The 272,208-nt window shown below is 43.7% G+C and overlaps 7 protein-coding genes and 2 long non-coding RNA genes across 28 annotated transcripts; 5 read left to right on the forward strand and 4 right to left on the reverse strand.

Annotated features, from left to right (window-relative positions):
• Positions 1-1,008: 1,008 nt before the first annotated feature.
• LOC135973029 (uncharacterized) lies at positions 1,009-7,425 on the reverse strand. 2 transcript variants are annotated; one of them, XR_010589730.1, is made up of 4 exons: positions 6,865-7,425; positions 3,788-3,917; positions 2,078-2,372; positions 1,009-1,972 (listed from the first exon to the last, which is right to left on the reverse strand). It is a non-coding gene; the product is annotated as an uncharacterized LOC135973029 (long non-coding RNA). The 2 variants fall into 2 exon arrangements; XR_010589728.1 differs by having other exon boundaries at positions 1,010-2,372.
• A 25,246-nt stretch (positions 7,426-32,671) lies between these two features.
• Positions 32,672-54,825, forward strand: LOC122174603 (uncharacterized). Of its 2 annotated transcripts, XR_006176676.2 has the most exons (3): positions 32,672-32,812; positions 45,399-46,594; positions 51,249-54,825. It is a non-coding gene; the product is annotated as an uncharacterized LOC122174603 (long non-coding RNA). The 2 variants fall into 2 exon arrangements; XR_006176677.2 differs by lacking the exon at positions 51,249-54,825 and having other exon boundaries at positions 45,399-47,964.
• Positions 54,826-54,956: 131 nt separating this feature from the next.
• CDNF (cerebral dopamine neurotrophic factor) lies at positions 54,957-75,898 on the reverse strand. The gene is made up of 4 exons (XM_005304483.5): positions 75,764-75,898; positions 63,853-63,980; positions 61,770-61,911; positions 54,957-58,374 (listed from the first exon to the last, which is right to left on the reverse strand). Exons 1-4 carry the CDS (start codon positions 75,885-75,887, stop codon positions 58,196-58,198), a joined length of 573 nt encoding a protein of 190 aa, XP_005304540.1. The 5' UTR covers positions 75,888-75,898; the 3' UTR covers positions 54,957-58,195.
• Positions 75,899-75,928: 30 nt separating this feature from the next.
• Positions 75,929-93,808, forward strand: HSPA14 (heat shock protein family A (Hsp70) member 14). 2 transcript variants are annotated; one of them, XM_008171905.4, is made up of 14 exons: positions 75,929-76,293; positions 77,953-78,033; positions 78,116-78,198; positions 79,653-79,701; positions 80,760-80,853; positions 80,963-81,053; positions 83,030-83,134; positions 84,027-84,188; positions 85,441-85,596; positions 87,426-87,528; positions 89,548-89,763; positions 90,315-90,488; positions 92,862-92,932; positions 93,278-93,808. In XM_008171905.4, exons 1-14 carry the CDS (start codon positions 76,237-76,239, stop codon positions 93,354-93,356), a joined length of 1,521 nt encoding a protein of 506 aa, XP_008170127.2. In that variant the 5' UTR covers positions 75,929-76,236; the 3' UTR covers positions 93,357-93,808. The 2 variants fall into 2 exon arrangements, with proteins under 2 accessions (XP_008170127.2, XP_042715373.2); XM_042859439.2 differs by lacking the exon at positions 92,862-92,932 and having other exon boundaries at positions 76,044-76,293.
• A 10,121-nt stretch (positions 93,809-103,929) lies between these two features.
• On the forward strand, positions 103,930-117,525 carry SUV39H2 (SUV39H2 histone lysine methyltransferase). Of its 5 annotated transcripts, none has more exons than XR_010589484.1 (6): positions 103,930-104,101; positions 106,074-106,219; positions 107,383-108,054; positions 110,448-110,608; positions 113,019-113,148; positions 114,667-117,525. XR_010589484.1 is itself a non-coding variant. In XM_065553424.1 (6 exons), exons 1-6 carry the CDS (start codon positions 103,951-103,953, stop codon positions 114,771-114,773), a joined length of 1,353 nt encoding a protein of 450 aa, XP_065409496.1. In that variant the 5' UTR covers positions 103,936-103,950; the 3' UTR covers positions 114,774-117,525. The 5 variants fall into 5 exon arrangements, 4 of the variants coding, with proteins under 4 accessions (XP_065409496.1, XP_023964292.1, XP_005304542.1 ...); XM_065553424.1 differs by having other exon boundaries at positions 103,936-104,101; positions 110,462-110,608; XM_024108524.3 differs by lacking the exon at positions 103,930-104,101 and adding an exon at positions 104,396-104,543 and having other exon boundaries at positions 110,462-110,608.
• Positions 117,526-121,114: 3,589 nt separating this feature from the next.
• DCLRE1C (DNA cross-link repair 1C) lies at positions 121,115-147,171 on the reverse strand. 6 transcript variants are annotated; one of them, XM_065553416.1, is made up of 15 exons: positions 146,992-147,142; positions 143,350-143,401; positions 142,699-142,814; positions 140,632-140,716; positions 135,019-135,078; positions 134,285-134,340; positions 131,696-131,797; positions 130,684-130,756; positions 130,114-130,254; positions 129,373-129,474; positions 127,198-127,334; positions 126,757-126,811; positions 125,125-125,213; positions 124,013-124,113; positions 121,115-122,662 (listed from the first exon to the last, which is right to left on the reverse strand). In XM_065553416.1, coding segments are annotated over exons 6-15 (1,803 nt in total). In that variant the 5' UTR covers positions 134,287-134,340; positions 135,019-135,078; positions 140,632-140,716; positions 142,699-142,814; positions 143,350-143,401; positions 146,992-147,142; the 3' UTR covers positions 121,115-121,661. The 6 variants fall into 6 exon arrangements, with proteins under 6 accessions (XP_065409488.1, XP_065409479.1, XP_005304543.3 ...); XM_065553407.1 differs by having other exon boundaries at positions 135,024-135,078; positions 146,992-147,054; XM_005304486.5 differs by lacking the exon at positions 142,699-142,814 and having other exon boundaries at positions 146,992-147,171.
• Positions 147,172-147,239: 68 nt separating this feature from the next.
• On the forward strand, positions 147,240-158,654 carry MEIG1 (meiosis/spermiogenesis associated 1). 3 transcript variants are annotated; one of them, XM_024108526.3, is made up of 4 exons: positions 147,247-147,374; positions 148,593-148,996; positions 153,627-153,798; positions 156,339-158,654. In XM_024108526.3, exons 3-4 carry the CDS (start codon positions 153,661-153,663, stop codon positions 156,465-156,467), a joined length of 267 nt encoding a protein of 88 aa, XP_023964294.1. In that variant the 5' UTR covers positions 147,247-147,374; positions 148,593-148,996; positions 153,627-153,660; the 3' UTR covers positions 156,468-158,654. The 3 variants fall into 3 exon arrangements, with proteins under 3 accessions (XP_005304545.1, XP_023964294.1, XP_005304546.1); XM_005304489.4 differs by lacking the exon at positions 147,247-147,374 and adding an exon at positions 149,611-149,798 and having other exon boundaries at positions 148,895-148,996; XM_005304488.4 differs by lacking the exon at positions 148,593-148,996 and having other exon boundaries at positions 147,240-147,374.
• An 18,164-nt stretch (positions 158,655-176,818) lies between these two features.
• TMEM243 (transmembrane protein 243) lies at positions 176,819-201,371 on the forward strand. Its single transcript, XM_005304492.4, has 5 exons — positions 176,819-176,946; positions 177,996-178,314; positions 197,730-197,780; positions 199,141-199,245; positions 200,910-201,371. Exons 2-5 carry the CDS (start codon positions 178,237-178,239, stop codon positions 201,030-201,032), a joined length of 357 nt encoding a protein of 118 aa, XP_005304549.1. The 5' UTR covers positions 176,819-176,946; positions 177,996-178,236; the 3' UTR covers positions 201,033-201,371.
• Positions 201,270-268,012, reverse strand: DMTF1 (cyclin D binding myb like transcription factor 1). 6 transcript variants are annotated; one of them, XM_005304490.5, is made up of 17 exons: positions 267,855-268,012; positions 252,234-252,350; positions 250,773-250,895; positions 243,130-243,224; positions 240,917-241,031; positions 237,083-237,159; positions 235,361-235,518; positions 233,269-233,301; positions 231,939-232,048; positions 228,215-228,443; positions 226,496-226,647; positions 222,694-222,909; positions 211,941-212,026; positions 210,678-210,836; positions 209,120-209,503; positions 204,129-204,276; positions 201,270-202,792 (listed from the first exon to the last, which is right to left on the reverse strand). In XM_005304490.5, exons 2-17 carry the CDS (start codon positions 252,340-252,342, stop codon positions 202,683-202,685), a joined length of 2,304 nt encoding a protein of 767 aa, XP_005304547.2. In that variant the 5' UTR covers positions 252,343-252,350; positions 267,855-268,012; the 3' UTR covers positions 201,270-202,682. The 6 variants fall into 6 exon arrangements, with proteins under 6 accessions (XP_005304547.2, XP_065409552.1, XP_042715363.2 ...); XM_065553480.1 differs by lacking the exon at positions 252,234-252,350 and having other exon boundaries at positions 267,855-268,003; XM_042859429.2 differs by lacking the exon at positions 222,694-222,909 and having other exon boundaries at positions 267,855-267,986.
• Positions 268,013-272,208: the final 4,196 nt, after the last annotated feature.

A 272,208-nucleotide genomic window follows, 5' to 3' on the forward strand; every position in this document is an offset into this window, starting at 1 on the left:
GAATGGTGGGATAGAAATGAGTCACACAGGGGTGACTGGGAGTAAAAGTTCAAGTTCCCATCATGAAGCTTTCTCCATCCCATAATTTCTACACCTTTCTAAAAAAAATCCTATAAACCTGCATGGCCCTTTTCAGTGTCCACCCTCTCTGAGAGAATCATGGAGCCCACAGAGCTCTGCACTGTTGTCCTGAATGTTGCAGACTCAGGACAAACAATCCTCTGGTATTTGCAGAGCAGCAAGAAGAACCACAACAACAGAGGGCATGGTGAGTTGTAGACAGTGGAGCACCACTTCTGGGCCCAAGAAACAAGCACCGATTGGTGGGATCACCTCGTAATGAGGGTTTGGGACAACAAGCATTGGCTGCTCAACTTTCGGATGCAAACGGCCACGTTTCTGGATCTGTGTGCTGGGCTATCCCCAGCCCTCCAGCGCATGGACACCAGAATGAGAGCTGCACTGAGAGTTGAGAAGCCAGTGGCAATCTTACTCTGGAAGCTTGCTACTGTTCCATGGGCAATCATTTTGAAGTTGGAAAATCCACAATGGGGGGACATTGTCATGCAAGTGCATAGAGTAATTAGTCATCTCCTGCTCTGCAGCACTGCGTGCAGGACACAGTGCATAGATTGCAGAAATAAGGTTTCCAAGCTGTGGTGGGGTGATAGATGGCATTCACATCCCTATTTTGGCACCAGCCCTCCTTGCCACAGAGAACAGCAACAGAAGGGTCTACTTTTCTATGGTTATGCAAGCACAGGTGGATCACCAGGGATACAGCACCAAAATCAGTGCAGGCTGGTTAGGGAAGATGCATGATGCTCACATCTTTAAGAATACAGGACTGCTGCAAACAGGGACATTCTTTCCTGACTGGCAGATTACCACCGGTGACATTGAAATGCCAGTAGTAATTCTGGGGAACTGCTCATGAAGCCATTCACTGGCTCCTTGACAACACCAAGGAAAGATTCAACTACTAGCTCAACAGGTGCAGAATGACAGTTGAATGTGCTTTTGGCAGATTGAAGGGATGCTGGCGGTGTTCACAGGAATGGATCTCAGTGAGAAAAATATCCCAATAGTCATATCCGCCTGTTGCATCCTGCATAACAAGTGTGAGGCACAGGAGGAAAAATTGCTCCTGGGGTGGAGGGCAGAGATGGAATTTGAAGAGTTCAGCATAGAGCTATGAGGCTCAGAGAGGCCTTAAAAGAGCACTTTAATGCCCAGCCCCAGCATGGGTGGATTGTTCTCTACGTGGTCCTATTCGGAATTAGGCAGTGCTTGCTGTACATTTATAATTATTACAGTAATGGTCTAGGAGCAGCTGTAGGCATTCTGGAGTAGATTTTGTAAAATAATAAAAATGAATTTTTTTGCACTGTTTTTTGGAAATAAGGTGCAGTGAAAAACATATACAATACAAACTCCTAAAAGAAATGAATGGACCAGAACTTTACTTGGAAAGGTAGAAAATATCCTGTCCATTTTGCATACACATAGACCAACCATTGCGCTCAGAGGTCAATGCATGTGAATCTGTGGTTATCCTTACTGTCCCCCTGAATGGAGTGGTAGGGGTAGGTATGTGCCCCCAAATGCCACGGGGAACGTCAGGTGGGAGGTGATAAAATTGAGTTCTCCAGTGACTGCAAAGGGAGGTGAGCCTGTGATTATTTGGCCTGTAGGGCCACAAGAGTCTGCAGCATTTGTGTTTGCTTACTGAGAAACCCCATTATGTCCTATTGCATTTCCCACTCCTATTCGCTGGGTCACCTGGGCCTCTCTCCTATCTGCTCTTTCCGTCTCCATGCTGTCTGTCATATTCACCCTCTAGGCACGGTCCAGTGCAGCACTGGCTTGCAGAATCTATCCTCCCTAGTCCTCTTTCTCCTCATCAGGGTCAGGCATTTCCCGGGTGTGGAGGGAAAACCCTGCAAGGCTCCAACAGCAGCAGCAGCTACAGCTATAATAGACAGATGTATCCTTTTATTTACAGTCACAGCAGAAAGTGAAATAAGTTTCAGGACTCACTTCCCTTATTCCCATAAAAGTCTTATATAAGACGTACTTGTTGACACTTCAGCTTTGGCACAGAGAACACAGCTGCTGCTGGACTCCCAAAGGCACCCGGGCCTGCACGCTGCTAGCCTGTGTACCGCAGTGGTGCCTGCCAAAGTTATCTTGGAGTGGTATGGGAAAGTGCCCTCGTGCAGAGGAAAAAATAAGGCTGCCACCCCTAGAAACCTTCAGAGCGGATTGCAGAGTATTTCCAGGACCATTTCATTGTGATCGCTCAGAAGGTTACAAGGCACATCCCTCTGTACACAAACAAACTGCTCGGCATGCCCTTCCACCACCTAACCCTGCAAGGGAATGAAAAGCAGATCACTCTCCCTTTGTTGTACCACTCCCTCTTCTCATACGAGAGAAACAATGAAAAAATGACACCTGTGTCCTGCTAATTTGGGGATGGGCCAGGCACCATCTTTACATTTAAAGAGTGCAAGGAAAAAATGTACACACTGACCTGAGGTTCCTTCCCCTTTATTGGGTTCATCCGTGCGCTGCTGGCAGGACTGGTTAGACTCTGGTGCAGTCTCAAAAAGATCCTGGCTTGTGGCATACCAGGACTCCCCCCCGCACATCCCCACCACATGGCCCCTGCCCCATCTATGGCAGGGGTCTGTGTCTTGGGCTCATTGGAGGTAGCCACAGTGCTCTGTGGGGAGCTGGTGGGGGTCTCCACCTAGTATGGCATACAGCTCAGTTGTAAAAGCAGCAGGCCTGCAGCTCAGCACTTAATTGTCGGCCAGCTTGGCCTTATGGTTTGCCTGCTGCAGTTCCTTTGCTTTCATGCGTCACTGCTGCGGATCCTTGTTGTACCCCTTCACCTGCATCCCCTCTGCAATCTTTTTGTAGATGTCTGCATTTCTATGACTGATCCTTAGCTGGGCCTGCACAGCCTCTTCTCCCCACAGGCCCAGGAGACCCAATACCTCCCATCTGCTCCAGGCAGGAGCGTGTCTAGTGCATGGAGTTGCCATGGTCAGCTGGGCAGTTGCACACAACAAGGAAGAGATGCTAGGTGTGCTCGCCAAGCTGGGCAATCGGGAAGAGGCATTTCAAAAATACATGAGGGTTTTGAGTGGGGGCAGGGGGGTTTCTAGTCTGTGAGCCTGGGCAGTGGCGTTCAGAGTTGTGACCAGAGCAGTGACTATAGGGCATTGCGGGACAGGTGCTGGAGGACTGTTAGGGGTAACACAGGTCACGCACTGTCACTCGCACTGTGTTGGCCTTAGTAGGTTGACCATGGCTGAACGCCATTCAGGGAGGTGGAGTTACTTCAGCACCATCATGGAGCACTTATGTTGGCCAAAGACAAATTTGAGTATAGACACATGCACAACTAGGTCGATCCAGCAACCTAACTTTGTAGAGTAGACCAGGCTTCAGGACTGTGAGAGACCTGCAGCAACACTACTAAGGGCTAGATTCATCTCTGCATAGGCAGAGTCAGAATAGAGCTGGCTTCCACCTCCACTATGCTGGTGTAGCCTGATAGCACAGGCTAGCACCCCCCCCACACACACACACACACACTTGTGTCCCATAGTCACATCCCCTCCTGCCTTCCATTTACCCTTCCCCGTCTAGCCTCTACAGTAGCCCTTCCTAGTGCAGGGGGCAGAGCAGAGGTAGCACAAAGCTGGGGAAGCCTGCTCTGCAGCTGGTCCACAGGCCACGTGCTTCAGGGGTATTCTTTAAGGATGGCTTATACCTGGCCCGTGTCTCCTTTACACATTGATGAATCAGCCCCTCAGTTCCCACTTGGGCTGTAAGCTAGCTGGAGACTGCATCCTTTGAACAGCATTCCCGACAAGAAGGTAAGTTAAAGGGACAGTGAAAGCCTGGAACAAAGAAATACAATTTGTGTTATAACTGTATGGCTGCTGACTGTGCTTGTCATTTAAATGGTACCAGAAAGTATAAAAGACAACTGAATGAGAATGACCTCATCCTGCCAGCCCCCACAGACTGGAATCACATGAGGATCAGCAACACAGACAGCCGCTTCAGAAAGAGAGCAGGGCGAGACATTAAGGCTCATTTAGCAGACAGTGAACCACCATAACCTGAGTGTGCAAAAGGATTTACAGAATGAATACCGCATACTGGGTTTTGTTGGTTTACACAGATCTTTTCAAGTAGAGGTGGTTGAAATATTGGGGGTTGGGGCAGTGACAAAACCAGTCATTTTCATTCTCCAGGTTTTTGAAAAGAAACAATTTTCATAAAAGTTTGTATTGAAAATGTTTGGTTTTGAGATTTTTTCTCTTCCATAAGAATAGAACAGCAGCCATACTGGGTCAGACCAAAGGTTCATCTAGCCCAGTATCCGGTCTTCCAACAGTGGCCAATGCCAGGTGCCCCAGAGGTAATGAACAGAACAGGTCATCATCAAGTGATCCACCCCCTGTCACCCATTCCCAGCTTCTGGTAAACATGCCCTGTTACTGAAAGGCGGAGGAAAAAAGAGGGGAACACCTTTTTTGTTTTCCAGTTTCAGTGGAAACACTAGAAAATTTAACAAAAACAACCCCACCACCTTTGAGAGACAAGGTGGATCAAGTAATATTGTTTATTGGACCAACTTCTGACAAGCTGTTAAGCTTCACAGAGCTGGTCAGAAGGTAACCAGAGTGTCCAAGCTAAATATCAGGTGGGACAGATTGAATATACAGGGTTCACACAAGCTGTAGGAGACCACTTAAAATGAAGTGGGCAATTAAGGGATAGCAGGCAGTGTTAGCATGTTACAAATTGTTGTAATGAGCCATAAAACCAGTGTCTCTGAAGTCCCTGGTTTTTAGTATCCAGCAGAGTTATGAATTTAAATTCCCCAGCTTGTCTTTTGAAGGTGTTGTGCAGGTTTCCTTTGAGTGTGAGGACTGAGAGGTCAGATATGGAGCTCCATTTAAGAGAGTCCTGATGTCTAACTCTAACTTCATAATACAGAAGATGCATTGCTCAACACTCACCAAGAGGACCAGGATTTTTACACTAGAGCATACTCAGGGTCTGCCAGGGCCAGTTTTTTTATTCTTCATCTTTGTCTATTGGGTTGTAAGTGCCTCAAGATTGGGACTGCACCCATTGCAGGAGAGGAAGGATGGACTTTAAGACACAGACCAGCATCTCACAAGTTATGGGTTCAACACCCAGCTCTGCCAAAGATTTCCTGTGGGACTTGTTTAAAGTCTCAGGAAATTGATTGGTGTTGGTCCTGCTTTGAGCAGGGGGTTGGACTAGATGACCTCCTGAGATCTCTTCCAACCCTAATCTTCTATGATTCTGTTAAATCACGATGCCAACATTCCTTGCTGTAGGGGAGTGTCGTCTCATCTGGTATTGGTCCCCACTGCTGCTGCCACTTGGGCTTCCCAAGAACTGCACCAGGCCCCTGTCAGAGAAACACCCCCACTACAGGTCCAGTATATCAACATAAAATGACAGTTTCACTCTAAACTAAAGTCTCCCAGCCCTTCAGTGCCTTATGCACCGCCTGGTCTCCTCATTCTCTCTCTCTCTCACAATTTTGTTCCTGCCCTGCCCCTTAGATAGTAAGGGGAGCTTCTTTCCCCATCCTCTCCAACTCTGGATCACCTTTGTATCCCCTACAGTTGCCTCTCTACTGGTGTCTCTCCTCTTTACCTTTGTATCAGGGCATCTGGCCCCAACTTTGTTAGCTCCCCAGATCTCTGCCAGGCCACTCCAGAGAGCCCTTCCCTAGCCCCAGGTCTCCCTCCTGCAACTTCTGCAGTAGCAGATTCCATCTTATAGACAGCCCACAAGGCCTAGTCACCTGACCCAACCCCATCACCTGAGGGAAGCATGTAACCAGGTACAAGTGGGAGAGAACCAAACTCCCCTTAAAAGGCCCTCGCACCCTGTGACACTTCCATGGCATAATCATGAACTATATGGTAATAAATGCTAATACTTTACTTTTTTACCTGTCTTTACAGCCCCTTTCAGCCTAACCTTACCCCTGTACCACCACTGAAATTGCAGCCACTTCTGGGGTAGATTTTTATCCCCCTCACAGGGCACATGTCAAATCATGTCATACGGACAGCAATCGTAACATACTTGCCAATGCTAGCAACTCAGTTCTCCAACAAGAACAGAGTCATTGATCAAAATATTTTCCTCTTTAGATTCCATTGCCATTGCACAGACTCAGAAGAGTAGACAAATTCAGAGTTAAAAACAGACAGATGGGATTTCCCTTCCAGCAGCGTGACTTACTTGCCACATGAGCCACAAGACCCAGACACAGCAGGATATGTACAGGATGGAACAAATTTAGATATCATGGTGATGGGTGACTTTTAATGAAAACCTAGATTAACAGACAGGTGGAGATACTGCCTAACACACACCCCAATATATGATGAAGACCATTACACTTATCTTGATTAATTATTACTCATAGGAAACTTGGTGGTTTCACTTCTCAGGTATTCGTGTTACCCTTTTATTTCATTTTGATTCTTGTGGTTCTATAGTATCCTTCCCACAAGCTTCACGGCATGTTTTCAAGTTTGATCAAACTCCAGCACTTCAGCTTCTGGAAAGTTTCTAGGGAACTATATCTGCATAACCAAGAGCAGAATTTGTCTTATTAGAACACCTATGACAGGCAATATCATGAATGTATAACAGCATATAACCACCGGTTGTTTCTCTGTTGGACCTAGCAATCTCTTTTGCGATCACATGAACCTTAAGTTCAGGGGCACTGCATTTTTGGAGAGCTAAGAGAAAAAGAACCCTGTAGAGGAGCAGACTCACCCCTGTGGCGCCTCCCACTGGTCATCTCCGGGAATTAGCTCATTTCAGCATTGGAGCACCCCCTGCAGGCCAGTGGTCCGCCTGTCCTCCAGTCCCTCATGTCCCTCCCAGACCCCAGTGCCCTTTTATCTGGGGTGCTGTCCCCTGGCAGTACACCCCTCAGTACTAGGGTCTCCCCTCCCCAGGGAACCCCCACCCACTATCCCTACCTCACCTCAGAATAAGGCCACTGCCAGTCACCAACTAGCCCCCACTCCCTGGAGCAGACTGCAGTATCAGCCACTCATCACAGGCAAGGGTGGGTTTGGATCTGCTGCCTTGGCCTACCCCTGGGCTGCCCTCTGCAACCCCCAGTACTCCTTGGCCTCCTACTAGACCACAGCCTGGGGCTTTCCAGGCTGGAGCACCCCAGCTCCTCAGCCTGTCCCCAGCCTTGCTCCACTCAGGTACTCTGTCTGTCTGTCTGTCTGTCTGTCTGTCTGTCTCACTCACTCACTCACTCACTCACTCACTCACTCACTCACTCACTCACTCACTCACTGCAGCCAGGCCCTTCTCTCTCTGAAGGCAGAAAGAGACTGTTTAGCCTCTGCCTCACAGCCTTTTTATATAGGGCCAGCTGAGGCCTGATTGGGGTGTGGCCCAGCTGCAGCTGCTTCCTTGCCACAACCTTCCCCCAGGGCTGTTTTAAGCCCTTCAGGGCAGGAGCGGGGTAACCACCCCACTACAAACCCATAGTCAAAATCCCCAAAATCACTTCTGTTTCAGAGTCCCACTATTCAAATTCTTGCACTGCTCACAAATCTGCTGAAATATTTGATCGTTGCAAGGGGAAATTCATAAATCTGGCCTGCACAAGTCACTATCAAACTTGCAGGATAAAACAGTATTCTAAGGTCACCAGGTTTTTTTTTTTTTTTTTTGGCTTCACTTCTATAATCATAAGTGTCTTTTAATACTGAAAAATAATGGAATTGAACTACACTTTGGAAAAAAAGTGGTAGTGTCATAGACTAAACTCAGTTAGGCACGGGATCCTTAACACAGCAGACAATGGTCCAATTTCAAAGAGGCAAATATCTCATTAAAGATGCAAGTGCTATGTTATGCACTCCTTCACTGGAGGATCAGGCTTCCTAGAAGAAGTGAATTTTAAGGAAGGATTTGAATGAAGAAAATGTAGTCAACTCAGATACAAGGGTGTGGCAGGATCTCCAAGTACAGAGAATGCCAGGGCTGCCCAGAGGATTCAGGGGGCCTGGGGCAAAGCAGGGGAGCTGCGGCGCTTGTACTCACCCGGCGGCGGTCCAGGTCTTCGGCAGCATTTCGGCGGTGGGAGGTCCTTCAGTTGCTCCGCGTCTTCGGCAGCACTGAAGGGCCCCCCGCCACCGAAATGCTGCCGAAGACCTGGACCACCATCGGGCCAGGGCTCCCAGGGCCCCTGTGGGGCCCGGGGCCTGGGGCAAATTGCCCCCCCCCCCGGGCAGCCCTGGAGAATGCATTGGATCCAGGGATGAAGATAGTAGTGAGAGGAGGATAGAAACTGGGCGGTTAGGAAGGTGCATAGACACAACAGAAGGGGGCAGCAGTGTAAATAAGGGCTGAGATGCGGGCAAGGGCAGTCGGGCAATATGGCATAAAGCCTTGGGTGTGAGAAGGAAGAGCAGCTTGCGGTTGATGCAGATGGCGTGGGGAAAAGTTCCAGTGAAAGAACTCAGGGAACTGACTTGGTCTGAGTGGTGGAAGAGAAAGAGATCTTTGTCAGCAGCTTTTCGGAGATAGGGGGTGAAGTGAGATGCTTCGGGGCCAGAGAGGAAGTTACAGTAATAAGCCTCCCTTAATAGCAAAGGGCTGACAGTGGGCTTTACTGCTTTTGGTATGCACATAAAGCAGATTTCATAAGTGACCTTGCACAACCTAAGCTCACAACAAACACAAGATATAATTACTGTCAAGTCAGTAGGTCAGCTACTTTTCCCTCAGCAACCCATGCCTGACCTGCAACTGATTATTAACTGAAGTCTCAATCAGGCGCCCATCATAACCAGTGGCAAAACTCCAATGGCGCATGAGCAATCCCTAAAATTGCATGAGGTACTAGGCCACAGAAGACTCTCACTGATAACAATACCGATGCAATACTATGTTCAGTAGAGATGGACATGCGTCAGATCCCTGCATCCAAGTTTGCAGCTACAACCTTCTGTGTCTCCGAATCTGAATATCCCACACTGTAGCAAAGTTCAAATTTGGTTCTGAACGTCAAACCCCTATGTTCTGGGATGTTTGAATGTGAGGTTTTGGAGAGATGGTGCCTGATTCTGATTGCACACATATCATTTCATTGACTTCAGTTCATGCCCATCTCTAGTTTGTGGATATCATAAGGCACCCAACCAAGCATGTTCAAGCCAGTAGTGTCTCTTCAGCAGATAAAAGTTCTAACTCCTCTTCAGAATGGGTTATAGGCACATAGTGGAAAAACTACATAGATGGGGCGTTTCCTTTACAGGGATAGTATGAAGTATTTGCAAAATACTTACTTTACAAAAATAAAGAATGAGAGACAATGGTGCTTCATCACCATAGAGATATTCTTGCTTTGCTATGTGGTCCTTATACTCTCTCCCACGTGGGCCAAGTGAGCACATAAACAGCAAAACAGATTCTTCCTAGTTTCTTGTTGCCCTTTAATTTCTGTCTTCAGGCCTTATAGTGTTTCCACTGATGTCACTGGCAAAAGTTCCCTATTTAGTTATATTCTTATTTATATTGCAGTGACTGATTGGGTTAAATACTATCCATACATATAAGAAAGAAAATGCCTTGAAGAGCTTACAATTGTAGCATGATGAGACACAATAGGTAGACACAGCAAACAGAGGAAGACAAAGTAGCAGTGAAATGATCATACACAGCAGCAATGGATAATAAGCAGCAGTCACAGAACACCAATTACCAAGATGACACAGAAGCCAGATCAGGCCCTTTGTGAGTGATCCACCATGAGGTGAGAAGTTCTCATGAAAAATAGACTTTAAGATACTTCATGATGCCCCTTATGAGTGTCACTTGAATAAATTTGTTTCGATACCCTACAGAAGTTAGAGGTGAAAGGCTGACCCCATTGAAGTCCCTGGGGATTTTGCCATTAACTTCAGTGAGGCCAGTATTTCACACTAGGACCCCTGAAATACACCTCAATGGAATCAGAGACATGGGATATGGTGACCCAACTGGGAACATGCAGGCAATTCTCTGTGCAAACACCCTGTGGCATTTTATACATGCAGATCTTTGTTAGAGTCTTGGAAGCTAAGAGTCAGATCTTCCTTAGTCAAAAGCTGTAGCCTGTCCTAGAGGGGAACTTTTCTCATGAGATCAACAAAAATAGAAAAAATGTCTATGTCTGAACACATGCAAGAGTTATGGGCCTGAAGTTGTCAAATTCACCTCTGGACCTGAATTCCCTGGGGATTCAGAGAGATTTGGACACAGGGTATAGATCCAGGTCCAGTGTTACTTTAACAGTGATACCTAAAGCCTCAATAACAATCAGGGCTGCATAGCACTAAACACACATAGTGAGACCTGGTCTACCCAGATTTTGTAATTGTTTAACTATTTCGGTTGGAGGTGAGATTTACTATTAAAACAATTAAATCTAGAGTCATGTGATTCCACAACCACAGGTGCATCCCGGGAGGTATATTTCAGCCAGGGAGCTCAGCGCATAGGTGACAATGGGGTCATCAGGCACCCAAATTGCAACTCCAGTGAAGCAATGCAGCACATTAGGGAAATGCAGCTTAACGTTGGACTGACTCAAAATTAAATGTTTTGGGTCAATTCAACAAACCCAAATGTTTTGATTCTGGAATATCAAACTGTTTCACTTCCATCAAAAATGCCAAGACAAAAACATTTCACCATTTCCAAAATGGAGATTTTTTTGGAACTTTTCATTCCAGAGAAATATTTGATATTTCATTTCCCCCCTTATTTGAAACAAAAGCAAATGCTGAATGCTGGCATTTCCCATGGAACAGAAATGACAGTTTTCATGCAGCTTTAGTTAAAGTAGTACAATGCATACTATGGGTGCAGAAGTATCCATGGAAAGGTGCCTTATAAGGATATTGCTTATTCCCCTTCCCTTATGTCAATAGCCATGTTGTGATAAGCACCTTTATACTAAAAAGCAACAAAGAGTCCTGTGGCACCTTAAAGACTAACAGATGTATTGGAGCATAAGCTTTCGTGGGTCTGACGAAGTGGGCATTCACCCACGAAAGTTTATGCTCCAATACATCTGTTAGTCTTTACGGTGCCACAGGACTTTTTGTTGCTTTTGACAGATCCAGACTAACACGGCTACCCCCTCTGATACTTGACACCTTTATACTAGTATAACTGTGTCCATGCTAGCAGGGTTGTACAGCTGTAACCATACCAGTATAGTTAAAGAAGTACAATTTTGTGTGTAAAAAAGCCCTAGGAGACAGCCCTTCCCCCAAAGGACTCACAGCCAGTGAAAAAAGCAGAGTGTTTGCAAGTCTAAGGGAAAGGAGATTTGCTCTATACTTCGGAATTGCCACGCGTGTGGGGGCGCGAAAGGTGAAGCAGCAATGAGTCGATGTGTTAGAATGATTTGGCTCACAATTATCTTTTCAGAAGGATATGTTTGATAGGATTACAAAGACACTACTAATTCCATTCACAGCCTGATCCAAAGCCCAATCAATGGCAGCCTTCCAGATGTCAATGGACTTTAGATCAGGCCCTTAGTCACTAACACCACTTTCTGCAGCATCGAGATCTCCCATCCAAGTATGGTCCCAGTCACGCTGAGTTTGTGATCGTGAGGTGCAACAGCTTGACAGGTTAAAGTGGTACGCTGCAGCGGAACTGATATTCGGCTCAGTCCTGCTGCTGTTAAAGTCCTATTGGACTTTTGCTATTTAATTCAGAGGAAATAGGATCAGGCCTCCCTAAAGTGCAGTTTTACACTGTAACCTTCATTCTAATCCCTCTCCCGCCATCTCTGCTTTTTCTGAGGCTGCCAACAGTAAGATTACATTGGGGGTATTTTTAAACAAATACAGTTGCCACCTTTAAAATCTTTCCAGTTTCGCCCTTGATAACATTTCCTGACATTCCAGTCCTCCAGTTTGCAGCCTTAACATTCTTTTTAAAGTAGTTATTTGTATGGAATTTCTTAGATTATTTTAGGTGGGAAATGATGAAAGGAATTCTGTCATGTGGAACTATTTGCTAGATAGCAGTAGAAAGTTATGTCCTGCTCAGGATGCACACTCAATGAGGAAAGAGCATGCCCCTTACTCAGTAACACATGGGCCCATATAATCTCTTGCCTCTTTACATACCTACCTTCAGCATTCACCTGGAGAAGGCTCTGGCCATGATAGCTGGTACTGGATTAGGGGCGGGGCCAGAAGTCCAAGGCCACCCTAATGGTTGGGCTATAGCAGCCACTGACCAATGGCAGCCCTCTTTGTTAGGAGTGTTGCTATTGGTCAATCCAGCCATTTTTCCAGAGGACATCAGGCTTAGCAGGCAGGCAAGGTACCAGCCACAAATGGTAGTGCTGGGGAAAGCAGGGCTCCTCCGGCTTCATCCTCCCTTCCTGTCAATTGGCTGCACCAACACAGTAGGGCAAGCTCAAAGGATGCCTCTTCCCCAGAGTGGTTACGTCTACCGCACCTTGGGTCATTGCGGATTTGTTCTCTGTATCTGCTTTCATGGCTTTTTATTTCCTGCACCTTGGCTGCAGCTGCACAAGGCACACTGCACAGGTACCTAAGGAAAGCGTGGGCTGGGTGGGGTCTGTAGATTCTACATTCGTTTCTTGTTTTTACAGTATTGCAGCTATGGGTGGTTTGCCCTGCAGGGATTAGAATGGGCAGAGCATGGGATGAAAGAGACAGCAAAGGCCAATATTCTCAAACTGGGGTGCCCCAAATTAATCTCTAGATGTCATAGCCCACCGGCCTCAAATGTGGGTCCACAGGAGCAGCCACGCTTCAACCCTCCACTTGGCAGCCTGCTGACAGCTGCTGACTCAGGACCCATGACGCACAGCCCCAGTTTGAGGCTCTGGCCCATATGTGCCATTTGCAAAGTCCCAGAGCAGCTGACTGGCCCACTGGTCCTACTTAAGACAGCAACAGGAACCTGTCTGAACTGCAAACTGGCTGGCTGTCTTTCTTCAACTTCCTGGTTTGTCTGCAATATGGCCTGATAGGATGAGTACTGGAAGCAAGTCACTGTGTGATCAGCAAGCAATGCATCTGCAGAAAGATGTTATTCGTTCCCTATGCTCACAGGTAATTGTGCTCTTTTTAAATTCGTCTTTCTCATCACCATCAACACCTTTGGTTAGCCAGCTAACTTTTAGCATTCTTCTGTAACACCAAAACTCAAACACTGAGTTTTCTCTGTGTCCTTTTTAAGCATCCGGCTCTCACGTCCATACGGGAGGGTTGACCATATATTGCACTACAGCAATCTACTGTTGAGGGCAAAAGTTAGGACTGCACAAAACAAGAGTATTTGAAAATTGTCAAATGTAGTTTGTGCAAACTGTGTCCTCTCTTCATTTCTTCATTGCATCTTCCATCTCACGTTATTAGGCTCCCTAAACAAAGGAAATTAAACACTTGTTTCGCCACTTGACCATCAAGGTATAGGTGTTGCCTACCTTGTGCGTTATGTTTACTTACTATCATACTTTGTCTTCCTAACGTTGATCATCATTCCATGGGAATATTATCACAAATACAAAGCAAATTCATTTGTTATCCATCTCTTCTCATTGCTCACAGAGACCTGTGCTCGTGGAACTTTTGTACATACACCCTATGTATTTGCTACTACATTTGTTTAAGCAAGTTTCCTGCCTTATTGATTTTTTTTAATCCAGTAAACAGGTCCCATCCGTAAAGTATAAGCCGCAGAAAGTCTCTTATTTTACAAGAGTATTTAAGGGCATTGATGAACTATGTTTAATTCCCTGCAGTATGTTAAATATTGGCATACTTGACCTTCAGTGACTAGCATTCTTTAATAAGTAGCAGTTACTATGTTACACAACAGAAAATGTGCCACAAAGATATTCAGTTAAAATAATCCTCTGATCCATAGGCTGGAACATAAATAGGTGGCTGCACTAACATGGAATATGGAAGGACTTCATTTTCAAAAATCTAATATAAGACAATGAAATTCAAGATAATATTCTGTGCTTATTTACAGATTCCTCCATCCAAGGATCAGTCTCACATTAAGTCTCACAATACAGCTGTGATTAGATAATATTCCCATTTTACAGGTAGGGAAACTGAGTCACTGAAGTTAAGTCACAGTATGTCAGTGACAAAACAGGAATAGATGCTAAGAATCCTGACTCTCAGTCCCCTGTTCTAATTACCAGATAACACTGCCACCATAGTAATATGCACCCCAGTTGTGCAGTATACACCTTCAAACAGTCCTTTGAAGACCACTCATGAATTGGTCAACAAATATCAGTTTATCCACCTACAAAATGGAGAAAGGACAGCACGGTTTCTACAGTTGTCTGCAGATATGGTGTGACTGAGAGACAAAACTTTTTCTAATGTCAGTGTCGCTAGCAATATGGTTGTTGCTTTGTCTAGCACCCAAAATAATTCTCTTGAAAACAGCCATAAAGGGAGCCAGCCTGCATATGCTTATTTAGGTCTCAGAACATGCAGCCTTCTTGTTCCATGTTTAGGAGCTGAGTAGATTTGCTGCTGACTTCAGGAAGGCCAACATGCTGAGTCTGCCTTTTGCAGTACAGATGAATCTCCGAAAGGAAATAGTGAAACACTTGCAAGATGGAGAAAAATATAACAAAACAAACAGAACAAATCAGTACTTTGTTATTTGACACCCCGTGCTCGCTCTCTCGCTCTCTCTCAACTAAGAAGACAAATGAAGTGTTGACTATTGAGTCCTTACGGGGCAATGGACCTCTACTATCTGAACTGCCCACGAGAGGGCTGGACAGTGCAGAACACATGTTGGGGGTGAGGGGGGAATTGGGACTGGGAGTGTTGGGATCACCTACAGGTAGTAACCAAGGCTGTTGGAAGCCAGAGTGTGGCTGGTGTGTTGCTGACAGGCTGCTGGGATCCGAGTTGCTAGACCAGGGCTGTAGCTATACACAGACACTCAAGGTGTGACCTGCAGGCTGTTTGCTCCCAGGTTGGGAGCTATAATAGCAAAGCATTGTGAGCATAGGCGCCGACTCCATGGGTGTTTGAAGGCTGGAGCACCCCCGGGAAAAAAATGGTGGGTGCTGAGCACCCTTCAGCGGCCCCGCCGATCAGCACCTACCCTTCCCTCCCAGAGCCTCCCACCCACCACGAGCAGCAGGAGGCGCTGCAGGGAGGGGGAGGAGGGAGCTGGGAAGAGGCGCGGGAGGGGGCGGAACAGGGGTGGGAAGAGGCAGGGTGGGGGTTTGGAGGAAGGGATAGAGAGGGAGTGGGGCCTGGGGCAGAGTGGGGGTCGAGCACTCCCCAGGAATCAAAACATTGGCCCCTATGATTGTGAGGCACCCAAAGTTGCAGGGCAGGCAGTGACACAACCCCTCACTGGTCTGGATTTTACCCCAGAATGTGACACACACACACACACACACACACACACACATTCATCTAGTCCTGTGGAACTGTCCAATGAATAAGGGAGGCTTTGGGGTGATGGGGACCAGGGGCGGCTCCAGGCACCAGCACAGCAAGCGCGTGCCTGAGGCGGCACACCATGGAGGGCGGCGTGCCAGTTGCCGTGAGGGCGGCAGTCAGGCAGCCTTTGGCGGCGTGCCTGCAAGTCAGCGGTGGGTCTGCTGAAGCCGCGGGACTGGCAGATCACCTGCAGAAACGCCGCTGAATCCACGTGACCGCGGACCGCCCACAGGCGTGCCGCCGAAGACCGCCTGACTGCTGTGCTTGGGGCAGCAAAAAACATAGAGCCGGCCCTGATGGGGACCTTCTTGGCAGCAGGTCTGCAGCTGTAGAACGCCTTCCCAGAAAAGACAAACACCCAAAAATATCACCAGCGTCAGGAATAAATGCAAGATCCATCTTCACAATATTAGTCACCCTTCCGATAATTCCAGCCTACTGAATATGAGGCAGATAAGGGAGAATAAAAAACACACACACAAACTAACCCATGCCCAGGAGAGAATGGAGAGTAACCAAGGAAGATGCCTGAAACCTAGCCACTTGTACCTATGATTACTTTGGTCAGCACTTAAATACTCTGGTGATGTATGCAGTATAATAAATACATAGATGAACAGCTCAGCAATGAGAGTGGGAGAAGGGGGAAGAAGGGTGCTGCTGTTAGCATGAGCAGAAGAGGCAACTCAGAGCAAATAGAGATGGGAAGAGGTAGGCAGGGGGTAAGATGTCAGGGCCTTAAAGGTGAAGAATTGGTTCTATGGCCTGTATTATACAGGAGATCAGACTAGAATCCTAGAATCTATGAAGATGAGGAGCTTGAGTTTGATCTGGAAGACTAAAAGGAAGCAGGGTGGCATTCGAAGAGAGATTGAATTCCACTCCTCCGTTCAAAGAGTTCATCTACTGGAAGGTACAATACAGTACTCCAACCCCCAGATATTATAGTGTTGCATTTGCAGCTAGCCTAGAGAAAGCACTCAGAAATGTACTGTAGGGAACAATCTTGTCCTGCCTGGGAGAAGAAAGGGATGATCTCATAGGCTGTTTACTCATCTAGTGCCTCTGATTCTGTAATTCTGTGATTCATTTCCAGCACTCAGTCTTTCCATTATTCATACCAATTTGCAGGACTTTGTATCGTGGCCATTTGAAATCTCACTGAGCTGAAATCTGGCACATGGTGTCACCTTGCATGTGTTGTTTGGTTTCCAAAACTGGTGCAAATCAGTTAATCTGCATTTTAGCATAAAGTGTCAGAAAAATTGGTTTTATTCTTTTATATAGAGAGAGAACAAATATGTAGGCCCACACTTACCATAATGGCCTCTAATTTTTGGTGTGTCTATTTTCAGGTGCCGCACTTTAGATACATTGGGCCCAATTTTCATAAGTGCTTAGTACTCACAGCTCCAGCAGAGATCAACGGGTGCTCAGCAACTCTGAAAAGCAGGCCCAACTTTATTTAGCTGCCTACATTTGGATTAAAGTGCCTATCTTTAGGCATCCAAGTTTGAAAACATTGGTCTTAATAACTCGCCTCAGATCACACAAAAGGGAGGGGGGGGGCTGTTTTCCTTTTCAGGCCATTGCTTATATTTTGATCTGAAATTGCAAGCAAGGAATACGTCTTTTATTTCCTCTGGGTCTGAATAATGTTTAGTGGCTTATGGAACAAATAGTTTTATGTTACTGCAACACTCTTTTATGGTGTGTGTGTGTGTGTGTGTGTGTGTGTGTGTGTGTGTGTGTGTGTGTGTGTGTGTGTGTGTGTGTGTGTGTGTGTAAAAAGCAACAGAGAGTCCTGTGGCACCTTTAAGACTAACAGATGTATTGGAGCATAAGCTTTCGTGGGTGAATACCCACTTCGTGTGTGTGTGTGTGTGTGTGTGTGTGTGTGTGTGTGTGTGTGTGTGTGTGTGAATGCAAGAATATATGCAGGTATGGCAATGTATTGTACAGCTACAATAGCCATCCTGTCATGATGGGAGGCCACAATGTTGTTAGACTGAGGCCATCAGTTTGGTTTACTTCAGGGCAGCAAGCTAAGGGACTGTTCCCCTTTAGTCCTTGCATTACATCCATTATGTAATTAAAGAGTTACAAATAAGGACACATCTAAACAGACAGGGTGGAGGCCTTCATCCTCCAAGTCTATAGTGTATACAAAGTGGCTGACACCAGAAGGCAGCTTTTCAAATAAATCATGAGACCCAAGTTAAAGGACCCTGCTGCTAATTGCAGGAAGAGGGACATAGCCTCTGCTGAATTTTACCTCAAATAAACCACCATATGCACAGTCTAATGCTTTTTGTGGGTCTCAAAGCTTCATGAGGTCTGTAAGACTCAGGTAACCGCATTTAGTAGCCTGATGCTATGGCCATTGAAGTCAATGGCAGAGATTCCATTAACTTTCATGGTGCAGGGTCAGACCACAGAGCCTTTCACCTAGCCTACTGGTTCAAAGGCAGCTCACGCTGGTAGTGCCCCAGTGTGGTTATAGTATGAGGACTAATCTGCAAAATGAATTGGTGGTTGAAATTCACATGATACTGGGCAAATATCTATATCACAAAACCTTCAGCACTATTAGCACCCATGTTTGCAGTCTCAGCAGAGGCACCTCAGTTTAAATAGACAGGAAATAAGAACTTCCCTCTTACCCTGGTGACTTAAGACACAGACTATTCAAAAGGTCACAGTTAATGAGGCAGTGGGTGGGCAGTTGTATTGCTGCAGCTATCCTATGCATAACTAGGCCTTTATTACCCAAGGTTGCCAAGTCATTGCCTTCCATGAAGACTAATATATATATGTTACCATGTAGTCTCAGAAGCTTTGGGTAGGCAAATATTATGATCCCCATTTTACAGGTGGATAAACTGAGCCACAAATAAGTAACCAGATTTACCAAAGGTCAAACCCAAAGTAAGGGATATCGCTGGGAATAGAACCCAGGAGTCCCAAAATAGCTAGTTGCATCCAAAAGCCAACAGGAGTCTAGAGTTATTCGAGTATCTTATATTGCCATTTCTAAATACCTTTAAAAATTGCAACAAAGCGTCCAAGCAAACAAAGTAATTTTTTAGGTAGACTTAACACCTTGGGGCATCAATGATCTGTATTTATTTTATTTTGTTAAAATTAGCCAAGCAATGAAAACTCACTGCAGCTTGGCAGGCTGGTGGCGGTGGAAATCACCTTGATTAATTTATACTTTGAACATCAGCAAGAACAGACGAATGGAAATGAATTCCAATTGAAAGCTTAGTGCGTCAGAACCAGGATATATAAAGCACGTAGGCACAGAACTGTTTGTGCAGAACTGAAAAGAACCTGATCCTCTGCTGTCTGAAATATGGTAGCCACCTGTCTATGTTTTCCCAGGATCATCCCTCTTTTGAGGTATCTGTCTTGGGAAATCTGTAATGGTGCTCAGTACACATTGCCAGCTGTCCAGTTTTATAGGCCCAGGATCATCCTGGAGGTCCTGGTTTTTTGTACCTCAGAGGTGGCAACCCGAGTCCAGAATGTGAGAGGAATTCCACAAGGCAAAGAAATGCAACTGAGCAGGTGGCAGCACTGTTCCCTATGCTGTGTGCCATCAGCTACTTCACATGTGCATGCCCAGTTATTCCTGTACACATGCAATAGTAACTTTTGGGAGAAATGATTTCTTTCACACCCACAGTTGGGCACCAAAAGCAGTATGATGGGAGGTTCACCTGACAGGGTTAAAGTGGGCCACAGGGGGCCAAATAAGCTAATATGCAGTACCTGGAGGGGCACCAGGTATTGATAGGACCTAATGGCAGTTGAAGCCCAGCTGGGGGAGGAGCTGGGCTAGAAGTATAAAGCCAGGAAGTGCGAGCAGGAAGGGGCTGCAGGGAAGAGGTCTGCAGTCATTCCCTAGAGGGAAAGGAGTTGACCACAGACAAGGAGGCTAACCAGGGGGAGAGTAAATCCTGGGGTCCTACCCTAAACTAGGGAGTCTTAATAAAAGACCAAGAGGGTGAGGTAGCTATGAGAAGCAGAGAAAGCTCCAGTAGCAAACCCAGAGATAGGTAAGCAGATAGAGAGGCAGGGTAGGAAGGAGCCCAGGGAAACAGCAACAGGGTCGGAGTCTGAGCAGACCTAGGTGGCTAATCATAGGCACCCTTGGCTGAAACCCAGAGTAGCAGGTGGGCCCAGGTTCCCCTACCAGCTATTGGCAAAGTAGCAGAGGACCTGGAGCTGGAACAGAAGACTGCCTGAGATGACATATGGGCAGCTTGTCCAGTTGGGCTTTGTTACTCTGGGAAGGGGAGACTATATAGTGACCTGGATGGAAGACTGAGTCACAAAAAGGGAGTACCCCACGTCACTGAGAGAGAGGGGCCACGGTGCAAGCAACAGTGGAAGAGGGAACCAGATAGGGCAAGAGCTAATTCCAAGACTCCCTGCCCGCCCCCCACAAGGAGGCGCACCAGGAGTGAGTGGAACACCCAACAGATATAAGAAGATCCACCCTTTGCTATACTCAAACCACACATCCTTATTCAACATGGTACAAAACCAGAGTGACAAGTTTTGTAAAGGGACCTGCTCAATGCAACAAAAATCAGTCTACCTACAGGACTGCTGGCAGGGAACTTGCTGCTTTATTTCATGGTATCACAACCAGGGGAGAACAACAACTAACTCAACAGGAGGTAAGGAGAAGCGAGAGCATGGCTTCAACCCATAATATTCTGTGTAGCCCAGTTAACCCCTGGATGACCACTTTACCACAGGAAGTGTGTTGGATCAGTGTGTGCACGCTATGTGGAATGCTGTGGAGAGGATACCACACCCTGCCATTTCTGTCCCTGATGGGCCTACTTGCACACCCATCTGAGCAAAGCCCCCTGCTCACTACCTTCCTCTCCACACAGTACTGTGAGCTATAGATAGTGTGTGCGCTTAGCGGTGCATGGAACTTTAAGAGCTGTGGTGACTTGGGTATGGTTGCCACACTTTTTGTGCTCTGGAACATTCTGTGTGGGAGAGTTAAGAGAGATGTTAATTGAAAACAATTGCAGCTGGAATTGTTTGGCAGCTGTGTGTACTGTTTCTTTAAAACTCTGCAGTCAGTCAGGCATAGTGAAACAGACCTGTGTGTGTGTCTGTCTCTCTCTCTCTCACTCTCTCTCTCACACACACACACACACGCACACACACACTAGCTTTAGGAATAACACTTTGTCCCCCCTATTCTAATAAAGTTTCTTGTTCACTGTTGGAAGAAAGTGACCCTTGCTGTCATTCATTGTCACATGACTGAGGAGTATAAGGATGGAATGCAGGGATTGCAGCTGGTAACAGGGAGCCTGTTCCTGTGCTAACTTCAGTGCGGCCAGCTCTAGTGACCTTCTTGTCAGTGAAGGAATTTCAGTCATTGCTGGAGCCAGTCTCAGGGTGATACCAGAAGCTCCAGCCCTCTTGTGAATTTCAGCCCTGCCTGGAGCAGCCAATCAGGGCTGCTGCAGGAGAAGCATTCCTCCCTCCCTTCCAAGAGAACTTTTTGGGCAGGGGAGAAAGCAGCTGACATTATGCTCAGAGGAGCAGGGCCTCGACCCTCAGTCTTCCACGTCCCCCATGAGTGCTCTAGCCACCTGGCTATATTTAGCATCTCTCACTCTGCTCCAATGAATATTTAATTATTTTACACAAAGTGACCCAGCTCCCACATATTTGGGGAGGGAGCATTGTCTCTCTCTGTGGTTTTGACCGAAAGTACCATCCTGGACCCAAGCAAACTTTTGTCGAAACTGATACGTTCCCATGAAAACTTTTGGTTTAGATAAATCCAGAATTTTTCAACAAAAACCTGTTTTGTCAAAAAAAAAAATTCCTGAACGGCTGTAGTTGGCAATACTGGTACAGTGAGGTGAAATGACTTGCCTGTGGTCAGGTTAATAGCAGACTTAGAAACCGAGCACAGGTCTCCTGACTCATGACTTCAGGCCCAAGTCACTAGACTACAGCTCTTTGTGAATGAAGGAGAAAGACAGCTGGGATACCCAGGTTTGTGCCCTCCATTGAGGTAGGAGTTATACCCCACACATGTTACCTTTTAATACCTGGACCCAAATCCTATTGTTCTCACTCAGGAAAGACTCCAACTGAGGTTGTCATACATTTTAAAGCCAGAAAGGACCATTATGATCATCTCATCTGACTTCCCACCTAACACAGGCCAAAAGACCTCACCAAATTTCTGCATCAAGCCTAATACACTATAGCTCAAACCAAAGCTGTCTTTTAGAAAGGGATTCACTCTTGATTCAAAGACTTTAATGGATAGAGAATCCATCAGAATCATCATCTCCTTTTTTCCCCCCAGTGGCAAGGTTGGGTAGGGCAGAGGTTCTGAGCAGGTTCCTTATGTAACACCGACAGATTCCAGTCGTCAGTGGGCAGGAGCAAATCTGGGACCTTTTTTGCTAAATGCCATATGGCTCTTAGCTAAGGCTGTAGCAGACTCATTAATGTCTAAGGGGTCTCGGTGCCACTAGAGGGGGACAGAGCACCACACCCAGGAAGTGTGTGGATTACATTTACACATCTATTTTGAGCCACTAGTTAAGCCTTTTGGTGTGTTGCCTAGTGACTTTACGTATGGCGTCCACCTGCCAGGTGCTATAGGTCTTGAACCCAGGGGGTTTCTGAGCAAGACTCTTACCTTCTATGCTATTGCACTACAAGCTCAGCTGAGGGAACGTCAGCTAACACCCCACTTCCAGGGGCGACACCCACTGTCTCACCTGGCCATAAAGCTCCCGGTTCCTGTCCCACCCCTTGTCTGAGCAACTAGTTGCTAGGCTACTGCTGATCAGACCCCTGAGACCAACTTCCTGCCTCTTTGTTACCACACCTTGATCCTGCTTCCTCACCCTAATACCAGTGACTGACTCCAGCTTGACCCTTGGTGGGACTTCTGACTCTCATTCTGGCTTAATACTTGGTCTTTGCATGGTTTCTGACTGTGGCTTGATCCTTGGCATGACTTCCAACTGTGACCCACAACTCCACCCCTGGCTCAGACATCTAGGTCAGACTGCCCCGTGATGGGCCCTGACACCACCAGTATGATTAATAGTATTTAATTGCATAACTGACAAGTTATACAAAGGCAGTTGTGCAGCTGCTCAGAAAACTTCCATCCAACTGCTCCCACACTTCAATTCCCCCCTATTTTGCAACCAGCTCCAGTTGTTTGAACTCCAGAGAGCACGATAAGGTACTGTGTTCCTCTCCCCCACCACAAATCACTAGAGACTTCTCTGAAGCAAAAACAACCTCTCTTTCTCAGAGAAGATTCATTTATTAGTTTGAAGACCAACAAAACAAAGGAATTCTGACTCAGAATCCCCACCTCCTGTGCCTCTGGAAATAAACTAAATGGCATACAGCAAAATATCTTGATTCCTTGGAATGCCCTGAGGAGATTCTTTCCTCCCTCACACCCCCCCCCCTCACCCCCCCCCCCCCACTCCTGGGGACATGGAGAGTAATTCCCACGTCTCTTCACTTGTTATACAGTGCAACATAGAATCATAGAATGTCAGGGTTGGAAGGGACCTCAGGAGGTTATCTAGTCCAACCCCCTGCTCAAAGCAGGACCAATCCCCAACTGCAAATTCCTCTGTGAATCTGGCACCCCAGAGACCGAACTCTTCTCTCTCAGCTCCCCCGGTTCCTAACTCCCACTTCAAGACTAAAGCAATGTAATACAGAAGAAAACCCTGGTTGCAGAAAGCAAAAACAGAATCGGGATTTTGATACTGTTTTTCTTGACTGGTATGAGAAAAGCAGGTATTATTAGAGCTACAGCACTAGAGAGAGAGAGCCTGGGAGATGCAGGTCCAGTTCCCTGCTCTGCCACAGAATTCCTGCCAGACCTTGGGCAAGTCAATCGGGCTCATCTCCTCAAAGGCATTCGGTGATTTCAATGAAAGTTAGGCACCCAAATACCTTTGAGGATCTGGGCCTCAGTTTCCCCTCTGTAAATAGCACTCCATTACCTCAGCATGGGTGTGGGGAGGGGAAGTACAATAAAGGTTGTGAGTCACTCAGATACTACAGTAATACGGACCATATAAGATGAATGGGCTTCTCAGCAAGCAGACGTACTATAGTAAGAATGTGGAATATTGATACCATTTCCTTTATCAATGAAAAAAGTTGCAGAGTGCAAAACATCAAAGCCACAATGTGTGAGGTCACAAAGAACTCCTTATGAGGAAAGTGTGCACCTTCCTGGTGGGGACCCACAGCATTTCTCCTTAGGTATGCATTCAGATTAGTTCTATTAGTACCATTTTTTTCTGTATTTACTCCATTGAGTCTAATTTTGTCCCATCTCCCCCTGAGTGCAGCTAACAGCCCTTACTGAGAAACTGGAGAGATTAACACGTTAGCATCAAATCCATACTGCACTCAGGGCAATGATATGTAACATGCAAGAGGGACATTTGGGCCAGTGATGGGTCTGGTGCTCTGAAAAGGTTGAACGGTGCAGCTTTTGCAGATTCTCCCTCCAAGGAACCCACGAGGCTTAGCGTAAGTGATAATGGGATGCAGCGTTTGATTACATAGCAGCATCCCAGTCCCCTTGTACACAGACGGAGAAAGAGAAGGAGGAACATGCTCAGAGTGACGAACATTTTGACGAACTTGTCATTAAAACGGGTCTGAGTTTTGTCTCAGTGCTGAAACCCAAAACCAGGCAAGTTTCCTGTGGTCTCTAGTTTCTGAATGAGGGTTTTAGAGTGTTCTGATTACAATACCTTGCTTTCAGATGCTTTCATGTGCACCTTTCATAAAACTCTTTACAAACTCTCCTCTCTAATCCCCTTAAAGTGAGGATTGTGAGACTTCCAAGAACTCGCTGAAGGTATTAGTCATTATCAGCAGGCAGGAGTTTCATTACTTTAGTATTGTATTAGTGAGTGAGGGTTTGAAGAAAGCTCTTAGGCTTTATTGGAAAGGCTCTTTCATCACTGCCTCAAGGGGAAGCTGTCAGAGAATATTAGCTGCAAGCCATGTGATCCTGTTTGCAAAAATCTCACCGTCCGTGGGAGTTGAGAAATATGCTTGTGTATCAAAAACTTGCTCCTGTTCAAAACAGAGGGAACAGTGCAATTTTGATCCAGGAATCAAGATCATATTTGGGGCATTTACCAAGGAGATTTGGCTTGAAAAATGCAAGAGATGGAAGAATGGTGATTTGGGCAAGGAATCCTCCAGAGAGAAGAGGATGGCTGTCTTCAAGGTACTTAGAGATTCATAAACCTAGAGCAAGATCCTCAGCTGGTGAAAACTGGTGTTGCTCCATTTATGTCACTGGATCTATGCCGACATACGCCAGCTGAGGATCTGACCCCAAGTCTTTCTGATCAGGGCTTGCTACTCTGTTTGTAGAATAAATCTTATTTCATCTATGCAGCTCACAATAACAAGAATGTTGATGGAGGTAAATGAGTTAAGGGTTGGTATGGGTGAAAAGATCCATGAAGTTCCTTTCATACACATGTGGGAGTATGACGGAAAGATGAAGCAGCAATGAGACAATCTGGTTTCATTTAGGTCTTGTTTATATTCAGAGTCAGGAACCTCCAGCCCACACACAACCTTCCCAGGCAGCAGCCAAATGAAGAATAAAGATCAAGAGGGTGAGATGAATGGGAGAAATATTTCAATAGCTTGTTTCGGGAGGAAGGATGATCTTGTGGCTAAAGCACCAGGAATAGGAGTCAAAAATATGTTCTATTCCTGGACTGTCACAGGCTTCCTCTGTGACCTTGGGCAACTCACGAAGGCCAACATTTTCCAACTTGTGTGCCAGAGGGTAGGCATCTAAATCCATATTTAGACACCAAAATAAATAGTCTAATTTTCTAAGGTGCCGAGCATCCACAAATCCCACTGAAAGGAGAGGTCAGCATCTCTAAAAATCAGGCCACTTATTTGGGTGCTTAATTTTAGACATTCAAGTTTGAAAATGTTGTCCTTAACCTCTGGGCCAAATTCTGCTCTCCATTAAACTGGGGTAAATCCATTTCGAAGGAGTTACTCCAGACCTACACTGGTGCAATTGAGAGCAGAATTTGGCCCTGGGTGTCTCAGTTTTCACATCTATGAAATGGGTGTAATATCTATTTCATTGAGGCGATGCAACAGAACTGGCTGATAGTTGAAAAATTATTTGTGAATATATTCATGGAAGACAGCTTTCATTCAATTTGTTGCTACTCATGGGCTCCTACTATTCATTATTTACTAATATTCATCTGACTCTCAGATATTCATCAAAATGTTTATAAATCCTAAATGGTTTGTGAACATGTAGCCACAGTGCATTATTCACCAGTCAACATTCATTCTTTTCCTTTTCAGAAGTGTCAGTCATCCACTCAGAGAGCAGAATCAATAATGTGACACACCATGAATATGGAATAGTTGTAGAGAGAAGTACTTGAACAAATCATGGGCTGAAAAATATGCATCCAAATACTTGACAAATGCCAATGAATTATCAGTGCATTCATAGACATTGGAAAAGGTTCTCAGAGGATTTGTGAAGCAGTTAAAAAAACGTTTAGCGAATTCTCTAGTTGTGAAGCTTGATTCATGAATGTTTATCAAAAACTTTGATAGTCTCAAATGGAAGGTGCGCTATCCATTAAAAAGCTATTACTAGAATGTAATTAATTTACTTCTAATTGAGTTTTTGCCTCCCTGAATAAAATTATATTCCCCTGTAATATCCTCTGTCAGTTTGTCTGCTCCCCTTCACAGCCGGCGAACTCTTGGAGCTGTTCTCAAAATAATAGGAAGTGGGACTTAAGTACTGGCTCTTCTGCACAGGTGTGACTTCCATCCAAACTTCAGGCGTAGGGGCAGATCCTACAAAGCTTTATGCTGCATTTGCTTCAGTTGGACTGTTAGCACAAGAAAGGTCTAGTCACATAGGACCAGATCCTAAGGACCTGCCTTTCAGCATTCAGTGCAGTTCGGACAAAGGTTTTGGAGGTGGGTGAGGGTGCAAAGTGCCTTTAAGCAAATCTGTGGTTTACTGATCCAGGGGCCAGCAGGCAATGGGCTGCTCTAAATTGTGTCAGCTGCCAATGGGCCTTAAGGGCCATTCTATGATCAACACATGGGTTTCTCTGTTGGTATGCAACAGGTACTTGAGGATACCCCATCTCACCCCTTTCCCCAAAACAGATTTAGCAGTGTTGAGAATCTGGTCCCGTAATCTTTGCAGGATTGTGCCCTTAGGCTCTGGTCCTGCAAAGACACATGTACATGGCTTTAAGCATGAGTACGCCCATTGACATCAATGCACTGTTCACATGCTTAAAGTTAAGCATGTGCATAAGTCTGTAGGACTGGGGCTCTAGATTTAAAACTGTAGGGACAGGGCCTCTGGAACCTTTTGCAGTCATTTCCTCCTGTGCATCTCCACTGTTGTAAATGAATGGAGAATTCTGATTGGGTAGCATTTTACATCCTCTTTGCACAGGTGTACATGGCTACCCAAAGTGGCAGGCAATGGAGAAGCAGGCCCTAATGTTGTATCCTTTCTGTAGCATGCCATCTGACCTCACTAATAATCATAACAATTAGAGCTGGTCAAAAAAATGTCAATGGAAGCAAAATATGGATCAAAAATATGGAAACAGTTTCTGGAACATTTTCATGACATTTCTCTTCAATAATTTATTATATTCAATAATAACTTAAAGTTGGGTTTCACCCATCTCTCTTCATCGGCCTACCATTCAAATCAGGCCTGATCCAAAGCTCAGTGACATCAGTGGCTCAGTAAAGTCACTCAGTCTTTCCATTGACTTCAGCGTGCTTTGGATTAGCCTCATTGGGACAAAGCCACTTTGTCAGTGCTCATCCTAATAGCTAGCCTTGGTGTTGAGAAGATGCAGAGGGGAAAGAACCCCCACGGTCACAGATCAGCCATGGAGAGGACGTGTTAATGTCCTTCTAGCCTAATGGCTGGGGAAGCCTTTGTGGCACCTGGCCCAGCACTGGTGAGAGAGAAGGAAGAACACTTGATTTCAATGAGACTGCACAGGTATAACAGAAAGCAGAGCTTGCCCCATCCTATACACCTCTACCTCAATATATACCCGATATAACATGAATTCGGATATAACATGGTAAAGCAGTGCTCCGGGGGGGGGGAGGAGGGCGGGCTGCACACTCTGGTGGATCAAAGCAAGTTCAATATAACGCGGTTTCACCTATAATGCGGTAAGATTTTTTGGCTCCCGAGGATAGCGTTATATCGAGGTAGAGGTGTATATGATTCACAAGCTCTGTTCATGTGGGTTCTTGCCTGCTGGATGCTTTGAATCCCAAACAACTTGAATGGCTCATCACTCTGGGTTACATACAGAAATGATTCAGTGGTGCACTGAAAGAAAGTTAACTTGATGTTCCATGTTTTGTTTTATTTGGTTTTTAAAACAACCACCTGTAATTGAAAGCTTAAAGTTCAAATTAGGTGAACAACATCTCTCCTGTTGGAAAGAATCTCTACATGCCTATTATTAACGTAGCACATTTACTGGACGGATACCAAGATTATTGGCTCAGAACAGTGAAGATTTCTCCTGATTTTTCCATCGCAGCAAAATAGTTCAGTGTTTACTAGTAGATGAAATAGGATTTGGAAATAAAAGATGGGTGCTTAGGTGCTGTAGCTGGGGTTTTGAAGTCTTAGCGTGCTTAGATGTATAGTTCTGACAGTTTTGATTTATAGCCTGATAAAGTGTGATGAAGACCCTTAGGCCTATATACAAAATGCAATAGAATGAATTCACCATATGCCAAAATTGGAACAAAAGGGGACGCTGGATGCGGAGAATCACATTGGTATTTTATCACACTGTATTAGTTGGGCAAGCTTTAAATATTAGAAATGTGGTCAACTATTTAGAAGCAAATTGTTGCCACAAAATTAATTTGACTAAAATAGTCAAAATTAATCTCTTTTACAATTATGTTTTGATCTAATTTTTGGGGAAGATGAAATTTGTCAGATTTAAAGTTGGCTCCATATAGAGCAGATGGAATCCACTGTTTTAGGTACAAGGAATAATTGATCAAATTCTAGATTCAATTACATGCATGCAACTCCATTGTACTTCAAAATCTTTGTGTGTGTCCCAGTGGGGAGGGTCAGCTGGAAGAGCTAGTTAATTAGTTCATTATCTGCTCAAATTTGAATTTTATTCCACCATGAGTTAAAAATGGATTGAGCCTCTGTTTGAAAAGGATTATATGTTGACAGGTAGACAGAGGGTATCTTGGTGTTGGGAGATCCTATAATATTTGTTGCAAGCTCTTTTGTTATGTGGCTATGAAAATGAAGGAGGAAAAGCATCTGTATCGTTCCTGATATTCCCTTAACTCTTCTTATGAAATGTTGATGTGAGCTCATGGATTTTAAGTCACTTTGCTATATATTGATCTTTATCTTATTATAGAATGGCATTCTTGTTTTTATGATCATGTATTTGTCTTTTAATAATATTTAGCACTTATATTGGTCTCTTAATCCATAGATTTCAATGTATTTTACAAAGGAAGGTGGAAAACCATTGTCTCCATTTTATAGATGGAGAAACTGAGGCAAAGAGAGGTTAAGTGACTTGCCCATAGTCGCACACAAAGAAAGGGAAACTGGGTTTCCCGACTTTGTCCATTGGACCTCACTGCCTTTCTTTGTGATGCATGGATTTTGAACACAATTATCAATTGTGCTGAAGACCAAATACATTTATTATTATAAAGCTAAAGCTTCTGAAACTTTTTTGGGGGGGGGGCCTGATTTATTTTGCAAAATTCAGAGCCATAAAAAAAAAACCTACTTAAAATGCCAGGCTCTCAGGCCTCTTCATTCCAATCAGTTAGCTACCAAGAAGATTTTTCTGTTTTCCTGTGAGGAAATGGGGAGAATTAAGGTGTTTTGCAACCGGTGGAAAATAGTTCCTGTCAATACACTGAGGGATTCTGCTCATCTGAGTCCCCCACATACTCGCTGAAGTCAATGGGACCTTTCTGTGAGTGAGTTGACTCGGATTTGGCAACAGATATATGTCCTGGCCACTATATAAAGCCAGGTCAGCAGGGAACTGTTTGGAATTTTAAGAAGCTGGCAGAAGAGATGAGTGAATTAATTCAGTTGAACCTTCAAGCCTACATCGATTAATGCCGGCCAAACTGAACAGCACTTTCTGATGTTCAGGGAACTTTACACACATTCTCCCATTGAAGAGCCAAGTATGGCCTCTCTGCCCTCTGTAACTCCTAACCTTCCACATTATTGCCCTGCTAGGGGAAGCCAGCAGCTTGCTACTTCCTGCTAGTAGTTCCCCTTTACTTTCAGGGCCTTATGTTCTAGAAGATCACACGCTTTGTTGTGTCTGTAGGCCAAGTTCACACCAGGGGGTCTTTGTAACCCTCCCTTCTTCCCACAAGCTCCCTCATGCCATCCTTGCATCTCCCTCTATTTCAGGGGCTCCCTGCAACACCACCCCAATATTTCCCTCCCCCAGCACCAGGGTTTCCCTATTTCTCCTTTCCTCCATACCAGGTGCTCTGTGACCCACCCTTCTCCCCTATGCCAGTAGTTCTGTGTGCTTCCCATTCCTTTCTCTACCACATACTAGGGCCTCTGTGTATCCCCGATGTCCCTTTCCATACCATTGTCCCCATTCCCCACAACGGTAGGAACTCTGTCCTCTTCCCCATAATGTTGTGTCTCATTCTTCCCCCACCCTATGCCAGGGGCTCTGTGTGCCACCCAGGCTCTCCTTCCCTCTGACCAGTCTTATTTCTTTCCTTTCTATCTGGAAGTTAAGTCATCCAGGGGGTCAGCATTTTAAACTGTGTGGGGTCTATGGTCTATGGTGGGTATTGCTCTGTTGGAAGGTGTTAGTCACCACCCTCAACCGGTTCTTTCATCTATAGACAATTATAGAGGTGGCTGAAGCTCTGCTAACTAGATGCAAGGGGCCCCATTCGTCCTCCATTTCCCTCTTCCAGTTTTCCAGATGTCACCAAAATCAATAGGTTCTCTGATCACTGATGCCTAGGATGTTCCCCACAATTTTGGAATGGATTGGATGCAGCAATCCATATGTATCCTGTTACCAACAGAGAAATGCCGTTGAGCTGAGGGTCAGGCCTCGCAAGCTCAGTCAACAAAGCCCTGCTCAACCTCAGGAGTTGGGGCTTCATCTTTGAGAGACGCCAGGGTGACTCACTCCCTAGCTGTGGCACTGAGTACCTTCAGGGGCAGCCCGCCTCACAAGAAGGCAGCACAGCAGGTAGAGGGAGACAGCCCTTGCTGAGGGGTCAGGGAAGTCACATAGGGGGCTTGTAAGGGTTGGAGAATCGGTTGTATAAGTCTTAAAGAGACAGACAGGACCAGGTGGGGGAACTTGGAGATTTGAATAAGCCACATCCTGCTGTGCATTGGGACCACTTTTTGCTGTTGTGATGGTTCAAAGAAGCATAGCAGGCTATGTGAGAATCACCCCAGCCGAGGGTACGGTAGAGTCAGTATAGCGGTTCCTCTTCCTGTAGTCACAGATGGACCTGTAGATCATTGTGACCTGCATTTTCCTCAGTACAGGCCTGCAGTACAGCATCAACAGCCACTCTGGGAGTAAGGAGCACCAAGTGGGCTCTCTCTATTAACGGTAGGGAACCTGCTCTGCCGCAGCTATAGTTTGGCCAATGATGTGTTTATTGGTGGTGTCCCTTTGGCTGCCAAGAAGAGAACAGTGCTGTAAACAAAGGCAGCACCAATTGCTTCAGACAGAGCAGATGTGGCCAGCAGCCACCACTCTCCGGTTGCCCAGCTCTGAAGGCAGCAGCGCAGAAGTAAGGGTGCATGGTATGGTACTGCCACCTTTACATCTGCACTGCTGCTGGCAGGGTGCTGCCTTCAGAGCTGGGCGCCTGGCCAACAGCTCTGAAGACAGTACAGAAGTAAGGGTGGCAATACCGTGAGCACCCCTAAAATAAACTTGTGACCTTCTTGCAACTCCCTTTTGGGTCAGGACCCCCAATTTGAAAAACACTGGTCTCCCCCATGAAATCTGAATAGTTTAGGGTAAAAGCACACACAAGACCAGATTTCACAGTCCATGATGTATTTTTCATGGCCACGAATTTGGTAGGGTCCTAGTCATTGTGAATGGCCGAGGGAAGGTAACATAAGAATGTTCTATTAAAATATAGCCCACGCTATTAAAAAGTTGAGTCAAGAGACCTGGGTTCTATTCCTAACTCAGTCACTTTCTGGCCTGGTGGAAATTTGCATATCACATTTGTTTATTCTTATTTATTGATTGATAGGGCCCATAAATGTGCTACATGCCGTATTGTTTCTCATTAAAGCCAGGAGAGATTGTATTTACAGAAGACATGGAGAAATCCGGCCGTAAGATGTGTACACTCTAAAACTGAAGACAACATGACGAAGGGCCCGATCCAGAGCCTAGTGAAGTAAATGGAAAAACTTCAATGGGCTTTGGATAAGGTCCAAAAATAAGTGTGGGTCACAAAGAATAGGGAGAGATCAGTGAATGAAAAGCACTGCAGAAGTGCACAGTATTATTACTAATATTCCCCAAGCCTTCCTATAATAGCCCAGAAAAGCAATAGCTGCCGTGTTGTGTTATTTAAGTATGAGCGACCATTAGCCCTGTCTTGTTCCAATCAATACAAAATAGATGATGCGTTTGCTTTTTATGCTTTGGTTTATTAAAGAGCCACTTCTATCACTCCGTATATCAGCATTTAGAGCACTCACCTTTGGCACGCCAATGATTGATGGTCTAGGGATGTGAGTCTGGACTGTAATGGGATCATGGTCCGGCTCATTCTCAGGAAGCATAGATGGATCTGTAGGAGTAGGTGCGGGCTGAGCAACAACATGATTACTTGAATTGCTGTTTGCGCTGCTGTGTTTTTCTGAGCAGCTGCTGGCTTGGAACATCTCCTCCCCACTCTTCTCTCCGCTGTGACTCACACTGCCAGCTCCTTTTGCAGAGGGTTGCCTGCATATCATTGAGTCCGTTTCAGCCTTTTGCACCTCAGCGGCTAAGGGGTTCCCGTCAGTTTGGTCGAAAGGAGTGTTTTCTCGCACGCTTCCAAAACAGGTAAGCAGGGCCGAACAAGGGAACGGATGCATTTTGGATAACAGGATGTTGTCTCTGCCTAGCCTGCTTTCCACCAAAGCATAGTCAGGAGCCAGCATTCACATCCTAAAGAGAACCAAAAATAAAGGCAGGTAGCATAATGTCACTCCAGGCTTCCTAGAGAGAGAGTAGCCCCTTCTCTGAAGTAAAGAACATTCCAGTGGCTTCTCTGGCAAATCCCTAGGAGCGGGTTACCGTCCAAACATTCCCCTCAGTCCTCAGCCAGCCATTCTCTAATATCCTCTGGCAGGTAGCGTCTTTGGGCGGGAGAGGTGCAGGTACAGTGAAAATGTTTGAGACAGTTTCATGCTCTTCCCCAAAGCTGTCAGCAGTTAAACAAAGCTCTCACAAAAGCACCATATCCACAGCAGGCTACGGTTACAGCACAGATGCTTCAGCGTTAGACAGGGCTAAGTCAATAGGGCTGCGGCCTCAAGTTACCTGGCCAAAGCAGCAAAAAGATAATGTAGCCTGATCTTCCCAGCTATAATAATATTAACGTGTGTATCAGTGACATCACAACAATAGCATAACCAGCTCCAGTGACACAGCTCAAATATTGATTAACAAAGCAAAAATTGAAATCATCCTCTGTCACTGATGAAAATCAAAAATGTACTTTCAGGCCCCGGCTGGATCATTCATTATTAAAGAGGGAGGCTGGTTTTATGCTTTCTTCAGAAGGGAGAAGATTAGGTCCTATATTAGCCCTGCGTAGTCAATTATATCACGCATCTTTTCAGACCCACTACTGCATGCGCACATAGGAGTCCAGCCCTTAGAAACTTTCCTTCCTTGTGTCATGGAAGCAATGAATAATGCACTGCTCGGTTCTTTTTATTAATTTATCCACATCTCCCCGCTCCTCTCAGGCAGCACATGCTGTTCTTACTGACCTCCAACCCTTGCAGAACTACACAGGGGAAGAGTTTCACTTAAAGTCCGGCCAAGAACCCAAGAGAGTTGTAATAATATGTAAAGGGAGCTGTTTTATTTCTCAACATGAAGTGGCTTGATGCTGGCCACTGAAATGACACTTTGCTCAGTGAGGAAGGAAGATTGTGTGGTTACAGCACCTGAACGGGGCTCACAAAATCTGAGTTCCATTCCCTGCTCTACCACAGACATCTTCCGTGATCTTGAGCAAGTAATTTAGGCCCAGATCCTCAATGGTATTTAGGCACCTAACTGCCATTGAAATAAATTATTTTGATGTGTCCATTTTGGACTGTGAGGCAATTGTTGCTCTATTTAGGTGGCTCCATTCATTCTTCCTTTGGCCTTATGCTTTACAGAGGCAGATGTGGTCTACAGCTGCTCAAACTGTGGGCCATGCACTGTTTGCTGGTTGTCTGTTGACATGGCTGGTCACATGGTACTGGTTCTCCTCCTGGATGGCAGCAGCTACATTGCATTAGATCCTTTCCTAATATTACGTTCATAGAATCATAGAATATTAGGGTTGTAAGAGACCTCAGGAGGTCATCTAGTCCAATCCCCTGCTCAAAGCAGGACCAACACCAACTAAATCATCCCACTCAGGGCTTTGTCAAGCTGGGCCTTAAAATCCTCTAAGGATGGAGATTCCACCACCTCCCTAGGTAACCCATTCCAGTGCTTCACCACCCTCCTAGTGAAATAGTGTTTCCTAATATCCAACCTAGACCTCCCCCACTGCAACTTGAGACCATTGCTTCTTGTTCTGTCATCTGCCACCACTGAGAACAGCCTAGCTCCATCCTCTTTGGAACCCCCTTCAGGTAGTTGAAGGCTGCTATCAAATCCCTCCTCACTCTTCTCTTCTGCAGACTAAATAAGGCCAGTTCCCTCAGCCTATCCTAGTAAGTCATGTGCCCCAGGCCCCTAATTATTTTCAGTGCCCTCCGCTGGACTCTCTCCAATTTGTCCACATAATTTCTGTAGTAGGGGGACCAAAACTGGACGCAATACTCCAGGTGTGGCCTCAACAGTGCTGAATAGATGGGAATAATCACGTCCCTTAATCTGCTGGCAATGCTCCTGCTAATACAGCCCAATATGCCATTGGCCTTCTTGGCAACAAGGGCACACTGCTGATACATATCCAGCTTTTCATCCACTGTAATCCCCAGGTCCTTTTCTGCAGAACTGCCGCTTAGCCAGTCGGTCCCCAGCCCGTAGCCGTGCATGGGATTCTTCCTTCCTAAGTGCAGGACTCTGCACTTGTTCTTGTTGAACCTCATCAGATTTCTTTTGGCCCAATCCTCCAATTTGTCTAGGTCACTCTGGACCCTATCCCTATCCTCCAGCATATCTACCTCTCCCCCCAGTTTAGTGTCATCTGCAAACTTGCTGAGGGTGCAATTAAGCCCATCATCCAGATCATTAATAAAGATGTTGAACAAAACCGGCCCCAGGACTGACCCCTGGGGCACTCCGCTTGATACCGGCTGCCAACTAGCCATCCCATGTAACAGGAGAGTAAGTGGTCTGTGTCATCGAGAATGGGAGCGGAGGTGACATGAGAATGTATATTCTATTAAAATATGGTCCAAACTATAAAAAAGTTGAGTCAGGATACCTAAAACATGGGAATGCAGAGGCGAGGAGGACATCCAGAGGTGGGGTTTTCCCCCTTTTTTACATAAGCTAAGGCAAATGGTGCCCAATCCCCTTAGGTTTCTCTGAAAATTCCACCCTAAGTGTTATGATCCTCTTCTTGTGTGCTCCCTGGAAGATGGCTTTAATAAAGGAAGAGCACATTAGACTCTAGTGGTCTGTGTGAGGAAGAATGGTCTGGTAATTTGGGCGTTAGCATGGGACTCAGGAGACCTGGGTTCAGTTCCCTGTTCTGTTGCAGACTTTCTGAGCTTGGGCCAATCACTTAATTCCTCAGTTCTCCATCTATACAATGGGGATAATAGCACTTCCCTATCTTATGGGAGTGGTGTAAGGATAAACACACTAAATATCATGAGCTGCTCAGATACTGCAGTAAGGGGGGGGGCATATAAGTCCCCTAGAGTGATATCCATCCCGCTTATACCAGTGAACCTCCAAAAGCTCAGAGTTCAAACAAGTACCCAACCATCTGGGTATTTATTTGAATTATACAGACATGTTGGGTATGTGAGACTGGGCTCGGAATGTCATGAGAACAAACTTTCTCACAAGATTTATGATTCCTCTGTTTTAGCCCGGGCCTCAGAAGTACAAAGGGCATGGGGAAAATATTCTGAAGAAGTTTTCCATACATTTCAGAACCGCCAAAGAGGTTCAGTTTGATTCTAAACATGGGCAAAAATTTTGAGGAATTCTTATTTTTCCCCAAACCCATTTACCCTTCCCTAAAAATATTTCCCTTTACTAATCTTAGTGCATCAAGCTATTTCGGGGGGAGTGGGGTTTTTTTCTATTCCCTCAGAAGTTTTCTATGCCACCTTCTACCCTTAATTGTGTAGCTCGTCTATGTCTTTGAGTACTTAGTATATGATTGCATATATGAGCTAGAGGGGATATTGTACACTACAGCACGCTCTTGCTCCAGGGAGCTACAATAGTAACAGAGAATGGGAAGTGAAACAAATGCTGGTTACAGACGTAAAGGCATCATGGTCATAGGGGGGATTGAACCTGAGATCTTCCATATCAAAAGCGAAGTCTTTCCACTGGAGCTAAAGGAGTAACTTCTTTCATCAAGGAATAGTATAGTTTTAAGATTTAAATAATGACTTAAAAAGACACCTATTCAAGGCTCTCGATGCTCTAACACACCACTAGTACAATAAAATCCCAAAAGAATTAAAGTAAATTCAGCAGCAACTCCGACAGCCACCTACAAAACATTCTTTCTATCCCTTCATCAGTGCAGGACGTGTGCCCTCAGTCCTCTCCAAAAACGCAGTGTATAGAGCAGGGTTTGGTCTCTATGGGTATGTGTACACGACACAGCCGCTGGGAGAACGCTAGCTACATACGAGCTAGCCGTACTCGAGCTAGAATGCTAAAAATAGCAATGTGGCCACAGCTCTGGCTAGCCACCCAAGTACATGTCCAGGGGGGTCGAGTGGGACTGTGCTACGGTGGCTTGCCCAAGCCATTGCCCGTACTGCTGTGCCCACGCTGCTAATTTTAATGCGCTAGCTCAAGCAGCACCAGTGCATAGCTGTCTACCTGTGCTGGGAAGCACCTAGGGTGACCAGACATCCCGATAAAATCGGGACCATCCCGATATTTAGGTGTTTGTCCGAAGATCAGTCGGGACGCAATTTGTCCCGATATTTCGCTCCGCCGGCAGCAGTTTTTTTTTTTTTCTCCGCCGGCAGACCCTCCCACCCCACCCCTGTGTCCCAATATTTTCTCTCTCTCATCTGGTCACCCTAGAAGCAGCCTCCCAGCTGCTCTGTACACGTACCCTTAGAGGGCCAGTCACTAGAGAGAGACATGATCGTAGACACTAAGCCAGCCTAGTACTGTGCATGTTGGTTTGAGACAGGGCATGTGTTGTAAACAATGCGTAGTCCTGTCTGACCGCTGATTGGGAACTGCATTAGCTGCATGTGTCCTATATACACAGATCAGCATCTGTAGTTTGTGAATACTTTTTAAAAACACTTTCAATAAACAGAGGGCCAAATCCTCAGTTGGTGTAAGTCAATAGAGCTGTGATTATTTACACTAGCTAAGGATCTGGCCCTGAATTTTAAAAAGACTGAGAAACCGCCTTGACGGGTGGAACTTTCAAGACAATCTTCAGGTGACATATATAACTATTGATGGAGCTGAGCCCCAGTGTTCAGATCTGGATCTCAAACTCCTCCAAGTTTGGGGGTATTCAGCTTTGATTTGGAACCATCTCTATTGCTAACCTTGAAGGTGTAACTCCAGGTTTATTTCATTCGCACAGCTCTCCTCACATAAACCAATCAAGCATGTTAGCTACATTTCTATTTGAGACAGGTTCTATTAGGACAAGTGACAAGACTGGCTTATTGTTCTGTGAATTTGCTCATAAATTAATTACAAGCTCAAATGTACTGGCTTAACGCATCAGTAGGTTGGACATTGAGAGTAAATGGAGAAGGCAAATTTCAGCCAAGCCACCAGGATGACCTGTCCTCTGAATCATTAGTTCAAAATTACAGTTTCCTTGACGTGGTTTTTCTTTTACTCTTCTAAGGCTCAGAAGGACATATTGGGCCAAATTCAGCCCAGGTGCCCACTTACATCTGAATTCGGCTCTTAATTGTTCTGTTAATTTTGAAATGGCCTGTTTAAAAGCTCATCACCCTGGGTGCATAGAATCATAGGACTGGAAGGGACCTCGAGAGGTCATCTAGTCCAGTCCCCTGCACTCATGGCAGGACCAAATACTGTCTAGACCATCCCTGATAGACATTTATCTAACCTACTCTTAAAAATCTCCAATGATGGAGATTCCACAATCTCCCTAGGCAATTTATTCCAGTGCTTAACCACCCTGACAGTTAGAAAGTTTTTCCTAATGTCCAACCTAAACTTCCCTTGCTGCAATTTAAGCCCATTGCTTCTTGTCCTATCCTCAGAGGTTAAGAAGAACAATTTTTCTTCTTCCTCCTTGTAACAACCTCTTATGTACTTGAAAACTGTTATCATGTCCCCTCTCAGTCTTCTCTTCTCCAGACTAAACAAACCCAATTTTTTCAATCTTCTCAATTTAACATACTGCCATTTGTTTTCTTCTGTTGAACACATATGGTACTACTCACTTTACAAAATACTCTTCAAGGGACTGTCTGTTAGCTGAACTACACTTAAATGACAAGCCAATGTATCAGACTCTAGACTCCCTGCTGTACCTCATGACAGACCTTTTTCCTGTCAATCTCTAAGTAGCAAACTAATACATGTTAAGAAAAATGGCCACTGAGATATTAATAAAATATACAACTGTGCCTAATGAAAACATCTTCCACTGCTACTCAAATGCATATGGAAACTCCCCATTGACGTTCAACTTTGTGTGTTTATATAGCAGTGGTATCTTTCCTTACAAAGGAGGTTTGAAATGAAAGGTGATGTGTGAGACAATCTAGAATACTGAGTTCAGTTAGAGACATCTAAGTATCAGAAAGGTGGCGATTGACTGGAGGGAGTTTGGAGAAGAGTAACACATGATGGATGGACTGGTTTATGACAGGAGGTTTAAAGAGCTTTGCCCAGCTAAGCAACAACAAAGCAAGATAACACTATATATATTTGGAAGGCATAAGCACCAAGAATGAAAAGGAATTCTCCTGCTATGCCTTGTCTTTGAATAATCTCATCCACAAGCACAAATTCAGCTACCAGCTCAATGCTGACAACTCACAGGTCTAAGTCTCTATTCCAGACCTGTCTCCTTCTGTCCAAACTAAAAATCACTGCCTGTCAGCTCAAGCGCAACATGATTAACACACAGGTCATGATCTGCCCCCCGGAGCCTCGCTGCCCCCTCTCAATCACTGTAGACAACACCACCATCCTGCCTGTCACTCAGGCACACAACCTGGGCATCATCTTCAACTCGGACCTCCGTGCTTTCTCTCAGGGTCCCCATCATGCTTGGGAGGTGCTGTTCATTAGCATCTGCAAAGCTGACTCATTGTCCTCCTTCAAACTCTCCTTTTCCATGGTGTCTACAGCAAACTTGACAACAGTTGGGCTGTGGGTGCACTGATACTACAGCCTAGCATGCTGCCCAATACAGTCTCATTGTTTCCTTGTACTTCCCTGTCTGTATCTATCCGTTGTGTCTTGTCTTATACTTAAATTGAGACAGAGACTATCTTTTTGTCCTATGTTTGTACAGCGCCTAGCATAATGGCGTCCTGGTCCGTGACTAGGGCTCCTAGGCACTATGATTATGTAAATAATAATAATTAATAATAAAATAGAGTGGTCAGGTTATCCCATATAAACTGCCAGATTTCTTGCACTTGCTTCTGAAGTGTGTGGTACTAGGCACTGTCAGAGATAGAGTACTGAACTAGATAGACTGTTGGTCTGATCCGATTACGGCAATTCCTATATTCCTAATGAGGAACAACGCACTGAAATTAAGAGAGGGAAAACATAGGCTGAATATCAAGAAAAGCTGACAATGAGCTGGTTTTTAAAAAAAGTAAAAAAAAATATCACAAATATTTTTGAATTTTTTCACTGGTACCTGACATTTGAAAAAAAAAAAAAGATGACATTTCAACTTTTTTTTTTTTTGGATCCTTGAAAAATATGTCAACCAGCTCTGGAGCTCAAATCTTCAACAAAAGGTTGTTTTGTTTTTCTCAAATATAATTTTCAGTTAAAAAAATGTCAAAGACTTGAAATTTGGATAAATTGAAGCAGCCTGGTCAAGTAAATTGTAGAGCATCTTCCATGGGTAAACCTGGAAATCTCATAGCTTTGAACACTTAAAACCGGACTGCACTGAGGCCACCCTGGTTTAACCAGGAGATATTTAATGATATGAGACTCAAAAAGGAATCCTACAAAAAGTGGAAACTAGGTCAACTTACAAAATATGAATCTAAATAAATACCACAAGTGTGTAGGGACAAAATTAGAAAGGCCCAGGCACAAAATGAGATTAAACTAGCTAGAGACATAAAGGGTAAAAAGAAAAATTCTACAAATACATTGGAAGCAAGAGAAAGGCCAAGAACAGGTAGGCCCGTTACTGAACGAGGGGGGTGGGAACAATAACAGAAAAATGTGGAAATGACAGAAGTAATAAATGACCTTTTTGTTTTGGTTTCCACCAAAAAGTTTAGTAGCAATTGGATATCTAACGTCATGAATGTGTGTGAAAATGAGGTAGGACCAGAGGCTAAAATAGGGAAGGAACAAATTAAAAATTACTTAAACAAGTTAGACGTCTTCAAGTTACCAGGGCCTGCATGAAATACATCCTAGATCTATATTGAATGCTCAAGGAGCTGACTGAGAAGATATCTGAGCCATTAGCAATTATCTTCGAAAAGTCATGGAAGACGGGTGAGATTCCAGAGGACTAAAAAAGGGCAAATATAGTGCCTATCTATGAAAAGGGAAATAAGGACAACCTGGGGAATTACAGACCTATCAGTTTAAGTTCAGTACCCAGAAAGATAATGGAGCAAATAATTAAGCAATCAATTTGCAGACACCTAGAAGGTGATAAGTAACAGTCATCATGGATTTGTCATGATCAAACCAGGGCCAGCCCCAGGCACCAGCGCAGCAAGCAGGTGCTTGGGGCGACCAATACAAAGGGGTGGCACATCTGGGCCTTCAGCGGCAATTCGGCGGCTGTTGAAAAATGAAGCCGAGGCAGTTGAGCTGCCGCCGAAGTGCCACCGATCACGGCTTCTTCTTTTTTTCCCACCGCTTGGGGCGGCAAAAATGCTGGAGCTGGCCCTGTGTCAAACCAACCTAATAGCTTTCTTTGACAGGGTAATAAGCCTTGTTGATGGGGGAAAAGCGGTAGATGTGATATATCTTGACTTTAGTGAGGCTTTTGATACTGTCTTACATGACCTTCTCATAAACTAACTAAGGAAATACAACCTAGGTAGAGCTACTATAAGGTGGATGCAAAACTGTTTGGAAAAATGTTCTCAGAGTGTAGTCATCAGTGGTTCGCAGTCAAGCTGGAAGGGCATATCAAGTGGGGTCCTGCAGGGATCAGTTTTGGGTCCATTTCTTTTCAATATCTTCATCAATGATTTAGATAATGGCATAGAGAGTACACTTATAAAGTTTGCAGACAATACCAAGTTGGGAGGCGTTACAAGCACTTTGGAGGATAGGATTAAAATTCAAATTGATCAGGACAAACTTGAGAAGAGGTCTGAAGTAAATAGGATGAAATTCAATAAGGACAACGGCAAAGTACTCCACTTACGAAGGAGCAATCAGTTGCACACATACAAAATGGGAAATGACTACCCAGAAAGGAGTACTGGAGAAAGGGATCTGGGGTCATAGTGGACCACAAGCTAAATATGAGTCAGTGTAACACTGTTGGGAAGAAAAAAAAAAAAGCAAACATAATTCTAGGATGTATTAGCAGGAGTGTTATAAGCAAGACACAAGTAGTAATTCTTCTGATCTACTCCATGCTGATTAAGCCTCAACTGGAATATTGTGTCCACTTCTCAGCACCACATTTCAGGAAGGATGTGGACAAATTGGAGAAAGTCTAGAGAAGAGCAACAAAAATGATTGACATTCTAGAAAACATGACCTATGAGGGAAGATTGAAAAAATTGAATTTGTTTAGGCTGGAGATGAGAAGACTGAGAGGGAACGTGATAATAGTTTTCAAGTACATAAAAGGTTGTTACAAGAAGGAGGGAGAAAAACTGTTCTCTTTAACCTCTGAGGATAAGACAAGAAGCAATGGGCTTAAATTGCAGCAAGGGCAGTTTAGGTTGGACGTTAGGAAAAACTTCCTGTCAGGGTAGTTAAGCACTGGAATAAATTGCCTAGGGAAGTTGTGGAATCTCCATCATTAGAGATTTTTAAGAGCAGGTTAGACAAACACCTGTCAGGAATGGTCTACTCTAGATAATATTTTAGTCCTCCCTGAGTGCAGGGGACTGGACTAGAAGACCTCTGCTTAAAAAAATGCATCCCTCCTCTGCTTCAGAGAAGTTGATGGCTGCATGTATCAACTCTTCTCTAGTAGTGAAGCAGAGGTCCTTGTGCATATCCTCTTGTCTACCCATGCACATAATGGTCATAGAAATCAATGAAAGAGGCATGGGATAGGGCACCAAGAACACCTGAGTTCTAATCTTGGTTCTGCCAGTGAACTCTGCAAAATAGGGATAACAATTCTTACTCCCTATCTTCCAGTGGTGCACTTAACATTCATTAGCTAATATTTTGAAAAATAATATATTATTAATTTACAGGCCCTGTGAAACCAAGCATAAGAGGATATAAACTTGGTTTCCCAGGCAGTGTTTCTATTGCTATTGTGGATAAAGCCACAGTTGAAACACTTTTAAGAGATTCTCTTGTCTAACTTGCAAATGACTCTTTGGATAAGCAGTATGCTGTTCTATAGTTTTTCCATGTCCAAGCTCTGGCGACGTTGCAGGAAGGAGTAGCCTGTGAAACATCAGTGAAGTTAACCTTTGACACATTGTCAGTCCAGAAAATGCCATACAAATAAATGTTTAGAGAATATGTGTGCATATGTAAACATCCGGGACATCTGAATAGATACATTAGTCCACATTTTCCAAGGGGTTAAAGGAAATTAACAAGTGAGCAGATTCCATATGGACAAAACTATGGGCCAAACTTTGTTCTTATTTGTTTGTATAGCCCCACTGCCTTCAGTGGCATTGCATGGGCCAGGCAAGGGCAGAATTTCAGTATTGCCAACCCCAAACACTCAAAAATCATGAATCAGGCCCCTCCCCCCACCCCACACCAACAAAAATGGCCTTGGCTTCTTTGTATTTGCCGTCTGGGTTTTAAACCTTTAGGTTTTGCTTTTTCCAGCTTTTCTCTGCAACCATGAGGACCACAAAGTTTTGCTTTGTTTAGTTTAATGGAAGCTGAGATTCTCATGAAATCACATGCCCCCTCCCCGCACTGGGGCTTTAAGAAAGACACTAAATATTCCAATTCCTAGAGCTGCCAATACCTCTGAGCCAATGATTTTAAACTAATACCTAAATAATAATAAAATACCTCGTTCTTGTATAGCACTTTTCATCAGGAGATCTCAAAGCTCTTTACAATAGAGATAAGTATCATGATCCCTATTTTACAAAGATCCTTCTCCATTACTTCCCCCAGTGTCCTGCAGAAGGATTCTGCAGAGCACCCCCTTGTTCACCTAAATTGAAATCTCAGTTCTGTCCACAACACGCCCCATTCTTAATACTGAAATTTGTTTTAGGAGGATACGCTTTGTTCATAGGTTAAGACTTCCACAGCACCAATTAACGAAGTAAAATGTTCCCTGCAAGTCTCTGGTCAGAAGTAGTCAGAAGGAGTAAATGAGATTCTTTATTTAATACAGCTCACCATGTAACCACCTTCTGTTTTCCTCCTTTCTTCCAAGATGTCTTCCTTGAGCTTCCTCCTTGTTCTCAAGTCAATTTTACATTAGATCACTCCTCTTCAATTAGCGTTAGCAACAATAGTACTTGGTACTTTCCCCATGGCACTAAGATAATATGGTGAGGAGTAATATCAAAACAGAGAGATTTGGGAATTTGGTGCTAAATCCAGGTTGCTTAACAACAGTGCAAATAAAATGGCATCTTCTAAGAACTACACTTCCATTTGAGACAAGAACAGAATTCTGGTTGTCCATAATTCAAGAGATTCAAGATAATACCAAATATAAAAGCCGTATATTATTTTTAAAATGTAGACATGTGGTCTATGGGGAAAGATAGCTCAATGGATTGAGCACTGGCCTAGTAAACCTAGGGTTGTGAGTTCAATCCTTGCAGGGGCCACTTAGGGAGCTGGGGCAAAATCAGTACTTGGTCCTGCTAGTGAAGGCAGGGGGCTGGACTTGATGTCCCTTCGAGTTCTAGGAGATAGGTATACCTCCATTTATTATTATTACTGACGCAAACTACTGACACCTTAAGTTGTTGACTTAAAATAACATTTTAATTTTATTGACTTTTCATTGATGGAGTTGGGAGGGTGTTTGTTGTTTTTTTACTTTCTGCACTTCACTCAATGAAACTAAATTTGTCAGCTTCACTTTCTGTTTATAATCAGCTTTGGTTTCCAGTTATCATCCTCTCATGAGAATCTTAGACTGTTTGTAGCACTGCCGGGCATTGAATATGTCCAAAACAACACATTTTCATGGATTCATCATTTTAAAAGTCAAAGAAATACTTTTCTAGTCATACTTGAATTTGTAAAAAAAACAAACTAAACATCCTCTTCCATTATTTAAACAAAATTTAAATGTGGGGCTATTGGGTGAGCTTTGTAAGCACAGTCAAAGGCAGTATACCTTAAAGCAATGAAGGAAAGGGAATAAGTTTGTTTTGTGTGTAAGCTCTTCAGGGAAAGGATCTGTCATCCGATTTGTGTGGTAAAAAGCTAGTGCACTTCTGGGCACTATTGGCCTCATCCAGTGTCCACGGAAGTCAATGAGAGTCTTACCAGGAATATCAATGGGTGTTAGATCAGCACCAATATAAATGCATGATGATAACAGAAAATGGAAATTACAATTCCGGCAAGACTGTCTCAAGGCAGGCAGCCCCTCAGCAGTATAAGTGGGAACAATGCCAATTCAATAGACTGGCATATAAATACAGCAGATGGCTAAGACACCACATGCACGTTTGAAATGTATTTACTAAAGGCCCATCTGGGACTACTCAGCTCTGATTTCTTTGCTTCCATATACCTATTGTCTGAAGGGATGCACTGTCCTTCCTTTATCTAACCTTCAGCTGGGTCAACATTCAGCAACAACAAAAAATAGATTCCGCTTCCATGTACGCAGAAATGTCGATCTAATCGAATCAAGCGGAATCATACTCTGGTCTTCCCCTTTATTCTTCCACAGAATGAACCAAACCAGACTTCCAGTTCCCGACCACAGATGGCTAATTAGGATCCTGGAATGAGGAAATCTGTTCAGTGGCCTTCTGCTCTTGGAATGGGCCCTCTGTGATGCAGCTGATACCGAGACCGACATACCTTTCATTGATTCAGCCTTTCCCTCACTCTCTACTGCGCACATGTAACCAAATTTAAACAAGCTGGACTTGCAGCTTCCCCTCCAGTCCAGATTTTGTATCATTACTTATTCTTCACTATGGGGCAAGAGTGTACATTGTACTGCACAAAGACATGAGTCACAGTCCCATGAGTCCCTAAGGAACTCTCAGTCTGATTCCAGCCCCGATGATACCGTATGCGCTGAGCAATGGTGCAAACAATAACAGGTGGCAGTGTCTAGGAAAGACCATCGCAGAAAGGCATTACACTCGAGGAAGATGCCTTGGCACTATTCCTCCTTCCTGGAACAACATCCCATGGTCGAGGAAACCGAAGCCCTTCATTCAACACCATCTGTGCAGCCATGCTTTCATCTGGGTCAGACCTGGCAGTATCATTAGTGCCCGCACGGATGAGCAGCATGGGGTAGTGGTCAGAGGGACAGATGAGCCTCAGCAACCTTTCAGCGATGTCTCAGATTCAGACTCCAAACAGGCAGCACACACTCCGGCATAGATACTGGAACTAGGGGTGCAGAGGGTGCTGGCTTGAAGTGGTTTCCATCACATATAGGGTTTACAGTTTGGTTCAATGGCTCTCAGCACCCCCACTATACACATTGTTCCAGCACCTCTGCCCCCAGGAACATCAGGTCAGGTTGGCAGATGGATGCCTCCATCCCTCTTAGAAGGGAGTCCCCAACCACCAACACTCTGCATCTCTTGGGTGTGGTTGCCGTGACCCTCCCAGCCTTGGGGACCAGGGGGTCTCTTCTTCCTCAGCCTTGGGAAACTGCTTCTCTGCTCCTGTTGACAGAACAGCAAACTGGTTCTTGATATTTATTGCATTGGGACAAATTCTTTGCAAGTTTAAATTGGCACAGCTCCATTGACTTTTACTTTGCTAATGCTTAGCTCGGTGTTCTTCACTATTTTTGAAGTGGGGGCGACTTTGGCAAAAAACCTTCAATGTGACACAGACAGTGGAACACATACCCAACACAGACGGTTGAACACTCCGAGTTCTTTGTTGGTTGATATGGTAATATCACCGTTATTGGTAATATTGCTTGGGGTGCAGGAGGGTGTATGGGGGGGCTGGCTCTGGGAGGGAGCTCAGGGCTGGGGCTTGGGGTGCAGGAGGGGGCGAGGGGGCTGGCTCTGGGAGGGGGCTCAGGGCTGGGGCTTGGGGTGCAGGAGGGGGTATGGGGGGGCTGGCTCCGAGAGGCTGCAGGTTGGGTGGGGGACGAGTTATTCAGAACCTGCCCATTGAAGGGGGCGGCACTTACTTTGGGCGGCCCCGGCCCCAAGCCACTCCTGGGAGGGGCCAACGTGCCCCCTGCAGCCCCTGGGGCGGGCACATGGCTCTGTGCACTGCCCCTCTCTGCAGGCACCGCCCTCGGAACTCCCATTGGCCACAGTTCCCTGTTCCCAGCCAATGGGAGCTGCGGGGGCAGTGCTTGCAGGCAAGAGCAGCATGCTGAGACCTCTGTCCCTCCACTTACCCCCCGGGGGTGCGCTGGCCGCTTCCAGGAGCAGCGTAGGGCTGGGACAGGAAGGGCACCTGCCTTAACTGTAGCCCCACTGCATCACCGGAGAGTGCAATCAACTGGGAGCCACACTTAGGGTCCATGGGAGCCGCCAGTGGCTCATGGGCCTTGCAGTGAAGAACACTGGCTTAGCTTATCCAGTAAGTTTAGCTGCCTGACAGAAGGATACATAGATTTTAAGGCCAGCAGAGACCATGATGATCATCTAGTCTGACCGGCATAACACCAGCCATAGAAACTCACTCAGTAATTTCTGATATGGGAAGAGATGTTACTCAGATTTCATACCCCCTTGAAAAGACATCATCATCTAAGACTGGAATCACATATTCCATGTATATAGAGATTCCATATGCTTCTATTGAGCAAAGTTTAATCTTCATCTCAATGTGTTCACAATTTGTAAGTAATAAAAATGGACCTTTTTTCTCAAAAAGGTAAGTATATTTCGTGAACATTTAAAAAAATCACTTTTTTCCCCACAATTTTCTGTGAAAACTTTTGGTTTTCCAGCATAAGCAATCAACATGATTTTTTTTTATTTTATTTTATGTTGGGGGTGGGAAACTTTTTTTCCACCAATAGTTAAAAAAGGGGGAGAGGTAAGAGTTTTTTGTTGGAATTTTTTTAGCTAACTTTAAATAACGCCTCCTCCCTCACGTAACAGTGTTAAGAGGAAGATGATTAGTGACAAAAAGTATTTGCAACCATTTTGGTTCTTTCCATTTCATTTCAGCTATGTTCACACCTCATTGTTTGCTTTTTGCAAACATTCATACGCTATGTTTGTGGAAATCAATGGTTGTGCCTGTGGCTAAAATATTCACTTAATAAACAAAATTCAATTTGTGACTAAATAAAATTCATTTCAGGCAGAAGCAAAGTAAGTTACAAAGTTAAGGCCATCCATCCAATCAGCACACAGAAACAATGCCATGTGACATAGCTGACTATGATGGGGTTTAACCCCCATTACCTGCAAGGCAAGGGAAGAACCCCAATTAGACATGCTCTGCACCTGGGCGGGGAAGGGTGATTAACCAATTGCCTCCTGGTCAGAGGAAGCAGAGCTAACCTTATAAGTAGCCTGAGGGAGCTCAGTTGGAAAGAGACCACAGCGGAGACAGGTCTCCTTGGAGGAGCGAAGCCCTGGGACAGGGTTTAACCAGACAGATAACAACAGAGGAGGAATACTACAGGAGTAGGTTAGGCTTCTACCGGGGAAGCTCTGAGATACAGCTTACAAAGGAACTCCACTGACGCCTGAGAGAGGCAGATGAGCTATTACTCTAAAGATTTTCTTGGAAGGGGTTTAGACTTTTGTGACCTGGCTGGAGGGCCAGAACACAGAGGGGGAGTTGAGAGAAGAAGCAGGTCTGAGGGAGAGCCCAAGAGGGGGTGCCAGAGATGAGGACTTCCTGTAATGCTGTACCCAGGCATGAGGGGGTGCCTTAGAGGTGAGGACATGTGCTTAGGGTGGCCAGTCCCATGGTTCTACTAGCAAACTGTCAATACTGAGGGCTGGATTATAAATCAGAGTAATTTGTGGAGTGAGGTGCTATTCAGCATGAATAAGGTAGTAGTGTCCGGCCCTGACTGACTGTTCAATATAGACAGTTGAACAACTTAAGAGCTGAACTTTTTGTGTGCAACACTAGCCAGGTGTGTCTTTGTCCCCCTCTAGTGACTGGACCATATAAAGATCCTTGAGTCTGCCATTGCCCCCAGGCCAATGAATCCACATTTTTGTTTAAACTCATTGGTCCTTGCTTCAGTCCCTGCAAATGACCCATCCCAAGGTGGTGTTATATTAGCAAAAACTAAATGCCTCTGACTTCAGTTTGTACAGCCTGGTTGCCATTAGCCTCAATTTATATGGTAAAAAGGCAAGTAGCTTATACAGAGGTCCTGAAACTTTCCTAAACATTGATAGCTCCTTTGGGAGAGACCCTGAACCATTTATTTTTCTTTGCAAGACAATTAATAAGTGATCGCTTACAATACGGCCTCCATACAGCTACATTGTTAGTTTCACTCTCATTTGATTGAGTTCCGTTATTAAGACTTCCTTCCCTTCTCAAAACCACCCAACCAGGCGCATACACAGCATGCCAGGTGCAGACCTCCACTTATGAGCTTTTCTCAATTGGTTTTGCTGGCTGCAGCTGGCTGCCTGATCACAGGCTGGAATTCCTGTGTCAATGCTTGTAACAGCTGTCTCCTTTTCACAGGCATTCCTGATTTCTTTTAAATGGTTATTTCCCTCATCCCACACCCCTTCAATTGTGGTTTAACGAGGTCAGACTAAACCACAATGTAGGCAATTTTACAGCATTTTCAAGAGCAATTGTTTGCCTCCATCGATGAAATCAGTGGCTGGGAGCTCAGACCACTTAAAACCAGGCCACTTATTTAGGTGCCTCAAAAATGGACTTAAGAGCCTAACTTTAGGCAGCAGTTTTGAAACCCTTGGCCCAGCAAAACGTCTTCTCCCGAAGATAAGGGCTACCAGGTTCCTAGGAGGAGTGTCATCTACTGCGGTGTTTCTCAACCCCAACGGATCACGAGATGGGTTTAGGGGGGTGCAAGTGCAGGGCTGGTATAAGGGGGTGGTAAGCAGGGCAATTGCCTGGGGCTCATGCCATAGGGGGCCCCGCAAAGCTAAGTTACATGCTTCAGCCCTGCCGCCCAGGGCTGGAGCCCAAGACCGAGCTTAAGGTAAGGGGTTGCAATTGGTCCAAGTATTTAGGGGTTCCTTTTCAACAACACAACACCGGCTCAAGCCCCCACCAAGTGACCTGGGACAATTACACACCACCCCCTGGGCATCTCTAAGAGGCGATACTTCCCCTCTTGTGTAGCAAAGCAACTTTTAATAAAAGGAGAAAAGTAACTGAGCATTAATTTGGGAAAACACAGCAAACAGGCTTGCATCTGAAGAAGTGAGGTTCTTACCCACGAAAGCTTATGCTCCCATTACTTCTGTTAGTCTTAAAGTTGCCACAGGACCCTCTGTTGCTTTTTACAGCAAACAGGGTTCATAAACATAAACCATGAGCAAAAGACCCACCCCCAAGTAAGTTGGGCAGTGTCCTTTTCCCCTCAGGTTCTTAAGTCCAGCAACCAAAAGTCCCTTTAATGTGCCTATCTCTTCTCTGCACCCCACTCACAGTTGTTATCCTTGGTCAGTGAAGACCCAGAGTTGAGAGGCACATCTGCAGAGTTCACCTCCCACCCTGGGTGGTAGTGGGGGGGGGTAAGAAGGCACCTTACTCGCTCCACTGCCTGGGCACTTGCTCATTACTCCTCTTCGTCAGCCACCCTGCTGGATAATCAGCACTTCCCACCTCTCTGCCAGCCACCCTACTGAGAAGTCCCCACCAGCCGCCCTCCTGGCCGACTGCCACAGCTCTCTGCAGGACTCTGCTCCAGTCCTCTCCACTAGCAAATTGCTGATCTGCCAAGCTGTCTTCAGGTCCCACCACTTAACACAACTCTCAACAATTTCAGCTGTTAGTGGGAGAGCCTCACTGCTGGTGCACACCGGGCAGTCTCTTGCAACAGAGACACTGTCCCAAAGCAGGTCTAACACTTATACCTAGATATCAGTGATTTCAGCTCTGCACCATGCAACAAGACTCTCAATTAAGTCTAAATTAGCTCATTCATTACACAATGAAGTTAGGCAGTGTCTAACACCCTTAAGCAGGACCAACCCAGACACAGCTATCTGTCCCCACCCTCTTTCTACTCAATGGGCTTTGGAACCCATGTCCCCTGCCTAGAGAGTGCCATTGAGTTGAGGGTGAGTCCCTCAATCAGGGTATGTCAAGTACAGTTCTGCTGCCCTCAGTTCACACAACAAGGATAACAACCCTTTATTACTCCTGCCCCAATAAGAAGGAGACTGGGGATCCAATACCAGCCAAAAGTGATCATTTGGGCAAGTAATCCCATCATGCTGAGCACCTAGGCAAGGTGGGTGTGCCCATGCAAACGAGATCAGCTCCTGAAGTCCTCTTCCGCAGCTCACCACTAGATGTCAGGGGAGAGCTCATTCAGACTCCGCTTACACTAGCAAAGAAAAGTAAAGCTTGAAAACATGCGCAGTGCAACCAATGCACTGATATCTGCCTGCCTCTGCAGACAATTTCCAGCAGGGGAAGGAAGAGCAGCCCCTAGAGCCGAGGAAGGAGATTCCTGCTGCCAGGCTTACTACCACAGCCCTTTTTCTGGGAAGGGGGCCACTGCCACCACTACATGCTCCAAGACAGACTATGACGAGAGAGCCTACTATGAGGGGTGAGTGCCTGGAGCCTTGGGCTACCTTAATCCAATCCTCGGTTGTGTGCCTCCCCATCTGTAAAACGGGGATATTATTAAAACCGGGATATCTATAAGCACCTAGAGGATAATAGGGATATAAAGAGTAGCCAGCCATGGATTTGTCAAGAACCAATCATGCCAAACCAACCTAATTTCCTTCTTTGACATGATTACTGGCCTAGTGGATGGGGGGATGCTGTAGCTGTGATATACTTTGATTTTTAGTAAGGCATTTGATGCAGCCCTTCTTGAACTTCTCATAAGTAAACTAGGGAAATGTGGTCTAGATGAAATTACTATAAGGTGGGCACACAACTGGTTGAAAGACAATACTCAGAGTCCCCTACTCTTTCTGAGTCCAGTACTAGTCAATATTTTCATTAATGACTTGGATAATGGAGTAGAGTATGATTATAACATTTTCAGGTAACACCACACTGGGAGGAGTTTCAAGGACTCTGGAGGGCAGGATTAGAATTCTTGGCAAATTGGAGAATTGGTCTAAATTCAACAAGATGAAATTCAATAAAGAGACCTGCAAAGTAATACACTTAGGAAGGAAAGATCAAAAGCACAACTACAAAATGGAGAATAACTGGTAGTAGCATTGAAAAGGATGTGGCTGTAGTGGATCAGAAATTGAATGAGTCAACAAAGTGATGCAGTTGCAAAAAAAGCTAATGTCATTGTGGGGTGTTGTACGTAAGACATAGGAGGTAATTGTCCTGCTTTGCTTGACACCGGTGAGGCTTCAGCTGGAGGACTGTGTCCAGTTCTGGGTTCCACACATCAGGAAAGATGTGAACAAACTGGAGAGAGTCCATACAACAGCAACAAAAATGACAAAAGATTTAGGAAACCTGATCTATGAGGAAAGGTTTAAAAAACTGGGCAGCTTTAGTCTTGAGAAAAGAAGACTCAGAGGGGACCTGAAAACAGTCTTCAAATATGTTAAGGGCTGTTGTAATGAGGATAGTGAACAGTTGTTCTCCATGTCCACTGAAAGTAGAACAAGAAGTAAGGGGCTTAATCTGCAGAAAGGGAAATTTAGGTTAGATATTAGGGAAAACTTTCTGACTATAAGGACTGTTATGCTGTGTAATAGGCTTCCAAGGGAGTTTGTGGAATCCCCATCATTGGAGGCTTTTAAGAACAAGTTGGACAAACACCTGTTAGAGATGGTCTAGGTTTATTTGGTCCTGCCTCAGTACAGGGGCTGGACTTGATGACCTCTTGAAGTCCCTTCCAGCCCCACAGTTCTATGATTCTATATCTACCTACTTCTTAGGATTGTTGTGAAACAAGCAGTAATTTATAATGTTTGAGATCCTTTGATGGAAGGTACAAGAGGCCAAGTATCATTATTATTTCTGAGAGCAACTTGTATCTCTGAATCAGTATGATAACAAAGCCCTAACTTTACGGGAATTATTGGCTCAGATAAGCACAGTCATACATACAGCAGAGATCTCTCTAGTGATACCAGCCTCTCTATGTTCAGCTTTCAGTAGCTCAATACAGGAGGCTGAACAAGCTTGTGTCCTCTTGGCAGAATCATCCTTTATGGCTCAGTTGCTGGTAACAGTAGCTAGTGTTTCACACTTCCTTTTTCATCACCAGCTCTACTGTAGGTGGACAAAGGGCTTTCTCTTCTTGTCACGGGACCCGGGGAGACAAAGTACCTCTTCTGCCAGAGTATGTGGAGTGGCATTCTCAGCAGCATGGAGGAAAAAATAGTTGGCATCAGCAAATGCAGCCATTTTTAGACCCACACAATTCCAAGCTGGTGTATGCTGATAGCAATTATTCCTGTATTGGCTAACAGGGTGTGGCAGCCATCCTTGGTATCGAACAAATTGCGCTATTCCCATATGTTGTCAGTAATGTTTCCCTCTACCTTGGTTTAAAAACTATTGCTAAAATGTCCATGAGGCTACACAGTATCCACCCATGTATTATTTTGGTTATAAATATCAGGCAAGCTATGAGCCAGATTCTCAGCTGGTGCAAACTGGCATAGCTCCATTGACATCACCTGACAGAGAGAGAGTGAAAATCTGGTTATATGTGTTCACTTGGCTCCATGATAGTTTCATATGAAAATGTAGTCATGACTGAGTTCAAAAACCAAATTATTGACTAGAAAGCGAAACCCGTTTATCCGCTCCTTCCTTAACCGTCTCTCTGCACTGTATTTACACAATAGTAAATATACGTGTATATTGCTACAAAGTAGGGTGACCAGATCACACAGGTGAAATATCGGGACACGGGGGGGGCGGAGCAAAAAAAAAAAAAAAAAGCCGGCAGTGGAGCAAAAAAAAAAAAGAAAAAACGGCTGCCGGAGCGTGCTACTCCCTCCAGCGCTTGCACTGTCATACAGCTGATCAGCACAAGTCTGGGAGGGAGGGGGGAGGAGGAGGAATGCGGCATGCTTGGGGAAGAGGCGGGGCCAGAGTGGGGATTTGGAGAGGGATCCAATGGGGCAGTGAGGGGGCGGGGCTGGAGGCGGGGCCAGGGCGGGTATTTGGGGAGGGATCCAATGGGGGAAGGAGCGGAGGCAAAATATCGGGACAATTTGCGTCCCGACCGAAGATAGGTCGGGACGCAGGACAAATAAGCAAATATCGGGACAGTCCCAATAAAATCGGGATGTCTGGTCACCCTACTACAAAGCAACCTGTGGCATCTGAGACAAAATGTTGCACAATTTAACACCATGCAGCAAAAGTAGACTAGTTTTGGGTAGGAAATGCAGAATATCTTATTCAGATCAAACTGGGAGGGACATGTAGTTTGACAGAATGTTATTAAGCAAGTTGGAGTTTGTCTAAGAACACGGGGTTAACCACTGATGTTCTGATTAATAAATGCTTGAAGATCTTAAACGTCCATAAGAAGTCAGAACCTCAGATGTATGTCTCTTGCAGAAGATAGCACCTCCAGCAGAAGAGTGACATTAACACCATTCCAGGGCATTAGTTCATTACTGATTTAGAAGGAACAATGCCACCTACTGAATCACCAGTATCACTTCCTAGGTTTTCAAGAGCTAGCCACACCTGGACAAGTTTAGCTTGTGAGATATGAAAGGATCATACAACATTAGGTGATACTAACTTTGGGGGAGGGAGGAATATTAATCAGTCTTAAAATATTAAAACACAAGTTAGTTACTAGAAACCAAGGGCCAAATTCTCTGCTGGTGAAGTCAATGGAGTTACATCAGCAAAGAATTTGGCGCCAAGAATCTGGTTTCACTACTGTTTACAATAATGTAACTCTATTGAAGTGTGTGGAATTACACTACTTTAAATGAGATCAGAATGTTGCTTTGAAGTAGACATTACATTCTGTCTTTTTTCATACAAAAACTGGACTGACAATAATTTAGAGCATAGGCAAGCTAAGATTCAGCCAGCTGGTTTCTAATAAAAATAGACAACTGGTTTGTTGTAATAAGAACCAATCTGATTCTTTATCCATAAATCAAACTGCACTTAAACCATTTCTAAAATTCAAAAAAGATTCTACTTAATTCTCTTTAATTCAATTTTCACACACCACTGCAGTTCCTTCTTTCAGCGAGAAGCAGAAGTACACAAATAACTCGTGGAAGGGTAATTCTGCAGCAGGAAATACTATAAACTTTATGAGAAACCACATATTGCAAGTATCAGAGGGGTAGCCGTGTTAATCTGGATCTGTAAAAAGCAACAGAGAGTCCTGTGGCACCTTTAAGATTAACAAATGTATTGGAGCATAAGCTTTCGTGGGTGAATACCCACTTCATCAGACGCATGTAATGGAAATTTCCAGAGGCAGGTATAAATATGCAGGCAAGAATCAGTCTGGAGATAACGAGGTTAGTTCAAAAAAACTTCAGGACCAGACTCCAAAGAGAAACTGCTGAGCTTCAGTTCATTTGCAAATTTGACACCATCAGATCAGGATTAAACAAAGACTGTGAATGGCTAGCCAACTAGAGAAGCAGTTTCTCCTCCCTTGGTGTTCACATATCAACTGCTAGCAGAGGACCTCACCCTCCCTGATTGAACTAACCTCGTTATCTCCAGACTGATTCTTGCCTGCATATTTATACCTGCCTCTGGAAATTTCCATTACATGCGTCTGACGAAGTGGGCATTCACCCACGAAAGCTTAAGCTTCAATACATTTGTTAGTCTTAAAGGTGCCACAGGACTCTCTGTTGCTTTTCACGTATTGCAAGGTTACCATATCACAGATGGCTGGTTATTTCACACCTGTACAATTGGAAGCATATCTGAACTGGACCTCAATTCCTTTTGAGATCTGGTCATTACTAATGTATAAGCCTGGTTCTTTCCTACTACACACACAGCAGACATCTCAAGCTTGATTCTTTTCTCACAGCAGTTTACACTGGAGTAACTCCACTGACTTCAGTGAATTTACTTTTGATTTATACCCATGTAAAGGAGACAGTCATGAAGCCTGTTCTCTAAGAAACAAAGTTGTGTAGATGCCTTTTCAATTCAATGTGAGTTGTCTCTGTATTAAATAATAGAATTTTGGCCCACATAATTTAGGATGTGGGTCCACTAATTCCTGGATCTTCAAAGGCACCTAGTGCCTAAATACCTTTGAGGATCTGGGCTTAAATATTTTTTTGCAAGCATAAAACATTAATCATGCAAATCACCCATTGGATTTCAATTAAATGCAGGGATTTATGCAATCAAGATGAAAATATCTGGCAGTGAATTCATAGTAACCTCTATCTTCCATATTTCAAACACTTCTAAAGATAAGCACTGAAATCGCTTTCTCCAGTGTACACAAAACCTTCTTTTCTGAAATGTAAATGTTTGAGTATTAGGTCACTTTCATATTGCAAAATGAGTTGGAACTCTGTAATCATAATCAGTTAACCCCAATCCAGAAGAACAATTAAGACCTACTTCACTTTCAGCATGTGAATAGTCCCATTGATTTCAACAGGACTTTTCACATGCTTAAAATTGAGCATGTGCTTAAGTGCCTTGCTGGTCTGGGGCTTATGTGCATACATGTAAAGTAATGACTTCAAACAAACTTGGACAAAACTTCTTGATCTAGTGACACTCTCTGTCAACATTAGTGGTACAACTTAGTAACTTCAGGGAATTCAAAGAAGGCCAAACAAAATATGTGAGAGAATGAAGAAACTGAGGAATTCTCAAAGGAGTCTAAGGGAGTTAGGGGCCAAAATTCCATTGAAATCCTTTGAAAACCCCATCCTAAAAGAGCAAAATATGCTTGTTGTGGCCAAGCAGCAAATAAGTTGGATATGCTACCGGTAGCCAGCTGCAAATACTTGAAGGGTGTCAATATCTGAGAAGGAATGAATTAGTTTTAATGGACCAAAAAAGTAGGTTGGTTTGTTTGCAAGTTCCTAAAATGTTCTAGAGCAGCGGTTCTCAAACTTTAGCAACCCAAGAACTTCCATTTTGATTTATAATTCTTCCTGTACCCCCAACTCCCTCCCCCCACTCAGCCCCAGGCCCTGCCCCCACTCCAGACCTTCCTCCAAGGCCCCACCTCTTCCTGCCCCTGCTCCACCTCTGCCCCGCCTCTTCCCTGCCTCTTTCCACACACACCCTGAGCGTGCCTCATCTCCACTCCTTCCCCTCCCTCCCAGCGCCTCCTTCATGCTGAGGAACAGCTGTTCTGTGGCATGCAGGAGGCACAGGGAGGGAGGGGGAGGAGTTAATCAGCAGGGCCTGTGGACCCCCTGAAGTACCTCAACTGGAAGAAGGAATACACTAAATAATCAAATAGGTCTTTTCCGCCTCTAATTTCTCTGTTTCCAAACGCTTAAATAAAAATATTGCTCTTCCCTGAATATATCAAGGTGTCGACCTAGGACTGGAAATTCACAAGATGGACAGTGGATGAGATAACAGCTTCATTCACTACACAATGCTGGTTGTAAGGCCCCTGCCTCATTCACTGCAGGAGTTAAAAGGTGTGTAATGAATGAGGCAGAGGCTGCAAAGAAGATTTTCTACAGAAATTTCACCAATTCAATTCAACTGGTGAAAGCCTCTGCATAGAGACTTACTGCACTGGTTTAAACATGGCTTATTTATGTACAAGTTGTGCCTGCACATTGCAAGCTATACCAATATAAGCCAGGTTTGAACAGACAGAAAGGCTGGTCTCCACACAGTTTGTGTATTGATTTAAACAGATTGGTTTAGAAACCAATGTAGTTGAACAGATGCAACCCTCTACTGTGGATGCAGTTATACTATTATCAAATTGCTTATAATGGTATATATTATGTCATGGAAAATAACAGTATTTTTTAATAATATTTAATGGTTTTTAAACCAATATGGTCAAAGCAGACAACACTGGTTTAGCTAAAGGTCTATTTTGGGTTTGTTTAGGAGGGTGGGGCTTGGTCTCTCCTCTTCTACTTTAGAGTATAAGATCTCTGGGGCAGGGGTCATTTTTTTGTTATGTGTATGTACAGTGCTAGCACAGTGGGGCTGAAGACTCTATTTGCTATTGCAGTACAAATACAATTTGATTCTTATATATTATGTTCCTTGGTGCAGTGACCTTGTCTTGTCTGTCAAGTACAATGCCCTTTCGTGGTGCTAGATAAGCAACTCTGTTTTTTGGCACTTGTGAGTTGTAACCAAATAATAAGTTTTTTAGCCCAGCTATTCCATTGTCAGTCATACTTTGTGCACAGAGAGTGACCTACCATAGCAAGCACGAGGTTGGCACAAGTATCAAAGGTCTGATTTGGGGTTTGTAAGTGTATACTTAGGTGCCAGCTCCTTAATCAAGTTCACAAAGTCTGTTTTCTCTATGCATGCTCTGCACACTTCTCCCCAGCTCTCCAGGATCTTCTTCAGCTCAGCCACTCTCATCTTGGAGAGATCCACCGAGTTTAAGTCCAGTTTCCTTTCTGCAAAAACAAAGAACGCGAGACATGCTTTAGAGACCACAGGAGAGTTCATATTTGTCCTCAACTCCTCTGTGTTGCCAAAGAAAAAAATTCCAGTTCCTACAGATGTTCCAAAAGTATCTCCTATAACTCAGGTGATAGTTGAGTGAGGGACAAAAAGTTAAACATAAGGGACCCGATCCTCACCTATTGTATATCTGCATAGCTCACGTGAAAAACAATAAAATTGCACTGATTTATACCAGCTGAGGATCTGGCCTATCAAATCTGATTCTGATCTCATTAAGACGCATATAAAAGTGGAAACCCCATTGACTTTAATGGCGTTACTCCTGATTTACACCAGTGTGAAAACAGGATCAGACCCAACTTTTCTCCTCAAAGTGACCACTTGTATAAGAAGTACATGGTTGTAACTACTGAAAATTGGAGTTTTCAACAAAGATCCATCAATTGTGTTTTTTTTTCAACCAGTTACAGATTGTTCAATTTTCTTTTTATTGTTTTTTTTTCAAAATTTCAATAACATTTTTCAATGATTTTTGCAAAATTTGGAATTGTTTTTTGACCAAATCTGATTAAAAGGACAGATCTTCCTCTATCTTCTGAATATCCTACCTTCTGTGGCTCAAAACGAGGTCTATATAAAAAGGATGGTGATTAGATCTTTGAAGGAGCTACAACACAGAGCCTTATGGCCCCCATGTAACAAGACATGGACTCATATAAGGAAATTTGGCAACCATTTTTCTGCCTTATTCAACTGACACATGTACCCAGCAGGACCCTTGCTACACATAGTGCTGTAACTCCTATCTTTGTTTTTAAGGCAAGTAAGAACATTGGTCTGTCCCATTATAGACATTCCTATGGTCCATCTAGCCCAGTATCCTGTCTGACAGTGACCAGTACCAGATGCTTCAGGGGGGAATGACCAGAAGAGGGCAATTATCAAGTGCTCCATCCCCTGTTATCCAGTCCCAGCTTCTGGCAATCAGAGGCTTAGGGTCACCCAGAGTTGGAGTTGCGTCCTTGACCATCTTGTCCAATAGCCATTGATGGACCTATCCCCCATGAACTTATCTCATTCTTTTTTTAACCCAGTTATAGTTTTGGCCTAGACAACATCCCCTGGCAATGCGTTCCACAGGTTGACTGTGCATCGGGTGAAGAAGTACTTCCTTTTGTTTGTTTTAAACCTGCTGCCTATTAATTTTATTGGGTGGTTTGTAGGTTTTGTGAAGGGGTAAATAACACTTCCCTATTCACTTTCTCCACACCATTCATGATATCATAGACTTCTATCTACCCCCTCTTACTCCTCTCTTTTCCAAGCTGAACAGCCCCAGTTTTTTTTTCATCTCACCTCATATGGAAGCTATTCCATACGAATAATCACTTTTGTTGCCCTTAGCTGTACCTCTTCCAATTCTTTCTTTTTTTTTTTTTTTAAGATCTGGGAACCTGGAACTGCATGCAGTATTCAAGGTATAGGTATACCATGGATTTATACGGTGGCAATATTATCTATCCCTTTCCTAATGGTTCCTAACATTCTGTTAGCTTTTTTGACTACCACTGCACATTGAGCAGATGTTTTCAGAGAACTATCCACGATGACTCCAAGATCTTTCTTGAATGGCAACGGTTAATTTAGACCCCCCTCATTTTGTATGTATAGTTAGGATTGTTTTCCAAATGTGCATTATGCACTTATCAGCATTGAACTTCATCTGCCATTTTGTTGCCCAATCACCCAGTTTAGGGAGATCCCTTTGTAACTCTTTGCAGTCAGTTTTATCTTGAGTAACTTTCTATTATCTGCAAATTTTGCCATCTCGCTGTTCACCCCCTTTTCCAGATCATTTATGAGTATGTTGAACAGCACAGCATTTCACTTCTATCTGGAGAGAGACCGCTGGTGAGCAGTTTGAAGTTCTCTGAGGAGGAAGATGAGTCATGATACGTCCTTTTAAAAATAAAATCAAAACCCTTTAAAAAAAATTGGTGATCATTTTACGCTTTTAGAATTTTCAACCATTTTCAACTTCATAATAAAAAGACATTGTGCCTTTGGAGACGATGAAACAGCTCCCACAACCGCGCAGGGGAAAGAATTGGGCCTGTTAAATGGCCGGCTTCTCAACAGTAGCCCTTATTCTGCATAGAAACCTTCACAGTTGGAACTGGCAAAGCTAGACAACACTGCTCCCTGATGCCAACAGCAGGACTCATGCTGTTTTCCGTGGGCTTTGCATCACGCCCTAAGGACTCTGAGCTTTAGCAACATATTGGTGCGGCGGACGTTGGGTCAGAGTAACTCTCGCGGGAGGGGAGGGGGAACAGGACATTTCAGTGTCCTAAAGGCAGGATGGAAATACTGGCTGAATCGGGTAGAGAGAATGGAAGAAGGTGCATTTTCATGAGTTAGTAATTTCCTTGGCCATTCCTCACCACCACTCTGTGGCTTGGCATCCAGTAGTAAAGACTTTATTTTAAATGGTTTGTGTGGGCAGGCTGATTCCTTGTGGAACTGGCTTAGCAGAGCTCACTTCCTAAGCTTCTTAAGCCCTGCCTGGCATCCGTTCCAATTCCTGCATAAAAATTGCTTGCAAATATACCCAAGCGTGCCATGTGAGTGGTTCTGCTCAGCTGGACAACAGGATGCCTTTGCCTCTGGTTAGAGACGTTAAAACACAAATGAAGGATAACAGGCATGGGGTCAGCACCCTGCCAGTTCTTCAAATTGAAGGTGACTTGCGAAGGAAAGGACCAAAGGGGTTGTACTTTGTTTCTGCTTCTTCCTGGTGCATACTGGCCTGAAAGGGTTTTTAATACACACATAAATTACAAGGATTTTTTTCCTTGCTTGTTTTTTACATTATACATTTAGTTTTATCACAGAAAACTACATGGACAAGTGGAAAGAAGTAAGTATTCAACATCAGTTACACAAAGGAAATACAGCCTAACTGAAGAGAGAGAAGAGAGGTTTTTTTAATTCACCATGTTTAAAATGATTTGTTTTTTGTTAACAGCTACTTACCTCAAACACATGAACCTCTCTTTAAAGAGTTCAACACAACTGCCCCTTCATGTAAGGGCTGAGAGAGTGCCCACCCACATACCTAAGCCAGCCAAAGAGTCCTCCAGCAAAAATAGTGAAGACAAGACTTAATGCGCCTGATATTTCTAATTGGGGGAGGGCATTTCTGGCCTAATTTTGGAGAAGCAAAAAGAGTACAAACCTATTTATTTTCCTTTCTACATCCCACTTGACAATGAATAGAGATGTGGTATGTAGGTAGGAGCCAATGGGAATACATGGGGATAACTAGGTACAGAATGTAACTAGATCTCTAGGCCCCCCAGTTTGCTCCAGACTCTGGCCCTACCATATTTGAGCTCACAGATCTGAATGTCGTTCTTCTTCAGTTTCTCGCATATCTTCGACACAGGCACATGAGCACTCATTGGGCGGCTGACCGCGCTGATGATCTTCGTGGCTGCATCGCTTGTTGCCCCAATGTAATAGCACTGAAACAAGCAGGATATATCATCAGCATTAAGACAAAACGGGGAGTGGCACCTGCCAACTGCTGAGGGGTTCACGTGAAGTACTGTATACCTCCAATTCCCATTGAAGTTGATGGGATTTGAGGACGCTTAGCACCCTGAAGGATTGTACCCTAAAACTCGACTTCTACCACTTCCTCTTTTGACAGAAGGACCTTCCCCAGGGTGGTGTGTTAAATGAATGCTTTGTTATGCTTGGTGGAATGTTGGGATATTGAGGTCTGGCACATCTCACAGAAAATGAGGTGTGTTTGTGTTAGATACACCTTATATATGAGGCAGCTTGGAAACTGTTATTGTGCAAAAAAACAGATTTGTGCAAATAACAGATTCCTCTTACTCTGATTACTATTTTGTACAAAGTATTGTTATTAAATAAGCCATTGAAAATATGAAATTCTGTCCCCAGGACATGAATTATATCACTCTGTTAACTCAATAAATCATAATTTGTTACCAATGGGACATTTCGATCTTATCATAACACCTTCTAGAATGGGGTGCATCTGATGGAAAATAATGGCCCATTTTTGTTACGTCTTTCAATAGGCAGAGAGCAAACCGATACTTCCAACCAGAAGGATCTTTGTTTTGTATTAGGGGTCAGATTTTGCCTCCCTTACTCATGTTGAATAGTCTCACTGAGGAAAATGGGACTACTTGGCGTATGGGGTACTATTCAGCATGAGAATGGTTAGGCAGTTGGTGTGCTGAGGCCACTGCCCATCACACTGCCCAAGACTGATTTGTTGCTTCCTTGTGCTCCCCCATCTGTCTGTCTGTATCCACTTGTTGTCTCTTGTCTTACATTTAGACCGTAGACTCTTTGGGGCGGGGACAGTCTTTTTGTTCAGGGTTTGTACGGTACCAAGCACAATGGGGTCCTGGTCCATGACATGCTCCTATGCAGTGTTGATACTACAGTAATACAAACAATAGCAAAACTTGGCTCTAGGAGGCTAACAAAACAAGAGAGGACATAGTGACGTCAGTGTGTGTGTGTCATGTAACAGTCTTCAATGAACTGAAAACAAAATGGCTGCCAGTCTTTGCAAATAACAGTCCTTAAAGATTTAAAGTGGCAGAATACAGACCACCCATGCATAACAAAGCTAAAGACACCACAGCTGTCATTGGGACTGTCACTAGCTTAAAGCCAGGCTGGTGAGGTGCTGAATAGCACTGCAGCATTGTGCCCTCCCAGAAGCTCTTCCCCATGGGGCTCAGTGATTCCTCTCCCACTCCTTATCATCACTTGGCGGCTTAGCAGAGCAGAAAGAAGAATGAAGGGCATTTTTTCTCCCCAGTGAACACTGGGAAACAGCTGAAAAGCCTCTGAATTGTGAGGGACTCAGCATTAAGGCATGGCAGGAGAACTTGGCATTAACAACTAACATAACATTACAGCAGTTAGATACTGCAGTAGGCTTCAGCCAGCCCCAGTCTCTTCTGCAGTCCAGAGGCCCCCACTTCCAAAATGGAGGGTGGCCTAATGGCCTTTGGTCTCTGCAGCCTCAGCCCACATCCTGGCACAATGACAGCTCTTCTACTTACTCAAGACTGTGCAGGTCACAGCACAGTAATACAGAGACGCACCTACCACAGGCTTGAAAAATGTGTTGTGCCCATCCAACTGTAGGGTGTAGGCTTTTGATTAGTGTCTTAATAATGTGGACCCTTATACATCTGAAATTAAACAGAAACCTTCAAACTTATTTTATGTAAGTTAGCAGTTGGTAATAATTTTCAGCCACTGTTGATGTAGCTGGATTTGAAACAGTGACCTACTGGTCAATACTAAATAACAGTGCAGATGAACCAATATTATTTTATCAAAGAACCAATTAATCAGTATTTTTTTTTATAAAGCATCATGAACTTAAAGACAAAAGAGACTAGTACCAAGCGGTGTTCTTTTCCTTTTGTATCCAGGCAGCTGTTAACCAGTTCTTTCTCTATGGTGGCTACGGTGAAGTCAGAATGTTTTTCTTTTAATGAGTTGTAAAATCTGTCCAAAAATCCTTTACACACTGTAATAAGAAAATAAAATATATAAGCCACCCAGTAGGATCTAGCAAAGCTTAAGGAATTTTAATAACTTGGCTAAAAACAGGGATCCATTAGCACTTCATAAAAACAGAAAATGACAGATTTTAACAAATGAAGAATTTAAAAAAACAAACAAAGGTTTATTTCAGCCTTTTAGCTCCCAGTATTGCCAACAACAGCTTTATATGTAGGAATGGAATTCGTCCTGTCAGCTCCGGATGTCTACCCTGGCCTTAAGTCTTCTATTATAACAGGAGATCAGAATACATCAGCATTTTGATCTTGGTTCAATTAAGCTAATCTCAACTAGAAAATTTAATTGTGTTTAATCACCATTTAAAAAAAAAATCAGTTTAGGTGAGACGATACTGCCCATGTCTGGCCAGGGAAGACAAGGAAAGGTTGTTGTGTTCTGTCCATTTTAAATACGCATCTGGCCCCCATTACCATAGTATCTGCTTGCCTCAGTCTTTAATGCATTTATTCTCCCAACACCTCTGAGCTCTGTAAGTGTTGTTATCCCCATTTTATGGATGGGGAACTGAGGCACAGAAAAACTAAATGACTTGTGTAAGGTCAGACAGGAAATCTATATGACAGAACAGGAATTTGAACCTGGTCCTCCCGGCTAGCACCCTAACCACAGTAGTGTAGCTAGTGGGGTGCAGAGGAAGCAGCTGCTTCCCCTCAGCACATTTTCCCCAAAGTCGCGCCTTTCCAAAAGTGGCTGGAGGAGTGAGGGGGGGCACAGGCTGGTTTCGCTGCATTCCGCCCGGAGCTCTGGCCAGGGAGCGGGTCCGGGGGTCTGGCCTGGGGCTCCAGCTGGGGGAGCAGGTCCGGGGGGCTCGCTGCGCTCCACCCGGGTCTCCGGCCGGGGGAGTGGCTCCAGGGGTTTCTCTGTGCTCTGCCCGGGGCTCTGGTTGGGGGAGTGGGTCCAGGGGTCTGGCCACACTGCGGCAGGAGCTGCAACCGAGGGAGCGGGGTCCGACGCTTCGGCCGGGAGAGCAGGGCAGGGGGGTTGGCCGCGCTCCGCCCGGCACCCCGGCCAGGGGAGTGGATCCAGGGGTTTCTCTGCGCTCCGCCCGGGGCTCTGGCTGGGGGAGCAGGTCCGGGGGTCTCGCGGTGCTCCGGCCGACGCTGCAACCGGGGCAGAGAGCGGAGTCCGGCGCTGCGGCCGGGAGAGCGGGTCCGGAGGTTTCACTCCGTTCTCCTGGGGCTCCGGATGAGGGAGCGGGGGGGACGCGGCATGCGGCCCGAAGCGCAGCCGGGATACACCGGCTGGAGGAGCGAGGGGGGGGCGCAGGCTGGTGGCCGGCAGCCATGGGGGGGGCTTCCCCCCCTCCCGCTGCAGCCTGTCAGCGTGACCCGCCCACAGCCAGGCTCCGCCAGCAGCCCCGGGCAGGGCAGTGCCCCCAGGCTGAGCGGGCGAGCCGGGCTGCAGCTCGCTCGGACCGCGCCTGGCGGGGCTCGCTGCTTTCTGCCCCCACCCTGCAAGGGGTAGCGCCAGCACTGAGCCTGGGCTGGCACTGCAGGTGGCGAGCCCCTCCGAGGCAGTGACAGTGGAGTTTGTTCTCTGCTGCTGGCTGGGCTGGGCCTAGCAGCCGGGCCCCGGAAAGAAGCAGCGGAAGGGCAGGCAGCAGACTCCCAGGCTCTCCCGGTCCCGGGGGCAGCTCCAGCCCCCTCTGCACAGAGAGTCCCGGGGACCCCAGTCCACGCCCATCCCCGGTAACCCCTCCCCAAGCTCCAGACCCCGTGTACCCCTCCCATGTACCCTGTTCCCCTGCCTTTCCCTCCCCTTCACCTCTCCTCGTACCCCCGTTCTCTGCCACCCTCCCTACATCCTCCCCTCCATCTCCCCTCAAGTCAAACCCCCTGTCCCCCTCCCTCCACATCCTCCCCTTCACCTCCCCTCGTACCCCCGTCCTCTGCCACCCTCCCTCCACATCCTCCCCTTCACCTCCCCTCAAACCCCCTGTCCCCTGCTACCCTCCCTCTACATCCCTCCCCTCCACCTCCCCACAAACCCCCTGTCCTCTGCCAGCCTCCCTCTACAGCCATGGGGGGGCGGCGCGGCCGGAGGAGCAAGGGGGGGGGGGCGCAGCATGGCCACAGTGTGGCCGGAGGAGCCAGCCAAGGGCGGGGTGGGGCGGCAGTGCTCAGATGGGAGCTGCAGCAACAAGGGAGCAAGAAGGAGACGGTCACGGGACAGCAGGATGACCTCAACATCCAAGCCAACAACCACCTCCTGGAACAAATGGAGGAAATTAGAGGACTGAGGTTGATGGTCCAGAAGAGTGCAGAGAGGTGTGATGAGCACACAAGCTTGGTGACTGCTGACCAGAAAGCTTATATTCCCACAGGTGAATGCGGTAAGGATTCAAGAACCTGGGAAGATGGTATAAGTGTGTGGATTCACTACCCAGTGACAGATTTAGTATCAACAGCCACTAATACAGAGATTGTGTCGACTACAGAGGCTGCTGTGAGGGCCGTAGCCTTTACAGCTACTCAACAAACCCAACCCCTACTGGAATGGAGAAAAGTAGAAGACAGGGTCAAAGAGGAAGTCATGGCTCAACTCAATATCCTACAGGCCCAAAGGGTTGAGGACTTGCAAGAACTCGAAGAGAGGTGCTCCTCGAGACAGGATGTGAGCTCAAGCTATACAGTGGGAACAGGACTTGGCCAGAATTGAAAAAAAGAGATTTGGGAACAAGTGTTTGATGCTGCAGAAGGAGCAGAATAAGCTCCAGAACTTGCTTCAGGTCCAACTTGCTTCAGGTCCAGCATGGATAAAGGTAAAGAACTGGAGAGCCTGAAGGAGTCATCCTCATGTAACATTGACAGACCCCAGTTGTCGTTGGGCAGGACTGAACCTGGGACCTTTGGAGCTTAATGCATGAGCTAAAAGTCATGGGGCTCTTAGCTAAGGCTGTAGCAGACTCATTAATCTCTGAGTGGACTCGCTGCCACTAGAGGGGACAGAACACCACACCCAGGAGGTGTGTGGTTACACTTAGAAAAGAGTTGTAGTGGTTGCACCCTGAGACAGTTGAAATTAAGAGCTGCCATGCCCTAGCTCAGATGATACAGGAACACAACAAGGCTGCAAGGCAAGGCCACAGCCAGACCCCAGCTAAAAAGAGCTCTCCCCAGGAGGAAAAAGGAAGATTAAAAATGATCCTAACATACTGAATGACATCCAGTACTTGGTCCTGCTAGTGAAGGCAGGGGGCTGGACTCAATGACCTTTCAAGGTCCCTTCCAGTTCTAGGAGATAGGATATCTCCATTAATTTATTTATTTATTATTTATTATCCATGCAACAGTGTAGTTACAGAAAGAACAACAGCAGGTGCTACTAAGCCAGATACTAAAAGCTGTGGGCAAAACAGTACAGAAGTCCTGCTGAATCTGTATAAAGATATCCTTAACCAGCCACTGGCAAAGTGACCCAGCACCTGAGAAGAAGACAAGGCTCGTTTAGAAGCCCAAGCAAAGGACTGAATTTAAAGGCCCTAGAGCTGCAACTGAAGACCCCGACAAGGGCAGACAGTTTGTTGGGCTTTTTGCTATCCCAGAAGGGGTTCCTTTTTGACTGTGTGACCTGACCAGAGAGCCAAGCCACTGAAGACCCACCAAGAAAGGTCAGCAACATACAGGGGGCTCCAGTCGCAGAAAAAGGCCTGCAGTACTGCATGCAGCAACAGGAGGCACTCGAGGAGTGTCCCCTGTTACAATTTCCCATAACCCATCTTGGAGCTATGTCATTAACACAATACTTTTGCATTCATACAGGTCCTTCCAGCCAAGGGTCTCAAAATGCTTCATACACATTAATTAATTAAGCCTCACAACACTTCTTTGACATGTTATTAGCACCATTTAATAGGTGTGGAAACTGGGGCCCAGAGAGGTGAAAGGCCAACGTTTTCAAACCTTGGCATCTGCTGCTGGGCACCTAAATCCAGATTGTAATACTGCATGCAGATAACGTAAACTGAACATGCATTGAAAGGGGCCGATTTCCCCCCTCATTTCATGAGTTACAAATATTTGAACTTGCAGAGTAAGTCCTGGCATCACGAGTTACTACCCTGGAGGAAATTCCAGTAGAAAATGTTCAGTGGGTTCCTACTAGTTCCAGTTGTTAACTAGGGATCCAGTTCAGCAAAGCACCCCTATTCAGTAAAGCACTTGCTTAAAGTTCAGTGTATGCTTAAATGCTTTGCTGAGCTGGGGTATAGGTTTGGAACAGAGCAATCAGTCTTTTAGGTCCTGGGGCAGTTGATCCTCCAGTAAGAACTACCAGAGGCCAGCAGAATCTGCCAGTGACTACTTGAATGATTTTAATGGAGTCTATTGAAGTTTCCAGTAGGGTAATCTGGGGAACATGCTGCTTATTTGTTCTTTTGTTTTACTAATGTGAAGTGCAGGTGTAATTTTATTTGCAACATCCTGGTATCTGCCCCGGAGGATAATCCAATGTGTGCATGAATATGATGATTTGCTACAAATGTTGTTTTTTTTAATGGTAACTTGTCCAAAGGTCTCAAGTCTAGCTATAAAGTATGGAAATATGGACGATAACCTGGTGGCCTTGTGTAGTTAACCATGTGCGCTCTTTCCAAAGTGAAGAATTAGGCAGGGAGCTGCTGACTGAATGGAGCAAGAGAAGGGATTTAGCAAGTCATTGATTATTTTATTCAGTTCAGTGCTGTTTACAAGCAAACAAAATCAGTTGGATTCACTGGTCAATTATCCCAGGATTGTTCGGTGCAGGAAAGCAGCTTTGTCTAGGGGACAGTCATTTAATGACTCTTGTTGCAGGTCTGGATTTTGGTTGTCTCAGGCTGTCAGACAATAGAATTTTTCCATCTCAGTGACTAAAACTTGTGACTCGGTGTATTATAAAGGAGGTGTGGTTACCACTTACCAGGCTATCCATGTCCTTTCAAGGAAAAAGAAGAAAAGCAACAACTCAACTCTTGGACAACAGCAACGGGAATTTTATAGGTGTTTGTTATGTAAAAAAACTAACAAAAAGCCCAGTGATGTTGGTTAATAAACCCTTTGGCACCAAGCTTTGCCAATGCTTAAAACTTTACTGCAAAATCACCAATCTGCCAAACAGTCTCCAAGCTGCAAAATACTTATCGGGTGGTAATTGTATGATATGTTCATGCCACCTACAGGAAATAACACATCCCTTCAAGAGATTTTGCTTGTAAAGCTTTGCATTAATCCTTTTTTTTTTTTTTTTAATTGCTGTTGTGCAAGATTGATGATCTAGTATCATTGGACACCCCGCTCATAAAAAAAAATCCTATTCAAGTTATCGTTAATTAACCAAAACATTTAATGCATCTAATTCACTAATGGCAGATTTTATAAAGTATTTAATAGTCACTTTCCCCTCTCTGTGTCCCAGTTACCTCAACTGTGAAATAGGGATAATGATAATGACTTCCTTTGTAACGCGCTTTGAGATCTATTGATGAAAAGCTCTATGTAATATTGTTATTATACCTTACAACTATATCACATTTTTCATCCAAAGTGCTCTGAGAATTATCACTCCACTGAAATCCATCCAACTCTGGGGAGCAGCAGTTTAACATACACACTACACAACAGTTTAGGACAGGAAATGAAGAGTACCCCTGTGTCCATCTGAAACTGAAGAAAGTATTCTGACGTAGGCAGAATGTAGCTACACTGTATGGAATTTAGCTGGGGGGTGGGGAGAGGTTAATAGCCCTAATTTTATAAAAACTTCCATGAGAACTTTCATGATCACAAGTGATCAGAACCTCAGTTTTACATCTCTTCAAAAAGCCAGCACCTCCAGTAGCACGATGCTCCTAATAACACAGTGAGGAATTTGGTTCTGTACTAACTCAGAGGGGAAAGGTTTCAGAGTGGTAGCCGTGTTAGTGTGTATCAGCAAAAAGAACAGGAATACTTGTGGCACCTTAGAGACTAACAAATGTATTTGAGCATAAGCTTTCGTGGGCTAAAACCCATTTCATAGGATGCATGCAGTGGAAAAAACAGTAGGGAGATATATATACACAGAGGGCATGAAAAAATGGGTGTTGTCATACTAACTATAATGAGAGTAATTAGTTAAGGTGGGCTATTATCAGCAGGAGGAAAAAAAAAACTTTTGTAGTGATAATCAGGATGGCCCATTTCCAACAGTTGATTTTACTCTTGTTATAGTTAGTATGGCAACACCCATTTTTTCATGTCGTGTGTGTGTGTGTGTGTGTGTATATATATAGATATATCTATCTTCCTATTGTATTTTCCACTGCATGCATCTGATGAAGTGGGCTTTAGCCCACGAAAGCTTATGCCCAAATAAATGTTAGTCTCTAAGGTGCCACAAGGATTCCTCGTTCTTTTTTCAGAGGGGAAAGTGCCACATACTGGTTCACCAACACCATTTCCTGCAGCATCTGGATTTACCCTGGGGCTTTCTTAAGTATTGACTCAGTTTGCTCCTGCTTACCGCCTGGGATCTGACAAGAGCACAGACCGTGATGATACAGCTGTGATCCACAGCCTCCTACAAGCTTAATTTTCCAGGAATTAAGGCAGCACATGCAAAAGATAATTAAAAGGGGTTCTTTTACCCCCCAGGGACGTTTTAGAGCATATATTATTTACTGAGCACCAGCAGCATGCTGGGCAGTAGTACAGTCAAGGGTAAATTCAGGTAAATTGAGTTTACCTGACTTTCATTTGGGGAATATGGAGTTTAGGTTAGATTAGTTTGCCCGCTTCTTTTTTTACCACTACACCACTGATGCTGGGCATTGCATACATGTCTTTGCTTCCTAGCTAAATATCTAACAGACGTTTCTGCTTGTTTTTATCACTGTGATTTTACTACAGGTACAGGCCAGCCTGCTAAAATCCGAGGGGGAGCTCTTTGAATCTCAGCGTTTCAGGCTGAGCCTGGGCTTTCAGTGCAGTAGTAGCTTGGATTCCTACAGTAGAGGAGCTCACGGTGTGCTAACAGTGCATCTCGCTGGCAGGTCTGGCCTTTGAATGTGTGGAGCACCAATGTGCCAGATGGGAAGAATCATGCCAGAGGTTGCCTCCCACTCCTGGGAGGGGGACTGGAGATTATGCAGGCCTGTGATGACTTGTGTGATCTCCCCCACAGGTCTAGCTACTGAGGAAGGAAACAGGTCTGCAAGCTGCAGACTGGGAAATGTTTGCTTTGCTCAGTACCTGCCACCAGTAGTTTATACTGAAGGCTGGTGCTGATAGTTGGCCGTCTGAGGAGTTGAACTAACAGATTTCAGCAGAACTCTTGGCTAAAACTCTACCTCCCTGAAATTCAGTGTGAGATCTCTCTAGACTTAAAGGAAATTGAATGTCTCTGTTCAGAGACACATGTGACTCCTTCATTATAGTATCTGAAACATCTTCTAATAGAGTGACCAAATAGCATGGGTAAAAAATCGGGACACGGGGTGGCGGCGGGGGGGTAATAGGCACCTATATAAGAAAAAGCCCCAAATATCAAGACTGTCCCTATAAAATCGGGACATCTGGTCACCCTATCTTCCAAGTATTTATGAATTTTAGTTCACAAAACCCTATGACAGAGGGAAGTACTACTGTGTCCATTTTACAGAGCGGAAACTGAATCTTAGGGTCTGACTATGCTGCACTGGGGAGGTAAGATTGCAGCAGGGATAGACATACCAGAGCCTGCTTTGATTGAATAACAAGAGCAGTGAAGCCACTGCAGCACAAGCTGTATGAGCCCACCCGGGACCCTGGTGACTCTAGCAGCTAGTCCGCACTGCTGCAGCTTCACTGCTTGGTATCCAAGCCAACTTGAGTAACAACAGCAGTGAAGCCATGGCAGCATGGCCTAGCCCCACCCACCCAGGACCCCTGGTACATTCGTGAGCAGCTGCTGCACGTGCTGCCCCACAGTTCCACTGCTATTGTCACTCGTGCTAGCTTTGATCTAGCTAGCTTGGGTCTGCCTACATGTGCTGCAATCACACCTCCAGTTGCAGTGTAGACATACCCAGCGAGTGACTTGTCATGGGCATGTAGGAATTCTGTAGCGGAGCCAGGAATTTAACCCAGATCTTCTGAGTCCCAATCCAATGCTCTCCTGACCGTCCCTCCTCCCCCAGACAGGAGAGTGGACACCTTTAAGCCTTTAATACACTTACAATACATTGCTATTGCAAGCTGGGCATCTCTTCCACTTTCCTTATTTAAATGTAACTACTTGCTAGCTGCCCCATGTGCTAGGTAAGTCCCAGGATCAGGGCAGCTCCAGAGCTGCCCATGCACCTTCTGAAGTACTAACTTGTCAATGGAATGGCAGCACTGAGAAGTCTGTCACTGTGCTCTACTACAGTAGCCCGGAGATTAAAGTAATGGTGCGCCACTTTCTTGTTGAAAGTAAAATGTTTAAAAGAATGTTTTGCCTATGCTACTGTTACCATCTCAGATGGTTAAAGACAAAAGAATTCTTAAAATTCCATTTACTTTTCACCAGTTATGGTACTTGTAGCTTTTTAGTCCATTTGGATTGTGAAATTAGATTGCTTAATTTCACTTCCTGGTTGGCATGCATTAGCACCATGCTATTATCACACTGCAGTGTAACACTTAAGATCTTGATCCTGAAACCTGCTCCACATGGGCAAACCCCTGGGCTTCTGGGGAACCACACTGGCTTGGGCCTTTGCATGGGAATGGTTTGCAGGATCAGGGCCTCAATTCTCGTGTACTAATACAATGCTCCATTTAGGGCTCATGGTAATTGAGGTTTTCATTTTTAAAGTGTTTAGAGCATAAAACATGTTTATTTTACAATTTGGATTTTGTTTAAAAAAGATTCAAACGGGCCTAAAATTTTTAGTTGACACATTCATTTAAATCAAGCGTGTTCTAAAACATCACACACATACATAGGCTCTGGGGAGCTATGTTTGTTTTCGGTTGCCGAACAGTACTGGCGTGTCACCATGTCCATCTTACTGCAAGAAGAAAAGCTAATAGAAAAAGATTTTGCGTGCATCATATCAACATTCATCTACTGTTTATGTACAGATTGTGTGTACATTTAGCATACAGGACCTAGAGAAAACAAGGGGCTGTACAGTGAGAGATAAGAGCTTTTAAAGAAAATTCACACCACCACAGATGGTAGGCTAGAAAATTTTATGTACACATTTTACTTAGCACATATTATCGTACATCTGTGGCAGAGATGAGCCACAGTTTCATAAGCTACAAGCAAGGAGAGACATGATGGCAAAATGGTGTGACTTGAGTCAAATTTTTGCCATCGTTACACAAAGAATCTCACTTAACTGGGTGGAGGGGTTATTTTTACAATTGTCAACGACAGTCCCAACTGCGCGCCAATTCCAACTTTTGCAACCTTGTGCACATACCAGTCTTGACTCCCTTGTCCTCTTTTCCCACACTACCTCTTATGCTCAAAATGCTCTTTGTCAACCCCTCCTTAAGACTCCCTTCTACAAGCCATTAACTAACATAATGGGGAGGGAGGAGGCATGAAGAAAACTTTCACTGTATGTTTTATCCCTCTGCCCTACCCTTCACCTGTTGCTTGACCGCTAGATTGTGAGTTCTTAGAAGCAGAGACTATGTCTTGTATATTTGCACAGTGGTTAGCATATTTATGGGGTTCATTATAAATAATATTTGTAACATTAAGTATTTTCTACAGCCTTTCACACTGATCCCATGAAATCAAGCAGATACACAACCTGGTGTAACAGACAGAGCCACACGGATCCAGGCAGAGATGCCTAAAAGGTGGCCAATATTTTGTTTTATTTATTCTATTTCTCCATCAATGGCCAAGTATAACAGGCCAGAGCAACCAGTGCTTATAAAAAGCCCTCTAATAAATGGAGGCCTGGCTCCATGAAATTGCAGCCTTAATTTTGACAACTGAATTCCAACCTCAATTTCTACCTGTGACACATGACCAGAAAGGGCTAAGCGTCTTGCAGAATGAATGGTTTCAGAGTAACAGCCGTGTTAGTCTGTATCCGCAAAAAGAAGAACAGGAGTACTTGTGGCACCTTAGAGACTAACAAATTTATTAGAGCATAAGCTTTCGTGGACTGTGGAAGTGGGCTGTAGTCCACGAAAGCTTATGCTCTAATAAATTTGTTAGTCTCTAAGGTGCCACAAGTACTCCTGTTCTTCTTTTTGCAGAATGAATGACTCAAATTCAACCCTTAAAAACATATATATTGGTAGAGGTCAATAATGTAATCAAACAGTCCCTGTCTATGCTGTATTCTGTTAATTCAGAGATCAAAAGAACATTTTAGCATTTAAATGAACTGTAAACATGGGATATCTTGTATTCATCTCTCTTTGAAATGTATAGCCAATCATCTGCGAATGGTGGGAAAACAGGCAATTGCCTTATGTTAATTTGTGTAGCTAAGTACAGGTGATGGACCTACTTCAAAGTTGCCCTGATTGTCTATTGTAAGCCAAGGGACTCCGACCTAGCAAAGAAGGCCTGAAATTGTATAAAAGATCCTTGGTCCTGATCCTGTCATCTCATATCTGCTTAAGCTTCATCAGGGGAAGTTTGAGTTGCAAGACTGAGATCCCAGTTAAACTGGAACACCCTGGATATGATATTGGACTATAATCTATGGACTACAATCTAAAAGAACTCTTTGCAACTACAAAGCTCACCATCTCTGCTATGAATCTGAACCTCAAGAATTGAACTCATGTCTGTATGTACATTGATCTTTTAATCATACTCTCTCTCCTTTCTTTTTTGATAAATTTTAGTTCATAAGAATTGGCTGGGAGGTAATGTGTCCAATCCTTTGGGATTGGTAGAAACTTTTTTATATGATGAAATAAGATTTTCAGAAATCATCATACCTGACTTGAGTGTCTAGGTGGATGCCTGAGGCTGTGTTACTTTAAGGGGACTGTGTTGCTGACTTCTGAGTAATCAGTGAGGTATAATGGAAGCTGCTTTGTGGTGGCTTGGTAAATCTAAGTATTGGAATATCCCTCAGCTTTGGGGATTGCCTGCCCCATTCTTTGCAGTTCACCCTAATTTAGTGACCTCAGCAGACTCCCTTGGGATCGCAGTCACTACCATTTGTCAGTAACATTGAAGTATAATTAACTATGTAAGCAGCATTCAAAATCCCTGCTCTAGAGCAACAGGAGCGAAGACAAGGGACCTTTGTGTAAGACACCAGTCTGTCTGCCACGTCTGACCTGATTTCCAAAGTTGCTGAGCGAGCACAGATAGCTCCCACTGTACTTTCATGGGCTCTTTGGCTAAGCACTTCCAAAAATCAAGTGAGTAGGAGCCAGGCAGCTTAGCCCCGCCCCATAACCTCTTTAACACTAGCCTGACTTCTCAGATTCAAACCAGTGGAGGCAAATCTGCACCGGGGAGCTGGGAGGAATCAATGTTTGCAAAGCACTTTGAAGATGCCGGAGGAGGGGGGCTGGGCCATGCATGGGGTTGCATTTTCCACTGTGGATTAACCAGTTCGGGGGGGCTCACACACGGATAACGATTGTTATATTGTTAATGAAACGCCATTAGGAACAAGGCGCAGCGTCTGCGCAGCCACGCAGAGGAGAGCAGCCATGGGGATGCAGCTATTTATAGCACGGGGGCGATGCACAGGGCAGCAGCACACGGTGCAGCAAGGCAAGCGGCCCTCAGTCTCCCTGCCCCGCTCACCTTCGCACTGAGCTTCATGTCCCCACGGGCCAAGGGCGGCAGCGAGCCAGGGGCCCGTGCACAGGAGAGCTAGGGCCAGACCTGCACAGGGGCTGCGCACAGCGCGTGCGGGCTGCCGCTGCATGGTGCTGGCAGCGCTGCCTGGCACGAGACGAGACCCGGCCGAATGACCCCGCCCCCTTCCCTCCTCCCGGGCGGGGCTGCCAGGAGGAAAAAAGTGCTTGGGTTGCTATGCTCGGTGACGACGAACACCGCTCGATTTTTCATTGGCGGTTAGCCGCCTGGTCTGGCCCCGGAAGCACGAGGGAGAAATCTGACCCTGTCTCTGCGATTGGTCCTAACGGTAGCTTCGCTGGGGAGCAGATGCGGAATGTGATTGGCCGGTCGGGCGAGCGGCCCTGCAGGATTGGCGCGGGCGGCGTCGCGGTGCATTGTGGGAGGGGAACGCTGCGGCGGCGTGGAGAGAGGGGCTCATGGCGGCCATCGGGGTCCATTTGGGTTGCACCTGCGCCTGTGTGGCCGTGTATAAGGTGGGCCGCGTTGGGGGTGCGGTGAGGGGTTAGCGGGGCCCTCTTCCGGGTCAGCCGCTTGGGGGTGGGACGGCGGAGCCATCTCTGGTGCTGCTGTGGGGGGCGCCAGGGCCACTGTTGACAGGATCCCTGTGGCCAGGGTGCGTGTGTGGCACAGTCAGGGCCACGGGCTGTTACGGGCCGGGATGACTCTAACCCCTGGACGTGACGGATTCTCCCTCCCTTGGTGTCCTCAAGACGATGCTTTTCTGGTGTCAGTCAGTTGCTGTTAGCAGCAGAGCTGTTCAGCGGGAGCATTTAACTGTTAACACTCAAGAGAGATCTTGGAGTCATTGTGGATAGGTGTCTGAAAATATCCACTCAATGTGCACGCCAAAAAAAAAAAAAAAAGGCAAACAGAATGTTGGGACTCATTAAGAGAGGGATAGATAATAAGACAGAAAATATCATATTGCCTCTATAAAAATCCATGGTATGCCCACATCTTAAATACTGCGGGCAGAGGTGGTTGCCCCATCTAAAAAATGATATGTTGCAGGGATTGGCAACCTTTGGCACACGGCCCGCCAGGGTAAGCACCTTGGTGGGCCGAGCCGGTTTGTTTACCTGCCGCGTCCACAGGTTCGGCTGATTGAGGGTCCCACTGGCCGCAGTTCGCTGTCCCAGGCCAATGGGGGCTCTGGGAAGCGGCGCGGGCCGAGGGTTGTGTTGGCCACCGCTTCCCGCTGCCCCCATTGGCCTGGAGTGGCGTACGGCGGCCAGTGGGAGCTGCAATCGGCCGAACCTGTGGACGCGGCAGGTAAACAAACCAGCCCGGCCCGCCAGGGTGCTTACCCTGGCCGGCCGCGTGCTAAAGGTTGCCGATCCCTGAAATATTGGAATTAGAAAAGGTTCAGAAAGGGGTAACAAAAATGATTAGGCATATGGAATGGCTGCCATGTGAGGAGAGATTAATAAGACTGGAACTTCTCAGCTTAGAACAGATGACTGGGGAGGGGATATGATTGAGGTCTATGTAATCATGACTGGTGTGGAGAAAGTAAATAAGCAAGTGTTATTTACTCCTCATAACACAAGAACTAGAGGTCACCAAATGAAATTAATAGGCAGCAGGTTTAAAACAAACAAAAGGAAGTATTTTTTTTCACACAACACACAGTCAGTCTGTGGAACTCTTTGCCAGAGGATATTGTGAAGACCAAGACTATAACAGGGTTCAAAAAAGAACTTGATAAGTTCATGGAGGATAGGTCCATCAATGGCTATTAGCCAGGATGGGCAGGGATAGTGTCCCTTAGCCTCTGTTTGCCAGAAGCTGGGAATGGGCGACAGGGGATGGATCACTTGATTACCTGTTCTGTTCATTCCCTCTGGGGCACCTGGCATTGGCCACTGTCGGAAGACAGAATACTGGGCTAGATGGACCTTTGGTCTGACCCACTATGGCTGTTCTTATGTTCCCAGTAGAGGATCTCGCTCTGCAGGATGGAATGATGAAATACTAAACTCACTCATAGAGCACAGGTTTTTAATTGGCATCATTGGCTGTGTTTGGTAATAAATGTTGATGCTACATATTTCATTGCTAAGGTAGGAAGGTATGTTAATATTTCACTGAATGACTTCTCTCTACCTTTGGATGGTATATTTTGTTTTTAGGATGGCCGTGCAGATGTGGTTGCCAATGATGCAGGTGATAGAGTCACGCCAGCTGTTGTTGCATACTCAAAAAACGAAGAGGTAATTTTTCTTTTCGCTGTAGCAGTTTTCGGCAGAGAGAAATGTCCATTTTTCATTTTATAATTTCTTTTCCATTTTGCAGGTTGTTGGTTTGGCAGCAAAACAAAATAGAGTAAGAAATATTGCAAATACAGTAGTGAAAGTAAAGCAGATTCTTGGGAGAAGGTAAGTGAATAGATAGGAAAGAAAATATTTTATTTGAGGAGTGTGTGTGTGTATATTACAAATTGGGGATGTAAATAGCAAATGTTTATTTAACTCATATCTGTACACCAGTCTTCTCACTAAAGCTGGTCTGCTAATAATATAAGATCTAAAGGTTAATCAATTTAATAATCTGGCTTTGATAAGAGAGGTCACTAGATCCCCAAAATTGTCTCTGGTAGTTTTCTTTCTTTAATGAACTGTGGAATAAGAAGTTAGAGACTTTGAATATTCTTTACCTGCATTTGTTTGTAGAATCAAACTGGAATAAGACTTTGCCCATAGGTAATCCTCACACTTCGTAACTTGCCCAAAATAATGGTGTGTTTGGCCTACTTGTCAACTGTAGTGAGGGCTCTTATTACCAAGACTTCTTTATTTGTATGCAGAAAACGTTACAAAGGTTAAAATATGCTGTAGTGCATTTACTGAATTATTACCTTGAATTTAAAGTAAACTACAAGTAAATCCACAAATTAACAAAGAATATCTTGTGAACTACAGTGAACACAAGAATCATCATCATTGCAAATTATCAAGGTTCTACTTTATTTGGTTTTAGTCCTGCCTAATAAAATACTCAACCTTGTAATTAGAGAGGTGACAAGTCAACAAGAAAGATTTGTAACAGATTAAAAACAAATTAAAATTCTTTATGGCAGGTTGAATGAGAGAATATACCTGTGTATAGTCTGATTTTTATTTTAGTTAAACTTTCACTCATCTTTTAGAATAAGTTAATCAGTTTGTAACTGCTATGATTATTTACAATTGATATAACAAAAACGATATTGAAATATGGTCCTGAAATAAAAATCACGTTGAATGCAGAAGATATTGTTAATTGTTTAGATTGTATTTTTTATCCATGAGGCTAGCATTAAGTAAATAAGAAGTGACAAATATTTTTCCAGGGTGCACTTTCTTTTCTTTTTTTAAAATGTAATTTTAAAAATTACTTTGTCTGCGCTCCGCACCTTTTAGCGACACAGCTGTGCCACTATAGCGGTGCCGCTAAAAGGTGTGTAATGTAGCCGAGCAAAGCGCTCCTGACGACAAAGCACTGTTCACACCGGCGCTTTTTGTCGATAAAACTTTTGTTGTTCAGGGGTGTTGTGTGTTGGTTTATTTTTTTAAACACCCCTGAATGACAAAAGTTTTGCCGACAAAGTTCCAGTGTAGATAAAGTTTTAGAAAAGTTGTCCCTTTCCCTTGGGTTTTTCCATGACAAGGGTGGAGCCCCAGACCTGCTGTTTATTAATAGTAATTGCCACAGGAGTTTTGACTAAAATAAATAAAATACAAGTGGATCACATAGACTGAGTGTCATAAGTTGAAAAAATAAACAACTAGATAGGCGGAACTACACATCCAATGCCACCTGCAAAACTATCACTCTTAATTTGTTTTGACAGCTCTGGTGACCCACAAGCTGAGAAATATATTGCAGAAAGCAAATGTTCAGTAAGTATGATCCAGTTTCTTTTTTTCTCCCTAGAGCTGAAAAAATCTGCATTGGTTCCATCATTTATTTTAGTATCGTAGACACCTCATTACAGTGTCTTAGTGATCAGACCCATATGGCACAACCTGAAGCTCTACAGGACACCATGTGTGATAGAAGCTTCTTTTTTAACGAGAGAGGTTTTGCTATATTCTGCTTCAAACCCTCTATTTGTCTCTCTCTTGTGAAGTTAGAGCCATCCATTATATGTGGGTTCTCCCTTTGGTAATATGTCTGAAGGAGAACTTCAGAGAGGGTGATTCTTTAATGCCGTCAAAGAGAATAGTAACTAGCTTTTAACAACATTATAAATAAATACAGAAAACGCTCAGCATAGGAAGCATGAAATTAAAAATGTTTATTACACAAGCAACCACATTACTGAATTTTAAGACCACATTATCCTTGCAACTGGAAAGCTTTGTTGCAAAGAAAGATTAAAAAAAACTTTATTAAATCAAGATACAGGCCTGATCTCTCTCTCAGGAGCTCACGGGCATGGGGGAGCCTGAGTAACAGATCAATGATTGACTGTCCTGTATCCAGCCCTTGCCTCACCTCCTTCCTCCCAAAGGAGTGACAGCCGGGTTGTGTTAATCCTTGACCACCCATCTTGATAAATTCATGTAAATTGGGGCAAAAGCTAGATAATAGGGTCTCGAAGTCCTCCCTGTGTGCCTGGGAGAAATTATCTTAGGCAAACCTTCCCCAACATTTCCATGATGTTTGAGGTCCAAATCCTTAAGGGTTTTTGCCCTTGTGTTTAAATGTTATGTGCCATGGGCCTGGCTCCGTGATTCAGGCCTGGATAATGTAAGACATCTTTATGAGCCCCTCCTTGGTCAAATCTGTTGGGGAGCCTTCATACCATTTGAGCCAAATAAAAACATGAAAATGTTTCCCTGGTCTAGTTTTCTTTTCTGGGAATGGAAACCAAATTAGACATAAACATTAATTTTCATTACAAACAAAATGAGTCTTACCATGTCACATGCACATATGTTGGCTTTATTCCTAGGTCACTGAGAAGAATGGAAAACTCCAGTATGAAATAGATAACAAACTTGTTTGCCCAGAAGAAGTTGCAAAACTCATATTCAGTAAAATGAAAGGTAAATAGGGAGTAAAACTTTAAAAGTTATCAATACCTTAGCTATATTAAGGCACTTTTTAAAAATAGTAATGTTTTAATCAACATGTTCTGCTTCTGTTTGTAAACAGAAACTGCTCAGTCTGCTTTGGGTTCCGATGTCAATGATGTGGTTATTACTGTACCATTTGAGTTTGGAGAGAACCAGAAAAATGCCCTTGGGTAAGAAGAATGACTTCTCTTTTCACTTAGATGCAGGGGGATTGCTGATGGGTAGGGCCCTACCAAATTCATGGTCCATTTTGGTCAATGTTATGGTCCTAGGATTTTAAAAATCGTAAATGTCGTGATTTCAGTTATTTAAATCTGAAATTTCACAGTGTTGTATTTGTAGGGATCCTGACCCAAAAGGGAGTTGGAGGAGCGGGGGGTATCATAAGGTTCACACACACAAGCAGTGGTGAGCTGGAGCCGGTTCGCGCAAACCGGTTGTTAATTTTGAAGCAGTTTTAGAACTGGTTGTTAAAAAGTGTTATGAAAACAAATGTTATAAAATGATCTTAAAACCGAATAATCTTAACCTTATAAAACGGTGTACAAAATAAACTTCAAGTGCAAATAGATGCGAAATTCTAACCGTTAAAGAGCCGTTTCTACGACAGGTCAAGAATTATGTTGCTGTGCACGTCTAATGTCATCGCAGGCTGCAACTCGGTTGCATCCAAGTCCGTCCTGATGCGAGACAAACGTCTAGTTTATTATTTTATTAACAAGGGTCGCACTTGCCTAGTTTGTGCACTTGCTCAACTGTTTTCTGTACAATTCAATACAACCAGTGAGTCATAGTCGGTCTGTTTTTCTAGTGATATTTCAGTGTGTAATACTAACTGGACTGTTATTCAGAGATTAAAGTTTTCTATTCAATATTATTTACTCTTCATAATGAAACGCCAGAAAAGCATTAGTGATTGGTTTTCCAATAAAATGACAAAATCATTAGTCAGTAGTTCTAGTAGTGAAAATAATGATTTAAATACTGAAAATGCCGATGACAGTCATTTTGGTGATGAAAATATCTTCCCCGCCCTCCTCAGGTTTTATCCCCTGGTGACTGTTGTGTTCCACTTGAAATGCAAATGACTTCGGTGCTGTTCCTCCTTTAGGTTTTTACATCACAAATCTGAGCATGACAATTGGCACCAAATAGCACCTTTTATGGGCGATTTTACCAGGGAGGTTAGATGCTGTATGAGCATGGAGACTGAACTCTTATCCCGCCATGCTAGGTTTGAGGCATGCTGGCAGAACAACACAGGGCCACTTGCTGTACCACTGTTTATTTTTGTAGGGATTCTCTCTCCAGGGCTGTCACTCCTTTTTATATTACACAAGCATAAGTCATTTAAAAAAAACAAAGTATTTTACTATTATAAGTCGAAATGCTCCAGCTTTTAGATTTAAAAAAAAAATCAAATGCCAGATGTCTATTAAAAATCCCTTTGGACAGTAAGCATTGTGAGTCTTAAACCAGTGAATGGTATTTAAGAGTCATTGAGCAAAGCGCTTCTGAGGTTTTTGTGTTACTCAGAACATTTCATACTCGCCAGTTAATCTGAGAAAGGTAAAATTAGTTCAATGGCTATTACAAGATGCATATTGGAGTGAGTCAAAATGACTTCTGTTTCAAGCATAAAGGTACTAGACTTTTACCTGGAAGAGATGAATTGTAGGCAGTTTGAGACATTGAATTTTCAAGAGGTGGATTTTTTTTTTTTTTTTTTTTTTTTTTTTTTTAAAGCAATCAAGGTGATTTGGATCAGATATAAAACCAAACTTTCCTGCTATATCAGTGCTGAGAACAATTTAGGGGGATTTTTTCTGGAATGTGATCAGTTAGATTTTGTTCTGAAAGTCAAATAAAACACAGCCAATTTCACTTTGTTATATTTTGTCAGAGACTCTAATGCATTACAAAACATTTTTCCTTGACACTTCATATATACAATTAAGCCAGTAACAATTTGCATTATAGACAGGACTTTTAATAGTGTTCCTTCACTAGGCCAAAACCTTGAAAATATCATATAATATCCAGGTAACATGGCTCTGTGGTCTATGTGCATTGATGAGGCCTCAGTAATATGTACCATTACGGTAAGTGAAATGCAGACCTTTAGCTGTGGTGTGTCTTATCACAGGCAAGCAGCTGGAGCAGCTGGATTTAATGTTCTGAGATTAATTCATGAGCCATCTGCAGCTCTCTTGGCATATGGAATTGGACAAGATTCACCCACTGGGAAAAGGTAAAATGCTTTTATCTTATTTTTGTGTGTGCTTTTTAAAATAGATTTAAGTGTGGTTGCTTGGAAACTGGAGGTTTGATAAACAATAGTGGTGTGTGATTATTAAGGCTTTATTATGGCTATAAAAATGGGGCGACATCATTGTATTGACATAACAATAAATGCAAAAATCATAACTTTGCTAGGAAATGCCCAGGGTACACAATATTATAGTTAACATTAAAGTTTGTCATTGGAAATTTGAAAAGTTCTATAGCCTTCATTTTCAATCCAGATTTGTTTTTAAATAACCATAATTAAAAACCCATACTGTGCTACACTGGATATGGAGAAAAATATGTACAAAAATTAAGTCTTGCTCAGTAGTGAGCTGTGATTGGATTGATAAAAGACCATGATTACATAACTTGAAAATAAAAACCAAAATGTAAGTCCATTTGTTATGGAAGTCATGGCAATAGTAAACATATTACTGTTTTATTCAAGTTTTAAGTGAATATATGTAACTTCTATTACCTGAGTGTTCAGGTGCTGTACAAAATTAAAAAGTTGAGATCTGCCTAGGCGTCCATTTTCTATCCTGCTGTAAGTATAACTTGGGCTCGTAAAAGCAAGTAAATGTTAGTTCCCAGTTATGCTCTGTTTAGTCATAGGCGGCTTGCTATTGTAAGTGTGTTATCAACTATTCTGTTTCTTGGAGGAATACTGTAAAATAATAGCCATAGATATGATAGATGTATGTATTTCAGAACTTCCAATCAAATGTTATTGACAAACAATTTAAAAAACTTAATTTATATTGTGTGTATGTTTAGTTAGAAAAAATGAGTATGAGGAAATGTATATATTTTACTGATCTAGTTTTCAGGTTTTGTTTTTTTTTACCTGGCAGCAATGTGTTGGTTTTTAAGCTTGGAGGAACATCGCTCTCTGTGACAGTTATAGAAGTAAATAGTGGAATATATCGTGTTCTTGCCACAAACACAGATGATAGTATAGGTGGTGTCTGTTTCACAGAAGCCTTAGCACAACATTTAGCTTCTGAATTTCAGAGGTAAGTGGTGAATATTTTACAGCTACAGAAAAACATACATTGCTATTAATGTTAGGACTATCTTTTTTTTCTAAATTGTCTGCAATGCCCCGTTGTTGAAATAAGCTGTGTTGGAAGGGATGTTGCTCATTACTCTGAGACAATACTGAATCAGTGGGCACCATGCTTCTGGATGTGCCATCTTCTACATAAGATGTAAAACCAATGTTCTCACCAATTATGGTCTTCCGGGTTGTAAATTAAGCTCTTCAGGGCAGGGACTGTCATTTGCTGTTTGTGAGGTGCCTTGCATGGTAGGAACCTCTACCTGGTTGAAGGTTCTAGGTCAGTGGTTCTCAAACTTTTGTACTGATGACTCCTTTCACATAGCAAGCCTCTTAAGTGAGACACCCCCTTATAATTTAAAAACACTTTAAAATATATTTAACACTGTTATAAATGCTGGAGGCAAAGCGGGGTTTGGGATGGGGGCTCACAGCTCACGATGCCGCCCCCCCCCCATGTAATAACCTTGCGATCCCCCTGAGGGGTCCCGACGCCCAGTTTGAGAACCCCTGTTCTAGGTGCTACGACCATATAAATATTGACTAATAATCCCATGCACTTCAGCAAAAGTAAAAGAGGGTGAATTCTAAGTTTCAGATGGATAACCTTCATTTTCGGAGTCAAACGGTTGTGCAGTGTTGCTGTAAGCTTTTTTTTTTTTTTTTTTTTTTTTAAGCTGTCTCATTCCAGCTCTGGGCTGTTGGAGTGTTTCGTTTTGGTTTTAAATAATGGCAGCTTTTATTAAGAAGTTGGTGAAGCAATTGCTATATATATTGTTCCTAATCACTTAGTCAAGTTTATAGAATGCTTTGAGATCTTTGGGATGAGGTTATCACAACTTCTGTTTCTTGAAACAACCCTGATGATTGAACTTTAAATTGATTAGCTTCAGGCATCTTCTTCCCATATTGCATTCATTTAGGTTAGGAGATTGTTCTGAGGAGAGACTGATGAAATCTCTACTTGTTAAAACACTAATTCCTGGCTTTCCCCAAATAGCAGTGTAGAATGTGTTCTTTGCTTGAATTTGAAGCAGACATTTTGCTTTGTACATTTTGAATGTCATTAAGTGTGGCATTACAAGAATAATTTACTGAAGAATGGGAAAAGGAGCCACTTTAATACTAACTTCTTGAAAGCATTAATGTCTAACGTATTATGTCTAAAACAGTTTCTCAGTCATCGTAAACACTTCTTTTTAATACAGATCTTATAAACATGATATAAGAGGAAATTCCAGAGCTATGATGAAGCTAATGAACAGCGCTGATGTTGCAAAGCACTCTTTGTCAACCTTGGGAAGTTCAAACTGTTTTGTAGATTCCTTATATGATGGTCTGGATTTTGATTGTAATGTATCCAGGTAAGGGTGATCCTTTTGAAATTACTTTTGATATTTTTATTAGGATTGATTTCTAGGATTATATTTCAATTTTGATTTTGTTTTTTGGGTGTGTGTGGGAAAATTGAATTTCGGCGGCGGGGGAGTACTGAAAATGAAAACGGGATTTTTGATCGCTCATTCCTGCAATATCTAGAAGTCTCTGCTTATGTGAATAGTTCCGTTGGCTTTAGTGTCAGATGAGTAAAGGCTGCAAGAATTGGGCTCTGAGTACTAAGGAAGGCTTCTAGCATTGCACTGCAGGTTCTGACTGTTGACTTTTGAAAAGATCCCCCCAGAATTTAGGCATACGTTTGGGAGCAGAATTTCACCTTTATTCCTTATGCACTATTTTCCAGACTTTTACTTGAAGGATGACTAGCCCTAATCTAGCATAATGACATAACATCTAACTTTATTGAAGACGGGGCTTGAAAACCTTACCAGAGACCTACTGGCCAGAGCTAGATATCAAAGAAAAGTGTATAGGAGCCCTGATTAGTGAGAGGTGTAGGGAGCTGGGATTTGTACCAGATGTTCTGTTCCAAGACCATGCACAGAATAAATTCTATTCTTTTTGCTGAGATGGGCAGAAACTTTCTCTCCCTTCACCCCTCCTCAGTTTTCTGATGTGAGAATGGATTGTTTATACTACTCTACTCCTCCCCTGGAGGCTTGTGGCTTTTTTTTGTTTGTTTGTTTGGTTTTTTGTTTGGTTTTTTTTTTGGAGACGGATTGTCCTCCCCTGTGAATTCTGCTACTGCTCATTGCTTTCCCAGTTGGCAGTAGAAACAGAATAAAATAGGATGCTTGACAGTTTCTTAACTGAATAGCAGCAGTTCCATTTTGCTGCTGCAGCCTGGTGTGTGTATGTGTGTGTGTGTGTGTTGTTTTTTGGTTTTTTTTATTTGTTTTTACACACCCACCCACCACCGCAGAGACAAAGGAGCAGTCTATCTGCAGATCTAAGAAACCACAGTTTGGATTGCTCTATGTCAGCATTATGGACTAATATTTTGTTTTAATGAAAGTGATTCATTGTATACCTTTCAACCACATAAAACTTCCCCAGTCACCTTTGATGAGCAGTATTCTCAAGCCCTGATTAAAGGTAGTAAAACATATTGGGGTCCACAGTCTACTTGCTTGTGAACATAAAGCGAGAAGTTGACAGTTCATTCTTAAGAACTCTTCTTTCTTTTATCTGCAGAGGTGAAACAATGCGTTTTACTGTTTCAGTGCGTCATCAGATTAAAAATCAAAATTAGATTAAATTTTTCCACTTTGTCTCACCACCTTGTTGCACCCCACAACTTGCATATGGAAACTGTTTTCTGTGGACCATCTGTGGTACGTCTATATAGGAGGAAAAACTGGCTCTGTAATTCTCTACTGGTGTACTGCCACTGATGGAGTTTATAGCATGCAGGCACTTTCTCCATCACATTATCTCATTAGGATTAATGTGTATTGGTGAAACTTTGAGTGGGACATCATCATGTGTGTTTTTTTGTTTGTTTTTGTTTTGTATGTCTAAACTGCTGCATTTTTTCGGCTGTTCTTCACAAAAAAACAAAATCAAAATTGAATCCACCGCTTTCTTGGTATATTTGTGAAGCCATAATATGTCTGAGACTCTTTCACACCAGTACATTGCTCCTGCTGTAACTTAATCCTACCAGTTCATGGCTATGGAAACAGAGTATGCCGTGGAAAATATCTTTCTCTTCCATTTTAATTGCTGATTCTTCCAACAGGTGGGAGATTGTATTTGTTGTTTACTTAGCATTTTCTCTCTGTTTGTTAAACAGGGCCAGATTTGAACTGATTTGTTCTCCACTTTTTAATAAATGTGTAGAAGCAATTAAAAAACTCTTGCAACAAGTTGGATTTACAGCAGATGACATTAACAAGGTAACAATTAATCTTTATTCTCGGGATGCTTATGAACTCATTTGGAAGAACACCTGGAGAATATATTAACAAGGAATTAGCCAATAGCTGTTAATTTCTGGAGCTCAAAGTATATCATTGTATGTGAAGCATTTTCTGGCTGCTAAATGTCATGATAGTTAAAGGTACAATTTACCCTCTGCGTGTGTGTAGCTCTTATTACTGCTGAGGGGTGTTGTGTTCCCACATTAAGGGAAGAACATATCACACACAAGACTTTGGGTTTATAAAAATTAAAGGATGACTAAAGCCTTATGGTTTAACTGCTCTTTTCATCTATGTAGCACATTGATAACAAATCCTTGATCAATTCAAGGAAACTAAAATCAGTTATGATTATTTTTAATGTTGTGTTTTATATGCCTACGCTGGGATAGGTACTGTACTAACCTTATCTAAAATGTTGTCTGTCAAAAATCTTGGAGATTTATTATAACTAATGATTTCATAGGTTTAGTTTAGGTTTTTAAACATTCTTAAAACTTAAACCATGTACATCATGTAACTGAGGGCTAAGGGACTGTTCCAACACCCACTGGAGTCTGTGGAATTTTACATTTGTCTTCATCAGGAATTGGATTGTGCTCTAAATGTGTGAGAGGGGCTTTTTCGCATGTCTTTAAAGGAACTCCTGAGTTCTAGTTCATCCCTGAAATGTACTTTTTTGATTGAGTAAATCACTTAACCTCTGCCTCACTAGCCCATTAAATTAGGTTGATACACCTCTACCCCGATATAACGCTGTTCTCGGGAGCCAAAAAATCTTACTGTGTTATAGGTGAAACCACGTTCTATCGAACATGCTTTGATCCACCGGAGTGTGCAGCCCTGCCCCCCGGAGTGCTGCTTTACCGCGTTATATCCAAATTCATGTTCTATCGGGGTAGAAGTGTATTTACCCAAATCACAAAGGTATGAGCTGTTTAGCTAGAGTTTAAGGTACTTTTAAGATGGAGAGGTATGTAAAGTACAAAGTAACTATGTAGTAGTAGTCAATTTTTTTTATTTTAGATTTGCACATTTATATTGTAACTCTGCTTGTAGAACCCAAGATAAATTACAGTAATATTGCAGAATAGTCGAGGCCAATAAGTCTTTCTTTCAGTTATTCAGCACAAAGGATACTACTACATGCCACTGGGATTTCCATAGTCAGTGTTGCACATGTGACATCTGTTTAGTTTCAGTGATAGGATAGAGAAGGGATGGCATCTAAGATATTAAGTTCTGCAATAACTAACAGATCCTCTTAGCACAGTGAGAACTGATCCTTTAATGGGAACTGCAGGCAAAAGAACACATCAAGGTATCCCACAGGGGTTTGAAAGCTGTGACAAGCTCACTTAAAATGGTGCCTACAAGTCTGAACTGAGCATAGGGTGTTTAAAAGAAATTTCTAACAAAAGGAAATGGTGAGAAGAGGAGTCAACACAAAACACAGTGAAAATTGTAACATTAAATTTTTAAAAAGGAAACTAAATTCAGTGAATACAAGTGGAATGTTAAGTGAAGTGTCTTTTAAAAGTGAACATTTTTGATAAATGTTCTGCTTTTGGCTTGCAATAAACTCCTGAGCTCTGTTTATGTAAATAGTTGGCTGTCATGATTTTTTGCTTCATTTCCAGGTCAGGTTGGCCTCAGCTAAGACACTATTGTTATATTGGGGGGCAGGGGATTTAAAGGGTTCTTTAACAAAGTTTTTTTTTTCTTTATGGAATGGTGTTTTTTAGCTAGCTGACTGATATAAGGATGCCTTCTCCAGAAATGATTTCATGCTAGCATTTGTCTTAGACAGCTTGCAAAGGGTCCAGAGTTCAGGCAAAAATAATGTGTTTTTAATTGTAGCATTTCTGTGTGTTTTTATACAATGGGCCATAGAGCATTAAACATTATAGAGCAATTTAACCTTCCACAGTGTAGCTGTATGTTCACTTACATTCTGTAAAAGTTCTGAAGTCACTAAGGAATAATATTTTCTAGGTAGTTCTATGTGGTGGGTCTGCTCGAATCCCAAAGCTACAACAGCTGATTAAAGACCTTTTTCCAGCTGTGGAGTTGCTGAATTCTATCACACCAGATGAGGTCATTCCCATTGGGGCAGCCACAGAAGCAGGGATCTTAGTAGGGAAAGAGAACCTCTCATTAGAGGAGGAGGCACTATCTATTGAGTGTTCTGCCAAAGATATTCTAGTTAAGGTAAGTCTCAGTTTAATATTGAAACTTTTTTACTCCACTAATGCAAAAATGGATCAATGTTGGTAGTGACTCACTTGGAAATGTCATATTCATTGATTTACAGGGGTGGTAGTCTCCAATAACCATTCTAGCACTAGCAATTACATTGCAACTTCCTACTAAATAAATCAACATGTAGGGCCTGATCCATAGCCTATCAAAATCCATAGATATACTCCTATTGATTTCATTGGACTTTGGATCAAATCCTTCCTATGCTATAATAGCTGAATTTACCATTCCGTGTGCAGTATTTTTTATAGCTGCAATAGGAAATGCTGCAGACACTACCATGCTGCAGGATTGGCCTTTATTGTGAGTATTAATGCTCATTTATACTTTTAAGCAGTGACCACTGTATGTAGCCATCTGATAATTAAAAATCAGTTTTCACTGGCTTAACTACCGTTGAGTAGAGCTGAATAAAACTATAGACTAATGGCTTTAAATGTGAACCCCTTCTGTAAAGTTCAGAGATTAGATATGTCATGCAAACTTTTCTTGTTTGTTAGGGTGTAGATGAATCGGGGACTGACAAATTCACGGTGCTGTTTCCATCGGGAACTCCCTTGCCAGCACGAAGGCAGCACACGCTGCTTGCACCGGGAAATAATTCCTCTGTATGTCTTGAACTGTATGAGTCTCTAGGGAAAAGTCCTGCAAAAGAGGAAGGCAAATTTGCACAGGTGAGTACATACAAGAAGTTAATATAAACTTGTTGCTGTGAATTATTTGGAAATGCAGTGGGTGTACAAGAACAGACTTTTTGTTGGGAGGAGTGGTAGTCCCTACACCAGTCTCACTAGAAATTGCCTTTAAATCATTCCCATAAACAGATCATACTGAGTTTCCAAGCAAAATATTTTTTTTAAAAGGAATTCTACCTTTACCTAGCATCTTTATCATGCTGAAGAATCCTGCAAGTGCTTTGTAAGCTGTGTATATATGAGCACTGCTGAAATGCAGCAAGCAACTAGCCCAGCAACTTACTTCACAATGGTAAATTAGGAGAGAGAACTTTTTTGGCCAGGAATGGTGGGATCTATTCAAGTCCACCTAGATTGTATAGGATCTTAGTTTCAAATACTGCTTTGAAAAACAAACACAGTACGCTACATGGTACTCAATACTTCTGATTTAGAGAAGTTAAAAATCAGTCAGGTGCATCTAATACTCCCTGGATGAGTAGTGGCAAGGATTCAATGTTAGCTTAGTGGATAGAGCACTTGGCTGTAAATCAACAGAATCCCTGAAGAAATGCCTCCTCCTAAAAGCACACTTTAGTTGGTCTGCAGTCTGCACAGTGCTGGTCACCCCTAGCTGGAGGTACTTTCATACCACTTAGTAGACAAAGGTTTGCTATAACTCGAGGTTTTGAGGATGGGAATGGGAGTATTCTGAAGTTCGCATAGTGAGTATTTTAGGACCTGATCAAAAGAGGTGGTGAGCATGCTCAACTGATACTGAAGTTAATGGGAGTTGAAGGTGCGCTGCCCCTTTCAGGATCAGACCTTGCATAGTCTTTCCCATTTCAAGGAGCTACCTCAACAAAGGGTAGAGCCCTTCCTGTATGGATCTCTCTTGCACATACACATGGATTTACTGTTTTGCAACCTACCTTGTATCTTAAATTACCAGTAATAAATTCTGAACAGAATAAATAATATTCAGCTTAATTACAGCATGTACAATTTTGATTATTTTTGGAAAATGCAGTACTTGTGATTCTGTCACCTCCATTTAGGAGAGTTAGAATCACAGAAATGTAGGATTGGAAGGGACCTCAGTAGGTCATCTAGTCCAGTCCCTTGTTTATCTAACCCAGGGGTCGGCAACCTTTCAGAAGTGGTGTGCCGAGTCTTCATTTATTAACTCTAATTTAAGGTTTCGCGTGCCAGTAATACATTTTAACGTTTTTAGAAGGTCTCTTTCTAGAAGTCTATAATATATAACTAAACTATTGTTGTATGTAAAGTAACTAAGGTTTTAAAAACATTTAAGAAGCTTCATTTAAAATTTAAATTAAAATGCAGAGGCCCCCCCAGACCAGTGGCCAAGACCTGGGCAATGTGAGTGCCACTGAAAATCAGCTCGCGTGCCGCCTTTGGCACGCGTGCCATAGGTTGCCTATACCTGATCTAACCTGTTCATAAAACCTCCGGTGACAGAGATTCTACAACCTCCCTAGGTAATATGTTCCAGTGCTTAAATGTCCTTAGTCAGGAAGTTTTTCTTAATGTGTAAGATAAATCTCTCTTGCTGCAAATTAAGTCCATTACTACTACTACTCCTTATCCAGAGAACAGAACAACAATTTATCACCATTTTCTTACCTACTTGAAGACTTATGCCCCCCTCTCCCCACCCTTAGTCTTCTCTTCTCCAGACTAAACAAATCCATTATTTTTTTTTCAAACTTTCCTTATAGGTCATGGGGTTTCCTTTGTTTTGTTTTTTTGAAAACTTCAAACAAACAAAACAGTCATTTTTATTGCTTTCCTCTGGACTTTGTCCACATCTTTCCTGAAGTGTGGTGCCCAGAACTGGACACAGTTCTCCAGGTGAGGCCTTATCAGTGCTGAGTAGAGTGGAAGAATTACTTCTCGTGTCTTGCATACAACACTCCTTCTTCTAATACAACACAGAATGATGTTCTCTTTTTTAGCAAAGGTATACATTGTTGATTCATCTTTGTGATCCACTGTAACCCCCAGATCCTTTTCTGCAGTACTCCTTCCTAGGCAGTCATTTCCCATTTTGTATTTGGGTAATTGATTATTCCTTCCTGAATATAGTATTTTGTATTTGTCTTTACTGAATTTTATCAGACTATTTTCCAATTTGTCAGCTGAGTTTAGGTTCTTGTTTTAAAATTCTAGACTTTCGAGAGACGGCAGCAGAATGGGCAGTGGCCTAGAAAGTTAGAGCAAGGGATTTCATTCCTAACGACTAATGTATTTCTGGAATTTGCACACTAGGTCTGTTCATGTGCTTAGCTTACTTTGTATCAATGCATATAATCAACTTTAGCCTTTGTGTTTTTTTAATTTTTTTAACAGATTGTACTCCAGGATTTAGATAAAAAGGAAGGCGGTCTTCATGACATATTAACTGTTCTCACTATGAAAAGGTACCAGAAATCCAAAATATTTCCTTGTCTGTGCGTTAACTCACTGAGTGCCTATGAAAACTACATTTGAGAGAAACAGACTTTTTTTCTGTTGCTGAACTTCATCTGAGAATTGATTATATTTTCTCTCTAAGAAAGAGCAGCAGTTAATTATTCATGGGGCTCTTGCAACAAGGGAATGAATTTGTGGGGAATCTTTGGTTTATCTTTTTCTGCCTTCCCCAAAAGCAATGTTAAAGTTGATTCTTGATATCCCTAAATAAAATTTTCATACATGCTATGTTGAGATATATTTTCAAGACTTCTGGTGTATAATATGTAAATATTTATTTCTCTCTTGCTTAGGGATGGATCCTTACATGTTACCTGCACAGATCAAGACACAGGAAAATGTGAAGTCATCACTGTTGAAGTGGCATCATAATTTCATTTGAAAGGAGACTTTTTTTGTTGGCTTGTTTCCCTCATGGTTGGGTGTGTGTTTGTTTTAAATATATTTAATGAGCCATTGCAGACTGGAATAAATTAGATAAAAGATTTGGTGCTGAAATGCTGTTATTTATTTTGAGACATAGACCCTTTTGGAACTGTTGATACATCAGTCATAAACAGCCAACCAGTGAACAAGCAAAAATCAGTCACCTGTTTGTAGATGGGTCTTTAAAGTTTTGTACCAAAACGTGAGTAATGAAACTGCTTCTAAAGACTGGCAAGGTGTGATCCCTTTTGGAGTGGGGAGTCCTGAGTGAAGGTTTCACTGTTCAAGCTAATGTCAAATGGCTTTGTGATCGCTACGTGGAAAACCTGTATGAGGGAAGACATTTGTGTGTATTTGTTTACTTACGGAATAGCAATAAAATATGGTTTTATATACAAGTTGATGCCCACTGTATTTAAAGGCATGGATGCAGACAGATTTCTCAAACCTAATACAGTAAATTCAGAGTACTGCTTGGTTTATGGTGGATAGAAACTTTGATGTGTTTTGCTGCTTAAAGAGTACAGAAGGTATAATAATTGAGTTACCCAGACAAGTGCAATTTTTACAGTACTTGGGATCCAAGTTTAGAGAGGCTGAGCACCAGCAATTTTCAATGATACCAGTTCACATTGATTTCAGATCAGTACCAATTCAATTCAAGAAGAAGAAATGTTAAATGTTTAAAGCAGGGGTCGGCAACCTTTCAGAAGTGGTGTGCCGAGTCTTCATTTATTCACTCTAATTTAAGGTTCCGCGTGCCAGTAATACATTTTAACGTTTTTAGAAGGTCTCTTTCTATAAGTCTATAATATATAACTAAACTATTGTTGTATGTAAAGTAAATAAGGTTTTTAAAATATTTAAGAAGCTTCATTTAAAATTAAATTAAAATGCAGAGCCCCCCCAGACCAGTGGCCAGGATCTGGACAGTGTGAGTGCCACTGAAAATCAGCTCGCGTGTCGCCTTCGGCACGCGTGCCATATATTGTCTGCCCCTGGTTTAAAGTTATAACCCTGATTGATGCAGTAGTACTTCACCTTGACAATAAAGGGCCACAAATAATAAGGATTGTAGAGGAAGGATGATCTAGTGCTTAAGGTGCTAGTATAAGACTTGAGACCCACACTCAATTCCCTGCTTTGTCACAGACTTCCCATCTGTCCATAGGTAAGTCACTGAAACTTACTGATGCGTTCCCATCTGTAAAACAGGGATAACTGTCACGGATACACAGGATCGGTGCTATGTCCACAGCTATGGAAGAGTCTCTAGGAGGAACCCCTTCAGTGTGCCAGATCCCCAAGGGATCTTACTCTTCCTCCAGGGTAGATCATGCTACATTACTGCCTCCTTGACTGACCCTCTGGGTATTTTGCATACCTCAAAACTTTTTCCTATAAACCTCAGGTGTCAATTCAAATGTAAGCAGTAGAGCCTTTTTTGAACTGTTCAGAGTCCCCAGTATCAACTCCTCTATCTGGCTGTATGCCTCTAAAGCTTTGGGATTGAGGGGGTGAGACAGTGGAGCTAGTCCACAGGGTCAACCAGATATAAATTTCAAGTCTTTTTAAAGCCTGTGAGGTAGGCATCTATATCCACCCCATTTCTTAAACTGGGGCAACAATTTGGTATCTAGGCTCCCTGCGGGAATTAGCATTGCAGGGTCTCTCTCCTCTTACCCCTCTATAGGTCCTGTTGCCCCTCTGCTACTCCATATTCAGTTCTTGCTTTCTCTGCTTCCCTTGGTGCTTTTGCTGATTCCCATGGTCAGGTTGTTCCTTCTCGGTCTGCTAGCTCCTTTGCTCTCAGCTTCAACTCCCACCACTTCAAATCTGTCAGTGGGAAACCTGGCTGTGAGGACACCCTGCTGGAAGGGGAAGCGGGTCTTGAGGATGCTATGCTGCTGCGTCTGTCACTCGGATCCTCTTGGAACCAAGGCTGACAGTGTACTTGTGGCATGAGGGTGGTGGTGCTGGGTTTGGTGGCTTACAAGCCAGGCTATTCCATTTGGGGAGTGTGAAGGTCAGGCCTCTGGTCTTAATTCTCATGCCCCAGTGAATCCAATTCACAGGGTGTACACAGAGCAGACGTAATCACTTTATCATCCCCAAAAGAGGTGGCTGGGAAAAGGGTCTGGGGTACCGGGACACAGATGCTGAGGTGATACTGGCAAGGCTCAAAGTGGTGGACCCAGATCAGTTTGTGCCCAATGAATAATTGTGAGGGGGAGGTTGGACCCTCAGTTAAGGTGCCTATAGTGAGGATGTACCTGTAATGGGGTGCACACAGACTGCGATAGAGGACTTGCAAAGGTGCTCATGGGAAATGATCTGGATGACTGGCCAGATGGTGCCAGAATGGCTTGGTCCTTAGGAGCCAGAAGCACAGAGTACCACCCTGCCCAGACCCAGAGTTGTAGACTACCAAGCTTGGGGCTAGCAAGCGTCTGACTGAAGGAAGTGTGCTCCTTGGGACAGGGCTGCATTGGGCGAAGCCAGAGCGGGGAAAACCAAGGCACAGCCAAAGGGTTTGTGACTTCAGTCCCTGCCAGCAAGGAGGGACAGTCATACTCCCTGCCCTAGCAGCTGAATTTCAGGCAGGCCTGCAGGAGGATATCCCCCCATCCTCCCTTAGAGAAGCTGAGGGCCATGGCAGGCTGCAGTGCTGCATATTCTCTTAAGGCTGACTGCAGGGCAAGATTCCTGTGGGAGAAGCAATTCCTGTATAGGGAATGGGTTCCTCCCCAGCACTGAGTCTTGGGTCATCAGGAGGTAGTTGGTGGTTCCTCAGAGGTACCGTCCGAGGCTATCATAGCTGGCCCATGATGTCCCTCTCTCAGGATATCAGGGGATCCAGTGCACCAGGCAAAAGTTGCTGCAGAACTTACTGGCCCAGACTCTTGCCGCAGTCAAGCAGTACTGTAAGTTCTATGATCCCTGTCGGAGGGTAGGAGTAAGTGTAAAGCAGCCCTGAGACCACTGCCAATCATAGAGGGAACCCTTCCAGAACCTGGCGATGGACATTGTGGGGCCCCGTAGCAAGGCAACCTGGTCAGGGAAGAAATACATTCTGGTGGTGGTAGACTTTCCACTCGCTAACTTAAGGCAGCAGCTCTGTCCGCTGGCAATGCAGATGCACGGCTGACCATTGTCAGCAGAGTAGGACTCCCCAGCGAGGTCCTTACAGACCTGGGGCTAATTTCATGTCAGACCTTCTGCAGTGCTTGTAGGAGAAATGTGGGGTCCGGCACACCTGTGTCTCTGCACGTCACCCTCAGACAAATGGGCTGCTGGAAAGGTTTAATGGGGCCCAAAAGATGATGTTGAGGACTTTTGTGGACCAGCATCCACAGGACAGGGACAAATGCTTAACCTACCTGCTGCTTGCTTATGGGAAAATGCCCCATTAATCTTCTTCCCTTTTCAATTGCTGTATGGGAGACGAGTGAGGGGATGCCCTGGACTCGCAGAGGGTGAAGTGGGAGGGGAAAATCTCCCTCTATGGAAAAATCAGTGGTGGAGTATGTGCTGTCCTTTTGAGAGAGGCTCCCTGAACTCCTGGGTTTTGCTAGAGAGAGTGTAGCCAGGGCCCAAGGGAAACAGAGGATCTGGTATGACCACTCTGTGCATACCTGCCAGGGCCAGCTCCAGGGTTTTGGCCGCCCCAAGCAGACAAAAAAAAAAAAAAGCCGCGATCATGATCTGCGGTGGGAATTCAGCAGGAGGTCCTTCGCTTTGAGCAGGAGTGAGGGACCAGCCGCCGAATTGCCGCCGAAAGCTGGACGTGCCGCCCCTCTCTGGAGTGGCGGCCCCAAGCACCTGCTTGCCGGGCTGGTGCCTGGAGCCGGCCCTGATACCTGCTCATCTGGCACAAAGACCAGATGATGGTTCTCATCCATTTGTGATGGGCCTTCTAAGTCATCAAACCATTTAATGAAGTGAATTATGTGGTGGAACTGTCTGCCCTGGCTTACAGCCATCAAGTGGATCATGTCAATATGATGAAACCATACATTGACAGGGAGAAATTGGTGCTGGCAGTGGGAGAACAAGGAATATCCCCTGGTGGCTTTTATGCCTGAGATGGGATCCAGCCCTTCTCTAGAATCGATTCCAGCAAACCTGGCCTCACTAACCTAGCTGTCTAGCAGGTGGAGACAGGAGCCCAATCTCCATCAGATGTTCCCCTTTCAGAGTCACTGGTTAAAGTGACCCTGGTCAGAACAGTCTCAAAGAGTGAAGAGATGAGACAGTGGGAATTTTCATTAATTTTTATGATGACTATATGTGCATCAGTTTCCCCTATATTTTGAATGGCTTCTCAGTGGAGGAAAAAAGACTGTTTGCTCTCAGAGCAGGCTGGGAGACACACAGGTACGAATGTTGCCTAGCTATCTGAATGGGTCATTAAAAAGGACTGTCGGAAGCCAACCCCATATCAATGGAAAATCCAAGAAGACAATTGAAAAGCCAATCTCCGGGACTTTGACACCTAGCAACTAATGACCCAGAGGGAGATGGATTTCCCTGCTTCTCAGAAGGGAAGCTGAGCAAAGATCCCAGCTCAAGAACAAAGGACTGGGAAAGTGTGTGTGGGGGGGGGGGGCAGGTAGGGGAGACAAGAGGTCGCTGCTGGAGTGAAGTAGGAGGCTCTCACCTGAGAACTGACCAAGGAGGTCAGACTGAGAGACGGAGCCTGAACCTGGGAGTTCACTACAGCTTGGTTGAGCTCTGGGCTAACCAGAATGGTCTATGCCGGGGGGGGGCAAACTTTTTGCCCCAAGGGCCACATCGGGGTATGGAAATTGTATGGTGGGCCATGAATGCTCATGAAATTGGGGGTTGGGGTACAGGAGGGGGTGAGGGCTCCGGCTGGGGGTGCAGGCTCTGGGGGTGGGGCCAGAAATGAGGAGCTTAGGGTGCAGGGGGGCTCCAGGCTGAGGTGCGGGGGGGTGAGGGCTCTGGCGGGGGCTGGGAATGAGGAGTTTGGAGGGCAGGAGGGGGATCAGGGCTGGGGCAGGGAGTTGGGGCATGGGACAAAGTCAGGGGTGCAGGGTCTGAGCGGCGCTTACCTCAAGCAGCTCCCAGAAGCAGCGGCATGTCCCCACTCCGGCTCCTACGTAGAAGCATGGGCAGGCAGCTCTCCATGCTGCCCTGTCCCCGCAGCTCCTGGAAGCAGTAGCATATCCCATTGGTTCCCAGACAATGGGAGCTGCGAGGGCAGCGCTTGGGGTGGTACTAGCATGTGGCGCCCCCTGGCTGCCCCTCTGCATAAGAGCCGGAGGGGGGACATGCTATTGCTTGCAGGAGCCGCAGAGCCACGGCACACGTGGAGCAGGGCAAGCCCCCAACCCCGCTCCCTGGCCGGAACTCAAGGACTGGATTAAAACATCTGATGGGCCGGACATGACCCATGGGCTGTAGTTTTCCCATGCCTGGTCTATGCTTTAACTTTCAGTTTTCTATGCTAACCTAAGGGCTTCCTATGCTGTGTTCTAGCTCAGTGCTTCTCAAAGTCGGGCCGCGCTTGTTCAGGGAAAGTCCCTGGCAGTCCAGGCCGGTTTGTTTACCTGCTGCGTCCGCAGGTTCGGCTGATCACGGCTCCCACTGGCCGCAGTTCACCACTCCAGGCCAATGGGGGCTGCGGGAAGGGCGGCCAGCACATCCCTCGGCCCGCGCCGCTTCCCGCAGTCCCCATTGGCCTGGGACGGTGAACCCTGGCCAGTTGGAGCCGCGATCGGCCGAACCTGTGGATGCGGCAGGTAAACAAACCATCCCGGACCGCCAGGGGCTTTCCCTGAACAAGCGGCGGACCGGCTTTGAGAAGCACTGTTCTCGCTGACTAATAAACGCTACTGTTTTAACAACACTGTGAGTGTCACTGCAAATACTTAGTACAAGTCTCTGCCAGCAGTCTCTCTCAGTTGGACTCACTGAACAAAGCTCACAGTGTGAAGCAGGAGAGCTGAAACTCCAGAGGTCTCAAGGAGACTGTGAGGTAGCATGGCCTACCCTGGAGGAAGAGTGAGAACCGTTGGGGGTCTGGCACACTGAAATGGATCCTCCAAGAGCCTGTTACAAAGCTGCGGGCATAGCACCAATCCTGTGGATCTGTGACAACTAGTACGCTATCTCATAAGGGTGTCGTGAAGATAAAATCACTAAAGATTGTGAGGTACTCAGATAGTACAATCTAAAACTTTTATTCAGTGGCAAAATAAATGCACTCAGTCAGTGTTCCCAATAATTCTTCCTAACAAGAAACAAACAGTCTATAATGGTTTAGCAATCTAAACAATGGGTTTGAAATGCCTAGACTCAGTGGAATGAATTGCAGGTGAAATCCTGGCAAGTTTGTCTTGGTCCTTTGATGGCTCCATTTGTGGTGTACAGAATTTTAAGATGAGACCTTAAAACCTACGGTCCTGCTCGCTCTGCATACACACATGAGATAGGGTTGCCAACCCTCCTAGTTTGGCCAGGAGTCTCCCGGAATAGGGCTCGATCTCCTGGAGGCTACTTAAGCCAATCTGGAGATTTTAGGCTGCTAAAAGTCTGGTCTGCAGTGCAGCGGGGCTAAGGCAGGCTCCCTACCTGCCCTGGCTCCACGCTGCTCCCAGACTTCATTGCCCGGGAACCTCAGCCAACTCCCTCCCACACCCAAACTCCCCCCCAGAGCCCACACCCCTCATCCCCTCCAGCACCCCAATCCCCTGCCCTAGCCCTGAGCCCCCTCCCATATCCAAACTCCCTCCCGGAGCCCGCACCCTCTCCCACACTCCAACCCCCTGCACCAAGCTCAGCCCAGAGCCCCTCCCACATTCTGAACTCCTTGGCCCCACCCCGCAGCCCACACCCCCTCCTGCACCCCAACCCCCTGCCCCAGCCCTGTGAAAGTGAGTGAGTGAGGGGGAGAGCAAGCGACGGAGGGAGGGGGGCTGGAGTGAATGCAGGCAGGGCCTTGGGGAAGGGGCAGGACATGGCCATGGCCTTGGGGAAGGGGCAGTGAAGGGGGCAGAGCAAGGGTGTTTGGGTTTGTGCGATTAGACAGTTGGCTACTGGATCCCAGGGAAAGATAAGGAATTGCCCTGGGCACCTCTCCACCACTGCAGTGTGCTGGTTGTGCATCTAGCTGTGCACCTACTCTAGAGGTGGTGGTGTGATTCCTGAATGTATTTAGCTTTGCAACAAAGAAAAGAGAACTGATTATTTTGTTTAGATTTCTAATAGCAATGAGACCTACTGTATTATAGCCACACAACTATTAATATGCTCCTATTGTTTGTCAGGGTATCTAGACATAGCTCATAATATACAGTAGCTAAATGGAAATGGATCCTCCTCTGAAGGGTATTCAAATATAATGGAATTGTTACTGGTCTGGTCTGGCAACTGTTAAGTTCCCTTGGGGAAATTCATGCCATTGACCAGCAAGGCTTTAACAATGTGGGTAACATGTGTACGTCCTGCAAAATCAAACAAAATTTTGGCTCTTTTTCCTGTAACGGCTTCAGCATTCCAGCTTCGGCCAAGCACAGTGAATAAATTAATGTAAATACCCTCTTCCCCAAACAATCTTTCTGAATCCTCTGTTGTGATGAAGTGGGCTGTAGCCCACGAAAGCTTATGCTCAAATAAATTTGTTAGTCTCTAAGATGTCACAAGTACTCCTGTTCTTTTTGCGGATACAGACTAACACGGCTGCTACTCTGAAACCTGTTTGTGACTGTCTCCTTTAGCAAACACAGAAGGTTTTCTGTATCCTGCAGGTAGAAGCAATAGATTGCCTGCTTTTTATCCCTTTCCTTTCCAATAGCAGCTGAACTTATTGATAAAGATCTTTATAGATATGTAGAGCAGTGTACAAAGACTCCTGCCCTGGTTTAGCCTCTGTCATCCCCTGACTCCTCCAAAAAATGAACAAGCAAGCTGGAGGTCAGTGCTCTGTTACTAGAATCAGCATTCTGAAATTAACCTGAGTCCCCAGAATGACACCAGGACCTTCCTGCTGGCCAAATCAAGAATTGGAAGCTCCTTTTTAATTTTTTTTCCCCTGGTGAACAATTGGTACCTATCCACTGACTGCCCCGGTCTAAGGCTTTATAATAGGGCAAAGATGCTTTTCAGGGTGTGGAAAGAGCCCAGTGGCAAATGAAGTGCAGGATGACAGAGCCAGGAAGGAGTGGGAGAACCCAGGAAGGAGACAAAACAAGTAAGGAGGGAAGGAAGAAAAAAGCACTGGACAGGAGACAAATTTGTGGTAATGAGAGACCATGGGAAGAGAAGAGGGAAACAACCAGTTGTGGAGGAGAGTGCCTTCCATAAACTAATAATTGCAAATAATGTTAACTTTCCAGTGCCTTTTCAATGCAGTTTATTATATGTTTCATCTCTCAGGGAAGCTAAAACCTTCATTCCTGGCACCTGCCCCCAGCCCAAGCAGCAACAGTGTCCCACAAGGATACTCTGAAAATGTATAAGGTTGGATAAGAGATAATTAACTGTCAGACCTAGTCCATCCTGCTGCCAGTGCAAGTTAGTAAAGGTACAATACAAAACAAATACATTCAGCTAGTTTACATGTTCCAAGTGCTGAGGCTCCTACCATTTTCCTTAGAAATTTATTTTACAGGCTAGTACAGTGGCTCTCAAACTTTTGTACTGGTGACCCCTTTCACATAGCAAGTCTCTAAGTGTGACCCCCCCCCTTATAAATTAAAACCACCTTTAAATCTATTTAACACTGTTATAAATGCTGGAGGCAAAGCGGGGTTTGGGGTGGAGGCTCACAACTCACAACCCCCCATGTAATAACCTCGCAACCCCCTGAGGGGTCCTGACCCCCAGTTTGAGAACCCCTGGGCTAGTAGATCCTAAAAGTGACTCTCTTTTTCTTTAGTTTTTTTGATTCTAGAACAACTCATAAGAACATAAGAAAGGCCGTACCGGGTCAGACCAAAGGTCCATCTAGCCCAGTATCCTGTCTACCGACAGTGGCCAATGCCAGGTGCCCCAGAGGGCGTGAACCTAGGCAATGATCAAGTGATCTCTCTCCTGCCATCCATCTCCATCCTCTGACAGACAGAGGCTAGGGACACCATTCCTTACCCGTCCTGGCTAATAGCCATTAATGGACTTAACTCTTCCCTGTCCCCAGACAGGCAACTTCTTACTTAACAAAAAAACATTTTTTTTGCTGGAAAGAATGAGAGTTGTGGTATATAAATGTGTCCGTTGAACTGTGCATGAGATTGAAAGCAAACTTTTCAGCCACCATTTATTGCTAAAGTATGTGTGCGTGGAATGCAGAAGGCTCTGGTATTTATTTTAAATGGTACCCATGGGATATACATCTAATTTCTGAGAGACCCTAATGTTACAGAACTACCAGCTCTCACTATTTGGGATTAATTTGAAGGTTGGTTCAAAAGCAAGCCATTCTTGCAAGGAAGGGTACTGAAATGCATGTCACAATAAGATATTTAAAATTTCACTCAGAACTGATTGTTAAATGAGTCCTGTGACAAATCCAGAAGGCACTGATCACAATCTCTCTATTTTTAACCCCCTCCTAAGCTTGGTAACTGGGCAAAAGCATCGGTGCAAACAAATAACAGGAGCCTTGGAGCAAACGTATCATATAGAGTTGCCGATTTTGGTGGTATATATTCCTGGGGGTTTCATCACATGACAATCTTTAATTAAAGATTAATCTTTAATTCCTGGGGACAAGGAAAAGAGCCAGGTTTTTAAAGGTATACAAGTCCCTATCTGTATCTTTAGGTGCATAAATACCTTTACAAATCTGGCCCAACCCCCATGCCTATCATTGTTCCAACAAGAAAATGAAGGTGTTATATAGTCTCCAAAAATGAGGGGACCTGGAACTATTTTTATTAACTGAAACAGCCAAGCCACCAGTCAATCATTCAAACCAGAGAATGAAGCAAACTCTGTGAAATAATTACAGGTTTCAGGGTAGCAGCCGTGTTAGTCTGTATCCTCAAAAAGAACAGGAGTACTTGTGGCACCTTAGAGACTAACAAATTTATTAGAGCATAAGCTTTCGTGGGCTACAACCCACTTCTTCGAGTACTCCTGTTCTTTCTGTGAAATAAAACAATTGTAGGAGTATTCCCACTCTCCACTCTCTCAGGTGGTTAAAGTTATCCCTGCTGGTCCTCCCCGTTGCTAGGGGGAGGAGCACAAGAGTGAATAGCACCAAGGCACATGGTGTCACCACTCACCAGGCTGCCAGGGGAAGGAAGTGCTGTATTTGAATTACAGCAGCACTTCTTCCACAGGCTGATGTGGGTGGTGGTCAGGATGGACTAGAGCAGTGAATCATAGATTAGGGTTGGAAGGAACCTCAGGAGGTCATCTAATCCAACCCCCTGCTGAAAGCAGGACCAGCCCCACCTCTTCACAGGGGAGGCGTTGGGGCTCCAGTGGGTCAATCCAGAAGAGAAGCAGCCAGGGCCCCCTTCTCCCCAAGCCTCCTGAGAGTGGATCTGGAGCACAGACACAGAAACACGCCATGTGTAGGAAAGGCGACAGGTCTCCAGACCGAGCTGCTGCCGGGTTGGACTGCAGAGTAACGAGGGCAGCAGCGGGCCGTTGCTATTCCGGGCACGTCCGTGTACAGGACGGCTCAGCGGCTGCCGAGGGGCTACGGCGAAGATGCTGGGGTGGGTGGCAGCGTTTCGATGCAGTCAGGGCAGGGGGGCCTGGGTGTGAGCGGGGCCGAGCGCCCGCAGTTCCCACTAAAGCCCCGAGACTGAGCAGCCCCGCCCAGGAACACGCCCCCCCGGCGGGCAGTCCCAGTCCCAGAGACGCGGGGGGCTGGTTGGCGAAGCGGGGTCACACCGGCTTGCAGCGCGCGCGCGGGCGGACGTGTGGGGGTCTCCCGCCGCGACGGGCAGCCTGGGCGAGCGAGGGTCGCGAGCCCCCCGGGGTTCTCTGCCCACGCGCGGGGGGGGCGGGGCCGGGCCGCCGGTGCAGCATTGGGGACCCGCTGAGGGGCGGGGCCATCCCGGCGTGGGCGGAGCCTGCCGCTGGCGCCCTCCCCGGCGGCCCAAGTTCCGCAGGGTTTGAATGCAGCCCCCTGCAAGATGGCGGGCAGGCGAGGAGGTGAGGGGCCGGGCCCCCTTCCTGGGTCAGCGGGGATGGGGGTGAGGAGCTGCCCCTCAGGGTCCGTGCGGCCTCCGCCCCCGCACGCCCCGAGACCTAAGGCAGGGCCCTGCTGGCTGCGGAGCCTGCGAGGGGGGACACTGTGGAGTGCCCGGCGGCGGCGTGCAGTGCCGGGGAGGGGAGACAGTGGGGGTGCCTGGAGGAGGAACGGGGGGTCAGTGTGCGGTGCCCGGGGGGCGGGGCGGGAGATGCTGGGAGTAGGGTGGGGGATAGTGTGCGGTGCCCGGGGGGCGGCGGTGTGCAGTGATGGGGGGGGAGGACAGTGTGTGGGGCCTGGGGGGCGGCGGTGTGTAGTGATTGGGGTGGGGGATAGTGTGCGGTGCCCGGGGGGCGGCGGTGTGCAGTGTTTGGGCGGGGGGGCGGTCAGTGTGTGGGGCCTGGGGGAGGGGTGGCATGCAGTGCCGGGGAGTCAGTGTGCGGGGCCTGGGGGAGGGGCGGGGGGACAGTGTACGGTGCCGGGGGGAGGGGCACTGTCCGGTGCTAGGGAAAGCTGGGGGTGGTATCACTGCCCTATGCCTGCGGGAGGCTTTTGGCGGGAGAGGTCGCTGCATGAAGTTAGAAATAGTCAAGGCCTCCCCCAGACTGGGTAACCTCCAATGCCTCTCCCACTCCTCTTCTTTCCAGTAGTGATGTGCTAATTGCAGTTTTGGTTGTGACACAAGTGAAAAATCCCCTGCTAACGCAGAGGAAGGAATTCAACTGTTGTCAAATACTCTTACTAAAACAGGAAAAAAAGCTGTTGCTTTGGGCTCCAGACTTGTGACTTGCTATAAACGTTGGACGATCACCTCCTAACAGAGTTCTGAACTGTTGCCATTATTGTTCCATAGTCGGCACCCTTACATCTTTATAACAGTTACATTGTCTGTAAATTGTAACCCTCCTAAATCTGGACCAATTGACAAGAAATCAGAGATGTTTCTGGAAGAGGGATTGGCCTCTGTCTCATCCCAATCTCCATGGTTGCCTAGCCAGTACAAGGGTGTTGATTCCACTTGACTAACTGCAGATACTTAGCAGTCTTGTAAAAAAAAACCGTGAAGGGTTTCTACATAACTGCAGTCAAAAGCATGAATTTCTACTGCTAGGGAACCTTAAGGTCAGGGTAACTATTTTTTTGTGTTTTGTTTCAAAACTGGTAACTATACTGAGAATTTTTTCCTATGAAGAATTAGTATATCCTAGGTAGCTTTTTTTTTTTTTTTTAAATCATTACATGAATGCACATAGTATCATACGCGAAGCTTGAGGTTCAGGCAGAGAACTATTACAGGCTTACTTTATACTTAACTGGAGTAGCATTGGTTCTGTCTGCCTGTGTGCTACATTTATAGTTCTATAAATATATTGTGGACAATTCTTACAAATTACAATCTGGGGGCTCGGGAGCAGACTAAAAATCAAGTGCTTAATTTTTTTCAACTCAGCTGAGAAATTAAATTAGTAAAGAATCCTATTTTCTTATTGTAGCTTGGTATGTGCCTTGTCTAGCTTCACTTGAGACCATCCAGGAATTATGTAGGAAGGAAAATCTCACATGTAAATCCCTTGGAATCACCAACAGGAATCTAAAGAGTTATGAGGTGGAATATTTATGTGACTACAAGGTAGAAGAGGTAAGATAACTGTCTAGTCTTATAGAACAATTTGATCAATATTTCAGTTTGAAATTTGGAAGTGAGAGGCAGTAGTTTTCCTTAAGGTTTAAAGTGCTAGGCTAGCAGAGGGCTCTTGTTAAGCTACTGCTGATCTTGAACAAAATATTTCAGAATGTTGAAGCCTAAAAAATATGTTCTTTAGCTCTGACTCTCTAAGGAAGGAAGGTTCTGCTGAAATAATGGAAATGTTAATAATAGAGCACAAAATGTCTGATCCTTGTACATCAGTGCTAAAGCAAATTTTACTGTGCTTAAATAACAGCGCAGTATGTATTATGATGCTTCTCTTCTCCCTTGTTTGCAGTTAAAAGAACACTTCTTCCTCTATAGTACTGCAGTCTGTTCCTTGAACAGTTAAGGCCACATGCTACAACTCGATCCATTGCCAGACCCCAGTTAGGTGCCATGTGTGTGCAGAAGCTGACTAGTGTGTGTCTGGTTTAAGGATTTGGCCTTATTGCTCTATTTCCTTTGAAAACAAACCTCCCTTCGAAATAATTACATTTTACAATACATATTCTTCTTAGTAGTAAATATAGTATTAAGAAGTGTTTTGACTGTATTATTCCTCTAGGATGACTCTTGTAACTATTACCAGTAGTACTGTTAGAGGTTTTTTGGTAAGTTTAGGTTTTCTTTTTGTTCTGTGTAGGGTGTTACTTTATTCTCTTTCCTTATAGAAGTTAGTATATATGATCTGAACTGTGGCTGTGCTAACAAACTAACCCATGCTGGTATAATTTAATTGTTTTGGATCATTCTATCCAGCTGTACAGTTATCCGTGTCCTTACAAGTGGTGCACAAAGTACATACCCAGTTACCTTGCATTTGAAATGCTTGATTCTCTACTGTTAGGACCAGATGGCTGTGAATTTAACTATGTGGTGTTATGCCTCAATCATAAGGAGGGTGTTAAGGATGTTAGTTTGACTGCCCCTCAGTTTATGCATTTTTGCCACCTCCTTAATGACAATCACTCCTCTGTTTAATTTTATTTACTATGGATGTGATACCAAAGCAGTTGTATCGTTGAACAACCACACTTTATTTTCAAGGTATTTTTGATTAACTGTTGTTGGAAATGTTCTGGCTAAATCTGTATCTATTTCTCTATTTCAAGGGCACAGAGTACTTCCTTGTGAAATGGAAAGGATGGCCAGAATCCTCAAATACCTGGGTAGCTTTGAAAAATCTTAAATGCCCATTGCTCCTTCAGTACTTCCATAGCGACAAGAATGAATATTTATCTCAGCTAAAGCGAGGCAAAGCAGTAATATTGAAAAACCACATTAAAGCTTTGAACCCTGTAGTAGCACAGTATGTAGTAAAGAAGGCTAAACAAAGAATAGCTCTACAGAGATGGAAGGAAGAACTCAACCGGAAAAAGAACCATAAAGGAATGATTCTTGTAGAAAACACTGTGGATCTTGAGGGCCCTCCTTTAGACTTTTACTACATTAATGAATATAAACCTGCTCCAGGAATAAATGTAATGAATGGAATCACAACCGGCTGTGAATGCTCTGATTGCCCTGCTGAGAAGTGTTGTCCAGAAGAGGCTGGATTTTTCTTGGCTTACAATAAACAAAAGCAGTTAAAAATCCAACCAGGCTTGCCTATCTATGAATGCAACTCGTACTGTAGATGTGGTCCTGAATGCCCTAACAGGATAGTACAGAAAGGCACACCATATTCTCTTTGCATCTTCAGAACTAACAATGGACGTGGCTGGGGAGTAAAAACCCTCCAGAAAATTAAAACCAAGAGATTTGTGATGGAGTATGTTGGAGAGGTATGTATTTATCTCAGGGATGAATTATTTGGAATAAAAGATTTAAGTGTTAGTAGAATACTTTTTAAAAATAAAAATGCTTTCCTTTTTCAACACTTTTTGATTCTGTTACATAACAGATAAATATGCACTTGGTGTTAATGAAATACATTGAAGACATCTCATTTGAAAGTCAAATTACCTTTATATTGTATGATCCAGGGTGTTTTCTGCACCAAAGCAATGCCAAGGGGCTGAAGTGCAAAAGAGATTCTTGGCATTATGTTTTTTTATATTGTAACTTTTAGAACCAGTCTTGTCTCTTCTTTCACAATTTTTTTTTTAATTAGGTTATTTACTATCTTGTCACTGACAAGGAATTTGATTATCCTGATCATCTCCCATCTTGACTACTATGGCCTTCTCTTCTAAGGTTCTCTTAATACTGATCTCATCCCAGGCCAAATTATTGCAACAATTATTTTTATCACTTGTCATGCTGATCATGTCAGCCCTTGTATTTCACCATATCTAAACTTGGAAAATAGGTTGTGCTTTAAAACGTATTGGTCAATACCAGTTAACAGGTTGTTAAAATTACTTTGCACCTAGTGTAGACAGGGCAAGTCATCTAACATGTCTTAAAACAGTGTGTTTTTCTAGTTTAGACATGGCCCTTGAGTCGCACACTGCGACTGTGAACCAGTGAAGTATCAAGTTAAACTTGTCCTTGCTTTCAGGGCTCCTACATGATCCAGTTTCTGCTTACATCTCTCCCCCATAATCTGTGGTCCACCACTGATGCCAGCATCAGTATTGTATTTGTCCCCTTGCACAACTATTTCTTTATCTTCTTCCGTGTGCTGCTTCTATGCTTATCTTCCCCAAACTATCCAATTCCCATTCCGATCCTTCCTAAAAACTCCCTTAGAATGTAGAGGAGATCAGTTTCTCAAAATAGAATTAATCCTGTGTGGTGATAATGAGGAAACTTTTTGGGGGCGGTGGGGGAGGGAGAGGCATGTGGAGAGAGGCAGGACTTTAAGTGAAGGTGGTGATTAGTTGTTTGTGTGTCCTTCCCTTGCCTCCTTCCTCCTACCCCCTCCTCTGGCTGTATGTGATTATACTTTGTTATTCAGAGGGTAAAACTGACTGATAAGCTTCCAAATCCAGGTTTCCTATCTCAGGGCTATCTTCAAGCGATTGTTGTAATGTTCACTATTTTTCTTTGTTTGTTATTACCAGAAAAAGATTTCGTTGTGCTAACTCTACCAGTAAAGTTTATATTTAAAGTAGAAGACTGGGGATAAACTTGCATAGTCTGCAGCCTCAAGCAGGAGCCCTCTTTCAGGCGGTTTCTGCATATCTCCATTGTGCTGATGGGTGCCGGCCATCCCTGACTAATAAGCTATACCAGTAGAAGTGCAGTTTTGCTTGTATAATTTTGTCTACACTAGGAGCTTCTGCTAGCACCGCTGTCAGTCAGGGATCACAACTCTTCACACCTTTGATCAACATAGTTGTGCTGGCAAAAGTCTGTAGTGTAGATATAGCTATAAGCCAGTCCTGCAAAGTGATCCGTTTGCAAAAAAGTCACATTGAAATCAGTGGGACTTTGTGTGGGCATTACCGTCTGCATAGGTAAATTATATTACAGAATTAGCACCATACATAGTAACTCAGCAGGGAGTGGGGAGAAAAGGGAAGTTTTAAGAGTAGCTGAAGTTACAAGTGTAACCTGATATATTGATTCTCTCATACGCTGAGGGAAATGCGGGGGGGGGACATGGCTGGTTCCACCTTCCCTGAACCTTTTGTGGTTCTGCTTGAAGTGAACAATTCTGTACAGATCTGGTGGAAAAATAATATGGAGGTTTAAGTAATAAATATAAACTCTTTAGGAGAAATGATAAGGCACTGTAGATAGGGTCGGCTGTAATTGTCTAATGACCACATCCTCCTTTAGGGAGCCTGTGATTTAAAGCAATCTAAAATGTAGTTAGGAGGATTACTTCTAGAGGAGTTCAGAGAAGTTGGGGGCGAAGATAAATCACTAGTAGCCCAATTATTATATAGCAGGTCTTTTCAAGTTTTTATTCTACATTGTATAGAACACAATGGGACCATAACTTTTTATCTGTAAATACATATCCAGGGAAACTGTCCAATATTATATTGCTTGAGGAGAAAATACCATCACTATCTATTAATAGGGCATTAGTGACTTTAGAAACCATCAGTAGTCAATTTAAATAGTTATGTTTAAGTGTTCCTTATTCCTTACAGATACACAGCAACCTTCTTACTTCCTTTAAAGACAAGTCTCCCTACTTCTGTTCAAGAAAATGTAAAAGTTTTTTCTAACTTCTTTGTGGTTTTGTTTCAGTTCAGTAACAGTTAATAATATGATGCAGGTTTCTTTTTTTAGGTGATCACAAGTGAGGAAGCAGAGAGACGAGGTCAACTGTATGACAACCAAGGAAACACATACTTGTTTGACTTGGACTATGACTCGGATGAATATACGGTGGATGCAGCTCGATATGGAAATGTGTCCCATTTTGTGAATCACAGCGTAAGGGCTTTTTTTGTGTGTTAGAGAACTGTCCTGTTTGCACCAAGAATGCCTTCTCCTTTTGTAAATATCTTGATATCAAACACAACTTTAATGGAATTACTTGTTTCATACCAATCTCTTTCTCACCCTCCAAAGAAAATGCCTTGAGAGTGGATTAATGCTGTTACGGCAGCACAGTCACATAAACTTGAAATCTTTGAGGAAAAACTGAAGTCACTTTGTCTCATGATGTTTTAAAAGTCTAAATTAAAATAATACATTTTATGAAACAATGAATGTGAGGGATCCTAAAATGGACAGAGTGCATGAAAGTGAAAGGGGCCTCAAATATTCCCGCATGCCCCACAATCCTAATTTTTATTAATGCTTTCTTCTTGTATGTCTAGAAAGATGCCTTTCTTGCAGCATCCACCATAACATAATGATCAGTTAAATAAGATGGAAGAAATACTGATACATACCTTATTGGGAGCAAAATTAAATATGAAAGAATATAAAGTAGCTTAGATTTAAGACATAATGTTTGAAAAGACACAATTATGCTTTAGTTTTTACAAACATTGGGAGTGCAAGGTTGTTTTTTATTAAAAGGATCACTCCACAAGACATCACTTTAAATAGCAATTTTATTTTACCTGTTGAAGTAAAACTAAGTGTTTTCACTGTTCCTTACTCTTTCATGTTCAGAATTACCTAAGAGGAAGGTGTCAGCAGTTTCTGAATTAGGGATTTTCATTAAAATGTATAATAACATGATCTGTGATCCTGATCCTGCAATCTGATCTATGCGGATGGACCTCTGAGCTCAAGCAGAGATCCACTGGCCTCATTGGAACTCAGCCTAAGGATAAGGGTTTGCCCAAGTAGATCAGATAGCAGAGTTGGGATCATAATCTATTTCCAGCGTATTCAATACTTGTTTCCAGACACTCAAAACAAATTTTTCTCTTCAGATAATTGAATGCCAACAGTATAGGAAATAACTGCATAATTTAACCGTTGGCTTTTGATTAATATTATATGAACTATCAACCTCTCTGAAATACAGGAAGAGAAGGAGAGCTTCTGAATGTACTTTTGTTTCAGTTGTAAGTAATGGAGAGAAGGAATTTTCCTGCCTTTTCCATAGCATCTCTCCCCCCTTCCTCCTTTCCTCAGCACCATTTGTAAACTCACTGGGGAACTTGAAATTGTTTTTTAAAATACTTTTACTTAAACTGAAAAGACCTAACACAGAAGACTTACTTGAACCCAGGCTCTCCTATGCATAGAGTTGCACAATTTTTAGTTTAAGAAATTACTATTACTTTTTGATTTGAAGTTAGTAATTACAGCAGTTCATCTGTTTCCTTTTTATTGTGTGCATGAATTGTTGATCCTACACCTACTTTTGTGAAGGTGAGTTTGGGAGAAGGAAGCGATGTGTTTCTAGATGTTGCTAGATGCTCTGCACTTTTGAAAATCGGGCTGCTGTATTTAGATGTCTAAATATGAATTTTGGAGGCTGACTTCAGGCACACATTTTTTGAAAATACGTGACTAAGAATTCTGTCCAAAGGCAAGACATGGGTAGAATTTTCAGAAACGCCTAGCTAACGTAGGAGCAGAGTCCCATTTACTTTTGAAAATTGTATATATAGTTAGCAGCACACTTCCCTAATTAATGCTCTGGCTTTTTTCATGGGCTGTTAGATAACTACAGAGGCCAAACAGGTATGAACTAGAGACCAGAACTCCCACCCACCGCACCAGGATAATATTTTTGCCCTTGGGAGTAAAGTTGAGGTCTGATTTAAGTACAGTTAGTATGTGTGGCTTGAAAAGGTCACTCTCCCACCTTTTCATCCTTTAGTAACTCTTGTTTAAGTCTGAAATAACTTTAGATTGCCTTTTTTGAAATTGTTTTGATTCACCCACTCCACCCTACTAAGTTGCAATCACTTTCAAGCTATAACTCTTTTTCACTGTTTTTTTTTTTTTTTTTTAACTAGGTTGTTATAGTTTTAGTGCGCTATACCTGAAGAAGAGCTCTGTATAGAGGTGGAGTTGGAGACAAAAGCTTGTCTCTTTTCACAAACTGAAGTTGGTTCAATAAAATATTCTCACTCACCTTGTCTGTGTACTATACCCACTCAGCCACGGTGTCAATACTGTTACTTAATAGGGCCCTGCTTTCATTTAATAGTGATGTTTCAACGGATGTAATTCTGTTGACTTACAATGGCAAAAATCACAAGTAACTCCACTGAAACTGAGAGGAGACTCAGCCCCTAAATTGTTATAGTGTCACTTTCTTCTCACTAGTAGCACACAATACGTTTTAATTGCCATTCTCTACACTGTGTCTACAGTCTAATTTGATAGCAAATGTACACCTGAATTACAAAACTATCACTTTGCTTTGCAGTGTGATCCAAATCTTCAGGTCTTCAATGTTTTCATTGATAACCTTGATCTACGTCTTCCTCGGATAGCACTGTTTTCTACGAGAACCATCAAGGCTGGAGAAGAGCTCACCTTTGATTATCAGATGAAAGGTATGTAGAGTGTAAATCTTTGTGTGCAGGATAGATGGTACTAGCTGGTGTTGTTGCAGCTTGATCAATTTTCAGCACGGGTTTGCTGAAATCAAAGTGTTTTACTTCCTCTTTTTGGAGAGACCACTTTCTTCTCTGTTTTTTCCACTGTTATGCCAACACCTCCTTCCAGCTAAGAGGGCTGGATGCAGCTCCCACTTAATCCAGTCAATAATCTCTGCAGGACAGGTTTAAAGAATGATGCACAGCATCCCTATGCATATAACAGTATATTAAGTGAAGTGGATTAGAGCCTGCATGAGACTATTTTTTTTTTTTTAATCCAAACAAAAAAAAAGGTTGGTTTTTATATATAGGGAGAGCTGGGTGGCTGGAGAGTGGTGGCTGCTGGCCGGGAGCCCAGTTCCGAAGGCAGAGCTGCTACCACCAGCAGCAGCACAGAAGTAAGGATTGCATGGTGTGGTATTGCCACCCTTACTTCTGTGCTGCTGCCTTCAGAGCTGGGCACCTGGCCAGCAACTGCTGCTCTCTGGCCACCCAGCTTTGAAGGCAGCGCAGGGGTAAGGATGGCAATACTGCGACTCCTCCCCTACAATAAACTTGCAACTCCCCCTCCCCCACTACATCCTTTTGGGTCAGGACCCCGTTTGAAAAACGCTGGTCTTCCCTGTGAAATCTGTATAGTATAGGGTAAAAGTACACAAAAAACCAGATTTCACGGGGGGAGACCAGGTTTCACAGTCCGTGATGTGTTTTTCACGGCCATGAATTAGGTAGGGCCCTAGTTATGCATTTGGTATACCGAGACCATTGCCTATTGTCCTGACCAATATACTCTCATTACTTCCTCTTGCTTCCTTATCTGTCTGTCTAGATCCACCTGTTGTCTTTTTGTACTTTAGATTTCAAGCTTTTTGAGCAGGGACCGCCACCTTTGTCTGTGTTTATACAGCACCTAGCATAATGGGGTCCTCATCCTTGATGAGCTCAGAGCCAATCCACAATAATCTGTACAATAAGATTCCAGGATTGTCACTTTGAAACCTAAAATGTCTGTGGAGTCAGTGTGAAGCAATGAAAACAGATACAAGCATGGTTGAGAACTCTTTATTTAGAATGTCACCAGGTTCAATCATCACTGGGATTCATGGTCTGTTACTGTTCAACTTTTAAATTCTCAGCCATTTAGACTTCATGAATTTCACCCATGCAACAGCGTGAGCTTTGAGCTACTAGTAAATAATTTAAATAACAATTCTTCAGACTTATACTAATGCTTAACTTCGCACACACACAAGTAGTCCCATTCAATTCAGTGGGACTTACTCACATGTGTGAAGCTAAATATGTGCATAGGTCTTTGTTGAATTGTAAAAGCTTAAACTGTAAGCTTTTTTTGGAGGGCAGACACTACCTTTTTCTTTCTTGCACAATTCCAAGCACAATAGCAATGCCTAACAAATAATATCCATTTCCAACAACCATCAATTCTGTTTCTGTATATTCTTATGTGTTTAGGTTCTCTTGATGTGACTTCAGACTCTGATGCTGTCAGCCCAACGAGAAAGAGGATCAGAACTGTGTGCAAGTGTGGAGCTATGTGTTGCAGAGGGTATCTCAACTGAATTCTCAATAGCCAAAGTTGCAAATAAATTATTTCATTTTGTGTCTTTTTAAATGTATTTTAGGAAGACTGCTGTTCTAGTTCACTTATACTTACGAATTGGAGTATTTTTACATATGAGTGAATCAATATAATGAAAACAAAGCATTAAATTTGTATTTGAAAATGTCATTAGCCAAAGAAAGAGATCTGATATTACAACTGCTCTTAAGTATGAAAACTGGCTAAGTGGATTAAAAACTAATCTCCTTGGAATTATTTGCACACTGTGGATTAGGAGCTGATGGAGGTGCATGTTAATGTGACATCAAAGTTGAATATTCAAGTGTGTTTGATTCCAATCCTGTGAAGAGCTGATTTCAATATGAGGGAGTTCCACATCTTGTGCTCTATGAAATGGAAATCCAATACCATTGATGTACTAGAAATCACAGTTGACTTACCATTTTTCTTAAAAGGTTTCAAGAAATAGCAGTAAAATGTGGGGCCCCGATCCTCCATTGGGATCTACCGCCATTAAATTCTGCATAGGTACACTTCATAGAGTAGACTTAAGAAATAGTTTTCGTTTTTGTTTTTTTGACGTATCCATGGAACTTCACACAAGGAGACTGATCAGTGTTAGCAGATGCTGGATACAAGATTGGGTAGTAATCACTGAAACAAATCATTGGTGAAGGTTTGGAAAGCGATAGACAGGCATTGAGTAAAAATAATAGCCAATATTTCTTTCATGAACCTAGTGCATTGATACCCAGTTATATGGCATAGACATAAAAGTATCCCGGCAATGTAATTGTATCAACAGCTGTGATACTATGTTATGTTACAAACTTTTACATATTGTGAATTTTTTCTACCTAGTGGTAGACTTTAAACACATTATGCCATTTTTTTTTCCTGTTGTAATAACATAACTTCAGTGAAGTTACAGAAAGGGTGAATTTGCCCATTTACTGTAGACAGTAGTAAGACGTTTTTTGAATCTTGAATGTAAAAGGCTGAAAAACTTACTGTTCTTCAGCTTCTTGAATATTTGTTTTTTCTGTTAAACTTCTGATATTTTTGAAGATTATTGAAAATGTGATGATGTATGCTAAATTGTTCTTGACTTCAGAGAAGCACCCAACAGCAATTAAGTTAGTTGTAGACTATGGGTGGAACCACATAGTAACTGTACTCCAGGGACAAAAGTTCAACGCTTATTTTCTCATTGATTGTAAACATTGCATATTTCTTGGAAGTGATGTACAGAATCTTTAAGGGGATCAGGCATAACTGCTGCTCATCAAATAGACATTTGCTGTATATCATGAAGTCAGCTACTTACTTTTATAAGGTACAGTGCTGTTGGCTCAGGTGGTTGAGGTCAAGTGTTCAGCCTGTGACTATCTACTTGGTTTGTTAAAAATATGCCTTAAATTTCATGTTTGTTGAAGGACAATATGATCATTTGTTAATTTAAAAGCACAAATGTACATGAACTGCAGAACTGGCTCTGTGTAGGGATAGTGAAATTTTGTACACCCAGGCTTATCCAATTTGTGATTGGGCATACATGTTGGGGGCTATTAGCAATGCACAAAGCTATGTATCTGCTTGTAAACTGAAGAATGTATAATTTTAAAGTAGATGATTTATATTGTTTAATGAATGGCACACTAATTGCTTAGGTTTAAACACCTCTAACATTGCTATGCTACCTGGAGTTCAGGCTTGGATGAAACTGCTGCATCTAGTCATTTTTTAAGGTATTATTGTTATTGGATAGAATTAGTCATGTGTCTCCCCCATAAGTATTTTATAAATCTTAAGGGAATCTTAAATGCCCTTTTTAAAAAAAAATTTGTTTGAGCCAAATTCATTCCTCTTCCGTTTACATATAGCCCCTGTAAACGGGGTTGTGTGCGGCCATGTAATCCTTCATTTCATTTCCTTGCCCCTGTCCAAGCTGCTCCCCAGGCTCTCTGTCTACAAGACCTGAAAGGCCTCAGATACTTTGGTTGGCTGCTCTGCTCCTTCCTCTTTAGCCCTGCTCATGGGTATCCTTAACAAAACACATGGATAGGCAATTACAGATATCTACATTTTAAGTAGATAAAGGTCTGCCAGCTGCCAAAACCTGAATTTAGGTCCTGTCTCTTTAAAAGTCAGTGTGTATAACACCAGCTGCTATTCTCTAGGGGCTGTGTGTTACCTCTCCTGCAGGCCACAGACAGGACCCTGGATTCAAAGCTTGGCAGGTCACAGGAAATTATTAGATATAAAGTCTACTGCTGTATCCGGTTATTTATTTAGGACCTCAAACCATGGTTTGTGTTTACCTATTTACAGCACAATTTGCCTTGTGTTAATGGGACATGAAGTTGTTTTTAAATGTGACGTTGAAAAAGCTGTTTTCAGTTTCTTAGCAAGCTCAGGCCAGCCTTGCTTTGGCCTTTTCTGCTTTTTTGTAGGCATTACCACTACAGCTGTGCGAATAGCTCTTGGGTACTGGTAACCTGTTAACTGTCTGCTGGCTGGTTTTGAGGTAGCAAAACTAAAAATGCTGCAGCATCCTCACCAAGCAAAAGCTATTGTGTATTTATTTAAGTTCTCAGTTATACCAACTCTTTGTGTATTGGGGCTGTGTACTTGTTTATAACCTCAGGAACATTACTTTTTCATAAGATATGTGACATCTTTCTCTGTAATAGCAGTTAGTTTCCTATAGTTTCTTTTGGTAAAATAAATTAAATTTAGTTTTTTCTTTTGTTGTTGGCTGTCCCTGCTGTAGGTCTTACATTTTGTTCATATAATCTCTCATACAGCATTAGCCAGCAGCTCAGAAAAAGTCCTGCTGAATTACTTTTGCAAGTCTGAGTGGCATCATTTTACCAGCATTGTCTGTACTAGAAATGTGCAGCAGTTTCTGTGAATATATCCCTAGCCCTATACAGAGTCTGATAGTGAATTTGCTGTTCTATCTTCCCTCTCCAGAAATTTGTCAGTTGCCTCTGATTAAATAAGTAATTGATAACACTTTGGCAAGTTTAGAGAATGTAGTGGTCTTAGTGAGCTGATCATCTATAATAGGCTAAGGACTTTAATGCTGTACACTAGTAACCCACAACTGCACACAAAGTCTGGGTGGGGGGAGAGGTTGTCTGCTTGTCAGATTTATTTGAGCTCCCTCTTGAAAGGGACACCAGGGCTCCTGTGAGGGGATCTAAATGCTGAATCTATAAGCAGCCAGAGTCTGAATGGAGTCCAGGCCCTGTCCCTGGCTTGAGGTCTCCATGTATGTTCTCAGCATGCCAATCATCAGTCTAGCACAAGGGTGGGTAAACTTTTTGGCCTGAGGGCAGCATCAGGTTTTGGAAATTGTATGGAGGGCTGGTTAGGGGAGGCTGTGCCTCCCCAAACAGCCAGGTGTGGCCTGGCCCCTGCCCTCCCCTCCCCTCCCCCTGCTTCTTGCCCCCAGGACCCCTGCCCCAGCCAACCCCTCCTCTCATTCCTGGCTGCCCCATCCAACCATCCCTTCTCCCTGACTGCCCCCAGAACCCCTGCACCCATTCAACCCCCCTATTCCCTGCCCTCTATCCAACCCCACGTGCTACAGCTATGTCACCAGGTCAGGCCAGGCTCTGCAGCTGCACTGCCCAGTCACTCAGAGCATTGTGCCAGTAGCACAGAATGCAGAGGCTATGGGGGAGGGGTCAGGGGGCTAGCTTCCTGGGGAAGGAGCTCAGGGTCTGGGCAGGAGGGTCCTGCAGGCTGGATGTGGCCTCTAGGCCATAGTTAGCCCACTTCCAGTCTAGCACTACCCACGAGAGCTGAGACCCCCTCCCAGAATACCACCTGGGTGAGGGCTCTGGGTTTACAATTTCTCTTCAGGGGCACAATAAATGTAACAGCACAGCACTCTGCACAGGATTCTAAAACACCCTTGCTCTTTACTTAAAAGCATGAGAAACAGGTACTTAAAATAAAGGGTTTATTTCCCTTCCTTAACATGCTTTAGGGTTCAGTAACCAGAATTTCTTTTGCAGCAAGATGGGTCAGTCTCTTTCTCCAGGGCTGCATACTTTAAGCTCAGTTGATCCCATAGCTAAACCAGGCCCCCCCTAAAAATATGCTTCTGCCCAAAACTTCATATCCCAAGAGTGCTTTTTACGCTCCAGCGGTCCCTTACAGCATCACTTGCTCTAACTGCTTTCTTAACACCTGTCCACTGAGGCATTCAAAAATACAGCATTTTGTAACAGCTTTAGAATGAACACCCCCACACACACACCCCTATAGCCAACAGGTATAAGATTTAAAATGAAAGGAGACCCAAACTACCTCTGATTGAACTCTCACAGTGAAACCATGTTTACAAGCCTACCTTCCCTGAAACTTAGTTCTAGTTGTTCTAGCTGAGAGCAGCACCAAGTAGGGAGCTAGAATTTTAGCAAACCTTTCCAACAGCTTACTGTGTACAGCAGAACAGATAGGACACTCTAGAATAGGTAAGTTTGCAGATGTGCCTAAATTAGGCGTAGTCAACTTTTTTCCAAAAGTTAGTTCTTAAAATCCGTGTTCTTGTGCATAAGTGATCTGTTTCCCCATCTGTGGATTAGTCAGTCCTACTTCATATTCAAAGTTAGCTGTTACTCCAGGAAGGTGCAGGGTCTTAGTATTACACCCCTCTATGCTATGGCTGAGGCTTGTGGCACACAGTCTTAGGGATTCTATTTCTCTCCCCCCTCAAAACATTAACACCTCATAGATTCCAAAGCCTGAATGACTCCTGTCCATTTAAGAAGAACAGCTCAGTTGCTTGAGCTAAAACAAATTCAAGTGGGGAAGCTTTGGCTTTTTGTTTGTTTGTTTTGTTTAAGTCTAAAACTAGTATTTAGTAGAATCAAAAAAGTGCTACAGCAGCTCCCAAGCTTAGAGCAGAGAGTACATGGCTAGAAGCCAGCGTAATCTGCTTTAAGAGTAAAAAGTAACAAACGTAGGGGACATTTCAAGTGTTACTTACATACCCACTTAAGGTCCACAGTGAAGGTCTCTCAGATCTTTGTTATTTAGAACATTCACTGAAGAGAGCTCCATATTACAAAAGAAAAACAAAACCACTACCAACCCAACACCTTGGAAGAGTGCTCGCGTGCCAGTATTCAAAGACAAGTATGATAACACCAGTATACAGGCTTGACATGAATCCAGAGCAAATTACCAAATGAATTCTGAATCAACTTTTCTAAAGAATTAAAAGGACAGGAATACAGTTGCCACCGTTTTATGGAAAATAGATTTTGCCAAACAAACCTAGAAACAAGATGGTGTGGAAACGAGCCACGTTATTTGAGGGCTGGAGAAAATGTGTTACAGTGAGAAAATTAGCATCCAATCTCTTTAGCTTATCAAAAAAATGAGGAGGCTATTAAATTTTAAGTAACTGCACAGGGAGAAAAATAGCAGGTACTAAAGAGCTCTTAAATCTACCAGAAAAAGGCATAACAAGAACCAATGGCTGTAAGTCAAAGTCAGATTTAAATTAGACAATTTTTTAAACAGTGTAAGGGTCATTAACCACTGGAAGACGACCAAAGGGAGGATTCTTTGTCTCTTGGAATCTTCGGCTCAGGACTGGATGCCTTTCTGGAAGATGTGCTTTAGCCATACACAAATTATTAGGCTCCCTACAGGGGTAACTCTGAAGTTTACTGACTTGTGACATACAGGAGGTTAAAATAGATGATCTATTAATTGTCCCTTCTAGTCTAACTCTAAACAGGGTGTCAATTCACAGGAATTGGTTATGTCAAGACTTCATCCCAGCACTATGGTGATTATACATTGCAATTCACTTAGGGACAGCTTCAAGTTTACCTTTTCTAAACAACATACACGCAAGCAGACATGTACCAGGAACCAAATGGAAGAATAAGAAAAGCTGAGCTTGTGTGAAAACAGAAGTTTAAACAGACAACATTAGGAAATATTTTTCAGCGAGTAATGTTTAAATCACTAGACATAGCTTGGAACCGTTCTTTTCTTGAAAGCTGAGCTGTGTAGGACTAATGACGGGGGGGGGGGGGACGGGGGCAGGAGGTGATGTTTACGGTTGGTTTGCAACATCTCACTTAAATTATTCTTTACAGCCAAAAATCTACCTTTTGACCTGAACAACAGTTCCTGGGTAGGCCTAAGCCATTTGCTATACATCTAATTTTAAAGGTCTTTTGAAAATTAAGCAAATCCAGTACATTTCTAAGACTACAGTCTTCTTTCTTAGTCTGTTGACTGGAGAGTAGCAAGTGTACTTTGCTCTCTGAAAGAATTACTCGCCTATGTTAAATATATGCAGAGTTAAGAGTTTTATAAAAAGTTTATTAAAACATAGCTTTATAAAGATTGCCTTGGATATAGACATATTTACAAATTCAAAGATCTGGTTAGCTACCTGCCGACTCTTTAAGACAGCTTGATATCACTCAACTAAATTTCACTTAGTGCTCCTGTCTTTACTTTCTTTGGTTTATTTCTCCTTCCCTTCTCTACTGCACACCTGCATGTCCCACCAGCCTAAGATGCACTGTCCACTTTTTTGTTAAACAACTTTTTCAGTTTGTCAGCTTAGTTTTTTCCTCCTACCAAGTATAGCGTTTTCATTTCTCTTACAGGAATATCTTCCTTTTCAGGAGTTCATTGAGGAGGAAAAATTTACTGCACATTCTAGTGTCTCTACAATCAGTAGTGAGAGATTTCCAAGGAAATGTAGTAAGTCTGCTCTGAACAGAGAAGTGGGGATAAGTACAATTTTTATATACCTCGGAATACAGCTTAGGTTGACTCGTGTGTGTTTCTGTCTATATTTTAAAGAGAAGCTCCTAAATTCAGAAGAGATTCCCTTCAGTCAGTATATCGTTTCACCTGCTGCTAGCTTCTTGTACAGACAGTGCAGCTTATCTGGTCTAGGTAACTCAGCATCGGGGGTTGAAGGGATTTCAAAGTCAGAGGAGCTCTGAGAGTCTCTTTCTAATTCTGGATTAGGAGTCTTCGATTTCTCATTATTTACTTCAATTAGCGTGTTTTGCGTTTGAGCAGCACCAGCTTCTGCATTCATCTCTTGGTTTTTCCCTTTCAAATCAGAGTCATTACCTGGGCAAGGTGTATTTTGGTCCAAAGGCTTCCACCTAGGAGATTCAGTTTGATTATCCATGGCCATGAAATGTGACACAGAAACTGTTACTCTGTTCCCTCCTTTGTTCAAAAAGCTGAAATCCACACCATGTGTCTGTTGGGAGGTGATGAGTACTGTGTCTGCTTGGCTGTCCAAGCCCTGGCTCCCCTGCTCCGATATGTGCGTTGACTGAGAAGAATTTTGAGAGGAGATGTGGGTAGAATCACTTAAACTATCTGAATCACTGAACAAGTTTGGTGACTGGGACCTACCAGCATCTATGGAAGATGGGAGATGGTCCTCGTTTTCAGAACTATCATCTGTAGTTTTAATATCTCGCTTAAAGAAAACATCCCACTGTGGCATATCTGCATTAGACTCCTGCTGGCCACTAGTCAATGCACAGGTCAAATCCGAATGGGCTTTTTCATTTGGATTTCCCAGTATCGAAGTGGAGTCTGGATTGTGGGCTACAACTTGAGCCCAAACTGTATTTTTTTCAGATTCTTCTTCATCATCATCTTCACCATTTGATTCCTCACAGTCTATGAAGTCTACCTGCGAAGACATAGGCATAGTGGTTGCTTTGTAATTTCCCATGTTCTCACTATGGCTTCCTTCAGAGTTTTCAGATGAAGCTTTTGTCTCAGGCAGCATTGTCTCCACTTGATGTTTTGGAATCTTATGCCTTACAGGAGTCAATTCTGTATCGAAGAGATCATCACTGCCCTCATCTGTCAAGACAAGAACAACAATGAGCAGTCTCAGAGAATTTAGCAAAGGGATTTATAGGGACTACACAAATTCGGTCAAATATTTATACACAAATTCCATTACTTAAAACAGAGTTCTATCTATAGACAGACACCAAATCAATCAATTTATCATGCCTGGGGAGGATTGTGCAGATCTGTATTAATATTAACATGTAGTAAATAAACACTTATCACAATCATCATCGTTGGCCAATGGGTACAATTGGTTCCTTGTGTTGAGTTGTAGCATTTTAATGGACAAGACTACCCTCACTTTAGTGGGGTTGCCCCAGGTATTGGTAGTTGTCATAAGTATTTGTAGGATCAGCCCTGTTGTGGGCACAGAACAAGCAATCACTGTCTCAGAAAGCAGTTTCAAGAGAACAGGTGTTGCATTCACTAGCTAAAAGCTTATTTTGCTTGAGTGAGCACAGGAGGGAAAAAAAAGTTGCTTCCCCCCCACCGCTCCTTAATGTATCTAAAAGGACTGCATGTCTTGTTATGAGGGACACAAATTTGGTCAAATTTGTGCGCAGCGTCCTTTAGTCACAGATAGAATTGAAATCTATTTGGAAAGGTCATACAATTGGGGAGTTTGATAAATAAAAAGCTTTTACTTAAGAAAACTTATGTATTTCAACTGTGAACTAGCTTTTAACAAGCTGCAGTACAGAGTACAAGCTATGAAAGCAGGGGCAGCCCTTAAATATAGCCTTTGAAACACTATGGTGTGGAGCAGATACAGTATTCGTCTTTAAAAGCTGCTGCTGCTCCTGATTGTAACTCCCATTGCACAAGTACCAGGATAATTACGGGTCGAAGAGCTGCATTCATGCTAAACTGAGAGAGTGGTTTTGTAACTGGGAGCACAGTAAGTCACTGTAGTTCAAATAATGTTGGAATTATTTTTAATACATCAAGATAAAAGTTACCTCATCTGGCCAGACACTTTAGAACCTGCAGCAGTAGTTGAGTGCACTGTCAGGGTTAACCTCAATCACTGGTTTTCTGTTTTATAAAGATTCAATCCTCTGTTGACCTGGCATTACCTGAAGCCCAACTTCATTTGAATCTATATTTTCCCCTTTCCAAGGGCATTTATACAGCACCTATCAGGAGTAGCGACATGCTAAAGAGTCAACAAAACAGTGTTTCAGATCTGTTTGTCAGTGCTTGTTTGCTACCCTGTGCTTGATCAGATGGAGGTGGCCAGAAATATCACTTTCAGCTGACACTGGGATTACAGTAGCAGGTCCATGCATGCTTCACTGACCCAAACCTGTCTCCTTTGTTATAATCATCCATCCCTGGAGGATCCTCTTTCCGTACCTGCGTCTGTTAAGTCCATTGTTCTGGATCTCTTCAGTGTTCCAAGCGGTTTATATTTGGGCTCGCTATTTATACTGTATGACTTGCATAGTGGCTTTAAGCTGATAAGAACAAGGAAAACAGATCTTTAGAACTCTTCAGACATGGAAAAATATTATGCGAGAAGATCAGGAGCAAAATTAAATTGTTTAATTCTTTCAACACCACTGCTTCATGCCTTTCATGATAGCTACTAAAAAAAGGTGCTAAAGTTACTGATGACATTAGGAGCGGAGGTAAAAATGTATAGCTTTCTTGATAGGCTGCATGCAGTTCAACAGGATCACCGGGCAGCACTCCTGATGCTATCAAGTTAAATGCATTTAAGTGTGCACCAGCCACAAAGGTAGGGCAGGCAGAAAGGAAGATGGGAATTCAAGACAGACTTTGGAGAAACTCAATGCTGCTGAGTAAAAACATTTTTCTTTGTAAAAGGGTCTCTGTAACAGAGATCAAGCTCCTCACTTGGCCCCTTCCCCTCTAACACTAACTTCCTGTGCTAGTATTGCAAAGCTCTTCTGACCCCTGCATTTGCTCACCTGGAGGGGCAGGATTAGAGACACTGGTGATAGTAGGGAACACTGCAACTTTGTACAGAGAAGGTAGGAGTTCAAGTCCCTGTGGAAATTTGATTTTATTTTTTAAGAGGAAGTGTCCTACTGAGCATTACTAAAAGGGGTGAGACAAGGTATAATGAGTTACGTTCAGAGGACAGGGATGTCCCTAATTCAGCTAGCAAAAGAGCATCAATGGAGATGCCTTAAAATGAATGTACCCAATTCAAATATGTAAGAAGTGGGTGTGAGTTACACACACCACGTTTAAGAATAGTAACAGAGCAGAATGTAGACATGACAGCTCCTTGAAAACCAAACAGGATGAGGGTGTTGAGTACAGGAGACTAAAGCAGAGTATGAACAGATGGGAGGAAAAGGAAAACCATGCTGGCTATGGAATATTTGGAAGATTTCCTGCTTGAAGCACAGTGTGGGTTACCATCATCTGCTTTACAGCAGTCAAACTGAAGCACCACCAATATAGTAGCCTACACCAACCAGCCAAACCACACTTACATTTTTACAACTTCATCTGCTGTTGAACCCACCGGAACTACATTGGGATACACATTCACAGGGCAGATATAACCCAAGAAATCCTTAATCTAAATAAGGGGAAAAATAGCTTATTACTTACATTGAAATATATATATATATATATTCGTAAGACTACCCCAGGGCAATACAGATCACAGCACATACACCAAAGGATGTGTTTTGCCAACAGCTTCAAAGCTGACCAATCAGCACAGCTCACATTCTGGAACCGTGTCAAAGTGGACAACTAGACTATAATTTAAATAAGAAAATATTTTTCTTATGTTTCTTTTTTTTTTTATTATTATTTTTTAAATTAAAAGTTTCCCTGCCCTTTCCCTTGCACTATTAAAATCATCTCACTGGTATTTTAAAACTGAAATCTACTTCCCTAGGGAAGTGAATTGTCCTCCATTGCATATGTATTGGTTCATGATTGGATGGTTATTTGTCAGCATTAACCTGGGTTTTTTTTAAATGGTGGAAGAAACATTTGTATTGTCCTTTTAAATGAAGCCTCATGATCCTGTACAAAGTGTTGTGATAACACAGAGGTAGGAATTCCCTATGGCACAATTTGTATCAACAGTGACAGCCGGGATATGGAAAAGTTGTATGCTCTGTTCTCTCTCCAGAGCAACAGAAACGAATAAACAAGCCAAATGCAATACCTAGATGTTTCCCATTAGAAATGCAAGTTTTGTCTTGTATTCTGTAACATTTAAAAAAAAAAAACCAGCCATACTTAATTATAGTAGTAGCCCAATCAAAAAAGATTGGAACTATAAAAGGTTCGGAAAAGGTCAACAAAAATGATTAGGGGTATGGAACAGCTTCCATATGAGGAGCAATTAATAAGACTGGGACTTTTCAGCTTGGAAAAGAGACGACTAAGAGGGGATATGATAGAGGTCTATGACTGGTGTGGAGAAAGTAAATAAGGAAGTGTTATTTACTCCTTTTCCTAACAGAAGAACTAGGGGTCACCAAATGAAATTAATAGGCAGCAGGTTTAAAAACAAACAAAAGGAAGTATTTTTTCCACACAGCACACAGTCAACCTGTGTAACTCCTTGCCAGAGGATGCTGTGAAGACCAAGACTAACAGGGTTCAAAAAAGCACTAGATAAGTTCATGTAGGATAGGTCCATCAATGGCTATTAGCCAGGATAGGCAGGGATAGTGTCCCTAGCCTCTGTTTGCCAGAAGCTGGGAATGGGCGACTGGGCATGGATCACCTGATGATTACCTGTTCTGTTCATTCCCTCTGGTGCACCTGGCATTGGCCACTGTCAGAAGACAGAATACTGGGCTGAATGAACCTTTGGTCTGACCCAGTAGGGCCTTATGGTTCTTAATCATATACAACTGCTAGAGAAAATGATGTTAGCCCTGGTATTGGGCAGGATTACAACATGGGCTTGCCACAACTATGTTGCAGCATGGTTGTTTTTACAGTGCCTTGATCCCTACCTTTTCAACACACTGTCCCCCTCATCACCAGACAACTTGTACCAAAGCTTGACAAGTCAGAACGCAACAACCCCTACTCTAAAGTGAACAAAAATGACTTCTAACATCCATTCCTGAAGCAAACATCATTGTACATACCTCACTGTAAGAGGAATGAAAAGAGAAGCAAGCTCTGTATGAACTCTCCCCAGTCCTATAGAGAAACATGGCAAAATAAATATTACTTTTCCAGTTAGTAGTTGCAAGTTTATCAGTAAGTGAACACTATCAAATTATAAGGGAAACAAGGGTGCTCTGAGTAAATCCATTTTAAGGCACAGCAAAGTGGATACTGAACATGCATCCTCAACTGCACTTCTTTGAGCACTAACCAGTTAACTGCTATGTAAGCACATTCTACTACAATAAGCAAACTCAAAATTGCCAAACTTATTTCAGCTGCAGTTTAAGTAGACTTTTGGAAGTGTTTCAAATTCCAGAGAGGACTACATAGCTGTGCACAACTCAGGCAAAGCATTAGTGAGCACCCAAATAATGGTTTTATTCATAGCCCAAATGCCTTGATAATACTCTGCTCACCTTACTATTATATTGGTTTTTCTTGTCCTCTCTCCAAACCACATTGTGGAAGGTTTGACACTAATTATACGTAAAGGGGTTCCATTTCGGGAAGTCATTCCACAAGGCAACCTATTCCCTCGAAGATAGTCATCATCCTATCAGACAAGAGTGTCAAATGAAAAACAGAGGCAATGCAATCATGCCCTTTCGATCCCTATGTCATTTAACTATGTCTTAACGTACAATTTGTATGGGAACATGAGCAATACCATATCTGATCAGACCAACCTTCCAACTAACCTCCTCCACCTCTACTGGAAAGAAAGTCTTGAAAGACTATGTCCTCTCCAACCTATCTTGGTTCCTTCCCATTATCAGACTGGCTTCCTCAGATGTAGTACTGGGCCCTGCCTGCAATGACCCTGTAGGCTGTCTAATCCCATCTATCCTCCTCCAGTTCAGAACTTCACCTTCAAGATGCTGTACTCGGCTCTGAGGGTCATGAGCTTTTTGAAAAAGTGCACTCATACACCACTTGGCCACAGAGCAGGTAATCATATATTCTGCTTTATGTGCGTTGGCTTACAATAGTTTAGTCTCCTGTGGTATACTTTGGTCCAATTTCCATTGTTGGGTTTAGCATGTGGGTACTAGGTGGTGTTGGTGGCCTAATATACAGGGTGTCAGACTAGATGATCTGGTGATCTCTTCTGGCCTTAAACTAGAAATAGTTTAGCCTCCCCACCACCACCACCACACACACCCCGTTTAATCTGAATTTGGTCTTCCTCCTCCAGAAGAAAACTGGGATTTTTATTCCAGATACTAGTGACACCTGGGACTTGTTGGTGCCAACTGGCAGAGGGTATAGGGGGTGCAAAAGGTTTTACAGGGATCCCCTGGGTCAGATATATATATATATATGCATATTAGTTCACAAAAGGGTGGCATGTAAGGTCTCAATTGAGAGCCAGTATCCTACTGGTCATAATCATTGCAAAATTTATATACAGATAATATTTAAGAAGTTATGCATCTATACAGAAAATTATGTTAAGGGCTTGGGATTAAGGCAGGTGACATACCTCAGCAACATGCCTTTCAGGCAGGTGGTAACAGACGCTTATCTCCCTGTCAGGTCATATGTGTACTGTACCGCCTCACCACATATGTCTATTTGTATACTGAGCCTAGAGCTAATCAAGAGATTGCAAAATCAACAAGAAAGGAAAGCCACAGGAAGAAACGATCAGCAAGGGGTGTCCTGTTTAGGAATAAGGACAAAGGATTGTTCTGATAAGTCTACGAGTATCAAGAGACACCCTGAATCCTTCACCAAGGAGACAAGCTAACTGCCTGCTTGTCTTATGAAAGGAGAGTCAAAGCCAGCCTGGCTGTATAATACTGAAAGGACTTTGGGCGAGCATTACGCTACAAGACATGACAGCATCTAGTTAATTCAGTTTGTGTTCTAAAACGCATGTTATGATTTTATTTTATGTGTAACCATTTGTTTTCAATTACTTCTACCTGCTATTGCTTGAATCTCCATGGTTTGTTAAATAATCTTCTACTTGATTTCACTATAAACACATCTAACTGTTGTGTGGTAAGCAGCGTGATGATCTGAGTGGAACTGGTTAGCTGGGGTGGACTGTTTTTTGGAAGCCACGGATCCAGGAATACTATGAAAGTTCAGGGGCTGGATGTTCCAGGAAGATGCTTGGAGGGTTTGATGGTTGGAGTGTATCTATTGCTAATGGGGGAGGGGGGGGGAAGAGAGAGAGAGAGAGAGAGAGCGCACAGCCTATGTAAACTAAGAGGGAAGTGCTTGTGTTGCCCATGACCGGTGGAGCTGGGGAGCTGACCACCAGCAGGCACAAACAAGGCTTCCTCATGCTAAAGGCAGGTGGCTTCTGAGGTGCCTCACAGCCCTGGGTATCCCCTGGAAGTATCACAACTAGGTTTTAAATATGAAACTAAATTTTTTGTTGTTGTTTGACTAACTTTTCCTTTACTTTAGTCCATTAACTACTGGCTCAACTTCTTACTCCACTCAGTACTGTACTGACACTTTGTGTGAACTTCCTCGGGGAACTCTCTGCTTGAGAAGGTTAATATCGTACACAATAGTGTCTGCAATCACTCGTTTTAAAAAGAAAGTTTACAGTTGATTTACAAAATGATACGCACCCGTGGATGTCGACATGCATGAATCTGAGTGTGCCGATCCGTGGTAATATGGTAGAGGATTTCCGGCATGTTTTTGAACATGTCCAGTTTGTTCACATGGACCTAAAGAAAATATATTTAGTCTTGTAAGTAGCTTCATGCATTTAACAATGTGGAGTTGGACTATATCAATAACCGCTCAGCAGGAGTAAATCTGCTACCAGAAATACTAGCAGAGACCAAGAAAAAGAGAATGGTCAATTACTCAGACATTATCAGCAAGGGAAGCAGAGCTAAAGATTTGGCACATCGTTGGCTAACGTCTACAACAAGTAGATACTGTATATTCTAGGAAGGATAGGAACTCCCTGAACATACTCAGTGACATCCACTGCCCACCAATATCAGGATCTTACTTCTCATATGTAGCCCAGCAACTCCCCACCATAGAATTCCTTACAGGGCATTCCATGGCTGCCATAGGGTAAAGGGTAGAATGTGTGTCTTGGAGAATCAGGATTAACTTCTGACTGGAGAACCCAGAAGTCTGAGTAGATAGCAGCCACTGAAGTGGTTTAGTTGGCATGGTTACTATGCACCCCAAAAGCTCATTTACCAGATTACCATTAGTATAGTGAACAAAAGTGTGCAAACCTTTCAGACACTGCAGAAGTCCTCTGAATGGTCATTTTCCAGGTCAGTATACTGCTCACAATCAGCACTGAGGTTCTGTTTATAAAGCAGTTATTATGAAAGTGTTACCTTGACTCCAAGTTCTTCACTGAGGTTTGTGAATAAATATTCATATCCATAGGCAGCTTTGCAATTTAGCCATACAACATGATAGCGACTCAGAGTGATCCAGCTTCGCACTAACTCTAATATCCCATTTAAACATTCCTCCTAAAAAGGTTAGAAAAGTTTGTGTGTTTAACTTTGTAGATGTAGCCAAGTCACCGGACTTCAGAAATGTTTTAGATCAATGTTTCTCAACCTTGGGGGTCATGACCCCAAAGGGGTCCCGGGGCATGTTCAGGGGTCACAAACAGAGCAGTAGCCTTGGGCCCCATGCCACAGGAGGCTCCACAAAGCTAATTTACATGTTTCAGCCCAGAGCCCTGAGTTTAAGGTATGGCATCACTATTTTGGGGGGGGTGTGTGCGGCAGGGGGGAGGAGTCCAAAGGGGGTCGCCAGCACAAAAAGGTTGAGAAACACTATTTTAGATCATGTGTTTAAAAAATTGTTGCCTTTCAGGATTATACAAAGACAAAACACTGATTCATTACATCAATGGCTTCATGTGCCTCCAGCTAAAGCTTGATTGGACTTACTCTGCTTGGGATCTGATAAAATCTGGGATCACAGAAAGTGGTGTCTAAATACACACTCTGAATGTCTTTCACTCTGAAAGAGAAAATTGAGATTCTGTCATATCAAATACTGCATCGCGATACCCAGGCGTGCCCCATTGACTGATCTAGTCAGAAATTTCTGTCTATTTGAAAATGGAAAAAAAAAAAAAATCCATTATGGAAAATGGTGAGTCAAGAGGCCAGATTCTAAACTCTGATTATAGTAACACAAGTTAATTGCCCACAGATTGGGCAAGAGTACAAGCAATTCTTCAATAATGTAGTCCAAACGCCATATAAAATAGATATTAGAATAGCAATGCAACACATAGATCTTGTATTGTACTATTACTTATGGTGGTATTTATGTCATTGGGGAAACTGCTAATCTCAGCCTATAAGTGCAATATGAACATACAGACTGTAAATACAGAAACAAGTCTATTGGTGATTTTAAAGATACAGTGATTTGGGAAATACAGGGATTTCCTGTGTTTTCTTTAACACATGTCATTAACATTGCTGTTATCAAAATCACAGATTCAGAGGTTTGATACATTAAGGTAATTGAAGAAATTTTAAATAAGCCATAACTCAAATTGCAATACTTGTAACTGATTTAATACATTTTACAACACAGTAAAGTTAGATTTGTGTCTTATTTCAGATTCTTCTGTAGACTCTTACAGTACTAACATACGGATCTTTTAAACTAGCTTCTGTGGCAGCAGTTTTCAGGTCCGTGAAAGCCACCTCCTTAGCAAGAGGAATATGGAGTCATTAGAAATGATTTCTGAGAGTCAATTATCATAGAAACACCTTGCTAAGAACTACATTTTTAAAACCACAAATTTATGTGGGAGCTGAAGGAAAAAGATGTCATAAGTCTTGAATGTCTATGACTAGAGAGTCTCCAAGTCTTTCTAAATTTCACACCCAGATGAATTCTCACCAGAAAAAAATAATTTAAGATTTTTATGAATTTTTGTACCTGGTCCCCGAATGCAAGAGCTCCATTCTGGCTGCTTCTCCTTTTGCTAGTCTGAAATCTCCAGTATAAAGTACAGTGCCATTTTGGCCTTGAAACAAAAACCTAGAAATAAAAACACTAGTTAATTACAGTAACACAAAGTACTGCAATTGTTGGGCTCGATGATCATTTCATTTGGAGAAATCTGTGCAAATGCAGAGTTTCAGAGAAAGCCCATGATGCAGTAAAGGTAATGGGCCAGATTTATCCTTGCAGTAATTTCACTGAAACTGAACTACGGAAATACTAAATTTGGCCCAGTGAATCGAAGTCTGCTTTCACCCATGTCCAACCTAATTGCAAACTATGGGGTTTATAGCAAGGGTAGAATTTGGGCCCAGGTGCATATTGTAGCCACCAGTCCCAGAAATTTACTATTGAAGCTATGCTTACAATGAACTCGTTGTTTAATTTTAATATCACACTGCATCAGAGGATACTTAGTAAAATAAAGTTCTTGCATTGCTTTTTTAAATACCGCTGCAGTCCTGAAAGGTATTTCTTTGTTGGAGTGGGAAAAAGTGTGTTCCACCTCACTGGGACAAATGAAAAATCTTGTAACAAGGAAAAACTAGAGAACATACACACGCACAAACCAAACAACAGTTTAAAAGTATCATTTTTTTTTTCAGTAGTAGCCAGAATTTCCCATCCTTTTCCAAGCAAACACCACTGATGTCAACTGTGCTTTGCAGTAAGATTTAAGAAGCTTAATATAGGATCAGAATCTAGAAGAACCTAACTAGGGACAATAGGTCTGATGCTAGAGGGCTATTTCATCTCGCAGACCCAGCCACTGAACCTAGTTATGTAAACTGAAGCTATAGAAATTCAAATTGAAAATAAGACAGATTTTTAACCATGAAGGTAATTAACTAGTGGAACAATTCACCAAGTAACATGGTCTGCATCACTTGACCTCTTGAAAAATCAAGATTGGATGCCTTTCTGAAAGACATGGTCTAGTCCAGCTAGTTACTGGGCCTGATGCAGAATTACTGGGTGGAATTCTGTGGCCTGTGTTATGCAGGAGTCAGACTAGATGATCCTAATTGTTCCTTCTGGCCTTAAAATCTAGAAAGATCTTGGCCTCGATTGAAGATGTGCTGAATTCCCCAACTCTCATTGAAATCACAAGGAGCTCAAATGCTCGGCATCTCTCACGGCTGGGCATTCTTTGGACCCAATTCTGCTCCCATCGAAGCCCATGAAAACCTATTGCCCCCAACAGAAGCAGGAGTTGGCTGTTTGCAGGGAACCCTCCTACAACTCAAGCCATGTCAAACTGATGTCTGATGATTCCTAATTTTGCATTGTTTTCCCACCCCTCAGAACAAATTACTTTTCCTCCACTTGCCTCCAGACCAACCTGATAGAGAGGCTATAACTTCATGCTTATGTTCAAAGTCAGATTTAATAGTTAGGGCCCTACCAAATTCATGGTCCATTTTGGTAAATTTCACAGCCATAGGATTTTAAAAATCGTTAATGTCATGATTTCAGCTATTTAAACCTGAAATTTCACAGTATTGTAATTGTAAGGGTCCTGTCCAAAAAAGGAGTTGTGAGGGGGTTGCAAGGTTATTGTAGGGAGGGTTGCGGTACTGCTATCCTTACTTCTGCGCTACTGCTGCTGCCTTCAGAACTGGGCATCTGGAGAGGGGCTGCTGCTGGCCGGGATCCCAGCTCTGAAGGTGGGGTATGATATTGCCACCCTTACTTCTGCATTGCTGCTCGCAGGGCGATGCCTTCAGAGCTGGATGCGCGGCCAGCAGCCACTGCTCTCCAGCCACCCAGTTCTGAAGGCAGTGCAGAAGTAAGGGTGCCAATACTGCGACCCCCGTAAAATAACCTTGTGACTCCCCTGCAACTCCCTTTTGGATCAGGACCCCCAATTTGAGAAATTCTGGTCTGGCCCCGTGAAATCTGTATAGTAAAGGGTAAAAGCACACAAAAGACCAGATTTCATGGTATGTGACGCGTTTTTCATGGCCATGAATTCGGTAGGGCCCTATTAATAATGTTTACAGAAGCAGTTAACAAAGGGGTTTTCTGAGGGAAGGGAAGGAAAGAGACAGCATGCAGAAACTGCTTCCACCGTTTTATCTAGCATAATATGAAATTTTAAATAAAAACTAGGTAATTGAAACCAACTGATCCAAGTTTCCAACTGATTTCCTAAGGGCCATATTTTCCAAACCAAAGCCCTAAAGGGCATCTGCTAAAAGACAAAAACGCACACAGAAAAAAAATCTGTTACTAAAAAAATGGTTCCAGAACATAGCAACTGCAAAGTAACGTGCTCCTAGGAATATACATATCATATAACCAGTAGAAAAAGCAAGGTTCTTTATGTTTGTAGATCTGACACAGCATAATGCTGCTCCAATCCTGAAGGGGGTGTTTGGGTGCAACCATATACTATTAATAATAAATGTAAGTATTAGCAATTAATCTTCACTAATTTCTTCTAGCTAGAAAAATAGAATATTTCTACAAAGAACTGCTTTGGACATTTAAAAATATGCAGAATCTATCGAAAGCACGTACATGACTGATCCTGGGCAGTGACCAGCTGGTAGAAGTGTCACCACTATATCTTCTTTCTAGAAATCAAGAGACATTTTAACAGGTTAGGGTTAGTTTCAGTCTGTGGGACAATACTGGTGACACTGGAAGTGACAATGATCAAAGTGTACTGATTTATGTAGCCACTTCAACTGCTCTTGGAAAAGTGAGGGTGTCTTCCCCCGTACACTGGTCTCAGACCCTGTATAGCAGTGATTTTCTGGGCAACTCCAAGCAGCCAATTAAAGCTCCCACAGATGCTCTAGGACAAATCATACTCCCCTTCTCCCTTGTGCCCTCAGAACTTGTTTACTGAGGGACCAATCTCAAAACACATTCTTTTGCCCTGGACGGGATGTGCAGGACAAAGTGTTGTGTGCATGTGCATATGTTTCAACCGGACTTGAAATGAGCTAAGAAGCAATGAAGACGCATGAATGCAAAAATCATGAGAGAGGAAAAAATAGGTTGGAGACCTCAGATACAGCAGAGAGAAAGACAGAACAACACTAAGCAGAGGGGGAATAAGTGATCCAGACATGGGGCACAGTGGGGAAAAGGTCTCTAAGTGGCTAAACATGGGTTGGAGCATTTTGGACTCTCATTTCTATCCAGTTAAAGGGAGCAAAAAAGCGACATTTATGATTTAAATATCAACTTAAAATTCTTTAAAACTTTAAATTGGTTGTTAAAAATACTTGTTTTTAAATGGTTACCTCACCAGATGCTTCATCAAGTAAAGAAATCTGAGTTGGAGTTTCAACTTCAAGGGCAACCTACAACAAACAAAAAATGCATCATAAAATGTAGTACACATTGTGTTTGATGTATGATTATATCTAGGTGTTGCCTGATATGCCACAGACATCTTAAACTTCAACGTGCCCAGGGCAAGCAGTCCAAGTCTGCAGAAAAAGGAAAACAAATAAAACGTCCCCAAAAACTCACATATTTTCAATTTCAATTAAAAAAAATACATTCTGACAACTGTAAATATGTAATGGATAGAAGCTAACTAAGCCGAGCACACCTGGATCAAAAGACAATGTTACATCTGAGATCCCAACATTTTTAAGAAGTTGTGTTGATTTTCTCACTATTATATGGCTTATTTTTGGTTGAGAAAGCAATGACGCCAGCCTCAAGTGTTTAAAAAAACCCCTGCACAAACAAGCAAACATGAATCAGACTCCTCTTTATCCCCTGCCCCCAAAAAATCATGAGATAAAACAAAAACCCAAGCTTGTTTTTTTAAATGACACAGTTCTTCATTTCTTGTGGGCTTTGAACTTGTACGGCACATTGGGGACATGTGTTCAAGCTTCAATCCTGTGGATTAGAAGCACACTTGACAATAAAAGTTAAGCATCTCACAAAGTAATATGACTCCAGGTGGTGGGGCTTCAATATAAGCTACCATGATTTGATCACAAGTCTCACAAGAGCTGGAAACAGAGAGTGGCTTATTGTTTTTCTGCATTATGGACCATATCATTCCCTAAAGGGAAAATCCAGGAGGCACCAACAAGTTACTCTGAGAACTCTGTGGGGGTTTTGAGGTTGTGGGGTTTGCAAAGCATCATCATGTCATTGGCTGTGGCAGGTATGTCTTCCTGTGGAGAAGACAGGGAGTGCAGCCCTCACAGCCCAGTGATATCGAAATTCCCCAGATCCTGAGCCTTTCCCGTGGAGATGTCGCTCTGTATCGTGACCATCACCACATCAGCACAGCTTCCTTTAGCTTCCCATTGATTCCTAGACTCTATCCCCTCACCCCTGAAGGAAGAAGCCACAAAGCAGCTTTTCAGAAATCAGCAAGCTGTTGGAATTTCTCATATTAACACGGAGATGAGTTATCCCCCCTATTCTGCCCCATCCTCCTTCCAAATACCCTTAGAGCTTCAAACTAACATACAGTAACTCTCGCTTAATGTTGTAGTTATGTTCCTGACAAATGCTACTTTAAGTGAAACAATGTTAAACGAATCCAATTTCCCCATAAAAATTATTGTAAATAGTGGGGGTTAAGTTCCAGAGAAATTTTTTTCACCAGACAAAAGACTCTCTCTCTATATATAATAATATAAGGAGATATACCCATCTCATAGAGCTGGAAGGGACCTTGAAAGGTCATCAAGTCCAGTCCCCTGCCTTCACTAGCAGGACCAATTTTTTTGCCCCAGATGCCTAAATGGTCCCCTTAAGGATTGAACTCACAACCCTGGGTTTAACAGGCCAATGCTCAAACCACTGAGCTATCCCTCCCCCCATCCATATCCATATCCATATCCATATCCATATCCATATCCATATCCATATCTATACACACACACACACACACACACACACACACACACAAAGTTTTAAACAAACAATTTAACACTGTACACAGCAATGATGATTGTGATGCTTGGGTGAGGTGGTAAAGTCAGAGGGTGGGCTATTTCCCAGGGAACGCCTTACTGGTAAATGATGAACTAGCACTGGGCTGAGCCCTCAAGGGCTAACATGTTGTTGTTAACGTAACTTCACACTCTACAAGGCAGCATGAATGGAGGGAGGGGAGACATCATGACGCAGAGAGAGAGACAGAGAGAGGCGCATTGCCCCTTTAAGTAGGCTGACCACATTCTAAGTACATTGCCTTTTTAAGTAGATCAGCAAATTAAGACAGCAGCTGCTGCCAGCAAGCTCCAAGGCAGAGGGCAGGAGAGGCACATGGCAGTGGGGGGAGGGACAGCTGAACTGCCCGGCAACTGATAGTCTGCTGGACGGCTGCCGCACAGGGAACTTAGGGGAACGGGAAGCTGATGTGGAGCTGCTGGTGCACCCTGGTTCCAAGCCCCCACCAGCTAACTCCAACGGGCTGTGGAGTGGACAAAGCAGGCAGCTGCCAAACAACGTTATAAAGGAGCATTGTGCAATTTTAAATGAGTATGTTCTCTAATTGATCAGCGATGTAACAATGAAACAACGTTAACCGGGACGACTTTAAGTGAGGAGTTACTGTACCATATAGAAGCCCCTCTGAACTACTGATGGGGAGAAAGATACTGCTAATTAGGCTCCTTTCCTACCCTCAAATTTTCTGTTCAGTTCTGGTCAATATTTCCAAGCATTTCACCTTCTCCTGCCAAAAAGCAGAGAGGATCATTTGGTCTCTACAGGATAAAAACCCAACACTGGGGGAAAACTGGAAGAATGGGGGGTCATCATCCCTCTAAGCAAGAGCTGCAACACTTGATATCCCAGTTTCTTAGCTAAGCAACCAGCCTACACAGCACTCTAGGTTTGTTATGATAACAAATAGATTCAAAGATTCCAGGACCAGAAGGGACCAGTCTGACTTCCTGTATTACAGTTATACATCTTCCCCCAAATAATTCCTGGAGTATAACTTTTAGAAAAACATCCAATCTTGATTTAAAAATTGTCAGTGAAGAAGAATCTACCATGACCCTTGTTAAACAGTTCCAGTAGTTAATTATTCTCACCGTTAAAAATGTACACCTTATTTCCAGTCTGAATTTGTCTAGCTTTAATTGCCAGCCATTGGAGTGTGTTATACCTTTCTCTGCTAAATTGAAGAGCCCATTATTAAATATTTGTTCTCCCATGTAGGTACTTACGGACTGTAATCAAGTCACCCCTCTGCCTTTTCTTTGTTAAGCTAAAGAGATAGCGAGTGAGCTCTTTGAGTCTATAAGGCATGGATATCTTACAGTTTAATATTTAATGGTTTGTGTACAACAATAATGTGGACTGTGATGAGACAATCTCAGAGCTGTGGTGTTGGATTTCCCAGCTAGCTAGCCAAGATTTAAACAAAATACATAGAAGTGTATCAAACTTGTACATTACCTAGCCACAAAATATATCTACATTTGCCAAAAATGCAAGAAGCTGATATGTAAGGAACAATAGCTGTGTGTCACTTTTGTAGTATTAACAATACAAGAAGTGAAATTCATAATACCTTGGACTATCAAAAGATTTAAAAACTATAATTAATACTGATACACTTTTTGCACTTCACTCAGCTTAGACAATTAAAACAGGCTGAACAGTTTTCACTTTGCTACTCTCATGACTTAGTACAATGCTGCAGCATTGGGGTTTCAAACATTGGTTAGGAATATTTCATTCCACAGATAAACCTATTTCCCACTGGAATTATCAGATATCTAAGTTTTGCATCTAAATTTCCTGAAAAACTGTTTTATGACCAGCAAAAGGAAGTTTGCTTTCATAAGCACAAGTAAGTGATAGATTTCTGGCCATATTCTTGACAATTTTAATTTTCAGCTGTCAATAGATCAAAAGATGCTCTCTAGATATCTTATTCACACTCACAGACTTCTCATCAAGCTCAGATTGCAAATCATAAATTATTTAGACAGAAGCTGGCATTTTGAACACCTCTCCTAGTCTAATGAATACCAACCCAGTTTTAATCAACTTTACATTGTAAAGCCCAGTGATGCCAACAGAAAGCTTACCATTTGTTATGAGACAAAGTTCATGAACAAGACACCCACTCAACTTTCTGATTTAGTGGCTGTACAGAGAGCCTTGCAAATCTGCAGATATCTGCTTCATATCAGATATATGTGGATCATTTTTGCAGATCATGGATCAGATGCAGATACAAATTGTGTATCCGCGCAGGGCTCTAGCTGTACAGTTCACTATATCACTGCAAGCCATTACAGGCAGCAACATCTACAACTCCTCTGCTTTTTAAATTTGTGTACTCAGGCACGCAAATCTAGAAGGTGCAACTATAAAACTCTTATTACATGTATGCTTTAAAATCAGATGATCAGGATAATATGTAGCACTACAGGAAACCTCCATGTATAATCTCAGATATTACATAGAAACACTGCAATCTGTAAAAAAACTAAAACTTTCAAATGACCTACTGTAACCTTACCTCCCTCAAAAATGAGAACCTAGTACAGTATACTTTGAAAACCCACAACGCTAGGTAGATTGTAGAATTAAAAAACCCTACACCTCACCCATCATATTAGTATGCCACCAAGTTCCTTTGTTTGTAGATTACTGAAGATACACAAAGTCAAAGTAATAGAAACAAAACTTTCTATACAAGTGTTACAGAAAGCTAAATGGAACTTGATGTTCATGCAATGCTGTTAAATATGTAAAATACCATATTAAGTACTTATAAATGCTTTAGGTATAAAGAACAATACAGTAGGTTTTACAGCACTTTACAAAAGGTAGCGTTTGCCAAATAAGAACAGGATCCCTGTCTGAGGAGCTTACAAAATACAGGTTGATATGAGTACAAAGTAAGACTAGTACCATCTAGACAGTGTGATGAGCGTTCATTGTAGATAAATGCCATGTTGAAAAGACGAACTGCAAGTAGGTCACATTTATATAATCCAACACTTGCTCAATGACTAGTATTTATATTCACTCTGTTTATAGCTAAATTCATGGAGACGATTAGGCTCTGGGGTGATTTTGCATCATTATATGAAGCTTTTGAGGCTGGAAGGAAGACATTATAAAAGCAGGAGGGAAATAGCACTCCCTCAAAGATTCCTCCCCCGACCCCCTCCCCACACACAAAAAAGGAGACCTTAAACCAAGAGAAAGAGAGAAGTAAAAGAAGGGATACAAATAAATGAGGGCAGGGATAGAGAGTTGCAGAAATACGGCAAGGTAGGACAGCATCACATTTAGAGGAGAGGAAGAGAAACTAAAAGAGAAATCAAGAGAATTGCTAAGTTTGTGGCGAGAAAGATAGGACTACTGGCTGAATAGAAATAAATGTGCTGTTCCAAAGAGCACACAACAGACACTGAGGCTATGTCGACACTACAACATTTACAGTGGTGCAGCGGCACTACTGTAGCACTTCTGGTGAAGACATTCTAAGCTGACAGGAGAGCTCTGCCGTTGGCTTAATAACTCCTGCATCCGCAAGAGGAGGTAGGTATGTCAGCAGGGGAAGCTCTCCCGCTGACACAGTGTTGTCTACACTGGTGCTTAGTGTCGGTGTAATTTACATCGCTCAGGGGGAGGGAAAAGGCTTATTCACACCCCTGAGCGATATAAGTCATACCAAAGTAATTTGTAGTGCAGACATAACCTGAGAGGGGATGGGATGGGGTGGGTGGAAATTAAACCCACAGGACATTGTAGAATTGGATACCAGCATCACCACTTAAAGACTGTTGCTTTGGACACTTTGGAGTAGATTGTTCCTCCCAAATCCATCATATTGAAAAGTACAGACTCTGATCTGATTAACAATTAATGACACTTGCTTTAATGTGAAAAAGTTAACTTACAATGCGATTCTCCCAAAACTTGTATTTCGGGCTAGTCAGCAGCAACTCCTTGGTTACCGGTGAACAGTACAAGTGAACTTTCAAGCTGCACAGAGAGAAGAAAGTAGATCAATAAGGCTTTCAAAATAAAGAACAGGGGGAACAATCAAGTGGCATGTGCCACTCCGCATAGCCTCTGGACTTTTCCTCTAGTTAGAGGGGGAGTAACAGAGCTGTAGAAGCAGTAGAGTTCTTGCTACCTCCGGACTTCCCACCGGGAGCAAGGCAGCCAACCAGACAGACTCCAGGCGTGGAGCTCCCTGCTGGGGGCAGTCAGGCTCCCGGCGGAAAGCCAAGAAGCCCGGTGCATCTGCCCCATTCCTGGTGGGGAGTGGGAGCTGAGAGCCCAGGTAGCAGCCTGCATTGGAGCAGGGAGACAGGGCAGCAGCCCAGATCAGAGTGGAGAGCCAGGAGGGCAGCAGGGCTCCCCATGGGGAGCCCAGGCAGCAGCCCAGCTTGGAGTGGAGCCCAGGCAGCAGCCTGGCTGGGGAGCCAGGAGCCAGCTTTTTTGTCAATTTCACAGGGTCCAGAAGAAATGTGAAAGTGACAAGAATGACAGCCAACAGATGCAAGTAAGGCAATGTCTACAAGGACACTGCATTCCCTGAACTACACCAACATAAGCCCTATAACACTCATGGCGGTGGAGTTATGTCAGTGTAGTAGGGCACTTACATCGGTGGAAGCAAGGCTGTAGTGTGTACACAGACAATTAGGTTGACGTAAGCTGCCTTATGTCCACCTAACGCTGTAGTCTAGACGAGGTCTTATATGGAGGGAGAAAGTGATAGAGTGAGAAGGGCCAAAATTTGCTTTGTTGCCTTGGTAACAGAGAACATGACAGGAGACAATAGTAAGCATGAATCTGAACCCAAATGGTCCGGAGTTAGATCGGAGATCACAGCTCACTCCTCTCTCCTTAATGGGCCAAATCCAAACGCACCAACCCAACCTTCAGATTCAGATCTGGATTTTGAACTGCTGAGTTTGAGAGAATTTAAGATCCAAAGTTTAGCTCTGTCATTTTAGAAATACAAAGGTCATATCTGGAGCATGGATCCTGGCCCACATCTAGTTGACAGTAAAGAAAGTTATGAGCAGGTAACTGCAGTGGTCAGTATCAGGCGAAATTTTTAGATGATTGTCTTGAAGATATAATTTAATAGGTGGTTACATTTGCTGTGGCTCCCCACAGGAGCAGGGAAAAACTACACCCAACCCAAGCAGGCTCCAGATTTCTAACACCAAAGAGCAGCAATAGTGGGGTAGGTACAGCCCAGGCCGCCACTCTTGAACACAGGGGTATCTGTTCAGACATCCCACTGGTACAAAGCTGCATGTACTTCTTCCCCCGGGCTGGCAAAATAGCGATGTCCCATGGGAGTAGGTCCAGATCCCCAGAAACTCCCAGCAGGAAGAAGCAATGGATATTCACAGCCTTTGGACCCTGGTAACATCACCACATCATCTATACCTACTAACTTCATATATTGTTGTCTAGTCTAACCTCCTCCCAACCCTCCCTAACTACTACACTTCCTCTGCAGCAGCACCACCACCAGCCGGAGCCAAAAGGTGCATCTGAATCCCAGTCCCCTTCCCATACCGGACCACCTTCACAGACTGTAATGTCATCTAGACTCCCATCAGAACTTTGCATTGACATACTCTGAACTAGTAGGATGAGGAACCAGATTTGCCATGTACAGAGTCCAGGTGGAAAAGGTGGGGTCATGGCTAAAATTAGTTTAGCTAGATTCCATCCTGGCCCAGCGAGAGCTTTTCTATTCACAACCCTGCAGGGCTAGAAACTTTATATCGCTGGAATAGGGATATAACCCTAGAAGTGATTACATGTTTAGGTATAAAAAAAAATATTGAGGTCATTTTAAGAATTATTTCCCTCTCTGAATATGATACTGTGAGACTTACAGTAGCAAATACACCTACCTTTATATGGAAAGAGATACAAAATACAAACCAATAGATTGTGTTAGAGCTCAAATAAAAGTATTCTAGAAATTGTACCATGTGCCATATGCAGAACGTATGATGTGATAAGATTTTAATCAGCACTCATATGGGATGATTTGTGTGGAAGCCAATCTGAACTCAGGTTGGTATATTGCATACAATTCACAGATCTTAAAAAAAAAAAAAAAAAAATCTGCAAAAACAGCAAGTTGAGCACGTAAGTAGTCTATGTAACCACCTATATTCCTGTTACCATCATCATACTCCTTCAGATTGTTATACTTACTTGTGTTTTGTTTTAAATTAGATTGTCTACTCTGTGTGTTTGCACAGCACATGACACAATGGGACCTCCAATTCTGACTAGAGCTTCTGGACACTACTGTAATATGTAATACACTTTTCTACCCAATTATAACATAGTATGTGTAGTATTTGAAATTTTGCACACTTTGATCAGAGAAGTAGGAACACAGCTGTTTTATGTACCGCAGGGTGCGGGTAGGCTTTGGCAGAGAAACAAAGGGAAAGTGTCATATTGCAAGAGCAAGTGCTGGGGGAAAAAAATCACAGCAGTGGATTTGTCTCCAGGTCCCAGTGATCTTTCAAGAAAAGTTTACTGAGAAAAACGAAGTGTGTAGACTTGAATTTCCCCATCACTTCAGGGGCAAGTTCCAATGATATTACTTGAGTGAAAACCATTACCTGCACTCCAGTCTTCTTTTCAAGGAAGGCGCTCTCAGCCCTTTCATGTGATCTAACAGTAAGATATAAAGTTCATAACAACTTTATTTTTTTTTTTAAAAGTTACCATACATCACAGCTTTTATATTTAAGAGTAATAGAAAAAAATCACAGGTAGGTTTATTATTTATAGCATAGTGCTATATAGTAAAATAAGAGACTATGATTCCTGTCCTGTGAAAAGCTAACCATCTCAGGCCCTGATCCTACAATGAGTTCCATGAAGGCAAACCCCTGTGCCAGTTGCAAGTGCTTTGCATGATTCTACAAAAGAATATTCTCCCCAACAGTCCCACCTAAGTTTGAAGCCCCAAAATAAACATGATAGACAGAAACAATGATAAGGGGGATGGATTTATAAAAAGTAGTCTGGTTTTGTAGTTACTCCTGGGGGGATTCTGCATCACTGCACATGCGCAGAATTCATGCCCCCACAGATGTGTTTGCTTACCCACAGAAAAATGACTTTCTGACAGGGAAGCTGTAAGAGCAGTCATGCAAGTACATCGTTTCAGACACCCAGAGCAGCCAGCGGACAGGTAAGTCACCGTGGGGCTGGAGACACCCTAGCCAGTGGCTCCTACCATGAGCCAGGATCAGCTGCTAGTCCCAGCTGGGCTGGAGGCAGGAGAGGACAGGACTTCCTTTTCCCTTGCAAGAAGTGGCTGAGGCTGTGTCAGACACCCTCCCAGAAACCTCCCCCATCACTCCTCAGCTGTGGGGGAAGGGGTCACTGTGTGGGGAGCTGCTCCCCCATCCACCCAACCCACATGCATCTGGACCTCCCATACCCAGACACCCCTGCCAAGCCTCACCCAGTACATCCAGAACTCCCCTAGTCCTCCATACCCAAACCCCACCCCACTGAACCTCAACCCTTGGATCTGGAAACCCCCTTCACCCAAACCCCCTGCCTCCAGACCCCTACCCCTGCACCCAGACCAACACCCACTGCGCTCCCTGCACTCAAATCCCCACCCTGATGCCCCACCCCCTACACCACCCTGTGCCCTCACATCCAGACCCCCATGCTACTCATCCCCAACTAGCTGCACCCAGGCCTGCACCCCATCAAGCTCCACTGCCCCAGCCCCCCCGCTTAGACCCACACACCCAGACCCCTCTGCTGAGCCCCAACCACCTTCACCTAGAAGCCCCTGCAGAATCCCATTGCCTCTGCACCTGGAACCCCCGCAACGAGCCTCTGTACATCCAGGTCCCCACCTATACCCCCCACTGAGCTGCCTGCACCCAGACTATCCCACACAGAATCCTCTCACCCCACACCTGGATCACCCCACATTGAGCCCCTCCACACTTGGATCCTGCCTGGTTGAGTCTGCCTGCCCCACACCTGGTGCACCTGGCGCAGAGAGGCAGCACCCCAGGGTGTTTCTGGGGCAGGCCCAGGCCTTGTGCTGTGTCACGGTTGGGTGCAGCCTCACCGCTGAATCCGTGTCCTGGGGACGGGGAGGCTGCAGAGTGATCTCCCACCTTTGTGCAGCCAGTGGCCTGTGCTCCCCATTGCTACGCTAAAGCCTCTTCATTTATTTGACAAATTAAATGTGAAGAATTTTGGAGAATTTAAAATATTGTGTGCAGAATTTTTGTTTGTTTTTTGGCACAGAATGCCCTCAGAAGTATGTAGTGTACATCATTACAGAAGTTTGTGCTACACAAAGAAAGGAGAGAAATTTCCACCCCTTGAAATTAAAAATCAAAAAAAGAGTGACTCCCCAATCAGGTGCAGAAAATCTATGGTTACGATACAGCATTCAGCCTGAATGTCCTCTCAGATACAATGACATGTTGCTCTCGTGCATGGCATGAAAAAAAGGATGATTGTTTCTTTAAAAAAAATAAAACCGTAGCACTATATCCTGCTGCATTCTAAAGGGAAATTGATTTTCAATTTTCCATTCCTGATACACATGGTTACATTTTACCTCTACCTTTGTATTAGCTGTATCACTTGGTTATCAATAACACACCCTTCAAATTAGTCTAGCTGGGGTGGTGCGCAGCGTAACATGTCCAGAAAGGACATGATGGGAAACGGGGGCTGCAGCACAGCTCTGAGGTAGGGAGAATTTGGGGCAAACTTTGGATCAAAGTGGTACAGCTCCACACACAGAGGCCATGGGGAAGTGGAGGAACGGGGCGGGGACCAGAGCCGTCATTAGGCATACGCAGCTGCGTAGGGCACCCAAAAATTTGGGGCACCTAGTTGGCCGCAGCTGGACTCCTCTCATCTCCAGCCCCTTCCCCATGCTGGGCCTGTGGGCTCCCCCAACCCCTCCCTCACTTGCTTAGATGGCTGAGGGCCCAGCCCCCAGGAGCCCAGAGCGGTGCAGTGGCCTGGCCCACTGCTGCCCGGGACCCTGCCTGCCTGCGCACTCGGTCTCTGGCGGGGGCCAGGGCAGGACAGGAAGACCAAAACTTCCACAGGGGAGGAGAGGGGGGAGAGAAGAGAGAAGCCAGGGCAAGGGGGGGGGGGGGGAGAGGGGAGACTTAAAGTGACAGTGCGCTCACGGTCTCTCTCACTTCCCTAACACATACACACTGTCTCTCTCACACAGACTGGCTCTCACACCCACATACACTTTGCCTCTCACAAGTCACAGTCCCCCAGTACAGATTGTCTCTCTCACACAGTCTCACACTCCCCAACACACATTCTGTCATGTGCACACACACACAGTTGTATTATTGTTGTTATTACTGCTTGGTACTTCCTGTCAAAATGCTAGTGGTGAGCCAGGAATGACTAGGGGCTGCAGGAGGGCTGTGGGTTCTGGCAAGATGCAGCTCTCACGTGACAGCAGGAAGCCGGCCTTGACCCACTGCCTGCGTAGGAAGCTCAATGTGTGTTAGCAATGGGGCAGAGGGTTCTGGGGGGGGGGGGGTCCATGGGCGGGGGCTGTGCCCCTGCAACACACTGGGGTCAGTGGGGCTGGCTGGGGACCATCTTCAGTGGAGCATTAGGGCACCAATTTAATAATACTGTGTAGGGCCCTATAAACCCTACGGACGGCCCTGGCGGTGCCCAACAGCCCCACACAGGGAGGCCAAGGGGAAGTGAAGGGGGGGTGGCAAGCAGCCCCACACAGGGAAGGGATTTTTGGGGTGTGAGGATCAACAGCTCCGAACTGAAGAGGGGGAAGTGGAGGGGGGCGAGGAATGATTCCGGGATGGGAGGGGGAACAGAAGGGAAAAGCTGAAGCTCAGAGCCGGGGGAGGAGAGGATGACAGGGTCTCCGGGAGGTAGAGTGACCAGCTGTCCCGATTTTATAGGGACAGTCCCGAAATTTGGGGCTTTTTCTTATATAGGTGCCCATTACCCCCCGTCCCGATTTTTCACACTTACTATCTGGTCACCCTACAGGGAGGACAGCAACCGCGCTGAGCGGGGGAGGGCAGCGGCGAGCGCCAGGCAGGCGGGAGGGTCTCCCCAGGAGGGGGCGGCGGACGCCAGGCCGGCGGGCGGGAGGGTCTCCCCGGGAGGGCGGCGGCGGCGGGCGCGCACGCGGGAAGGAGGGGGGAGATGCGCAGCACCAGCGAAGCGGCTGGCGCGCGGGGCTGGCGGGACCTCTCGCGCCTCACCCTTGTGGCAGTGGGACAGGAAGTAGGCCCGGGCCCGCAGGTTCTCCCGGTCGAAGCGGTCTATGGACAGCCACGGATACTCCCGCATCCGACCTCCGAAGCTGCTCATGGCGCAGCCCTACTTCTCGGCCTCCATCCGTCCACCATCCCCGCCTGCCCCATTGGCTGCGGCCCAAACCAATCACAGAGCCGCCTTTGCAACCCGTCCGCCCACGAGGAAAGGGCCGGGGCGGGGCCTTTTCTTAAAGGGCCAGTAACAGAAACGACTTTTCTACTCCGGCTCTTGCCGTGAGGTTTGGAGCTACTGCTCTGTCCGTATGAACCCGAGGACTAAAGGGCCCTGCAGCATGGGGAGAAGGGCGTGCAGCATGGGGGAAATTTAGGTAATTAGTAACTGACACCATTAGCATCTACATCATTAATAAAAACAAGAAGGAGTCCGGTGGCATTTTAAAGACTAACAGATTTATTTAGGCATAAACTTTCATGGATTAAAAAATCAATGGGTTTTTTTACCCACGAATGCTTATGCCCAAATAAATCTGTTAGTCATTAAGGTGCCACCGGACTCCTTGTTGTTTTTGCGGATACAGACTAACACGGCTACCCCCTGATACTTTACATCATTAATAATGACTCTTGGTAACTGAATAATATTGAGTATGGATAATTACTGTATTAGGAATTCATTCCCTGCCTTAGTGCAGTGTTTGTTGCTTTGTAAATGCCTATCATGAATAATTATAATTAGTCCATTAGTAATTGGTTGTGAGTAGTTATAATTAATTCAGTAATTGTGAAATATAAGTAAGTTATATTAGTAATTGTTTTGCTCCAACAATGTCCATTAGTATTTGTTATTATGACATTCGTTTATTTTGTGGGTGAGGAGCAAACTATTGAATTCTCAAAAGTGCTGTGCATTGTTTTTAGTACTTTGGCCCAGACCAACTCCTATGAGTTAGGCTCCTAAATACCTTTGAGGATCTGGACTTTTGTCTCTGTTCACAGCAGGTTCAGTGCCCTGTTCAGAGTGAGGGGGGGAAATGTAATTATTGCCAAGCACTAATCTGTTAGCTATTTATACTGATGTTATCACCAGGGTGGTATATCTAATTTTATATGGGGGGGGGGGAGATTAATGCAGGGGACCGGAAGTCAGACAACATGGATTCTTTTCCCAACTCTACCTTTGGCTCATTGTGTAACTTTGGTCAAGTCACTTACTCCCATTTTCAAAAGTGACCTGCCCAATTGAAGACCTAAATATCTGCAACCCAACACTTCAAAATGGAGCTGCCCCTTTTGAAAATCGAAGGGGTAGCTGTGTTAGTCTGGCTCTGTAAAAGCAGCAAAGAGTCCTGTGGCACCTTATAGACTAACAGACATAGTAGAGCATGAGTTTTCGTGGGTGAATACCCACTTCTTTGGACACATGCATCCGAAGAAGTGGGTATTACCCGCGAAAGCTCATGCTCCAATACCTCTGTTAGTCTATAAGGTGCCACAGGACTCTTTGCTCCTTTTGAAAATGTTGGTTATAATCTTTCTTCCTCCGGCTCCGCCGCTGAAAAGGCCAGTAACACTTGCTTCCTTTACAGGGGTACATTTACTACAGTGCTTTGGGATGCACACGTGCAAGCTCTATGCAGAAGCCTGATCTTCCCATTTCAGCTCCGGCTGCTTGCAGTGGGAGCACGGGGAGGATGGTCCCCAGCCGCCTGAGCTGTGTAATAACACACGGGTCTGACAGCACATACCCAGCTGCACCCGTTACAGTCCTTATTCCTCTTCCAAAGTGCTGCGCTGCCCGGCCGCGAGCGCGCAGTTCGTAGTACTGGCCCCGCTCCCGGGGTTCGCTGCCAGTTGGCCCAGGGTCCCCGGGAAGGCTTCTCTCGGCTTGGCTCGAGCGCCGGCGGTTGCTAGGCACCCGCACAACCGCCGCCGGACGACCCGAAGAGGCGGCGCCCGTCCCGAGGGCGGGAGCGACCCGGCGGGACCGTTGGTGAGTGGCCGCGTGGCGCCCCCGTCCCGACCCTCGCCACAGGCGGAGCCCGCCCAGCCCCGGAAGCCCTGAGGGGAGCAGGGTGCTGCTGAACGCCCCCTCCCGGCTCAGGGGAGCAGCGTGGCCTTGGGGTGCCTTTAAAAAGCCCCGGCTCCTGGAGTCCTGTGACGGGGGGCGGGTTCCTTAAAGCCACAGCTCCTGGAGGCCTGGGATTAAGGGGAGATTTTTCCTTAAAGCTTCAGCTCCTGTGCTTATGGGTTTAGGGGAGAGTCTCGTCTTTCATTTAAAAAATATAATTTTGGGGGCTGGTGGTTTCCAAGAAAAGCTTAAAAACATGACCCATGTGTCCCTCCTCGCAGCTCAGGCTGCAGAAGGCAAATGATAAGAAAACCATTAGAATTCTTTAAAATCTTCGGATTTTCAAGCAACTCTCATGATTTTGGTGGGGCCTGACTCATGGATTTTGCATGTTTGGGGTTGGCAAGGCTGGGAGGGTTGGCAGGAACAGGGGTTGTTATGGGGGGGGGGGGACGAGAAGGAATTGCACTGTATTTTTGTTGCCTTGTATTTTTGTTGTTGTTTGTTTATATCTCTTTGTCCATCTTGTCTTTTAGACTGTAAGCTCTTCAGGGCAGGGTTCATAAGAACCGCCTTAGTGGGTCAGACCAATAAGGCCCATCTAGCCCATTGTCCTGTCTCCGACAGTGGCCAGTACCAGAGCTTCAGGGGAAGTGTACCGAACAGAGCAATTTTGGGGAGATCCACCCTTACCTTCCCCTCCTGACTTCTGGCAGTCATAAGTGTAAGGTCACCCTGAGCATGGGGTTGTATGTCTGACCATCTTGGCTAATAGCCATCATCTTCTCTGTGTGTACAGTGACCAGTACAATAGAGCTTCAACCCTATTTGGGACCTTTAGGCACTACCAGAATTCATATAATTAATAACTGAGTCAAACACAATGTGGGGTCCTATCCTGGGTAGATGATATCTTGTCTCTCTCTCACCCCTTGGCAACTTTTTTGCCAGTAGAGCCCCACTGAATTGAAATGGTCTGACCTGTCTGCTGGTACTTCTACTCATTACTGCCTGACTCCTGCTTTGGGTATTGCTGCCATAAATATGTTCAAACATAAGACAAACTTAGAAGGTTCAGAGGATAGGTAGGCTGGTTTCCAAACTGTGCTGACCTTTAGGCACAGATTTGTGCCACGGTAGACTTGCCCTTTTCTTTTCCTTTCTGAATTTTAAGGAAATATGTGGGAGAGCAGGGGGGAAAATTAGGGGGAGAGGTGTGGTTACATAACAGACTTGGTGAAAGTGGGAACCGGCAGAACATTTTTAAAACACAGGAAATCAGGAGTAGTAATCTGCTTCAAGTTGTGCACGCATCTATTCGAGGATGTTTGTGTTCGACTACTATACATAACCCAAGAAGATACAGGATTCCACCACTTACAGAATTTATTCATTGATGTCTCTGTAATGGCAATCACTGTAGAGTATTTCCCAGTACCACATAGTGGGATGTGAAATTGCACAATTTCCCCCTAAATTAGAAGAGTGATACGAATGGTAACCCTGTGGTTTCTGTTGGCAAATTGAGCTTTTTGACTGATCACTCTGGGCTGTCTGAACTGCACATCAGTATAAGTGATTTACCTATTAAACTTAGATAAAAGGTTTGACAAACCAGCTTGAAAATTGTAATATTTGTTTTTTACTTGCATGCACTGACTTGGCACTTTGGCCCAGAGCCTCAAAGGTATTTAGGCTCTAAACTTCTATTGTCTGGGCCTTTATGTGTATGTTTTGCCTGTGTTTTCACAGGAGCTTTTATGGAAAGTCTTCTTGAATTAATAGATAGTTAGAATGTGCCATTTATGTGCATTGGACAAGTGCATTTGCTAAAAGAGCCTGGTATATCATTCCGCCGAGAAATGGTTAATCCTAGTGACATGTAAGTGGTCATAATAGATCTTTAGTGTTAATACCTCATTAAGATCCAATCCTATACTTCATTTGCTAGCATTGCTTCAGTAGGTCTGTCTGCAGGCTCAGTTGGTCAGCAGTATAACAGTTCTATATTATAGCTTACAATTTATACATCTTTCTTCCATAAGGATTCCAAAGTGCTTATTAATTCACACTGGGTCATGTTTCCCTTTGTAGTAAAAAAGTGCAATAAGGAGAAATGGCTCCAAGACTCAGCTGAGCAGGTTAATTTGTATTGTTGCATCCCATAGTGCGAGAAGAAAAAACTCTTTGTAATTATGACAATTGGCATTTAAAGAGAGCTAATAATTGTGGAGTGCTGAACTACCACATATATGGCAGCATCTTTAGAAAAGGGCCAGGGTATCTGTATACTTATGTACAGATCTTCACTAAACCCCATGCAAACTGAAATAATGCCCCTTTTCCTTGTTTGCTGATGTTTCCTTGTTTGTCTTTCTCTGCAAATACTGTAAGTATTTATGCCAGATGCAAATGCAGATTTCAGCCACTCCCAAATAACTGCTGCCATGCAAGCAATAACTCCTATTGTCTCTTCTGTAGTTGTTTGAGGGGACTGACTTCTGAATTGAACCACATACTGAATAAGGGGTTTCAGTTGTGTGTAGGATTTTGAGGAAGGTTTTGTAGTCAATTGCTATTCTTTTCAGCCTATAAGCCATGGGAGCACATGACCCAACAGGATTTTTATCCTCATCAGCATCAAGTTTAGAAACTTTCTTAAATGAAGACTTAGATTCTTGGAAATATAGCAAAGTCTTCCTAATTATGCAGCTGCAGCTTGGTGACACTAAGTTACTGTGAGAAGAATTTGGCCCATTGACCAATGAAATCCATCAGATGTTGTAGCGTCTGACGTATTTTTCTTCCTGTGTAAATGAAAAGTGCTCTCTATTAGCAGAATAAGATTGTGACCGTTGTTGCATGGTGGGGCCACACTGAGATTACTCAATCAGGGCAAACTACAAAGAATGGGGCAGATGATAACCAAAACTGGTTGTTATTCTAATAATTAGATTCACCAAGCCAGCAACAAAACATCTTCTACAATACCTTACTGGTTACCCAGAAGCCAAAAATACAGTTCCCTTAAAGCAATCCAGACTTGGACTCCCACCCAGACAGCCAAGTCAAATATGAGGAGGATTACTGAAAATCTTGTTCAATATATATATATATATAAGTTCTACTAATCCCAAGGTATCGGACACATTACCCATCAGGTCAATGAATATTTCAGATCTTACCCAAATACACGCTTACAGCCAATTCTTATCAACTAAAAGACTTTTTTAAAAAAGAAAAGAGAGAGAGTATTGTGGTTACAAGATCATTATACATACAGATATGAATAAAGTTCTTAGGTCAGTTTCATAGTAGAGATGATGAGCTGCTGAGTTGCAAAAAGTTCTTTTCAGAATCAATTCATCAGGTTATAGTCCAAATAGCAGTTCATATATAGAGTTTGTTCAAATTTTTCCATGAGAATTAGCAGGGTAATCCAGACTAGAGCTGGAGATCTCAGTCTTGCGACTCAAGCTTCCCCGAACCAAGCTTAAGCAGATCTGAAATAACAGGATCAGGGCCTTAGAGTTCTTTTATAGATCTCTGGCAGGTTATTGATAGCCTCTTAACAGCAGGTATTCCTTGGGTGAAGCATTGTGGTTCTGAAGTAAAAACTCCTGTTTCCTATGTATACACAGGTAATTAGTTACATTCATCAGCATAAGGTAATTATCCATTAAGACATACAGTTTACTACAAACCTCAAAGAGAAATATTGACAATGTTATTATTACACTCAAGTTTCATCTAAATGTTAATATTCCCTCTGAATCATTGATCTTTGAATCAATAAAATATAGTAACAGACAGGAACCTTCTGGTTACATTGTTAACATCTAACAAGCTATAGGTAAACAGACAAATATGAGCAGTATCTTCTTCTAATTCTCTAACGATGCAAGTCTACATTTCAAAGCTCTATCATGCCTTTGTTAGCTATTTATAAGGAATGGCCTTAATTACCATTTATATACTTTTCTAATATGTCTTTAAAGGTTGAATTTGGGTCATTTAGCCTGCTAGTCGCTTAACTCTTTCTGGCTCAGTGTCACAAAACTATACTCAAAAAATTAATACAGTGAAATAAGAGGTGAACTAGAAGAGAAAACTGGTTCCTGTTACATATTGAAATTGGTCTAGATTTGGAAACTTAGGTCAAATTCATCACTTGAGCAGCTCTGTTGACTTCAGTGGAGTTAGCTCTGGGATCAGTTCAGCCATGTGAATTCCAAAGAGCACTGTCATCAGTAATTTGAGCATACCCTGGAAAATGGCATTATAATAGTTTACACATCTGGAAACTGAAATACAGGTGATATGGATTTACTCCAGAGAACATCATGTATTCAGTGTGATTCTGGACATTTTTAACATGTTAGTTTTTACTTTGGGGTTTTGAGGTGTTTTTGTTTTGTTTTGTTTGTTTTTTGTATTTTTGACTAACTATAACTTGTTTACTATGTTTACCAATTTTGTTCTACCCATTTTATGTAGAACGTCAACAATATGGCTTGCTCCAGTTTTTATATGTATCATTTTTAAAACCTAGTTTCAGCAAAATATCTGGTGGAGTTCCTGGAGCCATGGCTAGCGCTGACATCAAACCAAAATCTATAAGTCGTGCCAAAAAATGGTCAGATGAGATAGAGAATCTATACAGATTTCAGCAAGCTGGATACAGGGATGAAATTGAATATAAACAAGTGAAGCAAGTTGATATGGTAAGATTTATAACTGTGCAGAGGCTATGCATTTTAATTCTCTATTCCCTATTAAATAGTGAAGTAAAAATGGAGGCACACCGTATATTTCCTTTCATTTTGTTTTGTTTTTAATCAAATTCAATTTTAGTTCTTTAAGCAGTTTTAGAAGTGCAGAATAACTGATTTTCAAATACATTTATTTTACTTGACACTGAAACTCTAGCAAGCCTGCAGTGTGCTGCCTCTTCATCAGTTACATATGTAAACATTTCAGAGCTTTTATTACATAATGAAGATTTTTTTTCATTAAAAAAAGAATTTAATGCTGGTGAAAGATATGGCATGGGCAGCTCACGGGCAGCTTCCACCCACTACTCTGCCAATGGGTACACCCCCTAATGTGGTATGCCCCCTTTTTAAGGATGAGAAGGTTGTTCAATATCCATGGGCTCAATCCAGCATTCTTGAAATTAGTGGCAGGTTTACAATTAAATTGTGTAGGAGTTGGATCAAACTCCTTGTACATGCAGTACTTGGTTTCTCTGCTGAAAATGTCAACAGTCGAGAAAGTTGATGCCAGGTATGGTGGAGGTGGTTGTAATGCAGACAGTTCTCTACTGAGACCATCAAGAACTCTATCTTGTACCCATTGAAAATGTCGTTGCATATGTCCTAAGCTACCGGTTAGTCACCTGATGTCAGACAGCTACGAAGCTACTCTGGATTCAAACTAGCAAACCTATAGGTGATAGGCTCTATATTTCATTATTAATCTCCTAAATCATTCAGTTCCTCAAAATCCCCTTTAAAAATCTATTCAGATATACTATGTAATTATTTTGAAATATACAGTTTGCATTAAAGAAAACTTTTGGTGCTACTGATGTCTTGTTACCACCTTCCATTATTTAAAAATCAACTGTTCGAAGTATTTTCAAAATACCAGAAACAGATTCAACTATATTATCCAGTCTCTCACCACATTTCATGTTTTAAATCAGTATATGCACATTCAAGCCTTTGAAATTGGTGAGCTACTGCTTCTTTTACCTACATAAATTATTGTAACTATGCAAAGTGATCTTTGAAAAGTTACTGCTGAACTGAATTTTTAAAAAATTCATGGCTGAATTATAACCTACTGAAAATAGAGGTGTAAAGGAACATGCAGTTCGTTCTTTTGTATTGGGCTCAGATACTGTGGTGAAGAGTGTAGTATAAGTGCTTACACAGCAGTCTAGGTAGATCTTTTAATGAGAATGGTAGGATCCCTCTAGTTAATCAATTGTATAAGATAAAAGTCAAGACTGCTACAGAGTACAAGGCACAAAAGAAACTATGATTCCATTGGCAGAGGGACACTCCCAACAAAATAATTTCCAACTTAAAAACTATGTGGCATTTTGTTTATATCAAATTTCCGTGGAATTAGCATGAGCTATATTGTAACTGATCACATTTTGAAATATGGCTCATTTTTGCTATATTATGGAGGCAACAAGATCTAAGAGCGGAGATACAAGGAATATTATATGGTACTTCCCTTTAGAGAAATAGCCCAAGCAGCCAGCAGATTTGTACATTGAAGTACTAGGCTGAGTAATAAAACTACCATTTATGAGATATAATTCAAATACAATCTGGTTTGATATCCATACCTGCTGATCAGAAGTGAGAAATTAATATTTGGGATTCAAGACAATAGGAAACACTCCTGCTGTTCATGCTGCAGGTGCTTACCTAACACCATGGGAGCTTCCAAAAGCTTATTAATGAAAAGGATTGAATGTCTGCACTTTTTACGATGTAATAAATATCTTGTGTAGTACTGAATTGAAAGCTATGGATGATGGTGCTCGGCACCTTGCAGGATTGGGTCGATTGACACTAATTTTCCTGATTTTACATATGGCTCATTTGTTTCTTTGAAAATAATGATGAAACTAATGATGTGTCTATTTTTCATGGTTAGAAAGGTGCCGAAGAAACTTTTACTTGTACATAATTCTTCCATAACAAGTGGAATCTTTTAGCCATTCGGATTTTTGAATGACTGACTCTTGTTTATACTGTAAAAGGAAGGCATCCATTGGCTAATCAAGGGCAGTCATAGACATTAGAGAGGAAAAGACCTGTTAAGTTTAATACCCTCCATTGCACCAGACAATGATTGTTCCTGGTCTCTACACCATATTTTCTAACAGCTTTGTCCAGTCCAGTTTTAGATTACTCAAGTGCTATGTCTTCCATCACATGCCCTTTGGATCATTCTTAGTCTCTTCTGACATAGTGAAGTGTTGCTGGGTTTTTGTTTGTGTGTTTTTATACCATACAGAACTTTGCCTAGAAACTAGTTTCTGATGTTTTATGTTTTTTAATCTTTATTAGAGTTAAGCAATTTAATCATAAAGCACCAATCAGCTACAAACCAATTTATTCACCAAAATACAATCCATATAAAGATATCTCATCTCCTGTGATGTGTTCTACATGGATATTTCCTCTGAGTGGCAGCCTGTTCAGAAGATGAGCGTATATTCTTTTCATTCTGTTTGCAGGTGGATCGTTGGCCAGAAACAGGATTTGTGAAGAAACTTCAGAGAAGGGACAATACTTTCTATTATTACAACAAGCAAAGAGAATGTGAAGACAAAGAAGTCCATAAAGTGAAAGTTTATGCATATTAATTTTGTTAATCCCAACTACACTATTTTGTTTTTGTTTGTTGTAAGTATGTTGCTTTAATCTATTTGAGTTTATAAAATGTAAGGAATTAAACAAGGTTTCTGAACTAATTTGTCCTGTTTTTAAATATAGCTGAACATTTTTGGGGGGAGGAGTAATAATGTATGTTCAGCACCAGATTTTCACAGAGCTTTTGATGAGGTCCATATAATTAGAAGTGCTAATTATTATTTAGTGCATTACATCTTTAATGTACTTTACTGACAGTAGCTAACTAATTCTAACCACAACCTTGGGAGACAGGTAAATGTTATTATCATCAGTTTACAGATGGGAAAACGGAGGCAGAAAAGTTAAGTGACAACCACAATATCATGAGTGAGTCGATGTCAGACCCAGGATTAATATTTGTTAAAGGAAATCGAATGACCTGGGAGTAGGGGCCAAAACCAGGCTATGGATTAAAAACTAGTTAAGTGATGGGAAACTGTCGTAACAAATAACTTTCTCTCTTAGCAAAGAGGAGTAAATAGTGAAGTATCCCATGGGTCTGTGGGTTTTTTTAATATAAGTATTAATGATTTAAAGGAGAAAGTATTTAGTGAATTGGTAAAATTAGCCAATGATACAGGACGTTGGACAGCAAAAACTAAAGAGGATTATGAGGAGTTAAACACATGGTGGGGTGAAGGGAATATTGGGCAGCAAGGTGTCAAGTGAAATCTAATATCTTTCTGGAAGTATGTCAATTATAATTCTGGTTTTAGTGACAGAAAGAGATGGGATTATATTGGTAGCAGCTAAAGAGTAAATGGATTAATATTTTTCCAGACCTAAACACCACAGTTTTGAATAGAAGAGAGAGATTTGTGCTCTGTGGTGTGGTATTAGAAATAGAGGAGCAGAGGTGTCTGTCCTTTACCCTGAAAACTTAAGGGCAATGTACTAGGGGATTAAAAATATCACATTTTTGACAATGCTGTATCCTTTTGAAGATCACATAAATGAATGAAACTACAGATTCCAGGGTTGCTCAACTTGCTGGTGAGGTGCTCAGACCTCAGAATTCTAACTGCAGTGGTCTATAGTAGTCCATTTTATTCTTTTGCAGCTGTTTTGCTTGGTTTGATGTCTGTGCAATGAAAGCTATTAAACTCTGGCACATGTGCGTTACATTAATTGATGTAAATTAAATAACACTCCAATCTTTAGTACTATTTACTGTAGCTCCTTATCTTCTGTTAATCCTTTTGATATAATCCTCTGGATTCTATCTGAAAAAATAACTGTCAAAATGGCATTGTGAGGTCCATCTCGAATTTAGTCCATATCAAATGTACTCAGTTTATAAGGCAAAAGCTGGACTCCCAAACCCACATGGACTGCAAGCTCAACCTGGGATCTGGCAATCAGGCTGGGTTCTTTCTCGTTCCCACATTATCACCTAACTCAAGTGAGTTATGTTACAGGTAAAGTTGTGATCCATTAGATTGAGCATAGAGCTGAGACTCAAGAACCTTGGAGTGAAATCCTGGCCCCACTGAAGTTAAAATGTATTGTGCTATTGTCTTAATTGATCTAGGATTTCATCCTTGGCTTCTGTTCCCTGCTCTGCTATAGACTCAGTGTGGTCGAGCGACTTAACTTCCCTGTGCCTCAGTTTCCTTATCTGCATGACAGATAAGCATTATTATTTAGTACCACTCTAGTCACCAAAAAGTAAAGATTCTATAAGTATTGCCCAATTAAGAACTCTGGTGATGTGAACAGAACAGAATCCCATGCCTAGAACTGTATTGCTCTGCAGTACTACCAACAGTAAAAAGGAGTAAAAACTTATTTTGTGACCATATAATGCCATCAGTTTTTAAACAGAGCTCCCCATTGAAAACACAGCATGTCTTGTTGTCAGAGAAGTAAGAATATTGGATTTGGAGTACATATAGAGAACACATCTGTTGAATAAGAAAATGCTGCTTTTATGTAGACCCTTTTTTGACTATACCTAAACATCAAGCCTATATTATATGAATTGTGAACTCTAATGGATTTCAATGTGTTTTTCCCCCCTCCTTTTTTAACGCATTATATGTATGCTTCTATTCTCTATTTTGTCTTTTATATATAATGAACAGTATTAGTTTTGTTTGTGAAACTAAAGACTTTTAATAAACAAAGGTGGGGATTTATGACTTCTACGTATAAAAATTTGTTCCTATTTAGTGTAATCTTCATTTTCTGTAATGATGTGTTCATAAATCATAGGGCCACATTCTGGTCTCGTTTGCATCAGTGTATCTAGTGATTTCACTGGAGTCCTGCTGGATTATACTGGTGTAAATTAGATTAGAATTGGGCCCATGGAGTCTTAAATTTACTGTTAACCCTTTTGGAAAAAAGAAATGGTATTGGATAGAAATCCCTAATCATAGCTGACGAGTAGTATGGGAAAATAACATACTGTTGGCTTCCATTGATTTTGTTCTGTTGAATTTTGAGAGGCTAGCATCACTGCTGAGCTATGCTTTAAGCCAGTGGTTCTCAACCTATTTATCATTGTGGGCCGCAGGTTGAGAACCATAGCGTGCCCCCCCAAAACTCCCCACAGTCCCCTCTGCCTAGCGGCCCCTGCCCAGAGACCCCTCCACAGAGTCATGGGGCCAGGAGTGGAGCCCTGGGTACGGGGCCAGACACCGGACCCCGCTGCATGGGGCCATGCAGGGCTGGGCAGCCTAAAACCTGGGATGTGCTACAACACCCCCACAAACCCCTAGTTCCCAGTGCCCCCCACCCCCTCACTGCTCAGAGCACCCCTCTCCCCCACAAACCTGCCCAGAGACCCATTCTACCACACCTGGCAAGGGCACTCCAGCAGGCTGCCAGACACTCTCAGACCAGAGCGGCAAATTTTGAATTTTTTTAAAGCACAGCCGGGCCACAGCTGTGTGCTAATTGGGCCGCCTGCGGACCCCGGGTTGAGAATCGCTGCTTTAAGCAGTTGAATGAGACCGTGACATTAGAGGGAAATAATTGAAGCTGGGAGAGAGAAGTAAATTATGCCATTGACCATTTCTGATTACAATTAATGCTGCAGTTAAGAATACTAAAATGGTCATACTGAGTCAGACCAATGATCCATCTTGCCCAGTATGCTCTCTTCTGACAGTGACTGGTGCCAGATGCTTCAGAATGAGTGAACAAACAGAACAGGGCAACTGGTCACATGATCCATCCCCTTCATCCAGTACCAGGTGATTAGGGGGACACAGAGCATGAGGTTGCATCCCTGATTATCTTGGCTAATAGCCACTAATGGAGCTATCCTCCATGAACTTACCTAGTTCTTTTGTGAACCATTTATACTTTTGGCCTTTACAGCATCCCCTGACAACGAATTCTACAGGTTGACTGTGCATTGTGTGAAGAAGTATTTCCTTATGTTAGTTAAACAGCTGCCTATTAATTTCATTGTGTGCCCCCTGGTTCATCTGTTTTGTCAAGGGGTAAATAATGCTTCCCAATTCACTTTCTCCACGCCATTCATGATTTTATAGACCTCGTCATATCCTCTCTAGTTGTCTCTTTTCCCAGCTGAACAGGCCCATTCTTTTCAATCTCTCTTCGTGGAGGTTGTTCTATACCCCTAATCATTTTTGTTGCCCTTCTCTGTACTTTTTCCAGTTTTAATATATCTCTTTTGAGATGGAGTGACCAGAACTGCACACGCTATTCAAGGTGTGAGCGTACCATAGATTTATATAGTGACATGATATTTTCTGTGTTATCATCTATCCCTTTCTTAATGGTTCCTAACATTCTGTTAGCTTTTTTGACTGGCACTGCACATTGAGCAAATGTTTTCAGAGAACGATCCACAGTGACTCCAAGATCTTTCTTGAGTGATGACAGCTAACTTAGAACCCATCATTTTGTCTGGATAGTGGGATTATATTTTTTCAATGTGCATTACATTGCATTTATCAGCATTTAATTTCATCTGCCATTTTGTTGCCCAGTCACACAGTTTTGTGAGATGCCTTTGTAACTCTTCACAGTCAGCTTTGGACTTAACTACCCTGAGTAATTTTGCAAGCTTTGCCACCTCACTGTTTACCCCTTTTTCTAGTTCATTTATGAATATGTTGAACAGAACTAGTCCCAGTACAGATCCTTGAGGGGGCTGCTATTTACCTCTCTTCACTGTGAAAACTGTTTATTGCTACCCTTTGTTTCCTAAATTTTAACCAATTATTGATCCATGAGAGGACCTTTTGTCTCATCCTGTTGCTCCTTACTTTGCTTAAGAGCCTTTGGTGAGGAACCTTGTCAAAGGCTTTCTAAAAGTCCAAGTACACTATATCTCCTGGATCACACTTGTCCACATGTTTCTTGACTCCCTCAAAGAATTCGAATAGATTGGTGAGGCATGATTTCCCAAAGCCATGTTAACTCTTCCACAACACGTGCTCATCGATGTGTCTGGTAATTCTGTTTACTTTAGTTTCAACCAATTTGCCTGGTATTGAAGTTAGGTTCACCAGCCTGTAATTGCCAAGATTGCCTCTGGAGCCTTTTTAAGAAATCAGCCTACTATCCCCCAGTCATTTAGTACAGAGGCTATTTTAAGCAATAGATTACACACCACAGTTAGTAGTTCTGCAATTTCATATTTGAGTTCCTTCAGAACTCTTGGGTGAATCCCATCTGATACTGGTGACTTATTACTGTTAAATTTATCAATTTGTTCTAAAACCTCTACTGACAACTGAATCTGGGACAGTTCTTCAGATTTGTCATCTAAAAGAATGGCTCAGGTGTGGGAATCTGCCTCACTTCTGCAGTGAAGACTGGTGCAAAGAATTCTCTGCAACAGCCTTGTCTTCCTTGAGTGCTCCTTTGGCACCTCGATCATCCAGTGGCCCCAGTGATTGTTTGGCATGCTCCCTGCTTCTGATGGACTTACAAAATTTCATAGAATCATAGAATATCAGGGTTGGAAGGGACCTCAGGAGGTCATCTAGTCCAACCCCCTGCTGAAAGCAGGACCAATTCCCAACTAAATCATCCCAGCCAGGGCTTTGTCAAGCCTGACCTTAAAAACTTCTAAGGAAGGGGATTCCACCACCTCCCTAGGTAACCCATTCCAGTGCTTCACCACCCTCCTAGTGAAAAAGTTTTTCCTAATATATAACCTAAACCTCCCCCACTGCAACTTGAGACCATTACTCCTTGTTCTGTCATCTGCTACCACTGAGAACAGTCTAGATCCATCCTCTTTGGAACCCGCTTTCAGGTAGTGGAAAGCAGCTATTAAATCCCCCCTCATTCTTCTCTTCTGCAAACTAAATAATCCCAGTTCCCTCAGCCTCTCCTCATAAGTCATGTGCTCCAACCCCCTAATCATTTTTGTTGTCCTCCGCTGGACTCTTTCCAATTTTTCCACATCCTTCTTGTAGTGTGGGGCTCAAAACTGGACACAGTACTCCAGATGAGGCCTCACCAATGTCGAATAGAGGGGAATGATCACGTCCCTCGATCTGCTGGCAATGCCCCTACTTATACAGCCCAAAATGCCATTAGCCTTCTTGGCAACAAGGGCACACTGACTCCTATCCAGCTTCTCATCCACTGTAACCCCTAGGTCCTTTTCTGCAGAAATTAAATTAAATTTACAGCACATTTTTCTGTGTTTTGGCAGTTGCTTTTTTAATTCTTTTTTGGCCTGCCTAATTATAGTTTTACACTTGACTTGCCAGAGTTTATGCTCCTTTCTATTTTCCTCTGTAGAATTTAACTCCCAATTTTTAAAGGATAACTTTTTGTCTCTATCCACCTCTTTTACTCTGTTGTTTAGCCCCGGTGGAATTTTTTCTGGTCCTCTTACTCTTTTTTATTTATTTTTTTAATTTGGGGTATTCATATTGTTTGTGCCTCTGTTTTGGTGTTTTTAATAAAGCTTCAATGCGCCTTGCAGGCATTTCACTTTTCTGACTGTTCCTTTTAATTTCCATTTAACTAGCTTCATCATTTTTGGGTAGTTCTCCTTTTTGCAGTTAAATGCTACTGTGGTGGGTTTCTTTGGTATTTTCCCCCTTACAAGGATGTTAAATTTAATTACACCATAGTTGCTATTACTAGTTTAGGACTTAATCAGACTGTTTATTATTATCATTATTATTTAGCATTTATAATACAGTAGTGCTCAAAAGACCTCAGTCAGGAATGGGGCTCTGTTGTTAGTTTTTGTACAAACACATATAAAAACACAGTTCCTGCTCTGAGGAGTTTACAATTCAGCTCTGCTGCCTGTCCACCCTCCATGACATGGACCTATTTCTCTAATATATGACTGCATACCCAGCAGCTCCCATTGAAATCAGCACTTCTGAAAATCAGGTCACTTATTTAGGTGCCTAAATATAGATTATGGGGCCTACCTTTAGACGACCATTTTTGAAAAGCTTAGCTTTCGTGTTATCCTCTGTCTGATACTGTAGTGGAAACAAGGAGAGAAGCAATTTTTCATGTGGTAAATTTGTATGTAATCCCTACAGGGTAATAGCTTTCCCAGTGTAAATAAGATTTTAATGACCAGAGAAAACCTGCTTTTCACTTACTGATATTTGTCATAACAGCAATATATTTGAAACTTAGTGGATAATAGCATCTAACCACCAGAGGGAAGGGTGAGTGCTTGTAGGCTGTCTGAGCCAGGGAAGGGGAAGAGACAGTAGCGAGGAATCCAGATTTCAGGCACTTAAGAGCCATTAACTTTCAATGAGAGGTAGGTGCCTAAGGATGGGATTCCCAAAGGTATTTAGGCTCCCAACTTCCATTGAAGCCATTAGGCTCCAAAGTCACTGAGGTGCTTTTGAAATATTTTCCCTTTTTTCCTCAATGTGTGCATATTATTGGGGCCAGACAGATCTTAAGTGAGTGATCCTCTCACCAAACTAGGGAACAATTGCTGGGGCAACATGGGCCTGAAGAGCCATAATCCAAGAAACTTCTGTTCTGCCAGCCAATTGACACGCACATTAGTGCCAATAAGGGACAAAGAAGTTTTCATGGTTCACTTTTGGTTGTTGTCTAGGGCATAATTGGTGAAATTGCTTTTTCTGATATGGAAAGATCATGCTTCATAATTGGGGGTTTAACTTTGCAGCTGACCTCCTGGGAAACCCCTTGTTAAAAGTTTTCCTCCAAAATGAAGGAGCAGGTTGAGGTGATTTCTCTGCTTCTGATGGAGTTCAATTCCTCTCTGGATTCTGCTAAATTAGCCACAAATTTATGACAGGCTAAGGAGGGAAAATTTCCTGAGAGCCTGTAAAAAGATTGACAACCCTCTATGAAGATATATAATACTGAAAACAAAAATGCAATTTGCTTAGACCTTTTTACATCAATGCCTATAGCTTTTCCAAATAAGGTTTCTGTGGGATGAGGAGGGAGAAGGAGGAAGATTTCTGAAATACAGTGAAAAAGATCATATAAAATTGAGAGACTCTATCAGAAAGACAGTCCCCACCAAACCCATGCTATCTGAAAACCTGAAGGAGAGACACAATTATACAAACAAAATTGTCCACTGTTCTGAACACTTCACCTTTTTTAATTTAACTCTTCCAGTTGATCTCAGTACATTCAGAAACATGCAAGTTGGGAAAAATAAAATAAGTAATAGGAAGTTGCTTATTTAAACACCGCTACAAAACAGTCTACATGATCAAAACCACCAGAAGGAAAAAGTAGGTTAATATACTGTAATACCTTAACTTAGTACAGTGTTTCTCAAACTGGGGTCGCTGCTTGTGTAGGGTAAGCCACTGGCGGGCCGGGCCGGTTCGTTTACCTGCCCCGTCCACAGGTCCGGCCGATCGCGGCTCCCACTGGCCACGGTTCACCACTGCAGGCCAATGGGAGCTGCTGGAAGCGGCGGCCAAACGTCCCTCGGCCCGCGTCGCTTCCAGCAGCTCCCATTGGCCCAGAGCAGCAGACCGCGGCCAAGGGAGCCGTGATTGGCCGGATTGTGGATAGGGCAGGTAAACAAACCGGCCCAGCCCGCCAGGGGCTTTCCCTACACAAGCGGCGACCCCAGTTTGAGAAACACTGACTTAGTAGGTATGCTCTTGTCTCCCTCTTGTGGCTGGCTCTAGCAACTATAACAACTAAAGGAATTTTCCTTTAGTTCTGATGATGAAAGGTTGGGACTTTTGTGCTGAAGTTCTCAGGTTAAATCCCCACTGGTGGCCTTGGGGCCTATATGTAGGAGGCCGCTATCTGTTACAGTATCATCATAAAGACAATTAAAGATTACAGGTCAGGATACCAGCTGGTGTATGTTGGCTGAGCGATGCCAGTTTCCACCATGTGATGATCTAGTCCTATACGTTTGATCTCTAGTTGGTGTTATCAACTATTGACAGCAAAATGTTTAAAAGAAGCATTCCTATTTCATGAACTTATTGACGTGATAAGTGAATGTCTTGGAGCTGTAGGCCATTTTGTGCCTATTTTAACATTTAAGTCCATTTAACTCAAAAGTTTTGTGTGCAAATTCTTTATATTTTTCAAACATTTTTTAACACGTAGAAGGCACTCAAGGTAAGTTACAGGGGATAAGAGAAGTAAGTGAGAGAAGGGGCCTTTCATTAGATTAGAAAGGGGGTTAAAATAGAATCTGTTTGAAATATTTTTGCTGCTTTTTCTTTCAATTTCACTTCATTTTCACTCTGACAATATCAGTGGCTCCCTCAGGTGGCAATACAAGCCACTCTTAGTTCCTAAAAGAACGAGGAGTGCTTGTGGCACCTTAGAGACTAACAAATTTATTTTAGCATAAGCTTTCGTGGGCTACATTTGTTAGTCTCTAAGGTGCCACAAGCACTCCTCGTTCTTTTTGCTGGTACAGACTAACACGGCTATCGCTCTGAAACCTGTCATCTTAGTTCCTAATTGCAGACACTGACAAGGATTGAGCTGTGAATTTCAAAAGATAATACTATTGTGGAGATATAGGAAGAAGGGGACACACATAGGGTCCAAATGAGGCTCTGGGTGATCACTACTTCCCACCACCCAACACAGATGTAATGAGGTTAAGTGGTGTCCGTATAAAGAAATTAAAACTACTGATTATTCCTCAAGACAGGCTTTGGGAACCCCTGGGGGTTTGCAAAATGTTACAGGGGGTTCTCAGGAAAAAAATCCCTAATGGCAGACAGAGTTGTCTCAGCAGCCCGGAGCCCCTGGACTTCCAAGAGCTAAGCAGATCAAAGCAAGCATATCTATCACACTGAGGAGATTTAAACTTCAAGACTCCTTATAAGAAATGGAAAGGGAAGTGGATAGTTTTTTGCTGTTTTTAAAATTAAATAGGCAGCTAGCATTGTTTTTAAAATTATTATGAAGAACAAGTTTAAGCTTTGTTGTAACGTGCGTTGTTTGCCTGGACTGCTCAAGACCTGAATGCTTGTGTAGGAGGAACTCTTTAAGTTGGCTTCTTAAATACCTTTATGCTTGTTTCACATCTGATACTCCTTGATGAAACATAGGAGCCTTGTCTTATAACAGGCTTAATCAAAGTGATACAAGCTACGAAAGTGAGATCTTGGAAGAGTGTTGCCATTTTCATAATGTAATAAAAATACTGTAATGATAAATAATAAATAGTGTGTAATAAGCATGTCATAAAAACAAATTTTATATTTCCAAGATCACTGCTCTTATAATTTATACTCAGGTAAAGGAGAAAATCCCTGGAAATATTCATTTTTAGGAGGGGGTTCACGAGACTTGACATTTTAGTGAAAGGGGTTCACAGGTTGTTAAAGTTTGGGAACCACTGTCTTAGACCAAGATACACACACACGCCCACCTGAGGCTCTACACATTTAATCTCATCTTTCCCCCGTGTTTTGAAGCAGGTCAACCAATCAGGTTAGGCCAAATCTGTAATGTGGTTAGCGTTGTTGCTTTGGGTGTATAATTTAGGCTTACTTATTTTTTTGTAGCCAATTGTTGTTTTAGTTTTATAAGTTATGCACAAGGAGATAACTTATTTCCATATAGCCCATTGTCTCGACTGTGGTTTTTCTAATAGCCAATTGGTGCTTTAATTTTTTAGGTTACAAGGACATAACTTACCTCTAAATGGGCTATTGTCTTGATTGTGGGTAAGGTTATTTTGATAACCTATGCCTGAAGGCCTAGCCCATCAAAAACCACATAGGAATCAGTTCTTTGGCTGCAGCATCTCTTAACCACAAGTTTCAAAGGTGGCCTTAATAAGCCGTACCCGTGGGCATGACCTATTTTACCATATAGGAGTCAGCATAAAACGTTGTCTGGTTGCAGGAGTCTTTTGACCACAAGTTGCAGCTTAATTTTGCAAAGCTTGCTCTATAAAACTTCCGGAAGTTTTAGGCCTAACACTGGCAATACTGTTGTTCATTTTAAGCTTGACAACACTCTTGTTCAAATTAATCACAACTATTTTTTTTAATAACATTTAGAAACAGCCCACTGTTCCCCCTGAATCCACACAGGGAAGTGCACATGGATCATCCCCATTCTGCATGGAAAGGGGGCTTACCCATCTTTGCAACACTGCCCCTACAGTGCACCATGATCCCTGCAGAGCCCCCTCTGCTCAGCCTCCATGCCGATGGAGGGGGTGAAGACTGGGTTGGCCAGGGAAAGAGTGGTCATGACTGGAGCAGGTATTAGGAGAAATGCACAATGTCCTACTTCTAGTCCTACATGGTTTATTCAGAAGATAATACAGCTTGCCCTCCCAGGATCCCAGGGGCAGCTGCAGCCTGGAGAGTCCTTGAGCAATGCTGCAGGAGCTGGGGAGGGCCAGTCTAGAATCTCTGGGATTCTGCCAGGTTTGGAGACCAGCCCAGTGGCCTTTTCCACAGGGAGAGGCAAACCTTGCCCTTTTGGGGACAACAGAGTCAGATCTCAGTGAGGAGACCCTTGTGTAGATTTCCTCCTCCAGAACATTTCCTCAAGAGAGGGATGATCTGGACCTTTGTTACGAAAAGTTAATATTCGGAGTCATTGTAACCACATTCTCCTTGGACTCAAAAGTGCAGGAGAAAATAGCTCCTGTATCCTCCAGGAGTTTGTGCCCCCTGTTCTTTTGTTAGAAAGATCCATAGATTCATAGATTCTAGGACTGGAAGGGACCTCGAGAGGTCATCGAGTCCAGTCCCCTGCCCGCATGGCAGGACCAAATACTGTCTAGACCATCCCTGATAGACATTTATCTAACCTACTCTTAAATATCTCCAGAGATGGAGATTCCACAACCTCCCTAGGCAATCCAGTGAAAGCTTCATGCTAGTAAAAAGAATCATGCCAAACAGAATAGCGGAAGGGCCATAAAAGCTGTGGACAGGAGGCAGAATTAATGTTGCAAAACTGATTTCTCAATTCTCATCACTCAAGACTGTGTCACAAAGGTGAACATGCTTTGGAAGTGGGCAATGAAAGAATGGTGGTTGCTTTATCAGAGCTGAAAACATGAGAGAAATTGCCACAGGAAAACAATATTAATGGTGTGCCTTAATTCCAGGGACTTTTGGAGTAGGAGAGAGCGATGTTGGAGAGCATAAATAAAGATGAGATTGGCTAAACTGACCTCCACCTCCCTGTAATCTGACAATTAGTTTTACTATCCAGGCAGCTGCATCAGTGACAGTGTTACATAATTAACCCTGGTATAGCCCTGTCCTTCCAAAACACTAATATACAAGATGAATTAAATCTTTAGGCAAATGAAACACCATGGACTGAGTACAGAAGAAACCATACAGATGGCCTTCAGAATAAATAAAATAGAGGCAAGACAAACTAAGTACTGTCTTATATGCATATAGTGCAGTTCATCTGGGGATACCAAAGCTCTAAACAACCTATGGGCCCAAGCCTCTTTTGGAAACAATGCCAAAGCTCCTTTTGATTTCAGTGGACAATGGATCAGGCTCAGCATACAAAACAAGGAGGCCCTTCAGCACTGAAATGTGGCCACTTCTGGGGTGGAGGGTAGCAGCTAGTTAGACAATCAGGGCAGAGGTGTGCTAAATAATAGTGGAGGAGGGGATTTTTTGACTAAGGACACCAGAGCAAACTTTAGGAAAGTCAAGCACTATGAGATTTTTTGTCTGTGAAAAGCAGACAGAACTTTAGTTTTGACCAAACAATCCTACCCAGCTCTCAAAGGAGATCAGTTTTTTTTTTGTCCCAGAAAAAGAAAGAGCTGAGTCAACATTATGGAGAGTTATATCTATGGATCCAGTGAACACAAACATGAAACTTGGGCCACCACGCCATCCCCTCTGATATACATGTAACATGGCTTGACCAACATTTCAGAGGAAAAGGTTGAACCAGATAGAACAGATTTCTAAATGAGGAGGAAAATAATTTCATTATTTTTATTTATTAAATTCTTGTACTTATGAAGTACATCAGTATTTCCCAAAATATGGGGTGCCACCTCCTGGTGGAGCATGAAGGAAGCCAATGTAGGGGCATGGAATGGCAGAGGTATGTTATTCTCTAGTCTGAGGTTTTTGTTTTTTAAGTAAACCTCTAAGCTGTTATATTTGCAAATAAAACCCATCGAAACTGCCGCTGGCATTGAGATGGCTGCCTGAGTTAGCAGAGAGCCTGAAACAACAGATGTATGGTATGAACTGCCATCAGTGTTAACTCAGAAGCCAGTGATGGCTCTTTAACTGTCAGCATCCATATTGTTAAATATTTCATTCCTCATCTAAGCAAATAAGCAAATAAAAATAGATTATGAAGATCATTATCAGTGATTCCTGGTTTGGGGAAGCAGGAAATGTATCTATTGAGATGGGTAACACTTTAACAACACAAGGCAAGGCTGCAGGGGATTCCAAATTGGTTTCACTTTCCTGAAGAGGGAGGCATATATTTCAGAAGTCTGGGAAACACAGAAGTACATACTGGTTGGACTGGGCAAAAATTAAGGCAATTAAACAGAGAGGTCCTGAGTCTGTATTCAGATCCATGGGGTAGACTCTTGTGCCAGCATTGAGCCTTTCTGATGTCAATTGGAACTGCTCATACAGATCTGATTGCAGGATTGGGTCCGAGGTGTGTGTGTGTGTGTAAAAACTTTAGAACTCTTTTTTCCCCCCTTAAAACTCTTTTCTTTCCTTCCCTAGGGAATGCTACTACAAAGAACCATTCATTTCAAAATTCTAAAGGAATGTGGCTGCATTGCACTGAAACAAATACAACACAAATAGCTAGTGAAACAGAACCCTGGCATATGCACACAACTCTCACTTACGTAGTGAGGTGATGTTGATGCAGTATAATCACTCAGCAGAAGAGATCATTTAGAGAAGCAGATGTCTCACCTAATGATCCAAATATTGAGAAAGAGGGATCAGCTACTGAATCAGTTACATCATTCGCCGACCAAGAGATGTCACCTGTTGAAGCTGACACATAATTTGTTAAGCCAGATATATTATTAAATCAGGCACATCACTTACTGAGTCAACTGTTATCTACTGAGTCCAATATAATACCTGTTCAAAAGATGCATCATGCATCAGCTGCTACCTACAAACTATATGTGTCACCTGCTAAAACATTCTGGTATACAATCAAGTGGTCCAGGAGTGAAATGCAAGACCTTAAAGTGGAGAGAGGGTATGTTGTTTAAGAACTAACATATTAGATGGAACATTAAACCATGAAATTGACATACACTTCTCAGCTCCTTCTCAAGTGTCTGTCTGGCTTCCAGTCTCCTTCTTTATCACATTCAGATTCCCCCCATTCAAAGCATGGTTCCATCCTAGCCTACATCTCATCTCTAACATTTTGCAGCTGCCTTGCTCAAGCCCTGACACACTTCAGCTCCCTCTGATACTCCCTTTGTCTCCTACTCCCACAAATGATTCCAGGCCTTTTACACCATGTAGAAAAAGTCAGAGAAGTGTAAAGAGGCTCTAAAAACCCTATACGCAGCCCAGGGATTGCCCCTGTGCAGGAACTGAGGCAGACAGCCATACAGCTCCTCCCAAGCTAGGAGTGGGAAGGGTGGATCTGCAGCATGCAGCGCTGCAGCGAGTGATTCTGGCAGCCAAAAGAGCAGACCAGAGAAATTGTTGTAATGTAGACAGGCCCCCAGGGATGTCTAAGTTATAATAGGGGTGACAGAGCACCCCACAATAAGCCACCTCCAGAGCTATCGCTCTGCCTAGACTGTGAGGGCCATGCTGCACTTTTAATCAGTCCAGAACAGCCTCTCGCCTCACGCACTAAATGCTTGATTTTGCTTGTAGTCAGTAAAGTAAAATCCATTGCACAACTCCCATTGACTTCAAGGAGTGTCCCGCTTCCTAAACATTCACATGCCTTGAGGAGTGAAGGAAATTGCTTAATTTTCATACCAACCATGTGAAACCGAACAGCTTCAGAACCCTTCTCATTTGTTTCCCTCCAGGATCCTAAAGTTTCACATTGAAAGGGCTCCAGAGACCCTGCTTTCTTTTAAAGTGGCAACTGCTAAGACACTTTCTCAGAGAACCTTATCTGATATCTGGGTCCTATGCTAGTTAGAGCTCCGAATACCTGAGATTAGATAGAATACTGATCAACAGGGATGTTCTAAGAGTACGGTAGCGTCTTGTAAATTCTAATCAGCCTGAAGCGGGCTAACATAGTTCTTTTTATTTAAATACTTTCAGTACAAAGCCAAAGCCCTGAAATAAGATTAGGAGTGGGTGGCACAGAAAGAGCTTTTGTCAGTTTATGTTACAGATAAATAGACATGGGCACAAAATCACATCTGTTGAAGTTGATGTAAAGAGCTGCACAAAGGAAGCCATTTGCAATACCCATGGTAACAAGTTGTATTAGTCCGACAAAACCAAAGAGCTATGCTATATATTCTTGAGCACCATCTATGGCACTTCATCTGTTAGCTAGTTACATATCTACCACAGTCTTATAACATCACTCTTCCCATAACGGAAACTGAGTGATTTCAATGAACTATACAAGCTTTGAAATGACTAGACAGCTTTACAGTTCTTCCACTGTGTGTGGTTTTATCAAGAGTTTCTTCCTTCTCGTGCCATTTATCACCAGGAGGAGATCTCTGTGCCAATACATTTTCTGGCATCACCTTTGCCAGTTCCCAAGCTGTAAAATGAGTTTGGATCTGGGCCGGCTTCTGAACTATGCTGCTAAGGTTTAACTGTATAATAGACCAAGTAAAACCTGGGATCTGGCCAACTTTGTGGAAGTACAGAAGCTGCATCTATGCATGGATCCAGACTTTAGAGTTTGGACCCCTCTCTAGAAATAAAGCACAAATTAATAAGGAGCTCTACTACCCAAAGGGTTCCAACACCTAACAGTCTACTTGTGCAGTTGCTCCATGTGCACAACTCTCATTGACTTCAGTGGGAATTTTATACATAGGGTAGCTACCGGGTCAGACTCTAAAGAAGGGGACCCCTGAAGTCCAGAATTTTGTTCATCGATAAACATGTTTAAGGTATTTGGCGATACTCAGTGAATGGCCCGATAGAAGGGCAAAGTATCATAATTATTTCATGTCCAGGCTTTTAAACACTTAATCCCCAACTATAAAATTGCAGTATATTTTGTTCTGGAGGAAGAGAGATACATCACTTGTTGTTGGTCTGTTAGATGGTGTCACAGTGACCACTCTTGGCCAGGTTCTTTGGTGCATGAGGGCAAGGTGGCTTTGAACCACTTTTTTTTTTTTTTAAATAATGGAGATATACCTATCTCCTAGAACTGGAAGGGACCTTGAAAGGTCATCAAGTCCAGTCCCCTGCCTTCACTAGCAGGACCAAGTACTGATTTTGCCCCAGATCCCTAAGTGGCCCCCTCAAGGACTGAACTCACAATCCTAAGTTTAGCAGGCCAATGCTCAAACCACTGAGCTATCCCTTCCCTCTTGTATGCCCCCTCTTCTTAATCCAGGGGACCAAGGGGCTCTGCAGCATCATTTAGTGCAGTTTCAGGGCTGCTCTAATATATGCCTGGCTGCCCACAGTATCACAGGGCCACTCCAGCAGCTAGAGATTGCTGGGGCATAGGAACAACAAAAAAATATTTTGGGAACACTCAAGAGTTGTGGATTCCTTGTGCTGCAGGAGAGGCACAAAACAGCGGTAGAGCGAGGCCAAGAATCTGCCCCTGTGTCTCCTTAATCAAACGAAATACTTGCATGTTATGTTTAATTTAAACTAGACAGTGCAAAAGACCCCACCAGAGATGTTATCCAGGGCTGAATAACCATAAAAAAGCTAACAATGCACTGTCTGTGCAACTTATTTAATGAGAGCCCCACGGAGCCCTTCTTTGTGGTGTATTGAAAACTCGGTTAAAATTGTGATCTATAACTTTGAATTCTCAGAGGTCTTCCCGATCCTGCTTGCAGCAGATGGCTCTGTAGGGAAGCATGTAATCAGAGTCAGTCTGAGCCAGCAAACTTTGAGTAAGGTGGAGTGAATTGTACATCTCTGCCTTTGGGAGCAGCCTGTTTTGTCTCTCTCTGTTTTGGGTCCTTGTGTGCCAAGGTTCTGAAGTCTAAGAAATAAAGTAGTGTTACATTGCAATTTTCAAGCAAGAGTATTTTAGGTTTTTATCTAACTTCTCTGTGTGTATGCTGTGAAACCTAACACTCTCTACCTTTCATTTTTCATCTGTCAGCCAGGGCCTCCCTTTCTTTGGCCAGCAATTTTACAAATGAATCAAAATGGCATGTTTCCATCTGGTCTCAGAAATCCATTTTACTGTGTAACAGTGTGTGAGTGCTAAAGGGGTTAAGGAAGAGAATACCAGATTAATGACTTTTCTCACTTGGATCAGAACAAAGGCAGGGTAAAAGATAGTTTGATTTTTTCTTTATAGCATCACTAGAATTTAATCCCAACTTTATCTGTCTTTCAAATTACCGTGCTTTGATGTTCTAACACAATGACTATAAGTGGCTAATACAAGATACTGATCAAATATACTACAGGGCTGGGCGGCTCCTGTGTACAGAACACTTGTACTGAGTCAAAGAAGCTTATTAGGAACAATGAACTGAATTGTACCTGCTCGACGGCCTTCCCCTTACAAAACTGCAAGGGCAGAAATATCAAGCAAAAAAAGTGACTTGCTTCACTACGAGAGAGGAACCTACATAGATGGGCTGTCCAAGAACTTGTTAAATGTATAAGTTCTTTAATGCAGGGACGGGGTGGACTAAGGAAGGGTCGTTGGGCTCTGGAGTCCACAGTGAGAGGGAACCTGAACACATCACATGAACAGGCAGTGATACATAACAGCTGATTGCTACTTGTTGCCTTTTTCTGGCCTGGCTCATCTACAGTCCTGGCCTTTAAATTTCCTTCTTCTCCTGCAAGAATGAAGTATCTTTTTTATTTTTACAGTGGTGTTCAGTGGAATTCACCTAACGGGCAAGAAATCCCCTGATGTCTTTTAAAGGGCCAGGACTGGACAGGAAGAGCAATGATTTTGGAGTGGGTCATAAACAGCCAGGAGTCTATTAGGATGAAGAAGAAAATTCTGTCAAGGGAGCATCTGAGCACCAAACTTAATATGTCACTAATCTCAGCCCCGGCAATATTCGCTCCCTCTCTCAACCAAGGTTATTAAAGTAAAACAAGTTACCCTTGCCAATGACCATGTTATACACACACTGGTAACATTTTACACTCACTATTCACTTTGGCACAGGCCCCTTCCTGTGATGTTGCACTCTATACGATTTTATGAAAATATGCTAATGTAACTGGAATATGCTTCATGCAAAAGGTCTCTTGTAAGGTATCATTACAAAGCTTATAATCTACTGAGTGTGATCATCCTATTTGTATAAATGTATCACTCTTGTATCTGAAACTAGAAATATGAAATATAACTCTGAGGGCCTATTGTAATTATGCAAAATGTGGGCTGTTAATGGTGGTTTGAAATCTTGATGACTCCCATTAACCAGGACAATTGACTGCAGATGGCTCTGTTTTACCTGTAAGTCTTCCTGTATACGTGTGTGCTGGCAAGTGGGTAATGAAGGCTTACAGTGACATATGATCATGTCACCTGAACTGGAATCCATCTTTAATCTGGTGCTTTTCCATTGAGCTGTGGGGGGGATGGGACCCAGAGGGACAAAGGATTCCCGCCTTATGCAAAAGATATATAAGTGGGTGGAACAAAGAAAAGAGGAAAGCCATCATGAGGAATCTTCTGGCTACCACCTGAGCTGGAACAAGGGCTGTACCAGGGGAAAGGATTGTGCCCAGACTAGGAAGGCGTCCAGTCTGTGAAAGAAACATATTGAAACATCTCTGAGGGTGAGATTTTATCTCTATTCAGTTTCTTACTGTATTAGACATAGACTTGCGTGTTTTATTTTATTTTGCTTGGTAATTCGTGTTGTTCTGGCTGTTACTACTTGAAACCACTTAAATCCTACTTTCTGTATTTAATAAAATCACTTTTTACTTATTAATTAACTCAGAGTATGTGTTAATACCGGGGGGGGGGGGGGGGAAACAAACAGCTGTGCATCTCTCCCTATCAATGTTATAGAGGGTGAACAATTTATAAGCTTTATACTGGGTAAAACGGATTTATTTGGGGTTAGACCCCATCGGGAGTTGGGCATCTGAGTGTTAAAGACAAGAACACTTCTGTAAGCTGCTTTCAGTTAAGTCTGCAGCTTTGGGGCAAGTAATTCAGACCCTGGGTCTGTGTTGGAGCAGACTGGCGTGTCTGGCTCAACAAGACGGTGCTGGAGTCCCGAGCTGCCAGGGTAGGAAAGCGGGGCAGAAGTAGTCTTGGCACATCAGTTGGCAGTTCCCAAGGGGGTTTCTGTGATTCAACCCTTCACCCCCCCCCAAAAATCATGAGATTGGCTTAAAAGCATGTTTAAAAAATAATAAATTTGGGGTTCTTTCATTTGCCTTCTGGTGTTGGGTCTGTTTCACATTTTCAAGTTTTTCTTCACAACCATGATGGAAAAAAAAAACAATTAAAAACAAAAAATAAAACTGTACAATAAGAGTCTCACATAATCACATGACTCCAAGAGCTGAGGCTTTAACAGCAACACCAAATACTGCAAGACTCTTGATAAAGCCACAATGGTTGGCAACACTACATTTTGCCCATAAGGAGGACTACACAAGTTTCAGATCTGTGGAGAATCAGGCCCTAAAGCCCAGATTATGAAAGGTATTTAGGCACCCAGGGCCGGCTCCAGCTTTTTTGCTGCCTCAAGCAGCGAAGAAAAAAAAAGAAAAGATAAAGCCGCGATTGGTGGCAGCTCTACCGCACCACTTCATTCTTCGGCGGCAATTCGGCCGCTGGTCTTTCCCTCCGAGAGGGACTGAGGGACCCGCCGCCGAATTGCGTCCGAAGACCCAGACGTGCCACCCCTTTCCTTTGGCCACCCCAAGCACCTGCTTCCTGCGCTGGTGCCTGGAGCTGGCCCTGTAGGCACCTAACTCCCATAGACTTTAACAGGAGACAGGCACCAAAATACCTTTGAGGATCTGGACCTAAGTGACTTCCTGAGTGCTCCAGAGGGACAGTCAGGATCAAAGAAGCCAAGATTAGACCTTAGAATTATTTTATCATCTTTCTCTTTTGATTGCCAAGCACCACAGTATCAAGGGTCAAAGTTCTTGGCTCCCAGATGTGTGCTCAGACTACTACATCTCTCTCCAATAAATAATATAACAACAATAACAATGGAGAGAGACCACGGACCAGGTTCTCTACTGGTTACACTGAGTTTAAAGGAGTGACAGTGGTATAAACTTTAGTGTAACCCAGTGGAGAACCTCCAGGCACCCTTGGTCAAATTCACCCTGCAGTCAGAGGGGTCATCCCATTGTAACAGATAGACTGAATACGGCCATCATCTCTGCATGTATTTTGAAAAGCCCAATGCTCTATCAAAAGAAAGTCAGTGTATTGTTACTATTAGCAATGATCAATTTAATTATTATTAATAATTAAAGCTGCACTTAAGTGTAACAATTTTTTTTTAAATAATAGAAGAACAGGAGTACTTGTGGCACCTTAGAGACTAACAAATTTATTAGAGCATAAGCTTTCGTGGACTACAGCCCACTTCTTCGGATGCTCTTACTTTGCCCGGTTACTGATTGGCCACTCACGTACCAATGCCCCGAACAGTTATTTCCCTTTCAAAATAAACAAATCTGCAAGCTCGGGAAATAAAGAATTGCAGCAAGTGCAGGTCCTCTCCTGCCTGTGATTGGATCGGGCTGGCGGTGAGATCACGGGGGGGCTGGACTGTAGGTAGGGGAGGGCTGGTTTGCGACAGCGCTTGGAAGGATATTAACCAGTGCAGGGACAGGGGTGGTTGTATCTGTTGTAGCTTCCCTGAGGTACACTACGGGGGTAAGTAGCACCGATGGAATCTTAACAACGCCAACGCTCTGTTTCCGAACGTTTGCTACTGTGGCCTCTTGGGCACATGTTCCCCAGAGGGGTGTGTGTAGAAGGGGGTGGGCTTCACGCTTGGGGTATGTACGGAGGGGGGAGGGGGTGCACTGTCGGGGCAGGAGAAGGAGGGAAGGAGAAAGTGATCAGGTCGGGCATTTCAGTTTCTCTGATCGGGATTGCTTTGTTTTTGGTCGTCAGCGTTTGTGTGTTTTCCCTTAAGAGACGAATCAATCTTTCAAGGGATGGATGAATGGGGTGGGGAAAGGGGTTGGTGCCTGGCTCTTTCCCCTCCCCCTTTGCTCAGGCCGCTGCAGATCTCCGGGAAAAGAAGGGTTATTCTTGGGGGAGGGGGAGCAGCTGACTATAATAGAAAAGCAAGCGGGACACGAATCGAAGTTTATTGTGGGCTGCGGCGGCTTGATTTAAAATGGAAGGGGACCAGAAATCCCTGGATCAACCACTTAATTCCCTCTTACTATAAAATTCTGTTGGTTTTTTTTTTTTTTTTGAATAATCACTCCTTGCCCCCTCTCCCTCCCCAGCAAACAAGTTCTAGCAGAAGGGCAGGAAAGCGCTATTTTCTATTGTAACCTTTGGCATAGGCTCGGCACCCCCTTCCCTGATAAATACCCTGCACCGAGTCTAATCTGATTGCTTGGGTGAGCACCAGTAGCGAATCCGGTGGGAGGGGGGAAAAGCTGGGGCAAGAGTTCCTTTCCCACGAGACTTTTCCCCCCTCTGCCCACCCCCGCTCGTGAGCTTTGAACTAGGAGCCGTGATGCTGGGGTAGGAGCAGCAGCTGCAGAAAGGCAGTTTTGTTTAATTGATCTCCAAAAGAACAGAGCTTTTGTTGGGGGTGGGGGAGGAAAGAATCCTGGCCTGGGCTCCCTATTAACAGCCTTGATTAGTTCCATTAGGGGAAATAAACGATAATAAATCAACCACGCTGCCTTAGAGCTAACAAAAAAGGTCCAATATTTCTCGTTTGTGTTTGTCTCTGGCAGGCAGCAGCTTCTGATCATGAAGAAGAAAGCGAAGGCTTGGAGGGGAGGCTTGGATCCTTGGCTCTGAGCCACGTGTTGTGTGAAGCACCCAAAGCCAGGAGAGATGTATTTTCCATAAATAACTCTTGCTCACACATACTGTGCCATGGGCTTAAGGCCTCTTGAGACAGGGATGGTTTTGTTTTGAGATAATCTCTCTCTGTGTGTGAGTGACACGACCAATTTCTTTTGGGGAGGGGAAATGGAAGATTATACAACTAGAACCTATGGCACTGGTGGACTGGACAACAGACCTCTCTTTGGAGAAACTTCAGCAAGGGTAAGACCTGATTGTGCTTTGGAGAGATCTCTCTGCTGCCCCCTTTCCCCTCCAAGAGCTGGCTACTGAAGGGCTCCTTTCTGAAGCTGAGAGAGCTACTCAGTTTGTTGGAAAGCAGTATTGGCAGGGCTGGCTCCAGGCACCAGCGTTCCAAGCAGATGCTTGGGGCGGCAGTCGGCAAGGGGCGGCAGTCTGTGTTTTTGCCGCTCCAAGCAGCGCGCCGAACTGCCGCTGTGGACGTCGGGGGCAGTCTGTGTCCAGTTAGGGCGGCACGCGCGTTTCCACGGCGGTGGCAATTCGGCGGCAGCTTCTATGTTCAGCTACCCACGCGGGCGATTCGGCGGCTTCTGTCTTCCGGCTGAAGACAGAAGCTGCCGTCAAATTGCCGCCGCGGCGGAAACGCGTGTGCTGCCGTAACGGCACGCAGACTGCCCCTGCCATCTGCGGTGGCAATTCTGTGCGCTGCTTGGGGCGGCAAAAACAGTAGAGCCGGCCCTAGGGTGACCAGAACACAGGGATGAAATATTGGGATGCGGGGGGGGCGGAGCAAAAAAAAATGGCGGCAGAGCAAAAAAAAAAAAAAAGCAGTTTCGCAGGGGTGGGGGGCATTAGCAGGTCCTAGCCGCGCCGGCCGCACGTGCTGCCCACCCCAGGGCAAAAGCTGGCCCCGATGCAGAGGGGGCTGGGGATAAAGAGGGCATGGGGGGGGGAGGGGGACACACCGATAAGCGGCGGTGCATGTGAGCCGGGGACCCGGGGGCAGCGCGGCGCGGGCGTGCAGGGGACCGGGGCTGGCACAGCCGAGCCACAGCAGCGGCCGGTCTCCTGAGGGGCTCCCCGCGGCTCCAGGCTGGGCAACGGGCAGGAGCCAGGGCTTTTCCCAGCCCGCCGTGGGCACATGCGGCGCGTCCCGCCGCCGGCAGGGAGCCCCGCGCCTCTCCCGCTCGGCTGCGCTCCAGCGGCTCCTTCCCGGTGGGGCGAGCTGCTGGAGCGCAGCCGAGCAGGAGAGGCGCGGGGCTCCCTGGCAGCGGCAGGGAAGTTTATGGGGACCCCGGCTGGCCCCTCGCCCCTGTCCGCCGGCCTCCCCGCCTGGGACAAGTCTCGCCCCCGCAGCCCCTCTTCGCCGCGTGTCTCCGGCGGCCCACGCCCCCGGTCTGCGCTGCCCACCCGGGCCAGAGCCAGCCCCGGCTGCTGCCCGCACGCAGCCCGGGCCATGCCCAGCTAGCCCCGGCAGCCGCGGCAACTTTCCCTTCCCCTCCCACGCTCCTGGTAGTTGTCCGACCCTCCTCACTCCATCCCCCCTCCACACATCCCTCCTCCTAACCTCCTCCCTCCATGGAGGGATCCAATGGGGGAAGGAGGGGGCGGAGTCGGGGGGGGCAGAGTGGAGGGCAAAATTGCTTTTTTGTCCAGTGTCCCGACCGAACATCGGTCGGGATGCGGGACAAAGAAGGAAATATCGGGACAGTCCTGATAAAATTGGGACGTCTGGTCACCCTAGCCGGCCCTGAGTATTGGGCATTTTCATGTGCAATAAGGAGCTTACTCAGTCTCTTAGTAGTCATTAATTGCATCATCCCCGCCCCCCCCCTTTTTAAAAATAAAATAAAAATTGAACTGCTCTAGCAAGAAGTACCTCCACACCCACAGTGGCACTTCACAGCTGTACTAGGGCCTCTGGAAGGCAGGGGGTTGAATAGAGATTTTGTTGTTTGATCTAAAGGCACAGAGCCACAGGGATTATTTGCAGAGTTTGAAGGCTACTTCAGAGCCTCTGTAGTGTCCCATGTCAGCAGTTGCGATAGGGTGCCTTGCACAGGGCTGTCTTGAAAACGAATGCTGAGATTGTGCAATGGTGGTGTTGTGTAATGTGGATGTGACTTGCCCAGTTGCAAGGTTGACCAGATAGCAAGGGTGAAAAATCAGGACCTTGGGTTTTTTGCAGGGAAGAATTGGGGGATATGGTTGTGTAAATAAGACAAAGCTCCTAATATCAGGCGATCTGGTCACCCTACCAACTATATATGCCGAGCACATGGTGTGTGTTGCTCAGTCTTGTGGGATCTTCTAATAATAGGGTCTTTGTGCAACTTGGCAAAATACTTCGCCATGGCAAACTTACTTTACAATTTTCTGGTTTTGTGGGATTATTTCAAAAGGTCGGGGGTATGGGGGGAATTTGTCCCCTGACTCCTCTTAATTAGAGAATGTCACATGTTTTGAACATGACCCATTTTGGGGTGGGGGGGGTGCTAGATGGCGGGAACTACTTTTTGCAACGCTATTTATATTGCCAGTAACTAAGGCCCAGATCAGCAAAGATACTTAGGTGCCTAAATCCCAGTTTGGGTTCCCCTGTAATCCATAATTCTCCCTGAACCCTGTAGGTGGCTACATTTAGTGCCTAAGTTTTCAGGGTAAAAGTTTCCTCTGTGTCTAAGTTTTTTGCCTCTGGGCTTGCACACTGCTGCCTTGCTATTGTTGTCCAGAGCCGCAGAGTGATTCAGTGATTCATGCACTGGGGGAGGATAAGTGTTTAGGCACCTAAATTGCTTGTTGGGCCCAATCTGGTAGATGGGCTTAGAGGCTGCCTACAGGATTGGGTCCCCTTCAAAAGGTGGGGTGCGAGGTGCCCATTTCATAACTTCTAGCCCAGTGAGTAGAGCATTAACCTGGCCCTCCCACATCTCAAGTGCAATTCTCTCTTTCTGCTGGAGGCGGGGAAAGGTGGGAGACCACAGTTAAAATCCTCCGAGGAGAGTTCTCTAACCACTGGGCTTCGGGCTATTCTGATATGGGGCTCCCTCAGTCCCCCCTGTTGAAGTTGTTCCACTCTGGATTAAAAAAATGAAAGTAAATGGAGTAGGGGGACTGGATGCCAGGTCTCCCTCTCCCTGGTGGGCGTCCTAACCACTGGACTACAGAGCCATTCTCTCTTTGGCCCAATGACTGTTCCACAGGGGATAAATACTTACACAGTCATAAAGCCACAGAGAGCGCGTGAGACTGACTCTATAGTACAGTGACTTAGTCGAATTCCTAGTCTTTCATGATTTATCCTTGTAGTTTAAATGGTAGGGCCTGGCCTTCTGGAGTAGGAGGATGTGAGTTTGATCCCTGTTGATGCCATGAAGTTCTGAGTGGGCATGATATGCCGCTGAGTGACAGCTGAGAACTCCTAGATAGCTGTGGATTCATTACCGTGCACCTTCAAAATTATACACAGCTCCTGGCTTTGTGAGAGCCCTGGAAAAACAACCCTTTGGGCTCTTGAACTTAGCTCCAGAAAGAGCATTAGTTGTGTTCTGCCATCATCGTTGCCTGGAGAAACCAAAAAGTGCCAGTCAAGCTAACTTCAGAGGTGCCCAAAATATAAGGGATAAATATGCAGTGAATATCTAAAAGGCGATATCTGTCCCTTTCAGCTCTTTTTCCTCATCTAGGAGGGTAATAGACAACGGGAAGGGTTTTTATTACAATTTTCTGTTTAACGGCTCCCCAGCTTTGGCCATGATCCTGCAGGCCACAGCAATGTACCCCTGTGCGGAGCCCTATTGACCGTGGAAGAGCTCAACAGGAGTGCAGGGCTCTGCGCACATGGAGCTGATTGCAGAATCGGGGCCTCCATTTTTTTTTTTAAACTCTTCACACCACATTAACTTCCTACCCCTTTGTTGAAGTGTGTGTGAGAGACTATAGCACCCAAGCACTTTTTTTATTAGCACTGAAGTCCACCACTTACCCTTAGGCTGGATATAGCATGGACAGCAAATGGTACAATTCCAGGATGACTCAAATCTGATCTGGAGGCACCATGTCTAGACTTGAATACCTCAGGGCACTAGCTCTGCCTTACTCTTTACATGATACTAAGATTATAAGGGAACCACAGGGACACAGTCATATTCCAAATAACTGTGTTTACTAACTGTACCCAAACTTACAAACCTAGCTACATTCGTACGCTGCTGCTTTATAAAGTGTTCTGGTGGCATCTGCAGGAGAAAACTGGGAGGCCCACTAGCGGGCTTCCAAACTACTGACCGAGATACTCCTCAATTCCTGTGCACTGCAGCCTCTCTCAAGTCTGACAGCGATGTGAGTGATGTATTGTGAAATTAATAAAACGGACACCCTTTCACCAGGAGCTGCTGAGGGGCCACTAAGCAGACATCAGGTAGACTGGGCTTAGATACCACTCTAAACTAAAAAGACTTGCCGTATATCCATTAGGGTGCTGATTGTCTTCTACTTCCCATTCCCTCGCTTCCCAGCCCCACCGGCTGTGTTGTGATGGGTTGTGTGATAACTGTGGGATCTGCCTACATGATCCCTGCGCTGCTGGTACCAAAGTCCTTATTAAAATGCTGAGGGATCCTCGAGGCATGACAGATGTCTCTTTAAAACCTTGCCATTTGCTGGAACACGGTTTGGTAGGACTTGACCATTGTTCAGGACAAAATGGCTAAGCTTGAATTATGGCACCATAACTTCAGACTTGTTATTGAAAGTACAGCATCTGGCACTCTTGGGTGAAAGCCTGTAGTTAGCAGCCTTTTCTTTAGTTGGTGGAGAATGCTAAAACCATGACCCTTTCCAATCCCTCCCCTTCTGGCACGGATTCAGCCTGACCTGGATTTCTGGATCTCTCCTGCTTTGATTTATTTTGCTCCTCTGGCACTGAATCGTAGGAAGATTGTGCTGAGCTGAAATGAGCCATATAAATAAAAAGGAAAGAAGAAGGGGGACCACTAAGCATGCGGTGGAGATTAAAGATAATCTTGTAATGACTCAACACCTAAACAAATACTCTGCCTCAGTTTTTCATAAGGTTAATGAAGAACTTAAGGGCAGTGACCGTGTGGCTAATGGGAATGAGGATATGAAAGTAGAAATTACCATATTGGAGGTGGAAGTCAAACTCAAACAGCTTAATGGGACTAAATCGGGGGCCCCAGATAATATCCATTCAAGAATATTAAAGGAACTGGCACATGTAATTGCAAGCCCAATAGCAAGGATTTTTAATGAATCTGTAAACTCGGGGGGTTGTACCCTATGACTGGAGAATTGCTAATGTAGTTCCTATTTTTAAGAAATGGGGAAAAAAGCGATTTGGGAAACTACAAGCCTGTAAGTTTGACCTCAAGTGTGTGTAAGGCCTTGGAACAGACTTTGAAAGAGAAAGTAGTTAAGGACATAGAGATGAACAGTAATTGGGATAAAATGCAATATGGTTTTACAAAAGGTAGATTGTGCCAGACCAACCTGATCTCCTCCTTTGAGACGATAACTTATAGTTATAGAGAAAGGAAATATGCAGTAGATTTAATCTACCTGGAGTTCAGTAAGGCATTTGAGACAGTTCCACATGAGAAATTATTAGTTAAATTGGAGAAGATGGGGATTAATATGAGAATTGAAAGATGGATAAGGAACTGCTTAGACTGGAGACTGCAACAGGTCATACTGAAAGGTGAACTGTCAGGCTGGAGAGAGGTTATTAGTGGAGTTCTTCAGGGATGATTTTGGGACCAATCTTATTTACCTTTTTTTTTAAATGACGGCACAAAAAGTGGAAGTGTGTGAATAAAAGTTGTGGATGACACAATGTTGGGAGGTATTGCCAATACAGAGGAGGACCAAAATATCATAAAAGAAGATCTGGACGACCTTGAAAACTGGAGTAATAAAAATGGGATGAAATTTAATAGTGTGAATTAAATAGTGCACTTAAGAACTAACAACAAGAATTCTTGCTATAAGCTGGGAACGGATTAGCTGGAAGTGACAGAGGAGGAGAAAGACCTGGGCATATTGGTTGATCACAGGATGACTATGAGCTGACAATAGGATGTGGCTGTAAAAAAAGGCTAATGCAGACCTAGTATGCATCAGGCAAGGTATTTCCAGTAGAGACAGGGAAGTGTTAGTGCCATTATACAAGGCACTGGTGAGACCTCATCTGGGAAATACTATGTGCAATTCTGATCTCCCATGTTTAAGAGAGAGGAATTCAAATTGGAATAGGTGCAGAGAAGGGCTACTAGGATGATCCAAGGAATGGAAAATCTACCTTATGAGAGGAGACTCAGAGCTTGGCTTGTTTAGCCTAACCAAAAGAAGTCTGAGGGGAGAGATGATTGCTCTCTATAAATTCATCAGAGGGATAAATACCAGGAAGGGTGAGGAATTATTTAAGTTAAGCACTAATGTGGACACAAGAACAAATGGATATAAACTGGCCATCAACAAATTTAGGCTTGAAATTAGATGAGTTTCTAACCATCAGAGGAGTGAAGTTCTGGAACAGCCTTCCAAGGGGAGCAGTGGGTGCAAAAAAACCTAACTGGCTTCAAGACTGAGTTTGATAAGTTTATGGAAGGCATGAGGCTGCCTACAATGGCATATAGCCGATCTGTGACTGCTAGCAGCAAATATCTCCAACAGTCGGTGATGAGACACTAGATGGGGAGGGCTCTGAGTTACTACAGAGAATTCTTTCCCAGGCGTTTGCCTGGTGGGTCTTGCCCACATGCTCAGGGTCTAACTGATCACCATAGTTGAGCTTGGGAAGGAATTTCCCCCCAGGTCAGATTGGCAGAGACCCTGGGGTTTTTTCGCCTTCCTCTGCAGCACCGGGTACAGGTCACTTGCAGGTTTAAACTAGTGTAAATGGTGGATTTGCTGTGACTTGAAGTCTTTAAATCATGATTGTAGGACTTCAGTAACTCAGCCAGAGGCTAGAGGTCTATTACAGGAGTGGGTGGGTGAGGTTCTGTGGCCTGCAACGTGCAGGAGGTCAGATTAGATGATCACAATGGTCCCTTCTGGCCTTAAAGTCCGAGTCTATGCAATATGGGGAGGCTTCTCTTTGGGAGCTGTTCTAGTTGCAATGGCAACTGTACTTGGAAGGCTACTAGTTCACAGAGGTGGGGTGATAACTGAATGTGGCATGGTGGTAGAAATCTCTTGACTCCACAGATTCCCTGAGCTCTGCAGTGTGCTTGGAGGGGTGGGATTCCTGGACTGAGTAAAGAGAATCTTGCTTAAGAGGCATCTAGTGCTTAGCACAGTGGGGGCATGGTCCATGACTGGGGCTTCTGAGCACTATGATGATATAACAAAGTTGTGTAGTGCTCCACAATGGCTGAGCTCCTGGAGAAGGAGGAGTTGCAGGGGATGGGGTTCCTTGTTGAAGAACAGTATTTTGCATGTTGCTGGGGACTGAAGAAGTTGGCGAGGGTTCATTATAGAAGGGGGGGCATCTGTAATAGGTCTTACTTCATATTGAGTTGAAGCTGGTGTATAAGAGTGAGGGACTGACTGAGTTTGGGATGAAATGTTAAATCATTAGAGATCCCCTTGGCTCTTAAATAATTTGAGCTAAATGCTCCTCTCACTCACCTGGCCAATTCCAGCATAAGTCATTGTACTTGCCTGAATCCCTTTGCAATTTTAACTCTTCCTCACCCCCCCCCGCTGCCATACTGTTAAATAGAACTCTGTTATTCTTTGGAGGTGGTGGGTGAATTGATCCCTAGAGACCAAGTCATGGAGAAGCCTTTCATGCGCCTATGTGCCCTATTCTGAGGGGTCAGGGCACAGGCGCCGACTTTCTTTTTTCCGGGTGGATGCTCCACCTCTGTGCCACCCTAGGCTCCGCCCCCACTCTGTCCCTTCACCCAAAGCCCCACCCTCACTCCGCCTCTTCCTGCCCCCGCTCCGCCCCTCCCCTCCCCCGAGCACACCTCATCTCTTCCTGCCCCTGTTCTGCCCCTTCTCCCTGAGCACCTCCTGCCAACCACCAAACAGCTGACCCATGGCTGGTGGCTGGTGGCTGCTGAGCACCCACTATTTTTTTTTTCCATGGGTGCTCCAGCCCCAGAGCAACAGTTGAGTACAAGAGTGAAGCTTGTGCAGTACGAGCCTGGCTAATGGAAGCCGAGTTCTATCTCCTAGGGACGTTCTGTGCTGGCGTTCAAACTTCACAGTGCTCCAGGTCCCCTGAGGCTGCCGCCTCCAGAACATAACTGCCCTGGGATGAGGGAGCTAGAATGCAGACTTCAAAGCCAGCTCAGGCAGCTCCTAGGAGGAAAGGAAGAGGGGGAAGGACAAAAAAGTCTTGGGTGGTGGTCCCTGGAATCTGCTGATAACTGGGATTATAGCTTGTGTGTGTCTGTTATAGGTGGAGCAGTGTGGGTTGATTTTTTTTTTTTTTTAAATAAGACGATTTATATCCTGATTTACATCACCACGTGAAAAACCTGGATTTAAATCTTCAATTTTAATCAACTTTTCCATTTGTACTTCAATCATTTTCTTAAAAAGGGTGCGTTCTCCTTGGTTGATACAGCCATGAAAACATGTCAGTTGACAACTAAATAGAGGCTTTACACTAGATTTGGTACATCTTTTTGCTACCTAGGAGGTATGCTATGACTCAGTAAGCAGTTATATAACTTAATAGTTTCAGATTCGTATTGTACATTTTAATGTTAGAAAATGGTGAATGATGTATTGCGTATTTATGAGAGAATTTTTTTGCTCATGATTTGTGTCAGGATGGTAACTGGAATTTAATTAAACACACAAGAGCACGTTATTTTTTTTATTTAAATGTTCTAAGAGCTCATATTAAGTTTAGGCCTTAACATATTTTATATTAAATTTTGATTTATTTTTAAAAAAAGAGAAAATTTACTATTTAAATAAAAAAACAACAACATTTTTTTTGTTGGGTTTTTTAATTTAATCACCCCGTCCACTCCACCTCCCTGGATGGATCAGATTGCACTGCCTAGAATTAAGGTTGCCTGATACTTCCCTTTATGAGACCCTGTTTTCAGTTGCTTAGTTATCAAACTTCAACCATTTGGGCTGAAATCTTCCAGTCTGGATGTCTACCTCAAGCTGCACTTCTGTGTGTGCATATGTCTGTTTGCTTTTTTTAAAAATTACGGCGAACTACATTAAAGGAACATGAAGATTGCAAACTCAAGCACTCCAAGGTTGAGTAATGTCTGGCCCTCTTGTGCATATGCATTATGATACGTGATCACATACTACTTTTTTACATAGGACCCCTGCTTCATTCAGTGCATAGGATGGGCATTGGCTGTTGTCTGTAGGATCCCTGCCTCATTTTTTGCACGAGTTAGAAGGTGTGTGGGGTATGACTCAGGGGATTCAAGAAGAGAAAGGATGGCTTTCACAGTGAAGGCACCTGAATGCTGCGCTTGAGAACTGGATTCTGTCCCTGCATCTGCCACAGAGTTTCTGTGCAATGGTGGGCAAGTTACTTAAACTAAACTTTTCACTAGTCGTGTTCATTTTCTGCGTGCCTGACTTAAGGCACCTGGGGCCGGACCTGCAGCAGTGTAGAGTACTCAGAACTGCAATTTAAGGGCTTGTCTACACAGTGTGTTAGTCCGCTCTAATGGGGTGTACATTTTAGTCCTCACCAGCGTGTCCCACACTACCTGACCCATGCGGACCCTGCTGGCATGCATTAAGAAATTCCCTACTGCATGTTGATGTAATACTGTTTGAAACAACAGGACTACATTCATGTGCACTAGGGAACTTTTTAGTGCATGCCAGCAGGGGCCAGTTAGTGTGTGACATGCTGGTGTGGACTAATGGACTGTGTAGACGAGCCCCAACGAAGCTTTGCTTTGAACATACAAAGTACTATAAAATAAATGCTAAGTGCTCTAAAAATCAGGCTCTGGCTATCTCAAATTGGGCACCCAAAACTAGTGGACAGTTGGTGATGATTTTAGCCTTAATCTCTCTCTGCCGCCATTCCTTATTTGTAAAATGGGATTATTAATGCCCCTGACCTCCGAGTGGTGGGGTGAAGATAAATTGTGCTGGTTGGGAACCAGAATATCCAATCTGCAGGAAATTCCAACATTTCTAATTTTTTTTGATCCTGAATTGGAACAAGAAGCCAAAATTTTCTGCAAATGAAAATTTAAAAAAAAACACAACAAACAAACAGTTTGGGATCATCAAAATGTTCCCTTAAAGTAATTTCATTTCTCTCTCTCTCTCTCTCTCTCTCTATATATATATATATACCCTGTTTCCCCGAAAATAAGACATCCTCCGAAAATAAGGCCTACTTACAGTTTTGCCTCTCGTTGTAATATAAGGCATCCCCCCGATAATAAGACCTCCCCGATAATAAGGCATCCACCGATAATAAGGCATTTTTCATTTCTGAAAAATAAGACATCCCCTGAAAATAAGACCTAGCGCATCTTTGGGAGCAAAAATTAATATAAGACACTGTCTTATTTTCGGGGAAACAGGGTATATATATATATATATATATATATTATAGGACACACATACCTTTTTTCCTACCTATTTTGTCAAACTTGACACATTCCTACAAAATATTTTGATAAAACTGCATGTTTTGATGTAAAACTGTTCAGTCAAAAATAATTAGAGGTGGCCCATCAAAAAAAAAAGTTTGAGACACTTAGCTACAATGGTGAATGTAACACAGAAAAGCCAATGAGAAAACTAATAATTCTGTATTCAGTGCATGGGTTGAATTGTGTGAGTTAAAGAAGGCCGTTTGTTGAATGATGAGGCTAAAATGCAGTACTGAATAGCTACCCACTTGGTGACCACTGTCCATCCTGTGCACTGAATGAGGCAGACGTAGTGTTCTGAACATGTTTGTATGCAACGCCGTATGTTAGTAACTATGATTTCTTGCATGATAACTCTGGAAAGTGAAGCCCTTTCTGCAGGCAGAAATCAGGAAGTAGCAGGTGTATGGATCTCGCTACATTTCCTTGCCTACATGCCTCTCTCCTGATGGGGTGGGGGGGAGGAGGGCATTGCCTCTAGAGGTGAAACATAGTTCTGATCATCTGGCTCTCTCCATTTTTGGGCTCTTTGAGGATGACAGCTGTAGTGTGTGTGTTGTAGATGCCTGCTTGCTAGCAACTCTGCTAACCTCATGCTCTCTTTGGGTATTGGTCCCGAACAGACATCTGTTTCAGCTTCTGGTCACTGCTGACCTGTGTTGGTAGTCGGAGGGACCAGATGTCGTGGAAGACTCCATCCCGTTAACAATCCCCGTAGCCATCTTTGTTTCCTGCTTATATATGTGTAACCTTTTTGCCGTGCTAAGCTGCCAGGAGCTGAAGTGCCACTGGGTGCTGGGAAATACAATCTCAGATCACTTCTGCAATCCTGGGATTTCAGGATCAGTTACTCTAATCCCAGTATCCTGAAATACCTTGTTCTGCTGATGGTATATTTGGAACTTTTTAGCCACTCTTTGTGGGTTTAACCTCGAGTCCCTGAAAGGTGGTTTCATTGCAACCGTCCCTGAAATGGGGAGCTAGGCCTTGAAATGGAATTGGTTAATCAGCTAGATTTAGTTGTTAAACCGGCCACAAGCTAGAGAACTGTTCCCAGCAGACTGTGTGTGTTGCTTTGTTGCTGCTTTAACTTTCACTGTGACTTCATGTTTACTATAGTTACTGATGTGGGATTGGAGTCTTCGATCAGCTGTCTGATGGATCTCACTCACTCACTCCTGCAATTTCGTCATTTTAGGATTGAATCGAACTTAATACACAAACAGAAGGAAAAGCCTTGTCTGACTCCATGGCTGTAGGCAGAATGGGCAAGTTTTTATTTTTTTATTTTTATTATTTTCAAAAGCAGCTGCTGATTTTGGGTGCCTAACCTGAGATCTTTTAAAGGGGCCTGACTTTCAGAAAATGGTGAGTACGATCAGGCCCCTTAAAGCCTTCAGTTAGGCACCTAAACTTACTAGCTGCTGTTGAAAGAGCTTGGCCAATGACCATTCTTTCATCCCAGCCCACGTGAAAGGACCACAACGTGATTTTGCATTTTAATATTGTGGGGTATTTAAAATGATGTTAAAATTGTAGGCTGTCACTTTAGATTTCAGGGTTTTTTCCTAATCCTGCTTGCACACTAGGGAGCTCTGTATGGAAGTGTGGGATCTCTGGACCTAGTCAGTTGTGCAGACAGCCTAGAGCAGGGATTGGCAACCTTCAGCGCGTGGCCCATCAGGGTAATCCGCTGGCGGGCCGCGAGACATTTTGTTGACTTTGTCTGTCCTCAGACACCCCTCTCCCCCCCTACAGTTCCCAGTGGCCACGGTTTGCCGTTCCCGGCCAATGGGAGCTGGGAGGGGGGGAGCTGCGGTCTGCCGCTGCTTCCTGAAGCTCCCATTGGCCGGGAACAGCGAACTGCGGCCCCTGGGAGCTGCAGGGGGCGGTGCCTGCGGACAGTCAACGTCAGCAAAATGTCTTGCAGCCTGCCAGCGGATTACCCTGATGGGCCACGTGCTGAAGGTTGCCGACCTCTGGCCTAGATCAGTGGTTCTCAACCTATTTATCATTGTGGGCTATTTATCATGTGGCCCACAATGTGTTACGTGGGCCGCAGGTTGAGAACCACAGTGCCCCCTCAAAAACCTCCCACAGTCCCCTATGCCCAGTGCCCCCCGCCCAGAGACCCCTCCAGAGAGCGGGGCCACGAGTGGAGCCCTGGGTGCTGGGCCTGGCAGCTGGACATTGCGGCGTGGGGCTGGCAGCTGGGACCCGGACCTGGATCCCGCCGCCTGTGGCCGGGCAGTTGGGACCCTGGGACCTGCTGCCTGGGTAGCTGGGACTTAAACCCCAAGGCGGGTAGCTGGGACCCCCCAGCGCTGGACCAGGAGCGGAACCCCACCTAAAACCTGGAGGTGCAGCAGCATCCTAGGAAACCCCTAGTTCCCAGAGCCTCACGCCGCACAAACTTGCCCAGATATCGACTCTCCTGCATCCTGCCCCACTGTGGCACTCATCCAGCCCCTTGCTAGCTGGAGTGCTCCAGCAGGCTGCCAGATGCTGTCTTCCCCCTGAGCCAGCCCCTCCCCCTGCCTGACAAGAGCAGCAAATTTTCAAATTTTTTTAGCCTACAGCTGTGTGCTAATTGGGCCGTGGGTTGAGAACTGCTGCCCTACAGGCAGGTTGAGTTGTGCCTTTCTATTTTAGTGAGCAGCCTGCTTTCTCTCTCTTCTCTCATTCTGAATCCTAAGGAATACAGTTGGGTTGCATTGCAACTTTTCTGCAAGACTGTTAGAGAGAAACAAACTTCTCGGGTGTATGCCGTGAACAGAACACATGGGTTCTGCTTTTTCTTTTTTTAAAGCTTCATAGCCGTTCCCACTGTGTGAATCTGAGATGCTTGACATTGCTCTTTTACTGGTGTTGAGAGAGGCTTTCCCTCTTCATGCTTTAAACAGTACCCTCAGCGCGGCTCAAAAGAAGAGACGTGAAATAGTTTGTCTGTTTGTGGCCCCCAGTGATCCCTTGGCATGCTTCTGCAAGAGTGCGGGGAGCCAGGTTCAAATTTGGGGCACTCCTCTATTCTACCTATTGAAAATCTCCCTGTAGCTTCAATTGGTTCGGGTATCTTTCTACAGGTCTGTGCACTGTTGGAACAGAGCAGCTGCTTTACCTTAGAGGTGGCTGCACATTTAGCCCTGAGCTCCGTAGGTGTGCATAGCACTGTACCCACTGAGTGAAAGACTCTCTCTGCCCTGCACCGCTTACAGTGCAGTCCGATCTCCAAGTACTATAGATGTGGACACTATGGCACAGAGGTTAAGTGACCTGTCCAGGGTCACACTACATGTCTGTGGTAGAGACAGGATTAGAACCTAGATCTTCATCACCCAGTGCTGTGCGTTAACTGCTGGAGTACCTCCCTTCCCATTTGCAATCACAGAACTTCCCCGTGGCAACTTCAGTAACTACTTACATGTGGAAAGTAAAGTTGAGTGTCTCTAAATATAGCAGCTGGAGACAAGGAGACTCGTCGTCATGTCAGCCAGCAAGCTCTCTGCCGATCAGCAAGTGCCCCAAGGACCTCTACAGGCCCATAGACCATGATCTGACAACTGTTGCATTAGGCTGGGGATTCTTAGCTGGGAGGTTGCATGCAAGCGTCAGCGGCTCACAGTCACTCTCACCTTGCTGAAGGGGAGGAATTGTGTCCCAATATGGGGAGGATGGAGGACCCCTGTACTAGACCAGCGGTTCTCAACTGGGGGCCCCTGGGGGTCATGAGCAGGTTTGGGGGGAAAGAGGGGGTCAGCCAAAATAAATCCGAGAACAGGGCTGGCATTAGACTCAGTGGGCTCCAGGGCAGAAAGCTGAAGCCGAAGCTCGAGCAACGTAACTTTGCGGGGTCCCCTGTGCAAGCAGATGTGCACCAGTGATGATCGGAGCAGCAAAGCTGACACTGAAGAGCTGGCAGGCAGGCACATAGGAGAGGGGAGGACTGATGGCATTTTCTAAAGACCCTTGCACATCAGCATGGAGGGGGAATGTAAAATTTAAAAAAGGAAAAACCTACAAAAACATCCTGTTCATACCGTTTAAAGGGGGCTGTATCAGAAACTTGAGTTTTAGATTAGCCTGTTTATTTAAAAAAAACAACAAATCCCCTAAACTTGACAGTGTCCCTATTAAAGCATTTCTGGATTCAACTGGATGAAAGGGGCAAGATTTGAGTCTTTATTTCCAGGAAAGGACATTACTGACGTGTATCCCAACAGCCCCCCCACCCCAGCTTTGTCTCCTTTGTTCTTTTGCCAAGTCATTCTGTAGGCACTTGCTTTTTAATGAATGTAGGTTTGAGAAAAGTTCAACCTTGTTACGAAATGCTGCTGCTTTACTATAGAATAGCAACTGAATGCGTCTTACCTGGCTTAATATAAATTGGCCCTGCTGGTCTAATGGGCTTCAATGTGGCCTCCAAACCATCAATTGCTGCAGGATTTGAGTCCATTTATAAACAAAAAACCCATCCCAATGTGCCTGGAGTGTAAAGTAATGCAGCATTGCCTTGGTGTCTGCAGACTGCTCCATTCTCATTGCTTCTGTTCCTGGCTTTGCACAGCAGTAGCAGAATGAAACTAACAAGATTGGTCAGTTTCACCACTGCTGTTCCCTTATCTGTGGGCAACAGTGATCCATTCTGGAGGAAGGGAGGGGGGATGACAGAAAGCTCCTTCTCCCTTTCAGCAGCTAGCAGGAGAGGGAGATTGACACTTCAGACCTCTGCTAGCCAAAGGCCTATATGAAAGTTATTGCGAATCCCAGTGCTCTGCTCTTTGGGACAGCCAGTGATGTGGGTGATGGTGGAGCTAGCCTTCTCACTTGGGCACTTGCCTCTGGACCTCGCTTGACTTTCAAATCAGTCTCTGGTGAGCAGGTAGATGTCTGCCAAATTTTTGAAGTCTTGATCTCTCTCGTGCACTATTCAACCTGAAAATTAAGGTTCTGCCTGCTGTCATAAGAGGGAAGTTGCAGTGGCTTAGGGCTTCCATTGTCATCTAAGTTCAAATTCAGCGATGGTCCCTGAAATTAAACTGAATTCTGCCTCGGATCAGAAACGCTTGTTAGTGGGAAAATTGCCATTTTTCTTGTTTCTTTTCTCTAGTCCCCAACTTTCCATTTTGAAGTGTTATTATAATCTGATGTGTCTCTCATAGAATCATAGGACTGGAAGGAACCTCAAGAGGACATCAAAAGTCCCCTGCACACCTGGCAGGACTAAGTATTATCTAGACCATCCCTGACAGGTGTTTGTCTAACCTGCTCTTAAACATCTCCAATGATGGAGATTCCACAATCTCCCTAGGCAATTTATTCCAGCGCTTAACCACCCTGACAGGAAGTTTTTTGTAACGTCCAACCTAAACCTCCCTTGCTGCAATTTAAGCCCATTGCTTCTTGTCCTATCCTCAGAGTTAAGAACCATTCTTCTGCCTCAACCTTTTATGTACTTGAAAATTGTTATCATGTCCCCTCTGTCTTCTCTTTTTCAGACTAAACAAACCCAATTTTTTTCAATCTTCCCTCATAGGGAATGTTTTCTAGACTTTTAATCATTTTTGTCGCTCTTCTCTGGACTTTCTCCAATTTGTCCACATCTTTCCTGAAATGTGGCACCCAGAACTGGACACAATACACCAGTTGAGGCCTAATTAGAGCGGAAGAATTACTTCTCATGTCTTGCTTACAACACTCCTACAAATACATCCCAGAATGATGTTCACTTTTTTTGTAACAGTGTTACACTGTTGACTCACGTTTAGCTTGTGATCCACTATGATCCCCAGATCCCTTTCCGCAGTACTCCTTCCTAGGCAGTCATTTCCCATTTTGTATGTGTGCAACTGATTGTTCCTTCCTAAGTGGAGTACTTTGCATTCGTCCTTATTGAATTTCATCCTATTTACTTCAGACCATTTCTCCAGTTTGTCCAGATCATTTTGAATTTTAATCCTATCCTCCACAGCACTTGAAATCCCTCCCAGCTTGGTATCACCCACACACTTTATAAGTGTACTCTGTATATCATTATCTAAATCATTGATGAAGATATTGAACAGAACTGGACCCAGAAATGATCCCTGCGGGACCCCACTCATTATGCCCTTCCAGCATGACTGAACCACTGATAACTTCTCTCTGGGAATGGTTTTCCAACTAGTTTTGCACCCACCTTACAGTAGCTCCATCTAGGTTGCATTTCCCTAGTTTGTTTATGAGCCAGTCATGCGACACAGTATCAAAAGCTTTACTAAAGTCAAGATGTACCACGTTTACCATTTCCTCCCTATCCACAAGGCTTGTTACCCTGTCAAAGAAAGCTATCAGGTTGGTTTGACATAATTTGTTCTTTACAAATCCATGCTGACTGTTACTTATCACCTTATTATCTTCTAGATGTTTTCAAATTGATTGCCTAATTATTTTCTCCATTATCTTTCCTGGTAGAGAAGTTAAGAGGACTGGTCTGTAATTCCCTGGGTTGTCCTTATTTCCCTTTTTATAGATTGGCACTATGTTTGCCCTTTCCCAGTCTTCTGGAATCTCTCCTGTCTTCCATGACTTTTCCAATGGCTAATGGCTCAGATATCTCCTCAGTCAGCTCCTTGAGTATTCTAGGATGCATTTCATCAGGCCCTGGTGACCTGAAGATATCTAACTTGTCTCAGTAATTTTTAACTTGTTCTTTTTCCCTATTTTAGCCTCTGATCCTACCTCATTTTCACTGGCATTCACTATGTTAGGCATCCAATCACCATCAATCTTCTTGGTTAAAAACCAAAACAAAGAAGTCCATTAAGCACCTTTGCCAATTCCACATTTTCTGTTATTGTCTCCCCCCCCCATTGAGGCCTACCCTGTCCTTGGTTTTCCTCTTGCTTTTAATGTTTTTGTAGAATGTTTTCTTGTTACCCTTTGTCTTTAGCTAGTTTGATCTCTTTTGGTGCCTTGGCCTTTCTAATTTTGTCCCTACATACTTGTTTTGTTTGTATTCATCCTTTGTAATTTGACCCAGTTTCCACTTTTTGTAGGACTCTTTTTGATTTTTAGATCATTGAAGATCTTCTTGTTAAGCCAGGGTGATCTCTTGCCAGACTTCCTATCTTTCCTATGCAGTGGGATCGTTTGCTCTTGTGCCCTTAATGTCTCTCTGAAAAACTGCCAACTGTTTTCAATTGTTTTTCCCCTTAGACTCGCTTCCCATGGATCTTATCTACCAACTCCCTGAGTTTGCTAAAGTCTGCCTTCTTAAAATCCATTGTCTTTCTTTTGCTGCTCTCCCTCCTACCGTTCCTGAGAACAGTGGTTCTCAAACTCTTTTTTTTTTTTTTTTTTTTTTTTTTTTTCATGGACCACTTGAAAATTGCTGAGGGTGTCAGTGGACCACTTAATGATCTTTTCAAATGTTGTTTGTACCATTAGCTAACTACTGTAAAGTGCTTTGGATAAAAGCACTATTTAAAAAAAACAATTTTTTGTTCTACAAATAAAAGCACACAACTCATATTTTAATAACAGCAGTCTTACCTTTCTAATGCAATGGATATGCCCTCTCTCTCCTATCGCAGCAGCACCCATGCTGGGGCTGGGAAGGAGGGGGGTCTCTCCCCTGCCACAGAGCTGAGGCCGGGCAGGAGGGCCGTCTGTCCCCGGTAACCATAGCCCTGGAGCTGGGAAAAGTCACCTCTTTCTCTGGCGGCTGCAGCCCTGCATGTCCCAAATTCCCCCTCCCCCGCTTCTCACCCCACTGCCCTCTCCCACCTACCCCCTATACCTGCCCCCCCAGAAGGTCACCACCTCACCTTACATGTGCGTATTCTTCAGGGTCCAGGCACCTAATTAGTGGAGCCATGTCAGCTTGGCTCCACTAATTAGGTGGGTGGCCCTTCATTCTCATGTGCCCAGGTGCACACCTTAGAGAGAACTATCCGCGGACCACATGAATGGAACTTGCAGACCACTAGGTGGTCCACGGATCACAGTTTAAGAACCTTTGCCTTAGAATCGTGAACTCTACCATTTCACAATCACTTTCACCCAAGCTCCCTTCCACTTTCAAATTCTCAACCAGTTCCTCACTATTTGTTAAAACGAAATCTAGAACAGCTTTCCCCCTAATAGCTTTCTCCACCCTCTGAAATAAAAAAATTGTCTCCAATACATTCCAAGAACTTGTTGGATAATCTGTGCCCTGCTGTGTTATTTTCCCAACAGATGTCTGAGTAGTTGAAGTCCCCCATCACCACCAAGTCATGTAGGTGTCTAACTTGGGGAACAGATCTCACTTGGTTTCAAAGTACAAAGATGGTAGGTGGTCCTCCCTGAGCCCTACAAACTTGACCTAAGACCTGTCTCAATCTGGGTTCTCTCCTTCATCATTGCTAGTAATAAAGATTCTGCAGGTTAAAATGTGTGTGTGTGAGAGAGAGCGAGCCCTGTGCAATCCTGCTATTTTAGTGGGTTTACACAGGTGTGAGGGTACAGTAACACAGGAAAGTGGTGTTTTTAAAAAAAAAATCCACTGTTAATGCACAGGAAACAGACTCCAGCTCTCTCATTCAGAATGGTGTCAGCTCTGCAGGGCTTGTAGGAGTTGAAAGGAGTAGCAGCTTACTTTTTGTCATGGAAGTCAGCAAATCTTCCCTCAATCCACAGTGGAAAATCTCCAGTGAGACGTAGTTACATTTGAAAGTAGAACTGCATATAGATAAAGGATGGAATTTAAAAAAAATTGGTTTGTCTTGTTTACATAAATTGTAAGCTCCTTGGGGGCTGAGCCCCTCACTGTGTAGTACAATGGCTTATGCTCTAATAAATTTGTTAGTCTCTAAGGTGCCACAAGTACTCCTGTTCTTCTTTTTGCGGATACAGACTAACACGGCTGCTACTCTGAAACTTTTCAATGGCACCCTGATCTCTTTGAGGGCATCTACATATTTTTGTAATTCACACATTAATCAAACGTTAGGATAAATGAAATGACCAAGTGTGATACTTTTCTCCTTTTCTTCCTTTTTCCAGGATCGAATCATCAACTTAGCTGTTGGTATCTTAACATCCTTGCTGCTTATAGTAAGTATTCCACTTCCCAAACTACATTTTTCTTTCTATGGTTCAAATCCTGATTCTGTTGAAGTTTTAATGGCAAAACTTCTACTGACTTGAGTGGGCCTAGGTTTTAGCCCCAAGTGCTTCCATACCTTGCACACTGGCTTGCTAGTCATGTGAGACCCTTTGCCTTTAGGGAAGGGAGAATGCCATTTTCTTTTGGTAGTTTTATTTTCTGCTGCCGCTTTGTGGGAACTGAGTCCTTTTTAAAACAAGTAATAAAGTTCCCCAAATCCACCCAAGAAAGGAACTCTTCAGCGGCACTCCCTAGTGCTGGATGAAATTTTTACATGTGTTTGAGGCGCCCATTGCTGTTCTATCTCACTGTGCTTTCCTCCAGCTCTTGAAAGAACCAAATGCTATCACAAAAATGGGGAGTCTACTCCATGATCTGTGATGGTAGCCGCTGACTCTCCTGCCTTTTGAGAGCCAACATGATGGGTAGCATTTGAAGCCTGAATATTCAGGGAATCCAGCCTGTTATTGGAAAGTCCAGAGAAAGAAAACCCTTGAACAAAACCAGGATAGAATGCCATGCCCATCACAGAGAACCTCCAGCCTCAACTCCCTTGAGCTTCACCTTAGAGACATGTAGCAGAAACATCCCTTCCAAGCAATAATTCTGGCATGAAGCATAGGTGGGGAAGTAGTTTGGAAGACAGCTGGGGACCATTTGCATGTTTGTAAATTAGCTGCCTCAAAGAGTAAGACACTCTGCTGCAGTATTTTTTTGGTTTAGTTGGCTTAACATTTAGCTAGCCACATGCTATATAGCCAGTTGGAACTTTTTGACTGGCCTTCAAAATTAAACCCAATTATGTATGAGCTGGTCCTTGAGGTGACAAGGTACAAGATAATGTGGCAAGGCCTGCATCCATGAGGGATGGTTACAGTCCTCGGGGAGCAGGATATCTTTCAAGACTGCCAGAAGGAGCACTATTCTGGTTAATACATGAGGAGTTCTACATGGCTTTTTCTTCCTTAAATTTCTGTGTGTGACCCTCCAATTTTCCGTTTCCATCTGTCCTTCTACATGGACATGAGGATTGTATTGGGCCACTATTGTACAATCACTAAGGATTGTGCCCATGTGGTTAGGGGTACTTAGTTATTTAAAAATCCTGTCCCTAGTCCTTTCCAACCTCCTATGCCTCCACCTTGCCTCTCGCCATGGTGGGTGGGTATTGGGTGTAGTGAGACACACCCAAAGTGGAATCCTAAACTGTTTCCTTGGTCACTTCATAACTCTGCTTCCCTGAGTGGGTGTGGATGGGTTTTTTTGCCATTATGAAAACATTTAGTCTCTCTGTATTCCTCTGTACAGGTCACTCTGATCAGTGCTTTTATCTTTCCTCAACTACCTCCAAAACCAGTGAATATATTTTTTGCTTTCTGCATCTCCTTGTGTAGTGTTTCTGCTGGCATACTTGTAAGTATTGCTACATTTATTGTGAAATATACACAATTGTATTTTATGTACCATAATAGATCCTTTGTTTTTCATAATACAGTAATGAACTACCTACACCTACCCTCTAAGTATGGCATCTGTAGATTATAGTACATGGTGCACTTGAAATCTGGTAAAACACTGGATATTGGTCAAAGGTAGATATCTTATGTTTATTCTGCGAGTGCAAAGGGATAGACTTTCTATCAAATATCTTCTGTTCTCCTATTGTCCCCTCCTGAGCATCCAGGCCACAACATCCCAATATTTAACATATATTCACAGTAGGCTTGTCTATGCGCCTGCGACAGTCTGTACAGGTCACATCCTACAACAAGACTATGCTATGGTTAGGGGTTTACTTAAATCACAGAGAAATCACACATTTTTTGCAGGTTGGTCACGGTATAAATAGATTTCATAGCTTTGTTACACATCTCGAAATTTTGTTATTTATGCCATGACTAACACAGTGTGTGATTTCACCACAGCGTTTGTCAAACTGGGGGCCCTGACCCAAAAGGGGGTCACGGGATTGCCACTTTTACTGTGCTGCTGCTGGTAGCAGTGCAACCTTCAGAGCTGGACGCCTGGCCAGCAGCCCCTGCTCTCTGCTCTGTCTTCAGAGCTGGGCGGCTGGAAATCAGCTTTCATGGTCCATGGCACGATTTTCACAGCCGTGAATTTTGTAGACCTCCTAGTTATGGTGTGTCTTCATACACAACAGGCAAGACTTAACTTCTGTACTGGTGGGAGCCGCCACAGGAAAGGGAGGATAGGGACACAAGCAGAGTTAAAGTTGGCATCTCAAGTATGTAAAGATTTTCTGGCAATCATTAGGGGGATTTTTATTTTTTTACTCCAATTTGTTTAACTGTGAATTTCCTAGCTTTCAAACCACCGTTGAAATAACAAATCGACTTGACATGTTAATGGCTTATTGACACATCTGAAGATAAGGGCTTGTCTACACTTAAAATGCTACAACTGCACTGCGGTAGTGCTTCAGTATAGACATTACCTATGCTGACAAAAGGGATTCTCCTGTCAGCATAGGTACTTCCACCTCCTTGAGAGGTGGTGGGTTAGGTAGGCAGACAGAAGAATTCTTCTGTCAACCTAGTGCTGCCTTCACAAGGACTTAGGTTTGTTTAACTACACTGCTCAGGGGTGTGGATTTCTCACAGCCCAACCACCATAGTTAAACCGACCTGATTTTCTAGTGTGGACCAGGCCTTACTGTTTGCAAAGCAAGCTCACCAGTCTCGTTGCTTGCATAGTTAACATTTCTCAAAATGAAACTCTTATGTCTATAGGAACGGTAAGTAAGCTGACTGTGATACTGACAGCCAATACATGAGGGGTTAGTATCTCCCTAAACTGTGGAAGTGCATTCCACAAGAATGCTGAAAGAGAGAGATGGGTGGTTGTTCCTAGTGCTTAGTTTTCAGTCAGGTTTCCTTCTATTAACTGCTCTCTTCATTAGTCCGATTTAAGGGGGGGGACGGGGGAGGGACATTAAAGAAAACGCTAGTAGTTCTTTGTTTCACAGTTACTTACTCCTGCACTGAACTGTAGCCTGTTTATCTTGCATATAAATACCTGACTTTATTTCTAATGCAAAATCACTCTTTCCTTTCTAGATCTACTGGTATCGACAAGGAGACTTGGAACCTAAGTTTAGGAATCTAATTTACTATATCTTATTTTCTATTGTCATGTTATGTATATGTGCCAACCTGTACTTCCATGAAGTGGGTAAATGATTGCGAGACTGTTCTTAGCTCCACCCTAGAAACAAAGGGGATAATCAACTGGACAAGGATGAAGAAATGGGTTGTTCAGGGATAATCAGTACATGATTTTCATGTAAATGTATATCTAAAGTCCCTCGTGTTGGGAAGAATTATTGCCATATGACATGACACTTTGCTTTTATTTAAGAGCTAACTTTGCACTTAATGCACATTCCAACTATACTGATGTTTCAGAAGGGCACAAGCTTTTTCATTTTGGAAAAAAACTGCATTTTTTTTATTATTGTACAAATAACTGCAGCATTGCAAAGATCTGTAACAGAATAAATAAATGGCATCTTACAGTTACATAAGACAAATACTTTATTTTTGTTTAAACTGACTATACAATTATTTCTGTTCCCTAGGCAACCTTTTGTTAAAACTACAACTTAATTCCACATTAACAAAACCACAGACTGAAAGACCAACTCTGATTATGAAGAGCTAATTACAGAAATAAATAAAATAATTTATACATCAGTCTTTAATTTCTGTAGTTATTTCCCCCCCACTCACTTACTCACACTCACTCTCTCTCTCTCACACACACAAACTCACTCTTAGAAGGCTGCTCAGCCTTGTGTCTGCTAGGAGCCCGAACTGTCGAATGAATTGCTTTCCACTGCTTTAGGGACATAGGCCTAAACTATCACTGAACTGCTTCTGCAAGACCTTGCAAAGGGTGCTACCACCTCCTTGCCATTCCCCAAATATTAATGTGCTGCATACAACTCACCTTCAGAGAGAGGCTGGAAGTGTAATGAGAATAGGTAGGTAGGCAGTCTTTCCACCCGACTTGGAATGGCCTCTGAAGGTTAGAGGCTTTTTTGTTCTCTAGGCTTTAGAGGGATGCTGGTGGATCTCCATAGCCTTCCCTTTCTTATAAGTTTCCCTTTTATTGAACTTGCTGTAGTGATTAATTTTTTACTTAAAAAAAAAAACCAAAACCAGGTCTGATCTTTCTGCAACTCCATCCATTGCCAGCAACGGACTCTTCAGGAACAGGCACAGCGAAAGACAACCCTGTAAGCATCTGTAACTAGGGTCCTATGTGCTGGAAATACTGGTACGTCAAATGAGATTGGGAAAACGGACCCCTTCTGCAGTACTGCTCCTGCCCTTACCCTCTAAAGTCACTGAGATATCCTCAGCTAAATTTCAAGAGGAAAAGTAACAACTCTGTATCTTAGAAGAGCCAGTAAGTGCAGAAATCCTCATCCACTTTCCATGAAATGTGTGCAAACTAATTCTTGTTGCTGCACTAATAAGCTAAGGCCTACAGTCCTTGGCTTCCATCCAGTTTTCAAGGTGCATAAAGTCCAACACATGGGCAACAGCCAGCTCAAAATGATTGAGTGGATCCTAGCAGTGTGCAACTGAGACTCTCAATAACCCCTTGCTGAAAAGCAGTGGACTGGGGCTTCAGTTAGCTGCTGTACCCCTTTACAAATGAGGTACATAGTCTTATGAGCAGTAAAAGTGCACTGTAGCCATTTCAACTTGAGAATGTTCTAAACATGTGGACTGACTACTTTCTTTGGAAGGTGGTACAGGGTTGCAACTGTAATTTCATGATGCAAACAGGTTAATTTAGAAAGCAGACATGATTACTGCTTCTTAGTGACAACTCACTAAGTCTTCAACATCCTTTGAATCTTCAGAATCAGGACTGTCCAAACACGAGCCAATAATGTGTGATCCCTCTTCATGGTGTTGCAATATAGGATCTGCAATGAGCCATAACATAAGGACTCAAACTTATTGTACTGCTATAAAAACTTACCTCAAAAGCACATAGGTAGTGCTTTGCATCAATTTAAATAAAACTTAAAATGTAGCTACTTTGAGACCCTCTAGTTTTTCCAAAACAATTTCCTCTAAAAAGCAGGTATACAGAATTACACACAATTTACTGATCAATCTCCAATCTCTAACTCAAGCCTCACACTGAGTGGTTTCCACAAGGGCTGGAACTGCTACCACCCATCAACATTTTTCCAGCTACAGTATAAGTAGTCTAAAACTAATTAGTTGGCATTTAACATTGGTGCAGTGGAGGAAAACAGATGAATGCATGACTTCCTTGTTTTTTAAAAAAGCTTCCAAATCCTTTCAGCTAAAGAGTCTTATTTCTAAAGTTTCAAACTAACAATGATTCGGAAGGTAAGTTATACGAAGATTCCATAGATAAGGGCTATAATGCACAGAATGATTAGAGGAGCTCAATTACCATATTGAACTAAAGCAGCCATTCTCAAACTGTGGGCTGGGACCCTGTTTTAATGGGAAGAACAGGAGTACTTGTGGCACCTTAGAGACTAACAAATTTATTAGAGCATAAGCTTTCGTGGACTACAGCCCACTTCTTCGGATGCATATAGAATGGAACATATATTGAGGAGATATATATACACACATACAGAGAGCATAAACAGGTGGGAGTTGTCTTACCACCTCTGAGAGGCCAATTAATTAAGAGGAAAAAAAACTTTTGAAGTGATAATCAAGCTAGCCCAGTACTTCAAAAGTTTTTTTTCTCTTAATTAATTGGCCTCTCAGAGTTGGTAAGACAACTCCCACCTGTTTATGCTCTCTGTATGTGTGTATATATATCTCCTCAATATATGTTCCATTCTATATGCATCCGAAGAAGTGGGCTGTAGTCCACGAAAGCTTATGCTCTAATAAATTTGTTAGTCTCTAAGGTGCCACAAGTACTCCTGTTCTTCTTTTTGCGGATACAGACTAACACGGCTGTAACTCTGAAACCTGTTTTAATGGGGTCATCAAGGCTGGCTTAGACTTGCTGGGGCCCAGAGCCGAAGCCCAAGCTGGACTGCCTAGGGACGAAACCAAAGCCCGAGGGCTTTAGCCCTGGGTGGCGGGGCTCAGGTTACGGGCCCCTCTGCCCGGAGTCCCAGGCTCATGCTTCGGTCCCACCTCCTGGGGTCGTGTAGTAATGTTTGTTGTCAGAAGGGGGTCACAGTGCAATGACGTTTGAAAACCCCTGAACTAAAGAATCTTGTTTCAGGCCAATTGCACTAAGCAACTGTCTGATATTACCTGTTAATGTTGTCAGAGGTAAGACTGATTCATTGTCTATATCATCTGATGTCTGGATAAAACCATGGGGTGAAGGAACAATAAGGACAGTTTCGTCGTCTATTGCAGACTGATCAACTTGTTCTTCTATGGCTGGAGAACCTAGGTCCTGCATGAGAGTTTGAAGGATAAGATGTGAGAGGTTTATCCATAATGAGATACAGAAACATTTGCTTCTAGGAAACTGAGTTACGTGCTGGCTGCGGCTGAGATCTCTTTCACAGCGAATAGTAGTTAGAGGGAACGGAAAATGACTGACATAGTCAAAAGCACTGTTTTAAGTGAACCACAATGGCTATAAACTGAATTTCTCATCATGTTGGCTACTCATCTCTAGATGTGGTAAGACGTATGTTACATACTTACAACACTTATCTACATGGGGACCAAAACTTGATAAGAGGGCTTTTTAATATAACAGAAAAAACACAATCCAATGGCTGGAACTTGAAGCTAGACAAATTCATACTAGAAATCAAGTGCAAACTTAACAATGAGGGTAACTTAACCACTGGAAAAACTTACCAAGGGTTGGGATGGAGCCCTGGAAACTTTTCAATCAAGACTTTTTGGGGGGTAAATGATTCTCTAGTCCAAATTTATTCAAGCAAGTCTTATGGCCTGTGTTTACACAAGAGGTCAGACTAAATCACAATGGTCCTTTCTGGCCTTGTAATCACGCATTATTTGAACAACAAATATAATTGTTGTCTGTGAATTGAATAAGGAAGTTAGGGAAAAAAATTAACACCTTACTGACACTTCTCCTTGAGTCATAACTACAACTGCTGCTTTCACTGTCAAGTTCTAACTACTCTAAGCACCGCTAAGAAGAGTGATCTTGACTGCTGTCAGCTAAAGGCTGATTGCAGAACAGCAGGGGTGGCTGGAATTGGCAGAATGAAAATAGCTGGATTGTTCAGATTCACAGCTGGAGTGTGGACTGCTTGGGCTAGCTAGAGGCCCTTGTTTAGAGGGATAGCTAGGATGGTGCAGCCAGTTTTACTAAAACCTGTTCCTCTCGGCAGTTTTATTAGTACCATCTTTGTGACTGGCCACCCAGCTGGTTACCACTTATCAGCTGATGTCAAGCAGTGTACGAATGAACACATGTATGCGATGCATGTATCATAGCTAGGACCTCCCTCATTAAGATCCTAAGACCAGATCTTAGCTTGCACTACTTACTGCAAAGTATGACGTACCTAATTCAATGAGGAAGCAGCCTGCAGAAAGCACAGCATAGCTGGACCTTCCAACACTGAGGAGCGGTTCCTAGGCCCACACTGAAAAGCCGGCTCTCAAGGTACAGGGGATAGTGGGAAAGGCAACTGGGCACTTTTCCAGCTATAGTTAGAAAAACCCTGCAACCTGAGTCCATACCTCCCACGCACTGTGACAACTGTAATGGCAGCAGTCGGGGAGAAATGTCTTATACAGAAAGTGAAGTTTACAGAGGCCTTTTTAGAGTCACTCCTACTCCTGAGTACTCCTCTTGACTAAAATAATCCCCGCTATCTCCACTAGTGAAACTGCACAGACCCCAAACTTCCATTTAGCTAGGATAAACAAATGAGAATTACCAAGTCAATTTGCTTTTTCTTCCTAGAATAATTAAACAATCTAACGTCTTTTCATACCTTTACCCATAACTAATGTCATGAACATTTTGATTTTGAATTGTTAACATTTTTGTCTTCATAATCTGAACACGGTAACTTAACTTATTTTGATTCCTATGTGACAATCCAAGCTGGATATGAGTAAACAGTGTGCCCTTGTTGCCAAGAAGGCTAACGGCATTTTGGGCTGTATAAGTAGGGGCATTGCCAGCAGATCGAGGGACGTGATCATTCCCCTCTATTCGGCATTGGTGAGTCCTCATCTGGAGTACTGTGTCCGGTTTTGGGCCCCACACTACAAGGAGGATGTGGAAAATTGGAAAGAGTCTAGCGGAGGGCAACAAAAATGATTAGGGGGCTGGAGCACATGACTTATGAGGAGAGGCTGAGGGAACTGGCATTGTTTAGTCTGCAGCAGAGAAGAATGAGGGGGGATTTGATAGCTGCTTTCAACTACCTGAAAGGGGGTTCCAAAGAGGATGGATCCTAGACCAGTGTTTCTCAAACTGGGGTCACCGCTTGTGTAGGGAAAGCTCCTGGCGGGCCGGGCCAGTTTGTTTACTGGAAGAGGCAGCCAGTAAGTCCCTCGGCCCGCGCCACTTCCAGCAGCTCCGATTGGCCTGGAGCAGCAAACTGCGGCCAGTGGGAGACACGATCGGCCAGACTTGCGGACGGGGCAGGTAAACAAACCGACCCGGCCCACCAGGGGCTTTCCCTACACAAGCGGCGGCCCCAGTTTGAGAAACACTGATCTAGACTGTTCTCAATGGTACCAGATGACAGAACAAGGAGTAACGGTCTCAAGTTGCACTGGGGGAGGTTTAGGTTGGATATTAGGAAAAACTTGTTCACTAGGAGGGTGGTGAAGCACTGGAATGGGTTACCTAGGGAGGTGGTGGAATCTCCTTCCTTAGAGGTTTTTAAGGTCAGGCTTGACGAAGCCCTGGCTGGGATGATTTAGTGGGGACTGGTCCTGCTTTGAGCAGGGGATTGGACTAGATGACCTCCTGAGCTCCCTTCCAACCCAAATATTCTGTGATTCTATGATTCAACTGCTAAAATAGACAGAGCTCTCAAACTGGCTTAAATGTAAATGTATTATTGCATCCATTTCAACTAAAGTGAAAAGAAAAGGATGCAAATTGAGGAAGGTCAGTAGCTTTGGACTGTATGTAGAATGTACTGATCCTGCTCATAAGAACAGCAGAGAGATGGTTCAATGTACATACCTGTTCTCTTGCAGAAACAAAACCTAACAGTCTGAATTATAGTGGGATTCCTGGCTGATTGAGAAAAAAAATTGTACCATCTGTTAGATCTGTTATTTTGGAGAGCAGTTTGTTAAAGGGGAAGTGCAATTTAACCCAACAAACTCTAACAAGCTCAATAAAATGCAAGTTGGTCTTATTTCTTGATACTTAGCTCTATCAATTGTTCCAATTCATGGCCCATCTGGGTATGGAAACTGTATGGTTGGCCACGAATGCTCAAAAAATTAGGGTTGAGGTGCAGGAGGGGGTGAGGGCTCTGGCTGGGAGTGCAGGCTCTGGGGTGGGGCCAGAAATGAGGAGTTCAGGGTGCTGGAGGGCGTTCTGGGCTGGGGCAGGGGGGGTTAGGGTGCAGGGATGGAAGGCTCCGGCTGGAGGTGCGGGTTCTGGGGTGGAGCGGAGGGATTTGGGGTGTAGGAGGGTGCTCCAGGCTGGGACCAAGGGGTTTGGAGGGTGGGAGGGAGATCAGGGCTGGGACGGAGATTGGGGTGTGGAGAGGGCTCTGGCTCAGGGTGCGGGCTCTGGGGTGGGGGCAGAAATGAGGAATTCAGGGTGCAGGAGGGAGCTCCGGGCTGGGGCAGGGGCACTGGAGGGGTCAGGGGTGCAGGCTCTGGGCAACGCTTACCTCAAGCAGCTCCAGGAAGCAGCGGCATGTCCCCACTCCAGCTTCTATGCAGAGGTGCAGCCAGGCGGCTCTGTGTGCTGCTCCATCCCAGATGCCACCCCTGCAGCTCCCATTAGCCGCAGTTCCCAGCCAATGGGAGCTGTGGGGGTGGCGCTTGGGGTGGGGGTGGCGCTTGGGTTAGGGGCAGGGTGCAGAGCCCCCTGGCTGCCCCTAAACACAGGAGCCAGAGGGGGGACATGCTGCTGCTTCCAGTAGCCTTGGCACATCTGCGCGGAGCGGCCTCCGAACCCACTCCCCGGCTGGAGTGCGGGAGCAGGGCAAGCCCCAGATATAGCTCCCCAGCACGAGCTTGAGGGCCAGAAGTGGCCCCCAGGTCATAGTTTGCCCACTCCTGTATCTAGCCTATATAATGGCTCCAGTTTTATACTTACTTAGATAAACTCATGGCAGCATCGGAGATGTGGAGCTGTGTGAGATTGTAATTTGTTTCACAACTGAATCTTTACTGAAGTGTTTTGAGCATTTAATAACTGGACTATTCTGCTTAACCAATCAAATCCTGCAAAAAAAGTCATGAAAGGTCTGCTGCAGCTAAGAGGACACTAGCAAGATTAGTAGAGTAAAAAGTTGACTGTGAGAAATACTGTACTTCACCTCTCCCTTGCTCACACAATATATTTGTAAAGAAAAGACAGTGACTTGGTAGACAAATAGCTGGCTTGTTTATCTCCTAAAACCATAAACCATGAGTACACTACTTTGATCGCTACTAGCCGGGTCACACTATGTTATGCCACCTATCTGCATTAAAGCAAAATCCTCAAGATGAGGACTTGGGGAGTACAGATTCCTAGCCCACTTGTGAGATTTCTGTGCCACTGAATCTGAACCCTAACCCTAGCCTTGATCTAATTACCACCACCTCCCAACATGTTTACGAAGTTCTGAGACAGAAAAAGCCTCTCCACAAAATGCTCGTGCAGCTAAAACACTAGAAGACAATTAAAAAGCAGCACTATTGACACATTCATAAGGACACTTTAATTTTCTCATCAGGTCTTTATTTTGAACCATCACTTTCTCTTTCCCTGAGGGCTTGTCTTCACTACTAGGGAGATCCACGCTGCTGCAATTGATGCAATGGTTGTTGATTTAGCGGGTCTGGTGAAGACCCGCTAAATCGATGGCAGAGCACTCTCTCGTCGACTTCGGTACTCCAGTTCTGAGAAGAGTAAAGTAAGTCGACCAGAGAGCATCTCCTGTTGACACAGCACAATGAAGACATGGGGTAAGTCGACCTAAGGTACCTCAAGCCCAGTTAAGTTATTCACATAGCTGGAGTAGTGTAACTTAGGTCAACTTACCCCGGTAGTGTAGACAAGGCCTTAGAGGCAGTAGTTTCAGATATTCTGGTAGTTTCATCATGCACTTCCTTACCTCAGTGACGTAAGAGTCAGTTAAATTGGAGTGGGAATCCTCTTCACGTTTGAGGTCTGTATCTGAAATCTCCTCTTCAGTTCTTACCATCACCCCATCTAACAGTTCGGTGCTATTTCTGCCACTGAATTTGGAGGAGTCATCGTCAATGTAGGCAGACTGCTCTTCATCACTCAGCTTGGACTGATGGATGTCATGTGGAAAAGTATCTGCTTCCAGAGTACTTGGAGGATCTGTCAGGTCAGCTGACTGAATATGTGAATCGACAGTAAGTTCTGCCTGGGTTACGGAGGAGATGTCTTCAGTAGCAACAGTGCGAATTATGACACTCGGTGTGTGGCACTGCACTGTGACATTATCACTTGCGTTCAGCAAATGTTCTGGCTGTAAGAAGCATTAACAAAAGATACAAAATAAATAGTATTTAGCACTTTGTTGGTTTTTCACCTGTCTTTAGTCAAACACAAGTTATTGGGGTCAATACATGGGTAACTGGGTGAAATGTAATGGTCTGTGACATATAGATCAGACTAGATGTTCTGATGATCCCTTCTGGCCTTCAACTCTATGAATCTGCAACCTGGTTGAAACTGTTCTATCTAGTTTACAGAGGAGTAAATAGAGAGAGGCATAGCAAGGTAAAGAGAATCAGTGGCAGAACTGTGGCTAGAACCAGGAGAGTCCTGATTCTCCACCCTGTGATCTCACCTCTAGACAACATTTCTTCCTTCCTGTTTGTAACAAAGAAGGATAGTGATAAGCTTAAGTATTATTTAACTTAAGACAGAAAAGTCATCAGCAGTGATCCAACCAGATACCTTCAGCACCAAAGCACGAGCTCATACCACTTGAGCTAAGTGGTTACAGTTAAAATAATAGTCCTAGATTCAGGAGATCAGAGTACTATTTCTATAGCTGCAACAAATTTCCTACGTGACTTTCAATATCTGTTAGCTTCCCCCTCTGCTAACCAGGCACAATACTTCCCTACCTTACAAAGGTTGTGGGGGGATAAATTAATTCATAGATGTGAAGATTTCAGTGATAAGATCTTAGAAAATCCTATAAATAAAAAGTTGTAGGTACCAGATTTTAATTTTGTTGAGGCCAACCACTAGATGGAGACATCACATGATTAAACCAGTTTAATCTTCAACCAAAGAACTAATCTCCAATAAGGTCGATACCCATGCCAAATGTTAAACTTCAGCAAGTTTTCTGCAGCCTGTGGTTTGAAGAGTTTTTTTTTTTTAAATGGGAAATTCTCACTCTTCAATATTTTAAAACGGCCAAAATAATTGTACTCTACCTGTGACTGGAGAGTGAGCATGGAAAATTTCAGCTCCAGAGGGAATATTTTGGAAAGTTATGAGCATGTCAGAAAGGTGTATACATTGGGAACTACTTCGTAACCTTAGCATACTGTCAGTTCTTTCTCTGCTTCCACAATACGGAGGTAACTAGGGACCTGCTGTAACCACAGCGGCTGACAGGCAATAATTATTAGCCCACCCTTTTCCCAAGATGTTTCAGCATTCTAACTCTTCAAGATACGTACGGATAAGGCATGGACTATGATCTGCTCTGGGGAGGCAGGAGCGGCAGCAGCTGTCAGGGTCACTGTGGGACTGGTAGTCAGTGTTAAAGGAAGGCCTTGGTTTGAGCTTGTCTGTAGTAAGTACGTGCCGGGAGTTCCAGTAGGCTGGAGATGGAAGGACTAAGAAAGGGAAAAAACGGTCAATACAAAGATTCCCCACTTCCTGAACCATGTTAGCGCACTCACTTATAGGGAATCCAGCTAGCTAGAAATCATATTGAAATAACTCCTTCCCTGTGTTACTTACCACAATTTAATTGGAGTAACTGTAAAACCTCATTTTTCTTCAACAAACTAAATTAGCGAAGAACTAATTATCTGTAATCCTGGCAACTGCCTCTCTGCACTAAGGACTTTCTCCTATGGAGTAGTGCAGGGTTCGGTTTAGTCCCCTCTCCTGATCAGCAATGGATAGAAGACAAAGGGACATGGTTAAACTGGAGTGAAAATCCTGAACTGCATTGGTGAAGAATCTTTTCACACATCTTACAGTGAAATTACACTCTGGTAAAAGCAGGTTCTGCTATCCTAAATCCACTTGGAATACAGCAATTTGCACCCACTGGTAGGTTACTTCTTGTCTGCTCCTCTGCTGGGACATGATCCAACTCCCATTGAAGTCAATGGAAAGACCCAATGGGAGCTGGATTGGGTCCTGGCTGACCAAATGGAAACAGGGAGGACAAAAAAGATGCCAGTATCCCATGGGGGGAAAGATAAGGAGAGATTCTTGACTTCCTGGTCTTGCTCCCAGAGAGGAGTGAAGAGGAGACAGGCCACTCTTGCTACAGCTGTTCAGTGAGGATATGGCCTCACAGAGCCCTCAACCACATTTGCCACTGCCTGCAGTAATAGTACAGAGACTATGCCCTATCAATAGTGGGATGAATGGTACAGGCACAGAGGAATCTTTTGCCAGCAAGGGTCTTTCATGTTATAAACTCCTCTTACAAGAAAGATTTTTATTAAAAAATATATTACACACACACTGCTACAAGATGGTTTCACAAGAGTTAATATTTCACATTGAACCTTCACAGCTCTAACTAATTACAACTAGGTCCACATTTTGCTCTGGATTTTGTAACAGAAGTTTACTTCAGAATCACCATTAAACTTTCCCTCCTCCCTCCCCCATTCTGGAAATCAGCTACAAAAATTTAACAATTTAACCACATTTAAAGGATAAATGTGATATTGCAAGGCAAGTTCTCTGTTACTTACTGGGAGAATCTCAAAGGTCTGTAGTGTTCCACTATTCAGTGTTATTGTCTCAGAGTCGACAGCAGCAGCAGGAGAATCAGCTGAGGCTATGGGAGTAGGAAAAAAACAAAAAAAAACACATGTAAACCAAAACGTGTCAGCACAGAAGGGTGTCAAACAGGGAACTGCTACTCCCAGTGCTGAGAGAAAGGAAGCTGACTGCAGTACTAATGCCAAGGTTCTCTAGTTTGTATCTAGAATACAACACTCTTTAAAGAAGACATCTTACATGAGATGGAAATAGAGGGAAGGAAGTCGGATTAAAAAACAAAATGATATTCGAGGGATCTAATGATTTATGTTTGTAATGACATTTTAAAGAAAGAATATTCTGGAAGAAGTATCCATAAGACCACCCTATAGGTCAGAGCCTCAGCTGGTGTAAATCAGCGGTAAGTCAATGCAGTTATGTTCTGTGTTGATCCACACCAGCTGAAAACTGGCCCTATATTTGCGTTCCTTTCTGTCCTCCAATAACACTGCTCTACAGCCAAAATGCTTCTGAAATGAATGTAGTCAAACTTTACTAATTCTGGGTCACCGAGAACGAAAATGATGTTAAAATTGTTGATTGGCTCTAGTTTTCAAGATATGCTATTGGGTCAGTATATACAACCCTTGCCTTGGGAATGGCGGAGGATAAGTGAGTTATAAAGGGAAGGGATCTCAATTTAAACCAGAAATGACTAAAATACAGCTTTGACTGGATCTAGGAATAAATCTATGACTGGGTTTGGACAGTACTTGATTTTTAGGCAAAACAAAGAGTTATGCAATCTGAAGCTGGTATTGCGTCATAGATTATATGAATTGCATCATGTTATTCCTAGAAGTCATGGATGATGCCCCACACATATGCTGAAACACTTGTGCAACAAATCTTCGCCAGTGATTGAAAAGGAAAAGGAAATCTATGCCTTTTACAGTGCCAATGATTTGGAGAGAGCCAACAGATCATACCAGCAATTGTTACTTCTGCATGGTGCCTCCAGTTGGGAAAGGTGTGTCAAAGAAGAAAAAGTGGACTGTGCATTATCCAAACATTCCATCAGCTATACGCCCAGTACCCCACGGAGAAGGACTGCCGGTTCCTGATGCACCGGAATCATTCTCACTTGAGTCAGACGAGGAAGAGGAAGAGGATGAAACTTCTGGTCCTGAACCATCAATGTCACAGGACAACATTTTCTCCCATCCTCCTCCTCTGAACCACACCTCATAACACAAGGTGAACTGAATGACCTTGTCAGGGATTTGGAACTACCCAAGAGTAAGGCAGAGCTGTTGCGCTCCAGACTACAGCAGTGGAATCTCCTGGCAGGTGATGTTAGGGTTTCCATGTTCCGTGACCGTCAAAAGGATCTTGTCCCATTCTTCTTCATGGAAGGTGATCTTGTAGCCTGCAACAACATCGATGGTGTGATGGCAGCCCTCAACATCGTTCACGATCCAGATGAGTGGAGACTGTTCATTGATTCATCGAAGACGAGTCTTAAAGCTGTTTTACTGCATAATGGCAATGTTTTGCCATCAATTCCAGTTGGTCATGCAGTCCATATGAAGGAAACCTATGACAACATGAAACAACTTTTGAGGTGCATGAACTATGACCAACATCAGTGGCAGCTTTGTGGCGATTTGAAGGTTGTTGCTCTCTTGCTTGGTCTGCAGACTGGATACACAAAGTACTGCTGTTTTCTCTGCGAATGGGATAGTTGTGCAAGAGATTCCCACTACATCAAGAAAGATTGGCCACTCCGACAGTCATTGGAGCCTGGGAGGAAAAGTGTTCAGCATCCACAACTTGTTGAATCAAGGAAGATTTTGTTACCACCCTTACACATCAAGCTGGGTCTGATGAAGAACTTTGTCAAGGCCATTGACAAAACACAAGCAGCTTTCAAGTACCTCCGTGGAAAATTTCCAAGGTTAAGTGAAGCTAAGATAAAGGAAGGTGTCTTTGTTGGTCCTCAGATTCGTGAACTTCTTCGAGATGATGCATTTGACCATGCACTGCATGGCAAGGAAAAGACTGGCATGGAAAGCCTTCCAGTTAGTGGTAATAAATTTTCTCGGAAACAACAAGGCAGACAACTACAGGTTGTTGGTGGAAAACCTCCTCAAGGCAGACAAAAGCCTTGGTTGCAACATGTCACACTAAAGATACATTTTTTACACTCTCATCTAGATTTTTTTCCACCGAACTGCAGAGCAGTGAGCGACGAGCACGGCGAGCGATTTCACCAGGACATTGCAACAATGGAGAAACGCTATCAGGGCAAATGGAGCCCATCAATGCTTGCAGACTATTGCTGGACAGTGACAAGAGATGCTCCATTTAATGAATACAAGAGACAAGCCAAGAAGTGCCGAGTAGACACTGAATAGGACTAAACTATGTACATAATAGTTTTTTGCCCTTTGTTTCATAATAAATTTATATAACCCTTTTGCTGATTTTTAAAGTGTTACATAAACAGGACAAGTGAAATATTATCGTGAAAAGACCTAGGTTTACAATTTATGATTAAAACTCTACTATCTACACAATATACATAGACATAAAATGTAAAAACTTAAATATCTTAGAAACAGTAGCCAATCAGTTGTTTTAATTGTCATATTTGAATTCAGCACATCAAAATACATAATAAATAGCACATTTTATCTCTGAAGCAGACAACTTCTCAAAAATTGTAGACCAGTGTAATGTGTATGTGCACCAATGGATAAAGTGCAAGATGCACTCAAGTATATTTAATCACATTGTATGTAATGGCTGCAACCTACTGAAGGTACAAATGCTAATACTATAGGAGCCTGACTGGTTCACTGAGTTACTGAAAGCAATTTGAACAGGAAGGAGGCTATTAAATAGCAGCTACTAAAGTCAGACATTTTTAAATCAGCAGGTCCAGATAATTTGCTTCCCACAAGTTTTAAAAGAGCTGGCTGAGGAGCTATCTAGACTGTTAATGTTGATTTTCCATATATTGTAGAAAACTGGGGAAGTTTCTGAGGGCTGGATAAAAGCTAATGTCCTGCCAACATTTAAAAAGGGTAATCAGGATGATTCAAGTCATTATAGTTAGGGCTCCACGTCTGTCACGGAGGTTGCAGAAGTCACAGATTCTGTGACTTTCCGTGACCGCCGTGATTTCTGCAGAGGCCAGCGTGGCTGACCCCAGGGCCGCCCAAGCAACTGGCCCCAGGGACCGCCTGAGCAGCAGCTGGTGCGGCTGGCTCCACATGCAGCCGGAGCTGCTACTGTTGGCGGCCCCCAGCAGCTGACCTCTGGGCAGCCAAAGCAGCCGCTGCTTGGCAGCCCCCGGCAACTGGTGCTACTGGCCCCACATCCCTAGCAGCAACCCCTCGCAGCAGTGCCCCCCTCCCAAGATTTAGTTATGGGTATTTATAGTATAAGTCATGGACAGGTCCCAGGCAGTGAATTTTTGTTTATTGCCTGTGACCTGTCCATGACCTTTACTAAAAATACCCATGACTAAATCATAGCCTTAATTATAGGCACTGGGCAAAATGATGGATTTGCTGGTACAACACTCGATTAAGAAAGAATCAACACAGAATCATATAAATTAATGCCAAGCACCACTGGTTTATGGAAAATAGATCTTGTCACAAACTTCAGATTTTTGATGAGATTACAAGTTTGGTTGATAAAGATGAATAGTGTTGATGTAATATACTGAGGCCACGTCCACAATGCTGCTGGGAGTGAGCATCCAGGCCCAAACAGATAGACTTGTGCTGGTGAGGCTCGAACGAGTGTGCTAAAAATAAGTGTGGGCACTGGGGCACTGGTGGAGGCACAGGGTAGCGACTTGAACTCAGACCCAGTGGGGCAGGTGGGTCCGAGCTCAGATGGCTAGCCTGAGCCTCTGCCAGTGCCCCTACATGCACACTGCTATTTTTTAGTGCACTGACTCTAACCCCACTAGCGCAAGTCTGTCTACCTGAGCGGAAAGGCTCATTCTCAGCTGCAGTGTAAGTGTACCCTTAGTCTTCTATAAGACATGGAATTGGTACCGCATGACACTTTGAACTGATAGGTCTTCAAATGTAATTGTAAATTAAATCCCTGAATAGGTGTGTTTCTAGAGGGATCTTGCAGAGATCAGTTTTTGTCTCCATTCTATCATTTTTACCAGTGACCTGGAAGATAACATAAAATCATTACTGATAAAAGTGTGCGGATGACACAAAGATTGGGGAAGTGGTAAATAATGAAGAGGGCAAGTCACTGACAGAGCGATCTGGATTGTTTGGTAAGTTGGGGAACAAGGAAACAATGTGTGTTTCAGTTTGGCCAAACGTAAGGTCAAACATCTAGGAATAAAAGATATAGGCCATACTTACAGGATGGGACACTCTACCCACAATGAGTCTGACAAAGACTTGGGGGTTCATGATGAATAATCAGCTGAACACGAGCTCCCATTGTGATGCTGTGGCCAAATGGGCTAATGGAGTTTATGTTCTCTCTGCATTTGGCACTCGTGCAAACATTACTTGAATGCTGTGTCCAGTTCTAATGTCCACACCCCTCAAGAAAGGTGTTGAAAAATTGGAGCGGGTTCAGAGGACAGCTCTGAGATGATTAAAAGGTTTGGAAAACATGCCTAGTAGCAAGAGGCTCAAGGAGCTAAATCTATGTAGATTAAAGTAAAATTTCCGGGGTGATTTGATCACAGTCTAGAAGTACCTCCGTGGGCAACAGAAATTTGTTGTTTTCAATCTAGTAGAAAAAGGTATAACAAGATCCAATGGCTGGAAGTTGAAACTGGACAAAAATTTGCCTTATTTCTAATCTGAATTTAACAGTGAGGATAATTAAGCAATGGAAAGATTTACCAAGGGTTACAGTAGATTCTCTGTCACTGGAAATTTTTAAATCAAGATTTTCTAAACTATATGCTGTAGTTTAACCACAGCTATTGGACTTGAAGTAGTAATTAATTCAGGGAATCCCTATGGCCTTAAAAATCTACGAATGTCTGATCTTGGGAGAGAGAAGCAAGAGGCATGGTTTATGCCAAGTTGTGTTTCCATAATTACAGACGCTTTCTGCTATCCACTGGTTTGGAATTAGTACTTCCCAGAGTATTAGTGCATAGAATGTGGACTCATGTCTGCACTATATGGAGCCGGTAAAAAAAAAAAGTGAAGTTATAAACCTTCCGCTTCTATGCACTTTATCAGCAGGGAAGCACAGCAGCACACATTTCCCAGCATTTTTGTTTGAGTAGTGTGAGTTATGCCAAAAGAAATATGCCCACTTTAAAGGAGACCTGCGAAAAGAAACAAAGGGGTGTGTGCTCTTTTTTGGCTTCTTTGTGATGCACAAACAACGTCCCCTTGCCCTGCCAGTGTTTGTTTTTTACACTGGAAATGCAGGTCTTATCTGCTTTGGAAAACTCTGATTGGAGAACTGGCAGGAAAAATAACATCAGAAGTACCCAGGAAGTAAATGTGATTATACTTGTATAGCTTATTTATTCCCCTTCCTGTATGGGAATAAGCTATGCTGTATAAACACTTTTGTAACAGTATCACTGTATTCATACAGGGGGCTTGTGCCACTTTAACAAAGTAGAGTTAAGCAAGCGGTAGAAAATATTAATTTACAGTTTATGAGTTTAAGTGAAAACAAAAGATGAACATAGTAAATTTCCAGAAATTAGAAAGAATGATTAAAAACTTGCATTGCAGTAGAGTCCAGAAGCTCCAAACCCTATGTGCTAGGTACCATACAAACACATATGAAGTAGGAATGAAGTAGTATTTAATAAAAGTAACCCTTAAACTACTAAAATTGTATCGGTTAAACGTTTAACCGTTAACAAGTTCACAATATAGGCATGGGAACTAGGGGTGCGAGGGGCGCTATAGCCCGGCCCCTTACCCCTGTCTGGAACGCCCCCTCCCCCCGAGACACGGCCTTGCTCCCGGCCACAGCTCTGGGGGTGGAGGAGGGGGGGATGGATGGGGTAAGGGGTCTGGCTTTCAGCTCCTCCACTATTAAAAATGTTCCAGCGCTACTGGTTCACACTGAATCTACCACATATATATATATTATCTTTGTCAAGTGCCTTTATTAACAACATAAATAGCCAATCTTATGTGTAAAACCCACTTTTTTACATAATATCCCTGAGCCGTCCAAAACCACAAAAAAGTCCGATTAGAATGTCAACTCTATTACTGATTTTTGTTAAAAAAAATCAACATGTTTATATGCTTTGTTGTCAGTCTTGCGTGCAGCCGATTAACGGTAAGGCCAGTGTTGGAAAACACACGTTCTGCAGGCACAAACGTTTCTGGAATGCACAGGTAATTCTTTGCCAGTTTTCCAAGCCTTGGAAAACGCTGTGCATTGACCCCCTCCAATGGACTGCATTCCAATGAAGGACAAAGCTCCCTGAAGTAATTTTCCAGTTCATTTTCTACTGCATTCTCCTCATTCTCCTTTTTGGTATAATCTTCACCTAAATGCATCACTATAGCACTCTTCTCAGTTTCATGCATTTTCTTTAACGCTGGCTCTATCGGCTCATCCGGTTCAGCACTTCTTGTTTCAGCCCTAGCACTTAGAGGTTCTTCTATTTTTCTAACATCGATGCAAGTTGCAGAAGCTTTGATTTTTGGACAACAGGAGAAAGAAACCACATGTGTTTATGGCATGGATCTAACAAGGAGGCAATAAGTGCAGGTTTGGCAGTTATGGCAGGATCGCTGGGTTTCATAAGATGCTCCAGAGAGTGACGAACAGCAGCCTTGAAATCAACGACTTTTCCATTTTCGACAGGAGCTTCGCTTCTGAGGTGAGTTTGGAGAAGACTGTTGCAAATTGAATAAATATTTGAAATCGGCACTGACTGTTCAGCAGACATGGCAGTTGTAGCACATTTTAAAGTGGAAAGTACTGGTATGATATCCTCTATTAATTGCCAATGCTCATCTTGCAGCTGAAGCATTTGGGCATCAGATTGTTTTGTTACAGAGCTATCTGAAAGCGCAGCTGTTATTAGCCCACTGAGTCTTTCGAACACGTCATATACCGAATTCCAGAGAGTTTTACACGACTGGATCAGATGGTGTCGCTTACCCTGAAGCTGTGTTTGTTTTCTTTCAAGTGCTTTTGCAGCCACAGTGTTGCGGTGGAAGTGTGCAACTAATTTATGCGTCTGATAAAGTGGGCATTCACTCACGAAAGCTTATGCTCCAATACTTCTGTTAGTCTTAAAGGTGCCACAGGACCTTCTGTTGCTTTTAACTAATTTACTTTCAGCTGCAACAGCATGATCCACACTACTTGAAGAAAACCCATCATTTATAGCTAGCTGCAAAGTATAGGCAAAACAATTGACAGATTCCCATGTAACATACCTCAATATGTTGGTGAGCACAATGTTGCTTGCATTATTGTGTACGCACGCCAAGACACGGCCTGCCAAACCCCATCTTTCCACTGTAGTGTTTAATTTTTCAGCAAGGTTTTCCTCTATATGTCGTTCTGCCATACTTTCGGTTTGTAGAACTGCGGATTGAAGCTCCCAATTTTCAATAATGGCAAGTGACAGTCATGTAGCTTTCTGTAGTTAATGCTGTCCAGCAGACAATGGTGAAAGCTACTTTAACGGCATTTTCCAATTTTTCCCAGACAGACTTCAGAGTCTTCATAGCACTTCTCTAGTTGCGAGGTTATAGTCTGTCTCACAGGCACATGGTATTCAGGTTCTACAAAAAACTCATCAATGCATGAAAACCTGTACCCTCCACGACACTTACAGGCAGCATATCTGTAGTGATCATGGTGCACAACAACTCTGTTATTTTTCGTCACTTTGTGTGTTGCATTTTCTTGAACTATCAGAAACAAACACAGTCAGTGTTGCTTGATTTTTGCCTTTTTCACATGAAACAGAGGGATGTATCAGCTTCAAATGGTTCAGCGTTGCTCTGGTGCTGTTTGCATACCTCAGCTCCATATTACAGAGTTTATATTTAACGGTGTCTTCTGTTATTTTTGTGAAATGATTCCAGGCATTACTCCTTTTTGATTGCTCCATCTTCACTATGGAAAAGTAGTTATCAAAAATCGCTATAACCTACATGATGTTGTTTGAAGGTTTAATGCTACCAAAGTGTGACATCAGTCAGTGGCACTGGAACCTTTTTAATAGTGGAGGTGCTGAAAGCCAGCCCCCTTACCTCCCCCTCCTCCCCCCACTCCCGAGCTGGGGCCAGGAGCATGGCCCTGTCTCCAGGAGAGAGGGACCCAGACAGGGGTAAGGAGGCTAAGGCTGGGGCCACAGCTGGGGACGGACGCGGGGCCAGCAGCCGGGCCCTGGGCCAGCAGCAGAGCCCCACGTACAACGTAGGGGCGCTGCAGCACTCCTAGTTCCCAGGCCTATGATGTCAGTTCCATAGCAATGGTCCCGACTCCTAACAATGTGGAACCTAGTTCCACAGACACTATGAAATGGTATTGCTGCAGCGTTTTCAATGTGCCCATTAGGCATTTAAACGTTAACTGAATACATTACTGGTAAGACTGATGCTGATCGGTTAACATTTTACATCCCCAATAAGAAGACAGTTCCTACTCTGAATTATTTACAATCTCAGAACCTAAGTGATATTTCAGTGATGGAGGGGCAAAGGAATGCAAGCATATTGATACAAGTTGTATATATATTTCCATTAAAAAAATTATAGATAAAATATTGACACCTTCTAATTCAGTGCTCCCCAACCTTTTTCGTCTGGACGAGCCACGGAGGACTGTGGCGGCGGACGAGCCTCTGCCGAAATGCCGCTGACAAGTGGCAATGTCAATAGGCGTCACTGCCGAAATGCTGCCGACAAGCAGTGTCATCCAGAGGCATCGCCGCCGAAATGCTGCCGAAAATCGGCGGCATTTCGGCGGCAACACCTCTGGATGACGCTGATTGTCAGCGGCATTTTGGTGGATGCTCATCCGGCGGCCAGTACACGGGCGCACTTAGATTCCCCGGCGGGCGCCATGGCGCCCGCGGGCACCAGCTTGGGGACCCCTGTTCTAATTGGTGTTGAATCTGCACTGTAGTAACCATTTGGCTCTACTACATACCATGGCACAGTTGTCATACTAGTGCAACTCCCACATGCAGATGTACCCAATGTGGGTTTTACTCCAGCAGTCAGTGTAACCCTTGCTTTGTGTTAGCATAGCACATCTACAGTAAGGGTAAACATACTGAAGTATGTGAATTTCCTTAATACAGACAGGGTCAGAGTCTTTCATTACCCTACAGTGAATGCTACTGAAAACAGAAGCAAAATCCTGTTTGCGCAATGTACAAACTCCTCCTCTCTGAATTGGTTGCGCATATCCTTTAACATATCCAGTGCTAGTTGTTTTGTAGCATTTCAGACACTGTCTCAGATGTGTGCGAGGGAGGTCATGTACAGTAACAATATACTCATTGATTTCTGAACAAGAGCAGAATGGGCCAAGGGCATGATAATTATTGGGTATTGTTGTCATAATAAATAACACATATAGCATTTTCCATCATAGGAACCTGTATAAACCTGTGAGAAAGGTAGTATTAGATTGTAAGCTTGGATGTGTGTGCGCATGTACAGCGTGTAACACAATGGGGCCCCGACTGGGACCTCCGGGTGCTACTGCAGTACAGATGCACACATTAATATAATAATAATCTACAAATGATTTGCCCAGGGTCACATATCAAATTTGAGGTAGAGCTGGAAATGGAATGCAGGTTTCCCAACTCTCAGTCCTGTCCTATAGCCACAAGATCCGAGTGGCACTCAGAACTAAATTCTGTAAGATACTTTCATTTATTCATCATCTCTAGGGCACTACTAAATTCATGGTCCATTTTGGTCAATTTCATGGTCATAGGATTTTTAAAATAGTAAATTTCATGATTTCAGCTATTTAAATCTGAAATTTCATGGTGTTGTAACTGTAGGGATCCTGACCCAGAAAGTTGTGCAGGTATCACAAGGTTACTGTAGGGGGGGTTGCGATACTGCTACCTTGACTTCTGCACTGCTGCTGGCAGGGGTACTGCCTTCAGAGCTGGGCAGCTGGAGAGCAGTGGCTGCTGGCCAGGAGCCCAGTTCTGAAGGCAGAGCCACCGCCAGCAGCAGCGCAGAAGTTAAGGATGGCATTATATGGTATTGCCACCCTTACTTCTGCACTGCTGCCTTCACAGCTGGGCCCTCAGTCAGTAACTGCCACTCTATGGCCACCCATCTCTGAAGGCAGCAGCGCAGAAGTAAGGGTGGCATGGTATGGTATAACCACCGTTACTTCTGCACTGCTGCTGGCGGGGCGCTGTCTTCAGAACTGGGTGCCCGGCCACCAGCCACCACCCTCTGGCTGCCCAGCTCTGAAGATAGCGGAGATATAAGGGTGGCAATACTTTGACCCCCTAAAATAACGATGTGACCTCTGCCCCTGCAACTCCCTTTTGGGTCAGGACCCCCAATTTGAGAAACGCTGGTCTCCCCTGTGAAGTCTGTATAATAATAGGGTAAAAGCACACAAAAGACCAGATTTCACGGTCCATGATGCGTTTTTCATGGCCGTGAATTTGGTAGGGCCCTAATCATCTTAAAACAAGAAACTTTTCGGTTTTATTATAGGACATAACAAGTATGAGTTTCAACTACTTACAGACATGAGTAATCTGGACGGGAATCTGCAAAGCTGCCATAGGACTCGGAGAGTTGCCTGCATTCTCTTCCAAGTGAGCCACTCGAATCTGCACATGCTGAACCCCTGAATTGGAATGAGTGTTTGATAACCCACTTCCAGATTTGTTTTCCGAAAGCTGGTGCCCTGGGTTGTTTTTTTGGTTCTCATGCAGCTGTTTAAGACCTTTTATTAGCACTGAGGGAGAAAAAGAAAATTCATTCTCAGACATGCTGAAGAGGGGCATTTGGAAACAACACTGTGCATCAGATCTCTGAGAAAGATCTAAACTGAGGGTCTCACCCGTTGGACTCTTCGTAACTTCAAGAGCCCCTGGGGTTTGAGAGAGCATGTGCGGCTGGTGGGGAAAGTAATCAAAGCCATCCAAGTAGAGCATCACTGATTTTTCACCCCAAAGGGAGCACTCGCTGGAATAGGGACAAGAGTAAGTGCTCCCCTGTTGGGGTATACATTAAGCGCCCAGAGAACAGAACAGGACCACAAACGCTTAACCAGAGGGCTTCTCTTACTGCTGCCCTTGAAAACTAGTTACCAGCCCCATCCCATTATGTTTTCAGTGGCTGTGGGTGAGGCATGTGTCCATACGAAATGGGGATCTTCCTGAACATTTACAGCATAAACATATTTCGACAACAGTTCAGGCTCATGCTTCTTTGATCTGCCTAGCTAAAACCAGAGCCATTGTTCACTGACTTGCAACAAACACCATGTGCCAACTCTCTCAAAGGATTAAAGGCCAAGAGGAATTGGGAGGGAGACCCTGAGCAGGGAGATCGAGCATATAAGAAAGGCTGGAAATGCTGCAAGGCCAGGACACCATGAATCTTGTGAGAGACCATGCAGCCTTCCATATGAAGCCCAGGTTTGCTTTTTTCAGTTGAGCCCCTGACAAGATGATGCTTTTTCAAGAAGACATCACAGCCAGCATGGAGCCTGGGAGAATGAGATGTCTGTCTGCTTTGCAGACTTGTCATCTGAAGATGAGAACCTTATCAGAATTGTTTGCACAAACAATTTGAGTGCAATCGCTGGTACTTCTTATGGGAGAACATTACTGCAGATACGGAGCTGAGCCTAACACAGGCATTGGAGTGATCCCAGGCTCAGGCAGAGTTTACCTTTTAAAATACAAAGTCCTGTACTCATGTTTCTCTCTACCTCTTTCATTCTCTCCTTTCTGTTTTCCTGTCCACCCCTAAAAGCTGTTTTCTTTAGCATGATGGGGAGGACGTATTTTTGGATGAACATAATTGTTTAAATGCAGAAATAATTTTGAACGCAAGGGTGCTGGCACATGCTAGAGGGTAGCAGGGTTGCAAGAAAAAGGCAACATGGGTTTGTTAAGAAAAAATCATGCCAAACCAACCTAATTTCCTTATTTGGCAGGGTTACTGGCCTAGTGCATAGGGAAGAAGCTGTGGACGTGATCTATCTTGATTTTGACATAGTCCCACGTGACATTCTCATAACCAAATGAAATGTGCTCTAGATGAAACTACTGTAAGGAGGATGCACAACTGGTTGACAGACCATACTCAAAGAGCAGTTAAGCAATGGTTCGCTGTCAGACTCGGAGGGTGTATCTAGTGGAGTTGCGCAGGGGTCAGTCCTGGGTTCAGTACTATTCAATATCTTCATTAATGACTTGGATAACAGAGCAGAGAGTATGCTTATAAAATTTGTGAATGATACCAAGCTGGGAGGAGTTGCAAGCACCTTGGAGGACAGAATTAGAATTCAAAACAGCCGTGACCAACTGGAGAATTGGTCTGAAATCAACAAGATGAAATTCAGTAAAGACAAGAGCAAAGTACTACACTTAGAAAGAAAAAAAAAATCAAACATACAACTACAAAATGGGGAATAAGTAGATGGTAGTACTGCTGAAAAGGATCTAGGGGATCTCATATTGAATATGAGTCAACAATATGATGCAGTTGCCAAAAAGGCTAATATCATTGTGGGGTTTATAAACAGGAATGTCATATGTAAGATATGAGAGGTAACTGTCCCACTCAACTCAACATTGCTAAGGCCTCAGCTGGAGTACTGCGTGTAGTTCTGAGTGCCATACTTTAAGAAAAGATACGGACAAACTGGAGTCCAGAAGAGAGCAAGAAAAATGATAAAAGGTTTAGAAAACCTGACCTATGAAGAAAGGTTAAAAGAAGGTGTGTATGTTTAGTCTTTTTAAAAAAAAAAAAAAGACGAGGGGGGAACCTGATAATCTTCAACTATGTTAAGGGCTGTTATAGAGAGGTCTGTGATCAATTGTTCTCCATGTCCACTAAAGGTAGGATAAGAAGTAATCAGCTTAATCTGCAGCAAGAGAGTTTAGGTTACATGTTCAGGAAAACTTTCTAACTATAAGGACAATTAAGTACTGGAACAGGCTTCCAAGGGAGGTTGTGGAATCCCCGTCATTGGAGGTTTTTAAGAACAGGTTGGACAAATACCTGTCAGGGATGATCTAGGTCTAGGTCTACTTGGTCCTACCTACGAGTTGAGGGCTGGACTAGACGACTTCGAGGTCCCTCCCAACCCTACATTTCTATGATTCTATGAATTTGTGAAACAACAATATGTATCTCTATTTAGAGAGAGGTCAACACATTAGTCAGCTTTTAGTTCATACCCAGAAAAAAAAGTTATAAATATTAAACCTCTGTGCAAACTCAATTTCTCAGGAATCTATAATATTTTAGCATGTTTGAAAAATAAGTACATAATAAACAAGCCACAGAAACCACAAATTTGGAGTATTTGTTTAAAAAAATACTGCATTTTTCAAACTTACAAGCAAACAATTCCTAGTGTCATAATTTGCATATAACATTGCAAAGAGAAATAAAATGTTCTCCCACTCTTGCAGAAGATGGGGGCAGACTAGTTCAAGAGGTTGCAGGACAGAAAGGATCAGTGCAATTGGGAAAAGCTCCAAAACACCAGATTCACCCTCCAATCCCACAGTGTAAACTTTCTACTGCATCTGTAGGTAAAGTGGCACATGGCTCCTAGAAAGCCACCCATCTTCCCTTCTTGTTCCCGCTGTGATCCCTAGTGCAACTAGCTGTGGGAGCAGCTAACATGTACAGGGTTGCAGGCCCAGGCCTTTGCTTTTCTGACACTCAATTCAGTCTTCAGTGATACCAGTGGATATTCCCCACCCTGGGCAGCAAATAGCCTTCTGTTTGGTGAGTGGGGAATTGAAAGGGGGACGGTAGCCTGTTGATTCATTTTGTCTATTTAGATTGTAAACTATCTAAGGCAGGGACGCTCTTACTATATGTTTGTACAGCACCAAGCACAGTGGGGCCCACTTGTGGTTGTGGCCTCTAAGCATACAAATAATAAATACTAATAATTGTCATAGGCAGGTATCCATTTACCAACACAACTCCTACCACAACTGGCATCCTGCTGGAAGCTTTTACAGCGAGAGCAAGGTCTGAACAAATGAGCATGGAGACTGAATTAGCCTCTCACTCAAGCAATCGCCCCTCCTGGCCAGCACAGGGATAAAGGACATTAGCAGGCAGACAGCAGTGGGGAAGCTTACACTGTCATTCTCTGTCCCTGCTCTGTTGACAATCAGGAGTCAAGCCCAGGGCTACCAATGTGGCATCTTTCATAATTACTAAGTTCACAATTTTTTAAAGTCATAACTCTATTTAGGGGTAACAATACCTATTCCTGAGGGACCTGTGAAGCAGACTTTCTGAAGACTTTACAGAAGAGAAAAAATGTGTAACTAATACATTACCAGGGAATGAAACATCTTTGTGGTTTGCAATCTGTCTTTTAATTGTCCACCATTTACTCCGAAGCCACTGTGGTGAGCGGACACTGCTCCATCCTTCAGCCAGTAGATCCCAATTGATTTCATTTTCATCGGACACCTCAAGCTCTGCTATCCTGGCAGGGTTATAGAAAAAAAGGAATCTGTCAGAAGCTGCCTTCAGGCCTTTAAGGGACGTTAGACATCTTTGCTTAAGAATGGATTTAGGCTTCCAAGGCTCCATGCTGCCAGATGTCAAGCAAATCACAGATGTCAGAGATGGATTAGACCTATTAACTCATCCAGTCCATCTCCCTGCCAATGCAGGTTGTTCTTCCTCCTAGTGCTCTGTCCAGACTAATTTTAAATCTCCCAAGCAATGGTGCTTGCAACACTTCTCTTGGGAAACTATTCCCCTAATACATCTCCTGGGCAGGAAATACTTCCTGATATTCAACCTAAGCTTTCACTCTCTTAATTTCATCCCATCACTCTTAGTTATACTCTTCTTTTACCCTAAATAACATCTATCTCTCCTTAGTATGGACTTATGTCTCCCCTTAGATTTCTCTTAGGTAAGCTATACATAGTTAACTATTTAAAACTTTCCTCAAAATCAATCCCTCCAGGTTCTTCAGAGCAGGGATTGTCTTCATATATGTTAGCAAATATCTAGCACCCTGTGGGCTCTACTACAATCTGTAGGAATAATCATCATCCCTGAATTCCCTTCAATTTGTACAGTATGCTGGGGAAGGGTTTTTGCCTGTAAGCTGCAAAAGCCCTCTTCATAGACCAAGTAGTTCTACTGACTGTACCTGCTAGCTAAAGGAACAATCCTAAAGGGATGAATTATGAATGACTGGACAGACTGCGAGAGACTAAATGCATCAATACTATTTGCACACCAGTACTAAGAAACATAACCAGGATGTATTGTAATTTACAATTAGTCAGGTTAATCATTTTGAATGTATGTCATAAAGCAGTGACTAGTGCTCTGTAAATCATGTTTGAATTCTCTGCCTGTCTCTCCCTTTTATCGCCATCCAAGAAAATTATCAAACCATAATGAAAAATTGACTGGCTGAAAAATCTGAGTTAAAAGTATTCAAAACAGAAGAGGAACTGAATGGCTCAGAAGGTTTCTAGTGGACTATTGAGCCTTTTACCACTTGGTTATCAGTTCAACTCTAACTCAGGTAGGGACCAAAGGTGGCGCCATCTGGTGGCCTACATGAAATGAAATTGTGGTCTCAGTTTAGTTCCTTGTGGACATGCGTCCACATCACAGAAACCACCACCACACTTGACCCTCGTTGGCAATCTCAGCAGAGAGGCCAAGGACTGAATGGGCATGGAGACTGAACTACCCTCCAGTTCAGGGTAGAAGCGCATTGGTGGGGCAGTGTGTGGGAAGCTTGCACGGTCGCTGCCTGTGCTGTACCTGTTCTGTGGAATAATAGAAGACTTCAGTCTCCAGGGCTTTCAATCTGACACCTTTCACGAGCACTAAAATTCACTAAAAAAACAAAAACAAAAATAATGTTCAATATGAAATCTCTGGGAAGTTTGAACACAGCAGCCATTTTTGGCGTGTTCTTGAGATCTCTTAATGACTGGGAAATCAGCAAAAGGGACCCCAAAGGAATTCTGCTAGTGTTACTTTTTTACTATGAAACTTTTAAAACTGAGAACACAAACCTCAAGATTAGATTTATTTCATCCTCCTTAGTCCACTCAGTCCCGCCACTCTGTTTCCAGTTCAGATAGTTAAGCCATTTGGAGCGGCATTGTTTTTCAGAGCGTGTTCCAACCCGTTCTGCCACAGCAGCCCACGATACCCCTTGTGTGACAATGTCACCTGGCTCCGTGCTGGTTAGTTCATGTACCACTTCTGCTAGTCTCTTTTCTTCTTCTTCTGTCCATTTTCCTAACAAAATAAAGGACAAAAACGTGCAAATTAGCCAACAGTACAAGCCATCTTAATTTTGAATAGCAGATATGGAACCATACAACATTTTGTGATTGGAAGCAGCACTACAATTTTCAGGAGTTTAACCACTTGCATAACTGTGATGCTCTGTACCTCGGGGGAACACCCAGCACACCCATGTTCATCCTTGTAAAATAATTGTGTGGTATCCAATGCAACGTTTGTCATGTCAGGTGTCTTCAGAAGGCTCATGATGCACTGAGCATTGTTGTTACAGTAATGTTATAGGTTATAATTTCATGTATATAGTTATAAGGCTGAAAATGTATCCTCATGGCTTAAAGCAAGCCCAGCCAAAAAACTCTCCAAGAACAGAGAGGCAATTCACACCTCATCAGGGCATGTATAGGACAAACCCAGCCCAGCCTCACATGAACAAAGGACGCTGGCCTAGGCAACAACAAAAGGATCTGTTAGGGCATGTCTTCACTACGGGGGGGGGGGGGGGGGGGGGGGTCGATTTAAGATACGCAAATTCAGCTACACGAATAGCGTAGCTGAATTCGACGTATCGGAGCCGACTTACCCCGCTGTGAGGACGGCGGCAAAATCGACCTCCGCGGCTCCCCGTCGACGGCGCTTACTCCTTCCTCCGCTGGTGGAGTAAGCGCGTCGATTCGGGGATTGATTGTCGCATCCCGACGAGACGCGATAATTTGATCCCCGAGAGATCGATTTCTACCTGCCGATTCAGGTGGGTAGTGTAGACCTAGCCTCAGACTCTCAAGTGAGTTACCACCTTTCCTTTGGTCAGTTTGGGACTGCAATGAGATAATGCTCACCTGACTCTGAATGGGGGAGAGCAGAGGCAAAGCCAAGAGGGAATAAAGAACATAATAAAAGGGACAGACATATGCCATGCTCTTCCTCTCTCTTCCACCTACATCTACAGACACCACACTAAGTGACTGAAGTGCTGATCAAAGGGGAGAGCCTGGCTCAAGAGCAACCAGCCAGCCTGTGGGGAGACAAATCTAAGTTTGTAAAGGCACCGAAAGTGTTAAGATCAGCTTAAAAGGTGTTTTGCTTTTATTTCATTTGACCAAATCTGACTTGTTATGTCACTGCAAGATGGAGGTTCCTAGGGTTGTGTCTGGGACTGGAGATATTGGCCAGTGTCATTCGGTTGCACAATCCAAGGAGCAGCTTATATGCCAGAGGCTGTGCGTGAACAGCCCAAGAGAGAGGGTTCTCACAGCAGAGCAGGGTAAGGCTGGCTCTCAGAGTCAAGGATTGGAGTGACCTAGCAGATCACCGGTCCAGATAACACCAGAGGGGAACGTCACAATAACCTTAAACAGTCATAGTGTCCTGGACGAATATAGGAGTTGCCCTATGTACTAGGTACATCCCTTTGACGGTCAGATGTTCCAACATTACATCATTAACTCATTCAAATGCTTGTTGGTCCACTGCAGCAGGGAAAGAGTTAATTGTTTAAAGGCAACATCTTTGCCCCTGTGAGCAATAAGAATGGGAATATTCAGATCTATACTGAGAAAACCAAGCATACTCTGTTCTAGTTATCATCCTCCCCCTCATTCAGGCTCCTTCCTCCACTACTTATTTATTTGTATGCTCATCAGCACAGTATGTTAGTGCTCTCCTTAATCAAACAAGACACTGCTTCCTCAGAAATACTAGGAGACACATACCATAACCCAACTAACAGATGGGAAGCCTCACACTCTCCCACTACAAATCTTTACACCCCTACATCAAGCCACTTCTAGCTCAATGCTAGTTTTTCTACACACACAGCCTCATCTTCCAGTGTGACTGGTCTGCCCAAAGATGCTCCTGGCCTGACACAAGAATCAGGAACTGGCAGAGGGTGTGATGATAAGTCTTATCAAGAGTGCGAGAATGAGCAGATAAGCAGGTACCAGCAGACAGGTCAGGAGAGACTCCCTTCCAAGACTCTTTCCCAGCCTCACGTCCTAGTGGCCAAGAACTCTCTTTTGGTACATCCCAGGAGCCCCGCTGAGCTCCCCTCCCCCAGGGGACTTCACACCTGGAAATTAGGTCACCAGTTAGCTACCTCAGTTAGGAGTTACACACCTGGCAATTAGCCAAGTTGTAAAGATTTGAATTCTGATTCACAAATGTTTTTACAACTTTAATTCCACAAGTCTCTCTGGCAAAAATATAATTTCCATGAAACAGTGACAGCGGTGAAGCAAAGAAACCCAGCCATGAGATGATTACTGGGCTCTCATCTCAGTTTAGCCACCGACTCACTTTGTGATCTTGGGCAAGTCAACCTATCTGTAAAACTGGGTAAAAAACGGAGACAACACTGAAAATAAGGGGACAGATCCCTGGGGAGTCGTCCTACGGAAAAAAAAATCGCAACACGTTGAGGAGCACCTCAATCTATATTTAGGGATTGTTATGGAACAGTGTATTCAGTTTTGGGTCACTGATTCCTAACATTAAGTGGTAGTGAAGTTATTAACCTATTTTACGACTTTCTATAGCACACATCATGATAGCATCCAAGCATGTACATTTCATCTGCAGTAAAATATCCTTATGATACCGAGTCAACATTATGGATTAATCTCTTGCTGTCAAAACACCTCATGGTACAAGATCATAAAATCTCACAAACTGAGCAGTCCAGCTGTCAGTGTTTGGATGCGAAACATGTAAGGAAAAGCCTAAGTGCGGCAGGAAGTAATGCTGGTGATTCAATATGTATGCCACATTCACTCTGGGTCAGTACTGAAACGATGCTCCAGCATGATGCAAAGTACTTCTGCTAAAAGTGCTGACTTTCAGATGAGACATAAAACCAGAGTTCCAGGCCCCTTGAATATCATTAACAATCCCATGGGAAATTACATGGGTATTAAATCCAGAGTCCTGGCCAAATTTCAATTGGGTAATTATATACTGGCTACCTAATTTTCCCCTTCATTTTTAATAAAGTATATTTCATTTCCTGTCCTACAATATTGTGCAGTGTTGATATGTGCTGTTTAATAGTTTCTTCACTGTAATTCAGCGATAGCTACAATTTAGCACTGAGTGATATGACACCTATATATATATATAGAGAGAGAGAGAGAGAGAGAGAGAGAGAGAGTGTGTGTGTTTGTAAATATCCAATGATTAAAATGCATCAAATACTTTGTAATTCATCGTGATGAAAAGTACCATAGGAACATCAGAGCTCAAGATTGTTATTAAAGGCCTACAAAAAAAGTTATATATACACATTGTAATTTTTTTGCCCTTTGTGACCTGAAATTAGAAATAAAAAGACTTAAAATAAAAAAAGTTACCCAATTTTATGCTAAGCCTCAGCCTGAAGTGAATTTCCTACAGAACAGGAAATCTCTAAAAACAACAGAAAGAGATAACAATGGGGAAACTGACACAGCCTTAACTAGAATATCCTTTACTGACACCACTATACTACCATACCTGTGTTGCAGGTGTCCTTCATCAGCCTACATCGATCTTTTACAGATGAAGCACTTCTTCCCAGTGCAGCGCCTATTGTTGCCCAATCATTACCATGCTTTATTCTTAACCTAAATGGATACAGTTTATTAGCGTTTTGTTCAAATGATTCACACAGCTATACTGCATGGTAGGCAATAATAAATATTATATTATTGGAGTGTGAGCACAGTCTCACAATAGATGGGACTAGTCAAAATGTCAAGGTTTTATTCCCAATTCTTGCTGCTAATTTGTCACATGATGCTGGAAGCCATTTAGCCTGGCCATGCCTCAGTTTATCCATTTGTAAAATAGGTATAATGATATTTACCTGCCTCATAGGAATGTTGTGATGCTTAACTAATTATTGTTTGAAACATGTTTTGAGATTTTCAGATGAAAGGTGAGACTCCCATTCCAAATTCTTAGCTATTCCCAAGGGGAGACTTTGCATGTGGTACAGGGAATACTCATGAAGCCTAGTATAATAGGTGCTGAAAAACTGGGAATTCTATAACACCTGCCCAGGAAGCCAGTTTACACTGCATCTTGCCTTACTATTTTCCTATTTCTAAAGCTTATGCATTCCCCTTCCTTCACCACTTCTCAGAGTGTCTTAAAATATTAACCATGGTTACTTATTAATTTCAATTTATTATGAACCCATCTTGAACTCTAGGTGCCTTACAAAACACATCGAAACTTCAACTGGATTAATATCCAAACAAAGTAACTCCCACTTTAAATCCTCCACTCTTCCCATCAATGCAGGCTGTATCCTAATCAACCCAATCAATCCTTCAGGAAAAACCTGGGAAAACAGATAAGCCTGTAGAATATCCTTGGTTCTGTCACACCAAGGGTGTGTATTCCAGATTCAAGGACCCTCATTGATGTCTTGGTGAAGTCTCCCAACATCTGTTTTCATAAGGGGAATCTTATGCTTGACCATTCAACCATCCTTACAGTTAACCTGCTCAAGTTCTCTAAAGAAAGAGGACCAAACTACTCTCAGTTATACTTATGAAAATCTGAAGTATCATTGGTTTCAATAGAATACATCAATCTTAGTTTGGCTAAGTGCTGTATTTACATCTGTAAATACATCCAAGTAGAAATTGACCAGAAAGTGGCTTTCATTGCCCTTCAAACTACTCCGCTACACCACTACTTTGGAGAAAAGAGTTATAGCAGTCAATTTACCTATGATCACTGAACTGAAATGTTCATAGTGAAATCTTTATAAAATTCTTTTTTAAAACTGTTATAAATAAATTAGATAATAAGATCTTGTGAATGCAAAACTTACTCCTTGAGCTTTTCAATTTCTTCAGGAGTATACCTATGCAATAAATAAAAAGAACATTACTTAGAACAGAAACATACACTTTTTGTTAACCATACACAGTGTACTACTAACAGCACAAAAGAAAATTTCTAACTGAGGGAAACAATCTGAATATTTAAAAGCACATTAAAGGTAAATTATTTATCTTTGTTCATTTCTAAACATGTTTGGATCTCTTCACATTTAGATTTACACTCGTGTAACTCCTTCAACTTCAATGAGAAATCAGAATTAGGCCCACTTATGCCTTAAAGAAGGGCTAGTTCTTCACAGCACATCTATTATTTAATTTTGTAACTGTCATAGTGATGTTTATTGCCACAAATGCATCATTAACACTTAGCACTCAAATCGCACTTTTCCTCTTCAAAGAGCTTTATAAACATTAACTAAAATCCTAACCATCACCCCAGGGATATACGTATCTCCATTACTTTACAGTTAGGGAATCCAAGCCCGGGGGATTAAATGAATTGCCCTCTAGATCACGTCAGAGACAAGATTAGTACTCAGCAGTTCATGGCCCGGCTCTTAGTTCTGTGCTCACTTCACAATGATCTCCACATCCTGGTAATCCTTTTATAGTGAATACTATCACAGGTGCATTAGACTCCAATCCTACAGTAGGTTACATCAATGCAGACCCATGCACCGATGCAAAATTCCCTTGGAGTCAATGGAACAGTGTGCTAGCATATCCTGATGCAGGATCAGTCCTTTGGAAGTTCTTATACAAAATTATGGAAAGGAAGGAACTAAGAATTAAGAAGGAAAGAGAAAGTCTTATATAAATCCGAGGTGTCTGCAAAGGGTGCAGAAAAGATAAATGGCCAAAAATCCCTGCCTCTAATGGGATGTTGTTTTTATCTTGAACATACTGCTCCCTACAGTAGTGGACCAGTGTGGGAACACTTTTCAGAGAGAGTTCTGGAAAGCGAAGGGAAGGAAGAAAAAACAAGATGAGTCTCTTGTTAGCACTTAGCTAACTAATCCCACTGATTTAAACAAAGTACCAGAAAAAGAAATCTAAAAAGATTGCAAAGCTTAGGTCAAAGAGAATCATCCCACCTGATGGAAAAGGACACCAGGAAATGTACTGAACTGCTGGCAGGAGACATTAGCATCCACTGCCTGGAGTGACCTGCAGGATGCAGGAGAAATGGCTTTTCATATGAATGTTTTCTGTTTCCAAGTTTTCTCCAGTATGAAAGTTCTTCAATTACTTAAATGGGCAATGCCAAAAAGCATTAACAAAAAACATGCTATGCATTCTAAAAAAAAAGTTTGTAGATTGCTTCGTTTAGAGTCCACTTCTTGAGCTATAATACCAAAATGAAATCAGCCATGATTTCTTTTGTTTGCTTTTAATTCCCTCCCCCCACCCACCTTATTTAGAGAAACAGCCTTCTCTAATAGACTGAGCTCTGTACCAGGAGCCAGGACCTACTGAGTTCTAAAGCTGACTCAGCATTGACTTGTGTGAGGTCTTGGGCAAGTCATCTACGCTTTCTGTTTATCTACATGTTAAAAGGCAGGCGTGTTTAGAGAATAGTTAACCTTTGTTAAAGCAATGTTTAGAAAACTAAAATGGTATTTGCTATCAAATGTGCTATCAGTGTTATCAAACACAACAAGCATGGTTGCTTGTGTATTCAATATACAGTAAATTCCATAAATTACACAAATCTCTGAAGCAATAATGTGGAGCGACAGCAATGGGCTGCATAGCCAGTAATTCATCTCTGTGCATGTACAAAGGCTATACTGGAGATCATTGGAAGCACTTATATAAGTTCTGACAAGATTTTATATCAACAGAACCAAAAAGGGAGGGAGCTTGACCTTTTTTCCCCTAGGCCTAATAAATCTCATGGCAACAGCCTCTAGTCTTGCTTCTCAACTACGTCTGAGTTGAAAGGAATTTACCTTTTCCCCCCAAAAAATGTCATTTTCATTACTTGAAGTGAATGTAAAATAAAAAACCCAAAACAAAACCAAACCACATGATCCCAATGATACCAATCAAGCCATGCATTATTATAGGTTTTCATACTTTCCAACATGGTTTCTGTCATCATACATGCGAAGAACTCTTCTATAAACTGCAAAGAGAGGCCGGTTCAGACCCCATGCTATGGTCCTGTAGAAATCTTTTCGTTCATCTTTTGACATCTCAAAGATAATTTCAGTGGCATCTTTTATTCCACGGGCCTAGATAGATAACATTTTAAAAAGAGATTTTAGACAAAACTGTGTATCATTGACGAACAGAACTTTTAAAAATGAGAAGGCTGGTACATTATTCTGAAATTCATGATATTTCATAAAACTATAAGTCAAAATTGTAAACTTGGATTCCTAAATTAGACAACTGAATCTATATCTGCCCAAATAAGTGCAGAACATCACTGAAAAACAGGTCATTTATTCAGAGGCTCAAATATGCATTGAAGTGCCTAACTTCTATACAAGTTTGAAAATTCTAGTAAATGTATATTTTGTGGTAAAAAAAAAAAATCAATGTCAAATCTGAGAATATCATACAAAATAAATTTAAACTGACACTGTTTAGTTCATGCACTGGGGTTTTTGTAAGGAGAAAGAAGTTTCACAAACAAACAATCTGAAGAAATGCTTTAATAAAAAAATCAATCAATGTAAAGCTAATTTTAAGGCAGTGGTGCCCAACCTTATTACACAGGAGGGCCACATAAACTTAAGCACAACCTTGTGTACAGATTCTACATATTTTAATCAGATTTAAAGTCACCTGTATTGATTTATATTTTAAGTTCAGCTTGTTATGTATGTATTTAGATAGTGTGTAAATAGAAAATACTGTAAATAGAAACAACCTGTGATAACTAAAATGATGTAAACATGATGACAAAATGCTGATCAATCATTATTGTGTTGAAGCAGGCCTTCTGAAACGCTCTGGTGGGCCATGTACGGTCTGTGGGCCGTAGTTTGGGCACCTCTTTTTAAGGTAAGATATTTCTTTATATTGATGGAAACCCAAACAAAGCTTAATTGTGATAGCACATGAGAACTAGAAAGTGAACATGATTATAAAAGAAAAACAAAGCTGACCAATTTAGTTTAATTGTCCAAGCTGAGTGAAGTGAAAAAGGCAAGCAAACATCAGAAATGGGGATAAGGTATGGTAAATTGTATTTTACAAACCATTTCAATGTTAATCCAGAGGGTTATTATTAACCCAAGAAAGAATTGAGACTTTAATTTGATCAAGCTAAATAAAAAAAGGCATGTACATGTGCACGATTTTGTGAGTATAAATTCTAATACCTGTGCAGGTAGGTGTTAGTACTGGAAAAGGTGCACAGAGGTGTTTGCACATGCCCTAGTGAAGACTGGATCTAGCCCCTTCTGTAGGTGTAGATTCTTCTCTTCATGTGGCCATGATTTCCATGGGAGTTACATATGCTCAAGGGAAGATCACACCACTTGAGCACACTGATGTAAAATTTTACAATTAATTATTCTGAGCATGCAAACTGGAAGTGTTGTGAGACGATCTGGCAGAGCCTTAAACCCTAAGTATGATTACAATAAAAATTATATTTACTGATTTTATGCATTAGAAACATTTTTGTGTATTTCAGACAGGCAATAATCAGTTCTACTACAAAATAATCAAAATAAGCCCATTTGCATGCTCTTTGGAAGTTCTACGGAAAGTTAGTTTCAAATAGGATATAGTAGAAACAGCATTACCAGCTAAATTAGCAGACTAATGTACTGTAATTCCTACCTTTAAATAACGTTCAATGTTACTCATCAAAATGTCGATTTCTTCCTTCGACCACATTCCCTGCTTCCATTTATGGCCTTAAAATGGACAAGACAAACTAATCACAATGCTGGAGGCCAGCAAGGTGGGGGAAATCAGAACACATAATTTCCTTACTGAAGTAATTAACAAAGAAAAACATGTAGTTGTTACAAACTAATTAGAACCATTACATAAGCAGTAATTACTCTATTTGCTAAGCAACCAGTTTTCATGTTTGATCGCTTCAGTATCACCAACCCCAAGAGTTCAAAAAAAAAAAAAAATTCACAAGATTCTGATGATTTTAAGTCACTTTAAAAAAAAAATTGGGGGTTGTTTTTATTTGGCTTCTGGTTTTTGAATCTTTAGGGTGCATTCAAGTCACGTGTTTAGGCTTTTCGCTGCAACCATGAGGACTGGAAGCTTTTTTTTTTTTAAATAATGAAAGCTGAGATTCTCATGTATTCCCATGACTACAGGAGCCAGGGCTTAAAGAAAAACAAATATCACGAGGCACAATAAAATTGCAAAACCTGGCAACACTGCAGCTTTATGTTATGGACCTTATCACTTCCAACCATAACTGCTCTTAGTGCTCCCCATGCAGTCAATGGAAATAAGCTCTATGCCTGGCAGAGTTTGCAGAATTGGGCCCTATGTCATTATTATCTGTATTGGGAGTAGTAGCTAGTGGTCACAATCAGAATTGAGGCCCCATTGCATGTGTTGTATTTCCCAAATAAAAACGGCAAATCAATACACACAAACATTAGTTAGGTTTCAGAGTAGCAGCCGTGTTAGTCTGTATCCACAAAAAGAACAGGAGTACTTGTGGCACCTTAGAGACTAACAAATTTATTAGAGCATAAGCTTTCGTGGGCTACTGACCGCTTCTGCATCCGAAAGCTTATGCTCTAATAAATTTGTTAGTCTCTAAGGTGCCACAAGTAAACATTAGTTAGTAATTTCAATACCATCTAAGCTTTTGGCTTTTTTTAAAAAGCAAAACCAATTCGATTTTATTCAGATATAAGGATGCAAACCTTAAATACCATGATCTAATAGCCAAGTGGCATTAAAAATAACTGCCTCTTTACTCTTGCCTACAGATATTTTCTCCCTTTTGTGCTCATAACATCTTTACTAGTGACAGATCACATGTAATTAAGGATACGCTCCTGACCCACTTCAGGTACTGAATGCTGGCTACATGCCCATCTCTGCTCAGAAAAACCAAGTGTTTCCTTCTTAGCCTGATAATTACCAGCAAAACAATTTGGAGAGAATTGACAAAGAGTGTTTGCTTATTGAAATCCAATTATAAATTAAAAGTACAGTCATTATAGCTAATTCTGTTCCTGCAGTTAGGAGAATGTTCTTACACCATGTCTCCAATCTTTCTCTTCCTCCCAAGCTACATACAGAGACCTAGATGAGGTTCCAGAGGTAAATTACACCTATAGTGTATAGTTACAATTCTTTGTCATTTACATGACCATCTGAGCATAGAAATCACACGAAGAGGCGATAGGGCTGCACTTTACATGGAATAGCATCTAATTTGAGGAAAGGAAACCTTATATTATGCCTTTGCTATGTCTGCCTACTTCTAGCCAACTTAAGCCAAGTTTAATATAATACGACACAGGACTTGAAAAACCTATTTAGACACCTATTAGCCAGGGGCATAAAAGTTGGTGGTGCACACTGCCCATGTGAGAAGCTTCAAACTGCTGTGATGGGGGAACATACTGGGATTCCTATAAGCATATTTTCTCTGAGAAAGGTGGCCAGCAGGATTCTGCCACTTTCTCAGGGGTTCCCAAACTTTTTCATAATATGGGCTTATATTTTAATGGAAAGATTGTTCCAGTATCACTTCTCCCATTCACAATCGCACAGACAATCCTCCACTCCATTTACAATTGCATAGGCCACCTGGAATTCATGACCATACAGCATGCCTGTGGGAACCACGACAATTACTTACAGGGGAAAGGAACATGAGGGAAGTGTTTAGTGTATTTTCACTTTGAACAGCTGGAAATGAGAAGATCCAGCAGCATGTGATCAGTCAGCTCTCCACCCAATCATCAGCAAGAACTCCTTTGGCCACAGTTTGGAGAACACTGCTCTAGGCTAGTTGACTTTGATAAATGTGAAGGCCCCACTGGCTGCTGGAAAAGAGGTGCATAATCTCTCTGCTTCCTCACCCTAGAGTCTACCAGCTACTGTCATGGGGCGTCTCAACTACTTTACCCCCAGCCTCCTGAAATGGAAAGCAGTCTCTTTGCTACTCTGCCCCCCACCCACCTCAGTTCTTGAATTGAGCACCGTGGAGATTAGAACCTGTGCAGAGCTGAGGAAAAATGGGGATGGAAAAGATGGGGGAAACTAGTGGCTCTTAAAAGCAACCATGCATCCAATCAGGACAGTGAATGAAAGTGATAGACAGGAACAGATAATATGATGGGTGCTCGTTTCTTCCTTCTCCCAGCTCTGAAGTTCCCATTCCCAATGCCTCCCAGTCATTGCTCCCTCCCTACAAGCTGCCATCCTCTTTCTGCAGAGAACCTCAGACCTATGGAGTTTTTGTGGAAAATTAAAAGGAAACAAAATAATATTTATTTTGTTCAAAATTTTTCCACAAAAGTTTGTTTCAATTTGATTTGAAAATATATATATAAATAAACAAACACCCACTAATTTTCATTCACCTCTTTCCTCCCCATTGGAAGACGGAGGAAAAAAATTGGCGGGGGGGGAAATAATAAAAAAAAAAAACTGTTTCAAATTGCATCACGAGCATATTCATATTTCCTAAAAGTCCACATTTTGTTGAAAAAAACACAATGAAAAATTTCATCCAGCTCTAATGTGGAACAATTAAGTTCTGAAGTGCTCTACAGCAGTAAGTTTAAATCATGTGATGCTTTTAAACGACTTGAGGCACTACCGAGTCCCTAAGCAGGATCTCCTTAAATAATTACTACTGCTACTAAAACATTGCCACTCCTGGGAGCATTATAGCACCTGCTCCCTCCCTTACTATAGCTACATCGGGGTGGAGTGGGGGTGGGGGGGCACCACTCTATCCTTCTCCATCAAGATGGGAACAAGATGAGTAGAAACTGATCACATGTTTTTGTTGTACATCAACGGCAAGTGGCGGATTCATTTAGCATTGTGTTTCAAGGAACATTCTGGAAAATAAAAGGAGAGTGAGAATAAGAAGGCCACACACACACACAAGCTCCAGTAGATTCTATAGGGCATTATTTTTTATTTTGTTAAATAAATAGCCTCCTTATTTTTACTCTCCTTTGTAACTTATTTGAAATTACTGGTAACATATAGTGGAACACTTTTAATCCTAGTCATAGAATATCAGGGTTAGAAGGGACCTCAGGAGGTCATCTAGTCTAACCCCCTGCTCAAAGCAGGACCAATCCCTAGACAGATTTTTGCCCCCAATCCCTAAATGGCTCCCTCAAGTATTGAACTCACAACCCTGGGTTTAGTAGACCAATGCTCAAACCACTGAGCTATCCTCATCATTCTCTCTATCCCTCTAGATCCCCTTTCACTTTTTATCTTGCCTTTTGTATGGGACAAAGTAAGACCTACTACTGCCCAGTATGGAAAGAGTCTGTATTTCTAGATTTAGATTTCACCCTGCTAACAAGGATGCAGGCATCCTGCACCAGAATACAGGGTATTTTATGCAGCCTAAAAAGTACCATCATACACACATTATACAGATCAGCTCACCTTTTTGCAACCAATGGGAGAATTTGGGCCTAAATATCCTACCTTTGTTTGTTAGAGAATCCTTATCCTCTTTGGTTGTAAACCAGGCTTGACTAACAGCTGACACGTCTTCACTCCCTAGAGGAGAGATTTCATCCAGTTGTTCATTCTGAAGAATCTTGAAAAGAAGCATTGAAGAGTACCTTGTTAACTGATTTAACATTCATTCCCCCACCTTGAATTTAACATGCAATGCTTGGCAAGTGTAAGTGGAAAAAAGATGGCTGTGTCATACGAGTTGACCTTGCTGGCTGCTAATAAAGTGTATTTGTTTTAGGCAGGGCACTACCAGGATATTTTCCGTTTTTAAACAACACTTTTACCCATCATACTCATGGCCAGCTTAAACTAATATCTCTTCCCAATCATCTTTTACAAAATACACACCAATTTTCTCACAGTAATGGCACTGATATAAATTCTATTTTTTTTTAAATTGTAGGATATATTGAATCATTTGCTTATCTACTGTAATGTACACTCCTCCTCCGCTATTCTATATTCTGCATAAGGTGAAGGTTTACAAACTAAGATCTGTGTTTTCCCTTGTCCTTCTCTCCTTGCAGTGGGCCTACTTTACACACCATCAAGAGAAATGACTGATATTTACAAGAAGCTTCACAAATGAACAAAGTACATACAATCTCTAACAACACAACTTTTGTGCCCTGTAAGGAAAAGATCTTCTTTTAAAAAGTGTATTCTTTATTCAGATATTGGCTTAAATCCGTCGTTATTTGTGTCCAGCTGATGTATTAATTTTATGACAATTACACTTGTCATTTAGCATTAAACTATTAATTTTTAGTATATTTTATTATTCAATTTGTTAAATATTTGTAAAAGAAAAACCTAGTTAACACAACTTATAAAGTATACAATTAAAAGTGGACTCAAATAGTTTAGAACCCAACTGTAACCTCCACCTTAAAATTGTAGTTTGTTAGGAAATGCATGGGGTATGAAGAGGACAGACAGAAGAGGGGGAAGTAGTACTAGCAAGGACCAGAAGATTGAAGACAGGTAAGATGTGTGGGGGAAAATATAACTGGTAGTTTTGCAGACACTGGATATGGCAGAACTGTATTTGTAGTGAGTGGAGTCAGGTGATATGCACCTTAAATAGGGGCAGCAACAGCAGGAAGAGAAAAGTAAAGAAAAACATTCAGAGATTTAGGGTATGTATACATTACAGTAGCTACAGAAGCACAGCTACTGCCCTGCAACTGTGTAACTGTAGCGTAGAAGGTGTTTTTCTGTCAATGCAGATATGTCACCTCTCTGAGAGGCAATAGCTAGGTAAAAGGAAGAATTCTTCCGTCAACCTAGCTGCATCTACAGTGAGGCTTCAGTCAACCTAACTACATCACAAAGTGCATGAATTTTTTCACAGCCCTGAGCGATGTAGCTAGGTCGACCTAAGTTTTAGGTATAGATCAGGCCTCAGAAAGCATTGCTGTAGCCTCCAGGGAAGCTAGGGATTTTAAAACTATGACCCAAAAGGGCTGGTAGTGGCCAGATGGGAGCAGAGTGATCGCAAATAGGTCCAGTTGGCCCCCACTATCCTTGCTGGAACATCTCTGGAGAGATGGGAGCTGTAAACGCCACACCTAATAGGGATAATAATACTTACTATCTTAACTCTCAAAGGTGTTGTGAGGATTAATTAGATAATGGGCTCAGTCCTACTCCAACTGAAGTTAAAACTCTGACTTCAGTGGAGAAAGGATTGGGCCTAACGTCTAAGTCGCTTTTTAATGTGAAGTGTGCTGTATGAAAGCTGAGTATTTTTAGGCTTAAACCTTTCTTTCTCTTGACAATGGTACTACCTGAAAGGTTTTACCATAAGGATTGTAAAACTTATTTTCCCCTGAACACCACCACCTGCAGTAGTGGTAAATTTAAAAGCCCAGCCATCTCATCTTTCTATATGGCTCTCTCTAAAACAAATCAAAGCAGTTGTGCTACACCTGTCATAACTTAGTGCACCAATCCGTGTACAGAAAATTTCACCAAATCATGTTTTCCTTTGAAAAATTAAAATGTATTTTTATTGGACAGAATCTTCCAAACAAGACCAGTGTCACTGTAGGTCAGTTTCACTAACAGGACACGCAGTGCCCATTTAATCAAAACTTTTGCTTCTTAATTGAATATGAATACGCAGAGGCAAGTTAATTAAAAGCCCTTGGACCAAGCCTGAAGCTTTACCATACCTGGATCTGAGTAACAGTTCCTTCATTAATCTCATCATCTGCTACCTCAGTGGTAGCAGTCATGGTCACCTCAAAGCTCTGATCATTTTCTGAAACTTCAAAACATGTAAATTAGTAGCGTAGTTTTTTTTCCTGGAATATTTGATATGTAGAGTACAGGATTTACACAACACAGTACCTGGTCTGCAAATCTGAATAAAGCTGTGCTCTGACACTGATTTTTTGGCTTGGTAAAAACACTAAGATGCTTGCTAATACTTTGCTTTACGAAGTTCAAATAAGGATTTTAAAACCAGGACATATACAACTAGGACATCTACCACCTTTTGGTAGATTCATGTTGTAAACTGAATGTGAAACAAAAAATAAAATTAGTTTTAAATAACTGGGTGCAAACAGCACAATGTGAAGGTTTCTTTTTCTGTTCTATATTTTGTTTTCATTACTCTCCAATGACTATTAGTGTACAACTTTCGAACCAGTTGGCAGCAACTTTTAAAGCTTATTTTTCCTGTAACTCCAACATTATTAATTGATATTTTTACAAATGCAACACTCTAAAGTCCCAACAAAGTTCTAAATGCTTTACTTCATACAAACCGGACAGAAAGTAGAGCAAATGAGTAGAGACTTTAGTGTTTCGGAATACCCAGACTCACTAGAACCACAGGTTCAAACCCTGGCAAGCTTGATTCAATTCTCTATCATACTGTGGTAAATAACTCAAGCACCACACAGTTCTCTGCATATGTGTGGATCTTTCAGATATGACCTCAAACATGGAAAGCCCAACTGTTCTGTTTGGACATAAAGATCCTGTACTCTTTTAATAAGAGCAGAGTGTTTGCGTTGGTGTCCTCCCAACTCTGCCTACTCGAGTGGTACAGTATGCTAGTTGGTTGCTACTCTCTATCCAACAGCTGGGTTTACTTCATTGATACTGTATATATACAGCTTGTTGTAAAGCGTTCTATGACTTATGGGGGTTAAGGGTGATACAAAAAAGACGGTTACTCACCGTTGTAACTGTTGTTCTTCGAGATGTGTTGCTCATATCCATTCCATTAGGTGTGTGCGCGCGCCGCGTGCACGATCGTCGGAGAATTTTCTACCCTAGCAACACCGGCGGGTCGGCTGTGGAGCCCCTAGAGTGGCGCCTTCATGGCGCTGAATATATACCCCAGCCGACCCGGCGCCCCCTCAGTTCCTTCTTGCCGGCTACTCCGACAGTGAAGGGGGGCGGGTTTGGAATGGATATGAGCAACACATCTCGAAGAAAAACAGTTACAACGGTGAGTAACCGTCTTTTCTTCTTCGAGTGCTTGCTCATATCCATTCCATTAGGTGACTCCCAAGCCCAACTTAGGTGGTGGGGTCGGAGTGAGACATTGCTGTGTGCAAAACCGCTGATCCGAAGGCAGCATCGTCCCTGGACTGCTGCACTAGGGCATAGTGAGCTGTAAATGTGTGGACTGATGACCAAACCGCAGCTCTACAAATGTCCTGGATCGGAACTTGCGCCAGGAAAGCCGTCGAGGAAGCTTGGGCCCTCGTGGAGTGAGCGGTGAGGTGCGGTGCTGAGACACCTGCCAGGCCATAGCAAGTCCGGATGCAAGACGTAATCCAGGAGGATAGGCGTTGTGAGGAGACCAGTGAGCCTTTCATTCGGTCGGCCACTGCAACGAAGAGTTGCGTCGTCTTTCTAAAGTGCCTTGTGCGGTCAATATAGAAAGCCAGGGCCCTGCGTACGTCCAGAGAATGCAAACGTTGATCCTGGCGAGTAGCATGTGGTTTAGGATGAAAGACCGGGAGAAATATATCCTGGTTGATATGAAATGGAGAAACCACCTTAGGGAGAAAGGCAGGATGTGGACGAAGCTGCACTTTATCCTTATGGAAAACTGTGTAAGGGGGCTCGGATGTAAGCGCCCTGAGTTCAGAAACGCGCCTTGCTGAGGTGATGGCTACGAGGAAGGCTGTCTTCCAGGATAGGTACAAAAGTGAACAGGTGGCCAGTGGCTCGAATGGAGGACCTGTGAGCTTGGAGAGAACCAGGTTGAGGTCCCACGTCGGAACGGGCTGACGTTGTTGTGGGTACATTCGGTCTAAGCCCTTGAGGAATCTAACGACCATCGGGTTAGAGAATACCGAGGACGCGAGTTCTCCTGGGTGGAAGGCTGATATAGCGGCCAGGTGAACTCTAATTGAAGATATCGCCAACCCTTGCTGTTTTAGGGAGAGGAGATATTCCAATATGAGAGGAATAGGTGCCTGTAACGGGGACGTGGCTCGTTGTTCGCACCAACAGGAGAACCGCTTCCACTTGGCTGAGTACGTGGCTCGTGTTGAGGGCTTCCTACTGCTCAACAGAATCTGTTGGACCGAGAGTGAGCATTGTTGCTCTGCCTGGGTGAACCATGAAGCAGCCACGCCGTGAGGTGAAGAGATTGCAGGTCGGGGTGACGCAGCCGGCCGTGGTCCTGAGAGATGAGATCTGGACATAATGGAAGCGGGATCGGTGTTTGAACCGAGAGTTCCAACAGTGCGGTGTACCAATGTTGTCTCGGCCATGCTGGAGCGACCAGAATTACCTGTGCCTGGTCTCTGCGCAATTTGAGCAGTACCTTGTGGACCAGAGGAAACGGAGGGAAGGCATAAAACAGGTGGTCTTTCCAGGGAAGGAGAAACGCATCCGAGAGGGAGCCCGGAGCTCGACCTTGCAGGGAGCAGAACACGTGGCACTTCCTGTTGTCTCGAGATGCAAACAGGTCTATCTGGGGAAACCCCCACTTCTGGAAAACGGAATGTATGATGTCCGGACGGATAGACCACTCGTGCGTCTGAAAGGACCTGCTGAGTCGGTCCGCTAAAGTGTTCTGGACTCCAGGGAGGAACGATGCCGTGAGATGGATTGAGTGGGCGATGCAGAAGTCCCACAGGCGAATGGCCTCTTGGCATAGAATTGACTAACGTGCTCCTCCTTGCTTGTTGATGTAAAACATGGCCGTGGTGTTGTCGATGAGAACTAACACACAGCGGCCACGTAGGAGATTGAGAAATGCCTGGCACGCCAGGCGCACCGCCATCAGTTCCCGAACATTGATGTGCAGGGCTAGCTGGGATGCAGTCCACAGGCCCTGGGTATGGTGTTCGTTGAGATGGGCGCCCCAACCCAGAGATGAAGCGTCTGTGACCAGGTGCAGAGAGGGTTGTGGGGCGTGAAATGGCATCCCCTCGCAAACCACATTGTGATCTAGCCACCAGGTGAGGGAGGTCAGGACCGAGTTCGGGACCGTGACCACCATGTTCAGGCTGTCCCGATGTGGGCGGTATATCGATGACACCCAGGTCTGGAGTGGGCGAAGCCGAAGTCTGGCATGCCTGGTTACGTACGTGCAGGAAGCCATGTGACCCAGCAGGGTGAGGCACGACCTCACCGTGGTAGTTGGGAAGGCCTTGAGCCCTTGAATGAGGCTCGTGATGGTACAAAAGCGGTTGTCTGGCAGGATGGCTTGTGCACGTCTGGAGTCTAGGACTGCGCCGATGAATTCTATTCTCTGGGTAGGTTCTAGAGTGGATTTGTCCTTGTTGAGTAGGATGCCCAACTCGTTGAATGTGTGCACTATTATGTGGACGTGAGCTCGAACTTGCTCTTTGGTGCGACCGCGTACCAGCCAGTCGTCTAGGTACGGGAACACCTGTATCCCTTGCCGACGAAGGTACGCTGCCACGACAGCCATACATTTCGTGAACACTCTTGGGGCCGAGGATAGGCCGAAGGGAAGGACTGCAAATTGATAGTGCACTTTGCTTACCACGAATCGCAGGAAGCGTCTGTGAGGCGGGTAAATTGCGATATGAAAGTATGCGTCTTTCATGTCGAGGGCGGCGAACCAGTCTCCAGGATCGAGGGAAGGGATAATGGCCCCCAGAGAGACCATGCGGAACTTCAACTTTACTACGAATTTGTTGAGTCCGCGCAAGTCCAAGATGGGTCGCAGACCTCCTTTGGACTTGGGGATCAGGAAGTAACGGGAATAAAATCCCCTGCCCCTTAACTCTAATGGAACCTCCTCTATGGCCCCCATAGCAAAGAGCGTGGAAACCTCCTGTATAAGAAGTTGCTCGTGAGAAGGGTCCCTGAAGAGGGACGGGGAAGGGGGGTGGGAGGGGGGGATTGAAGAAAACTGGATAGCGTATCCCCTCTCCACCGTGCGAAGGACCCAACGGTCCGAAGTTATAAGGGACCAAACACGGTGGAAGTGGGAGAGGCGATCCCGAAAGGAGGGGGCTGGATCCTGGGGGATGACTGGGGCGCCGTCCTCGACCGCACCTTCAAAAGTTCTGCCTGGGGCCTGCGGGTGGCCTTGGTGGCCCTTGGTTCTGACTGGGTTGAGGGCCGGTCCACCTTCGTCTACCACCTCGCCCTCGCCTCCGGGCAGAGTCCTGTCTCTGACGAGGTGGGGGGGGGGAGGGTAGAAGCGCTGAGGCTGAGGCCTAAATGGCCTGCGCTGAGGACCCGCAACATGCATCCCCAGGGAGCGCATGATTGTCCTGGAGTCCTTGAGGCTCTGCAGGCGAGAGTCCGTCTTCTCCGAGAACAACCCCTGTCCTTCAAAGGGCAAATCCTGCAGGGTTTGTTGCAATTCAGGGGGCAAACCCGAAACTTGGAGCCAGGAGGTCCTTCGCATAGCGATGCCCGAAGCCAGGGTTCTCGCAGCCGAGTCCGCTATGTCCAAGGAGGCCTGTAAGGAGGTCCGAGCCACCTTCTTACCCTCCTCTACCAAGGCCCCAAACTCCTCCCTGGACTCTTGGGGAACCAATTCCTTGAACTTCCCCATAGAGTTCCAGGAATTAAAGTTGTAGCGGCTCAGGAGCGCCTGCTGGTTAGCCGCTCTAAGTTGCAGCCCTCCGGCTGAATAAACTTTACGGCCAAACAAATCGAGGCGCTTAGCCTCCTTCGATTTGGGCGCTGCGGCCTGTTGACCGTGGCGCTCCCTTGCATTCACTGATGACACCACCAGTGAACACGGCTGGGAATGGGTATACAAGTACTCGTAGTCTTTGGAGGGGACAAAGTACTTTCTTTCCACCCCTCTCGCTGTGGGTGGGATGGAGGCAGGAGTTTGCCATATCGTATTTGCATTAGCCTGGATCGTGCGGATCAGGGGTAACGCCACTCTTGATGGGGCATCCGCCGCGAGGATATTTACAATGGGGTCCTGCACCTCCACTATCTCCTCCGCCTGTAGGTCCATATTACGGGCCACCCTACGTAAGAGGTCCTGATGAGCCCGAAGATCTATTGGGGGTGGACCTGTGCACGACGTGCCCGCCACTGCCTCATCCGGAGAGGAAGAGGAAGATGCCTCCGGTGGCAAGGGATCCAAGGGAGGGTCCTGGTCTCCCTGCTCCTGGGCCGGAGCATCACCTGCCCTTGGGTCCAGGACGTCAGGTGGTGCGGACACGGAAGCCTCCATGCCCCCTGGCGGAGGGCGAGAGATGGTGGACTCTGGGGCCCTTCTATCGGAGTGACCCGAGCGAGAGGTTGAAGTTATTGGAGCCCCTTGCGCCTGATGGTACGCCCACGGGGTCCAGAACGACCAGTGAGATGGGCCATGAGCAGGGTCCTCTGCTACCTCCTGCCAATGGCCTATGTCTTGCTCCTCGGCTTGCCCCTGAGGGGGGTATGCCGATCTCGATAAGTCCTCAGAGGAGCGAGACACCGATCTCGATGGCCATGGCGGTGCCGAGTGCGCCGAGACGAATCCCGTGGGATGCGGTGCCACACGGTGCCGGTCCGGAGATGTTCTATCTCTACGCGGTGCCGGCGATCGGTGCCGATGACCTCGCCGGTGCCGGGAGTCGGATCTGGACCTGGACGATGACCTGGAGTAGGCCCGGTGCCGGGAGCGGCCTCTCGACGTCGAGCGTCGATCGTATCGGTGCCGAGAACTACGTCTCGATGTTGATCGGTGCCGACGATCATAGCGGTGCCGAGACGTAGAGCGGTGCCGCGACGATGATCTTGGCCGCGAGTACGACCGGTGCCGAGGTGATATCCGGCGCCGGGACTGCGAGCGGCGTGGGGACCTGCTTCGGGACCTCGACCGGTGCCGTGGTTCTAGCCCCTGCGATGGAGGGCGCATCAAGGCAGGTTTCCCCCTAGATTGGACCGGACGAGTCAACGGTGCTGGCGGTGCCGGTGGTTGGGGCGGTGCCGGCTCCGTGAGAGCGATCAAGTCTCTCGCCGTCGCGAAGGTCTCTGGGGTCGACGGGAGGCACTGTATCACCGCCGGTCGCGGTGGTGACCCTGTCTGCACCGGACTCAACGGCCTCGGAGCCGGAGTCGACGGTGCTGGAGGCACCTGTTTCCGGTGCTCCACAGGCGGACGCGGCTCTACCCCCGGCACTGGGGGAGCCGGCGTCTTCGGCACGGAGGTCCCCGTCTTATGGGATTTTTTATGTCCCGGGGATAATGAACGGCGCCGAGGCACTTGCTGTGATTGTGGTGCCGACGAGGTCCGGTGCCGTGGAGGCTTGTCCGACGCCACTCGCGTGGTCGGAATGGTCGGTGCCGCCGGGGCACTGCGCACCGAGGTGCTAGGTGCCGGGGCCTGACGCGCTGATGGAGCGTCCGGGCTAAGTGCCGCCTCCATAAGGAGTTGCCGGAGCCGAAAGTCCCGCTCCTTCTTGGTCCTCGGTCTGAAGGCCTTACAGATCTTGCACTTATCTGTTTGATGGGACTCTCCCAGGCACTTCAGACACGAGTCGTGCGGGTCACTCGTTGGCATAGGCTTAGCGCAGGAGGCGCACTGCTTGAAGCCGGGAGCCTTGGGCATGAGCCCGGCCACGCGGCCGGGGGAAAAAGGGGGAGACAACCCCCTTAATCCCCTTTAACTATATAACAACTATTAACAAGTGAATAACCAACTATTTAACTATAAACAACTAGAACTATAACTATAACTGTGAATGACTGAATAAGCTAGGGAGAGTGGAGAACAGCTACGCCGCGCTCCACAGTTCCAACGACCGTCAGGGGCGGTAAGAAGGAACTGAGGGGGCGCCGGGTCGGCTGGGGTATATATTCAGCGCCATGAAGGCGCCACTCTAGGGGGCTCCACAGCCGACCCGCCGGTGTTGCTAGGGTAGAAAATTCTCCGACGATCGTGCACGCGGCGCGCGCACACACCTAATGGAATGGATATGAGCAAGCACTCGAAGAAGAAGTGTAAAATATTGATAGAAACACTGACAAAATAAAGTGTTCTAAAATATTGCTAATTTTTTTTTGCTCCAAGAGTCATCATCATGTTTCTATTACGCCTCTGGCGTTTAGGGCAGTGACGAAGCTCCTTCACTCCTGTCTGTTTCTGGCAAGTCTTTCAATGCTTCAAGAGTGCCAGAACATAAATGCACTGCTACCTCGATATAATGCGACCCGATATAACACAAATTCAGATAGAACGTGGTAAAGCAGTGCTCTGGGGGGGCGGGGTTGCGCACTCCGGTGGATCAAAGCAAGTTCAATATAACGCAGTTTCACCTATAATGCGGTAAGATTTTTTGGCTCCCGAGGACAGCGTTATATCGAGGTAGAGGTGTATAATATGCACTTTGATTAGTGTTCAGTGACTTACTTGGAACTGCAACAACAGAAATGCATGGAGTGGAATCATCAATACTCTGATCATCCTCTGATGATAAGCAAAGTCTCTTGTGTGGAGGTTCAGTGCTGTCTTCTGAGTCTACTTCATCAGCTTCTAGTAACAAAAACACATCCAGAGCCCTTTCTATTAACATAATGAACCTTTTGTTGACCAAACATTGTTGAAGCTAAAAACAAATATGTGAAAGCTTGCTCAGTGCTCTCATTCAAGTGTTCTCTTTCCTATCTAAATTGAACCTCACTCTTGCTAAACCATGTTAATAGTGTGGGTGATTAGCCATTGTAACAGCTTACCAGAGGATTGTTTGTCACTGGAAATTTTAAAATCAAGATTGGATGTTTTTTAAAAAGATATATTCTAGTTCAAACAGCAATTAATCCAGGGAAGTCCTAAAGCAGGGGTAGGGAACCTACAGCACGCGTGCCAAAGGCGGCACATGAGCTGATTTTCAGTGGCACTCACACTGCCTGGGTCCTGGCCACTGGTCCAGGGGGCTCTGCATTTTAATCTAATTTTAAATGAAGCTTCTTAAACATTTTAAAAACCTTCTTTACTTTACATACAACAATAGTTTAGTTATATATTACAGACTTATAGAAAGAGACCTTCTAAAAACGTTAAAATGTATTACTGGCACGCGAAACCTTAAATTAGAGTGAATAAATGAAGACTCGGCACACCAATTCTGAAAGATTGCCGACCCCTGTCCTAAAGCCTGTGTTGTTCAAGAGGCCAGATTAGAAGATCACAATGGTCCCTTGTGGTCTCAACATTTGAATCCTCTCAGAAGCAAAGCAAGCCCCTGAGGCTGCGAATAACCATGCTGGTGCTCAACTCCAGGAATGTGAGTAGTCCCACTGAAGTCAATCAGCTACTCATGTGCTTAAAGTTAAACAAGTATGTAAATTCTCTGTAGGATTAAAGTGTATACCGGTAGATTTGTAAAATTATAAAATAGATGTTAATAATCCAGTGTGACCAAAAGAAGTCAAGATCTGTATTTTTAAAATGTTGTTTTTATAATGCACCAGTTAAAGGTGTATGAGATGCTGTACTAGTTTCAGGAAATAACTAACAACAGAGTCAATGGCCCAGGAACCAGCCACTTAAAAAAAATCAAGTCAACTGAAGGGAAAACTTGATGACAACAAGCAGGACAACATACCCAAGAAAAATGTTATCTGAAAGGAAAGGTCTTACACAGAGCTTTAAAGACAGCTAAAGGGAATCCTGAGAAAGGGAGGTCCTAGAACACAAAATGTCCTGCACTAGACCAAAGCAGACAGAACCTCAGCATGGACAGCAAAGACAATCCAGCTGATAACATCTCACTTGGAGGGACACAGGTGGAGAGGGAGATTGAAAAGGGTTTCAAAATAAATAGAACCAATAAGAGAGAGAGAATACAAACACTGGGATAATTCTCTATACCATTCTGGGGGCAATGAAGTATAAGGTTCCCTTCGGTGTCCTGGGTCAAAGTCACAGAGTTCACGGTTTCTACTGTCACTGTGTCAGACTCTTCTTCAACTGTGCTCATACTCAAACCTGAACAGAAGAAAAAAAATTAAGTCTTCTTTGAGCAGACTCCTACTTTCAATGTACGACATATTATTTCTCTTGCATTTAATGAGTAGTACAAAACTCCTCTAGGGACCTGGGAGTCAGGAGACCTGGGTTCTATCCTTGCTCTGACACGAACTCATTGTATGGCCTGAGCAAGTTGAGGCTTGAAAAATATTCCTGACTTGACTTTTCATCCGTGCTTAAACACTATTCCACAACACAACTGCTTTCCTGTACATTTGTCATATACATTTTTATAAATTATAAGAACATTTCAAAGCTATCTAGGTGCCTAAAATATGCACACAGGAGCCCAACTTCACAATTTAGGTGCATCTGCCATTTTCAGAAGGGAAGTTAGGTTCTGCATAAGCTTCCTAAGTGACTTTTTTATTAATTTAAATAGAGAGTATTTAGTTTGAAACATCGGAAGAATCACAAGTATTAGAAATAAAAGGACCTAGCAGATCATTTAGTCCATCTTCCTACCAGTGCATGACTGTTCCCTACAGTGCATTTGCTACTACTTCATCCCACTGAATTTAAGAAGTCTCAACTGGGCTTCCAGTACTTCCTTTAGGGGACTATTCCACAATACATCTGACTGTCAGTAAGTACTGATACACAGGTACAGATTTTCACTTTCTTAATTTCATTCTATTACTCCTATTCATATCCCAATCTGCCATATAATAATATCAGAGGGGTAGCCGCGTTAGTCTGAATCTGTAAAAAGCAACAGAGGGTCCTGTGGCACCTTTGAGACTAACAGAAGTACTTCTGTTAGTCTCAAAGGTGCCACAGGACCCTCTGTTGCTTTTTACATATAATAATAATAATAATAATAATAATTCCTCTTCTTCCTTAAAGTTTACACCCTTCAATCATGCATAGACTGTCACATTATTCTCCTTAGGCATTGCTTAGCCAAGCTATATGCAATTGGCTTTTTTCAAGGCCTCAGTACTACAAAGATGTATTCACGTGCTTAAAGTTAGTTGTGTGTGTAAATCTTTGAAGGATTGGAGCCTTAATCCTTCCTCATAAGCAAACCCTTTTAGGCCTGTGATCATTTCTTTCTGTTGCTCTTCTCTGAAGTCCTTCCAGTTTGTCCATATCTTTCTGGTAACGTAGTGCCCAGAAATAAATGCAATATTTCAGCTGTGGTCATACCAGACCAGTACTAGGAAGGACAATTACCTCTCTTATCTACAATATAGATCTGCATATGCAGCCAAAGATGCACTGGCCTCTTTGGTTACTATGGAGTACTGAAGGATGAATTTGCTGTCCATTAACAGCCCCTGGTCTCTTGCAGCTGCTTCTCAGGTTTCTCTATCCCACTACATACCATACCATGGTTTTGGATTCTTCTTCACTAGATGTATTACCTTTCATTTTTTTCAAATCTCTTACTCTCTCTGCCCATGTTTCTAAGGTCTTCAAAGTCTTTTTTATATTACTTCTTTGCCCTCTCTACTACTGGTGAAATTTTTCATCTGAGAATTTTATTAATGGTTTGTTTACGTTAGCTTCCAGATCTTTAGTTAGGATGTTAAATAAGACCACACCTGCCTCTGGAAGGAGGATGCCACCATTTCCCATCCAGCGCCCGCCCCTCCTTTTTGTGAGTGGCTCTTCCACACAGCAACAGTAGACAGAAAAATATTTTTTTTTTTAAACCTAGAAAATGTTATTTTAAAACCAAAACACTGAAAAAGGGTCACGGGGCAGTATAGTACCGGCAACAACTTTTAACTCATGTTTTATAAGTGGTTATTATTGACAGTAACTCCTACAGATGATCCCAACCAGGCCAGGGTCCCATTGTGCTAGGGTCTATACAGTGTGACAAAGTTCCTCCTCTATCTTGGTGGGTCCTGCACTTATTGGCGGATTTTCTTGCCTCAGAGATTCACCATGTGGGTTGGGGAACAGCCCAGAGACCTTCCCCTCTGGAAGAACCCACAGTCCAGGTCAATTGGGAGGTTTAGGGGGAACCCGGGCCCACCCTCTACTCCATGTTCCAGCCCAGGACCCTATGGACTGCAGCTGTCTATAGTGCCTCCTGTAACAGCTGCATGACAGCTACAACTCCCTAGGCTACTTCCCCATGGCCTCCTCCAAACACCTTCCTTATTCTCACCACAAGACCTTCCTCCTGGTGTCTGATAACGCTTGTGCTCTTCAGTCCTCCAGCAGCACACCTTCTCACTCTCAGCTCCTTGCGCCTCTTGCTCCCAGCTCCTCACACTCACACCACAAACTGAAGTGAGCTCCTTTTTAAAACCCAGGTGCCCTGATTAGCCTGCCTTAATTGATTCTAGCAGCTTCTTCTTAATTGGCTCCAGGTGTCCTAATTAGCCTGCCTGCCTTAATTGGTTCTAGCAGGTTCCTGATTACTCTAGTGCAGCCCCTGCTCTGGTCACTCAGGGAACAGAAAACTACTCATCCAGTGACCAGTTTATTTCCCCTCTACCAGACTCCTGTACCCCACTGGTCTGGGTCTGTCACAACAGATAGCCCCTACCATACGGAATTTACAATCTACATTTTAAATTGATAATGTTCCTTGAGTGGTATTGCTTTGGCAAAAAACTCCTATTATTTTAGATAGAATCATTTTGTCTAATTAGTTACTGAAGACTGTCAGCAACTGCTGTAATTACTAGAGAGAATAAGACCACTGTTGGCATTTAGAATGAATTCATCATCTTAGAAAGCATCACAAATCATGCAAGTCAATTCTGGTGCTTGTTGGAGGGATTCCAATTTAAAGCAACCAGCCATTTAAAATATGGGTAATGATGATTGCTTCCTAGGATGAAATTTTGTTATCTCTTCATTATGGTGAGAATTCTGAATGTTGTTGATAACCTAGAGCAGGGATAGGCAACCTATGGCATGTGTGCCGAAGGCAGCACGTGAGCTGATTTTCAGTGGCACGCTGCTTGGGTCCTGGCCACCAGTCCGGGGGGCTCTGCATTTTAATTTAATTTTAAATGAAGCTTCTTAAACATTTTAAAAACCTTATTTACTTTACATACAACAATTGTTTAGTTCTATATTATAGACTTATAGAAAGAGACCTTCTAAAAACGTTAAAATGTATTTCTGGCACGCGAAACCTTAAATTAGAGTGAATAAATGAAGACTTGGCACACCACTTCTGAAAGGTTGCCGACCCCTGACCTAGAGCAAACTAAACTGCAAGCAGTATTTGTTGAAAAAGTTATGTTCTCGATTTTAAGGGACTGGAACATGCATCCTTAGCCCACGTGGAGATTGAGAAATATTCAACATGTTTTACTAATAGGTGGACTATATCTTCTTTAGACTTGAACCTTGATTCTTTAGTTTAATGTTTGAGAAGTGGGCAAGCAAAGGAAAATTCCTCACTTGTTCTTTTGATGGAAGGGAGAATAGGACCCTTTATTGCCACAGCACATTTGTACTTTCTAAAAAGCAACAGAGGGTCCTGTGGCACCTTTAAGACTAACAGAAGTATTGGGAGCATAAGCTTTCGTGGGTAAGAACCTCACTTCTTCAGATGCAAGGCTTTCTAGACAGTTTTCAACGGGCAAAGAATCACATGGGAGTGTTGCAGTTACAATTCTCACGGAAAAGTGTCTTGAAATGAAGCATCCTTATTTAGCAGCCATTAGCGTATGATTATTTCCCCCCCAATCTCTCTCTCTCACACACACACACACACACACTCTCTCTCTCTCTCTGACGTCTGCTGTTTTTCCTTCCAGGACTTCACTGGATCCCACTACAGTGTGGAAGACAGATGAGACAAACTTGTTTATAAAAGCAAATTTCAACCATGTATTTCACTAAAGGCTCATTTTTATTGATCTTGGAGGGGGAGGAAGTTCTAGCACTATAAATGCTGGGAAATATAGGACAGGGTTTTTATTGTAGGCATCCACAATGAAAACCGAATAAAGAGATCTGACAGCAGAGCTTTCCTCTGCCCTGCTGCCCTTCCTTTCCCACGGGCATTTAGGACTGGTTAGAGTGCAGTGGAAAGATCTCTCTGAGACATTTTGGCATGGGGGTAGGCTCCTAAGTTGGCAATATAACTTTGGTAGTACAGAGTAATTGTTGAGAATGCAGAGCAGTTAGCATTATTGTCTCAGTAAAGCTACTGAAAAATTGTAGAGAAGGTGTTTGAGAAGCTAGCAAGCTGAAGGTCTGGAAGGTGGGGGAGGAGAAAGAAAGAAATATCTTGGAGTGGGGTACAGCCTTCCAACGCAACAGTCCTCAAGAAATGGAACTTCACCAAGGTAAGCAGAGACAGGAGACAGACACTTTCTCTCCACTGTTGCTTCATCTTTCATGGCTATGCAGCAGCAACAATGGCCTGGTCTACACTATGACTTTAATTTGGATTTAGCAGCGTTAAATCGAATTAACCCTGCACCCATCCACACAACGAAGCCATTTATTTCGAAATAAAGGGCTCTTAAAATCCATTTCTGTACTCCACCCCGACGAGCGGAGTAGCGCCAAAATCGATATTGTCATTTCGAATTAGGGTTAGTGTGGCCGCAATTCGATGGTCTTGGCCTCTGGGAGCTATCCCACAGTGCACCATTGTGACCGCTTTGGACAGCAATCTGAACTCGGATGCACTGTCCAGGTAGACAGGAAAAGCCCCGCGAACATTTGAATTTTATTTCCTGTTTGCCCAGCGTGGAGAGCACAGGTGACCACAGATAGCTCATCAGCACAGGTAACCATGCAGGCCGATAATCGAAAAAGAGCACCAGCATGGACCGTACGGGAGGTGCTGGATCTGATCGCTATATGGGGAGAGGATTCAGTGCTAGCAGAACTTCGTTTGAAAAGACGAAATGCCAAAACTTCTGAAAAAAATCTCCAAGGGCATGATGGAGAGAGGCCACAATAGGGACTCAGATCAGTGCCACGTGAAAGTCAAGGAGCTCAGACAAGCCTATCAAAAAACAAAGGAGGAAAACGGTCGCTCCGGGTCAGAGCCGCGGACATGCCACTTCTACGCCAAGCTGCATGCAGTTCTATGGGGGGCCGCCACCACTACCCCACCTCTAACCGTGGATTCCGAGGCAGGGGTAATCTCATCAGCTACACCTGAGGATTCTGCGGACGGGGAAGAGGAGGAGGAGGACGAGCTTGCGGAGAGCACACAGCACTCCGTTCTCCCCAACAGCCAGGATCTTTTTCTCAGCCTGACTGAAGTACCCTCCCAAGCCAGTATCCAAGACCCTGACCCCATGGAAGGGACCTCAGGTGAGTTTACCTTTTAAAATATAAAACTCGTTTTAAAAGCAAGCGTTTTTTAATGATTACTTTGCCCTGAAGACTTGGGATGCATTCGCGGCCAGTACAGCTACTGGAAAAGTCTGTTAACGTGTCTGGGGATGGAGCGGAAATCCTCCAGGGACATCTCCATGAAGCTGTCCTGGAGGTACTCCAAAAGCCTTGCCACAAGGTTTCTGGGCAGTGCAGCCTTATTCCATCCTCCATGGTAGGACACTTGACCACGCCATGCTAGTAGCAAGTAATCTGGTATCATTGCATGACAAAGCCTGGCAGCATATGGTCCCGGTGTTTGCTGGCATTCAAGCAACATCCGTTCTTTATCTCGCTGTGTAATCCTCAGGAGAGAGATATCACTCATGGTAACCTGGTTGAAATACGGGAATTTAATTAAGGGGACAGAGGTGGCCATTCCTACTGGGCTGTTTGCCTGTGGCTGAAAAGAAATCCTTTCCTGCAGTTAGCCAAGCGCAGGGGGGGCGGAAATTGGCCCTGAGCTTTTCGGGTTTGGCTAGCAAGGATCTTCCCTGATACCAGCCACGCGGTGGGTATCATCCCAGAGAATTGGATGGGGGGGGGGGGGGGGGGAGGGACTTAGTTTGTTTTCTGCTGCTGAAGGTTAACAGGAAAACCGCAGCACTCAACGGGCTTTGCTTGGTATATGGGAAAGGAGGGCGCAGAAGCCAAAAGACAATGGCTTACCATGGCCGCATGCAAGCCGAATTCTGTTGCCCGGACCTGCGTCTGTGATCTCTAGCAGCAAAGCCACAGGCACTCAATATTAAGAGGCAAAATGCAACCTTGCGCAGAAATCACATGTGCTACGTAATGTGAATAGTGTTGGTCACCGTGAAAAAGTATAAGCATTGTTCTGTAAAATGTATCTTTTTTACAAATTCTCTCCTTTTTTCCCTCCCTCCAGCAGCTGCAAATTTTTCAAGCCTCCCTCCTCTGTCCCGAAGGCTATCTCAGATAAGGCGTCGGAAAAAGAAGATGCGAGACGAGATGTTCGCGGAAATCATGGAATCCACCCGCAATGAAAGAGCTCATCTGAATGAGTGGAAGGACACGGTTTCAAAGTATAGGAAAGAAGCCAGTGAACGTGAGGACAGGAGGGACCAACATGAGGACATGAGGGACACTCGAGATGAGAGGTGGCGGCAGGAAGATCAGAGTAGGCAGGATGCAACGCTGGGGCTGCTGCGTGAGCAAACAGACATGCTCCGGCGTCTGGTGGAGCTTCAGGAACGGCAGCAGGATAACAGAGTGCTGCTACAGCCCCTGTATAACCCCTCTCCCCATGTTCCATAGCCTCCTCACCCAGACGTGTAAGAACGCGGGGGGGGGGGGGGGGAGGGGAGAAGGAGGCTCCGTACACCCTCCCATTCCACCCCAGTGGACAGCCCAAGCAAAAGGCGGTCATTTTTTTAACCTTTTTTTAGTGGCCTTTTCCTTCCCGCCGATCCTCCTCCCAAATCCCACTTGGGTTCTCTCCCTCTTTTTATAATCAATTAATAAAGAATAAATGATTTTTAAAGGATAGTGACTTTATTTCCTTTGAAAGCAAGCTGGGGGAAGGGGGAGGGTGGGTTCCTTACAGAGAATGAGTCAATAAAGGGGGCGGGTTTTCATGAAGGAGAAACAAACAGAAATTTCACACTGTAGCCTGGCCAGTCATGAAACTGGTTTTCAAAGCTTCTCTGATGCGCAGCGCTTCCTGGTGTGCTCTTCTAATCGCCCTGGTGTCTGGCTGTGCGTAATCAGCAGCCAGGAGATTTGCCTCAGCCTCCTCCCCTGCCATAAAGGTCTCCCCCTTACTTTCACAGAGATTGTGGAGCACACAGCAAGCAGCAATAACAATGGGGATATTGGTTTGGCTGAGGTCTGACCGAGTCAGTAACGATCGCCAGCAACCTTTTAAACGGCCAAATGCACATTCTACCACCATTCTGCACTTGCTCAGCCTGTAGTTTACCAGCTCCTGACTCCTGTCCAGGCTGCCTGTATATGGCTTCATGAGCCATGGCATTAAGGGGTAGGCTGGGTCCCCAAGAATAACTATTGGTATTTCAACATCCCCAATGGTTATTTTCTGGTCCGGGAAGTAAGTCCCTTGCTGCAGCCATTTAAACAGATTAGTGTTCCTGAAGACGCGAGCGTCATGAACCCTTCCCAGACAGCCCACATTGATGTTGGTGAAAAGTCCCCTCCCCCCTGCTCCTGCACCCCGCTTACCCCATCTTCCATAGAACAGGGGGGAGGGGAGAAACACACTACAGAGGGAGCTTCTAGGCAGTAGCTGCTGTCTCAGGAGATCTCAGCAAGCTGATTTAATTAACAAGGCAGTGTACTTAAGCCTGGGGTCAGCTACTTAAAGGGGAAATGCGCATTTTTCTCACACACAGGGTATGTGTCTCTGTCTGCCCTTCCTCCTTTCCTGCTGCCTCTGAGTGTGAGAGTTAACCCTTTAGGGTTCAGTCAATTGCTAGTTCATTTAGCAGTGATGCATTCCCTGGAAAATATCCCACCCTCTAACTCCTCCACCTCAACCAAACTTCACAATCATCATCACTGTGTACCAGTATTAAATTGTTTGTTTAAAACTTATACTGTGTGTGCGTGTGTGTGTGTGGTTAGTCTTTTGTCTGGTGAAAATTTTTTCCCTGGAACCTAATCCCCCCATTTACATTAATTCTTATGGGGAAATTGGATTCACTTAACATCATTTTGCTTAAAGTCGCATTTTTCAGGAACATAACTATAACGTTAAGTGAGGAGTTCCTGTATGTACATTTAGACAGAGACAATAGAGTGCAAGTGTGTACATACCCACAGGCATGAGGTAGCTAATTTAACAGAAATTCAAGATTAAACAATTCTGAAAAATTGTTTATTTAATAAACAGCTTTCAGAACTTTAATGACTACTTTTTTAAACCTTAGGCTAAGTTCCTCTGTTTGATATTCTCAGATACTATAGGAATGGGTACATTATAATTGAATAATGACCCCAACAGACAATTCACTGACAGACTACCATTCTTATACAGAACACAGCAGAGTGCAGAGAGCTGCTACAGGAGCTCTCTAACGAAGACTTCATTGATACTGATTGCAGGGAAAACATTCCTCCTGGAGGTCTTCAATTTATCAAATGACGACTGTTGAATCTTACCATTGGCACTACACCACAGTTAAGGTTCCTTCAGCACACACGCAACATAAATCTCTTCCAACACAAAAACGACTTCCATCCACAATCCATTTACTCAAAAAAGTCAAATACACAAACAATCATGGCCCTATCATTATTTCTGATAATCTACAATTTTGACGTTACCAACATACAATTTCCCTATTTCCAAAACAACTTTTTTAGTCTCTCATACAGTTTGCTACACTGCTCATCCTTTTATGCATGCTCCATAAACAAACTTAAGAAATCTGAGTACATATTGTGTTTGATGGTGTGTGCTATGTGGAAGGGTGTAGGTTTGTACTAGAAGATTATCCCCCGAACATTATATTAAGGGGAATAGTGTGAATATTTATTATGAGTGGTTGTGAAGACAGATAGTATGTGAATGGTTTGGATCCTAATGTTCCCTAAATGAGTGATTTCCTACATTTTTATGGATTGCTTTGTTAGGAAGTGCACCTGAACAATCTTTGCTGTAAATTAAAAATCATATGGGATTTCAACAGAATTCTGTATGAAACCGAACACATTGTGTGGGTTAAACAATGCTTATGGGCAGACTGTTTTAATGTTTTTTTCTTAATATGGATAGTAAAGATTCAGGGATTATTGTTCATAGTAGCTAGGACCTCACACTTGTTAAGGCAACTCCCATCCGTTCATGTATTTATACCTGCTCCTGTATTTTTCAATCCATGCATCTGATTCGTTCTAGCCCACGAAAGCTTATGCCCAAATAAATTTGTTAGTCTCTAACGTGCCACAAGGACTCCTCGTGTTTTTTGCTGAAACTACACAGTGCAGTAATATTAACCTATTTCAGAAAATTATGAGGTGTACAGAGGGTTCCCCTCATCTCTGACAATGCTGATTTTACATTAAATTATCAAAATTGTAAACTGTGATTTTCAGTAACAAAAGTTCTATAGTGCTCTCTGGGTACATCTATACTGGTTCGGTGGCAAGCAATCGATCTTCTGGGATCGATTTATCGCGTCTTGTCTAGACGTGATAAATCGATCCCGGAAGTGCTCGCCCTCGACGCCGGTAATCCTACTCCGCAAGAGGAGTAGGCGGAGTTGATGGGGGAGCCTGCCTGCCGCGTGTGGACCTGCGGTAAATACCTTTAAGTTCGAACTAAGATACTTCGACTTCAGCTACGTTATTCACGTAGCTGAAGTTGCGTATCTTAGTTCGAACTGGGGGCTTAGTGTGGAACAGCCCTCAGTCATGAGATTGCACTATGTAACTGTACTGGGACTAAAGCAAGTTCTATGGAAACTGTTTTTATGCACTCATTATTGGATCTAATGCTTAGTCTGAACTAATTTAAGAAGAAATATTAAGCAGCAAATGAACAAAGCAGTGGCAATTGCTCTCTACCTACTAACTTGATTTCAGATCTAGTCCTCCCTGTCAAGTGCCACAAATGGGTCCTTTTTCAATGGATCCACACTGCTAATTTCACTGGGTAAAAATGTATTCCTTTTTAAAGTTTGATTTCTTACTCTTAGATACAGTGAAATTAAACTGGAGCAACGACATTGGAATCGATAGGACATCAGTGTAGTTATTCAAGACTATCACCATTGTAACCAAGATTATAAGTAGGGCTGTCAAGCGATTAAAAAAATTAATCACGCAATTAAAAAAATCATGTGATTAATAATAATAGAATACCATTTATTTAAATATTTTTGGATGTTTTGTACATTTTCAAATATATTGATTTCAATTACAACACAGAATACCAAGTGTACAGTGCTCACTTATATTTATGACTAAAATATTTGCACTCTAAAAAAAAATTGTATTTTTCAATTAATCTAATACAAGTACTGTAGTGTAATCTCATTTTCATGAAAGTTGAACTTACAAATGTTGAATCATCTACAAAAAAAGTTACTAGAATCCAAAATAAAACAAACAATGTAAAACTTTAGCGCCTACAAGTCCATTCAGTCCTACTTCTTGTTCAGCCAATTGCCCAAACAAATTTGTTTAGATTTGTAGGAGATAATGCTGCGCGCTTCTTGTTTACAATGTCACAGGCGTTCGCATGGCATTGTTGTAGCCGGTGTCGCAAGATATTTATGTGCCAGAAGCGATAGAGATTCATATGTCCCTTCATGCTTCAACCACCATTCCAGAGGACATGTGTCCATGCAGATGATGGGTTCTGCTTGATAATGATCCGATGCATGTTCATTTTCATCATCTGAGTCAGATGCCACCAGCAGAAGGTTGATTTTCTTTATTGGTAGTTGGGTTCTGTAGTTTCCGCATCAAAGCGTTGCTCTTTTACGACTTCTGAAAGCATGCTCCACACCTCATCCCTCTCAGATTTTAGAAGCCACTTCAGCTTCTTAAACCTTGGGTCGATTGCTGTAGCTATCTTTAGAAATCTCACACTGCTGACCTCTTTGCGTTTTGTCAAATCTGCAGTGAAAGTATTCTTAAAACAAACATGTGCTGGGTCGTCATCTGAGACTGTTATAACATGAAATATATGGCAGTACGTGGGTAAAATAGAGTAGGAGACATACAATTCTCCCCCAAGGAATTCAGTCACAAATTTAATGAATGCCTTTTTTTTTTTTTTTTTTTAAAACAAGCGTCATCAGCATGGAAGCACTTCCTCTGGAATGGTGGCCGAGGCATGAAGAGGTATATGAACGTTTAGCATATCTGGCACGTAAATACCTTGCAATGCTAGTTACAACAGTGCCATGTGAAAACCTGTTCTCACTTTCACATGACATTGTAAATAAGAAGTGGGCAGCATTATCTCCCGTAAATGTAAACAAATTTGTTTCTCTTGTTAGTGATTGGCTAAACAAGAAGTAGGACTGAGTGAAACTATAAGCTCTAAAGTTTTACATTGTTTTGTTTTGAGTGGAGTTATATAACAAAAAAAGTTTATTTGTAAGTTGCACTTTCACGATAGAGATAGCACTACAGTACTTGTATGAGGTGAATTGAAAAATGATATTTCTTTTAAAAAGAACAAGGAGTACTTGTAGCACCTTCGAGACTAACAAATTTATTTGAGCATAAGCTTTCGTGGGCTAAAACCCACTTCATCGGATGCATGCAGTGGAAAATACAGTAGGACAATATATAATATACACAGAGGACATGAAAAAATGGGTGTTGCCATAATAACTATAACAAGAGTAATCCGTTCAGATAGGCTATCATCAGGAGGAGGAAAAAAAACTTTTGTAGTGATAAACAAGATGGCCCATTTCAAACAGTTGACAAGAAGGTGCGAGTAACAGTAGGGGAAAAATTAGCATGGGGAAATAGGTTTTATTTGTGTAATGACCCCATCCATTCCCAGTCTTTATTCAGGTCTAATTTAATGGTGGCCAGTTTGCAAATTCCAATTCTGCAGTTTCTCGTTGGAGTCTGTTTTTGAAGTTTTTTTCCTGGAGTACTGCAACTTTGAAGTCTGTAAGCGAGTGACCAGGGAGGTTGAAGTGTTCTCCGACTGTTTTTTGAATGTTATAATTCTTGATGTCTGATTTGTGTCCATTTATTCTTTTGCGTAGAGGCTCTCCAGTTTGGCCAATGTACATGGCAGAGGGGCATTGCTGGCACATGATCATTTTAACAGTGCAAATATTTGTAATAAAAATATGAAGTGAGCACTTTACACTTTGTATTCTGTTTCTGAGTGGTAGCCGTGTTAGTCTGTATCAGCCAAAACAACGAGGAGTCCTTGTGGCATCTTAGAGACTAACAAATTTATTTGGACATAAACTTTTGTGGGCTAAAAGGACTCCTCATTTTTATATTCTATGTTGTAATCGAAATCGATATATTTGAACATGTAGAAAAACAACCAAAAATATTTAATACATTTCAATTGGTATTCTATTGTTTAGCAGTTTGATTAAAACTGCGATTAATCGTGATTAATTTTTTTTAATTGCGTGAGTTAACTGTGATTAATCGACAGCCCTTATTATAACACAAACTACAACACCTTGTACTTTAAAGCTATATCAACTCTTTTGAGGTGTTCTGAATGTGTTTTCATTAAAAAGTCAGTAAGTTAATAAATACATATACAGTCATAATCAGCAGGTTTCACTGGTCACCTGGCACACATTTGGAAGTTATTTCATAAACAAGATGACTTCTCGCTCACAATGGCTGCTTCTGGTTTTCCAAATAGCATATGTTGCAGTAACAGCAAAATTAGACCCAGCAGTTAAGTATTTCACATTCAAAAAAATCTGTCACAAAGAAATCTTAAATAGCTGCTAAAGGGGGGAAAAAATCAGCCCAAACACACAGATGCCACGTAAGAGGTTTTCTATGGAAATTCAGTCTATGTCACGATTTATTTTAAATTATTTTAAATGAAGTCGACTGAGTTCAAAAGCAACATTTATAGCAAACATTTATACAGATGGGTTATCATAAGAGATAGAAGGTACAGTAGACACACGTTGGAACAAACTGTTCTCATTTACACCAGCATGCATTGACAACTTCATGAAGTCAAAGAAGGAATGAGAAGAGATGAATTATCAATATGAGGAGATATTAACAAAACTGGGACTTTTCAGCTTGGAAAAGAGACACATGATAGAGGTCTACACAATCATGACAGGTGTGGAGAAAGTAAATAAGGAAGTATTTACTCCTTTTCCTAACACAAAAACTAGGTATCACCAAATGAAATTAATAGGCAGCAGGTTTAAAACAAACAAAAGCAAGTATTTCTTCAGACAACACACAGTGAACCCATGGATCTCTTTACCTGAGGCTATTGTGAAGGCCAAGACTATAGAAGGGTTCGAAAAAGCTATTAGTCAGGATGGCAGGGATGGTGCCAAAAGTTGGGAACGGGCGACAGGGATGGATCACTTGACGATTACCTGTTCTATTCACTCCCTCTGAAGCACCTGGCATTGGCCACCATCGGAAGACAAGATACTGGGCTAGATGGACTATTGGTCTGACCCAATATGGCCGCTCTTATGATGTAGATGACAAGATGTACTGGTGTGCCCGTACAGTTTTATTCAACCAATGCAATATGAAGTGGAGAGCATACCTTCATCCGTCATATGGAACAATGGAAAACTGGACCACAGGCCATTTCTGAGGTTCTCAAAAACTACTGGGATAGGTGTGGATAAAAAGCTTGATAGATTGGTATACACTAATAAACACTAAAGAAAAAGCATTTAAATTCCATCTCTTTATTAATGTTCAAAATTGTCTCTTCACCTTTAGATACACTGGCAAATATTAATGTATTATGAAATATGAAAAGTTGTTCAGTATTATACCTACTGTAATTATAATGGAAAGCCATAGCTCTAATGCTTTGAGAGGCATAGCTGAACATACGAATTAACTTCTATAAATAAGAAGAGTGCTGTGACCTATGTTGAAATATTGACACAAATGGTTAATATTTCAGCCCTGATCCTACAACTGTCTCTGCAGGAAGCCAGTTTCAGGTTCCAGCCCTTATAACTGTTGCAAAATCCACACCTCTGTGGGGTATTACTGATTCAGCTGATAGTCCTATTATTTACAGTACCAACTATAAATAATTTGATTTTAGTTGACAACACAAATGTTTACAAAGAAGAAAGGGTTTTTATATTTATAAAGTTCAGATGGCATATGCCATCCAAACTCCAGTGTTTTTTTGTTACAGTTATCTTCATCTATATGGCAAAGTCATTGTCAATCTGTATCTTTTTACTTTGTTATGAAGACACTTCGCCACATCTTTCATGTTTGTAAGATTATTACCTGAATGTTGTTAATATATCAAACTACACATTACATTGTCAGTAAGTTTGTCAATAAATAACCTTTATCAGGTTATATGAATGTCCTTATCTACTTCTAACTGGGAACTAAAATTTCAGTAACTCTCTGTCAGTGTACAGTATAATTTGCTGTAGTTTCTTTGAATTGCTTAATGAGATGCTGGGTGAGGAATATACTTGCATTTACCGTGAATTTATTTATTATGCATCATCATAGCCAGAACTCATTACACAACTAAAACAAAGCACAATTACTTCCATAAAACAGGGATACATATGTTCTAACAGGATGCATTATGTTGTACGGCTAATGCATAACTATCAAGGTAGTTGAAAAAATAAGTTCTCGCAATTTTCCATATTTAAGTGAAAATCCTCACTTTGTAAATTTCCTCTTTCAGAAACCTACTCTAACACCCACTGCCAAAATAAGCCCAATCCCAAATCATGTCACCTACCAGAATAAAAGCCCATGCATTTTAAATACACCAGACCCAGGAAAGGAGAAATGTTACACATCACTCATGCTTTGCAGCTGGGCTTTTAACATTTAAACACATGGGTTTAAAAAACTAAGAAAAAGGCCAAACCAATTTTTTTTTAAAGCGCGAACAATAATTTACAAGCGCCTCTCCCCCGCACAATGAGTCTCCTCTGGGCCGCTTTCACGACCATACGTTTTAAAACCCCTTGGCATTGCTCATGTTATATTTCACCGGCTTCGCCATTTTCACTGTTTTGTAGTTGCAATAATCACGCCCCCGCCCCCTCGTAGCAATCACGCCCACATGTGCACCAGCTCCTCCCTCCTGGCGAGGAGTTACAGCCCCATGGGGGAGGGGCTGCTCCCCCACACTCCCTGCTGGGGGGGGGGGGGTGAGGGGGGAACCGCCTCTGCCCCCGGGCCAGGCTCCCGCTGCTCCCCGCCCGGCAGCGCCGCCATTTGGTCCCAGTCTAGCTCCGGCGCCATTTTCCTGTCTCCGCCGCTTCTTCTCGCCCGGCTGCGGCGGCAGCAGCTGAGGCCGCGGCGCGCCCCGCTCCCTATCCCCGCCAGTGAGCGCAAGGGGGGCGATGGGGGCTGAGCCGCTCCCGCCCCGCCACCGGGCTCGCCCGCCGCGCCGCGCCCCGCAGCCGGCTGCTCCCGGCCCCGGCAGCCCGCGGGTCCCCTCGCACTTACTTCCTGTTTTGGGTCCGGGCACTTGAGAAACCAGGATGGAGACTCTGAAGTACCAGGATGGAGGCGCCGAGAGCGGCAGCGAGCGGGGGAGGCAGCAGCGGGGCCGGGGCGCAGGCAGCCAGCGAGCCGCCGGAAGAGCCTCCGCCGCCCCGCCCACCGGCTTCCGCCAAGGCGCGGCGCCACAAAGCTCACGGAGCTGGGCGGCCTGGGGGAGAGCGCGAGAAAGGTCACACCATCCCCACCTGGGTGCCCTGCTGAGGGGAGATTCTATCTCAGTGGCTCTCAAACTTTTGTACTGGTGACCCCTTTCACACAGCAAACCTATTCCTTGGGGGAGAATTGTATGTCTCCTAGTCTATTTTACCCGCATACTGCCATATAGTTCATGTTATAGCAAAGATTCGGGGATTATTGTTCATAGTAGCTAGGACCTCACACTTGTTAAGGCAACTCCCATCCGTTCATGTATTTATACCTGCTCCTTTATTTTTCAATCCATGCATCTGCTTCGGGCAGGGCCGCAGGGGGGTGCGGCAGGGGTTGGCTGGAGACAGGACCGGGGGTGTGGCAGGGGCTGGCTGCGGGCAGCAGCAGGGCAGGGGGTGCGGGGCTGGTGCGGGTAGGACTGGGGTGCAGGGCTGGTGTGGGCAGGGCAAGGGGTGCAGGGCTGGTGCGGGCAGGGGGTGCAGCAGGGGCTGGCTGCGGGCAGGGGGTGGGGGGCTGGCTGCGGGCAGGGCAGGGGGTGCAGGGCTGGCCGGAGACAGGGTCTGGCTGCGGGCAGGGCAGGGGATGCAGGGCTGGCCGGAGACAGGGGCTGGCTGCGGGCAGGGCAGGGGGTGCGGGGCTGGTGCGGGCAGAGGGTGCGGGTACAGCCCACTCTGTACGGTAAGTGCCCCCTCCTCTTCCCTCTCCCACCGGGGTAGCAGCAGCAGCCCGGGGCTCGGGGGCTATTTAAAGGGCCCGGGGCTACCCTGCTTCCACCGCCCTGGCTCTTTAAATAGTCCCCGAGCCCCGGGCTGCTGCTGCTACCCCTGGGTTAGCGGCGGGGCTCCAGCGGCTATTTAAAAGGCCGGGGCGGTAGAAGCAACGGGAGCCCCGGACTTTTTAAATAGCCCCCAGAGCCCCGCAGCCATACCCAGGGCTCCAGCAGTGGGGCTCTGGTGGCAATTTAAAGGGCCTGGGGTTCCAGCCCCAGACCCTTTAAATTGCCCCCTGGGGAAGCCGGGCCACCCGGGTACAGCACACCAGCTCTTGCCGGTACACCATACCGGGGCTTGGAGGTGGGGCCCTCTTAGGGGGCGGGGCCCGATTCAGGGGAATTGGTTGAATTGGCCTAAAGCCGGCCCTGCTCCCACCCCACCCCTGGGTGCATAGGTGCTGGAACTAGGGGTGATGCTGTGGTTTCCAGCATATACAGAGTTTACAGTTTGGTTCAATAGGTCTCCGCACCCCCTCTGTACAAATTGTTCCCTTACCACTAACCAATGTGCAGAGGTGCTGGAACAGTTTTTCTAGTGGGGGTGCTAAGAGCCATTGAACCAAACTGTAAACCCTGTATATAATGGAAACCACTTCAAGCCTGGGGGTGCTGCAGCACCCCCTATTCCACTAGTTCCATCACCTATGAAGTTGCCTGTTGGCAAGATGGTGCTTTTAAGTGCCCTGATTCTTGGCAAAAGTCACTGCATTTCTCCTTGTTTAACTGAGATCAGAATATGCCCCTTAAAATTTGCCCTTGATCAATAAAGGAAGAGGAACATTTCAGACAAACTCTCATCTCTTTCCAGAGGAAACTTTTTTTCCTGGTGCTATGTAAGAATTATGGAAATACTGGACTTCAGCTCTCCAGGAAGTCATCATAGAGCCTGATTCTCCCCTCATGTGGACTTGCATAGATCAGGAATAACTCCATGGAAATTCATGGGACTATGCTAGTGAAAAAAGTGATGTATATCCATTTTCTGTCAGTGCTGTCCCATTTCATAGACTCATGCATTTCCCTCTTCACACTTGTACTGTACTGGTGCATCGGGTTCCTTATCTAATACAGTGGAACCTCGCTGTTTGGCTTTAATGACTGGAGGACCTACAGTGAATGAGTGAATTTTGCAAATTAGTAATGAAACAGATACAACACAAAACCAGCCAAGGGACTGGATCCCAAACTGTGTTTTGTTCATTTAGTTTGTATCTATGTAGCTTAATTATTTAGGAAAATCCTGTATGGTACTTCATAATGGGCTCATTCCTGCAACTCCTACTTACTGTGTAGTTCCTTTGAGGACAGAGGGACGACTTGTATGAATAAAGACTATTTGCACCCATGAAAATGGGCTGCAGGATCTGCCCCATTGTACTAAGTGTCCTGTAATATATTCAGTAAAAGGAAAATGAGACTCCACTATGGCGCTTTGCAGAGAACAGGGGAGAGATCACATTTGTTTTGTGTGAATTATAAAATGTGCAAATTAGCTAGATTCTGCTCTTCTCTTCTCACTGTGTCTCAGAGGGGCTTTAAAACTAAGCATTTTTACTTGTCAAAGAGAATTCTCTTTGTCTCCATTTAGTGAATTGTAAGATGGGGATAATATCACATCATGTCTTGTAAGGGTGTTAAAAGGCTTCATTAATGTTTGTTAAGCTTCACATAGCTTGGCAAGAAGAGGATCGGGGAAGGGTTATGCACTGGATATATTGTTATCTGGATCCAGCAGTCAAGAACTAGAGGTGTCTGCTAATCCAGAAGGGAAGATCTAGTTTGTAACTGTTAGGTTCCCAAATTTCCTCAGTCATTTTCTGCTTCAGTAACATTATTTCTCTGTAAATATTTCGTGGTTATGGTAGCAGAGGTAGCAATGCAATAGGTACAGTTAAGGGCAGGGGTCGAAGTAGGGTGACCAAACAGCAAATGTGAAAAATCGGGATGGGGGTGGGGGGTAATAGGAGCCTATATAAGAAAAAGTCTTATATAAGAAAAAGTCTTATATAAGAAAAGCCTCATCTGGAATACTGTGTCCAGTTTTGGGCCCCACACTACAAGAAGGATGTGGAAAAATTGGAAAGAGTCCAACGGAGGGCAACAAAAATGATTAGGGGTCTGGAGCACATGACTTATGAGGAGAGGCTGAGGGAAATGGGATTGTTTAGTCTCCAGAAGAGAAGAATGAGGGGGGATTTGATAGCAGCCTTCAACTACCTGAAGGGGGGTTCCAAAGAGGATGGAGCTCGGCTGTTCTCAGTGGTGGCAGATGACAGAACAAGGAGCAATGGTCTCAAGTTGCAGTGGGGGAGGTCCAGGTTGGATATTAGGAAAAACTATTTCACTAGGAGGGTGGTGAAACACTGGAATGCGTTACCTAGGGAGGTGGTGGAGTCTCCTTCCTTGGAGGTTTTTAAGGCCCGGCTTGACAAAGCCCTGGCTGGGATGATTTAGTTGGGAATTGGTCCTGCTTTGAGCAGGGGGTTGGACTAGATGACCTCTTGAGATCCCTTCCAACCCTGATATTCTATGATTCTAAGTCCCAAAAATCGGGACTGTCCCTATAAAACCGAGACATCTGGTCACCCTAGGTGGAAGTGAGTTGGTATCAGCTGGTATGGCGTACCGGTAAGAACCTGCACCGGCCTGTACACAGCCCACATTAAAGCACTGCCGCGGCAAAGGACCCTGGAGCACTTTAACATCCCTGCCCCTTTTGTCCCTGCTCGGCCGCCGACGGGCAGGGAAGGGAGCAGCTGCCCTGGGGCCGGTGATTTAAAAGGGCCCGGGGCTCTGGACGGTGCTGCCACTACCACGCTGTTGCTGGCACAGAGGGCCCGAGGGGGGCAACAGCAGGGTTCGTTGCCCGGTGTGCTTCGTGCCAATGAACACACCAGGGTGGAGAAGCAGACAATGTTTATTCAAGAGCTCTGAATAGGCACTAGGAGACCAGCATGTCTCAAATCAAGCGTGCTGATACAAGCAGTTTTTCCCTTTTTATCCTCTTTTTTCCTTCCCTACCTCCCCCCCCTTCCTCCCCCTGCAGCAGTTACATTAAACGACCTTGGCTGTGTAGCTTGTTCGCAATGTTCCCTTCTGCAAGTTATTTTGTCCTTCAGCTAGAAGCATGTAGGTTCCCCTTATCACTACCGCTTTCCAGCTGCTGGCCTTTGAGGTTATAAAGTTTAACATGGAGGGGCTTTGGTTCACTTTGGCCTAGAGCGGGGGGGCTTCATCGACTCTCGTGGTCTTCCACCGCCTCCGCCCCCCGAGTTACCTAGGGTGATGCCTAGTGACACCAACAACGCCAGCGGCATCCGGAGCCCCTGGGCCCTTTAAATCGCCACTGGAGCCCTGGGCGGCACAGGTCAGGTG

This window comes from Chrysemys picta, chromosome 1 (genome assembly GCF_011386835.1).
Source record: "Chrysemys picta bellii isolate R12L10 chromosome 1, ASM1138683v2, whole genome shotgun sequence".
NCBI classification, from domain to species: domain Eukaryota; kingdom Metazoa; phylum Chordata; order Testudines; family Emydidae; genus Chrysemys; species Chrysemys picta.

Bases quoted from the DNA above. Each gene is read 5' to 3' on its own strand.
- CDNF (XM_005304483.5), bottom strand. From the start codon at position 75,887: ATGCAGCGGCAGCCCGCACGCGCTGTGCGCAGCCCCTGTGCAGGTCTG. The intron at 63,981-75,763 runs GTGAGCGGGGCA...TTCTTATTACAG, and splicing joins ACATGAAGCTCAGTGCGAAG to TGTGTAAAGGATTTTTGGAC. The intron at 61,912-63,852 runs GTACTAGTCTCT...TGCTTGTTTCAG, and splicing joins AAGGAAAAGAACACCGCTTG to TGCTATTACATTGGGGCAAC.
- HSPA14 (XM_008171905.4), top strand. From the start codon at position 76,237: ATGGCGGCCATCGGGGTCCATTTGGGTTGCACCTGCGCCTGTGTGGCC. The intron at 78,034-78,115 runs GTAATTTTTCTT...TCCATTTTGCAG, and splicing joins CATACTCAAAAAACGAAGAG to GTTGTTGGTTTGGCAGCAAA. The intron at 78,199-79,652 runs GTAAGTGAATAG...TTGTTTTGACAG, and splicing joins AAGCAGATTCTTGGGAGAAG to CTCTGGTGACCCACAAGCTG.
- SUV39H2 (XM_065553424.1), top strand. From the start codon at position 103,951: ATGTGTAGGAAAGGCGACAGGTCTCCAGACCGAGCTGCTGCCGGGTTG. The intron at 106,220-107,382 runs GTAAGATAACTG...CTCTATTTCAAG, and splicing joins GTGACTACAAGGTAGAAGAG to GGCACAGAGTACTTCCTTGT. The intron at 113,149-114,666 runs GTATGTAGAGTG...TTATGTGTTTAG, and splicing joins CTTTGATTATCAGATGAAAG to GTTCTCTTGATGTGACTTCA.
- DCLRE1C (XM_005304486.5), bottom strand. From the start codon at position 147,100: ATGAGCAGCTTCGGAGGTCGGATGCGGGAGTATCCGTGGCTGTCCATA. The intron at 140,717-143,349 runs GTAATGGTTTTC...CTCTCTGTGCAG, and splicing joins AAAAGAAGACTGGAGTGCAG to CTTGAAAGTTCACTTGTACT. The intron at 129,475-130,113 runs GTAACACTTTCA...TATTTTCTTTAG, and splicing joins GTGAAGAACTTGGAGTCAAG to GTCCATGTGAACAAACTGGA.
- MEIG1 (XM_005304488.4), top strand. From the start codon at position 153,661: ATGGCTAGCGCTGACATCAAACCAAAATCTATAAGTCGTGCCAAAAAA. The intron at 153,799-156,338 runs GTAAGATTTATA...TTCTGTTTGCAG, and splicing joins AAGTGAAGCAAGTTGATATG to GTGGATCGTTGGCCAGAAAC.
- TMEM243 (XM_005304492.4), top strand. From the start codon at position 178,237: ATGGAAGATTATACAACTAGAACCTATGGCACTGGTGGACTGGACAAC. The intron at 178,315-197,729 runs GTAAGACCTGAT...TCCTTTTTCCAG, and splicing joins TTGGAGAAACTTCAGCAAGG to GATCGAATCATCAACTTAGC. The intron at 199,246-200,909 runs GTAAGTATTGCT...TTTCCTTTCTAG, and splicing joins GTGTTTCTGCTGGCATACTT to ATCTACTGGTATCGACAAGG.
- DMTF1 (XM_005304490.5), bottom strand. From the start codon at position 252,342: ATGAGCACAGTTGAAGAAGAGTCTGACACAGTGACAGTAGAAACCGTG. The intron at 232,049-233,268 runs GTAAGTTTTGCA...GTATCCATTTAG, and splicing joins GAAATTGAAAAGCTCAAGGA to GTTAAGAATAAAGCATGGTA. The intron at 202,793-204,128 runs GTAATATCAGAC...GGCTCATTGCAG, and splicing joins ACCTCTGACAACATTAACAG to ATCCTATATTGCAACACCAT.